The sequence below is a fragment of the Zalophus californianus genome, chromosome 13 (genome assembly GCF_009762305.2).
Source record: "Zalophus californianus isolate mZalCal1 chromosome 13, mZalCal1.pri.v2, whole genome shotgun sequence".
Taxonomy (NCBI): Eukaryota; Metazoa; Chordata; class Mammalia; order Carnivora; family Otariidae; genus Zalophus; species Zalophus californianus.
In genome coordinates, this window is record NC_045607.1 from 68,905,591 (window position 1) to 69,193,948 (window position 288,358).

General features: G+C 39.6%; 1 protein-coding gene and 2 pseudogenes across 5 annotated transcripts; 1 reads left to right on the forward strand and 2 right to left on the reverse strand.

The window, feature by feature from the left end:
* The first annotated feature begins 7,618 nt into the window (after positions 1-7,618).
* AGTPBP1 (ATP/GTP binding protein 1) lies at positions 7,619-165,762 on the forward strand. 5 transcript variants are annotated; one of them, XM_027615666.2, is made up of 27 exons: positions 7,620-7,841; positions 33,783-33,847; positions 44,759-44,883; positions 61,705-61,772; positions 64,670-64,733; positions 65,156-65,302; positions 66,110-66,241; positions 68,510-68,603; positions 75,317-75,354; positions 78,454-78,662; positions 80,896-81,073; positions 90,208-90,305; positions 94,990-95,106; positions 105,537-106,249; positions 113,371-113,454; positions 115,032-115,118; positions 115,203-115,351; positions 133,457-133,544; positions 136,861-137,005; positions 139,746-139,899; positions 141,023-141,203; positions 143,098-143,227; positions 144,268-144,399; positions 146,474-146,650; positions 150,412-150,572; positions 164,175-164,216; positions 165,041-165,762. In XM_027615666.2, exons 2-26 carry the CDS (start codon positions 33,816-33,818, stop codon positions 164,179-164,181), a joined length of 3,510 nt encoding a protein of 1,169 aa, XP_027471467.2. In that variant the 5' UTR covers positions 7,620-7,841; positions 33,783-33,815; the 3' UTR covers positions 164,182-164,216; positions 165,041-165,762. The 5 variants fall into 5 exon arrangements, with proteins under 5 accessions (XP_027471468.2, XP_027471467.2, XP_027471466.2 ...); XM_027615667.2 differs by lacking the exons at positions 164,175-164,216; positions 165,041-165,762 and adding an exon at positions 147,780-147,865 and having other exon boundaries at positions 7,619-7,841; positions 150,412-150,546; XM_027615665.2 differs by lacking the exons at positions 164,175-164,216; positions 165,041-165,762 and adding an exon at positions 158,970-164,120.
* A 48,071-nt stretch (positions 165,763-213,833) lies between these two features.
* On the reverse strand, positions 213,834-214,559 carry LOC113934092 (annotated as a pseudogene).
* Positions 214,560-277,603: 63,044 nt separating this feature from the next.
* On the reverse strand, positions 277,604-278,425 carry LOC113934093 (annotated as a pseudogene).
* Positions 278,426-288,358: the final 9,933 nt, after the last annotated feature.

Below are 288,358 nucleotides of genomic sequence, written 5' to 3' on the forward strand. Positions count from 1 at the left end.
TTTTTGATGTTGAGCTGTATAGTTTTTTCTTTTTTTTTTGTTAGGATTTTATTTATTTATTTATCTGAGAGAGAGAGCAAGGCAAGAAGAGCAGGAAGGAGAGGGAGAGAGAATCTGAAGCAGGCTCCCCACTGAGCACAGAGCCAGACACTGGGCTCTATCCCACCACAGTGAGATAACGACCAGAGCTGAAACCAAGAGTCTGGGGCTTAACTGCCTGAGCCACCCAGGGGCTCTGAGCTGTGTAGTTCTTTATATATTTTGGATATCAACCTCTTATTGGATGTATCATTTGCAAATATCTTCTCCCATTCAGTAGATTATCTTTTAGTTTTGTTAATGGGTTCCTTTGCTTTGCAGAAGTTTTTTATTTTGATGTAGTCCCAATAGTTTATTTTGCTTTTATTTTCCTTGCCTTAGGAGACATCTAGAAAAATGTGGCTATGTCTGATGTCAGAGAAATTACTGCCGTGTTCTTTTCTAGGAATTTCATGGTTTCACGTTTCACATTTAGGTCTTTAATCCATTTTGAGTTTATTTTTGTGGATGGTGTAAGGAAATGGTCCAGTTTCCCCAGCACCATTTATTGAAAAGACTGTCTTTTCCCCATAGTATATTCTTGATTCCTTTGTTGTAGATTAACTGACTATAATTGTGAGTTTATTTCTGTGGTCTCTGTCCTGTTCCATTGATCTATGTGTCTATTTTTGTGCCTGTACCATACTGCTTTGATTACAATAGCTTTCTTATATATCTTGAAATCTGGTATTGTGATACCTCCAGCTTTGTTCTTCTTTCTCAGGATTGCTTTGGTTATTTGAGGTCTTTTGTGGTTCCATACAAATTTTAGTATTATTTGTTCTAGTTTTGTGAAAAATGCTATTGGTATTTTGATAAGAATTGCATTGAATCTGTATATTGTTCTGGGTAATATGGGAATTTTGGCAATATTAATTCTTTGAAGCCATAAGCGTGGAATGTCTTTCCATTTGTCTGTGTCATCTTCAATTTCTTTCATCAGTTTTTTATTGTTTTCAGGGTACAGGTCTTTCACCTCCTTGATTAAGTTTAGTCCTAGGTATTTTATTCTTTTAGGTGCAATTACAAATGGTGTTGTTTTTAAAATTTCTTTTTCTGAGACTTTGCTGTTAACGTGTAGAAACACTACTGAGGGGTGCCTGGGTGGCTCAGTTGATTAAGCATCTGCCTTTGGCTCAGGTCATGATTCCGGGGTCCTGGGATCCAGCCCCATGTTGGGCTCCCTGCTCATCGGGGAGTCTGCTTCTCCCTCTCCATCTGCCCCTCCACCCCGCTCATGCTTTCTCTCTCTCTCTCAAATAAATAAATAAAATCTTAAAAAAAAAGAAATGTTACCAATTTCCAGGTATTAACCACTTTACTAAATTCATTTATTACTTCCAGTAGTTTTTTTTTTAGTGGAATCTTTTGAATTTTCTGTGTATAGTATTATGTTGTCTGCATATAATGACAGTTTAACTTCTTCTTTACCAATGTGGATGCCTCATTTCTTTTTCTTGTCTGATTGCTGTGGCTAAGACTTCTAGTACTATGTTGAATAAAAGTGGCAAGAGTGGACATCTTTCTCTTATTCCTGACCTTAGAGGGGAAGCTTTCAGTTTTTCACCATTGAGGATGATATTAGCTGTGGGTTTTTCATAGATGGCCTTTATTATGTTGAGGTATGTTCCTTTTAACTCCATTTTGAGAGTTTTATCATGAATGGATGTTGTTGAATCTTGTCAGATGCTTTTTCGCATCTATTGAGATGATCAAGTGATTTTTATCCTTTGTTTTGTTAATGTGTATTACATTGACTGATTTATGAATATTGAACCATTCCTTTAGAATGAGAATAAATCCCACCTGATCATGGGGAATGGTCTTTTTAATGTATCGCTGTATGTGGTTTGCTAATATTTTGTTGAGGATTTTTGCATTTATGTTCATCAGGGATATTGGCCTGTAGTTTTCTTTTTTTGAGGTATCTTTGATTTTCATATCAGGGTAGTGCTGACCTCATAGAATGTATTTGGAAGCTTTCCTTCCTCTTTTATTTTTGGAATAGTTTGAGAAGAATAGGTATTAACTCTTATTTAAATGTCTGGTAGAATTCCACTGACAATTCATCTGTTCCTGGAGTTCCATTTTTTGGTAGTTTTTTGATCAGTGATTCAATTTTGTTACTTGTAATTGGTCTGTTCAGATTTCTTATTTCTACCTGATTCAATTTTGGGAGGCTATATGTGTGTAGGAATTTGTCCATTTCTTCTAGGTTGTCTGGTTTGTTGGCATATAATTTTTTAAGGTGTTTTCTTATAATCCTTTGTATTTCTGTGGGGTTAGTTGCTACTTCTCCTCTCTTGTTTCTGATTATATTTATTTGGGTCCTTTTTGTTTTTGCCTTAATGAGTCTGGCTAAGGGTTTGTCAGTTTTGTTTATCTTTTCAAAGACCAGCTCTTGGTTTCATTGATTTTCTCTATTGTTTTTTCAGTCTCTATGATATTTATTTCTGCTCTGATCTTCATTATTTCCTCTCTTCTACTCACCTTAGGCTTTGTTCTCTTTTTCTAGTTCCTTTAGGTGTAAGGTTAGATTGTTTATTTGAGCTTTTTCTTGTTTTTTTGACATAGGCCTATATCACTATATACTTCCCTCTTAGAACTGCTTTTGCTGTGTCCCAAAGATTTTGGACTGTTTTGTTTTCATTTTCACTTGTCTCCATGTACTTTTAAAATTTCTTCTTTGAGTTGTTGATGCATTGGTTGTTTACTATCATGTTTTTTAGTCTCTACGTGTTTGTATTTTTAACCATTTTTTTCTTGATTTATTCCTAGTTTCATATTGTGCAAATCAATGAGTCGCTCGTGGATCCTCATCTGAAAACCATCCCAAGTCTTCAAACCTTCACCATAAGGAGTTTTTCTTGTAGTGATTCTGAGTCTTTGTTGGTATCTGAACCGGTCCTCCCACTTTGAGTTTCATTTTCTTTGTGCAAGTCAGCACATACCTTCTCCAGAGATTTTATGCTGCAGCTGGTTTGAGTAATTCTAATTTAGTGAATCACCACCTCTGGTTCCATGGGTATCTTCCTAGTGGGGAGTCAGGAGCAGGAGCCGGATGCCCAGAGATCCACTGTAGCTGCAACTGCCTCTTCCTCAAAGAGTCAATCTCAAATTTATTGAGGTTTTTTTTATGGCCTCATATGATCTATTCAATTCAGCTCCTTTTTAAATGATATCTGTTCAGGAAATTTACCAGAAATGCTTATGTAGAAATGCTTCTGGATTGTAATCTGGCTTCTCCTTCATATCTAGAAATTAAAAAAAGAAAACATTTTATTTATTTATTTGATAGAGACAGAGAGAGAGAAAGAGCAAAAGCAAGGAGAGTGGCAGGCAGAGGGAGAGGGAGAAGCAGACTCCCTGCTAAGCAGGGAGCCCGATGTGGGGCCTGATCCCGGGACCCTGAGATCATGACCTGAGCTAGAAGGCAGACACTTAACAAACTGAGCCATCCAGGCACCCCTCGAAAATTCTTTAATTCTCAGCAACTCAACACTCAGAGAGGCCTACTTCAAACTCAAGGTAAATCCATGTATGTTCATGAATTAAACTAGGTTGTATCAAGGCGGAGAACTCCTGCTCTACTACATCATCTTTTTTTTTAAGATTTATTTGTTTATTTGAGAGAGAGAGAAAGAGAAAGCACATAATGGGAGGGCCAGAGGTAGGGGGACAGAGAATCTCAAGCCAACTCCATGCTGAGTGTGGAGTCCTATATGGGGCTTGATCTCAGCAACCCTGAGATCACAACCTGAGCCAAAACCAAGAGTTGGTCCCTTAACCAACTGTGCCACCCAGGCACTCCTCTACCACATCATTTTTAATGGCTTCCTAGTGATCTAATGCATGGATACAATAATTTGTTTAATCCGGTGACTTCTGTTGAGCATTTAAGATGGTTTATAATACTGCTCTGGGATAAACATCCTTATAGCCAAATCCCTATACCTTTTCCTGGTTATTTCCTTAGGATAAGTTCCTGTAATTAGGCTAAAGGGTATGGCATATCTAAAAATTTTAATTTGGCAGGGTGCCTGAGTGACTCAGTTGTTTAAGTGTCTACCCTCAGCTCAGGTCATGATCCCAGAGTTTGGGGATCAAGCCCCAAGTCGGGATCTCTGCTCATCAGAGACTCTGCTTCTCCCTCTCCCTCTGTCTCTCCCCCATGCTCCTTCTCTGTCACTCACTCTCTCTCAAATAAATAAATAAATCTTAAAGAAAAATAAAGACTTTGAATTTGGCAAGAATATATAAGTTCCATTTCACAAATAAAGAAAGTGAGGGGGTTTACAGATATGGATATTTATGTATGTATGTATGTTGAGGTATAGTTTACATAAGTGTTATTTTACTTTCAGGTGTACAACATGGTGATCTGGCAATCATGATAACTGTAGTTACCATCTGTCCCCATATAAAGTTATTACAGTATTATTGACTATGTTCGGTATGTTGTATTTTTCATTCCTGTGACTTTTTTATTTTGTAACTGGAAGTATGTACCTTTTAATATCCTTCACCTATTTTGCTCGTCCCCCTCCACCTACCTACCTTCCCTCAGGCAACCACCAGTTTCTTCTCTGTATTTAAGAATCTTTTTTTAAATTATCATTGTTTGTTCATTTGTTTTGTTTTTTAGATTCCACATATAAGTGATATCATATGGTATTTGTCTTTCTCTTGTCTTAGCATAATACCCCCTAGCTCCATCCATGTTGTTTTAAGTAGCAAGATTTCATTTATTTTTTTTAATGGCTGAATAATATTCCATCATCTATCTATCACATTTTTTTAAGGTTTATTTATTTATTTTAGAGAGAGAGAAGGGGGCAGAGGGAGGAGAGAGAATCTTAAGCAGACTCCACACTGAGCGTGGAGCCCAACGCAGGGCTCAGTCCCACCCCACAACACTGAGATCGTGATATGAGCCAAAACCAAGAGTCAGATGCTTAACCAACTGAGCCACCCAGGTGCCCCTCACATCTTTTTTTAAAAATATATTTATTTTATTATTTTTGTATTTTTATTTGACAAAGAAAGAGAGAGCGCACAAGCAGGGGGAGCAGAGGGAGAGGGAGAAGCAGGCTTCCTGCTGAGCAGAGAGCCGATGGGGGGCTCAATCCGAGGACCCTGGGATCATGACCTGAGCCGAAGGCAGATGCTTAAACAACTGAGCCACCCAGGTGCCCTGCCCCTCACATCTTCTTTATACCACATCTTCTTTGTCCATCCATCTATGGATATATAAAACCTTTCAATTTCACACAGGGCAGCTGTTAGGTACTTTGTTGAGTGCTATCATTTGCTTACCTTCTCAGAAGATTTCAGGGTTGGTCTGGCACATGAGGTGCTCAATAAACTGATGGTTGTTAGATGATGTTGGATAGTTATAATAATCCTAGAACTTCAGAGGATTGGGTATGTTTCAGAAGCTTCATGATCGAGATTGTGCTCTTAATATTTATGGTTCAAGATGGAAATGGCTTAGACCTTTGAGAGGGGCCATGGCTGTTCTAAACCTTATGGCTATATAGTTTTGTTACAATGTTTGTTGCAGTTTTTATGGTTACTTTTTTTTTTTGAGAGGGAGAGTGGTGGGGAGAGGAGTAGAAGGAGAGGGAGAGAGAGAATCTTAAGCAGGCACCATGCTCAGTGCAGTGTCTGATGAGGGGCTCACCCTAACAACCCAGAGATCATGACCTGAGCCGAAATCAAGAGTTGGATGGAGGCAGGGAAACCAGCAAAAGAGGAGAAAGAGATAGCTGGGCTCCACTGTTCATCTTTCTTTGTCTGACTATTCTGGAGTTAAAAAAAAGCAAACATTTGTTGAATTCCTACAAGGCACTGGCTAGACTGATTTGAGGAATTGGAGTTAAATGAATATTATTATATGATGAGACTCCGAGCTACATCACACAATTATTTATATTTAGTTTTATATGTCATAACAAGGTGTGTTGATGGAACTGTATAAAATAGTGGAAAAGAGTGACAGACAGGGAGTGGCTCTGCTTTTTCCATAGTTGTGTGGCTAAATCTACTAGGTCTGTGTCCTGGCCATCAGACCACACTAACAATGCTTTGCTAAAGTGGAATTCAAATTCTATATACACACACATTCACATTTATGTCTATATCTTTATATGTTGCAGGTTGATTCATTAAGGAGGATACTCTTTGAATAAAGTTTTATGTATATTACATGTATTTAATTTCTGTAAAATGTTAAAAAGTCTTAGGTAATTAGGTGTTGTCAGATATGCTTTTCAGACTAGGTGCTTTGGGATGGTCCTTGTTTTAAAATTACTTAAAATACTGTAATCTACCTTTTGGTGCTCACAGCCAGGGAAATTTTGACATTTATGAAATGGCAGTCCCTTGTTTATCTTAGTCAAGTTATCTCCCAAGGGCAAACTGCAAGAAGCCTGTGTGGTGCACCAGACTACCCTGTGAACTGCCTTCACATCTGTTTAATTTCGTTTAAACATAAGAAAACAAAACAAAAATCTCACAGCTCTCAATTTATTTCTTTATCTGGTTGTAATAATTTCACATTCCGTGGCAGCTAGTATAAACAGCAGCAAACATGATCCATGATCTTGGAAAAAAGTAAATGTCGAGTATTTATTAAGAATCTATTATAGTGTCTTTATGTGCAGTCAAAACAGAAGGGGGTGTATCGGTATTCAATCTCTCTGACACATTACTTAGGCTCTGACTAAAAAAACAGTCTTTGCCTTCAGTGGCCAATTTAACATTACCATTTTCGTGACTATAGGCAGGCACATTACGACAAAGCAAAAAATAAGTCAGCATGCTATTTTTTTTCTCCGCAGCTCTAGGCATCTAATTTATTGAAGTTTGGCCATGAGGTGCAATTTCCTTGTGCTCTGGGAGCCCAGCTGTGGTAACTGCTTGTCTTCCAGTTTCTTCTTATGGACTCTCCTGAGGTCAGGAAAAGGCTGTTTTACCGCGGTCCCCACGGACTGCTGCGACCCTGGTGCCACGTGGAGGAATTAAGAACCGCTCCTCCAGCGCAGCTAACAGCCTCCTAAGGGGGGGGGGGGGGTGATTGATGGTAGTGGGGGTGGGCGCCGGCTTAGTTCCGGGAAAAGGCAGGAGGCTCTAAATGGGACCGTACAGGAAGGTGAATCGCAGAGTGGGGAGCGGCCCGCGAACCGGTTCCGTTCGGTTGGAGGCCCGCTGCAGGCACAGGGCCCGCGACGCGTGCAGTCAGTCCTCCTCCCCCGACCTCGGCCGCGCCTTCCCCGCCCTACAGTACCTAACGCCGGCGCGCGCGCCCCGCCCTCCTTCCTGCGCACGCTCTCTCCTTGCCCACGCGCGCTCCCCGAGTCCCATCCCTGCTCAGGCCCGGGCGTGCCCCGCCCTCCCCCCAGCGCGTGCCCACACGGCCCGCGCGCACGCGCGCTCCGCCCTCCCTGCTGCCCGGCGCGCGCTAGCCCGCTGTCCCCGGGCGTGCGGTGGGCGGGGCGCCGCGCTGACGTTGCCCGGGATGCGGGCAGGGTCCGCCGCCGCCGCCGCCGCCGCCGCCTCCGCCTCCGCCTCCGCCTCCGCCTCCGCCGCCTTCGCCGCCTTCGCCGCCTTCGCCTCGCCCGCCACCGGGGTTTGTATGAAAACACCAGGCGGCTGGCGGCGAGGAGTCCGCTGTTCTTCCAGAGAGCGGCCCCTGGTGCTGCCGACGCTGAGCCGGGTGCTGCGGCTCTGCCCAGTCCCTGCCAGCGCCCCGTCCTGAGCCGGTGAGCGCCCCGCCGCCGTCCGGGCCGGCCGCCCCTCCGCTGCGGCTTTCCCGCCCGCCCGCTGCCTCTCAGCTCTCCCCCGGCCGCGGCTTCCCGGGGGCGGGAGAAGCGGGAAGGAGCGACGCCGGGCCCGCTGCGGTCTGCGTCCTGGGACCCCGCCGCCCCTCACCTGACAGGTTGTGTAACGCGTGTCTCTCGGGGGGAGTGGACGGGAGCTGGAGGGAAACCCCTGATGGTTTGGGGCTTTGGCTGGTTTCTGGAAAACGCTCCACATTGCCTCCACCCGCGGCCACTCGGTGGCCCCCGCCTCAATACCCGGCAGAGGGTCCTCGACGCAGTTTTCGGGCGGAGGCGGCTCCTGTGCCCTGCCCTTTTCTCTGGGGCTGGGAGCGCCGGTCACCGCGGTGTAGCGCGGAGCAGAGCCGAAGGGCGGCAGGCCGGGGGAGGGCGCGCGCCCCGTCTTCCCACCCCATCCTGGCACCCACCCCCTAGGTGTGCCTTGCTTTGCGGTGGGGTTGGTGTGGTATGCTACCGGCGGTGGCTAGATTTGCTTCCTTTCAGGGGGTGGTTTGGCCTGAAGTGTGTTCTCTGTTTACAAGTTGTCGCCTTTTGGGTTTGATTTGAACGTGAATCAGATCTCCCTAGATGACAGTGCAGAGTTTCCTTAGAGCCTTCCTTCCTGAGTTGCGGGCTCTTAATTAGTATTCAAGGACTCCTGCAACCCCAACGCCAAGGCATGCTTGTCTCTACGGTTGTTGTTTCCCGCTTGTGACGGTTAAGCCTCTTACTAGTACCAGTGCAGTTTTGAATCGGTTTCCTGGGCATTTACTCATTATAGAATGGAGTTTTTATACATCTTAGCATAATCGATGTGAATGTTGATAATTTAAAGGCCATTTCTTGTTTTAATACAGCTTGCCATTTCTTGTTTTAATATAGCTTGCTCAATTCAGTGCTTGAAGGTCCAGCGCTGCTGATGACCTAATGCATTGTAACACTTAGCGGATTTTTTTTTTTTTTTTGGCAATGTTAATTCCTTGTGGGTGTTTTGTTTTTCTTCAGGTGTTTCATTATAATGCATGACAATTTGCAGTGAGAAAGGACATGAACAGTCTTCTTGATCACTCATTTTCACTTACCTTATATGTCTGTGTTGTAATCTTTATGTAAATCGAGTTATCACTTTAGTAACCTCTGAGTCCTTCTTAGAAATTGTCTTTTTTCCTGAGAAAACTAGAAAGTTATTTTCGTAATAGTGTAGTGGAATGTTTTCAGTTCAGTAGGCTAAAAAAGTAGTTTATTTCAGGCACTTTAAATGGTACCTATTTCAGAAAGTGCCAAATAATCAAAACCAAACAAAACCCTGGGAGATCTATAAGCATTTCCTATAATTGCTGTCATTAGTCCTGAAATTGCTGTGAGATAAGCCATGTCTTATCTACTCCTTATTTTCTTGTTGTAATATGACTTCTTTAGTTTCCCATTCCACCTCGCTTGAGTTGGGTTCTACAATGAAGTTATAGATTCATTTTTAATGACCTCAAAACTCTGCCTTGAATTAATTGCTTCTACACTTACTTAGAACTGCAGTCTCACTTCGAACTCTGAAATGAAGGGGATAGATTTAGAGTTCCTCTTGTTATTAGCCAACAGTGCAAAACATTTAAGTGTTTTAATGTAATTTAAGCTTTTGTAGAAGCAATTTTTATAAAGCTTTTCCTGTTGAATTGAGGCATTATTCTCTTTGGAACAGTTTAGCTAGACTCCTATATAATAATGGTTTTTTTTATCTGCAACAGTAGAGGGAAGAGAGATCTAAGACTTTTTGAAATTACCTAATTTGTATTGGATTCTACATTTTGGAGTTTTCAATAAATCTCCACAGTATTCACCTTCCAAAATGTACTCTTGCTTAAGGTCGCTCAATACCTGGAAGCTGAATAGTGTTTGAGTAGTAATGGATGAAACTGTCAGAGGGCTCTCTCCAAGTTGGGAGCCTCCCTTAGGCAGTGGGTCTTGATGTGAATGACAGGAGTTGTTTAGAGTGACGTGGGATTTTAAATTTTATATTTTATTCTTGGTTACTGTGCCTCTGTACTATAATGTCGTGGTTAGGGAGTTGGGCTTCATAGCCAGCCTGGCTGGGTTCTAATTCTGGCTTTGCTTGAGGAAATTATTTATCCTCTTTGTGCTTAAGTTTTCTTAATTCCAAAAATGGGGGTAATAATGTTATACCCTTAAGATCTTGAATATTAAATGAGTTAATACACATAAAGTTCTTAGTCCACAGTGCCTGGCATGTAAATATTACTGCTACTGCTTTTCCTCACTTTTCCAAGGGCCCTAGTAAGCTGAAGAAGGACTTTAGGCTGATGGAGAATTATTACTGTAGAATAATTCCACTGTGACCCATTTGCTCCTTTGGGGCTAAGTGAGAGCTTAGTCTCACTATCCTGCCTTGGAAGCATGTAATTTAGTTTTAAATAGAACAGCTGGGTGCCCTGTGATGCTGCTGGAGAGGTGCTGAAGTATCCCTGTTTGTCCCTTCTGACAGAACCTTGGATTGTCTCCCTCATGGTGGTGGTGACTGCTATTTTAATCACCTGTTTTTGAGTTTGTGATTGCGTGTTTCTTTGACTGTCATGTCCTGCTATCAAAAATATCTATCAAACTATTAATGGGTATATATGAGTTTATCTGATCAAGATATTGTATGATGTTTCCAGGACATACAAAATCACTTTCATCTATGCATTCTTTTGTTTTCCTTATTGGTGTTAGTGAGTGAGGTTAGTTTTGATTTGACATTGTATTCCTTTTCAGCTTTCATGTAATTTTTCTAGGAAAGTTTTTTTTAATTAATGATTTTATGTACTTACTGTTCTTCATTTGCAGGGATCTAATATTAATACTCAGTTCTTTAAATCCGTTGTTTTCAAACTTTTGATTTCAAGACCCTTTTAAATTCTTAAGAATTATTGAGCACCCCAAAGAGCTTTTGTGGATTATGTCTGTAGTTACTGTATTATAAATTATAAATTAAAAAGATATATATAAATTTTATTAATTCCCTGAAATATGACAATAATATGTTAATATAAGCTTTTTTATTGAAAAATAAGTATTTTTCAAAATGAATAAGGCAATGAGAAGAGTGGTTTTGATTTACATTTTTCTCTAATGTCTGGTTTAATAGAAACATCTGGATTCTTCTATCTACTGCATTTAGTCAGTCTGTTGGCAATATGTTTTTTGGTTTGAAGTATATAGGAGGAGAAATCCAGCCTTACATAGCTAATGGCTGGAAAAGGGAGGGAGGCATTTTAATAGCCTTTTCAGATAGTAATGGATTTTCTTGTTTGGTATTACATCACAGCTCAACATGTGTTAGTTTTTTAGTTATTTGCAATGTGGAATCTGAGATCATATCAATGGACTTTTTTCATAATGTTCTATTAAAATCCCTTGGTCTGAACTTTGAATGGATCTTATATAATTATGCCTGAATTTGTAACATCATGCCTTGGTCCTTTTTAAGTATTGGTTCAGTTATGAAGATCTTCCAAATGTTGACACATTTCGTATGTTATTAAAAAATCACATTTGTTCATATCACCACTTACCCTGTCAGAAACAAATTATTGGAAAGCTGTCCAGGTCATGACCTGATTGATGGTGGATATAAGTTTTCCAGAAATCTGATTTTTGCTTGAAAGCTCAAATTTTATCATTGGCAAGAAATATGACTGCCAGTTGTTTCCTAGAAGGGACAAGCAGATTTTGTTCATCTCTGAGAGAACCTCTGCCAGAATACTTAAGTCTGAATAACCGTAGTCATTCTTTCAAGTAAAAATGTTTTTTTTTTTTTGAGATTTTATTTATTTATATGACAGTGAGAGCAGGAACACACAGCAGGGCGAGTGGCAGAGGGAGAAGCAGGCTTCTCACTGAGCAGGGAGCCCCATGTGGGGCTTGATCCCAAGACCCTGGGATCATCACCCAGGTGCCCCAAAAATGGTGTTTCATGAAAAAAGAGGCTAGTGTAAGCCCTCGGTTCAGTCATACAAGTACTTTACCTTGAGACAGCCGTCAGCTATTATATGCTTCATGTGTACTTACCGTATTGTCACATAGTATATTTAAAAAGATGTATATTCAAGGCCTGAGATTTAATAAAATAATCTTTACTATTTTTTTGAAAGATTTTATTTGAGAGAGAGAGAGAGAGAGAGTGCACAAGCAGGGGGAGGGGTAGCGGGAGAGGGAGAAGCAGATTCCCCGCCAAGCAGGGAGCCTGATGTGGGGCTCTATCCCAGGATCCCTGGGATCATGACCTGAATCGAAGGCAGATGCTTAACTGATTGAGCCACCCAGATGACCCTTGAAGGACATTCTTAAGTGAAAAAAGTTTTTTTTTTTTTTCTTAATAGCTACTGGTACTTCATGGTGAAAAATATAATGACTAATAGTGCAGTTTGGTGCCAGTACCATAAGTTCTTCCAAGATGCCAGAAATGTTACACATCATTGCTTTTGTACCATTAGTATAAATGTTAATACAGTTAAAAGGGTTAATGATATTTTAGTGTTATTATGAAAATAGTTTTGACCTTGTGGACCCCCTAAAAAGGTGGCAGGACCCGAGGGGACCGTGGACCACATTTTGAGGACTTCTGGTATAAATCAGCTGATTCCTACCAAACTTTGATAAGGAAGGGAAGTGGTAGTGACAATCACTGGTCTGTTTTTGCTTCAGATTTTTGGGCTCCAGTAAAGGCCTTCCTGAATTTATTTTATTTTATTTTTTTAAAGCCCAGTAAAGGTTATTCACAGAAAGTTGAGGTTTCTTAAGGGTTTTAGTCAGGTGCTGATACAGGGGAACTATAGTATTAGTAATCTGAAATTACACTATCTAAAAACAAAAAAATTTGGGAGTACATATCCACACAAATGTTCAAATCTAATATTGGGGGGGTTTACATATTAGGCAAATAGTGAAGGCATAATGTGAAAAGCTCAACTGATACTGAGCTCTTAAGCTAAAATAAGCATTTTAGCTTCCCTTAATTTCTATTCATTTCTTATCTGTTCATGCTGAGGTCGAACCATCCTAAGGAGAGGTACCCAGCACTTGCAGTCCTTGCCTTACATGTTACCTTAGGCGGAAAGTGATTTAAGATTATGAAGATTATAAGGGTATAGGTAACATGGGGAATAAAAGTAATAAAATTTATGAAGGATTTAGGATAGAATAATGGTAATAAAAATGTGAACACTGTCTACATATGAGTTTAATGAATTGAAAAGGGTACTACTTTTGACAAGAATTTTCCAGATTTATTAATTTATTGTAGGCACAGTTTCTAGTTGCATGTAGGTAGAAGTGGTGATGGATAATGCAAGACAGCAAACCTCTTTGACGAGCTTCTCTCCTAATTGCAAAGTAAGAGAATTTGACTCCCAAGTGATCTTTGAGGCTTCCTACAGCTCTAGAGTTCTGGGTTTTTTTCTTTGCCTGTAGAGAATGTCTTTTTCATTTGTTAATTCCATCTCATCAATTTTAATTTGTGTTTTCATTTGAAACTTACTTTTCCCAATTCTTAACATACTGATTTATATTCATATTTTTGGTTCATATTTTGATTTAAAAAAATTTACTTTTAAAATTATGGCTATATATATATAATATAAAAATTAGCATTTAAACCTTTTTTTAAAAAGATTTTATATATTTATTTGACAGAGAGCAAGAGAGAGCACGAGCAGGGGGAGCGGCAGGCAGGCAGAGGGAGAGGGAGAAGCAGGCTCCCCGTTGAGCAGGGAGCCGGAAGTGGGGCTCGATCCCAGGACCCTGAGATCATGACCTGAGCTGAGGGCAGATGCTCAACAGACTGAGCGACCCAGGTGCCCCTCATTTAAACCATTTTTAAGTATGTAGTTTATTGGCATTAAGTACATTCATATTGTTGTGCAACCATCACACCATCTTCAGATTTTTTTTGTCTTGCAAAACTGAAACCTTGTACCCATTAAACAGTAACTCCTCACTTCCTCCTTCCTGTAGCCCCTGGCAACCACCATTTTACTTTCTCTCTCTATGAATTTGACTGCTTTAAGTACCTTTTATGAGTAGAATCATATAGTATTTGCCCCTTTGTGACTGGCTGTTTCATTTAGCATTGTCATCAAGATTCATCAGAATTTCCTTCTTTTAGAGCTGAATAATGTTCCGTTGTTTGTATATACCACATCATCTGTCAGTGGACCCTTGCGTTGCTTCATCAACCTTTGATTGTGAATAATGCTGCTATGTACATGGTGTACAAATACTTCTTCGAGACCCAGCTTTCAGGTCTTTTGGGTACATATTCAGAAGTGGAATTGCTGGGTCATATGGTAATTCTATTTTTAAGTTCTTGAGTCACAACCCATACTGTTTCCATAGCAGCTGCACCATTTTACATTCACACCAGTATATGAGGGCTCCAATTTCTTCACATCCTTGTAAACACTTGTTTTCCGTGTGATTGGTCTTTTTTTGCGCGGGGTGGTGGTGGTGGTGGTGGTGGTGGTGTGTGGAGTCATTCTAATGGTTGTGAGGTGGTAGGTATATTGTGGTTTTGATTTGCATTTATGCTGCTGAATTTTGTTTGCTGCTATTTTGTTGAGGAGTTGTACATCAGTGTTCATAAAGGATATTGATCTGTAGTTTTCTTGTAAGGTCTTTGTTTGGCTTTGGTATCAGGGCAGTGCTGGCCTCATAGAATTAATTAGGGAGTATTCAATTTTTTGGAAGAATCTGAGAAGGTTTGATGTTCTTTAAATGTTTTGTACAGTTCACTAGTGAAACAATCAGATCTGGGGCTTTTCTTTTTTGCGAAGTTTTTGATTACTCATCCAGTCTCCTTAATAGTTATGAATCTATTCAGATTTTCTGTTTCTTTTTGTTTAATTTTGGTAGGTTTTGTGTTTCTAGGAATTTGAAATTTCATTTAGGTTACTCATTTTGTTGGTGCACAATTTTTCATACTATTCACTTAAAATCCTTTTTATTTCTGTAGAATCAGTAGTAATGTCTTCACTTGCTTTCCTGATTTTAATAACTTGAGTCTTTGTTTTTTCTTAAGTTTATAAAGGTTTGTTAATTTCATTAATCTTTTTAAAGAACCAATTTTTTTAATTTGATGATTTTCTCTAATTTTCTATTCTCTATTTTATTTATCTCTGCTGTAATCATTATATTTTCCTTTTGCTAGCTTTGTGTTCTTCTTTTTCTAGTTCCTTAATTTGTAAAGTTAGGTTGTTGATTTGAGGTCTTTATTTATTTATTTATTAAATTTATTTGAGATAGAGCAAGAGCGAGCGAGAGAGAGGGAGAGAGAATATGAGTGGGGGAGGGGCAGAGGGAGAGGGAAAAGCAGGCTCCCTGCTGAGCAGGGAGCTTGATGCGGGGCTCCATCCCAGGACCCTGGGATCACGACCTGAGCCGGAAGACTCAGGCTTAATTGACTGAGCCAGCCAGGTGCACGCCCCGCCCCTTTTTTTAAATTTATTTTTTTAATGTGTTTATAGCTGTAAACTTCCCTCCTAGCACTGCTTTTCTGTATCCCATAAATTTTGGTATGTTTTATTTTCATTTATCTCATTTCCCTTGATCTTTTCTTTGACCTATTGGTTGTTAAGGAGTGTGTTGTTTAATTTCCACAAATTTGTGAATTTTCCAGTTTTCCTTTCTTATTTATTTCTAACTTCATCCTGTTGTGGTTGGAGAAGATACATTGTATAATATCTATCTTTTAAAATCTGTTAAGACCGAATTTGTGGCCTAAAAGATGGTCTATCCTGGAGCATATCCCATGTGCATTTGAGAAGAACATACATATTCTGTTGTTAGGTAGTGTTTTATATATGTCTGTTATCTCTAGTTGGTTTATAGTGTCGTTCAGGTCCTCTATTTACGTATTTCTCTTATGTCTGGTTGTTCTATCCATCACTGACAGTGGGTATTGAAGTCTCCAACAATTACTGTAGAACTGTTTTATCCCTTTAATTCTGTCAATTTTTGCTTTTTGTATTTTGATGGTCTGTTATTAGGTATGTGAATGTTTATAAGTGTTTATCTTCTTGCTCTCTTGAACCTTTTATTAATAATTAATGTCCTCCTTATAATCTTTTTCAATTTAAAGTCTGTTTTGTCTGATGTTAGTATAGCCACCCCATATTGCTTTTGGTTACTATTTGCATGGAATATCTTTTTCTATCTTTTTACTTTCAACCTATTTGTGCCTTTATATTTAAATGAGTCTCTTGTAGAGAGAATATTGTTGGATTATGTTTTTTAAATCCGTTCTGCCATTCTCTGCCTTTTCACTGGAAGTTTTAATCCATTCACATTAAAGTAATTACTGGTAAGGAGTAACTTCTGTCATTTTGCTGTTTGTTTTTTATATGCCTTATGACTTTCTGAGTCCCTCATATCTTGTATATTTTGATTTTTGTTGAAGCTGTTTGGCTGTGATACTTTCCTTAAAAGACAGACAAAACAAACCTTTTTAGTGGGTCAGTCATAAGTTAGAGGCAAGGAAAATGTGTGTTTCAAGGCAAGAATTTTAATTTGAAGTATCATTTATATAGACTTAGGAATTTTGGCATTTGTTTAAATCTAAAAATAGTTGGAATATGAGTTGAGGGAAGTGTTATATTAAATAAATTATTATTATTTAGTTAGATTGAAGTGTGGTGTGATTCTGCTCACCCAACAGTAAAACCTTATTATTTGTAGTATAATTAAAACATCATATAGCAAATTAGACCTTCTATAAGTGCTGAAACATCTTTGTGGGGCAGTGTGTGAACTATCCAAACTTGTGTTTTTAATGAGGATGCCTGACAAAGAAAGGAAAAGGTATAACTTTTATAGGTTTACTCTTACCCCCAGTCTTTTGGTAAAATTAATGACAATAATGTAGGTGAAATAAATTTGCCTGTTTGCAGATTGGGCTAAAACATTCATAAAGTACAGTTGACCTGTAAACAAAATGGATTTGAATTGTGTGAGTCTACTTATCTGCAGGGTTTTTTTTTGATTAATACAGTACTGTAAACATATTTTCCGTTCCTTATGATTTTATTAATATTTTCTTTTCTTTAGCTTACTGTATTATAAGGACCCTGTATATAATACATATAATGCAAAATATGTGTTACTTTGACGATACAGTATATAATATGTATAACACAAAAATATGTGTTAATTGACAGTTTACATTATCGTTAAGATTTCTGGTCAATAGTAGGCTATTTTTTTTTTTAAAGATTTTATTTATTTATTTGAGAGACAGAATGAGAGAGAGAGAGCACATGAGAGGGGGGAGGGTCAGAGGGCGAAGCAGACTCCCTGCTGAGCAGAGAGCCCGACGTGGGACTCGATCCAGGGACTCCAGGATCATGACCTGAGCCGAAGGCAGTCGCTTAACCAACTGAGCCACCCAGGCGCCCAATAGTAGGCTATTAATAGTTAAATTTTGGGGGAGTCAAAAATTTTATGTGGACTTTTGAGTGCATGGGGGTCTGTGTTTGCCCCAATCCCATTTTGTGTAAGAGTCAGCTATAATTGAATGGCATATGAATAAGGTAACTGGATGAAAATGTATACCTTAGTAATTTAGAGTAGGTTAATGTTTATGGATGTATAGATTAGTATATGCAGACTATGTACAACATAAATGTTTCTCTCAATTTAAATGGAAATAATCTTTATATGCTTTTTGCTGGGAATGTTATTCCTCTTTCTTAGACAACAGACATTATTTACCTCCTTCCCTTAAAGTTTCTCTTTTCCTTCAGTAATGTTGCCAGAGATATGGTCATATTCTTTGGGATTTTTTTTTCCAGTAATCAGGATTTACAGTTTTCCATCACATTGACACAACTGGTGTGGGGGAATAGTAGCTTCCTTACGTTCTTAAGAAGTGATTTCTTCTTTTCAGATCATGAAACAATTAGAGAAAACTGACAAAAGATGATGCTTTTTCAATGTACTTGTTTCCCACTTCCCCACAGTAGAACCAACTACCCAGATCTGTAACTGTAGTCTTTCCTTAGTTGTCCACATCCACTCCAACAAGAACGTCTAATTTTTAACAGCAAAGGTAATCATTGTTGACTAGAGCAGAGCAATGTTTCCCCAAAGTTTTTAAATAGTGGAAGCTTTTTGCCTAATGATATCTTGTAGGGAGGCCCAGTTGTGAACAGATTAAAGTTCAATAATGAAGTTGTTCTGGTTTAATGGGAATAGGACCAAGTTGTTTAAACAAGGCAGGTCAGAAGGGAATTCTATTTCCTCAGATTGTATTTAAAAGATTTAGGTTGGACTTTAGAGTGAATAGTGTATGTTTCTTTGCATTTTTTCTTATTTTTTGTAGCAGTTTGATTTGAAATAAATTAAAAACCATGTATATTTGAAGTATTTATATATTTAGAATATAGAACCTTAATTTTAAGGTGTGTGTGTCACAATTTCTTTCATTGCTTCTGTGTGGAATGACAATTAGGACAACTTACATGTATGACGTTTAATGCCTCGTGTGTGTATGCATACTTACTTGGCTGATGATCTTGATTTTAGGCTTAAGCCTGTGAGAGCAGAGCTCTTCAGTTTTGATTCCCTGGGCTCTGGAACTAGCTCTAGTTGAGAGCAAAAGATGAGAATCTAAAAAAATTCAGAAAATCCAACATTTTTACTTTCCTTGAGCTAGGGTATATTATATAAAATTGCTTGGTTTTCCTTGTGTGTGGGCTAGGTTGAGCAAGTTGATCTTGCTTGTATGATTTTCTGCTAAGGTCAAATTCCCACTTATATCTAGTTCAAGTCATCTTTAAATATATTAAAAAAGTCAACTCATACAAACACTTCCCCCAGGAAATGTATACTGTGGATTTTTATGTACAGCCAGCAGGGTTTGTTTTTGTTTTTTTAATCTCTGCGGGATGAATAACTTAGAATACATTTCCTAAAGACCCAGGTGGGTCTGTAGTTTTGCTTTTGTGTAAAAGGATGTTATATTTTATCATGGAAATCCGGCACTGAACTACAGAGGATGTAAGCCCCTGACCCTAATTTAAGGATGGGTTGAATTAGAAGGTTCTGGTAGAGACTAAGGTTTGTTTTTTTTTTAACAGCTTTATTGAGATATAACTCACATACTGTACAATTTTCATTTTACAGTATGCAATTCAGTGTCCTTTAGTATATTCATAGAGTTGTGCAACTGATACAGTTTTTGGAATGTTGGTGTTGGTGGGGTCTGGAGCTGACGTCCAAGAAAGAATTCTTGAGATGTGTCTTTGGTGCCAAATGGTGGTTTCATTAAAGCACGGGGACACGACCCATGGGCAGAATGAGCTGCTGGGGCTGTTACCTGCTGCTGCTGAGGCTCCCTGATGCTGGGGGGTGGGTTGGGAGGAGGAGCTGATTATATACCTTGGGGATGGGGGACATAAAGATGAGGGAAGTTGCAGAAGGACTTTCTATATGCTAAAGAAGACTCACAGGATCCTGGAGGAATGTTATAATCTGCCTCTCCCAAGTATTAGTCAATGGACTGCAGGTAATAAGGACATTTAATTTTATCTACATTTTCTTCTGTCTTTGTTTCCCACATCACAATTATAAGCACAGTGAATTTTAGAACATTTTTATTGCCCCCAAAAGAAACTCCACATCCTTTTAGTGTTTCCTACCTCCTCCAACCCATTGTCTCCTGGTCCTAGGTAACCATTAATCTACTTTCTGTCTGTATAGATTTACCTATTCTGGATATTTCATATAAATGGAATCATATAACGTTGTGGTCTTTCATGATTGGCTTCTTTTACTTAGCATAATATTTTCAAAGTTTGTTCATATAGCACATACCAGTACTTTGTTTCTTTTTATCACTGAATAATACTCCATTGTATGGCTATACGACATTTTATTTATCCATTCATTGGTTGGTGGACATTTGGGTTATTCCCATTTTTTGGTTATGAATAATGCTGCTCTGAACATTTGTGTACAAATTTTTGTGTGGACATGTTTTCATTTCTTTGGGTATATACTTAGAAATGGAATAGCTGAGTCACACGGTCACTTTATGTTTAACCTTTTGAGGAACTGCTAGATAGTTTTCAAAGCAGCTGTACCATTTTACATTCCCATCAGCAATGTTTGAGGGTTCTAGTTTCTTATATCCTTGCTAATGCTTGTTATTGTCTGTATTTTTTTATTATAGTCATTCTAGTGGGTGTGAAGTGGTATCTCATTGCAGACTAAGTTTTTAAGTAGTGGTTAAGCATGACCGGAGTGATAATACTCTAAGATGGAGTTAATATTACAATTAAAGTATTTAATAGGCTGACCTAGGAATATAATCATCAGAAGCGATTCTTAACCCTGGCTATGCATAATTAGTATCCCTTACTAATTAAAAACAATGTCATAGATTTATCTAATCTTTGAAGGTATTGTATGATTTTTTCCCACAAAATTCTTTACTGAAAAAGAATTGAAGTCTGAGTTGTGGAGAACAGAATTCACTCTAGATTACCTTAAGTAGAGAGGGCTTATTTACTTTAGGGTGCTAAATAGTTTAAAGAATTGTTGGGATGTATTGGTCTGGGTCAAATCAGGAAATAGACACGTAACTTAACAGGGAAAAATTAATGTAAAAATTGTTTGGCTATAACAGGGATTAGAGAATTGCTTTATCAGCAAGAAGTAAAGATAGCTCTAAAGAATAGGGGAATAGTTGATATGAAGACCACTTACTACTCCCAGGGCTGAGATAGAGTGGGCCCCTCCCCCCACTGAAGACTTGTTGGAAAGGGCAAGGTCAAGGTTGGAAGGGGCAAGGTTAAGGCAAGTAGGTGTGGTGTGACACTAGTGTAATTTCCTGCGTGTTCGCCCTCTAGGGTACCAGGGAAAGCTGTTCACAGGAAGAGGTCTCACCAGAGGCAGTCCGCTACAGAACAGCTTAGGATCCTGTTGGAGAAGTTCCCTGTCCTGTAGGAGCCTGGTGCCGTAGAAGCCATCCTTGTTGCAGGAATAGGGCCCAGAGAAGCCTTGCCTGCTGCAGCCAAGTGGATACCCTGGAGCCAGGAAGCAAAATCCTTTTCCTCTGTGATCTCTTTCCACTGCCCTCTTTTGACAAAGCTTTACATCTTGCCAGCTGGCAAAGAAATTAGTATTTTAAGGGCGCAAATCCATTTTCACAGAGCAGGCAAAAAGGTTGAATTTGGAGATGAGGGGCAATAAATCAATATCTGGCACAGGTTTTAAGTGGTTTACAGAATTGTTTGGAGATTTAAAGAAAGAGATTCTAGGTTGAGCTCTAAGCAACAACTCCCAAATACCCTACGTGAAACTGAGAAACCAAGGGAGATATTGTCTCTTTTATGATTAAGAGATTTCCTTTCTGTGAAATTGCTTCTAGATCTTCATTGCTAGAACCACACTGATGTTTTAAATTAGGAAACTGTTGCCTCCACAACTGGGGATGCTTACAGCTTTCGGCATCTGGCCCAGCTTCTTTCAAAATGTCTACTGTTCATGAAATTCTCTGCAAGCTCAACTTGGAGGGTGATCGCTCCACACCCCCAAGAGCATATGGGTTGGTCAAAGTGTACACCAATTTTGATGCTGAGTGTGATGGTCTGAACATAGCCATCAAGACCAAAGGTGTGGATGAGGTCACTATTGCCAACATTTTGACCAACTGCAGCAATGAACAGAGACAGGAATTACAACTGAGAATATGTACGGTTACAGGTCAGGCCATGCTAGCCCTGAGTACCAAGTCGGTGACCAGGGTGCCCATATGTAGTTCAAGAAATATGCTTTTTGTTTCTTTGTGATATGTGAAGACTTCTAAAGTGCAGGGTCCAGAGCAGAGGCCCCTCTTGCCCAGGTCTAAGGTACTGCCCCTATGTTTCCTGTCCTTGGCTACAAACAAAATTATGATAAACATTGTCATTTCTTTCCCCTTAAGGACCTGTGAAGAGTATCTCTGAGATACCTACTCAGGAGTCAAATTGTTGGGATATAAAGTATTTTTAATTTCACTGAATATTGATTGCTCTCTACAACAGCTATACTAGTTTACACTCCCTTCTGAAATAATAAAGATTTTCTCTATTATTTCCTGCAAATATGTCATTTTTCAAAACCAAAATGATACCCATTTCACAGTTTGAACTTCTCATTTGTCTAGTTTGGTACTGATCTATTGGCTGAATCTTTTAGGCAAGATTGTCTAACGAGTAACCGCTCAATTATACCAGCATCTGAGTCTTATTTCTGCCTCCTTCATTCAGTTAATATATTTGTTTATCTAGAGCACAGACTTTAGCAAACTATTAAGAACTGTTCCAGGCATTGGGGGACCCAAAGACAAATGAGGCTTAATCCCTTACACTCAGGACCTTGGAGTCTGGAAGATGTAATAAGAAAACTACTCCAAGACCTTGTAGAAGTCAAGATTTACTGCCATTTTTTACTTGTTCTTTTACAAATTAATTCTATCGAAAGAAAGTTAGGTTAATCTGAAATACATGTCTCAGACTCTCACTTCTAATAATGTGTTTACTTGATAAGAGCACATAAATGATACTTTGAATAATCCTTTCCTGAATCCTTATGACATGCTGGAGAGCATCAAAAGGGAGGTCAAAGGAGACCTGGAAAATGCTTTCCTGAACCTGGTCCAGTACATTCAGAACATGCCCTTAAATTTTGCTGGCCAACTGTATGACTCCAAGAAGGGCAGAGGGACTTGTGATAAAATCCTGATTAAATCTTAAAAAAAATTTTTTTAAGTCATCTCTGCACCCAACGTGGTGCAAACTCATGACCCTAAGATCAAGAGTCACATGCTCTACGGACTGCGCCAGCCAGATGTCCCTATAAAGTCCTGATTAGAGTCATAGTATCTCTCACAGTGAAGTGGACATGTTGAAAATTAGGTCCGAGTTCAAGAGAAAGTACGGCAAGTTCTGTTACTACTGCATCCAGCAAGACACCAAAGGCAACTACCTGCGAGTGCTGCTGTACTTGTGTGGTGGGGATGACTGAGGCCCATGATGGCATAAGCATCCAGCAGTGGTGCTCCTTTGTTTCTAGCTAACAGTTCCAGAAAATAGCTTGTGACCAACAGTCTTTGAGGATGATGTTAGCATTGCCCCCTCATCTTTATTTCAGTTGCCTAAGCATGGCCTGCCTCTCATGTCTAGTCTCTCCTATTAGCCAAAGAAATGAACATTCCAAGGAGTTGGAAGTGAAATCTGTAATGTGAATCACTTTGCCTCTTGTGTACCATGTCATAAACAGGTGAATAACTGAATTTTTACTTTATAAAAAAAATAGTAAGATCAGGAAACTATGGTGGTCAGGAGCTATGGTGATCAGGAATGCCTGCTGTACTTACTAGCTTAGAACCACAGTGGACCAGGACCTGTTGTGGTCTGCACCAGCCCTGCCTACTCGTCTTGCTCTTTCTTTATACCCTCAATGGTCCATGAAATAATTTTCAGGTCTCAGGGAATTCCTCCATAAAAATTAGAACATCTACAGCTGGGATATTAGTGTGAAGAGAAAGTTTAGATGTAATTATTTTTTGATCACCTATTCAATTCATTGGTGAAGGAAGTATCTTCTGTCTTAAATAGTATGAGATGGCTACTACCTGACATTGACCAGATGATATTAACAACAGTTTTTTAGTCATATATTCACAACTGGGGAGTGGAGGATACTGCATGTCTCATGGGGGTTGCACTTGGGAATAGAGTGAACCAGTCACAGAGGCCATGGCAGGCAGGCTGTGTAATAACAAAAGGATTAAGTAACAAGGACTACTACCCTCTCGGGAGGATGTGATTCCTTTGTTTGAATAATTCTCAGGGCTGACAGCTTGAGGACTGAGTGGAGTGTAGCTGATACAGCTGATGGTGGAACTAGCTGGGTGAAGTCTATCGTGCTAGATGGGAGTACATATGGCAAAACATTAGGCCTTTGGGGCCCTGTGAGGCTCAAAGCTGGTGGGGCAGCATTTGAAATTTTAGGTCTATGTAATAGTACTCCAGTGATGATTGTTAATGCTCTTTTGAAAGAGAGTATCTTCCTGTGCATGTGAATCTCTATCCCCCCCCCAAAAGGATATAAGCTCTAATGTGAGTTAGTAATGCAGGTAGGAGAAACAGGTTTTCATTTCTTAAATTTCCCACTTTATATAAGTAAGCCTAGGAGTCTTACCACAGCTTTTTACTACACAAGATATTAATAAATTATGGCTTGTCGTATATGATGTATACAAGAGTAGTTTTATTTTTCTTTATTTAAAGCACACACAAAAAAACTTTAGTGAACCTTAAATGAAAAGTAAATAGGTAGTTAAACTTACCTTACCATTCTGGAAACTGTTTTTCCTTTTCATGATTTTTAAAAACCTCATATGGTGAAGATAATAAATTTCTATTAAATAACTGACTTCAGCTAAAATGGGATTTATTTTTTTTTTTTATTTTTTTTTTTAAGATTTTATTTATTTGAGAGAGCGAGAATGAGAGATAGAGAGCACGAGAGGGAAGAGGGTCAGAGGGAGAAGCAGACTCCCTGCTGAGCAGGGAGCCCGATGCGGGACTCGATCCCGGGACTCCGGGATCATGACCTGAGCCGAAGGCAGTCGTTTAACCGACTGAGCCACCCAGGCGCCCGTTTTAAATTTTTTTTAAATGTTTTTTTTTTTTAAGATTTTATTTATTTATTTGAGAGAGAGAGAATAGTTTTTTTTTTTTTAAAGATAGGCTTGGGGTGCCTGGGTGCTCAGTTGTTAAGTGTCTGCCTTCAGCTCAGGTCTTGACCCCAGGGTCCTGGGATCAAGCCCCGCATAGGGTTCCCTGTTCAGCGGGGAGTCTGCTTCTCCCTCTCTCTCTGCCTCTCCCCGCTGCTCATGCTCTCTCTCTCTCCCCCTCAAATAAATAAATAAAATCTTAAAAAAAATAAAGATAGGCTTGATGGACTTAATTTAAATAAATAATGTAAGCTAATTTTTAAATAATTTTCTGTTGTGGTAAAACATACCTAACATAAAATTTGCTATTTTAACCATTTTTAAGCTTTTGATTCAGTGGCATTAATTTTAATTACATTCACAGAGTTGTGCAGCCATCACCACTATTTCCAAAATTTTTTCACTGCAAACAGAAACTCTGTAATTATTAACAGACTGTGACTATTTCCTCTTGCCTCCAGCCCTTGGTAAACTTCTAATCTACTTTATATCTCTATGATTTGCCTATTCTAGATATTTCATATAGGTGGAAACATATATTCTTTTGTTTCTGGCTTATTTCACTTAATGTTTTCAAGGTTCGTGTTAGAGTGTATGTGGAAGTTTATTCCTTTTTATGGCCAAATAGTATTCCATTGTATTTATATACCACATTTTGTCTGTTCATCTGTTAGTGGACACTTGACTTGTTTTTGCCTTTGGCTATTGTGAATAATGCTTCTATGAGCATTAATGTACAATTATCTGTTCAAGTCCCTGTTTTCAATTCTTTTGGGTGTATACTTATTTACCATTTTTAAAATTATAGACATCCTAGTTGGTATGAACTAATATTGTGATTTTGATTTGCATTTCTGTAATGACTAATGATGTTGGGCATCTTTGCATGTGCTTATAGGTCATTTGAATATTTTCTTTGGAGAAGTGTCTATTTAAGTCCTTTGCTCATTTAAAAAAAAATATTTTTAATTAATCTCCACACCCAACATGGGGCTTGAGCTCAGAACCCCAAGTTACATGCTCTACCAACTGAGTCAGCCAGGTGCCTCTCAAGTCCTTTTGTTCATTTTTGAATTGAGTTATCTTTTGGCTGTTGAATTGTAGGAGTTCTTTATATATTTGGCTATTAAACTCTTATCAGATATATAATTTGCAAATATTTTCTTCCATTCTGTGTTTTTCACTTTCTTGTTAATGTCCTTTGATGCATAAAATTTTTAATTTTGAAGTCCACTTTGTCTTTTTTTCTTTTGTTACTTGTGCTTTTGTCGCTGTCACTGAGAATCTCTTGCCAAATCCAAGGTCATGCAGATTTATCTCCATGTTTTCTACCGTGTTTCTACTACTGATATTTGGGTCACTGACCCATTTTCAGTTAATTTTTATAATATGGTTTGAGTACCAGCTTCATTCTGTTACATGTGTCCAGTTGTCCCAGCAAAGAAGGGACTACAGGCATACCTCATTTTATCGTGCTTCACTTTATTACGTTTTGCAGATACTGTGTTTTTTATAAATTGAAGGTCTGTGGCGATGCTGCATCTAGCAAAACTATCAGTACTATTTTTCCAACAGCATTTGCTCACTTTGTGTGTTTTGGTAATTCTCACGTTATTTCAGACTTTGTAATTATTTGTTATGGTGATCTGTGATCATTGATTATGACTTGATGAAAGCTTAGAGGATGGTTAGCACTTTTTTAACAATAAAGTACTTTTTAATTAAGGTATGCACATTGTTTTTTTAGACATTGTGCTATTACACACTTAATAGACTATCAGTATAGTATAGACATAATTTTTATATGCACTGGAAACTAAAAAAATCGTTTCACTTGCCTTATGGTGATAATTGCTTCATGACAGTGGTCTGTAACTGAACTTGCAATATCTCTGAGGCATGCTCGTATTCTTTCTTCATTGAGTGGACTGGGTACCCTTGCCAAATATCAGCTGGCCATAGACGTGTGCATTTATTTCTAGACTTTAATGTATATTCTGTTGGCCTGCTTTTCTCTTTTTGCCAGTACCACTTTAAATGATTCTAATTAACGTTATTTACAATGTGAACATTAACAGTGTCAAATAGCAAAGCTACTAAAAACCATAGGTTAAAATAATATTAATAAAAATTGAGCCTAAGACATAATTTATACCAGAATTTGGGAAAAACCCAAACTTTTTTTTTTTTAACTAACTTGAATGAGGTTCAAATATAGGTCCAGAAGTTATAAATGATTATATGTGTTGATTTTTTTATGAAAAGGCTTTATACAATAAAATTGTTATTTTTTAAAACTAAAAGAATGAAGTTTATCTCCCATATGAAACTTGTTTTTGTTTTCTTTTGAATGTTTTCTATGTTGAACTTGAAATAACCGTTCACAGATTTCATTTTCAACTGACAGAAGATGATTTCTTCCTTGCTCTTGATACTTCTTAAAAAACAAAAATATTTCTTACATGAGAAGTTGAAAACCTGTAGCCATATGTTCATTACTTTCCTATGATTTCCAGACAGTACTCTTTCATAGAAATCCAGAACTTTTTTAGGGACAGATCAATAAATCTCATCTTGAGCGTGTAATCAGACCACAGCACATAAAATTATTCTTCCTCAAAGTCAAGTTCTCAGCCTTAGCAGAAGATACAGAGAAAGGGCCCCTCATTCCGTCTTATATTTGTTTGAAAATAAGAAAATCTTGTTTAATTTTGCTTTTTAATTTTGTTCCTCTGGGTCAGCTAGACTTGAGATTTGTAGATACCCCTTTTCACTCTCAAACCCAAGCAGCAATAGGAGCAATTTTATGACTTTCTTTTGTCACATGATTTTTTTTCCCAAGAATCTTGTCACTTGAAGTCAAAATATTTTCTCTAAGGTCTTGTAGAGAGTTGTTCACTTGTTTCATGTGATAACAAGTGTTTGCTAAGTTGGCTAGTTTCAGTAGCCATACTTTGTCCTCCAAGCACTTAGCCTACTGTGTTTGTGAAAATACTCTGCACTTCACCTTTCAACTCAGACAGCTATTGAGAACTCTTCATCCACCAAAGCCACTGGACTTCTGCATATAGTGGGAGATTTATATGCTCTTTGTTCAGGTTGTAACATAGTTCTTTAAACATTTTTGAGTGAACAATTTTTGTTTAATAAAGTTAATCCTTTTTTGTAGTTTCAAATAGAACTTTTTTCATTTCATCTCCCAGAGCTTTTGACAGTAGCGCCTCTTTGTGAAGAAAACACTGTGTTGTGAAGTCAGCTTTTCTTTTTTTTTTATAAACAAGAGTGACAAATCTTCCCACATGGAGCCAGCTATTGATGGGATTTTGTCAGTACGGATGTCAACAGTGTTCTTCAAGACACACCTGTTTCTAGATATGAGGACAAAACATTAAATATCCTGTCCTTTGTTGGCTTTGGGCAGTGCTCTAGCAAAAAAAGTTTTCTTGATTTCACCATTTTCAAATCTTACAATATTCATAAATATATAGTATGTATGGAATATAATCTTAATATAGTTGGCAATCTCTGTTGAGTTATCAGTCTAGTTAGAGAAACTTATTTTTCTCCTTATTATGTGGTATTTAAAATTACGTGACCCATCAGTATGTTACTGTTAGTTACTGGTAGTGTACTGTAGAACTTTAAAAATTTCAGGCATCTCATATAAGCACTTTATTTTATTTTATTTTTTAAAAAATTTTATTTATTTATTGGGCAGAGAGAGAGAAAGAGGGATCATAAGTAGGCAGAGTGGCAGGCAGAGGGAGAAGGAAAAGCAGGCTCCCTGGGACCCTGGGATCATGACCTCGGCCAAAGGCAGACACTTAACTGACTGAGCCACCCAGGCGCTTCTGTACAAACATTTTACTAAGCATAATTTTACTTCTGGCCTCATTAGGGTCTCAGTAATTGGGTGGCCTTCCCTTTTCTGGTCAGTAAGTTCTGCTACTGTATAACTTGTTACCTCAGCCTTTTCAATTGTATGTAATTTTTTTTTTTTTAACAAAAGGTTTATCATGTTTGTTTTGAGACTCCAGTAGTATCTTTAACTTGTCAGATGACTTATAGTTGCATGCTTTCTGAATATTGCTGGAGCCATGCTGCACTTGAAAAGTGGTTTTCCACAGCCCACATAAAATGGAGTATGAAAACTAGAATTACCAGCCCATGTATCAGCCCATTGATAAGTTTTTTTTTTTTTTTTAAGGTTTTATTTACTTATTTGAGAGACAGCACAAGCGGCAGGGTGGGGCCAGGAGAGGGGGAAGCAGACTCCCTGCTGAGCAGGGAGTCCCATGCAGGGCTTGATCCCAGGACACTGAGATCATGACCTGAGCCGAAGGCAGATGCTTAACTGACTGCGCCACCTAGGTGCCCCTGATAAGTAGTTTTCACTGTAAAGATGGGGTTTTGTGTGTATGTCTCCTGTTGTGCTCATTTAGTGAAATGATTCACAAGATACAATTCTTCATTAGTAATCTTACCAGATTAGGGGAGGTAACTTGAAAGGGAGAAGCTGGTGTTCCTTAGCCTACCATCCTCCCCCTGTGCCATGCAGCCTCCAACTATGAAGGCAAACTCTAACCAAATGACCTGGTCCTACTGTACACTGTCACATATGGCTGGTTTGGGTTTTTTTTTTAAGTTTTTATTAGAGAGAGAGAGAAAGAGCATGCGAGCAGGAGTTGGAGGAGGGGCAGAGAGAGAGGGAGAAGGAGACTCACTGCTGGCAAGGAGCCTGACGTGGGGCTTGATCCCACGACCTTGGGATCATGACCTGAGCCGAAGGCAGATGCTTAACCAACTGAGCCACTCAGACACCCCTTATATGTCAGATTTCTAACACAATCATTAGTTACTGTGAATGCCGCCATTGCTTGGTGCACAAAAGTAAAAAAGAAAAAAAAATTTTTTATCCCAGTGGTGACCTCTCAAAGAATTCTAGCAACAGCTTATGAGAAACCCTGGACTAGACTCTGGGACCTCTTGCATGCATTGCTGTCCAAGAACTGAACATGTGTGTGTCTGTGTTTGCCTGTGGAATCAGGCATCCTTTCAGTCTTCTAAGTCTCTCCCAAATGCTGAGATCGAAATTGGTGGATTTAAGTCACAGCTGGAACTCTAGCTGCAGGGGAGTCTGGGAAGTACTTTTTTTTTTTCCTTAAAACTTCCAAGTGCGTATAGTACAGGAAGGCACACTAGACGGAAATTGGGATAGATATTGTATGCCAGTATACCATATATTCCATGTTGTTGGATTTTTTAAAATGAAGACTTTTTTGCACATTTGTGTGGTAAAATTTTCTCACAGCAAGTCTTTAAAACTTTGGTTTATTCATTTAAATTTGTTTTTTAGTGCCTGCCGTGCGCTGTCTCTGTCGTAGGCACTTGGGAGGCATTTAGTAAGCAAAGCAGAGTTCTTCCTTCATGGAGCTTTACTTCTAGCAGGGAGATAGAGATAATAAGCAAAACACAGAGTTAAATAAATTATCTAGTTTACAAGATGTTTAAAACGAGTGAAATATTGGCCAGTGAGATACTAGAAACCATATGATTTCTTATTTGTATATATCAAGAACTTTGGGTTGCTACCACTTTTTCCTCAAAACTTTGAGGAAATGAAGGAACCCGTTGTGGTTGCTTTTGTCATTATCAGTGGTGATAAGCTGGTAAGGGTCTGGGATGAATTTGATTACAGGATTGATACATGTGGTGTAATGGGGCATCCATGAGCATTCAAAAGTTTATAGAACTAGTGATTGTTCCCTTAAATGTTGTTTCGACACAGGTTCATATGTAATCAGTTATTGAATAGTACAGTTTTCAATGTGTTCAGTTATTTTTGAATCATCCTGTATTAGAAGGTGGTAAGTGCTCTGGAAAAAGACAGTAGATTCAAGCAAGCAGCAATGGGTATGCTGGAGTCTGGAGGTAGTTTACAGCATTAAATAGGATGGTTGGAGTAGGCTTTATTGAAAAGTTGATATTCAAGCAAAGGAAGTTTGGAAGTTGGTCAGTCATTAGGATATCTGGCAGAACATTTCAGGTGGAGGAAACAGCTCGGGCTAGGTAAGAATTGGAGGAAAGCAAGGTGGCTCAGCCAGTTGTGTCTAGAGCAGTGTGAGTAAGGAGAGTTGTAAGTAGGAGATGAGGTCAAGGAAGGAAGGGCTGAGGTATTCTCCTAGGGCCCTTAATGCCACTGAAATGGACAGCATCTCAGGACTTTGAGCAGAGCAGTAACAAGATTTACCTAAGGTTCCCCACCACCCCCGCTTCTTTTCCCCAAGGGTTTAAAAGGATCAGTCAGGATGTTCTGTTGAGAGTAGAGTATAGAGGCCCAAAGGTAGAAGGGAGACTAATAAGGATGGTTCGCTTGCCCGTGGTAGTAGTTATGGTGAAGTGTGATCAGATTCTGGATATATTTTGAAAGTAGAATTATCAGGACTTGCTGATGGATTGGATGTGGGATGTAAGACAGGAGTCAAAGAGGAAGTTAAGGTTTTGGACTAAGAATGGGAGAGAGAATTGTCTTCAACTGCAGTTGGAAAAGCTGAGGTGAGAGCACACTTAGTAGGGAGGAGCAGTTCAGGGGATCAGTATTGGATATGTTGAGTTTGTCATATGGAGATGTCAAGTAGTCATGAGACTGGATGAGGTCACCAAGGAAGAGACTGGAGTTAGAAAAGGACGAGAAAGACCTGAGCTTAGGGCATCCAGTGAAGGAAACTTAAGAGAGTATGGCCAAATGAGGAAAGTATTTCCAAGAAAAGGGAGTGACCAGTTCTATCAAATGCTGCTGATAAGACAAGACAGAATTGACAGTTGGATTCAGGGAAATGGAGGTCACTGGGACTGACAAGTGGGGTGTGGAGAACCTGACCGGAGTGTGTTTAGGAGAGAAGGGGAAGAGTTGTTGACAGTGTGTGCAAACAACTCTTTGCTTTTGGGAGGGAGGAGAAATGGGACGGTCTCTGGATTCAGGAAGTGGGAGCGAAGAGAGCTTATTTTTTTCCTTCAAGACACGGAAATAACAACATGATTTTATGGTGATGAAAATGACCCAATAATGGGGAATGAGTAGATTATAGCTAAACTTCATGGTCTGTTTTTATAGTTACGCCCTTGTATAATACAGTCTCAATATCTTTGCCTCTTTCTTGCTTTGTCACACTTGGTTGGCAAAGCCACAAACTTGGTGAAATGCAGCACTTCTGCTTCTAGGTGTCTGTTCTTTCAATTCCATGATACTGTAACAAACACAGACTTTCAAAATAGAAAGTGTTTGTGTTCTCTGGGGGCACTCTGACCTTACGCTATAAAAAGTGAGCATAAGGGACAATACTGGCTTAGCTCTAGGATGATGTGGTTGAGAGCTGGCCTTCTTCCTGGAGGACTCTTTAGTCCCAGAAAGCAGAATTCTTTGAGATTATCAGTTTCTTTAATGAGGATTATTTGTCCGGAATTCTAGGACTGGCAGTTGAACATTTCCTACAATGGTGATGTATGGGATATCGAGGAGGTAGGAAGTTGCTTGGAGTTGCAGACTTTTCGTTAGCTCTTGAACAGTCTCCTCCTCTGTTGTGCTTGGCATCTCCAAGTCCTTGGGTTCCGAGTTTCCTGAATTCTTCTAGTACCTACCCACCCCCCCTTAGTTTTCCTTCTTGTCACTGTGGGCTTAAACATAATTTCTATTTATTGCTTTGCTGTTTACTTTACTCTAGTCCTGGGAGGGAGAGGACAGGGAAAGCCTGTTTCAACTGTTATTTTATTGTGAATTGGAAATTTGAATCATTTCTTAACTGTTGAAATAGAATTGGTTGTGATGTAAGTGCCCAGCATTAACCTTTCCAATTCTGTCAGCTCTAATAAGATTCACAGTAAACTTTTCATGAGATGTGTTATTAATGCACTTTTAGAGAAGGTCCTACCACTCAACAAGTAGAAGTAACTTAATTAACCTTATGTTTATGGCAGCAGTAGTGCTTTTGAAATCAGTTTTTTTTCCCCTCCTTTGGATTTTTGATTCTTAATTAATTTGGAAATGGGAAAAAGTTACTTTGACTTTGTAATCTTTTTTTTTAAAGTCAGTTAAAAGACAGATTAGTCAGTAGTTTTAAATTTCTTGCCAACCTGAAAAACAGTCCATGTAATTTTTGTACATAATCCTAAATACGTGTTTTCTTTTTTATGATTGAGTTAATGAGAAAACTGAAAAAAAAAAAAACAAAAAACCATGTGTGTTTTATTGAAGTGAAAGTTCTTTGTTAATTGAAGAAAAACATCCAGAATATCTATGGCTTCTAAATCTACTATATTCTTTTGCATGTTTATTTCCCTTTAAGTAGCATTACTAAATATTTCATAAACATGTGAGAAACTTGTTGAATTGGCAGTATTTTTTTACTGTCTAGTGATGCCACAAAATTCTACTTCAGTAAGCATTGATATATAAAATTAAAAGATGTCCAGGGTTTTTTTTTGTTTGTTTGTTTTCCTTTTGTGGGGGGTGAATAGTTGCAAAATAAATCTGAAAAATTGTAAGGATTCTGTGAATCAAGATTTAAAGTTTTAAAGTGTATAATATATACTTTCTAATGATAAAACTTGTATTGATTGAAGGAGAAAACGTATTAAGTATATTAAATGAGAAGATGTTATAGGTGGTTTTTACTGTCTAAATAATTTGTTATTAAAAAGTGTTCTCACATAGAAATAATCTTACATATTTACCAGTATTTGACCACTGTGTGAATCGTGGACACGAAGTACACTGCTGTAGTTTTATTTTGAGGTGGAATATAAGAACAGGAAAAGATAATTTGAACTGTCTTAAAAGAAATCTTTAACAGTAGATCATAGACTGTTAGGTTTTTTTCATTTTTGTAGCTCCAGGATTTTGATAACTTTTACTGGCTGGTTTTAGATCATGTAATAGTCACACATTTTTGCATATTGAAGTAACTTGCCAGAAGCACGTAAAACTCAAAACATTCTCCTTTGGTTTCCAATGTTATCTTGTGTTGCCCATAATGACTTTCAGTGGTATGGTTTTTATGACATCTAATATATATAAACAATTGTGTGTTTAATATCATTAACATTTTTTCTTTTAGATTATCTGCAATGTTGAAATGAAGTAACTCAAGATGAGCAAGTTAAAAGTGATATCAGAGAAAAGGTACTGTAATTCTAAATACGAATATGTATCAGGGAAATAATACATGAAGTGGTTATTTGAAACTCCTTATTTGAAAATATTATTTATGTTTAATTGTATGTTGTATTTATATTTTTTAATTAATATTTATTAATGTTTAACTTTTCAGTTAAAGCAAGAGTCAGCAAACTATGACCCATGAGCCAGATCTGGTCTACCTCTTGTTTTTGTATGGCCCATTAGCTAAGAATAGTTTTTAACATTTCTAAATGGTTGGTGATAAAAAGTATAAAGAAGAATATTTATGACACATGAAGTTTATATGAAATTGAAATTTGTATATAAATTTTTATTGGAACACAGCTGTGCTTTATATATTGTCTGGACACTTGCTCTACAGTGGCAGAGTTGAGTAATTATGACAGAGACTGTATGGCACATAGTGCCTAAAATACATTCTGTCTGGCCCTTTCCAGAAGAATTTTAACTAACCCCTGAGTTAAAGCATCATCTCTGTTAAAGCTCTTATGTACCAAGAAATTGTCCTTAGCAAGGTTTTACTGTGGACTCTCTCAGTTAAAAGTCGGACAAACTGATTCTGTTTTGGAGTTTTTTTTAGCTGATTCCTTAACTCTGTTAAGTCCCAATTTTCTCATCTCTATAATGAGTTTTATAATAATGCTATCATTATTAAGTTGTGAAGATTAAATGTCTAGCAGGCTCAGTAAATGACAACTTATTAATATTGATAATCAGTTTTTGCTTTGTATTAGTGTTGTATGTTGTATTTACATTTTTACAACTTTGCATTTTCAGGTATGGTTTGACTCCGTTTTCTAATAAGTATATACACAGTTTAGATAAATTTGTTCCTTAAATTGTTAGGTTTTCCAGTTATTAACTATGTAATACATTATAACAAATTTTATTAAGTATTTTTGTAATTTCTATAGGAAAGGAATTAGTGATTGTGTTTTATTTATTTATTTTTTTAAAAAAGATTTTTTTTAATTTATTTTGAGAGAGAGAGCAAGAGTGGGAGGGCCTGGGGGAAGGGGCAGAAGGAGAGGGAGAAGCAGACTCCCCCTGAGCAGGGAGCCCAACGTGGGGCTCTATCCCAGGACCCTGGGATCACCTGAGCCGAAGGCAGATGCTTAACCGACTGAGCCACCCAGGCGCCCCAAGTTTTTAAATTTTTATTTTTTAAAGACTTCATTTATTTATTTATGAGAGAGAGAGAGAGAGAGGGAGAGAATCCTGAAGCCGACTCCTCGCTGAGGGCAGAGCTCCATGCACCTTGGGGCTCCATCTCGGGACCCATGAGATCATGACCTAAACTCAGTAGATTAAGCCTCAGACCCTTGGTTTTGGCAGAGGTCACGATCTCAAGGTTGCCCGGAACCTGCTTCAAGATTCTTTCCCTTTGCCCCTCCCCCTCATGCACATGCGCATCTGCTCGCCTGCGCGTGCACACTCTCTCAAGAATAAATAAATCTTAAAAAAACAAAAACAAAAAGAAGGAGCACCAGCCTTACTTTTCGGATTAGGTCAAGGAGCACCAGCCTTACTTTTCAGATTAGGTTGATTAGCAAAGCTATCTAAAATTACTAGATTGTTGTTCCATATGAATATGAAATTAGTTTGACAACTTCTAGCTCCTAGGGTTAGTTTTAATTTTTTTTCTCCTGAGATAGAGTTTACTGGATATTTCTTGTTTTTTTTGGTCACTGTTTTAGGCTAACCAAATTAGGATCACTGCAAGTGGTCTTCATCTTAAAGAAATGACAATTTCTACTAATACTTGTCATTTTGCTCTGTGAAGAAAGCTGGGTGCAGAAAGATGAATTGAGATAGATAGAAAAGGGTCACATCTTTTTCCTTTCTCTTCCTATAATCTTGGCATCTTTCTAGCTCCAGTGTCTGCCCTGTAAGCCCTGCCTTACCCGGAGTGCTAATCTATTGACTTTTATTTTCTCTCATTCACCTTCTCCTTTTTTACTTTGGTGAAGGAATTTAAAGGATAACTTGACTAATTATTGCTGATATATAAATTTAGGAAGTTTAAAATTTTAACTAGTTTTTACTGGTTGTCCATAACAAGTCACTTGGTAGTGTTGAACTAGAATTTATTGTTAAGGAAGCCTTTTCTGCATTTAATTATAAGAAGTAGAGAAGTAGTTACTCTTCTCTTCCAGTTAAAAGAATATTGTTTTCCATACTTACATATTTAAATATTTAACTCTTTCTACAAAAGAATGTTAATGAAATTTCTATTTTTCATTGTCCTTTGATTTATGATGGAAGAAAATAAAGTTGTGTGTTCAGTATTTGGAGAGAAACAGTAAAAATGTAAACAAAGTACAAGTAATAAAAGAAAGTTAAAAAAGACCTGTAAATGAAGAACAGAAATTTCTGAAAGATAATGTGCGTTTTGGAAATGAAACCATACTGCTTGAAATTAAATCTTAGTTGCTGTGAGTCATGTTTAAGTCTAAAACCGTAATATATTTCTATGGATTTTTTTTGCTGTGAGATGTTTTTACCTTTTTTATGAGGACAGCTCTATTACCTGCATTTTAAGGTAAAAAAGGTGATAACATTTATTTATAATATGAAGATAGGTTCTATAGTACTTGCACTTGGGAAATTATTTGTTGCGAAGACAGTATCTGTACATCATTGGGACTTTTGTAATATCCAAGAACATTTATGCTTTTAGAAAAATAGCTCTAAGACTGAGAGTAAACTCAGACATCAAAGCAGTAGGAGACCACCACAATGAAACAAATATTTGAGTGATACTATCTTTAAAATATCCATTTGAAAGTTAACTTGATTTGATGTATTTCATAGTGATCATGTTTTCAATTCCATGATTTTCTTACTATATAATAATTAACAATCTTAAATTGAATCTCTGAAGTTTGGTCTTAGCCTCATTTTGATTCATCTAAAAGTAGGGTAAGTAAGGAAGATAACATCCTTTTCTGAGTTGTTATTTTAAAAATTTTCTCACTGTAGTTGAGATTATCCACTGAAGCTGTATAGCTTTACCCACCCCCCTCAGATTTTCCAAAGTCTAAAAATTATTCAGAAGGTAGAGCTGCCCTCTGGTGTTCACCCTATGATTCTTTCAACATTAGTGTCAACAGCCTTACATTTTTTTTTTTTTAAGATTTTATTTATTTTTTTGACAGAGAGAGACACAGCGAGAGAGGGAACACAAGCAGGGGGAGTGGGAGAGGGAGAAGCAGGCTTCCCGCTGAGCAGGGAGCCTGATGCAGGGCTCGATCCCAGGACACTGGGATCATGACCTGAGCTGAAGGCAGACGCTTAACGACTGAGCCACCCAGACACCCCAACAGCCTTACATTTTTAGAGCTGAGTTGGGGTGGCTTAAAATATTTTGTTCAGTTTTCATTGTGTAGATGAGAAAAGTAGAAATAGAGAGGGAGATTGATTTGCCTGTGTTCTCAATTTCCATTCATCTGCCTCCCTTCCAAAAATTCATCCATCTGTTCACCCATCTATTGTTTGAAAGAGCATGATTCTCAGAAAGGAATCACATATATATATATATATATAAATTTTTTTTTCTTTTTCTTTTTTTTATATGTGGTGTAATTTAAAATTTTAAGAGTTACTGATAAAACAGATTCTTAGTTGGGAATAGAATTGAATGGGTGTTATGCTTAGTGTGTTTGGTATGTTTGTGAATATTTTGAATAGTAGATGTTTTATTAATTACTGAAAAATACTGAGATGACCTTTAAGAAAAATATTAATTGGAGAAAATTTAAGAAGCACTTTGTTACTAAATGTCAGAAGTTTGGTTTTCTTAATGCAAATTTCTCTTAAATTTGGCTTATGGAATTGTTTTTAAAGATGTAGTTTGCCTCTTAGTTCTCAAACTGTGGTCTCTTAATATCATTTCTCACCAAAAAGAACCAGGGCTCTTTGGAGAGAGGGCTGATTCTAGGTCAGAAGCACAAAATGTGCAAGATAAGCCTAGAAGAGTGGTTCTCACATTTTTTTTTAGCTCAGAACCTCTTGGTGCTCTCTTAAAGTGATGAAGACTCCAAAAAGTTTTTGTTGATGTGAGTTATTTTATCTATTGATATTTACATTATTATACATTAAAACCGAGAAACTAAAACTTTTTTTTTTAAAGATTTATTTATTTTTAGAGAAACTGTGGGTGCACATGGCAGCTGGGGGAGGGGAGCAGAGGGAGAGGGAGAGAGAAACTTAAGCAGACACCGTCCTGAGTGCAGAGCCCGGTGTGGGGCTCTCATGACCCTGAGATCATGACCTGAGCTGAAACCAAGAGTCTGAAGCTTAACTGACTTCACCACCCAAGTGCCCCTATTTATTCATTTAGAAATAATAATAAACCAATTGTATAATAATAGAAAATTTTGTTTTAGAAATAACTGTATTTTCAAAAATGGAAGACTAGAATTATTTTACTACATTTTTGCAAATCTGGTATGTGGCTTAATGGAAGATGGCTAGATTCTCTTATCTGCTTCTGAGTTCAATTTTTCATGATGTAAGTATATATTACATATAATATGTACATATTATATATGCATATATAGTTTGTACATGTGTGGTGTTATTATAGAATATGAAGAAAATCTGGGTTCATGTAGATATGTAATTAGAAAAGAAGGAAGTACTTGAATAAAAGGCCTTTTTATTATTTATTTATTTAATTTTATTTGTCAGAGGGAGAGAGAGAGAGAGCAAGAGCAAGCACAAGCAGGGCGAGTGGCAGGCAGAGGGAGAAGCAGGCTCCCCATTGAGTAAGGAGCCCTACGAGGAACTCGATCCCAGGAGCCTGGAATCATGACCTGAGCTGAAGGCAGGTGCTTAACTGACTGAGCCGCCCAGGTGCCCCAAAAGGCCATTTTAGATAATTGTGGGTAATTGTCCTGTGATTTATGATGGAGGAAAATAAAATTGTGTGTTCAGTATTTGTAAAGAAACAGTAAAAATGTGATTAAAGCAAGAATAATAATTATAAATGAGGAACAGACCTTTAAATGACAATAATATTCTTTGGAAATAAAGCCATATTGGTTGAAATTCAAAATGAAGTGGATATTCTTGCTAAGTAATAGTTTTCTTCAAGGTTAATTGCAGTGTGGAATCTGAAACTGTATTAGTGAACTTTTTGTTCTCTGTTACGTTAAATTCCATTGGTCTTTTTTGCACTTTGAATAATTTTTTTCCCATATTTAAATTTGTAACATCCAGCATTGTCATTCAGAAATATTGATTCCATGACTAATGCAGATATTTTAAATAGTGGTACATTTTATTACACAGTATTAATAAATTGCATGTATTAATACCACCATTGATTTTTATCAGAAGAAAAAATTTTTTTAAGTAGGCTCCACACCTAGCTTGGAACCCAACATAGGGCTCAAACTTGCCATCCTGAGATCAAGACCTGAGCTGAGATTAAGAGTTGGATGCTTAACTCACTGAGCCACCCAGGCGCCTAGAAAATTTTTTAATTAGCGGCAAGCTGTCAAGGCTATGATGGTAGATCCACATTTTTTGAAATTCTAATTTTTGCTCAAAAGCCAGATTTTATCACTGGCAATAGATCTGTCAGTTCTCTTGAAATGATTGACTCACTTTGTTTATTTCCAAAAAATGTATGTACGCCCAAATTCTGAATAATCTTTGTCAGTTGTTTTTTAAAATTTCTCTTACTATTATTTTTTGACTTCTTTTTTGAATTAAAAATGATGTTCTGTGAAAAAAGTGGCTAGTTCAGCTTGCATTTTAAACAGTCACAGGTTTTCTTCCCCCAAGGTAACCATTGTATTTAGTGTGCAACTGAAATGTTTAATGCACACACACAGTATTAAAAAAATATGTCCTCATGGATGAAACTGGAATTTTTGTTTTTAACTGAGTGCAGGAGGGTGAAGAACACAGTGACTGTTAGTACAGTTTTGTGTCACTGCCTTGATTTGTGCTGTGGTACCTGCACTTTACCCACTGGTGCTTTTAGATCATCAGTGCAAATCTCAACACAGTGTCAAATAGTTTCTTAGTATTTTTATGAAAATAGGTTTTGACTGTGTAGATTTTATTATAGGGTCTCACGTACTCTCAGAGTTTTGTGGAGTACTTTGAAGACTGTTGCCAATAATAGTCTTGTCATACCGGAAAGCCAGAAAGCTATCAAAGGACTGGATCATATCAAAAGGACTCTGGAACCGACTTAGGAAACTCCCATTCATTGATCATTGAGTGTTTATAATTGCAGTGGATAAAATATCAGATGTGTTTAAATCTTTGAGTTCATACTGATGCATGAAACCAAAATACTTCATTGGTTACTTGGAAAGGATTTTAGGGAATGAACTCGTTCTTTGAAAACTGGTAAATACAGGTAAGTTAAAAAACCAGCGTTTATTTTGCTTTTATTTGATGAGTTGTACCTCTGGATAATCAAATAAGGAATTTTTCTCTTTATGGAGTTGTTTTAGTTAACACATGAAGAAGGAGTGGGATGATGGATATCACTGTTTTTCAATCCTTAATGGAGTAATCTAGGTATTGGTGACCAGTGACTGCTTATATTACAAAAGTAAGAGAACCAGGCACTATTTGCCTTGTTATGGAAGGTTATAGTACCACTTACAAGGAATTCACATCTCCAAGTCAAGCTTTCATCCCATTAGGCCTTTAAATTCCAACTACCGATTTACAGAAAATATAGAAGATAGACATATTATGCTGTGGATGTGTAATTGGTAAAGTCTAGAATGTGGGAAACTATAGGACAGTCAAGCTGCTTCAACAAATAAATTGTGAGGAAAAAAAAGTAATAGGAAACTTGTAGGTAAAAAGACAAATGCAACATATAGACCTCATTTGGTTTCTGATTTGTATAGACTGTTAAAGAAAATGAGAGAGAATGAGGATGAACTAATAAATTTAAGAAAATTGCATTCAGACTAGATTTTGGTATTAAAGGATTGTTACTGTTTTTGGTATGGTAGTGATAGTGTAGTTATATATATTTTGAAGAGTTTTTATATTTTGGGAAATAGAGAATGCTGAAGTATTTCAGGAAATTATCTTTCTGAGATGTGCTTCAAAATTAGCCCATTGATGGGTGTGCCTTTAGGTAGGTATGTGTAAAATAAGATTGTGGATTGATGATTGTTGAAGCTGGGTGATGAGCAAATGATGGTTCATTATACTATTTTTTTCTTTTTCTGTTCATTATGGAATTTTCCATAGTTATGGTTTTGCTCATTCAGACTTATGATAACAGTTTTAAGGAATTGTTCCTTCCTCCTGCAACATCGGAAGAAAAAGAAAGTATGTACAAAGTTAAATATGTAACATAGTTTTATAGCTACAGAGTTCTTTTATTTAAAAAAATTGTGAAATGTTTCTGAAAACCAAAAAGGATAGAGAATAATATAATGAACACCTGTGTACTGATCACCTAAGAAATAAAAAAATTACAAACACAGTGTGTACTGTTCCCTATTAACATCTTTCTCCCTTATCCCGAGATAATTACTGTTTTGGATTTGATGGCCACCATTTCCATGCGTGTTTTTATGTGTGAGAGTGTGTGTGTGTGTGTGTGTGTGTGTGTGTATGTATAATGTTTTCTTATATATATATATACACACACACACATATATATTTATATATATATATACACATGCTAAAGAACATATTGTATTGAATTTGTATATTATAAAACTTAATGATATACTGAACATATTAAAGTCTTTTGGGTTTTTTTATACATATCAATATATATCTTCATGTCTGTGCTATGCTGGCTCTTTGAAAAATGGGAAATACTGCATTATTTTAAATGGTACATTAGGCCCATTTTCAAATGTATGCTTAATGTGTATTTTCAAACTTCAGATACCTTTTCAGTTGAAGTAGCTCCAGATTTAAAGCATTTGGCACAGTTAATCTGAAAAAAGAAAATACTGTTTTTCATGTTTCTAGATATGTATTGTCTGTGCTGTGCCAGCCAATGTTTGAAATACATTATATGTTTAAAAAAAAAAAGAAAAGAAGATAGTAGGAAGGGAAAAATGAAGGTGGGGAATCAGAGGGAGAGACGAACCATGAGAGACGATGGACTCTGAGAAACAAACTGAGGGTTCTAGAGGGGAGGGGGGTGGGGGGATGGGTTAGCCTGGTGATGGGTATTAAAGAGGGCACGTTCTGCGTAGAGCACTGGGTGTTATGCACAAACAATGAATCATGGAACACTACATCAAAAACTAATGATGTAATGTATGGTGATTAACATAACAATAAAATTTAAAAAAATACTGGATATATAGAATAAGACATGCAAGGTCTACCTTTGTGGAGTTTACATAATTTCAAATAGTAGTAAATTCTTTAGGTACATTTTTAATTTCGGAAGTGGAGGGGCTGGTGAGGAAATAGTCACATGGTTGGGTTGCAGCCTGCAGTGCGAAGTTGCCAGCTCTAAATAGAGCTGGGAGAAAACACCCTCTAGATCTCCAGATTGAGAGGACAGAAAGGCCTTGTGGTTGGGGAAAAACTTGCTGTATTCAGGGAACTGATAGCCATTGAAGTGGATCCCAGTGCCTGAGGGGAACGTTGTGAGAAAGTCTGAAAGGTAGACAGAAGCCAGATGATAAAGGGCTTAGTAGGCTGTGATAAGTAAATAAGATTTTACCTAAAGTCTGAAGGGAAGCCATTGAAGGGATTTTTTTTTTTTAGCTGGATAGCAACTTGATTAGGTTAGTGGTTCTACAAATCTACACATGTGATAAATTGGCCTAGAACTATATACTTAACCACTGTCAATTTCCTGGTTTTTGTTATTGCCCTATAGTTCATGTAAATGTAGCCATTGGGGAAACTAAGTGAAAGGTAGAAGGGACCACTCTACTGTTTTTGCAACTTCCTTTGAGTATTTATAATTATTTCAAAATCAAAAGATAAAGACAATCACTGAGAAAATGGATTATTGGCAAGCAAGAATGAAAGCAGACTAGTTATGAGGCCATGAGAGATGATGATTGCTTGGACTTGGGTAGTAATAGTAGGTATGGAGACAAGTGGATGGAGCTAAGACGTTTCAGAGATAGAGCTTTTACTGGGTTGGTGTGTGAGGCAGGGAGTCCAGATCTTTTCCTGAGCAACTGATGGTTTCATTTGAGTTTGGGAGGGTTAAGATTGGAAGAGGAATATGTTGAGAGGAGGAACTAGAAATTGTTTTATATTTGGGCTTGTTAGGTTGGGTAAGCTAAGAGGGTGAAGCTGGAGTTGAGTATAGGAGCCAGGCAGCATTTAGATCATAATTATAGTGGTGGGATTAGATGAGATCACACTGGCAAAGAGTGGAGAGAGTGAAAAGAAGAGGGCTGGGGATAGAGCTGTCCATGAGTCAGCGTCTAGAAATATGTCACAGGAGGAGCCAATAGAGGGGATCTCAGAGAGGTGGTGACAGGAAGAAGATAGAGAGTGGAGTCATTGAAAACCAAAGGAGGAGGTGAAGGAAGAGGGGGCTCTCTGATTTGGATAGTGCTGAGATACTGAGTATGACGAGGAAAGAAGTGACCACAGGAGGTTGGGAGACCTCAGGGTGCAGAAGGCAAGCTTGAAAAGTGAACAGATCGTGAGAGGATGGTGAGCAAGTATAGGCACCTCATTCAAGGAGTAGCAGAGGAGTGGGGTGGGAGCCAGTGGGAGTTCTTCTCCGTCATATTAGTGAGTGCCAGTGGGTATGATCCAGTTGAAAAGGAGAGAGAGATGATGAATCGGGGAAAGATTAATTGAAGGAGCAGATACATTGAGAATGCAGGAAGGGTTGCTGGGTCATGTAAACAGGCGAGAAATTGTTCTTTGAGTCTCAACATACCAGCCAAAGAGAGCCTTTTAAAAACATCAGAGCACATCACTCTTCTGCTCAAAGGCTTTCCATCCCAGTTAGTATAAAAGTCAAAATCTCTACAGTGGCCTGCAAAGCTTTAAATGATGGTGCTCCCTCCCACCTCACCCCCACCTCTGACCTCCTCTCTTACTATTATTCTCCTTTGAGTCTGCTCCAGCCACACTGGCCACCTCACTTTTAACTCAGTATAGGAGATCCCTGCCTTGGGGTCTTGGTGGTTGTGACTCCTTCCTGGACAGCTCTTTCTGCAGGTTCCTGCACGACTTACTCCTTTACTTTTTTCAGGCCTTTCCCGCAATGGTACCCTGTCATGTCATTTTCCCTGACCACTCTCTAAAGTTGTATCCCTCCCCCTGCATCTTTTATTCCCCCTAACCTGCTTTTCATTATAGCACTTCCTACCACCTTAAATACTATATGCTTATTTACATATTTAATTTGTCTCTCACCATTAGAATGTTCAGTCTGTAGGGGGCAGGAATTTTTTCTTACTGTTGCTAATACCTAGAATGCTATCAAATGTGCAAATGTATAATGAAAGACAGCAAGGAAGAAAGAATGTGGGTAGAGAATCAGAAAGGTTTAAGGATGTCCTAGTGGGAATATGTTGTGTTACTGTTTGGGCTTGTAACAGTTATAAAGCAGGACTCTGAAAATGGACTGGGGTGGGAGGGATGATTAGTTTTGAGGTGAGCATAGGATATGTAAGAAGTATTTTTGCAGAGTGGAAACGTGAACTTTCAAGGTATGATGTAAGATCGCTGGACAGGGTTGAATGCACATTTGTGGTTTTCGGAAATGAAATGTGTTTCTCATTTAATAGAATTTTATCAATGTTAAGCTATAAAACAGAGTAAGGAAATGTGGCATAAATGCTTAATGTTTTTAAGAAAGGATAGAGTTTTTTTTTTTTTAAACAGTGATCTTTATAGTATTGAATTTACAAGTGATGTAGAATGTGCCCTAATGTAAAATAACATTCTTTTTAGCCTTACCAATAATTCTCGGATCGTGGGACTCCTGGCTCAGCTGGAGAAGATCAATACTGAATCTACAGAATCAGATACTGCCAGATATGTTACATCAAAAATTCTTCATCTGGCTCAAAGTCAAGGTAAACTTTAATCTCTTGTTTTTGAAATACTTTTTCCATTCTTTAAAAGTAGATGTTACGGATGTTCAAACTTTTGATAAATAGATGATTTTCCTTAAAAATTGAACTTTCTCAAATAGACTCAAGAAGTAGAAAACTGAATAACTGGAATGAATTGCTGTTCAAAGCACTGTTTCTAAAATGAATATGATTGCCCCCCATTTTCAAACAGTACTTAATTCCAGTGCTACTTGTTCTAGAATGTTGACAAAAAGATGTCAAGTAGTATAGAGTGTGATCCCCACTTGAATGCAAGCTCTGTCATTCAGTGGTGGGATGTTCTTAGGGAAATTTTGAGTCGTAGGATTCAGCTGCACCATCTCCAAAATAGAGAAAATAGATATCAGTAATTATCCTGAGATTACATGAGAAGCATGTAAAAAGAATGTTAAAATGTTCAATAAATGATATCCATAATTAGGCATCATTTCAATAGATGCTAAAAAAGGAATTTAAGGTTATAAAACCTCTGGTTGATTAAAAAGAAAACAAACCTGATTTTTTTTTTTTTAAATAAGGGTAAACCAGCAGCTGCCTTTAATAGCAGTATATTGAATGCCTTCTGTTAAAGTCCAGACATTTTATAACTAGTATTTAATTTTTTTAATTATTTCATTATTCTGGAGTTTCAGGTCCATTAGTAGGCATTTATTGTGTTCAGGAATTCAGTATCTATTAACCCTTCTCCATGGTTATAGACCATTATTTTGATAACTTCCTGCCATGCAGTCCATGTGTTTAGGGGGTAGTTGACAGCGCTCCAAAACCTAGGCGAGGTCTCTAATAGATGACATTTGTTTCTAGCAAAATCTAAGATACCTGTCTATACTTTTTAATTCAGGAAGTCACTATACTGGATTCTAGCCTTTGAAAGTATTGTGCTTATCATCCAAGGTCAGCTTACAAGGATGTACATTGTATTAGGGCAAAGTTAGATGTACCAAGTATATTCACTGTATTGTTATATGAAAAACTTTCTCAAATCAAAACCAACAAAAACTAAAGAAAACAAATTTCTCTGACCTATAGATAACAGTTGTGTACACTGCCCCCGCCACTGCAGACTTTTCCCATCATAGCCTAGAAGTCCCTACTCCAACATCACCACTGACAAATGGCCCAACCGTACCACTACCAGAGACTGCCCCTCTACCCTGCCACTTACCACTGGGGTCCAACCCCTGAATGCTGTCCCCTGGGTTGTGTAAGACAGTGACTTTGTTTATATAGTACCTTGGATTAGCCAGTCAAAACAGTGCAAATTAGTAGTGGAAGACTGTCCCATCATCATATCTAGGATAATTCAGTTGGCTATCCATTTGAGAGAGAAAGATTAGAAATTTGTAGTTCAAGGAAGAAGAAATGCAAATAACCAGTAAACCTATGAAAAGGTTCTTTAACTCCTTGAAAGTCGGGCATTGCTAATGAAAACAACAGAGATGCTTCTCACTAGTTAGATTGGCAGAAATTAGAGTATGACAATATCCAGTGTTGGGGACATGGAAAATAAGGTATTCTCATACACTGTTGGTGGTGCAATAATTATTACTAACTTTGGAGAGAAGAATCTGGCAATGTTTATTAAAATTAAAGTGCATTTGCTGACTGACTCTCAGGAATGTATTTGGCTAAAATAAAAGTGCTAGTATGTAAAAGAATGTTTGAGGATATTTTGCAGCATTGTTTGTAATATCAAAGATCAAGATACCCCCTAAATATCCATCAGTGAGAGAATGGTTGGGTTAATTTTGATGTAGCCAAATTGTGGAACTTTTAAAGTATATTATATAGTTACTAAGAATTTATTTGTGATATTTGGGACAGATAGTTCATATGTGGAACTATATGAATTGTTCTGGAGTCCTAAGTTTAATATATTAAGTAAAAGAGCAAGTTTCTTTAGTTCATATAACTATATGTATAGCCTCATTTTTATACAAAATAAACCATTAAATATGTATGTAATGTTTATGTGAGCGAGGCAAAAAACCAAACATAAAAACAGAAGTATACCTACCAAATTTTTAGCAGTAGTTATCAGTAGGATAGAAATGGAGGGGAATGAGGTAAGTTCCTGAAATTTACTTAAGGTACTTTTCTACTGTTAGAATTGTTGCAATAAGAACATACTACCTGTGTATACAAAAGGATTAAAAAAACCTAAACTCCTAAAATACTTGTTTACATAGTGGAGATATATATTTCCACAGTTTGGGGCTAGTTTTCCTTGAATGCATTACATTTTCTGTTTTTAATAATGTACTATTTATTTGTAGCATGCATGGTACTTTTTGTAACTTACCCTTAATTTTTTCCCTAGAAACATAATAATCCATTTCATGTAGATGGTCTAATTTGTTGGCATATATCTCTTGGTAGTAATTCTCTTATAATCCTGTTAGTTTCTGTAGGATAGGAAATGATCTTCTTTCTGTCATTCTTGATTTTTGTCATCTCTTTTCTTGATCTGATCAGTGGTTCTCAGTCCCGGGTGGTTTTCCCATCCATTTGCCCCAGGACCCTGGCAGTGTTTGGAGATATTTTTGGTTGTGAAATTTGAGAAGGGAATTGTTCCTGGCATCTATTGGATAGAGGCAAGGGATGCTGCTGAACCTTATATAACACATACTACCACCCCCTATAAGAAAGAATTATTTGGCCCAAATTGTCAACAGTGCTGAGGTTGAGAGACCCAGGTCTAGCTAAACATTTGTCAATTTTGTTGATCTTTTGAAAGAACCAACTTCTGGTTTCATTGATTTCCTCTGTTTTTCTTTTTTCTATTTCATTGGTCTCTCATCTTTATTGCTTCCCTCCTTTACTTGCTTCCACTTTGATTTGTGCTTCCTTTTCCATTTTCTTAAAGTGGAGCTTTGATTATAGATTTTGAGAACTTTCTTTTATAATGTGATCATTAAAGCTATAAATTTCTCTGTAGACACTGCTTTAACTGCATTCTACAGGTATTGATATGTTGTATTTTTTTCATTCAGTTCGCATGTGTTCTAATTTCTTTTGTGATTTCTTCTTTGACCCATGGATTATTTAGCAGTGTGTTGTTTAATTTCCCATTATTTCAGAATTTCCTAATTTCTTTCTGTTGTTATCTAATTTAATTCCACTGTGGTTGGAGATTTGTATGATTTTAGTCCTTTTGAAATTATTGAGGTATGTTTAATGGCTTAATATACAGTCATTCCTGGAGAATGTTCCATGTGCACATGAATGTTCTGTCTGCTATTGTTGGGTGCAGTGTTCTATTAATGTTGGTTAGGTCAGGTTGTTCAAATCTTCTATACCTTGTTGATTTTCTAGTTAGGTGCTCTATTAAGTATTAGAATTGAGTATTGAATTCCCTACCGATTGTTGAACTGTATATTTCTCTTTTCAATTTTGACAGTTCTGGTTTACATATATTTGAAGCTGTGTAACATTTAAATTGTTAAATCTTTTGATGGTTTGACTGTTTCAACATTGTGAAATGTCTCTGTCATCAGTAATATTTCCAGATTTAAAATCTGTTTAATCTAAAAAAATCTGTTTAATAATATCATTGTTCTAGCTGTTAGTTATTCTTTGCATATTATACCCTTTTCTTTTACCTTCAATCTCTTTTTTATCTTAGAGTGTGTTTCTTGAAGATAGTATATTGTTGGATCTTGCTTTTTAAAAATCTAATCTGAGTGTTTATCGTTTCCAAATCAGTGTACTCATTCCTGTGATTGGATTTACATCTGCCTTTTTGCTATTTTTCTGTATGATTCATGTCTTTTATATTCCTCTTCTCATCCTTTACTGCCTTCTTTTGTGTCATCTGTTGCCTTTTTTAGCTTTTAAAACTATTAGTTATTTTCTTAGTGGCTCCTGTAGGGATTACAATATACATTGAACTTCAGATTAATACCATCTTAATTCTGGTAAAATATTGAAACTTTTTTCAATATAGCTCCATTTCTTTCTCACTCCTTTGTGTTGTATTGTCATGTATACTATATTTATAGATGTTAGAAACCCAGTGATACAATATTATAATTATTGCTTCCACAGTTTTATGCCTTGTAAAAAAGGAGAAAAGTGGAAAGTTCAGTACAGGGTTTTGAATGAAGAGCAGGATTTAGAGCGAAAAGCTTAAAGTAATGGAAATGAAGGGGGCGGAGCTAGATGGTGGAGGAGTAGGAGACCCGGATTTCCTCTGGTCTCAGGAATTCAGCTGAATAGGGATCAAACCATTCTGAACACCTACGAACTCAACAGGAGATCAAAGATAAGAATAGTAACAACACTCTGAATGGAAAAGCGACCACTTTCTGGAAGGTAGGACGTGCGGAGAAGTGACTCCGAGGCGATATTCGGGAGGATAGACGGGGGGGAGGGGGCCTCCGTCGGCCGCTTCTGGCAAGTGATAGAGCCGCGGAGCACAAAATCAGAACTTTTAGAAGTCAGCTCCGCTGAGGGATGTCGCTCCAGTGGCTAAGCGGGGGGTGGAACCCTCGCGGGACAGTGTGGTCTCAGAACCCTCGGGGTCCCAGAAAGACCGGGGGTGCCTGAGTGCGGCAGAGCTCCCAGGTATCGGAGCAGGGAAGTCGGCTGCAGAGACTGAGCCGAGGCGTGGGCTCTCAGCTCGGGGTTGCCATAAACTGTGATCCGTGGCCCAGTGGGGCCACTGCTCCTCCAGCAGGGACCCAACAAGCGGCAGAGCTGGGGAGACTCTCCTTCCTCCCCCGGGGGAGCGGCGTGGAAGCGCACCACAGGGATCTGCTGGGTTTGGAGACTCCACAGGGTCTGGTGCTAGAGATAGAAACGCTGGGTCAGAGGCCCGGTGAGCACGGAGTGTGGCCGGAGACCGGGGAGACGGGAGTGACTGCTTTTCTTTGGGGGCGCACTGAGGAGTGGGGCCCCAAGTTCTCGGCTCCTCCAGGCGGAGATTGGGAGGCCACCATTTTCACCCTGGTCCTCCAAAGTTGTACCGAGAGCTTGCAGGGAACAAAAGCTCCTGAGAGCAAACCCGAGCAGCTTGCTTAGCCCGGACTCACAAGGGCGGGGCAATTCTGCCTCCGCAAAGATATTTGGGAACCACGGCAACAGGCCCCTCCCCCAGAAGATCAGCATGAACAGCCAGCAAGCCAAGACCAAGTTTACCAATCAAGGAGAACGGGAGAACTCCAGCGCCTCGGGCATACTGCACATAGAATTCATGGCTTTCTTACCATAATTCATTAGTTTTTCAAAGTTAATTTTTTTAACTGTTTTTTTTTTGAATTTTTCTTTTTCCCTTTTTCAACCAACATCTTATCAATCCCTTTTTTAAAAAAACATTTTTTATTTTTCATTTTTAGAGTCATATTTTTATTCCTTCATAGTAGTTACCCTTATTTTTGGCATATATATATATAAGTTGTTCTCTCTTTAAAATTTTGAGATATAGTTTCTTCTAACAGATCGAAGTATACCCTAAATCACTAGTGTATGGCTTTGTTCTAGTCTCTTGCCTGATCACATTCTGTCCCTTTTTTTTTCCATTTTTTTAAATCTTCTTTCTTTTTAAAAACAACTTATCAATTCCTTTTATAAAATCTTTTGCAATTTTCATCTTTACAGTCATCTTCCATCCCTTCATTGTATCAACCCTTATTTTGTACATATGTAAGTCTTTCTTCCTTTAAAATTTTAGGAGGCACTTTCTTCTAACAGACCAAAATACGCCCAAAATCTAGTGTGTGGCACTGATCTATGCACTAGCCTGATCATATTTGATCATATTCTGTTTTTGTTTTGTTTTGTTCTGTTTTTGTTTGTTTTTATCTTTTTCTTTTTCCTATTTTTTTCTCTTTCTTCTTTCGTTCCCTTTCTTGTCCCCTAGTTTAAGGTCTTTCTGACTTGTATAGAGTATATATGCTGGAGATGTTGTTAACCTAATGTTAGCATTCTGTTCTCTCATTCATCTATTCTCTGGACAAAATGACAAGACAAAAAAAATCACCTCAGCAAAAAGAACAAGATCATCTGCCAGGGACCTACTCAATACTGACATTAGTATGATGTCAGACCTAGAGTTCAGAATCATGACTTTAAAGATACTAGCTGGGCTTGAAAAAAGTGTGGAAGTTTTAGAGAAACCCTTTCTGGAGAAATAAAAGAACTAAAATCTAATCAAGTCAAAATCAAAAAGGCTATTAATGAGGTGCAATCAAAAATGGGGGCACTAACTGCTAGGATAAATGAGGCAGAAGAGAGAATCAGCGATATAGAAGACCAAATGATGGAAAACAAAGAGGCTGAGAAAAAGAGAGATGAACAACTACAGGATCACGAGGGCAGAACTCAAGAGATAAGTGATACAATAAGACGAAACAACATTAGAATAATTGGGATCCCAGAAGAAGAAGAAAGAGAGAGAGGGGCAGAAGGTATATTGGAGCAAATAATAGCAGAGAACTTCCCTGATGTGGGGAAGGAAACAGGCATCAAAATCCAGGAGGCACAGAGAACCCCTCTCAAAATCAATAAAAATAGGTTAACACCCCAACATCTAATAGTAAAACTTACGAGTCTCAGAGACAAAGAGAAAATCCTGAAAGCAGCTCGGGAGAAGAGATATGTAACCTACAATGGTAGAAACATTAGATTGGCAACAGACCTATCCACAGAGACTGGCAGGCCAGAAAGGACTGGCATGATATCTTCAGAGCACTAAACAAGAAAAATATGCAGCCAAGAATACTATATCCAGCTAGGCTGTCATTGAAAATAGAAGGAGAGATAAAAAGCTTCCAGGACAAACAAAAACTAAAGGAATTTGCAAACACGAAACCAGCCCTCCAAGAAATACTGAAAGGGGTCCTCTAAGCAAAAAGAGACCCTAAAAGCAGCATAGATCAGAAAGGTACACAGACAATATACAGTCACAGTCACCTTACAGGCAATACAATGGCACTAAATTCATACCTTTCAATAGTTACCCTGAATGTAAATGGGCTAAATGCCCCAATCAAAAGACACAGGCTATCAGATTGGATTAAAAAACAAGACCCATTGATATGCTGTCTGCAAGAGACTCGTTTTAGACCCAAAGACACCTCCACATTGAAAGTGAGGGGGTGGAAAACCATTTACCATGCTAAGGGACACCAAAAGAAAGCTGGGGTGGCAATCCTTATATCAGACAAATTAGATTTTAAAACAAAGACTGTAGTAAGAGATGAAGAAGGACACTATATCCTACTTAAAGGATCTATCCAACAAGAAGATCTAACAATTGTAAATATCTGTGCCCCTAACGTGGGAGCAGCCAATTATGTAAGGCAATTAATAACAAAAGCAAAGAAACACATTGACAACAATACAATAATAGTGGGGGACTTTAACACCCCCCTGACTGAAATGGACAGATCATCTAAGCAAAAGATCAACAAGGAAATAAAGACTTTAAATGACACACTGGACCAAATGGACTTCACAGACATATTCAGAACATTCCATCCCAAAGCAACGGAATACACATTCTTCTCTAGTGCCCATGGTCACAAATCAGGTCTCAACCGGTACCAAAAGATTGGGATCATTCCGTGCATATTTTCAGACCACAATGCTTTGAAACTAGAACTCAATCACAAGAGGAAAGTCGGAAAGAACTCAAATACATGGAGGCTAAAGAGCATCCTACTAAAGAATGAATGGGTCAACCAGGAAATTAAAGAAGAATTAAAAAAAATTCATGGAAACCATTGAAAATGAAAACACAACTGTTCAAAATCTTTGGGATACAGCAAAGGCAGTCCTGAGAGGAAAGTATATAGCAATACAAGCCTTTCTCAAGAAACAAGAAAGGTCCCAAAACACAACCTAATCCTACACCTAACGGAGCTAGAGAAAAAACAGCAAATAAACCCTAAACTCAGCAGGAGAAGAGAAATAATAAAGATCAGAGCAGAAATCAATGAAATAGAAACCAAAAGAATAGAACAGATCAATGAAACTAGGAGCTGGTTCTTTGAAAGAATTAACAAGATTGATAGACCCCTGGCCAGACTTATCAAAAAGAAAAGAGAAAGGACCCAAATCAACAAAATCATGAATGAAAGAGGAGAGATCACAACCAACACCAAAGAAATACAAACAATTATAAGAACATATTATGAGCAACTCTGTGCCAGTAAATTAGATAACCTGGAAGAAATGGGTGCATTCCTAGAGATGTATCAACTACCAGAATTGAACCAGGAAGTATTAGAAAACCTGAACAGACCTATAACCACTAAGGAAATTGAAGCAGTCATCAAAAATCTCCCAACAAACAAAAGTCCAGGGCCAGATGGCTTCCCAGGGGAATTCTATCAAACATTTAAAGAAGAATTAATACCTATTATCCTGAAACTGTTCCAAAAATAGAAATGGAAGGAAAACTTCCAAACTCATTTTATGAGGCCAGCACTACCTTGATCCCAAAACCAGACAAAGACCCCATCAAAAAGGAGAGTTACAGACCAATATCCTTGATGAAGATGGATGCAAAAATTCTCACCAAAATACTAGCCAATAGGATCCAACAGTACATTAAAAGGATTATTCACCATGACCCAGTGGGATTTATCCCTGGGCTGCAAGGCTGGTTCAACATCCGCAAATCAATCAACGTGATGCAATACATTAACGAAAGAACGAGAATCATATGATCCTCTCAATAGATGCAGAAAAAGCATTTGACAAAGTACTGCATCCTTTCTTGATCAAAACTCTTTATAGGGATAGAGGGCACATACCTCAATATCATAAAAGCCATCTATGTAAAACCTACTGCGAATATCATTCTCAATGGGGAAAAGCTGAGCGCTTTTCCCCTAAGGTCAGGAACGTGGCAGGGATGTCCACTCTCACCACTGCTATTCAACATAGTATTAGAAGTCCTAGCCACAGCAACCAGACAACAAAAAGAAATGAAAGGCATCCAAATCGGCAAAGAGGAAGTCAAACTCTCACTCTTTGCAGATGATATGATACTGTATGTGGAAAACCCAAAAGACTCCACCCCAAAACTGCTAGAACTCATACAGGAATTCAGTAAAGTAGCAGGATATAAAATCAATGCACAGAAATCAGTGGCATTCCTATACAACAACAACAAGACAGAAGAGAGACAAATCAAGGAGTCGATCCCATTTACTATTGCACCCAAAACCATAAGATACCTAGGAATAAATCTAACCAAAGAGGCAAAGGATCTGTACTCAGAAAACTATAAAATACTCCTGAAAGAAATTGAAGAAGACACAAAGAAATGGAAAAACATTCCATACTTATGGATTGGAAGAACAAACATTGTGAAGATGTCAATGCTACCTAGAGCAATCTATACATTCAATGCAATCCCCATTAAAATACCATCCACGTTTTTCAAAGAAATGGAACAAATAATTCTAAATTTGTTGGGAACCAGAAGAGACCCCAGAATAGCCGGGAATATTGAAAAGAAAAGAATGCTGGCGGCATCACAATTCCGGACTTCCAGCTGTATTACCAAGCTGTCATCATCAAGACAGTATGGTAGTGGCACAAAAACAGACACATAGATCAGTGGAACAGAATAGAGAGCCCAGAAATGTACCCTCAACTCTATGGTCAACTCATCTTTGACAAAGCAGGAAAGAATGTCCAATGGAAAAAGACAGTCTTTTCAAGAAATGGTGTTAGGAAAATTGGACAGCCACATGCAGAAGAATGAAACTGGACCATTTCCTTACACCACACACAAAAATAGACTCCAAATGGTTGAAAGACCTAAACGTGAGGCAGGAGTCCATCAAAATCCTAAAGGAGAACACAGGCAGCAACCTCTTTGACCTCAACTGCAGCAACTTCTTCCTAGAAGCATCACCAAAGGCAAGGGAAGGAAGGGCAAAAATGAACTATTGGGATTTCATCAAGATAGAAAGCTTTTGCACAGCAAAAAAAGCAGTCCACAAAACCAAAAGACAACCGACAGAATGGGAGAAAATATTTGCAAATGACATATCAGATAAAGGGCTAGTATCCACAATCTATAAAGAACTTTTCCAACTCAACACCCAGCGAACAAATAATCCAATCAAGAAATGGGCAGAAGACATGAACAGACATTTTTCCAAAGAAGACATCCAAATGGCCAACAGACACATGAAAAAGTGCTCAACATCGCTCGGCATCAGGGAAATCCAAATCAAAACCTCAATGAGATAGCACCTCACACCAGTCAGAATGGCTAAATTTAACAAGTCAGGAAACGACAGCCGTTCGCGGGGATGCGGCGAAAGGGGAACCCTCCTACACTGTTGGTGGGAATGCCAGCTGGTGCAACCCCTCTGGAAAATAGTATGGAGGTTCCTCAAAGAGTTGAAAATAGAGCTGCCATAAGATCCAGCAATTGCACTACTGGGTATTTACCCCAAAGATACAAATGTAGGGATCCGAAGGGGTACGTGCACCCCAATGTTTATATCAGCAATGTCCGCAATAGCCAAGCTGTGGAAAGAGCCAAGATGTCCATCGACAGATGAATGGATGAAGAAGAGGTGGTATATATACACAATGGAATATTATGCAGCCATCAAAAGGAATGAGATCTTGCCATTTGCAACTACGTGGATGGAACTGGAGGGTGTTATGCTGAGTGAAATAAGTCAATCAGAGAAAGACATATATCATATGACCTCACTGATATGAGGAATTCTTAATCTCAGGAAACACTGAGGGTTGTTGGAGTGGTGGGGGGTGGGAGGGAATGGGTGGCTGGGTAATAGACATTGGGGAGGGTATGTGGTATGGTGAGTGCTGTGAATTTTGCAAGACTGATGATTCACAGATCTGTACTTCTGAAACAAATAATGCAATATATGTTGAAAAAAAAAGATAGCAAGAAGGGAAGAATGAAGGGGAATAAGTCGGAGGGGGAGACGAACCATGAGAGACGATGGACTCTCAAAAACAAACTGAGGGTTCTAGAGGGGAGGGGAGTGGGGGGATGGGTTAGCCTGGTGATGGGTATTAAAGAGGGCACATTCTTCGTGGAGCACTGGGTGTTATGCACAAACAATGAATCATGGAACACTACATCAAAAACTAATGATGTAATGTATGGTGATTAACATAACAATAAAAAATAAAAAAAAGTAATGGAAATGAAGTGAAATTTTCTCGGGAGGAGGTGTAGAGGGAGACAGTTGAGATTTGTGTTCTGGGAACTGTCTCCATTTCGTATTTTGCTACAATAGAGTACTGTGAAAATGATAAAGTTCATTCATTTTTATGATTTTTATGTCCTCCTGATGAATTTACCCACTTATCATTATGGATTGTTCATCTTTATCTCTAGTAATTTTCTTTACCTTGATGTTTATTCTGTCTGATAATAATAGTATAGCCCCTCCAGCTTTCTTTTTTTTTTTTTTAAGATTTTATTTGTTTATTTGCCAGAGACAGACACAGCGAAAGAGGGAATAGAAGAAGCAGGGGGAGCGGGAGAGGGAGAAGCAGGCTTCCCAATGGGCTCTGTCCCAGGACCCTGGGATCCTGACCTGAGGTGAAGGCAGATGCTTAACAACTGAGCCACCCAGGCGCCCCCTCTCCAGCTTTCTTATGCTTGTTGTTTGCATGATTAGCTTTTCCCTTTCGTTTCCTTCTAGCCTATTTGTATTTTTGAATCTGAAAGTGTGTCTTTTGTACATAGCACATTGACATTCTCTCTTTTAATTTGAGCATTTAGTTTGATAACTTTTAATATTATGATTGGACTTAGATCTACAGTTACTTGTTTTCTGTTTGTCCTTTCTGGTTTTATTTCTTGTTTCTCATTGCCCTGCCTTCTTTTATATTTATTTGAACAATTTTTAGAATTCCATTTTAATTTACCTATTGACTTTTTAGTTATACCCGTTTGCATTTGTTAAAAGTCATTTCTCTGGAGATCACAATAAACAATCATTAACTTTACACTTTGCTTAGAATTAATAGTGTAATCTCGTACGAAATTTAGAGACCTTGGAACTTTACATATCCATTTATATTTACTATTCTTTAGCTATAGTTGTGATATGTATCACATCTATGTACATTATAAACTTTAAAAGACAGTTTTTGCTTTAGGCAGTCATGTGTATTTTAAAGACGTTAAGAAGAAAAAAAGTAGTTTTTATATTTACTCACATATTTACTATTCCTGAAGCTCTTTTTTCTTTGCCAAAGATATGAGGTTGATCTGGCATAATTTCCCTTTAGCCTACAGAATTTCCTTTGGCATTTCTAGTGGACAGGTCTGCTGTGGAAGAATTTTTTTTTTATCTGACAATGGATTTATTTCACCTAATTCTTGAGGGATGTTTTTAATGGGTGTAGAATTCTGTGTTGATGGTGTTGTCCTTCAGCACTATAAAGTGCATGTAAAACAGTCCTTCCACTATTTTGTGGCCTCCATAATTTCAAAGGAGATGTCTGCTATTTTTGAATCTTTGTTTTCTAAAAGTTATGTGTCATTTTTCTCTTGTTGAGTTCATGATTTTCCATTAGTTTTGGTTTTCAGAGGTTTGCATGTAGTTTTGTTTGTATTTATCCTGCTTGGAATTTGTGAGCATCTCGAATCTGTAAATTTGTGTCTTTTATCAATTTTAGGAAATTTTTTTATCAAAATTCTTTTCTTCCTCATTCTCTTTTCTTTTGGTATATTATTATACATATGTTAGACTTTTGGAGATTGTTTCAGAGGTCCTTGAGGCTCCTATTTTTCTTTTTCCTTTTTTTTTTTTTAAGATTTTATTTACTTAATAGAGAAAGAGTGAGAGAGAGCACAAGCAGGGGGAGAGGCAGAGGGAGAAGGAGAAGCAGACTCCCCGCTGAGCAGGGAGCCCCATGCAGGGCTCGATCCCAGGACCCTGGGATCATGACCTGAGCTGAAGACAGACGCTTAACTGACTGAGCCACCCAGGCAATGTGAGGCTCCTATTTTTCAATCTTAATACTTTCTGTTACTCAGATTGGATAATTTCTCTTTTTCTGTGTTCAGGCTCACTGCCTTTTTCCTCTGCATTCTGCCATTATGTCTATCTGATATTTATTTCACATATTGTATTTTTCTTTTCTAAAATGTGCATTTGGTTCTTTTTTATACTTTTTATTTTTCTGTCTTGTGATTTCTTATCTTTTTGTTCATAGTGAGCTTATTTTCCTTAATGTAATTGAACGTAATTATAATACCTGCTTTAAAATTCTTGCCTCTTAGAACATTTAGATTATTGAAGGTGTTGAAGAAAGCACGTAGTGGTATAAGAACTGGGAAGGACTGTTTTAGAAAAGCCAACAGAGGAAGCATTATCAGCAATGTTAAGTAACATAGAGAGGTTAGTTAAAATAAAGATCTTTTTGATTTGACAATTAATAAATTATTGGCCACAACAAGAGCATTTTCAAGTGGCGGAATTAGAAGGAAGATTGCATTATGCTGTAATGTCATTGGCAAATGAAATAATGACAGGGTGTGTAGACTTTCTGTCATGGGGGGAGTTTCACTGAGAAACCAGAAGGAAATAGAGGAGGAGGCAAGTTAAAATAAGGTTTGTTATATATGTGTGAAAACAGAAAACAGTATGTGGGTAGAGGTTGAAGCCATAGGTTTAGAAGTAGGTAGAAAGAATGGCATTTAAAACATAGAAACGGCACATCCCCTTTCCCTCCTCAAGACTGGAAAAAGGAATGCAGAATCGTCAAGGATTGGGTACATGAGTGTATGGAACTTGGTCATTGTTTTATAGGATTTTATCTGTGGTTGACTGATCACTTTGTCTCAATTCACTGAGGGAAATGTAGATGCTGAAAGTTGGGAACAGAGGTCCAGAGATTGAGAGCAAAGGTTGAGAACTGGCACACATTTTGGAATAGCTGTGGGCTATGGTAGGGCAGATGTTGATGGCTGAGAGTTGAGATAAGTGAAAACAGTAGTTTTGTGTTTCCAAATGAGGATGGAAATGGTGAATTTTTTGGTGGTAAAAATCTTAAACTTAGGAGAAGAAATTCTTGTGGCCTTATTTTTACTGTGATGTAGGAATAGAGAATGTGCATATTAGCCTTTACTTAATTACAAGCATTCACAGGAGGATGTTTAAGAGGTGAACCTTGGAATCCAAGCGGTGTATGTCTAAAACTGATTTTGCGGGAAAACAGCACTACCACTGATGAGTTAGAAGTTTCCATGAAAGGGACAGTGAGGCTTCCCTAATTTTTAGAAAGCAAAGAGGAATAGGAGTATTAGAAGGCTGTGGTCTGAGAGTGGGAGGTTGGAGGTTAAGATTTCAGAGGTAGGGCAATTTGAGGTCTGAGAATTGAGAGGGTTGATAAATTGGAGCACAGGGGGAAGGGTTTTGTTGTTACATGGTCAAGAAGCTATGCAGCTAGGTATTTGAATGAATCATCCACATTGACATTGAAGTCTTCTTAGATGATGACAGAGTCTAGAGTAGCGTAGAAAACTGTAGTGGCTACTTTTCATTTAGTGTGAGGAGTAAACTACATGATCGTGGATGTTATAATGGGAGTTTTTGATTTGTTCCATGAAGGTGAAAAAATAATGGTTTGTTAGTGGAGGAGATCTCAGTCTTCTGACTTTCTGTGTGATTAATATTGAAAAATCATTTGGCTTTAACATTAAATCAGTTGTCTTATTTAAAATGTTAAGAGTGCATTGTGGATAGTTAAACGATATTTATTTTACAGCTTCATACTTACTGATGGAGGCAGTTGGGCCAGGGAAATGATGAAAGGTCAGGAGAGGAATCACTTTTAAAAAAGGAATTGGGTTTTACAAATATTAATGAGTTTCCCCTTTTTTTATAGGTAAAGAAATTTGTCATTCTTTTAAGCATTAGTAATTATGGCAACAGGATGTAGAGATGAACTGTTTTAGATCTTTAGATCATTTATGCAATGTGTTTAGAAAGATTGTAAGGTGTTTGTCAGTTTTACAAAGTTCATTATCTGGACCCAAGATGATGCATGATAGCATGAGATTGTTGTTTTAAAGAAAAATATGATTTCTAATCTCTGTTTTTATTTTCTAGGTAGTTACTGATAGTTGTCACAAATAATATTATACTGTAACTTCTCTGAGCACATTTGTCCCTTTAATAACTTCTAATTTAGAATAACCTGATTTTCAGCTGGATATCAGACTGAAGAGTTTTTTTCTGAGATTTTGTGACTCCTATTCTTATATACTTCATGTTCTTGTGAAATTGTAAATGTGTAATTTGTATGTGTCAAAACTATACCACATAGGGATTTTTGTTTATTTGTAATGGAAGTTGAACAGGATTTTGCTTTGGGCAGAAGTGTGATGTTCTAAAGGCCTAGCCTGACTTTTTCCCCCTCCCCCCATCAGGGCTTCATTCGACTTCATTCATTCTGGTCTTAGACTGCTTGATTATCTCTGTGTAGAAAAAATTTGGTAGTATCAATCTCTTGAACTTTATTGTGTAATGTGTGTAATGTGTGCTGTGTTGAGAATAGATTATTTGTGTTCTGTTTTTAAAATCTTGAAGTGTGAAAGAAATGGCATTGTCATCCTATATTAGAAGAATTTCTGGCACTAATATTCAGGTGTGAAACAGTTGGAGAGGGTTAACAAGTCTCTTGTACAACAGTCCTGCCTAAAAGAATGATTTCTGTGGCTCTTTTAGAAATACATGAAATCAATGAAAGACTGTAAGCTTTGGGTTCAGAAACACCTGGGTCACCTGTTCTCTTTCACTTACCTGCTCAATGACTTTGTGCAGGTTTCTTCTCCTTTCTGAACTCAAATTTCTGGTCTATGAAAAGAGTAATTATCCTCCTGGAGGGTTAAAGTAAATCATAAATGAGGTAATATATAGGTCAAGTACATATAATTTGTATGTGATCTACCTAAGTGTTGGCCTAGGATCTACCTTTCTTGTCTTGTTAATCAAAGGAAAAGAATAGTGGAGAAGCTCTAGAAACCTTTAAATAGTAGAAAAATTTAGAGGCGCCTGGGTGGCTCAGTCGGTTAAGCGGCTGGCTGCCTTCGGCTCAGGTCATGATCCCAGGGTCCTGGGATCGAGCCCCGCATCGGGCTCCCTGCTCAGCGGGGAGCCTGCTTCTCCCTCTCCCTCTGCCTGCCTCTCTGCCTACTTGTTCTCTCTCAGTATCTCTCTGCCAAATAAATAAAAAATAAAATCTTTAAAAAAAATAGTAGAAAAATTTATAGTTTCTCCCCACCCCATCTCAGATGAAAGGGCTTATCTGAGTGATCTGGTCTACAGATTCTTGGCAGAAGAAGCAAGTTTTGTTTGTTCCTTAGTTTTTATTTTTGTGTAATTCAGAATTTTAAAATAGTATTAATTCAGTAAAAACATTTGAAAATAGTACTAGGTTTTTGTTTTCACCAATTTTGGTGAAATATTTTCTAGTTTTAGTTGTAAAGATAATAAAGAGGCCTGCCATTACCACCTCCTACCTCACCACTAGTTCTGGTACTCATACTGTATTGTTGATTTTAAAATTATAGATGGATTGACAGGGATCCATCTAGTTCATGATATGAGATGTGATTAAATGCAAGGAAGGGCTTGTAAACTGAGATCTGGAAGTTCCCACCCAGTAGAATTAGCAACATCAGAGGGAGGAACATCTAAAAACCAATTTAGAATGTTTGCTAGACCAATGGAGTCATGTTGATTCTACATTAGCTATAGAATTAAGCTATATGTAATTTTTTCTTGTTTTAGAAGAAAACTTTTTTATACCTTTCAGAAAAAACAAGGAGAGAAATGACAGCCAAAGGTTCTACAGGAATGGAAGTTCTGCTGTCAACCCTAGAGGTAAATCACTGGCAGGCTTTAATTTTGTAACTGTAATACCATCTAGTAGAAGAAAAAAATGTATATATGAAGTATAAAATTTTTATCCTAGAGGTAAAGCTAATGAATGGAAGTTAGTTTTATGTTTTAAATTATCACTTGGGATGGTGACAGAAACATTCTAATATATATTAGGTAAACCTCTAAGTATATTTCCCTATGATTGTAATGATAACCATATTTTAAATTTTAACATGCCATTCTAATTGGTAATACAAAATAAAGCATTAGCTGGAAATAAATCTTTAAAATAAATGATATTGGAAATTCTCATTTATTGTATTGTTTTAGATGATATATGTTTGTGATTCAGTTTACTACATATATTGGTTGAATAACTATATTATGTTGGTAACAGTTAAATTTCTATCCCAGTGTGAAATTTCTGGGTGGATCAGCAGGATATATTCAGAATCAGGATTTTAAATTTTATTCAGTGCTGTGTTAAGAACAGGAAGTGAGTTTGTTGTATACCTTAAACTTACATAGTATTATAAGTCAAACTATATCTCAATAGAACTGGAAAAAAAAAGAACAGGGCGTTAATTCATATTTTTGATAGGAATTACTTCCTATTAAAAATGATACAAGATGTCATTTTTCCCTAAATTGATCTGTCAGTTTAAAGTAATCTCAGTAAAAATACCAACAGTTTTGTTTCTAAAGTTCAATGAGAAAATAAGAGTAGAAAGGATGTTTCTGAAAAAGAAAAGAGAAAGGACTAGCTGCACCAAATACCAGAGAACATTATATAAAACTTTAGTAATTTAAATAGTTTAGAAATTGTGCCTTAGTAATAGACATCAATATAGCATCATTGTAGCAGAATGGAAAGTCCAAAAATAAATTAAAATCATATGGCAATTTAAAACCACTTAAGAAAGGTAGCATTTCAGATCAGTGAAAACTGGAGTGATTATTTATTAAGTGGAGCTGGGACAGATTGGTAGCCACTTAGAAAAGAATAGTGGATCCTTACTTCTACACTGAAGTAAATTCTGTATCTATAGCAAAGATTTAAGCATGGAAAATAAAATCATAATACTAGAGGAAGTAATAGAAATTTTTAAATAATCTTAAAACAGGGAAGGGTGTTCTAATATGAACAAAGACCCAGAAGCTATAAAAGAGAAAAGATTGATAAATTCAATTATATTAACTAAAGCACGTGGGAAAAAAAACACCATAGACACTTGGCAAACTGAGGAAAAAATGTTTCAACTTGTAAAATTTCTTTAACATATTAAAGAACTTTTACAAATCAGTAAGGAAAAATTAAATCAATAGACATTGATTTAAATGTGTAGACATTATGGACAGTTCCCAGGGAAAGAAATGCAAATGGCACTTGAGATTGAACACCATTCGTTTGTTTGCTTTATCACAATTTATTGAGGTCAGCAGGGGTGGGAGGCAGTGAATTATGTATGGGAGACTTGTCTGGGTAAGGCCTAGAGATAACAGTGCAGCTTCCATTCAGGTTCCAATGGCCTGAGCTCAGTCACATGGCCCAAACCTAATTACAAAAGGGCTGGAAAATGTGGTTTGGCTGTGTACCCAGGAAGAAGATGAGACCTGTTTGCTAGACACAAGCAATATTCTGCCACAGTCCACTCTTCTCTTTAACACATGTCTGTCCCTCTCATTCTTCCAAATTCCTCTCTAGTGAGTTGATGGTCCAATAAGTGGAATACCTCCAATGCTGAGACAAGGGTTTCTGGTTAATGTGTAATCCTCTAACTGGTCTGGATATGGCTTTTTGGCTCCATTAATCTATAAGCTAAAAATGGTGAAGTGGAGACAACACTCACTCACTTTTGGAAAGGGGAGGAATAAGGGTCCCATGCCAGTTTACCAATACATAACAATTCTCAAATTCCTCTGTATAAACATTTAAAATTCCTATACTTTGGGGGTGAGGCAGTTCCTTAAATAGGCCATAATTCTGCTTCTCTGTGGTTTTCTTTATCCAGGCATTGCTTTTAATAAGAGAGATGTAACCAAAGTACAGTGTTTAAACATTTTCTCTTACTAGATTGGTTATCAAGACTTTGGGAAATAGTTACTCTTCTACATTGTTGGTGGGAGTGTAAATTACTCCATGAACAATTTAGTAAATGCCCATATTCTTTGACCCAGAAATTCTAGGAATTTATCCCATATGGAGACGTACTTGATTCTGTATAAACATGTTAATTTCTTGTTGCAGTTTTTTAGTAGCAAAAGATTAAAACAAATATTCCATTGGTAGGTGACTGGTTTCATAAACAATGGCATAGCCATATGATGGATAGAATCCATATGGTAGCCCTTAAAAAAGGGTGAAGAAATTATTTATTGATACATAAAAATGTCAATATAAAATAGTATCCATAGGGCACTACCATTTGGAGAAATAAATCTGTATATGCACATATATTTACATGGATTTCTTTCATGTGTGCACATTATCTTTGGCTGGATACACAAGCAACTGATAATGCAGTTGGCTTCTGAGAGGGGAGCTAGGTGACTGGGTGGTCACCATATATACATTGTAGTGCTTTTTACATTTTGATTCATTTATTTGGGTTATCTATTGGGTAGAAGATGATAAATTCAAATGACAAATTAATTCCTCTTGTAATAGTGTTGATACTAAGAAAACAATAGCTCAGATGACTTGCAAAACATTTTCAAGGGCAAGAAGAAACTACTGAAGTGGTAAGTGAGAATAGTGCCAGCCCAAATACATTTGTCCTTAGGGAAATTGGAAGGGCCATTTGTAAAAATACAGGTAGTTCACAGCAGGAACAGAAAAGGTTTGGGAATCACAGATTTACAATGGTTTAATACAGCAAATAAACTATTTATTTCAGAACACGAAAGATCTTCAAACTACACTTAATATCTTAAGCATTCTTGTTGAGCTGGTGTCAGCTGGTAAGTTTTTGTTTTCTTTGGTCTAATTTCCGTTTGTAAACAGTGATCAACAATGTATCATGTGTACTTTATTTGGAATTTTCTGATACTTCTATAGAAGCTATTCTGAGTATCAGAATTTGGAACCTGAAATGTCATACTCTTATTGTTGCTTTGTTTTTGATTTGAGGGGTCTTCCAGGATCCCTCAAACCACCCCAAAACCCATTTTCAGAGCCTTGACTGTAGAATTTTGGCATCACTTGTATTTACCCTCTTTGCTATTTTCTAACTAAAGTACTAATGAAATAAAAAAAAATTGATTTTGAGGTGTTTGATTTCAGAAGTCATCATTTGAAATATTGAATGCTAACAAGTTGTGATGTCTAATATTTTATGGGAGGATTTGCTGTTTAAACAATTAAAAACAATTTTTTTTTTTAGGTGGAGGTCGAAGAGCGAGTTTCTTGGTCACCAAAGGTGGTTCACAGATATTGTTGCAGCTACTTATGAATGCCAGCAAAGAATCTCCCCCGAATGAGGAGTTGATGGTACAGATTCATTCTATTCTTGCAAAGATTGGACCTAAAGGTGAGGGTTCCACTTGTGTTTTTATCTTAGAACTATTTGTGACATTGATTCTGTTTGCCTTGAAATTTGGTAAATTTTGAAAATCTAACGTGGTACTGCTTTTTCTTGATCTTAGTCATGGACTCCTTTTTACAGTCAGCTAGTGGCCTGCAAAGTTGAGGATACTAAATTTATGAGGAATTCTGTTACGTAGACTGGAAAAAAGGAAGAAAAATATCAGAATCACAAGTGTGTCGCTGTTTGTGTGCTTGCGTGTGTGTGTGTGTAAAGGATATATATTGTTGAAGTTGGAAGGAGGGAATATGGATGGGAATGCTTTGAGGAACATGGAGGTAAAATGTGTTTGCTTTTCATTAATAGTCATATTTGTATTGCACAGTCTCAATGCTTAAAAAGCTTATGATCTAGTCAAGACCAAAAGAGATATAAAAAATTGTAGGACCGATTATTACAAAAGTAAGACATGCAAAATGTTAAAAAATACAGATCAAGAAAACATGGGATTTGAAACAAGGAGAAAGCTGATTTAGATTAGGTTAACAGAGAAAGGCATCCTGGGAATAGAACCCAAGTTCAGTTTATAATTGTCTAGCTACACAGATTAAAATGATTCTCTAAACTCTTAGAATAGTGATTATTTAAGAGTTCTGCCATTGCTTTGTGGCATACATATGAGCTTTTAAACTTTGAAGTATTTGGTTAAAATGCTTATTCTAAAAAGTGTGTATGTGTGTATATAGTTTATGACATTTCCATTTTCATTCAAAAGTTATGAATAAATTGTGTTTGTTCATTTTTTTAAAACAGACAAAAAATTTGGAGTGAAAGCTAGAATTAATGGAGCTCTGAATATAACCCTGAATTTGGTCAAACAGAATTTGCAGAATCATCGCTTGGTTTTGCCTTGTCTTCAGCTTTTACGAGTATATTCTGCCAACTGTAAGTATTTTAGAGCACCTTTCAGTTAACTCAGTGTTGTCAGGTTATACAAAATGAAAATGTAAAAGTACCTGAACTCCATAGAGCTCTAAAAATTGTAGACAAGAAAAGAGAATATGTAATATGACTCTTTGTAACTCCTAACCCCACCACCACAAAAGTGATGTGGGGTAAGAAGGTGAGTTGATAAAATCTTGAGAATTCTCATTTCCTGCAGTTTGTAAAAGCTTGTAGTGAAGGGGATGAGTAACAGCCTGTGGAAAGATGTGGAAGAACAGGAGGGTATCAGCAGGAAAAACTGCTGCGCCTATTTGGATTTTCACAGGTGAGAGGAAAGCTGAGAAGGAAGGCATGTGGAAGCATAGTCACCTGGAGTTAATTATGTTCAGCAATCGATAGGAAGTAGCAGAACAGAAAAAAAAAAATAGTACAACAGCCTCTGAGGAAGCTGGAGAGAAGAGAGATCACGGAGAAATTGTTTCCTCACACACATATATACTCTCTAATACTAGGTCCCAAACCTAGGTGCTATGAAGTTCCTTTCTATTTCCACTATGGGATTGGAGTGGTTAACAAGACATCTGAAATTGAAGTTGTGGGGAGTACATGATATTGCAGAATAATGGTATTCAAAGTGGTAGAGATGTGGGGTTATATATATATGTGTGTGCGTGTGTATGTATAAAATTTTATGTATGTATATGATTATTTATCTGTATTTATACTTTGACAGTATGGCTAAAGGTGAGCTCATAGGAAAATAGCTTTGACCACTTAAATAATTAACACTTATGTAATTAAAAAGAATAGAAGGAAATGAATAAATTGGATATCTAACCAAAGAAGTTAGGAAAGGAGGAATAAACACAAGGAAAGCAGAGGAATGTAGAGGAAAAAAGAATACATTAGAAAAAAGCCCCAGTTGATTTAAGAAATGAAATGATTGGATTAAAAATAAAATAATACTGTAATGGTGATGTAATGGGACAGATGGTAGCTATGTTTGTGGTGAACATAGCATAATGTATAAACTTGTCAAACTACTAAGTTGCACACCTGAAACTAATGTAACATTGTGTGTCAACTATACTCAAATAAAATTAAAAACTAAATAAAACAGATAAACCATTGAATTCCCCAATTAAGGAAAAAGGAAGACCGCACAGAGATAAAATTAGAAGGGATAATGGAAAAATAGATACAGAGGAAATTAAAATCCTACAAGACTTTAGCTTACATTTTTGGTGGCATCTTACTGAATTTACCACTAGAAGGCTAGTAAATTGTTTATGATTTTTAAAATATATTTGTTCAGAATTGAAAATTATTAGGCACAATTTCCTGGTTGGGTAATTGTTTGCATATTCTGTGTGAAACTCTACAGTTGTTACCTCTTTTTCCACAGCTGCTTTAGCCAAGGTCCTCATCACCTCCCACCTGGACCACAGCCTGCTACCATGTCTCTCAAATCTGTCACAGTGCTGTGACATCTGACCTGTATTAAAATGCATGTCTGATTGGTTGTTCCTTTCGGGCAATTCCCTGTAGTTGAAAGAACAAACAACTTCTAGGGCTCTATAATTTGTTTACCTTCTTTTCCCACCTCATCTTTCCATTGATAAGCTTTTGTCTGATACTGTATGTTTTAATGTGTAACTTTATACCCATGATGTTCACTGACTCGATTCGGTTTGCCATGTTATCTCTGTCTCTGGAGACATTTCCTTAGAGCAGCTCCTGCCCTAGCTAGCTCCTCTTCATTGGTAAAGAGTGAACCCAGGCTCAGTTTCTCCAGAGATACCTTCAGTTTCATTATGGACTTGGGACTCCATTCTGGTGTAACCTAAATAGCCTGCAAGTCTTAATCTATTTAGAAAGTAATTTAGTAATTATTTGTTTATTGTTTTTGTCACTCTCTATACTGCGTTCTCTGAGGGCCCACACTGTTTTTGTCTTTGAATCTCCATGACCTGGTATTTAAATTATTGAAGAAACAAACAGAGTTAACTTAAAACTCTTTTTTTTTTAAGTAACATTTTGTTGTTTTATATAACTTCTTTCATAATCTCCCTGCAAGGTCATAAATAAAGCCAAAAAAAACCCCCCCAAAACAATCGTCCTTTCAAGTGATTGGCTAGGGTAGGCTTTATGAGGGGCTTGGGTCTTCTAAAGAATTTGTGTATGTTTTCAGCTCTGTATCACCAAGAATACACATTTCTACTTGTTGAGGTTTTGAAATCATTTTACATCCTTTCCTCTGCCTCCTAGCTGTGAATTCAGTATCCTTAGGGAAAAATGGAGTTGTGGAGCTGCTGTTTAAAATCATCGGACCATTTAGTAAGAAGAATTCGGGTCTCATGAAGTGAGTAAATGCTTTGAGTATAAATAGAGGTGTATTTTTTGTTATTCTGGGCTTTATCATCTTAATCTGTGCAACAACAGGTTGAATTGTATTATATCTAGGATCCTTTCTTAGTTCTTAAATAGTGATTTTATTATGATAAAGATTTTCTTCAATATAAAGTTTAATCTTCAGAAGTGTATCAAAATTAGAAAGCTTTACATTCATTGACTGTAGTATTATGGAAATTTAGATGTCCAACATTCCTAGATAATATAAGAGGAAAATGATCATTGATAGAGTAGCATTCATTCAGAAACATTTATTGAATGCCTGCTATATTCCCTACCCAGGTTTGCAATCTTTTAATGAATGTACCCTTCATTCGCACAATTATCTGAATGTATTTTAAATTTATACATTTCTTTTTTGTCAAAATAATGTCATTCTTTTTCTTTTTTCTTATTTTAAATTATATATATATTACTATATTTATATATCTATTCATTTGTAAGTCTTTCAGCCTCAGAAAATTAAAGCAATTTCCAGTTATTTGGTTATATTTAGTATTTTTTTCTTAAGGCATATTAGAAGTCATTCTTTAAAAAAATATTTTATTGTACAATTATTCAAAGATACCTAGAGTTTATATTATATTAGGATGAAATTATTTTGAATTAGGTTTATTAATCACTTATTTGATTCAGTAGTTATTAACATTCTGCTACTTTTGTTTCATTTATTTCCCCTCTATACTTTTATTTTTGCTGAGGTATTTTTAAGCAAATCCCAGATGTCATTCTCATATATAAGTTTGTGAAAAAAAAATCCAAATATATTTTATTTTTTCCCTGAATACTTCAGTATATAACTCTACTAAATAGCAACTTAAAAAATAACCATAATACTAAAATCATACTCAACCAAATTATTAATTCCTTAACATAACTAAAGTCCAGTATGTGTTCAGTTTTCTCCTGTTGTCTCAAAGTGCCCTTGTATAATGGGTTTGTTTGAATCAGAATCCAAACAAGGTGCACACATTATTCCTCATCACATTTAGGAAATTTCCAAACCTACACAAAAATAGAATAGGGATGCCTGGGTGGCTCTGTCGGTTAAGTGGCTGCCTTTGGCTCAGGTCATGATCCCAGGGTCCTGGGATCGAGTCCCACGGTGGGCTCCCTGCTCAGCAGGGTGTCTGCTTCTCTGCCTCCTCTGTCTGCTGCTCCCCCTGTTTGTGCTCTCTCTCTGACAAATCAATAAATAAAATCTTAAAAAAAAAATAGAATAATTACAGACCTACACAAAACTACAAGAGAACGGATAATACCCACCACCCAGTTTCATCAGTAACCAACATTGTGCCATTTTGATCTCAGTTTTTCCTTCCCTGTCCTTTCTTTTTTTTTTCTGGAGTATTTTGAAGCAAATATTGGCTATTACATTTGTTCTGTGAGTTCTTTAGTATGATCACTATCAGACACAACTTTTTTCTTTTAATGTTTGCAGAATATTGTTTCTTTGTCCAACAATATTAATAATCCCTTAATATCTAATATTTTCTGATTGTCTAAGAAATGTCTTCTTTACAGTTGGCTTATTCCAGTCAGAATCCAGATAAGATCTGTACATTTTATTTGATTGCTATGTCTTGTAATCTTTAAAAATCAATAACAGTTCCTCTATTTTGGGGTTCTATTTTATTTATTTGTTGAAAGACTTCGGTGATGTCTTGTAGATTGTCCCAACATTCTGGATTAAGATGACTGTATCCTGGGATCCTTTAACATGTAGGTATGTCCCTCGAATTTCCTGTAGACCCATAGAGCTGGAGGCTTGATTGGATTTGGGTTCCTTTTTTCTGGTCAAAAATATTTCATATGTGGTGCTGGTACTCTCTCTTGCACCACTTAAGATCACTGAGTTGAGGTGATCCCTTCACTTCTCACCTAATAATTTAGCAGTGTTTCGTGACATTGTCTAGATCCACTATTTCTTTAGGAGTTGCAGAATAGTGACTTTTCTAATTTTCTCATTCTTTCTACTTTTATTAGTTGTGACTCTTTTGTGAGGAAGAACTTACCCACATCAAATATTTGGTTAAATTTTACAAATAAATTCAGAACATTTCCATTCTTTTCACTCTTCTTGAAATAAAGATCAGGGTGAAAAAAAAAGTCAAATATTTTAGCTTGTATCCCTTTTGAAAATGGGAGCTTACTTGCATATATATTTATTCATTTAATATTACTTGGTGGGATGTCTTAACTTTTTACTTATGTAAAGATCATACATAATCCTAGAACATCTGATGAAATGTAACAAAACAAAAAGCGATTATCACAAGTAAAACCGACTTATAGATTGGTGTGGTGTCGTGAGTAGGCTCTGGAGACAGAGAGACCTGGATTTGCATGTTAGCTCTGTCACTTACTGGCTCCAGGATACATAGTAGGTTACCTAACTTAAGCCATTATTTCATGTCTATAAATAGTAGTATTAGCCCCTACATCAGAAGGTTGATGTGAGGATTTAATGAGATGATTCTTCTAATTAACACAATGCCTATGAATGCAATGTAATTAGTTTAGGTAAGTAATGTAGTAATGTGGCTGTGAATTAATTCTAGTTAGTACTAAAAGTATGTTCATTATTTTTAAAATTTATATACCAATTCTCCCCTTGACTCATAAAGTACTTTATAATTTATTTTTTATTTAGTGGTTATGATCTCATTCTTAGGGTCTATATTAAGCCTATTCTAACCAGTTACCAAATCTAGTATAAAGTTCCTAGGAGGAACAGAGCATTTCACAAGTGTCATTATAATATACAGTATGGGGACATATCCAAAATAGGCAGAAATCAGTGGGTCTAAACTCAGAAAGGAATAGTGCTATCTAAATTATCCCTTAAATTCCTTCCTGTATTTATATTTAAAAAAGAAAAACAAATTTTTTACTTTGTTTTTACTTTAATAAGAATAAAATATTCATTGACCAAATATCTATATCTTGATCTCTTTATCATTTTTAATAATCTTAGGGTCTCCCCCTTAATTAAAAAGTCTTGACATCTAAAACATTTGTTTTGCTGTTTTTCCTCCTCTGAAACAATGCCCTATGTTTAGTGGAATAAGGTTAGGGTTATTATTTATGTTTGAAGGGTGATGCTGCCCTTGAAGATTTCCTTTCCTTTCCAATTTTAGGTTTTGGATTTAAATACTGTTAATCCAGATGGAGGCAACCCAGGACGTAATGGGTTCTTCTTGAATGTCCCCATAAGGATTGACCCTCCAATTTAAAGGAGCTATGACTTCATGAATACCTGGAGCTGAAGCTTTTCTTCCTTCACTGCTCCTAAATGAATAAGCCACAGGATGCTTTTTAAGCCATTGTTGGTTGTATTATTCTGTGTGGGACTTAAGAAGATTGGAAAAATATGTGAGGAAGTATAAAATAGTGAAACTAAAAAATTCTATTCAATTAACATAATACAGACTGTGCATTTCGATAAATTTGTTATTCTAAAATTCTTTGGTAACTTTTACAAATTTGTACTGGCTTATACATGTCAGAGAATTTCAGAAATTTTTTTGTACTTAAGTTTTTAAAAAATACCTTTTAAATAAATTTTAGTGAAAATATCAAGTGACTTTGCACCAAACGTCATAATTTCTTTTCTTTTCTTTTTTTTAAGATTTTATTTATCTATTTGACAGAGAGAGAGAGCGCGAGTGAGCACAAGCATGGGGAGCTGTAGGCAGAGAGAGAGGGAGAAACAGCTGCCTGCCAAGCAGGGAGCCCGACGCGGGGCTCGATCCCAGCACCCTGGGATCACAACCCGAGCCGAAGGCAGATACCCAGCTGACTGAGCCACCCAGGCACCCCTTCATAATTTCTTTTAATCTAGTGCAGCTGTGAAACAAGCATGATGAGCTTTGGAGTCAGAAAAAACTGGGTTCACATCCTAGTTTTGCCGGTGTTGAATAAACATCAACCCAAAAGCATGTAGTTTAAGGATTAGAAACCGTCAGAAGCACTTCTATTTGGTTCAAATGTATTATAAACTACTACCAACCAGGGAGAAAGACTGTTTCTAAAAGTACTCTAAGATTTTTATAATTTTGAATAAAGGCTTAACTGTAGATGGGAAAATCCTATTAGTTCATAGCAAGTGATTGCATCCGAGTGATTGTATTTTCTTCCTAGGGCTATCGTAACAAAGTACCTAGTACAAATTTGGTGGCTTAAAATTACAGAAATTTGTTGTTTCACAGTTCTGGAGGCTAGAGGTCCAAAATTAACCTGTCAGTAGGTCCAGTGTTCCCTCTGAAACCTTTATGGAGAATCCTTCCTTGCTTCTTTCTAGCTGGTGGTTTGCTGGCAATCTTTGGTGTTTCTTGGCTTGAAGCTGCAACATTTCAACCTCTGCCTCTGTCCTCACATGAGGTTCTCTCCTTGTGTGTCTGTCTTCAGGTAGTCTCCTTTTTTCTTATAAGGGCACCAGTCATGATGGATTAAGGGCCACCTACTCCAGTATGACCTCATTTTAATTAATTACATCTGCAGTGACCGTCTTTCCAAATAAGGTCACATTCAGAGGTACTGGGGGATTAGGACTTCAACATCTCTTTTGGAGGAGACTGATATTTCTGAATTCAAAAGCTTCCTTCTCAACAGGAGGCTTATATTACTCATTTTCCATAGCGCCTCGCTTTTTTGGGAGCTTAGGCATATTTATTATATTCTGAAATCTTTGGTTTCTTTAGCCATAAAATGTGCCAGTTCTGTGGACCAGGATTGTTTTAAGAATTAAACTAGAAAACACAGGGATGTCTGGGTGGCTCAGTCAGTTAAGCGTCTGCCTTCAGCTCAGGTCATGACTGGGATCGAGTCCTGCATCGGGCTCCCTGCACAGCGGGGAGCCTCCTTCTCCCTCTGCTTGCCACTCCTCCTGCTTGTGCTCTCTCTCTGTTTCTTTCTCTCTCTGACAAATAAATAAAAATCTTTATAAAAAAATAAACTAGAAAACACATATATAAGGCATCTATAACAATTTCTGGCATTTATCAAATTTTGCTTTTCTATTATTTTGTATTGCTGTTTCACTCGGAAGATCCCTTTAGTTCTGTGTTTAATTTTGACCAATTTCAGAGCCATCCTTATGCTGGTAGTTGCATAGTCTTATGCGCATTTTAGTACATAATTGTAAGGTTATGGAAAGTTTCTTACTGATGATTTAGTGCTATGAAAAGTCAGTATGTAATTTCATAGTTTTCATTTACTTTTAACTCACCATTACCAAAAGTTCACATTGTTTTGAGAAAGTTCCAGGTCTGAATTTATAATATTTTTTAAAGCATATACTTTTTTCTTTTTATGAATGTTATCTTAAATAAAGGTTTATATGATTGCTTTATTTGTGTTAGTAAATCAAAGTGCAACCATTAATGACTTGCTCTGGAGGGTAGCATTAATGAGCATTTATTATGAATGAGCACTTACTCTGTGCCTAGTTCTAGATAATTGTTGCAGGTTTTACCGTGAACCAGTATCCATCTTCAGTCTTCTAGTTGATTGTGCTCTTTGCCTTTACATACTCCATCGTGCTGGGTCTCCTTCACGTTAACGTATGCAACTTTTACTTTACTGCTTTGTTTTTGGTTTTAATTTCTTGAGTAGTTTTTTCATAGATATGTACATTTTATCACATTATCTAGATTGTAAAATTGTGGAAGAGATAAGTGTGCTAATTTTATACCAATGAAGAACCTGCCCCTGTGGGTGTCTAGTAGGCATTCAACAAATGCTTAATGATGAGTGACATGCTTAAGTCATAGTGCATATTTTTATGCAAATTAATTATAGTTGTTGAAATCTTGCTAAGAGGTACTGTAGTATGTAGCCTTATGTTTTTAAAGTTACTGAAATTAGGTGCCATTTCTTCAGTAACTTATTTCTTTAAAAAATATTTCAATTATGGGTTTTCCACAGTGATGTTTTGTGCATTTTTAAAGCTAATTAATAGCAGTTAATTTCACTGTGCATATTTGTGTATTTATGTTCAAAGAAAATATAAGTACTTTTAAATTTTGGGGCAATTCCTTTGTCCTTTAATGGGCAATAAGAATTTTTGAGATATTAATTAGGTTCATTATTCTCTTTGGTGCCTTATGGTTGAAAAATGTTAAGGGCTTCTACTTCTCCCCAAACCTCCTAGTTCCAAAATATTTTACATTTGTTATCACCTTAAATAGTAGGATTATTGCTTGAAAGAGCTAAAATACTTTAAAGTCAGATAGCTATGAGTATCTATAGAATTTTGTAGTTACAAATTTTGTCTTAAAACTTGTTTTTGTTTTAATTTTTTATGAATCAGGGCCTCTGATTCTTAATACTGTTATTTTGTGAACTCTGTCAGGGTCAGATACAACTACAATAATCGATTCTATATATCTAATCTCCTATATAAAGACTTCAACAGTGTCTTCTTTTTCTTCCTTAAAAAATTTTTTTTGGTGCTTGGCCTGTTAATATTTCAATCTTCCTCATACCTGATTTTAACCTGAAGGGAGAGATGCATACAGAAAAACACCATATGTAATTGACTATAACAGGAATGACTTTTGGAATAGATAATAATTACTTATCTGAAAAGATTGTATGAATTTACTATTGTAGATTAATTTTACTAGTTTTGTTGTTGTTTGTGTTTTCTCATGTTGACAGGGTTGCTTTAGACACTCTTGCTGCATTGCTAAAATCAAGTAAGTTTTTAAATACTAGAAATACTAGATACTATTTTTCCAAGTATTCTATCTACTATGTTAAAGAAACTGGAAATGTAGATTTAGTCTGTAGTTATAAAGCTAGTTTGTTATAATTTAATGTCAAAGTTGATTGTCTTTTCATATGGTTGATCATAGCTAATGTCGTTTATTGAGCTATAATGTAAGTACATCTATGTAATTCATTCCAGTACATTGACTCTCTTTTTATAAGTTCATTATATAAATATAAAGTCCTGTTAATAGAGGCAAGTAACATGTAAGTGTTATATAAGTATCATCTTTTTAAAAGTGAAGCGAACAAGATATTGAGGATATTTACTGTGAAGAATATTGTGAACAACTACTGTATATTGAACACAAATGATTTTCATTTAGAAACCTCTTATTAAAAATTTTATTTCTATCAAATTCAAGTTTAAATCATTAAAAATGACAATGTAAATTTACAAACTAAAGCAACTGTTTTCTTTATCTTCAAAATTGAAGCATTGGAGTAAATGTGTCTTATGATTCCTTTGGAGAGAAATTTATCTACATTATATGTTCTCTCTCTCCAAGGTACTCAGTATCTGTGGTTTAAATATAACTTTTGTTAGCACTTCCATTCTCATTGGTTGATTAAATTAACGTCTTAACCACAGTAACATTTAGTTCTAAGGTTATGATGGCTTTCAATGTTATTTTTCCCCAAAACTGTCTATCAAGGGTGAGACCAACTTGCCCTTAAATTTGAATGACCAGAATTGTTAATTTGAACAGTAGCAAATGATTAATTGATTGAAAATCTGGTATTTGGTAATGATTTGTTACATTTATTAAATTTAAAAAGTCATCTTAGGTATTAGTATTATATACCAGAGTATATAAAACTCAGTTAACAGTTTTATCTTTGAAATGAAGTGTGTGGTACTCAATTAGATGAACCATGTAGCTTTATTTTCATATATGATGTGATAAACTTTAGACCAAGATCAGAATACCTGGATTAATTTTAAAAGATGTTTGTGGCCTGGCCTTGTTGTGCCCTTTGTGGTTCAAATTGTTAATTTAAAGATTAATTTTTGAATTCATATAGGCATATATTTTTGAATTAGAGTAGATTAAAATAGCTATTAAGACTGAAGCTTACTTATTTTCAGAATCACTGATGACAAAATCACTGATTCTAAGTCAGTAGAAACTAAAACCCTCCTTAGTTTCAACTATTTATAGAAATTGGTTAATCTAAGAGGACTGAAATCTGGTATCTTGCGTTTTAAATAGTAATCTTCCTTTTACTCCCTCCTCCTTCAAAGGAGGGTGGTGGACAAACATACCTGTTTTACTGCATCAGGTAAAAAAAGTAACTGACCAGTAGGATGAGTCTAGTTTATATTTGGTATGTTTTCATAGGGCACATGGCACTAAATAGAAAAAAAATTTAATAATGCAAGATAATGTTTAGTAGCACCTGCATATTTTTAAATGCACTGTGGCATTTTGGAACATTCTCATTCATTGATTTTTTTTTTTTTAACTGCTTTCTGGGAGGGGGCAGTTATTTACTTTGAAAGGGTAAATGAGAGAAAAAAAATAAAAGGGTAAATGAGGCTACTATAATAACCCTGAGCTAGTATAAAGCAAAGAACATGTATACATACAGTGCAGAAGGACAGGCAGCCTAGGTGCCATCGCTAGAGTATGGATGAGATGCTGCAGTCTAAAGGGGAACCTGAGTTATCTTTTAACTGGAGAGGGAAGAAGAGACATAGGTTGATAGTGGGTTAGGTGTCCTGAACACATGAATAAAACCCCTTTACTAAACTTTTTAGTTGTGCTCAGTTGCAGATTGCACATAGCTCTGTTTACTTCTCTTCATTCAGCACCTGTGTTTGAGTTACGGGCAAGTTTCTTATTTGATTTTTAATAAGAATTTAAATATTTCACATAAATACCATTTAGGCTCATAATGTCTTTTAAGAAAATCATATTCACAGCTAGTAAACTAAAGGCTTATATACTCCAGGTGGTGTAAACAAAGTGTATATTCCTTTAAAATACATGAAACTACTCTAGTCAAAACTGTTGACCTGATTGTGTAAATAGCCACAACCTTGGCCAACTAGCTCTTGAAGACACAGAAGAGGTTTTAAAGCGTTTATGTAAGAAAGCCCCTCTCCCCACCAGGTGAATTTCTTCCAGCTCCCTAAAGTCAGAACAGGGTTTCTGAGAGAGCATTAATAGTTTGTTGACCTCAACATCTTTATGTTTTAGGTACATATTAGCAATATGGAAGCTGTAGTAATCCTTTCAGGTAACTAAAAGCAGCAGAGCCTTACCTTACTGTTACATTATCTTAGTGCCTATGCCGTGAGCCAGGGTAAACTTATATTAGGGAGAGATTGGAATTTCTTTGTAACTAAACAAGCTTGGATGGGTTGGTATTCGACATTAGTTTGTGTTCCTATCATTGGCTCCCCTATGTGGTACTGAGTGGCTCCAGATGTTGCTATGATAGGGTTCCCCTAGTGCCATTTTAGTGAAATGTACCCTTTCGGTTAATAATCTAAAATATTAACACTTTAATAAAATAGATCAAATTTGTGGATTTCTGTTAATTCTACCCTAGTAAAATCAACCATTTACAAAAAAACCCTCTTTAATGTAGTTTTTATTATATTAGATAATTAATGACCAGAAAGCAGTAAAGTGCTCTTCACATTTCATTTACTAAAAGTTTTATAAGTATTCTTAACTTAGTGTTGTTATGGCATGGATATTTATATAATTGTGGGGGTAATTAAAGCAGGTGATTTCAGTGGAAACACATAGTTTGTAATAGAAGCTACAATCCAGTAGAGTTAATTTCAGTGGAAACAGGGTTTATAATAGACGTTACAATAATAACAATGTAGTTTGCCATCTGGGACTTTTCATTTATTTTGTTAGAGAAAAAAATATTTAAGTATGTGGCTGCTATGTATATTTTTTTGAAAAAAAAACTCATTACAATATTGTGATATTTTTAATTCAATTTATTCTACCATTTTCTCTTGTCATTTAAAAATGTTCTTTCTCAATTTTCTTTTGTTAAAGAAACAAACGCCAGAAGAGCTGTAGACAGAGGATATGTCCAAGTCCTTTTAACGATTTATGTAGATTGGCACCGCCATGATAACCGGCATAGAAACATGCTCATTCGGAAAGGAATTTTACAGAGTTTAAAAAGTGTTACAAACATCAAGTTGGGAAGAAAAGCATTTATAGACGCCAATGGGATGAAAATTCTGTATAACACTTCACAGGTGAGTTTTTAAATTTTCTTCCTATTACTGTGGTTATGTGTTAATGATATTATTTGGTTCTTAAGAAAATTTGGTATTCTTATAAATACTCAAAAAGTATGATAATTATGTTTAAGAAAAAAATCTGAAGATGAAAAGGCATGATAAACCTTTCTCATGTGACCTCCTCAGACTGTGTTGGAGAAAGTGCTGAGTGCATATCTCTGCAATATGAGATTTTAGGTAAAAGGAGGATGTATAAATCCATCCACTGGGCAGGAAGGGAATCTGTAGAGCCATGTTTGCTAAGATGTGCAGTTGGCTGTACTCAGTTTTGCATGTTCCCCTCATGAGATATTTATGGATCCATTATAGCTGGTGAGGCAGTTCTGTGTTTGTGAGTATTGTCAATGTCTTCCTTCTAGATAGAGCAGTTTTACACACAGAAGGTACAAAAGTGAAACCTGGAGTTAGGAATCCTAGTTCTGCCAGCCATCTTAACCGTAAACCTTCTTGACAGTATCTTTAGCAAGAAGATTGTCAGCTCTGGGCAGTGGGGATGTTACAATGCAACCATTTTGTTTTTAGAAGGTTATAATTATTGGAAAGAAATCTGTCTTTTAAAAATTGCAGCCAGTCATCTTGGTTGTGCCCTCCTGGTCTTGCATACAACAGTCTCTTTCTACATGGCAGTAGTTAAGAAACCTGAACACACAATTTATGTTTACCCTAAGCTTTTTCTTTTCTAGATCAATCATATGCACTTGTTTTTACTATTCCTCATGTAGACAGTGATGGATAATTGATGTATCAGGAAGAGTTGGGTGACCTTGTTTATGCCACTTAATATTTCTGAGCCTAAATTTCTCATCTGTTCTGACAGGTCAGATGTGAAAATTTGTATTGAAAATTTTATGGGATATGAAAGTGCTATCTAAATGCCAGTTGTCAATAATAATAACAATAATAGTAGTGTTTTATGTTATAGGTTCAAATCCCCTGTCCATTAGCCCTTGTCAAGATTGGATACCACGACAGCATATTAAACTCTTAGAACTTAAAATCATGGTGTTCAGACTATTTTTTGTAAGTTGAAGAGTCAACTTATTAGAGGTGCTATTGTATGATAACTGATAACAGTTCTGAGAAAGGCTCAGCCAGTGCACATTCCTTTTTATTTCTTACTCCTTTTTTTTTTTTAAAGATTTTATTTACTTATTTGAGAGAGAGAATGAGAGAGAGAGAGCAGGAGAGGGGGGAAGGTCAGAGGGAGAAGCAGACTCCCCACTGAGCAGGGAGCCCAATGCAGGACTCGATCCTGGGACTCCAGGATCATGACCTGAGCCGAAGGCAGTCGCTTAACCAACTGAGCCACCCAGGCGCCCATTTCTTACTCCTTTCTTACTATCTTTTTTACTTAATGTTTTTTTCTTCCCTTAAATTAAAAATAATTTTTATTTTATGCCCTAGGCTTGCTAAGTGACTTGTAGGTCGCTCATAGATATTATGTAGCACAGTAGTCCCCCCTTATCTGTGGGGGATACGGTCCAAGATCCCTTGGATCTTAGATGCCTGAAACCTTGGATAGTACTTCACCTTATATATACAATGTGTGTTTCCTTATACATACATACCTGTGATAAAGTTTGAATTATTAGGCCCAGTAAGAGATGAGCAACTAATAATAAAACAGAAAAACTGTAACAATATACTGTAATAAAAGTTAAGTGAATGTGGTCCTTCTCTCTCAGAATATCTTATTGTACTGTACTCATCCTTATGATGATGATGATGTGAGATGATAAAATGCCTCTGTGATGAGATGAAATGAAGGGACTGATGTAAGTATGTTGTGTTATAGCATTAGGGTTAGTATTGACCTTAGGTCAGAAGGAAGATCATCTGTGCTGGACCACAGTTGACCATGGGTAACTGAAACCAGGGATGAAGTGGGACTAATATACTTGGGTGACTTTTGGTGCCAAAGATGGTACTGATTTCTGCTTAGTTAAAATATTTTACGAAAAGTATTACTAAATTTGTCACATGAAGTTCTTACCTATGAAGAGATACTTCTGAATAGGCAAAGCTATTTTATGATCATATTACATTTAAATACTGGTTTTTGTGTATTTGTCTCTTGAAAATTATTAATATATTACTTTATGAAGTAATGTAAAATTGATTTACTTATTCACCAAAGGCATATTATCTTTTTTCTTACTTTTCTTTTTTTCTTTTTCTTAAAAAACAGGAATGTTTGGCAGTCAGGACCCTTGATCCTCTTGTCAACACCTCCAGTCTGATAATGAGGAAGTGTTTTCCTAAAAATCGCCTGCCACTCCCAACGATTAAAAGTTCTTTCCATTTCCAGTTGCCAGTTATTCCTGTGACTGGGCCTGTGGCCCAGCTCTATAGTTTACCCCCTGAAGGTAAAACTGCATGTTTACTGCTGGCTTTCAGTGATTCTTGGAATTGTGTGACTGTCGACTTTTTTTTCCCCTCATTTCTAGTTCCACAGCAAAAGAAGACCTTAATGAACACAATAAACTTTCACATTATATTTTAAGTTAAATATTTCTTTAAATATAAGAAATTGAGTTCTGATAATTAAAGGCAGTAGTATGGAATGTGTTATATATATGTAAATTTGAATTTGAAAAACTTTAAGCATTACATAGGAACATTATTTCGTAGTTTACATAAATTTTCAAAGGATAAGAGTGTAAACATTAAATGTTTAGGTAGTTATATTTGGGCTTACATTTATAACTTTTTGGTGAACTTCATTTTTGTTTAAGTTAAGAATACCTAATCACCAAAAATGTTATTTTTTTTAATTTTTATTTTTTTTAAGATTTATTTATTTATTGGAGAAGGGAAGTGCAGAGCCTAGAGATTGACACAGGGCTCAATCTTAGGACCTTGAGATCATGACTTAAGCCAAAACCAGGAGTCAGTGGCTTAACTGACTGTGCCACCCAGGTGCCTCTGCATTTTTTATTATAAAATAATTCATCTCTCTTCATAGAGTTTCTACATATTCCCATGAAATTTCTATGGCAAGAATTCAAGAATTTAACAGATGACTCACTGATAAAAAATTGAAAAGAGAAGGTAAAATGTACTTTAAGAAGCATAAAAAAATACTGGTCCAAATTAGCAGAGTAATTTCTTTCTACTGCAATCAGGTTCAACTATTTAAATAATACTTAAAAATTTTACAATTTCTATTATCAGGGTTAGTTTCCTTATGTAAATTCATAGTTCTCCTAAGAAAAAGGTTCAGTGTTAGTGTATATGGTTCACAGAAGTGTTTTCTAGTGATTCGGAATTTGCATATAAATATGCGTAGTATTATAATGCTTTGGAAAAGGGAAGGTGAAAATAGAAAAACGCCTACCAATATTCTTCTTTTTCTTTAATTTTTTATTATTATGTTCAATGTAGCATATAGTACATCATTAGTTTTTGATGTAGTGTTCAGCGATTCATCAGTTGCATATAACACCCAGTGCTCATCACCACATGTGCCCTCCTTAATACCCATCACCGGGCTAACCCATCCCCTCACCCCCCTCCCTTCTGTAACCCTCAGTTTGGTTCCCAGAGTCCAGAGTTGCTCATGGTTTGTCTCCTGCTCTGATTTCTTCCCATTCAGTTTCCCTCCCTTCCCCTGTGGTCCTCCATGCTATTCTTTATGTTCCACACGTGAGTGAAACCATATGACAATTGACTTTCTCTGCTTGACTTATTTCACTTAGCATAATCCCCTCCAGTTCTATCCATGTCAATGCAAATGGTGGGTATTCATCCTTTCTGATGGCTGAGTAATATTCCATTGTATATATGAACCACATCTTTTTTTTTTTAAAGATTTATTTATTTATTCATTTGAAAGAGAGAGAATGAGAGAGAGAGAGAGAGGCCACATGAGAGGGGGGAGGGTCAGAGGGAGAAGCAGACTCCCCACTGAGCAGGGAGCCTGATGTGGGACTCGATCCAGGGACTCCAGGATCATGACCTGAGCTGAAGGCAGTCGCTTAACCAACTGAGCCACCCAGGCACCCATGAATCACATCTTCTTTATCCATTCATCTGTTGAAGGGCATCTTGGCTCCTTCCAGAGTCCACGGTAGTTTGGCTATTGTGGACATTGCTGCTATGAACATTGGGGTGCAGGTGCCCCTTCTTTTCACTACATCTATATCTTTGGGGTAAATACACAGTAGTGTAATTGCTGGGTTGTAGGCTAGCTCTATTTTTAATGTCTTGAGGAACCTCCATACTGTTTTCCAGAGTGGCAGTACCAGCTTGCATTCCCACCAACAGTGTAAGAGGGTTCAGACACTTCTCCAAAGATATACAGATGGCTAACAGACACATGAAAAAAATGTTTGACATCACTAGCCATCAGAGAAATACAAATCAAAACCACATGAGATACCACCTTACACCAGTTAGAGTAGCAAAAATTAACAATACAGGAAACAAAAATGTTACGGTTTATGCTTAAGAAAACTTGCATGTGACTTACCTAAATGAAAATAATGAAATTATTAGAAGTTGGCTGTTTGCCATTTCAATACAATACTGGGAACATAGTAAAAGAAGTAAGAGTTGAAATCTTAATGTGGGGAAAAAGTAGAATTCTTTTGGGTAAGATCTAGTAAAATGGAAAAGGGAATGTAGTCTAGACTATTATTAGAATTTCTAAAGTATTTTCTCATCAGTTGATAAATTTTTTTATGATGTAAGAGAATTTTCAGGTAATTATAGTTTTATTATCTTTGATGCAGATTTATTAGTGGTATATAATGCAGAGTGCACTGTATGATTTTTTTAAAAGTATTTTATTATTAAAGTGCACCTTTAGTCTATGCAAAATACCAAGATGGATTATTCAGAAACTTCCTTTAAAGGGTTTAAAAAGTCTACAACTCAGTATGGGACTTGAGTAAGATAGTGAAGTGAAAATAGTGATCTAATTTCTCTTTCCCATTGCATTTAAAATTACCAAGAGACTTTAAAAATAGGGGAAAATCTGTACCAAAAGTGAAAACAAGGTAAAAGAAACATTCTCATGAAATAAACATAGAACGTGCACCAAACATCGTGGAGGTATGACTATATTAAAGAAGAGCATCAATTCTCTACTCACCCTTCTGTGAATGCAGTACGTCTGTCTCCAAGTTGAGGTACCAGTAGCACCTAAGTTGGACAGACAATCAAGGAGCAGTTGGAGTCCTTTTCTCTCCTGTATCTCAGTGTAGGATTATGGGGGTTTAAGTGGTGGTTGTAACTGCTAGAAAGCTGGGGAGACTTCTGTATGATATAGCAGGTGGTAATACTGGGAGGAGGTAGGATATAGGATTTACCCCATAGTGTTCTTTATTCAGTGTACAGAATAATCACATATGAGGTAAGAAAGTAACTTCTAGTTAGCACTTCTAGTGCAGTGAATTCACCAAACATGGGGAAAAAATGACAGAGATGATATTTTTTGAGGGCTCCTTTCCTGTCTCATCTCAGACTAATGGATCACTAAATTATAAAGGGAGATTTACACTGACGGACAAGTCTTCATGATTAAGATGTGAGAGGAGAGTTTTGACAGCATCTGTGCAGACACAAGGCAAATACCCTTTTTCTGTTCACCATTTTTCATATATCAGACTTCGTTACATTGATCACAATTTTCATTATTTTTTACCTTCCTCAGTTAGAATGTAAGTTCCACGAGGATAGAACTGTTGTTTTTTTCCTTCATTTTATCCTCAGCATCTATTAGACACAGTTAGTGTACACTTAACATTTGTTGATGAAGGAATTGAGCTGACCTCAAGGCTTAGTCTCTAGAACATTAAATGCCAAAAGATAGTGAAGCAGCATCTTACAGAGGTTTCAAGGAGAGTCCTGATTCAAGATTTCTGAACACTTATTAGTTGCCATCCATATGTGAAGGTGACATATTCTTAGGTATGTAAGGGTTTGGAAGTGATTATCCAGGTACCCTTTCTGAAGTAATTACACGAAATATTACTCTAGTCTGGCCAGTGATGAATTAAGATGACAAGAATAGAGACAACATGGTAGCAGAATCATTGTATTAAACAGTACAAATTGTTAATTATGTAATACTAAATAATTATAACACTATTTTTTGAAATACATCAACCAACTCTTGGCCAAGGATACATAATACACAGTTATAACAAACTGGGTTTTTTACACAAATAAACTAAAATTTTTATTTATATTATATATATGTTTGATAGAGTTCCTATTCTTAGGATATTACACTATTCTTGCATTTCTAAAATAATCATAGGAATAGTGGTTCATATATGCATTTTAAAATGTAAAAGTACTTCTGAAACGGAGATCCTTAGCCTGGGAACTATTGACTCATAGGAATCCATGGATGGACTTCAAAGACTATGAACACTCTTAAATTCTATATAAATTATGTATTTTTTTTCCTGGGAAAAATTCTTAAAGAGGCTCATTTATTACTGTTATAGAAAAGCAAGGAAATTTCAGAGATGCACAAAAATCCTGAGAGCGCTAAATACAAAGCAAGGACCAGCAAATCAGCTTTAGTAATAAGATATCTAAATGGATAAAATACTCTGACTAAAAGGAGAAGAATTGACTAGGAGGCAAGATGGCAGAAGAGTAAGGGACCTCGTTTCCTCTGGTCTCTTGAATTTAGCTAGATAATTGTTAAATCATTCTGAACACCTATGAATTCAACCTGAGATGTAAGAAGAGAATTGCTGGAATTCTACAAATAGAAAAGCAACCACTTTTTTGCAAGGTAGAAGGTATAGAGAAGTGAATCTGAGGGGATATATTGGAAGATAAATGTCAGGGGGGTGGGGAGCCTCTGAAAGCTGGCTACCAGAAAGTGATATGGCACTAGAGTGCAAAATGGAAATTTTTAGAAGTCTGCTCCAGTGAGAGACATCCCTGCCTGACGGGTGCTCAGGTGGCAAAGCAGGGCAGAATCCTAGGTGGGACAGTGTGGTCTCAGGATTGGGTCACAGAAAGAACGGGGGTGCCTGAGCTGGCAGAGTTCCCAATCATTGGAGTGGAGAAACAGGCTACAGTCTGAGAGGGGTCCCTGCCTAGGACTCATATGTTCTCTCTCTCAAGGAGAGCAAGAAGACCCTAGCAGCTTTTGCCTCTTAAGATCCCTCTAGCCATAGGTACCACTGCTACTTGAAGACCTCCATAGTATTGGCCACAGAGGAACCCCCCACAGTCAGTGTTAACATTGACCTCTGCTGACAGAGCTGCATGGAGACTATGCTGCTGTGCCTTTCCAGGAAGCAAAGATACTACATCTTCCCCCAGTCTGTGCGTTCACAGCTGTTTTCTGGTGAAAGTCTTTCCCCACCCAAGCCAATCAGTCCTAAAAGACTGGAAGAAGCAACTGCATCCTCAAATGGAATAGTAAATATCCTCCAGACTGAGAGGGCACTTTGAGACCAAAAAACTACGCAAACCAAGCCCTTCCATACCATTTATAGAGTTTTTTTCAGGGTAACTTACTGACAAGGTCAGGCAATCCAGGTGCTGCTACACAGCTGTTCTCGCCCAGGCCAGACCTTAATCCACAGCTTTTATAGAGTAGGGGGCATTTGTGGTGTGGTCAAAGGGTAGTTATTTAAAGTGGTGCCATATGTGCACCAGAAGCTCTCTACTCGATATCCAAACTGGTGCCATCTATGCACCACTTTAGGGAAGATCAGAACAAGCCTTCCTGCTTTATGATCAGGGCATTACTGGGCCCTGACAGAGATCATTGCTTGGACATGAACAAGATGGAGGGCCAAAGATGGAGTTGGTGTTATTAGCACTCCTACACAGACCAGTATCTCTGGTGAACATAGATGCAGAAATCCATAGCAAAGTAACAGCAAACTGATTTTTAACAACAAATTAGAAGGATAATATACCATGATCAAGTGGAATTCATCTCTGGGATGCAAGGACGTTTCACCATCCACAACTTAAAATGTGATAAAGCACATTAACAATGAAGGATGAAGATCATATCATCTTGATAGATGCAGGAAAAAAATTTGACAAAATTCAAAATCCTTTTATGATTAAAAACTCTTAACAAACTGGGTATAGAAGGAATGTTCCTCATCATAATAAAGACCGTGTATGATAAATCCGTAGCTAATATTGTGCTCAGTGATAAAAAGTTAAAAACTTTTCCAAAGATATTGTCTCTCACCATTTCTATTCAACACAGTACTGGATATCCTAGCTATAATAATAATTAGGCTAGAAAAAGAAAGAAAAGGCATCCAAATCCTATAGGAAAAGTAAAATTATCTGTTTGCAGATGGCATGGTCTTATATATACAAAACTGTAAAGTCTCTACCAAAAAACTCTTGGAACTAATAAACAAGTTCCGTAAAGTTGCAGGATATAAAATCAAATATATAAAAATCAATTGTGTTTCTATACAATTATAGTAAACTCTCTGAAAGAGAAATTAAGATAGTAATCCTATGTACAGTAACATTGAAAGTAATCCTATGTACATTGAAAGCAAAATAGGAATAAATTTACTAAGGAGCTGGAAGACCTGTACAAGACATTGATGAAAGAGATTGAAGAAGACACAAATAAATGGAAAGATATCCTCTGTTCTTGGATTGGAAGAATTAATATTGTGAAAATGCCCATATTACCCAAAGTGGTCTGCAGATTTAAAGCAATCTCTTTGAAAATTGCAATAGCATTTTTTCACAGAAATAGAAAAAACTATCCTCAAACTTTATGGAACTACAAAAGACCCCCAGTAGCCAGAGTGATCCTGGGAAAGAAGAACAAAGCTAGATATCACAGTTCTAGATTTCAAGCTATTACAAAGCTATGGTAATCAAAACAGTATGGCACTCAAAGCAGGCACATAGACCTCTAGTGGGATGGAATAGATAGCCCAGACAAACCCATGCATATGTGGTCAGCTAATTTTTGATTAAAGGCACTAAGAATACACAGGCGGGAAAGGACGTTTTCAATAAATTGTATTGGGAAAGCTAGATATCCACATACAAAAGAATGAAATTGGATCCCTGTCTTATACCACTAACAAAAAATTATCTTGAAGTGGATCAAAACTTATAAGACCTGAAATGGCAAAACTCCTAGAAGAAAACTTGGGGAAAATGATCTTTGACATTGGTCTTGGCAGTGATTTCTTGGATAAGATACCAAAAGCACAAGCAGTGGAAGCTGAAATAAACAAATGGGATTATGACAAACTAAAGAGATTCTGCACAGCCCAGGAAACAATAAATTATAACGGCAATTTCAATTTATTGCCCTACAGGATGGGAGAAGGTATTTCCAAAATGTATCTGGGAATGGGCTACTGTCTAAAATATATATAAAAAACCTCACACAGCTGAAGAATATAAAAGCAAGTAATTCAGTTAAAAATTGGGCAAAGAACCTGAATAAATATTTTCCCAAAGAAAACATACAGATAGCCAATAGTATATGAAAAAGTGCTCAACATCAGTAATCATCAGGGAAATGGAAATCAAAACCATAGTAAGATATCACCTCATACCTGTTAGAATGGCTGTTATCAAAAAGACAAGACATAGGAACTATTTGCAAGGTTGTGAGGAAAATGGAACCCTTTAACACTGTTGGTGGGGATGTAAAATGGTATAGCTAATCTGGATAACAGTGTGGAGGTTCCTCAAAAAATTAAAAATAGAACTACCGTATGATCTAGCAATCCTACTTCTGAGTATATATCCAAAGGAATTGAAATCATTATCTTAAAGAGAGATCTGTACACCCATGTTCCCTGTAGCATTATGTACAGTAGTCAAATTTATAAATAACTGTAATGTCCTTTGATGGATAAATGGATAAAGGACAGTGATATATATGAATATTATTAAGATAATGTAAAGAAAGGAAATCCTGCCATTTGCAGCAACATGGATGAACCTGGAGGGTAGTGAAATATGCCAGACAGAAAGGCAAATACTGTATGGTATCACTTACATGTAGAATTTTAAAAGCAAACAAACAAAAAAAAATGATTTTGTAGAAACAGAATAGAATGTTGGATGCCAGGAGTGAGGGGAGTGGTAAATGGGGTGCTGGGATCAAAGGGTACAGATTTTCAGTTTAAGAAAATTAAGTTCTGAGGATCTATTGTACAGTATGGTGACTATGGTTAATAATAGGGTATTGCATATTTGGACATTTCCAAGAGGAGCTCTTAAACATTCATCACAGTTAACATTGTTAATTATGTGAGGTGATGGATGTGTGAATTATCTTCATCTTGGTAATCATTTTACCATGTATATTTGTATCAGATCATCACATTTGTACACTTTATATTACAATTAATATTTATTATTTCTTCTTCAATAGAGTTAAATAGTTTAGAAGAATGTCCTTTTAAAATATTCTCTCCTTTGTTTTAAAGTGCGCACTTCCCTGAGTACTCTTTCACCCTTCTTGCCTTGTCTCCCCCACGGCCATGGTCCTCATGTACCTTTACATTCTGTTCCCTGAGTTTTTCTCTAATGCATATTCATTCTTCATCCCCATTCCTGCTGTACTGGTTCAGACAGTTACTGTCTCCTGTTAATTGGCCCCCTTCTGTATATGTGCTCCCTCTCTCACATCTGCCAGAGTGATCTTTTGAGCAATGTTAAGTCAAATTAAGCCATTCTCTTGAAAATTCTCAGTGCTTGTCTTGCATAGGTTAAAAATCTAAACTACTTGGTCCCTTCATTTTCTCATTCTTATTTGCCTTTTTTAGTACTTTCCCAAGTATACAGGTTTAGTTACACTTGCCGTTTTTCAGGGATATCATCTCAACTCTTTTTTTCTTCTTAAAAGCCACACTCACCCACCCTTATGTTGGCCTTGAAAGCTGCTGTATTTTCTTCAGGATACTGCTTAATTACTACCTGTTCTGTGGAGTGATTATTCATAGCCCCTTGACCTCAAGTTAGTTACTTATTCCATCCTTTGTTTTCCCAAACAAACGTTGCCTTCATTAATGTTTACTTTTATATTGTAGTTACCTGTTTAGTCTTTTCTGCTCTTTAACCTTATGTGCTCCTGGAGGACAGGGACTATATTTACACATATTTTTAAAAATTCCCAGCACACAACACTACATACATGGCACATGGTAGCCATTGAAACAAATAAATGGGAAATCAGTTGTTAAAGGAATAAAATCAGTTTTTGAAATTTATCATGTACAGGAAATAAGCTGTTTCATTCAGGCTGTTGCAACGGAAGACATTCGTTTTTAAAAATCGAGAACATCAGTAAAAACACCCATACATTTCTACAGTGCTTTTTCAAATTTTAGTATCTCATAGGTTTTCAACACCTAGGACAGCCTTAGAGACATTTTTAATAAGGAATTTCATTTACTTTTCATTTGGTGATTAAAATACCAATGTTGTATGTATATAGCATCCTTCCTTCATATGTGCATGTTGTAGGATGCTTACCTCTGACCTACTTATAGCATGTTTTGTGTCACAGTGGATGACGTAGTAGATGAAAGTGATGACAATGATGATATTGACTTAGAAGCCGAAAACGAAACTGAAAATGAAGATGACGTAGATCAGAATTTTAAGGTTAGTATAAATCTCTATCTTTGGTCAACTTTATGAGTTATATACGCAGTTGTAAAATAAAGATTGGGGAAATAGGTGTAGCTTAATGGTAGATTAATTGGTTTTGTCCACATCTTTTTATTGTGATAACTGTGGACACTAAGGCAAGGGAAAATGAAAAATGATGTTGCTTTGAATGCTTTGGTCTGAAAAGGTCCTTAAAATAACTTATTTTCACTCTTTTTGACCAGGATAACCTCAGGTAACTGATCTGACTTAGGTTTCAAAGTCTGAGTTTGAAGGAAAGTGGTTTGAGACTCTAAGTGGCAACCTGTTCCTCTTTTAACAGTCTTTTGGGGATATAAAAATAGTAGGAAAATAATCTGTAACTGCTGGATTTTTGGTAAGAATTAGTGTTTACATAATGATTCTTAGGTTTCAGTTCATTGGAGAGGAAATGGACAAAAGTGTTTATTGAATTGAAACAAGATAAAAAAAATTGTTATGTGTGATGTTAAGTAAAGAGGCAGGGGAGTTTTTAGAATTTTATGGCACTTCTGGAAGTGTAGAGATGGTATTTGCTTTATTTAGTGTCAGGGGGTCATTTTAGTATCTGTGAAAAAATGCCTGCTTAACTCCTTCAGTTTTTAGCTGTTTAGCTTAGTCTCTTTTGGCGGGTGGGAAGGGATTCATTTGACCCTTGCCTGCTTGGCCCTTTTCGTCTTGAAATGCTACATCACAATTGGGTACACTGAGTATTTGACCCTCTCTGGAGATAGAATCTAAGATACTGGAAGGAGATACCCATTTTAATAGTAGATGTAGTTCCAGTTTCATTATCACCGAATGCAATCACCAAGGCAAGCTTTGGCAGAATTGTCAAGTTAGCCAGTCTGGGCAGAATAATGGTTTGCATTCTTGCCTCAAGAAGCTAGAAAGAAGAGAAACAGTGCAGGCTCTGATTTTCAAGGCAAAATATCTGGTTAACTGTGTGATTGTGGTTCTGGACTTGATATAAGTGGAAGAACTGTGGGATCCAAGTTATGAGAATTTAAATTCTGTTGTGTAAAGTGTTCTTTAGATAATAGAAGCTATATTAAACATCACCTGTTTGGATTCTTTGGGAACTGAATGTTTTGGGATAGTAAAATTTCAGATTGCTGTTAAATTTATACTTTAACATATTTTGATAGAAACCTTTCTCTTTTGTACTGTATGTTTCCATGTTGTTAAAAGCATAGTTTGTTGAGTATAATTTACTTTATGGCTCAGGGTCCTCATTAAACATATCTGTTGTTGGGATCACTACAGATGTAAAGACAGAGATTGGTGGGGAGATAGAACTAATAGGAATTATAACAATGATTCTGATTTTGCTTCTTGGAAATTGTCAGTATGTATGCATGAATACATACTTAAAATTTTTTTAAAAATCATATGAGGGTAAGTTACATATATTATGTATCATGGTTCTTTACCCCTAAATATGTCAGTGACTATTTCCTAAGAATAGTGGTACTCTCTTACATAACCACAAGGCAGTTATCAACTTGATAAATTTATAGTGATATAACATTTTTTATCTGATCTGCCATCCATATTCCACTTTGTCAGTTGATCTAATAAATGTCCTTTGTGAGGTTTTTTTTTCCTTCTCTCTAGAATAGGAACTAGCATCAGATATTGTGTTTAATTATTTTGTCCCTTAAGTCTCCCTTAATTTAGAATATTTCCATATTTTTTTTGTCTTTTGTGACATTTATATCTTTGAAAAATACAGTTGTTGGCTGTATTATTCACTGGAGTAGCTGTGATTGCTTACATTTTCTCCTGCTTTATCTTAACACACCAGTTATAATAATGAGAAAAAAATAATAGATTCAATTTATTCAACATCTAATCCTATTCTAGTCCATGGTCTTTTTTTTAATTAACTAATTAATTTTTATTTTTTTAAATTTATTAGAGAGAGAGCACAAGCAGAGGGAACAGCAGGGGGAGAGAGAGAAGCAGGCTCCTTGCTCAGCTGGAAGCCCAACTCGGGGCTCGATCCCAGCACCCCAAGATCATGACCTGAGCCGAAGGCAGACACCTAACCAACTGAGCCACCCAGGCGCCCATGCTTTTTTTTTTTTTTAAATTGAAGTACAGTTGACACACAATATTTTATTAGTTTCAGGTATACAGCAGTGATTTGACATTATGTAATGTTCACCACGATAAGTCTAATTAGACCTTTTGCATTTACCATCTATGCTAGTTCCTGCTCTTTACCTATAGTAATTATTAAATCCTCATCTTAGTCCTATAAGGTACATGATATTATTACCTCTGCTTTACAGGGCTAATAATTAGAAGAGGGAGGCACAGAATGTACCTTATAAGATGTGGGGCCAGGATTCAGAATAAAGCAGTCTGAGGTGAATGTCCACTCTCTCTACCACCATACTATGCCAAAATGTTATTTTTTTTTTAAGATTTTATTTATTTATTTGACAGAGAAAGAAAGGAAAGGGAGAAAGTAGCAGAGGGAGAGGGAGAAGCAGACTTCCCGCTGAGCAGGGAGCCTGATGTGGGTCTTGATCCTGGATTCCAGGATTATGACCTGAGCCGAAGGCAGAAGCTTAACCAACTGAGCCACCCAGGTGCCCCAGCCAAAATGTTATTTATTTATTTATTTATTTTTTTTAAGGACTACAGAACTGTTGGCTTTTTGAGACTGCTGAGCTGTATTATCTTATTTTTCTTCTTGACCATAGTTTGCCTTACTGTCATTGGCAGTTACATTTGGACTTAATTTTTCCTTTTTATCTAAATCTTGTTATTTATTTCCTGTGTCAGGTGAACCTGCTACATACAGGCTTAATATTTGTTTGTGTTTGATTGTGATTATAGTTTTAGAGACTGTTTTTCCCTCACCATAGTGATTCCATTCTCTTTACCCCAGATTTTTCAGTTTGGAGCATTTATAGAAACTTGGAGATTTAGAACACTCATCTCCATTAGCTAGGACTTGTCAGTATATAAACTTCAATGCGTTCTTTTCCCCTCCTTTACTTGAGAAGAACTTTACGCAGTGGTGGAAGGTGGCTGTTTTTTTTTTTTTTTTTCCTAAGTCTGTCAGGAGCTCTTCATCTTTGTTTTCCCCTAAACCAAAACAAAATTGCCTGCTATTGACCTCTCAAAGTGTAGTTTTTTTCTCACAGTGCCTATTTTACAGATAAATTCATTTTTTTTGAAAGTAGAGAGCAAATATGTAAGGCTCTATTTTCATGAAGTAGTATTGAATGTTGAATTCTGGTCTGTTTAGAGAAGGAATACTTTTGTAAACTTTTTGTTATTTTGAAAGCATTGTCTACTTTATTAGGTGCCAAACAAGGAAATTATATATTTTGGTTCATCAATGCATAATTTAAGATCTATGAAATTCCATGTTCATGTCCTAATAATTATACAATAATTATACACTAACATGATACTCTTTAAATACAACCAGTGTTTATTATTTATGGCAAGGGAGAAAATCTTTTTATTGGTTATACAAATAATAGCTAAGTTCCTGAATATGAACTTTGAGAAATATAAAATATGTTTTTCCTTTTAAATTACTTGGTAATATGAAGTGTATATATTTAGTCAGATACATGTATATAAAGCATTATAAGGATTGAAGCATGGTAGAGTAGATTTAAGGCTAAAAGTAAGTTTACTCACTGAAATTAAAACCCATTGAAAATTAGTAAGTGGTCTTTATATCTCTCTTTAGCAATGAAGATAATGATGAGTTTGTATTTGTGTGAAGCCAGATTTGTTGAAGGTCATAGAGAGAATAGCTTGGATGGTAGGTAAACTGACACTTGTCTTTCTGGCACAGTGTATATTAGGTCTTTGAACAGATACAGATTGAATTAATCCCAGATACATATCCTGTTTTTCTGAGCTCATACCTCCCCTTTAAATTTACCCTCTTCCTTCCTAAAGGGGCGTGGAAATAATTTCTGGCTGTTTTTCAATTTTTTTTACTCTTTTTTCCCCCCAGAAAAAGAGTGTGTGGTGACACTGAGCTTTTCTAAGGGAACTTTGTTGACCGTGGAATAGAAGAGTACAGGGTAATCATTGGTTTGTCTTGAGGCAGTGCACTGACCAACAGAGTATGCTCTGAAATCCATGATTAGTTTTACATCCTCTTTGCACACTATGTAGTTTTGAGCAAGCCCCTTAACCTCTCTCTACCTTGGTTTCCTCTTCAGTTAAATGGAAGTAATGATGCTATCTACTTCATAGAGTTCTTCTGCAGATTAAATTATGTAAACTCCTTAGCATAGTGCTTCTCACATTTTCAGTGCTTAGTATATGTTAGTTATTTTGATTATCCACCACCACCATCATATATTTATATTTTTCAATTTAGTTTTCTTAAGTTTAACTACCCTTTAATATGAGTAAAACTATGGCAACTAAGGAGATTGAGGGGAGCATCCTTTAGTCTGGATCTTGACACTAGGTTTTCTATCTTGAGGAGCCCAAATACTATTTTCAACACAACAATGACCCAATACCAGCAAATTTCATTTATGGTAAAATTAGTACAACCTTTATTCAGTGATTATTCTCTACATGTAATTAATAATTTGGAAAACTTTATTCTGAAATGTAGTCTGTAATTTTACCTTTTTCTTAACTGGTTACATTTTTATTATTTCAGAATGATGATATTGAAACGGATATTAACAAACTAAAACCCCAACAGGAACCCGGACGAACGATAGAAGAACTTAAAATGTATGAACACCTTTTCCCTGAGCTTGTTGATGATTTTCAGGTATAAATATAGAAAATACAGCATCTTAATTGATTTTAAGAAACAGTTCTTTTTTGTTTTTCCTTCCTTAGGCCTGTAATCCCTGTTTTCCCTTTGCTTTTTATTTCTAAAATATGAAAGTAGTATTGCCTTTCTGGGTGACATTGGACAGTTACTTTAGCATTCTGAGCTACAAACTACTTATCTGTAAAATGAGGGGACTAACTCATTAAATTTTTGGACTTAGCTTTTACATTTTTTCATCACTTTGGCTCATTGCTTTAATTGGCATAGTTTTTAAAAAATAATCTTTAAAATGGCATTTTAAAATCTTATGTTGAAGTCGTCTTTCTGTCAGTTGCATCCAACTGAAGGGGGAGGTGGGAGCTGAGAAATTGCTAAATTAAAACTGAAGTCTCTGTTTGTTGGATTGTTTTTCCTGACAGTCACCATATAACTGGGGGGCCAGGGGAGAACAACGTGAAGTCTTTATATCTGAGTTGGTTCACAGGGAGAGTGACTTCTCATTAACATTTCTTACCCTCATTTATTTACTGGAATGTACTACTTACTTAGCGTGGGTTACATAGCAAGTAAATCGGATTGAATTGATGGCAATTAGTAGATAGAGTTTCTTATTCTCACTCAGCTGCCCCCTTATGGTGGGTCCTTGAATAAGTCCCTGAAATTGCCTAGGATCTTAACCTGTAAAATAAAGCATTCAAACCAGATAATCTCAGATTTATTCAGCTCTTACTACAGGACCCCATGCCTCCCAAATCCATACATTTAATTCCTAGTTGCTTAAAGAAAAGGACTTTAATGTAAGGTTATATGTGGGAAATAAAAAAAGGAAAGACAGTTGACCCTTGAAAAACATAGGGGTTAGGGGTGCCAGCCTTCCAGGAGAGTAAAAAAAATGCGTGTATAACTTTTGACACCCCCAAAACTTAATAGCCTGTTGACTGAAATCCTTACCCATAAGGTAAGCCATTGATTAACACATTTTGTATGCTATATGTATTATATATTGTGTTCATACAGTAAAGTAAGCTAAGGAAAAGAAGACATTATTAAGAAAATCATAAGGAAGTAAACTGCTATACTGTATGTATCAGAAAAAAATCCATGTGTGAGTGGACCCGTGCAGTTCCTACCATGTTGCTCAAGGGTGGGCTGGGCTGTGCTTGCTAGCTAATGTTTGTATTTCACAGTTGTCATATTCAGGGCTCTCTTTAGGAACTTAGGAGCTTTGGATGCACTAGGAGCAGCAGCAGGTTGCCCTTCCTCCCCTCCTCAGTTCCTTGGCACTTTCAGAGATTTGGGGGATGTTGGAGGGTCCTCTGAAATCAGGGGAACTAGAAAGAAGGCAGGGATAAAGGAGAGCGCTATCTGTCAAAAAGAGAACAAGAATGCAGGAAGAGGCATTTGGGAAACGATACAGTGTGATTTTCTCCCACTGAACGTACCAGAAGTATCTGGCTACTCTTTTCAACACCTTTGTGCCCAGCTAAAGAACTCAAAATACAACTCTGGAGGTAATAAATACTGCTAACTCAAAGCAGAAAAATATTGTGGAAGGGATTTGGGTGGGGAGGGGATTGATTATTATGTGAAGAAGTCACCTACTTTCTTCTCTCTGTATGTATAAGAACTATATAACATGTTTAAAAATGGTAAGAGTTTTGATGTGGGAATAAAGAAAAATAATTTTTTTTTAATGGGTGTCAAGGCCAGGATTTTGATTCTCATTCTTTCGCAGGCCACTTCTTTCTTGTAGGCTGTGATGGTGAGTTCTTGTGTGTCTGCCTGTTAATGCTTCACCTGGAACAGGCTACCCTTGATGGTTTCCTGCTCGGCACCTAACAGCCAGCCAGCTTGTCCTTTAGTTTGGCTGCTTGTAGGAGAGCAGGTTCCTACTTTTGGTCTGACTTGGCCAGGGTCAGATGGTGAAGACAGGTTTGTCAGAGTGTAAGTGCTCTGAAAAGTCTCCCCAAGTGAGTCACTCCTTTTTATTATGTTTAAGCAAAAGAAGCTGCTTCAAGTATTTCAGATAACATGTATTTATTAATGTGTCTCTCTATTTTGCCATAAAGAAAAATGTAGAACAGCTGTATTTCTGTAGCATGTGTTATGGGGAATAGCACATTGTCTTTTATTTACATAACTGGAAAATCATTTCTAAAGTAGTTGTGTTGGCACTTGACTATCTTTTGCATTTTTAAATTTCAGAGGAACGCATTGTTCAAATACTTTAGTCTCTTTTTTGAAGTGTGTGTTGGAACTATATCTAAGCAGCAGTATTTAAGTAATATATTTTTGAGAATTAAAAATATTGGTTGGTTCCAGATAAGAAGTATTTGAAAGGATTTTTTTCAGCCATCATCTTATCAAATACTGTCAGATCATGACATATTAAACATAAATGAAATTAATTTCGATTATGACTTCTTCCATTTGGATTTGCATGTCATTTTCAGTATCAACCATTGGAGCTTAAAATTACTTGATGTGTTTGTTGGAATTCTGAACACCATCCACTTTGTTTCCACATGTGTTAAGGCTATTATTCAGTGGCCAGATGGAAGCAAATTGAATGCAAGATATAGAATTGTTAAAATAATTATCAACAGACTTTTTGAAGGCCCTTACCATGCTTTTAAAACTATAATTATTTATTCATAGTGACAATTACAGTTTTATTTGCTTTTGTTTCTTAATGGCAGAATATTGGAAGTGTCAAAATTCTGAATTTTCACAGCTCTTTTTTTCAAATGTTTGTGGTAGCATGATGACAGTTACCATATGGACTTTTGTTTTTCTTTTTTTCCTCTTTTTAATTTGGTTTTAAATTTTTATTGAAGTTATGTATGGACAGAATTTGAAGAGTCACATAGTTTTATATAGTTTAATCAGGAAAAACTGGGTCCCCTTCCCACTTGCTATTTCCTGGAATCACTTTTAGCATGTTTTTGAAGTTGAAATTCCCATGTATCTAAATGGTAGGCTTACAGTGCCAAATCTTGATTTTCCTGCCCCCCTTTTTTTTAAATCTTTTAAAAAAAGAGTTTATTTTATTTTAGAGAGAGAGAGCAGGTAGGGGGTGGGAGAGAGGGAGAAACAGAATCCCAAGTAGACTCCCTGCTGAGCGCAGAGCCCAGTGCAGGGCTCTGTCCCAGGACCCCAAGATCATGACCTGAGCCAAAATCAGCAGTCGGACGCTTAACCAGCTGAGCCACCCAGGCATCCCTGAAATGAACTTTTAATAGTTATGAAGTTACTGATGTTGTAAAGTTGCTTATCTCTAAGAATTTAAGGCAAAAAAGTAAAAAAAAAAAAAAATGTAGCTAAATTAACTTTGGTGACTTGCCTGGTGTCTTTTATTTTTATTTTTGAGAGAGGGAGAGTGCATGAGTCGGGGGGCAGAGGCAGAGGGAGGGAGAGAATCTTGAGCAGACTCCATGTCCAGTGCAGGCTCAATCCTACAACTCGAGATCCTGACCTGAGCTGAAATCAGGAGTCAGATGCTCAACCTACCAAGCCACTCAGGTGCCCCTTGCCTGTTATCTTTTTAAATCTTTTTACTTTCAACTTTTTGATATCCCTAGGTGTGTATCTTTTTAAACAGTATATAGTATAAACAGTATAGTTTATACTATAAACTACTATATACAACAGTATATAGTATAAACAAACAGTATATGGTTGGATTTAAAAAAATCAAGTCTGCGTCTTTGCCATTTAACTGGGACATTTAGTTCATTTACATATAATTATTACTGTATTTGGTTTTATATTTATGAGATCTTATTTTGTGTTTCCATTTGTTTCATCTCTGTGTCTTTGTCTTTTTTTTGGCCTTCATTTGGATTGACTATGTTTTTGTTTCACTTTTTCACCCTAATTTGTTTGAAAGCTATACAGTCTTTTTTTCTTTTAATCAACTTTGTTGAGGTATAATTTACATACAATAAAGTACATTCCTTTAAAGTGTAAGTTTGAGTATTGACACATATACAGAAGTTTTAGCTACTCTTGATGTTGTAACATACATTTTTACTATTCTGACGTTAATTGGGACCTTTCTTCTTTCTTTTAATTATAAAAGGAAACTTGGGATACTTTAAGTATAATCACTTCCCAAACCAATGTTCACACTTTTAATTTATGTTTTAACTTTAGCTTAAAAAAAGAAAATCCATATGATGGTACTGCTTTGTGTTTTACATTAAGTGTTTAAGATTTATGGACATTTTTACTACTTTTTTGGTTTTTTACTTCTTGTTTCTCAGAACTTCAGTCTGACTTACTTTCCTTCTGCTGGAATTACATCTTTTAGTCTCTGTCTCTCGCTTTTGGTTTGAAAGTGTCTTTCAAGAATGATTATTCTTGAAAGTTAGTTTCTCTGGCTAATTTTTAAAAATCAGCTTTACTGAAGTATAATTTACATGCAGTAAATTATTCATCTTTAAGTTCATTGAGTTTTGACAAATTCATACAACTGTGCAACCACCAACCCAGCCAAGATACAGAATTATTTCTGTTACCCCAGGTGTGTCCCTGGGCCCCTGTGTCTTTGTGGTCAGTCTTCTTACCTCCTGCCCAGGTAACTGCTCATCTGCTCTCTGTCACTAAAGGTTAATTTTGCCTGTTATGGAACTTGTGATACTATGTGAATGTACTCTTGTTTAAGGCCTCTGTGTTCATCTTAGGGTTTTGAGATTCACTGATGTTATTGCATGTATCAGTGGCTCTTTCCTGATTGCTGAGTAGTATTTCATTGTATGGAAGTACCACAATTTCTTTTATCTGTTCACTTGATGAATACTGGAATGTTTGCAGTTTGGGGCTACTGTGAATAAAATTGATACTAGCATCTGTGTAAAAAGCTTTTTGTGGAAATTTGCCTTCATTTCTCTTGGGTAAATACCTATGAGTGAAATCGCTGGGTAGTATGTATGCAAAGTGTATGTTTTCGTTTTATATAAACACATTGTTTCTGGTGATTTTCAAGATAATTTCTTTAGCTTCATGCTCCAGTTTCCTAGTAGTGTTGACTAAAGGCAGGTATTCTTTTCTTAAATCTTGTTTGGGATTCACTGTCTTTTGGAATCTGAGTTGTTTTCTCTTAGGGGTTGGAAAAACTCACCTCTCCTCCAGACACTGCCTTTTTTCTCTTTCCTTCTCTCTTTTCTTTTGGCATTACTAATTGGTTGTAGACTTTTTTACTCTCTTCCATATCTTTTAACTCTTTTTCATGTTTTCTTTCTCCATGCTGCATTCAACTAAATTCATTTGAACAGTCTGCCAGTTTTGTAATTTTATTTTTGGTTCTATCTGATTGGTCATTATAAACATCCATTAGATATTAAAACTTGTTTTATTTTTGGTTTTAGAAGGTTTAAAAAAATTTATTTCATCACTCTTAAACTTCTTGTTTCTTTTTATCATTGGAACATTTAGCAATCCTCTTTAATTTTAATTTTTTTACATTTTTTTATGTTATGTTAATCACTGTACATTACATTATTAGTTTTTGATGGTGTGTTCCATGATTCATTGTTTGTGTATAACACCCAGTGCTCCACGCAGAACGTGCCCTCTTTAATACCCATCACCAGGCTAACCCATCCCCCCAGCCCCTCCCCTCTAGAACCCTCAGTTGTTTCTCAGAGTCCATATTCTCTCATGGTTCGTCTCCCCCTCTGAATTACCCCTCTTCATTTTTCCCTTCCTACTATCTTCTTCTTCTTCTTCTTCTTCTTTTTTTTAAACATATAATGTAGTATTTGTTTCAGAGGTACAGATCTGTGATTCAGCAGTCTTACAGTGCTCACCATAGCATTGGGGAGGGTATGTGCTATGGTAAACTTCTTGTTTCTTGTCTTTTATTTCTTTGAACATATTACATATAGCCATTTAATTAGTCTTATAATTTTAGTGTCTGAAATTCTTGCAGGTCTTTTCCTACGTGTTTGTTTTAGTTCCTTCTACTTGATTAATTTTTCATTTAGTTGTTTTTTTTTCTCCAGTGAGCTGATCATTTCTTTATAATTCTGCTTGTGGAGCTTATGTGGAAACTCCAGAAGTTTTTGTTATTCCTTTTGACAGGCACTCTTATAGGTTACATTCCTCCTTGAGGGTGTTTGGACCCCTCAGGTAATGTGAATTCAGGCTGCAGTCTGTGTGATGTGATGGCAGACTTTTGGTACTAATTTATGAGTAGTGATGTTTTTTACCCTCTTAGTGCTAAGGTTTGAGACTATTGGTTTTCTTTGCTATTTCTTTTGTGGTGGGGCTATTTCTAGGGAATTTATATCAAATGTTTCATTCTCTGGGGTTTCATCTTTATGGGAGGAGGATCTTTTGGTAGACTCCCCACCTTATGCAGGTTCTGGGATAGTTTCTTACACTTTATACTCTGAGATAGAAAAACCTAAACCCCAGGTCACCTGGTTTAGCAGATGTTTTCCAAGTGAAAGCCACCTTCAGTCTTAGCACTTTGGGGTCCCATCTTCATTACTATTTGTTCTTTGTTTTTGCTGTCTTATCCACTTGTTGTACTTAAAATATTTTAATATCTTATCCAACAACTGTAAGAGTTCCTGTGGGTTGATACCTAGCTCACCATGTTTCCTACAACAGAAATTTTTTTTTTTTTTTAGAATTACAGGATCACATTTTAATACCTGAATTTTACAGTTCAGCATTAATATTACCATATGTATACAAATGGTGTAAAACAAGTGCATTGGTATTTTTAATACAAAATAAACATCTGTTTTATGAAAAAACTATCTTTCATATCTACGTAGGCAGCCCATCTTTTCTAAACAATAGTCAAAGTTAAAATTAACTACAAAATTCTCCAAAACAGGGGAAATTGCTTCAGTTTAAGTTCTTTCAGGAAGAATGGACCCATAACACATATCACGAGGGTGATCTGAAGATTGTAGCTGGAATTACTGTTTTTAGTTTTTTTCCCCAATGCATTAAATTGTAGTTTGGGGGATGTTGTTCTCAATTCAGCATGATCTCAGATCATAGCTGAGCAGACTAACATCAAAATATTTACAGTTAACTTGCTGTTCTAAAAATAAAACCTCTTTTAACTGTTTGCCTCAACTTACTATTTTAAATTCATTTATGTACATGGCATGTGCTTATACTCTTTAAAAAAAGCAGCTTTCATATTACACTCTTGTTTATGGGAAAACTTCATGTGCTGTATACTGACTTTGATACTGAGGCGACTTCTTGGATCAAAATGGCATCTAGATATTAAATGTCACTTAATTCAGCACTATTCTTTGTATGCTAGTCTTTATAAATCAACAGAGTTTTTTCCCTTTAACAGCTGTAATGCAGAGCCACCTACCTACTGCCTCCTCTGTGCCTCCACTGTCTCCTTCGATTAGATGTGGTAGAGGGGCTGAGAATGAATCATCTTTGAGTCCCTGGTTTTTATACAGTGGGTATTTAAGGAATGGATCACAGAGGAAAAGATTCTTAATTTTCATGACATAATGTGTGTAAAGAAGTTAAAGAAAATTAAAAGAAGTGCAAATTCAGAAAAATATTTGCAAAAAATGGCTTAGAGGATTAGTGTGTGTGTGTGTGTGTGTGTGTGTGTGTATGTGTGTATTTTTTAATATATGAATTTATACAACAAAATAAGAAAAACCCTATATTCCAGGAACAAAAAAGTTACCTCTGAAGAATTAAACCAGTTAACAGATGTATAGAAAATTTTTTGCTTTTCTCATAGAGAAAATTTCTCATAGAGAAATTAAAATTAAAATAGCATTAGATGATATCTCTTACGACCACTTTTGAAAAAGTGTTTTAAAACTATAATACCTGATGTTGGCAAGGAAGAGGGGCAGTTGAAATAGATAATCTCATACACCGTTATTGAGAATAAACATTAAGTTTTGTTGGAGAGTATTTGGACAATGTGTATTAAACATTAAAATTGATTATAGTATCTGACCTTGTAAGTCCATGTCAGTGCTTAGGAAATCATCCTAAACAAAGAAAAAATATATGCAAAACAATGTTCATTATGGAATTCTTTATAATAATAAAATTTTGGAAATGGCTCAGTTATACACTTTGTTCATGTGTTTAAATCCTTCACTGTTGTTTAAAGGATTTAATGCCTAACTGTGGAATAAAGGTTAAATCAATTGTATATTTCTTTGGTAGAGTCTTATATAGATAAAAAAAATTTCTGTAAGTATAAAAAGAGAGATGTTTACTTGACCTATCAGCAGTATTCTTTTTTTAAACCTGGCTTCCAGGACATTTTTATTTCCTGGTATTTGTCTTTCCAGACTGGCTTTTCCTTTTCCATCTCTTCTGTTTTATCTTCATCTGCTCAACCTATGTAGATTGATTGTAGTGCCTCAGTGTTCAGTCTTTTCTCTTCTCTTTAGTTCTTTCCATTGATGATTTCCAGTCTCATGGTTTGGAATAGTATCTGTATGCTCATGACTCCTAAATATTTATCTTCTGGATGGATAGTTTTTCTCAATTCTAGACTCATATGTCTAATTGCCTACTTTAATACTCACATTTAACCTCTCAGAGCTAAACTGGTGCTTTTCATTTATTTAGGCAAGCACTTAGGCACCATGTGTGACACCTCTCTGTACCTTATGTCCTGCATCTGGTCTTTGACAATATCATGGCACTTCTGGCTCACAGTGCATTTAGAATCCAACCCCTTCTTACCAACTTGCCTAGACTCTTAATTGGTCCCCTGCTTCTACTCTCCTCAGTCCTCAGAAGGACATTAGAACAGTGGTTCTCAACTGCGATGATTTTGTCTCCAGGGGATGTTTGACAATGTCTGGAGACATTTTTGGTGATCACAAATGGGTGGGGATGCTACTGGCATCTACAGTGTACAGAAGAGAGAGGCCAGGGATGCTGCCAAATATCTTACAATGTGCAAGACAGTGCTGCCCATCTTGCTACCCCTGACCCCTGAAATACAGAACCAAAACCAAACAAAAAAGAAATACACACACACACACGCACACACAATTTCAAATTTTTATTTAAATTCTAGTTAACATACAGGGAAAAATTGGTTTCATGCCTAGAATTTAGTGATTCATGACTTATATATAACACCCAGTGCTCATCACAAGTGCCCTCTTTAATGCCCACCTTCCTCCATTAACCCTCAGTTTGTTCTCTATAGTTAAGAGTCTCTTATGGTTTGCTTCCCTCTCTCTAAAAACGAATTATTTAGATCAAATGTCTCAACCCCTGTGGTTAAGAAACCCTGTATTCCAGGTGGTTAAGAAACTCTGCACTTACAGGTTCTATTTTGTTGTGTTTTGTTCTAAATGTAAGCCATCTCATGGCACTCCTCTTCCCCAAACCCTCCATTGGCTCCCAGTGTCATTCAGAGTAAAAACCAAAATTCTTAAAATAGCCTGCAAAGCCCGACAGGATCTGGTCCTCTTTTACATCTTGGAATTCATCTTGCTCATTTTTTGCCAGCCATCCTCACCCCCTTGCTGTTCTCTGCATACCCCAGACATTCTTCGACTCTGGGTTCTGTGCATGGCAGTCCTTTCTGCCTTTGCTTTTATGTCATCTTCTCAGGGAGGCTTCAGTAATCCATGGGATTTCAGATTGTAGCCCATCTTCCCACCCCTTGGCACTCCGAATCCACAGTACCCCTCTTTAACACTTTAGCCTACTCATGTTCCATAAAATACATTTATGTCATTTTTTAAAAAAAATTATTTATTTTAGAGAGGGAAGAGAGAGAGTGCACAAGCGGGGGGAGGGGCACAGGGAGAGGGAGAGAATCCTCAAGCTGACTCCCTGCCAAGCACAGAGCCTGATGGGGTTGGGGACCTCGATCTCAGGACCCTGATCAGATCATGACCTGAGCTGAAATCAAGAGTGGCTGCTTAACCAACTGAGCTACCCCCACACCTATGTCATGTTTATTACTTGTGGTGTTGACAGTCCTCTCCCTTCCATAGAAGAATGTAAGCTGCAAGAGGGAAGTGGTTTTTTGTTTCTATTTTTGTTTTTAAGCTTGTGGTACTTAAGTGCCTGAAACACTGCTTGGCACAAAACAGATATACTAATTGTTGAGTTAATGAATAACAGTTAAGTTGTGTTTCCTTTAATAGGAGTCTGGATGCTTTTAATGTCTTTGTGCTTCTGTAAAATTTCCCATATTTCTCTTGTATGTAAGCATTATTTTTATAATAGAAAAAGTAAAATAAGTGTGATGAATTTTGTGGCTAAATATTTTGTGTTTTATTTAGTGAAATTAAAACGTACTCTGTTTTATCCATTTTTATAATTTTCAAATGTTAGTTTTCTGAAGCAGTATATACAAGAATATAGTGTTAGTTTTGTTAATACATTTTAATATTTACAGATTAAAGATTAAACATATTTTTTTATTTTCAAAGGACTATGATTTAATCTCCAAAGAACCAAAGCCTTTTGTATTTGAGGGAAAAGTACGTGGTCCTATTGTTGTTCCTACTGCGGGAGAGGAAGCATCTGGGAATCCAGGCAATTTAAAAAAAGGAGTTGTAAGGAAGGCAAATGTGTCTCCTAAAGGAGATGAAGGTGATAAACCTACCTGTATGGATTTGGCGAAAGAAGATATTAAAGATAATGACAGAACATCACAACAGCAGCTAGGTGATCAAAACAGAACTATTTCTTCGGCCCAGGGCTTAAACAATGATATTGTGAAGGCCTTGGACCGAATTACGTTGCAGAATATCCCTTCTCAGACAGCCCCAGGTTTTAATGCAGGAGCGAAGAAGGACTACAGTCTCCCTATTACCGTCCTCACGTGCACTAAAACTTGTCCACACATGGCCACTTGTGGAAATGTTCTGTTTGAGGGAAGAACAGTTCAGCTAGGGAAGCTTTGTTGTACAGGAGTTGAAACTGAGGATGATGAAGATACAGAGTCTACTTCATCAGTGGAACAAGCATCAGTGGAAGTCTCTGATGGACCCACCCTCCACGACTCAGATCTCTATATTGAGATTGTGAAAAATACAAAGTCTGTCCCAGAATATTCAGAAGTGGCTTATCCTGATTATTTTGGTCACATTCCACCTCCATTCAAAGAGCCTATTTTAGAAAGACCTTATGGTGTACAAAGGTGAGTTTCAGGTTTCTTCTTTCTCTTAAACAAGACCATTGTTAAATGTGGGTATTTAGGAAGAAAAATACTCTGGATTAAAGTTAATGTAATTTTTTATCCTTTTTTTGGAAATTTGCGCTTATTTGCAGTTATCCTTATGGGTTAACTTTGTTTCTTTTCTAAGCTCATTACTTATTCAGATGAAGCCAGCATAGTAAACCTGACCATTGGACAATTTAGAAATTTTTTATTTAGATGGCATCTGAATATATAATGTACTAATCTTTGAATAAATAGTAGTAATATATTAATTTAGTAATTTGATTATAATTTGAACTTGATTTAGATATATGATTTAAAAATAGAAATGTGGACAGTATTATTTTGCAAAAATTGAAATTGGAAATAGTATGAAAATTTGGGACTCATAAAAGCAATAACTAAAGTTATTAAACCTTGCCTATTAATTTTAGAAATTACAAATAGTATTAACTATTACCATCTAGTAATATTTGACATATTAAGTACAATTGTGGTGCAGCTTGACTGTTTTCAATGATTATGTTTAGGGTTTTGTGGTGATGGTTTACTAGTGCCTAATCTCTATGATCTTGTTATGAATATAGTATGTAATGATATAGGAAGACACTGCTGTGGGCATTTGATTTTCCTTGGACTATAGGCTTTTTTAAAGCAACGGTTGTATTTTATTAATTTTTTGTATTTAATGTATCATATAAATTAATCATTTTTACTTAGCAACGTAGTATATGTTTAATGCTACCAGTTGGCTCCTTGAACCACAGGTATGGAATGACATACAACATAGCATCAGAACAGGGGACTCACTTTGCTTGGAAAGGTGTGTAGGAGTGACCATGTGCTCTGGCATCCACTGGTCGCATTACACACTGTACTCTCCAGAGGCAGCTGGCCTCTTGGAGTGCTAGAATGGCTTTCAGAAGGCACAGGTGAAGCTCCAACTAGGAGGAAGTACTCTGCAATGATGGGTTGCCATCTTTCAGAATGAAGTGTATATGCACCAAACTAGAAACTTCCACATGGTTCTGTATCCCCAAAAGAGAGAACACATAAGTCTCATACCAGGAGGTGGGGACAAGAAGTAGTCCTACCTTCCTGTAGCTCGCAGCGTCCCATTGGGGGCCTTGGTGCTTTCTGTCCCTGTACCTCTGATCTCTGCAGGGTTAGTAGTCCGGGTTCCCGAAGTGGATGTAGTCTTTCCATGGGGGGGACATAGTAAGGGTACAACTTCACTACAAGCTGTGGTTGCCAACAGGTTACTGTGGATTCTTGTGTCTAGGACCAGCAGGCAGAAATAGGCTCTACCATCTTGACCCAGATCAGCTAAAGGAGGTAAGATTGCTTGTACACACCATTGCAGCAGGTTGTATATGTGTGGAACTCAAGTGATCCACTCATTTTAAGTGTGAGTGGGCATGTTACAGTGACCCTGAAATGAGATGATATGATTGCCAGGGGCTCAGACCTCTCTAAATTTGGGTCACTTAATCCAAGACTTGCAGGAGTGGAGCTGAGGGAGAGGGGGATTTAGATTGATGTTGGGGGACAGAGATGAGGAGTTGCAGCCCTGAGAACGGTTGCCGTGTTGGGGACAAAGTTTGTTCTGCTCATATTTGTCTTTTCAGGCTCTCCTTAGGAGATGCTCACAGGAACTGTGGGGGAACTGCATTTGTTCCTTCAAGTGACAATTTGAGACTGGAAGAATAAATGCATGTAGCAAGCATACTTGAACCAGTGGGTTTGACTTGATAAGTGTGATGAGTCACTGTGGTGTGTCCTGGCAGGACAGGGCACCTGAAAAGCAAGTAAAGTGTTTGGATTCTGGACTTGGCTGTCCCATTAATTCTCTGTGTGCATATTGGAGTGAAATAACTTAATTTCTCTAGTCAATTTTCTTCTCAAACTATGGATTGATACCCATTTAGTAACCAGGATAAAGGAGAAACTAATAGTGTATCACACGTAGTACATCAAAGTATTATTTCATAAACTTTTGTTTCAGGGGCGTGTGTGTGTGTGCATGCATGTGCATGCGTGCACTCAGGGCAGTAATTTTTTTTTAAAGATTTATTTATCTATTTTAGAGAGAGTGTGCCCAGGGGGAGGGAAAGAGGGAGAGAGAGAATCTCAAGCAGACGCCCTGCTGAGCACAGAGCCGGAATTGGGGCTCCATCCCATGACCCTGAGATCATGACCTGAGCCGAAATCAAGAGTCGGACACTTAACTGACTAACCACCCAGACGGCTCATCAGGACAGTGATTTTTAAAATGTATTTCTAGTAGGTCATGATCAGAAAAGTTTGTCATTCACCTCAATCATGGTTAGCAAACCACGGCCTGTTATGTTAAATACAGCTCACTAGTGTCTGTGTTCAGCCCACAAGCTAAGAGTGGTTTTACATTTTTAAATGGTTCAAAAAAATCTGGAAAAACAATTTTTTGTGACACATAAAAATTGTATGACAGCCATTCATTCCTATTTGTTTATGTATGATCTATGACTATTTTGGTGCCACGATGGCAGAAGTGAATGGTTGTCATAGAGACCATGTGGCTTGCAAAGCCTGAAATATTTACTACTTGGTCCTTAAAGGAAAAGTTTGCTTGACTCTAGTAGCTAGGTAGTCTGAAGATTTCCTGGTTCTGTATATGTGATAAAATATTCCATATGGGCCAGGTAGTAAGTATTTCTTAGTACTCAGGAATGCTGCTGTTTTTGAAATACTACATTGAGGATATTGTTTCTAGTTTGCTTATCTTATTTTCCTAGTCTTCTGCAACTTAGTTTTTGAACAAATGATAAACATTTTATAAATTATTTGCCAACTTTTTAGCCCAGCCCCTGTTCGAATGCAGTAAAATTGTAAATGAATAATGTCAAAATTAATAAGGATTTACTATTTTATCATTTTCAGAAAAAGGAAGCATTAGACTTCTTAAAATTACTCAATGAAAATATTTTTGTTATTTTGAATTTCTACTTTATCACTGACCTTTTAATCATTAATCTTTTTAAAATAATGCAGCAAATGAATAAAACTTCATTAAAAATTTCTTCACCTCATATGGAAGGGGGAAAGCCTATTATAAGCTTCATATCTCAATGTAGATAGTACTTTAACTCTTAAATTTTTTTTTTTTACTGTAATCACATACTGATAATTACTTGAATCCATAGTTTTGGTTTAAGTTGGCTTACAAATTAAAGTGAAACTCATCTCTTGTAGTTTAAAGTATACTTAGCATTTTTGGGTACATTTTACCTGTTTTCATATTCTATAAAATTAGAGCATGAGAAAAAGTAGAAAGAAGAAAGTTCCTTCTTTACCCCATTCCCCGGAGGTGGTAACTTTTAGCATTTTGATTTTACTTTCCGTTATTTTTTCTGTATGTTTTAGAATTGTCTATCTGTATTTTATAATAAAATATAATTCATATTGCCTTGTTTTAAAAAGCATTTACCAAGTACTTTTATCAAAATAAAATGAAAAATATGACAAAGAAATACAGTGACTCTTAATCACAGAAATATGTTCAACTTCTCTCAAAATAAAAGAAATGCAAATTAAAATGTACTGAGGTATCATGTCCCACATACCAAATTGCCAAAATCTAGAAGTTTGATAGCACATTCTGTTAATGAGGCTGTGGAGGAACAGGCTCCCTTATACACTGATAATGGGATTGCAAATTGATAGTACCTCTTGTGGAGGGCAGTCTGACAGGGTCTATCAAGATTAACAGTACATATTTCCTTTGACACATTAATCCCACATCTGGGAATTTATAATTTATATGCATGATATATATACATATAATTCGCACATCTGTGAAATGGTGTTCAAAGTTTTTCATTATGGCGTTGTGCTCATCAGTCAGACTAGTTAAATACATTATGGTATATCTTTTCTGTGAATGCTGTGCAGTGATTAAAAAACAGAAAAATCTCTAGGCACTGATGGAAGGAGCTATAAGGTGCTTGCGGAGGGAAAGTAATACAAGTAGTTAACTAGATGGAAGGTGGATATGGGTTGTGTTGAGTCTCCATCTTATACTTTTATGCAGCATATGATTTTTGCTCCCTGTCTATATATTACGTGTTCAGAAATTTAAAATTAAAAAGTAGGTGAAAGAATTGTGGCAAAAGCAAAATAAGGAAAGCAAAACCCTGGATTTCCTTATAGTAAGTCTAGGATGGCTCAGGGGAAATATAAGTACTTCTGGAATGGAGACAGTGGTAGAAATCTTAGTAGGAGCAGCAGTGGTAGATGACTGAGTGTTTATGAGCCAGAGAACTGAGTAAAATCAACACTTTTTGCGCAGTGTACATGTGTATAGGATGTATGCCATTTCATGTTATAATGGCTCTGTGAGGAAATTGCTCTTCTTCCTCTTATTTTACACAAGGCTGTGCTGAAGCTTAGGGTTTTTGAGCAACAAGGTTACGCCGTTAGTAAACGGCAGAGCCAAGAATCAAACTCTGGTCTAGGTCACGAGCCAGTCCTGTTCATTCCTTATGTAGAGATCATGTGTATGTGCTTGAACCGTACTTTCTATAAAGATTATCTTCTGTGGCTCCTCGGGGAGTACTTCTGTAATGAACAACATTTCCCATGACATCCTTATAGCAAGTACAGCATTGAGATGTATTAAATTGTTTCTTCTAAGGCTGCTCTGTATGGGTTAAAACCTAACTAACACAGGACAGTTTTGCTGGTGGCCGCATATCACGTGACCTTCTGAGTATTTACTGTTCAGGCTGCCCTGCAGGAGTTATCTTCTGGGCCAAGCCTTTGATAGATACTGAATATCAGTAGGTTTGAGGTTATAGTCCCAGAGGGTACCTGGAAAATATTTATTGTTTTGTTTTGACTGGAGAGCCATATATTTTAATAGACAGGTGAGGTAAAGGAAGGAAGGATTGATATTTTATGAAACTTGTGCTGCTTAACACAAATCCATATCTGAATAAAGGACTGATTTTCCTCTTTATTTATGAGGGCTGATGGCAGGACAGCTATTTCCCTCAAGTGTAATTTTAGGTTTAGTCTAATATACACGGGCCACTATGTCCTCTAAAATACAGTGTCAGACATTGAAAACCAGCGGCCTGTAGGCCATATTAATTTGCACATGATTTTGACTTCACTTGCAGACTGGTTTGTTTTTTTGTTTTATTTTTACTGATTGCCAACATTTAAAATTTGGGAGATTCCCCATAGAAATCCAAGTTTCTGATGTTTCTTGAAAAATTGGTATGACAACCTTAACCTCTGGTTCCTACCTGGCAGTCGTCAGTTTGTTTTTTAGACAGAGGCTGTGCTCTGCAGTTTTCCATATCGCCACGGGTCAGCTCACGCAGTTACACCTGCCGGCCCATGGCTCTCTGTGCTATTCTGACCCTCTCTTATGTTATGGAACTTTGCTGTAGAACTGAGCTGTTGTATCAGCCTATTAATAACATTTTCCTTTAAAAAAAAAAACACTCAAGACTTTTGTAGGTATTAATTTTTGCACATTTGTGATATGTATCAACCTTATTTAATAAATTATTCTGACAAGTGGATATATTTATGCTTTCACCCATACTTGAATACTCACTTTTTTTTTTTTTTGTATGGCATATCTGAATATATGTGAGTGCCATCTCTTTTATTGTTGAAGATCTGGGTGATATAAATTTTGGACTTGTTTGTTATTAATAGCTTTTTAAAAGGTTGTTTCTTTAGAAAGAATTTGGCATTTGAAAGTTATGATATTGAACCTAACTCAAGGATTTATATCATAATCCTTTGGCAGTGGGTTATTTTTGATAGACTGCTTACAGTGATGAGTTGTTTTTTGTGGAATAAAACTAAAAATAAATTTAGAGTTGTACCTTCTTTTTCCTGTATTTATCACACCTTTTAATGTTTTCCTGATAATTTTTAGTTCAGCAGGATAGATTCTTAGCTTATTCTGAAGTTATACTGTGATATTATTAGGTATATTTCTAAACTATATGAGAGTTAATACTCCATAATCACAAAGAAGTATCTTTGTGCAGGAGACTAGTTTCACATCTACCTGAAGTTCAGGAGACTTTCAGTGTTTAGTGTATTCTTCAGATTTTATTTATAACCATTTTGGCAAGCTTTCCCACTCTGCTCTGTCTAGTCAATAGACCACAGTTCTAATCTGCATTACCAATCTTTAGCTGAAACAGACAAACTTGAAATTTAAATCATTTCATATAATTGGCCTCCTCTTTAGAATAAGTGCTAATATGACAAGTGATACTGTGACTGTTAACACGAGCAGGCATCTTCCCACCAAGACCTTTGTGGCCAGTCTACCTGGAGTTCCAGGCACCTGGCTTTATCCAAATTTGTTCTGGTTTGGTTACAGTTTGGTGCCACTTTTAGTGATTGTTGTATTCCTTGGCTTAATTACTGACAGGGAAGATTGTGGGATTTGTGTGTGGCTCACTCTTCTAGGACAGTGGCAGGTTTTAGGAATTTTTCAGTTAGTTGGTGTCCATTTTGTAGGACTGATTCATGGGGAGATCAGGCCTAGAGGATCCTGGAGATTCAGGGTCCACTCTCTGCTTCCTGACACAAGTGTTCCCCTCACCTTCCACATTTCCTCTCCAGCCACAGAAGAGAGCACAGATTCTTTGGAATGTGTAAACTGTTTGCCAGTTACATTTTAGCTACGTTCCAGCAAGGGTGGGTTTAACAAATCTCCTTTGTACATAATTTCTGGCTTTAGATCTTTACTGCTGTTATGTAAAATTATTTACTTAAGGGCTAGAGAGAGGTTTCATATCATTTCTATGTAGAGAGTCATAACATGCGTTCAAGATTTTTTTTAAGCTATTGGACTTGTAGCTGTATTCTACATGGTTATTTTCTAGAATTCAGACTTTAAAAATACCGGTTTTTGTCTTCTTGTGTATTGATAAATTTGTGAGTACAGATATAGAGGAGTGATCATTTTTATTTTAAGGAAGTTTGGTCATTTTATACTTTTTTCATCCAAAACTTATTAGGAAAAACTTGTGCCTTGGCATATAATAATGAATTTTGGTAGTCACGCTTCTCTTTTATGATTTCAGGACAAAAATTGCTCAAGATATCGAGAGGTTAATACATCAGAGTGATATCATAGATCGAGTGGTATATGACTTAGATAACTCAAAGTAAGTCTGTTGCTGTTGTTGTTGCTTTTACTTTTATTTGTACTCTCAAGTTTCAGTGTTGTTTGTAAAAGATAAAAAAATATAACTAACTTCCACCTAGTTTGCCCTTACTCCATTTTCATCTTTTAGCAGGGATATAATGGTAATGGAATAAATAGTTAATCATGTTAAATTGAATATACCACAGGCTTTTGTTTGTTCATAAGTAGACTTTTAATGGGCTTAATAAGGGGAAAGATCACAAACTGATATTGTGTTTTAAAAAAATCTGAAATTACCTCCATTGGAGAAAGTGGAAATTTCATATGAAAGGCTGCAGTTTTGTCCTGTAATAATGAGCCTTCATTTCCTTGGGACAACAAATTACCATCCCTTTTAGAAGGAATATGTGCTTTCCAATTTCTCCATAGTCCCCGCTACTCTTTCCCATCTTTTACTGCTTATGATGTGCATTGGTCCTTTTGATTACTTTCCTGACCTTTAAGGCCATTTGTTTATGATGCTTGATGCTTTGGTGTTATTTACAATTTAGGGTTATCACTGGTGTCATCACATTTTAGGGTTTCAATATAAGTAAATAAATGAAAATTAGAAGTGATGAATGTGACTATTATTTGCCTCCTCAGAGGAAAAGTTTAGCCCTCAATGGGTTTTCTTCCCCCTCAACATTCTAATATTTGGGGGGAAATTTCACATCTTACTGGTCTTTTTGGAGGAAATGAAACACCTTTTAAAGATCTTTGTCAGAGAAATAAGGGTAAAAGCTGTATCAAAGCTAATGACTGAATTTGGAATCATCTTAAAAATGGAAACCAAATCTACTTATTCAAAATGTCTTACTTATGTCAATGGTTACAATTCTGTGTCAGACAGATAAGGCAGATGTGATAAAAAGAGAAACTCAGGAACCCTGAGTATAGCATACATACCAGTGCTATTTGTAACTGAAATGACTTTGGCCATAGTCATTGAGCTTCTTGGAGTCTTCGTTTTCCCCTATTAGAATATAAGCTTCAGAAGAGCAAGAATTTGTATTTAATCAGGGAAACAGACAGACATACAACTAAAACCGCATCAGTAAATAACAAAGTAGTGACTATGTAAAGTGAAGATAATTCCTTCACCTTTTTGGTACTAATTACATAAGATAATATCTGTTATCTAATACAGCTCTGTAAATTTAATATTTTCACCTGAGAACTACATAGTTTAATTAGAATTATTGCTACTCAATACAGGTCATGTGCCTCTTAAAAAATACATTTGGCCTTTTTATATGATTTTTAGTATTTAGGAATGACATTTATTCAGTGAGGCAAAATTTCTTATTTGTGATTAACATTCACTATAAATGTGGGAACACATCTCTACTTGTAGTTATAATTTTTAAATCTGTAAATGTTAGCCAGAGTTTGTGTTTTGCTTGTGTTGGTTATATTTTTTGGTTTAAAAACAATGAGGAGGGTGAAGTAGCCATAGTGGTATATTTTTAATTTGTAGTGTAGTTTTATTTATCTTTTGTTCACCTATTTACGTGCAATGTATTTTATTATACTTACTTTAAAAATTTTATTTAGTTACACTATTCCAGAAGAGGGAGATATTTTGAAGTTTAACTCCAAATTTGAATCTGGGAATCTGCGCAAAGTAATTCAAATTAGAAAGTAAGTCATTTAAAATTTTCTCATTTTGTCCGTACACAGATATTTTCCTAATTTTCATCAGATTTCTTTATTTTCTATTTTCAGAAGTGAATATGACCTTATTTTGAACTCAGATATAAATAGCAATCATTATCACCAGTGGTTTTACTTTGAAGTCAGTGGAATGCGACCAGGTGTTGCTTATAGGTTTAACATCATCAACTGCGAAAAGTCCAACAGTCAATTTAATTATGGTAAGACATGTTTTGTTCCCCTAATTTTAGAAAGTATGCAGGCATCATAACTGAAGGACATAAGTTTTTTTTTTATTGACGTGTTTAAAAAAGGTTCATTGTTCTTTTGTTTTCTCTAGTTCTCAAAATTCAGGTATTTATTATGCAAAATTTGAAATAAACCGAGCTTTGCTTTGTTGGTGAAAAACCCTTTAAAATGCAGTGAGTATCTTTGATTTCATCCAAGTACAGCTAAAGATTCATTACTTATGCTGCATAAAGTCTAGTTTTTAATGTCAGTTCATCTAGAAGAGAATTACATAAAGTAATCTTTTTTAATTTTGAATAGTCTCGTAGAAATGTGATAGAAGTTGCAGAAAGGTCTCATGTTCTCTTCACTGAATTTCCTCAACTGGCTACATCTTCCAGAGTCAGGATTTGACATTGGTGCAGTGTGGGTGCAGAGTTTCATGACATTTTATTACATTTGTAGATTCTTGAACTAGTCACCATAATTAAGATACAGAATACTTCTATCACCACACAGCCTTGTGCCACTCCTTTATCGGTCACCTTTCAATAAGATGTTAGCTGTAGTTTTCTGCAAATTTTAAAATGTGGTTGAGGTTTCCTTCTATTACTATTTGCTGAGTTGTTTTGCTTTTATCATGAGTGGGTGTTGAACTTTGTCATATGCTTTGGCTGCATCAGTTGGTCTGATGATACGATTTTCTTCTTCTTTAGACTGCTGCTATGGCATATTACATTGATTGAGTTTTGAATATTGAACCAGCCTTTTTTTATCCATGGAATAAAATCCACTTGGTCATTGTGTATAATACCTAACATTTTGTTAAGAATTTTTGCATTTATATTCAGGAGGGATATTGAACTATAGTTTTCTTTTTTCTTTTTGTATTATATTTTGTTTTGGTATCATGGTAATACTGACCTCATAAAATGGGTTGGGAAATGTTCCCTCCTCTTGTTTTTTGGAAGAGCTTGTGTAGATTTCGTGTTAATTCTTAAATGTTTGGTAGAATTCCAGTAAAACCATCTGGGTCTGGAAGGATTTCTTTTTTGATAGTCTTTGAATTTCTTTAATAGTTTTAGGGCTGTTCATATTATTTCATCTTGAGTGAGTTATGGTATGTGATAGTTTGTGCTTTTTAGGAATTGATTATTTCTTATAAATTGTCAAAAGTGTATGTAGATTTATTTGGTCACAGTATTCCCTTACTAACCTTTTGAGGTCTGCAGTATCTGTAGTGACACCCCATTTCATTCCTGATAATAGTAATTTGTGTTTTCTCTTTGTTTTCCTTTGTCAGTCCTGCTAGAATTTTTTAAATTTTTTTCATCTTTTCCAAGAACCAGCTTTTAGTTTCATTGTTTTTTTTCTCATGAGAGAGTTTTTAAAAACTGTAGTGTTGTACCAGCAAAAATGTTAAAGCTGTTAAAAGTATGAATATGATGATGCTTTTTAAGGGGCATTTCTGAAAATTATAGCTTTCAAGAGTTGAAGAGGTTGTACTCAGTTGTCATTATTTTCGTGGAAAATAGGAAATTGTATACGCTGAATGATTACATGTGTGGGATAAAAGCTTTAGTCAAATTCACTAATTTAATGCAATAATCATAGGAAGATTAGGTAGATTAATAATCTGGTTTAGTTATAAACACTTTAAAGTTTTTAAATATTTTAAGTAATTAATCCATTTTAAATATGTATATTTTGTTTGAGGAGTCTGGTTATATTTTGCATGAAGAGTGATAAGAATATTCTTGATACAAATCTATTTCACATTCTTTATTTTTGGGATTTGGGGACATAACTAGTAATCATTGAATGTCACATTTCTTAGAAAAATTTATTTTTGACCTTAAACATTCATATATTTTTTAAAAATTACCTTATTTGAAACTCATTCAGAATGTTACAACAATTAAAGAACTTCCTGTTTTCCCTATTTAACTTGTAAGCATAATGCTAACATAGTATTTTAGAGGAGAAAAGGACAATCAATTAAATGGAATTATGTTTGCATTTTGGGTGCTCCTTGCGAGTATATAAATATAAAAAAGGCTTTCTATTCCTGAAATAATTTTCAAATTGTAGAGCTATAGGTAGATGGCATCTTTATTAACTATACTTGTTTATTTACTTTTATAAAATAGTACTCTTACTACTTTAAACTTTATTAAGTATTTTAATTTTTAAAATTAAAAGCTTACAAAGGTGCCTGGGAGGCTCAGTTGGTTAAGTGGCAGACTCGATTTTGGCTCAGGGTCCTGAGATCGAGCCCCGTGTTGGGCTCTGCACTTAGCAGGGAGTCTGCTTGAAATTCCCCTTCTCCTTTTCTCTCTCCCTCCCTCTGTGCATGCTCACTCACTTGCGCTGTCTCTCAAATAAATAAATAAATAAATAAAATTAAAAGCTTATGTTTTGGAGCAGTGCTCTATTTTTTTTAAATTTATTTATTAAAAAATTTTTTAAAACCTGTACCTCTATGTGATACATAAAAAACCTCTTCCTTTAGTGTCATTTTAAAGTTAAAATAAATAAAATTCTATAACTGAAACCAAATCAAAGCAATGGGACAGATGGCTGCTTTATTTTAAAATTTCCCCTTCTCCTTAGCACTTGCCCTTTGGATATTCTTGTGTGTTTATCATACTTTCCAAACTCAACCTTGTAGGGAATTTGGGTAACAGAGGTGGTGTTAAGAAAATTAAAACCATCAACAATGCATCATCCAGAGATAATCACTTTAGTATTATTGTTTTCTTCTAGCCTTTTTTTTTTTCCTAAGGCAATATATGATTTCTACATATACACAGTTAGGTATTTATTTTAAAAAATAAGGCTTGTAACCCATGCAGTTTCACAGTCTATGTTAACCAAACATTACATTGTTAACACTTTTTCTGGTCATTAAATATTCCTCTGAAACAGAGTTTAAATGGACATCCTCCAGAGCTACTATAACTTACCTAAACCTTTCATTGTTGTACATTTAAGTTGTTTCTAATTATTTTCTATTTTAAATAATGCTGAGATCAACATTATTGTACAAAATATTTGTATGTATAATTATTTAGTTACAAATTCACAAATGTGGAATATCTTTGTCTGCCAGCTGTAAATATTTTTTTCTGATTATCAAGCAATAGATCTTTTTTTTATATATAAGATTTATTTATTTTAGAGAGAGAGCACGCACACGCAGCGGGGAGCCACAGAGTGAGAGGGAGAGGGAGAGTCTTAAGCAGACTCCGCACTGAGCAGGGAGCCTGATGCGGGGCTTGATCTCAACAACCTTGAGATCACGACATGAGGCGAAAACGTGGGACACTTAACTGAGTGAGCCACCCAGGCACCCTTAGCAGTGGATCTTTATGTGGGAAATTTGGTAAATTAAAAACCATTTAGAGAAGAATCTGTAGGAAGAGGAGAAAATCCACTGTTTAGCATTTTGTTATCTATCCTCAGACTTATTCACAATTATGAAATTAAATTTTATCCTTTCATAGATTGGTTTTACAATATGAAAATTCACCAAAACTATTTTTACTGCACAGTATTTTATAAAAAAATCTCCCCATGCCATTCAGTATTTTCAGTGACATCATTACTAAAGTTTATATCATATTCTATTGAGTAATGTACAGTGATTATTTTAATGTTAACAGTTTGGGAATTTAAGTTTTCAGCATTTCAAAATTATAAGTTGTGATATGGTTGATATCCTTAATTATTTTTTTGTGTGTATTTCTGATTATTGCTTTGCCACCAGTTCCTCCAAGTAGAATTTCTGAAAGAAAATGAACATAGGTTGCTGAAGACTAGGGAAAAGGGGTACTTTTTGTGCTGGTAGGAGTGTTAAATTAGTTCAGCCTTTTTCAAGTGCTTTTGATAATATGCTTTCAGTGTTTATATTTTACTTAATCCTGTTGTTAGTAGTTAAGCAGCTACAGCTGAACCCATTCTTTCTCCAAAGAATTTTAAAATGTTGATAAATTGAGTTATTTCTCAAATATTTACATTTATAACTCATTTGCAACTCTGTTCCTGACCCTCTAGTAAAAGAAGGGGAGGAAACATTGCTTAGAAGACATTGTATGTGGTTGCTCTGTGGGAACTCTTACAGAAACATGGTGTGGTTAGTAAAAACAGTTTGGAAACTGGTTGGTGAGTTACCACTATTGTCCATAGTTCCTGACTTTTGGAATCTCGGTTGAATTGTTCTGACTTCCAAGTTATATTATTTGTCCCCTCTGGTTTGAAATACCACAGTTCTCAGAAGCTATGGACTAGCATTTGTTTGGGGGCTGTTTGTTGCTCTAGTACCCTTGATTTTAATGATCCTGACGTTTCTGTCTTGTTGCTCTAGCATCACTGTTGGGTAACTGACTGTACAGTACAGCTAACACCCTGTAGTCTTTTTCAAAAACAATTTTAAGAATTTTTTCTACCTATTTTCAGAATAGTTTATTCTAAATAGTATTCAAATAGTTTTTTCAAGTGCCAAAAAATTTCCATTGCATGAAACTTCTAGAATAATCTGAGAGAAATTGATTTTTTTTTTTGACAAAATGAATTTTTTGTATTAAGTCTCACTGCTTAGGAACATGGTGTATAGGTTTGTTTATTCATTTTTTATGCACTCACCTAAGTGTTTTAGTTTTCTTGTAAGTTCTGTTCATTTCTATTTACTTTTAAGTATTTTATGTATTTTTTTTTGGTTTCTCCTATGATAGAGATTATTGTTTTCAGGCTTGTTATTACTTATAATTAAGAAAGCTGTCAAGTTTCATATGTTCACTTGAAAATCAACTTCCTTACCGAACTTTACTAGTTTTCATAGTTTCTCAGTTAATACTGTGGATTTTCTTGGTAGGTCCCTAGAATTTTTCCTTATCCATAGTTATATTGTGTATCTTTCATTGTTTCATAACTTTTAGATATAACCATGAGAATGATTAAAGTAGAAAGGAGACACTGGGCATCCTTGTTTTATTTTGACTTTAATGTGAATTTTGCTAGTATTTACATTAAATACATTAGCTCTTCTTCTGAGTACAGATTCTTTCTCATAGTAAAGAATTTCTATTTTTACTAAGTTTTAAAAATCAAAAGTATTTTATTTTTGCGTTTATTAATATGATGTGACCATATAATACTATGAGCTGTTAATGTGTTGTACTAATGTTCCTACTATCAAATCATCCTCGGGTTTCAGAAGTAAATTCACTTTGCCATGTGAATTAATATTTTAATATACATCTATTTTTGATTTGTTAGTATTTTTTTTTAAAGGCTTTTTATATCACTGGTCATAAGTTAGGCAAGAGTTTCCTTTTTGGAAGGCTGTCTTCATCCAGTTTTGGAAGCAAGCTGATGCTAACTTGGAACACTTAAATAGAAAAGCTTTTATTTCCCCATCCTGTGTTCTGGAGAGTTTAAACAGCATTTACAGGTCTTCATGAAATTTGGAAAGAATGCACCTGTAGAACTATCTGATTGTGTGCCCCTTTTTGGGTGGGAGAAGGAGTATCTGGGTAACTTTTTCAGATATCTGTGACTTAGTTTCCTATTTCTTTTTTTTTTTTTTTTAGATTTTATTTATTTGAGAGAGAGAGGGAGAGAGAGTGTGTAAGCATGAGCAGGGGGGAGAGGCAGAGGGAAAGGGAGAAGCAGACTCCCCACTGAGCAGGGAGCCGGATGTGGGGCTAGATCCCAGGATGCCAGGATCATGACCTGAGCTGAAGGCAGACTGACCTGAGCCGAAGGCTTAACCACCTGAGCCACACAGGTGCTGCTAGTTTTCTAACTTATTGTGGCAATCTTAATAATTTATGTTTTCTTATACACATGACATTTAGATTTTCAAAATTCACTAGAAATCATATAGATTTCTAGATGATATCTGCAGTATATGTGCTTGCTTGTTACTTTTGCTTATTTCCCTTTTGTGTGTGTGCTCAAAATATAATTTATTATTTTAAAAAACTAGCTCTTGGTTTTATTCATTATTTCCTTTAAAAGTTTTTTATTTATTAATTTTTCTCTTTTCCTCCCTGCAGTTTTTTTTTCTTTTTAACATTCAGTTTGTTCACCTAAATTTATTTATTTTTTTAAGATTTTTTTTTTAATTTATTTATTTGACAGACAGCGAGAGAGGGAATACAAGCAGGGGGGGGGAGTGGGAGAGGGAGAAACAGGGCAGGCTTCCCGCAGAGCAGGGAGCCCGATGCAGGACTCCATCCCAGGACACTGGGATCATGACCTGAGCGGAAGGCAGATGCTTAATGACTGAGCCACCCAGGCGCCCCCACCTAAATTTATTTTTGTTTGATGACCAAGCATTTGCTCTTGATTATAACTTATTTCTGTATCCCCTTCCCTTCTAGATTTTAATATTAAGACTCCTTGTTATTTTGTAGATTGCCTCTAATTGTATGTAGTGTTGGTACCCTTTTTGATACAAGAATCATTAGGAAAACATTTGTTATATTCCTAGTTGGTTAGATTATTTTGATTAAAATTTTTCTAATTACTTTCAAGTTTTAGTGCATTTTGTTCATATGTGTATAAAATTTATGATTTGGAATAACTTTATGGCTTAATATCTGGTCAGTTTTGTATTTCATGGGCACTTGGAAAATAATATATATACTCTGCTGGCAACAACTTAATATACATTTTTAGTTTAGTGTTATAATTCCATTTTTCAGTTTTCTGTGTCCTTATTTATTTTTTATCTTCTCTTTCTGCCTAAGACTTAAAAAAATTGTCTTTCAGCTCTATTGTGTTTCTGTCAATTCCTCATTTACAAAAACATGTTTTTTTCTGCTGAAGCAGTATTATTTGGCACATAGTTTATAACTTTTCCATATTCCTTTTGTATGTACCGTTTAATGGTAATAATAGTCATACTCAGTATAGTTAGCCTTGAATTCTGTTTTTATATTGTTTTGGTTTGAATTTGCTTGATATATCTTTGCCTGTTGTTTCTTGTAAATAGAGGTTGACTTTGTTGTTTGACCCTTGTCTTTAACATGATTTTAACTTATTTAAAATTCTTTTTTAATAGACATGTTTGGTTTTTTTTAATGCTTCCTATTTTTGTGCTTTATTGTTTTATCTGTTATTCTTTAGGGGACTTCAAGGTGTAGTACAACACTTTTTTTAGCTGTGGAAATCCAAAATATGTATATAAAAAGTATAGAGCATGAAGCATATTGCATTGGATTTTTCTCAGTCCTGCTCCATCTGCCTTAAGTTTACTAGAGATTCCTCCCAAATTCTGACAAGAAGTGGTCTCTTATGAGTTCTTTTTATTTCCATGTATTTGTAAGTATTTAGGAAGTTGGTTATAGCTGTGAAATGAGCTTTTAGGTAGATGTAGTTTTTTAAGTGAACCTCTGTCATTAGTTTTGTTGTTAGTACAACATAAAGGAAATCTTGGTTTGTCTTAACCCCAATAGAAGAAGGAAGGGACTTAGTAAACTGGAATTCAACATTGTACAAAATTGCAACTAGCTATGTAATTAATGTTATTGTCATTAGATTCATTTTGACTTCACTTCAGGAATGGTACTGATGATAAAAAATATTTGCAGTGGAAACTTGTTCAGCCAGAAGAATTTGTTTAATTGCCATACATGATTGAAATCAGGAAATAATATTAATTAGTTTTAATTAATTCTTTTTCTTTTTTTGATTGGGACGTTCTGGTTGCGGGAGTATTTAAGTGTTGGGTTCTAGCAAATATGTCCAAAGATGTCTTACTCTTTGGCAATGCCCCCAAAAGGGGCAGAATTACTATTGCTTTTGTTTCTCAAATTGCCCTTTTCTTGGGAATTTTTTTAGGAGATTGGATTAAATACTTAGTTTTCTCACAGGTGAATGATCTTATTTGTGAATTTTGAGAATTTCTGTCACTATAATGATGCTGTTATCTGTTGTAATCGGTTTCTCCCATTACTTGAAAGGGGTTTGTTCAAATTACCACTAGATGGCAGTCCTGCATTTTTAGTAACTTGGAGCTTTCATTTCTAGCTTCTTCCCTGGTGCTTTTGCACTCCATGTCTCTAGCTCCTCCCCACTACCCTTCCCTTTCCTTCCCTCCTTCCCCATAGCCGTGTCTCCCAGATACATGAGCATTTTAAACCACTTTTTTAAGTAAATTGAACATGTGTGGAACCAGGCAGCAGAATAGAATTTTGGAGTCTAGTCTGTAGCATTCCCACCTACCCCATGTTACTTAATTCCATACTTGGAAGTTTAGCTGACCTATCTCTTGACTAAGGAAGCCTTCCTGACTCCTCAGGTTGGATTAGTACCCTTGATAAATGTTCCTTGTAATTTTTTCCTTTGGGGTGCTCATAACAGTTTTACGTTGTTTGTGTGTGTGGCTGATTAATCCCTTTCCGCCCTCCCCCACTTGTTTATAAATTCCACAATAATCACGGACAGTGTCACTGTTGCTCACCTCTGTACTTACAGTATGGCATTTAATGGATGATTTGTTAAATGAATGAGGCAATGGATGAATGAACTATGAAGAAGATCCCATTAGGAATGTAAAATGAACATGCACAGAATAATACGTCAAGAAGATTCTAGTTCGGGGCACTTGGGTCACTCAGTCAGTTGAGTGGCCAACTCTTGATTTTGGCTCAGGTCATGATCTCAGGGTCCTGGGATTGAGCCCCGCATCAGCCTCCATGCTCAGCGGGGAGTCTACTTGAGGATTCTCTCTCCTTTCCTTCTGCCCCTCCCCCCACTCATGTATTCTTTCTCTTTTTCTAAAATAAACAAATCTTCAAAAAAAAGATTCTAGTTCAATTTATGATCAACTTTTTCTAAATGTTTTGAAATAATTTCAAATTTATAAAAGTTGCACTCTTAATGCAGATGTTGAGGATTTGAAATGATGTCTCATTACCCTAGGATACTTTTAGTATATGTTCTACAAACAGTGGCATTTTTTTTTTCTCATTAAACTTTTGTTTTAATGGCTTTCAAAATTCTGTGACAGATTTTTGGTGAAGTTGTTTTCATTAAAAAGTACTGATTTTAGGGCGCCTGGGTGGCTCAGTCATTAAGCGACTGCCTTCGGCTCAGGTCATGATCCTGGAGTCCCGGGATCGAGTCCCGCCTCAGGCTCCCTGCTCAGTGGGGAGCCTGCTTCTCCCTCTGACCCTCCCCTCTTTCATGTGCTTTCTCTCTCTCACTCTTTCTCTCAAATAAATAAATAAAATCTTAAAAAAAAAAAAGTACTGATTTTAAAACCTAATAACATATATCCCCCAACACCAGGAAATTATAACTGATATGTGAATCCTCTCTAATCCATAGGCCCCTCATTTGAGTTTCATCTGTTTTCTCAGTAATGTGCAAGAGGATTCAGCTCAAACCATGTGTATTTAGTTGTCAAGTGTCTAAAACTCTTTTAGTCAGGAACAGTTTTGCAAACTTTAACATTCATGACCTGACTTTTTTTTTTTTAAGATTTTATTTATTTATTTGACAGAGAGAGAGACAGCGAGAGCAAGAACACAAGCAGGGGGAGTGGGAGAGGGAGAAGCAGGCCTCCTACAGAGCAGGGAGCCCGATGCGGGGCTCGATCCCAGGACCCTGGGATCACGACCTGAGCCGAAGGCAGACGCTTAATGACTGAGCCATCCAGGTGCCCCATGACCTGACATTTTTGACAGTTATAGGACTCTTACTCTGTAGAGTGGTTCTCAGTTTGGAGTTGTTGTCTCATGTTCTCGTGATTCAATTCAAATTAGGTGTGTCTTTGGCAGGAATATTACAGAGGTGATGTACCCTGGTGAATACAGCATTTTGTTTGTCCCAATATTGATGATAATCATTTTATCACTTGATTAAGTTTGAGTCTGTCTGGCTTTTCCATTGTAAAGTTACCCTTTTTCTTTTTGGAATTAATAAGTATTTTAGGTGGAAGTACTTTGAAACTATGTAAATATCTTTTTCCTCATCAAACTTTTAACATGTGAGTATCAGTCCAGAATTGGTTTCTTGTTTTACTCATGGGTTGTAATTTATTTCTGTCATTATTTATTCTGATGCTCAAATTGCCCAAGGTTTGGCCAATGGAATCCCTTTCGTACTGGCTTCTGTGTCCTTTTGCTACATCCCTGTCATTCTGTGTGGGCCTCCTGGATTTTTGGCACATAGTGCTCAAAGCTCACCTTGCCTTTCCCTGCCTCAACCTGGTATCCATCATTTCTTGGAACAGCCCTGGTTTGTTTTAGTGGTGAATGGTATTTAAAAACCAAGGTCTGTGTGCACAATATGCACATTGTTATTGGACTTCTCAGTAGACAGAGCTGAGGACTGTGTGTACAAATATTTATACAGAAATTTTCGTTTGTAGTAGTTTCTCCGTATGTATGTATATATTTATGTTTGTGTGTGTGTATGTGTTTTGTGCATATATACACACATCCCCACACAATCTCCATGAGGTCACACTGATACCTTTAATTCCACAGACTCTATTCTGTTTTTTTCCCTATATTTACAGTGTCCTCCAACATGAAGAATCTGGGCTTCCATTATCCTTAATATATTTGCTTAGTGATCAGTTCCAGTGTATGTTAAAATCCTTCTGATGCCTTTTTGGGCAGGTGACCTCCTCACCTCATTCAGGGTCTGACACCCAAGTCAGTCTTTCTTCCCACCCCCCCCCCCTTGCAAGTGTGGCCTCCCTGTTTGTGTTCATTTTGTTTTTAATTTCTAGTTTTATTACGTGGCAAGCAGACAGTTTTGTTTGTAGTGCTTCTCTTTTATGGAACTTCTGACATTTCCTTTTCATCTACTTTATAATCAGTTTTTGTGACTATTTCACATGCTCTTAGAAAGGTATTTTATATATAGTCTGTGTTATCAGGCTGTTGTGTTCAACATTTGTATATAAGATTTGCCTTATTGATTATGTTCTTTAAATCTTCTCTATACATATTTTCATTTTTGTTCATTTGGTCTGTCATGTACTGAGAGTGATGTGTCCGTCTGCTGTCAATGGTATGTTTCTCTCTTCTGTATCTCTTATAGTTTCCTCTTTACTTAGGAGGTTGGTCTTACCCTGGTGCATAGGTACTGGGTATTATTATACTTCACTGTGAATGGTCACTTTATAAAGTTCCTTCTTTGTCTCATTTAATATTTTTTGGCCTGTAATCTACTTTGATCTCAGTATTTTGACCCCTGTTTTGTTTCTATTTGCCTAGTGTGTCTTTGCCCATTTTTATACTTACACGTAATTTAAAAAATTTGGTATATTCTGTCTTCTAGTAATGCTAAAAACCTGGGTTATGTGTGGTTTTATTGGTGCTACTTGTTCAGTTTATTTATTTACTTTTTGGTGGTGACGATGTGTGTAGAGATTCAGGTTCAAGTGGCTACCGTTATCCTCCAGACCAACAATATGATCTTCCTATTTTTAGTATAAATCTCTGCTGTCATACTAGTCATATTAGAAGCATGTATTTTTTCTCTGTAGAGTCACTGAGTCCAGACAATATATGCAGGTTGTGATAGGTGCCTTTAGGTTATTCGAGCTCCATTTTAAACTTTACTTGTCTCCCTTCTCTGTTAAATGAGGGTAATAGCTTCAACTTGAAAATTTCATGAATCTGTGATTCATAGTACATTTGATGATTAGGGCCTAAAACACCTTGTCTTTTTTTGTATCTGTACTGTTATTGAGCCTCTACTCCATACAACTTTGGCCTTTACTTAGCTATTATTAGAAGCCAATGCCATTGGATGTTGGCTTCATTGTGTCAATTTAATATTTTGATTGTCTGTATTCAAGTGATAAGATTGACCATTCTTAGCATATTTTTGTTATGCATGTTAAAGGTTTATCCTGTGGCTAATGACAACAATTATAGCCAAAATGTCAGGTTGAATAGATTGTTTATTCAGTCTGAGTTACCTCATTTGATTGATTCTTACTAGGGCTACCTCTTTGGTTCAAATCGTTTTTATTATAGTCAGAATTTTCAAGTATCATTCCTTCCACTGTGACTAGAATTAACTGTCATTTAAAAAGGACTATAATACCTTGTCTTTTATAAAATTAGAACACTTAAGATAAGTCTAATATGCCCTGACTTCAGCTGGAACCTTACTTATACTTAGCTATTATTATGCATTTTATTTGTCTGGAGGAGTTTGAAGTTTCAGATTGATATGGCTCTATGAATCCTAGAAAGGAATAAGGAAGATAGGAATCCGTTATATGTACCAGTGAAGTACTTGAATTTCAGGTATAAAGAGAGAATCTTAACATACTTCCACTTTAAAAGAACTGGTTACTTAAATAATGATAATAGTAAGAGCAGCTAACATTTATTGAATATTTACCATGTGCCAGGCCTTGTTCTAAGTGCTAACACATGTGACACTCTTCGTCCATTAAACAGAATCCATTTTACAGAAGAGAAAAAGGGGGCATCAGTGGTTTAGTAATCTGCCCAGGATCATGCATCTGGTTGGTGATGAAGTTGAAATTCAGACCCAGGTAGTCTGGTTGCAGATTGTATGCTCTTAATCACTGTGTTGTTCTGCATGTGAAAAAATTAGATTGGTGTTGGACTTCTCACCTGTGGCGCACTGGAAGCTAGAGGACAACCAAATGTCTTTTGCGAAATCTGTCATTTGTTTGTCGCTGCCAACAAACTATATCTTTGTGTATGTAGAATTCAGAAAATATGTTACCCCTGAACCCTCTGTGAGAAAAGTAAATGAGGAAAACATCTCAAGATAGAACACTTGGAATTTATAAAATGTGTTAAAAGTAAAAATGTTCTAAGGGGGGTGACATGGGAGAAGCGAAAGTTAACTTACCTTGGTGGGATTGCTTAATTATTGATACAGTATCAGAGAAATACCAGTTAATCATCACTATGAGGATGGGAAGTGGGATTGATAAACACAATAGAAAGCTTCCAAATAATGGAAAAAGAAAAAGAAAATGTGGAGAAATGCAGCCAGGCCAGTAATAGTAAGAAGATAGAGAAGAAGAAAAAAACATCAAATAGTAGAAAGAAAATGAGATGAAATGTATATCTGTCATCACTAACTACGAGCTGAAGTGTCCTCAGAAATCAAATATTGAAAGTTATACAGGGGCACCTGGGTGGCTCAGTTGGTTAAGCATCTGCTTTTGGCTCAGGTCATCCCAGGGTCCTGGGATTGAGTCCTGCTGTCCGCTCGTTGCTCAGCAGGGGTGCTACTTCTCCCTCTGCCTGCAGCTTCCCCTGCTTGTGCTCTCTCTCTGACAAATAAATAAATAGAATCTTAAAAAAAAAAAAAGTTACGGGCACCTGGGTGGCTCAGTCGTTGAGCGTCTGCCTTCGGCTCAGGTCATGGTCCCAGGGTCCTGGGATTGAGCCCCACATTGGGCTCCCTGCTCCGCGGGAAGCCTGCTTCTCCCTCTCCCACTCCCCCTGCTTGTGTTCCCTCTCTCGCTGTGTCTGTCTCTGTCAAATAAATAAATAAAATCTAAAAAAAAAAAAAAGTTATACAATAGGAGGGAGGGCAGTGTTAATTAAATGACAAAGAAAAGTTGAGTGATTAGGCAGAGATAAACTAGCCAAATGCAAATAAAATACAGCAAAATGTTTATATTATTGCCAGAAGTAGAACTGCTGGATCATATGGTATTTCCCTTCTTAATTTTTTGAAGAACCTCCATGCATGTTGTCCATAGTGGCAGCGCCAATTTACATTCCCATCCAGACAAAGAAAAATTCAGGTTTAAAAGCACCAAATAGATACTGTGTATTTACTAGTTGCAGTTCTTGAAGATGTATAGTAATCACAAACATTTTTTTAAGAGATTTTATTTATTTATTAGAGCACGTGCAGGAGCGGGGGAAGGGGCAGAGGGAGAAGCAGGCTCCCCACTGAGCAGGGAGCCTGATGTGGGACTTGATCCCAGGACCCTGGGATCATGACCTGAGCCAAAGGCAGAAGCTTAACTGACTGAGCAACCCAGGCACCCCAATCACAAACATTTTTTAAATTGAGGTTACTGACGTAAAACCTTATGTTAGTTTCAGTGTATAACATTATGCTTCAATATTTGTATATATTTGAAATGATCCCCGCAAGAAGTCTAGTTAACATCTGTTGCCACACAGTTACAAAGTTTTTTTCTTGTGATAAGAACTTTGAAGATCTACTGTTTTAGCAACTTTCAGATGTGTAATAATAGTATTATATATTAACTGTAGTCATCATGCTGTATATTACATTCCCCAGCCTTATTTTATAATTCACAGTTTGTGTCTTTTGACCACTTTCATCCATTTTGCCCACCTCTGTTTCTACTTCCTCCCTGACTTACCAATCTGTTCTTTCTATGAGATTTTTTTTTTTAGGTTCTACACATGAGATCATATGGTATTTTTCTTTCTCTGACTTATTTCACTCAGCATAATGCCCTCAAGGTCCATTCATGTTGTTGCAGATGGCAAGATTTGCTTCTTTTTTATGGCTGTCCATATTTTAATCAGATTGTTTTTTTCTATTGAGTTGTATGAGTTCTTTAGATATTTTAGATATCAACCCCTTATCGAATACATGATTTGCAAATATTTTCTCCCAACTGGTAGGTTACCTTTTCATTTTGTCTATGGTTTCCTTTGCTGTGTAGAACACAGACCTTTATATGATACAACAGCAACCATAACCACAAAGCATCCATATAGATCAAACAAAAGCTCCAAGAAATGCAACTTAATTAGAAGACAGCTATTGTAAGAATTTAAAATACCCTTTCATAATTTAACATATCAAGAAGAGAAGACATAAACGATACAGAAAATTTGAATAATATAGTCAACAAGCTTGACTTTTGGATTCATTAGGATTCTGTTTTGAGAATATATTTGAAGATGTGTTCCAGCTGACTGGGAGTGAGATGTAAGGTCTGAGATGGGAGGAATGGTGGAACTAACCTGGGATTCCAGTGAGGACAGGATGAAAGCCGAGGAGCATTTCTAGAAAGCAACTCATCCAAATTAGAATGGGAAGTTAGTGGGATCCTGAAATTATGCCTTAAAAAAATTTGAAATGGTCCCAAGAAATGGTATGATATAATATGATTATGAAACTGAGAAATGTTAGGGACATGGGGCAGAAGTCCTAAGTATCTTCTCCCATGGAAGGATAAAACAGAAGAATTGTAAAAAAGTCACGCTACAAATGTGAATGAAACAAAATGTCACATGAGTTGGAGTATTTGATAAAGTGTGTGAAAGAATCCATTTGAACTTCACCCTGGAAATACTTTATTTGGGGGGGGGGCTGGCATGCAGTGAACTATACTTACAGAATCAGAATATAAGTACTGTTGTTTTTCACATTTTACATTCTGCTTTAGAGAGTGCAAGAGGGAGTGCAAGAAGGTATCTTCCTTATGTTCATGAAACATTTAAAACTGTTGGTATATTTTGTTACAGGCACAACTTATTGGTGATTTAAAAAACTCAGATTTTACAGATTTCATTGTAATTCAGAGTATTAGTGGAAATCAACTGGACACAAAAACTGGGTACTTGGAAATATAAAGTTCTTCCTAAAATAAAAAATCTGAAAATTTAAAATTGGTGTTTCAAATCACTGGAACCTTGCTGTGTGTGGCACGGTTGTGTGGCTATTTAAATTTAAGTTAATTTAAAGTTAAAAATTCTGTTATTTTAGTGGCACTGGGCCCATCTCCTGTTCTTAATAGCTACACGTTGCTGCCACCTTGGAGATTGTAGATACAGAACATCTCCATTCTGGTAGAGTTCAACTGGACAGTTCTGATGTAGGAAGTACTTCAAAAGAGGACACTTTATAGACTTACGGGACATAACTAAACTGGTAGCTAGAGGGAAATTGAAAGCCTTTAATAACTTGGATTATTTAAAATAAAAAAGACTGAAAGTAAGTGAACTAAGTACTCAAGACAGTAGAAAAACAAGAAAATAAACCAAAAGGAAGAGAATGAATTTTTAAAAATGCTGAATATAATGGTAGAAATAAAACAAAACATGCCAGAATTGATTAATAAAAAATAGAGATTCTGAACAGACTATAACTTTTTTTTTAAAGATTTTATTTATTTATTTGAGAGAGGGAGAGAATGAGAGAGAAAAAGCACATGAGAGTGGGGAGGGTCAGAGGGAGAAACAGACTCTCCGCTGAGCAGGGAGCCCGGTACGGGACTCGATCCAAGGACTCCAGGATCATGACCTGAGCCGAAGACAGTCGCTTAACCGACTCAGCCACCCAGGCGCCCCAGACTATAACTTTTGAAAAGGAAAATAAAAATGTATTTGGGGCGCCTGGGTGGCTCAGTCGGTTAAGTATCTGCCTTCGGCTCATGTCATGATCTCAGGTTGCTGGGATCAGGCCCTGCATCTGGCTCCCTGCTCAGCGGGCAGTCTGCTTCTCTCTCTCCCTCTGCTCCTCCTCCCAGTGCTTATGCTCTTTCTCTCTCTCTCTCAAATAAATAAATAAAATCTTTAAAAAATGTATTTATTAGTCACCTTATTTAGATGGCATTTCAGCTGAATTATATTTTTTTAAGAGATAGGCTATACTTTTATTTATTCGAATAAATAATGGGTAGTTTCTCAGTATATTTTTCTGAAGCTAGTGTAATCTTATACCAAAACTTGGCAAAGGTAATTTTTTTAAAAAGGGCCAATTTTTAGTTGCAGAAACTCTAAATGAGATTTTAGCTAATATAATTATATACGAGTGAAAGAATAGCATTTTTTTGGAATGCAAGGATAGTTCACAGTAGGAAACCTATCACCATAATTTACTGCGTCAACAGATTAAAGGAGAAAAGCCGTGTGATTCTATTAGTGAATGCTGACGATAAAATAATTAAAATACTTAAGTGCAATAAGAATTATGAAAAAAACTACTCTAGTTATGGGAGTAATCATAGCACCTGCCACAGAGGGTTGTTGTGAGGATTTAATGAATTAACATGCGTAAAAATACTAAGAGCAGTGTCTGGCACATAGAAATTATTCAGCGTTAGCTCTTTTTATTAAAAAAGATACAGTTGATATGCAAAAAAGTTGGCAAATGTTGCATTGAATGGCAAAACATTTTGATTAAAATGTAAAACAAGACAGAGTTGTTGGTCTTCTTACCACTGTATTTGGAATCACTTTTGAGGTTGTTTGATTTCTCTAATACAATAAAAGTAGAAAATGAAATAACTGATATAAACACTGAAAGAGGAGGTGAAATACTTTGAATTACAGATTATATGATTTTCATATGTAGAAAATCCAAGAGACTACTAAAGACTAATAAAAATACTCAGAGCTAAATTTAACAAAATGGTTCTGTAGCAAGAAAATGAAGAAAATGATTCTATCTTTAGGAAAGTCAAATTAGATCTCAATAAAAATTGTCAACATTTCTAAAATTAACATAGGAATTTCATTAATTCCAGTTAGAATCGAGTGTACTATTTTATGAAATTGGATAAGATAATATTAAAGTTCATTTGTAGAGTATATTTCTGAAACTGCCTAACAAAATGCGCTATATATTTAATCCTATTTTTGTTAATAGTCTCTCCACCTCCTCCCCACTATAAGCACATATTTGTATGGAGAAGTTTAAAAAGAAAACAATCTTGACATTTTCATGACATTTTCCTCCTTAACCTCAGTGTAGATGGGAATCCATGGAGAGTTAGAAGTGTGATTATATACTATTTCTTTATATATTTTTTGACTCTCACTTGTTCCAAGGAGTACATTTTACTTATTATTTTTATTTGATCTCATATAGAGATCAGTTAATAAAGTTTAATAGCTTTTCACTCATTAGAGTTGTAATCCCATTTTAGGTAAACTGGGATTAAAAACGTATCATTGATCGACTTAGAGGAGATTTTAAAGAAATATCTCATTTTTTTTATACATACTAAAAACTGAAATGTATTTTCTTTTAGCTTTCCTGAACATTTGATGCTTTCTATAATGGCATGACTAATTTGTAACTCAGAAACTCTGAAACGATTTTTTCCCCCTATTTTTCCTATCTCTCTGTCAAAGGTATGCAACCACTCATGTATTCGGTTCAGGAAGCATTAAACGCCAGACCATGGTGGATTCGTGTGGGAACCGACATTTGTTACTATAAGTAAGTATTCTAAGAATAATAGGACATCAGCTGACAGAAGGAGATCTTAACTTCATTCTGTTTAAATTTGAAGATTAGAAAGTGGAGTCATTATTGCATTATTTGAACTGTGGTGATATGCTTTACTGTTACCTCTAGCAGAGTCCTTTAAAATTTGAGATTTAGGGCGCCTGGGTGGCTCAGTTGGTTAAGCAACTGCCTTCGGCTCAGGTCATGATCCTGGGGTCCTGGGATCGAGTCCCACATCGGGCTCCCTGCTCAGCGGGGGGTCTGCTTCTCCCTCTGACCCTCTTCCCTCTCGTGCTCTCTGGCTCTCATTCTCTCTCTCAAATAAATAAATAAAATCTTAAAAAAAATAAAATAAAATTTGAGATTTATTGAGGTGGTATATTTAGTGGAAACAAAATGTGTCTTAAAGACAGACTTAGTCCAAATCTTATCTTCACCACTTAGATAGCTATGTGTCCTCAACTTTTTTAGCTTTAAGGCTCTGGAAACTTCATTAAATAAAACTAAAATTAGGAATTCTAGGAAATAATGTGCCTTTTTGTTTTGATGATATTAAGTACAGTTCTTATCTTTTCTCTTTTGCATGCAAATATTTACTTGATTTGAATTTCCACGATATTTTACGTGGAGATATATTCCAAAGTTACATTATAGCAGCCTATACAGTTCACCGTGACCTCAAATAGGCCATCTACTTATCAGTCAGAAATAAGTGCTTGCAATCATTTATTGCTTCTTTGGAATGATTGGATTATTCTTTAGCCTCACATCTAAGTAATCTGGGATTATCATATACCTTGCTTCCTGTTTTTACTGTTTCTGCATGTAATATGTTTCTAGATAACTTCCTCCACCAAATGCATTTGACATCCCTGTCTTTTCTCTGTTATTAATCTTAATTCTGACATTTTTGTTCAGTGGATTTTGGGTTTTTATATTGTGTTTAACTAGCTCTAATGTTCCTTTTTTAATCAGAAGACTTCTGAAATTAAACTTTTTATTGGTTTAAGACATGACTTTGGAAAAACCTAGCTCTTAAGTGCTATTACTTTCTAGAGAAAGTCCGTGTTTCCTAGAATTCATCTCAGCAGTTTTCCCCCCTACTTGGAATAGCAAAGTAAGTAGTAAGTGAGGAATAGAAATGTAAGATGGTATGCAATTCATCTGTGCCTGAATACATTTCGTATTTCTTTTAGTGGTAGGCTAACATAAAAATATTCTTATTTATCTCTTTCTCTTAAAGTTGGAATAGAAATCGTCAATCAATGAATGCTTTTCTTTTTCACATTGTAAAGTGAATGGTCATAACATGACAGGTGGTGGTTCTGTTTTGTGTAGGGGGTGATGGCAAGGAGTTTTGTTTGTTTAGTTTTGTTTTTATTTCTTCTTTTGGCTACTTCCAGACCTGGAACTGGAATTCAGGTCAATTCGACAGACGTTTATTAACTATTTTCTGTGTAACAAACTATGCTAGTTGCTTTCCTGAAGCTGGAAATCCAGATAGGATTAAAATCTGTCTTTGCATCTGTCTTAACTTTTCATGTCAGCCAAGTCTTCCGATGCTTCTTTGTCTCATCTGCACAATGAGAATAAAACTACTTCCACCAGTCTATGAGAGAATATAACTTACAGACTACCATATAGCTGTAATGTGGTATTATCAATACCTCTCCAATTAGATGTTAATCTTGGGGGGGGGAAAGAGTTGGCCAAAAGTTCTGGAACTTATTTTGTGTTTTCCTCAACCCATAGCACCTTGTCATTGAGTATGCAAGATATGGTGGCTACGTTAATGAAGATAATACCAGTTTGAAAATACCATGCATGTGTATGTGTGTGCAAGTAAATAAACTGTTGGTCATGTATTTTCTTCAGTTCATGACTTAAATAATATAAGATGATTTGAAATTTTAGAAATTAGGTTGATAGACAAAGCCCTGTTAGGCCATCAAATGTCAGTGATATTTAAAGTCTGGAAAGTAATGTGTAGTTTTAAAAACAGTTTATTAGGGAAATCTTCAGACATTTACAAGAGCAGGTAATAGGATAATGAGACCACATCTATTCATCACCCAGTTTCAACAATTATCAACACGTGTTTAGCTTGTTTTAGGAATACTTTCACTCCTACCTCTACACTGAATTTTTAAAAGCATTTCTAGGTATCATATTTATCAATAAATACTTCAAAGATCTTTGTCGTTTAGAGATTTTTAAAGACAGTCTAACCATAATGCTATTATCACACCTAAGAAAATTCCTTAATATGATAAAATATCCATTGTTCAGACTTCCCCAGCTGTCTCATAAGTGTTTTTTTTCCTTAAGATTTTATTTATTTATTTTAGAGAGAGATACAGAGAGCATGAGAGAGAGAGAGCACGAGCAGGGGGGAAAGGCAGAGGGAGAGGGAGAAACTACCTCCCTGCTCAGCGGGGAGCCTGACATGGGGCTCCATCCCAGGACCCTGAGATCGTGACCTGAGCCGAAGGCAGATGCTTATCAGACTGAGCCACTCAGGCACCCCTCATAAGTGTTGTTTTATAGTTGGATTGTTTTAACCCGACCAACCAAGGCCACACATTGCATTTGATTTTTGTTGCTATGTCCCTTAAATCTCCTTTAATATGTAGGTTTCCCTTTTTTTTTTCCTATTATTTCTCCTTTATTTGTTGAAGAAACTGGGTCATCTGTCATGCAAGATTTTCCACATTTTGGGTTTTGCTGGTTGCATCCCTGTGGTAATAATTAATTCTTCTATCTCACCGATTTCCTATAAAGTAGTAGTTAGATCTAGAAGCTTGATCAACTTCAGGTTTGATTTTTGGCAAGAATACTTCATAGATGGTGCAGTGAATTCCTCTTGCGTCATATCAGGAAACACATCACGTCTGGTTATTTCTTTTTTTGTAATCTTAAGATTAATAGTGAATTTAGTTATTGTCCTCTGATCCATCCACTTGAAAGGCAGCCATTAGCCTTTCGTCTAGTGGTGGTAGCAGTTATTGATGATAATTGCTGAGATCCAGTAATGTGTGTGGCTAACAAGGAACTAGGTTCTAAACTTTTTTTGATGTGTAGAGTCTCAACTCCATTTAATAGTAAATCCAGAGGTGAAAACTAATGTTGGCTGATAGCAATTAACTGTTGCATTAGTACCAACTCTAATTTTTATAAAATATTTAAGCTAAACTTTTTATAAACTGTGTGGGTTTTTTCCCCCCTGAAGTTCTGTGTAAAAAGTGGTAAGGAAAATCAGAACTTTTGTGTGGAAGAAATAAACATGTTTTGTGCTTTTCTATTGCAGAAATCACTTCTCAAGAAGTTCAGTTGCTGCAGGTGGGCAAAAGGGAAAATCCTACTATACAATTACATTCACTGTCAATTTTCCACATAAAGATGATGTTTGCTACTTTGCTTATCACTATCCATACACATATTCAACTTTACAGGTGAGAACTCATTAAGTTGTATTATGGCTGTTATTGTGCTATATACATGTGTCAGAGAATTGGAAAAAAATGGTTTTAATGAAATATATTAAGATGAGAAAAAATTGCTGAATATTTTAGAAAATAGTACAATACTTGTTGAAAACATTAAAAGGAGTGAAATGGGAATGTAGTCTTTATTTTTATTTAGTAGAAATACCAAAGAAATTTGAAGAGGTTTTTACTCTCCATCTTTGTGTAGAAATCTATAGTTCTCCATGATTTACACATTTTAACTAGATGAGATTTCCACTTGTTTTAATGAGAGGCATTGAAGCTCATAGAAAATCTAACAATAGAAAAATATGTAGGGAATTCATTTCTTTTAGCGGTTTGATGTGAAGTTCTAGGTCCAGATTCTTTAGAATTTAGAATATAAAGCATTGTTTTGTGTGGGTTCTTTTGAGGTATTTGAGTATTTGCATTGTAAAACAAAACTGAAAAATGAATTCGAGTAATTACTGTGGTAGATTTTTTTCTCAGTTCAGAATGTCTGTCCTAATGATCAAGGATCATAGAGGTATGATCAGTTTACCCAGAAAGAAATTGGAACACTGTGATTTAGAAACAAGCTTCCAGATTATTAGGGGAAAAGGAGAGAAAAACATACTCTACTGAACTGAAGAGATAACGAGGCTAAGAACACTGAATGTGGCTGACTTTATTTTAATAAAGGTTACAACTTACAATAAAGGTATTACCAGTTATCTTTCTGTGCCAAATAACATAGCATCAGAATATACAGTGTTGTTATTCACAGGGTTGTATATTATTGTTCTTTACTGACGTTACCTTTTTAATACATTTTAAATTCCCCCCCTTTTTTCCAATGCCACTACCATGACCTTTGTAGGCATTACTGCTGCCTCTCCTCTGGACTTCCGCCACTTCTTCTCACTGGTGTTCTAGAATTCACTTCTATCTCTTTCCTCTTCATCAGTCTTTCCCCCACATGATAGCAAGAGGGCTCCTTGATGGGAAGATCTGATCCCATAAATCTCCTTCTTAAAAGCTCCTTAGTGATTTCTCTTGCCATTTTTATGAAGTCTGAGATTCTTACCATGGTTCATATCATCATTTCTCTACTATTTTTCACAATTTTTGCTATATCCATGTACTGTTTAAACTATTTACATACTTAATATTTATCTTTTTTTTAATGGATTAATTTTTTTTTAAGATTTTATTTATTTATTTGAGAGAGAGAGAATGAGCGATAGAGAGCACAAGAGGGAAGAGGGTCAGAGGGAGAAGCAGACTCCCTGCTGAGCAAGGAGCCCGATGTAGGACTCGTTCCTGGGACTCCAGGATCATGACCTGAGCCGAAGGCAGTTGCTTAACCAACTGAGCCACCCAGGCGCCCTTTAATATTTATCTTTAAATGGACTTTAACTCTTTAAAGTTTATCCTCATCCTAAGTTAATATTTGTGGTATTAATTCACAGTAAAATATATGCCTGTTTATTTTTTGTTAAGGTTATCCACATGTCACTTTTCTATCTCAGTTACCAGCCATACATATATATGCTGTATCTTGTGAAAGAATGGCCTGTGAGGCCCTTCAGTCGCTGTTAATTGTTTCTCACCCTTCCTGGGCTGGCTGCAGGGCATCTTGGGTTGGTTCTTTAAGATGCCCTTCCTCTTTCTTTGCTTTCATCCTGGTCTTCTCATATACTTTCCTTCTGCCTCCAGCACTCCCCTCTACCCTCCTCACTCATCCTTTGGATCTCAGTTTGAATGACTTATTTTAGGAGACCTTTTCTCACTGTCCAGATGCAGCTAGGCTCCCCGCCCCTGATCACAGGCTCTCACAGCACTCTGTATTTTCCCAAAGGTAGGGTCTATTCATTCACTGTTACATCCCCAGTGTCGGGTACAGTTTCCTGCACAGAAATAGCAGCCACATAGTAAATTGTGATTATGTGAACAGACATAGGCAAAACTTTGGAAACCAACTAAGTATCTTAAAATAAGGAATTGAACAATTATGTGTGGTATAACCATGTACTAAAAACATTAAAACTTGTGTTTTCAAAAAACACGTATTTCATGTGTTGAGTGATAGGATATCGTGTTCGTTATTATGAATGTGTGTGTATAAATTATTAAGTGATAAAAGCAGGTTACATTGGCATTTGTTAGTAGTAATCTAGGTGATGCAGTTATGGGTGTTCTCAATTTTTTCTTTGTACTTTCTGTGTCTTCTAGACATTTTACAATGAACCTGTATTAATCTTGAAATCAGGAAAAGTTGTTAAAAAAATTTGTGCTACATATTTCATTCTGCAGGTCTATAGTCACAGTTTGAAAATTCAGAAAGCTTTGAAAACCAAAAGCTTTCTCATAGCCCATTTGGCAGCAAAGCCTGGCCTGAATTGATGTGAACTTATTTAGAATATTGATTCCACTTTGAGTGACTCCTCGTATGTTTTGCTGCAGAAACAGTAATGTACTTATTACAGGCTGCTGCTGGCCCCACTGGGGTATTGCAGAATTAATGGCATATGCACCATATCTATCCCCTTTCTCAGCTGCCTCAAAGAACTGATGTTTAAACTACCTCTGGCTCCCTGAGGGTTTCAGAGAAGGAATGAGGAATCTGATTTACTTTTCGTTATGTGGAGATCTGGATGCATTTATTCCTAATTATCCTAGGGAGTTTTTAAATGACTGTATACTTTGCTTTTAAATTTTTATCAAGATGCATCTTCAAAAATTGGAATCAGCACACAATCCTCAGCAAATCTACTTTCGAAAAGATGTGTTATGTGAAACCCTGTCTGGAAACACCTGTCCCTTGGTGACTATAACAGCAATGCCAGAGTCTAATTATTATGAACATATCTGTCAATTCAGTAAGTCTGTCTTCTTCACTCAAAATACCAATTATTCTTATTTTCTTTTGCTTCATATATATTTTGTAAGAGCAACAGTATAGGAATAGGCATTAGAAGTCTTGGGTTCTAGTCTTGGTCCTATTACTGCCTAGCCCTCGGCCTACTTCTGGGCCGCATTTTCCTCATTTCAAAAATGGGGGAGTTGTGTGAGATTATCTCTGAGGTCTCTCTCAATATGAATATTCTGTAGTTCTTATCCTTAGAAGTCCTACCCAAAGTATAATACAACAAGATGTTTAAATTTTAAGTGTTTAAAATTTAAATTTCACAATTAAAAATGTACAATAAACTGATTTTATTAAAAATTTACAATAAGCTAATTTTATTAAGATTAGTTTATTAAACTAATAAAATAATTTTATTTATAAATAAAACCACCAGAAACTTATCAAATGCTTTGATGCTAGCACTGAATAGCTACTTGGTTTTCCCTGCCATTTATATTTTTAAAGTTGTCTCAGATGTACAGCTGTAATAGAAAAAATTAAAAAACTCCAATTTTGATAAGAAGGTAAAGTATTTTCAGGAAAGAGAAAGCTTGCTATGCATGAAAATATGAGCAGGTGGGCTGAGTGGTTATATTGTAGACCTGTATATCTAAATGTATGCTGAAAAATTTTTCTTTGTAAATCTCTGAACAGATATATCTTATTGTATCTCTGCTTATCATAGCAACTATAAAACAGGGGTAAAATGATATTTTCCCCCATGACTTTATGAAAAATAAATTTATATATAAAGCTTCCCCAACTACTTGTTCTTTATAAAAAGTACTATTATATAAAAGACCTAGTTTTATATGTCAGATTAATTATTGAGAAGTAAATAAGTGACTCAAATACTATTTATTGTGTTATGTGTTATGTTCATACTATGAATTTCTTTAGGACATGGCCTATATGGGTTTTATCTGTTTTCTCTATAGGGCCTAGTGCCACTCTGTAGGTGCACAGGGAGTGTTGCTATGAATTTATATCAGAATTCACAATTGAATAGAAATATTTCTAAATCCCCAAAGTCAGACATCACACAGACTCTTAGTAGCTGTTCATTTTAATTTGAGATTTTATGTGTACTTTAGGAAACCGCCCTTATGTTTTCTTATCTGCTCGGGTACATCCTGGAGAAACTAATGCAAGTTGGGTAATGAAGGGAACATTGGAGTACCTCATGAGTAATAACCCTACTGCCCAGAGCCTACGAGAATCCTATATTTTTAAAATTGTCCCTATGCTAAATCCAGATGGTGTCATCAATGGAAAGTAAGTGAAGCAAATGTTATAGAAATGCTATAAACGATGTGGCTGTCTTGAATAAACTGGTCAAAATCATAGCATCCAGCTTAATTTGGAAAACAAATTGAGTGATTTTTCTAGAACAAAGAAATTGTTGGTGGGGAATTCATCTAAGATAAATTTTTAAAGGAAAATACATTTTTATATATCTGTATATTTTGAGAAATTCTGTATTCCATGAGAATATGATTTCATAAAATGTGTCTTGCTTGAATTGTTCTAGAAAAAATCATTGTCAGGATATGAGAAAGATTTTTAACATATCCTCTTATATTTTTGTTTGTTTGTCAGTGGCATGATCTTGGGTTGTTCTAAGAGAAACTTCTGGGATCTCTTTCCACTAATACAGATTGGCTCTACCTGCTGACCTCTTCCTTATAGGAAGAGGTGTAGTTTTGACAGAAAGAATTCTTTAGACTGCAAATACTAGAAGATAACTTCTTTTTAAGTGGAGATGGCTTACAGTTAGTGCAGTTTATTTTTTGCGGGAATTAGGAAAGGTCTCTGTTTCTGAAAGATGGGAATTTGGTCTTGCTGTCACGAGCATCTGCAAAGCTGAGGATACCATATTTTATTTATTCAATAAAGGTAGAATGGGTATTTCTCATATTTTAGGAAATTTTTGAATGAAAAAGCCAGAATAATTTCCTTTTAGGTAGTATGTTATGAAATTAAAATGAGATTTTTATGACTGGTTTTAATTTAGAAGAATATTGACCAGTTAAAATTGTGTTTATGTTTCTGTTACCACCTTCTGGTAGTTTGCTTAAATTTTTGCTCAGTTGCTTTAATACTTAATACTTGCAATTAAATGAAAATATATTTGAATTTTTGCAAGAATGTAAACTTTTCGGGCGCCTGGGTGGCTCAGTTGACTGCCTTCGGCTCAGGTCATGGTCCTGGAGTCCCGGGATCGAGTCCCACATTGGGCTCCCCGCTCGGCGGGGAGTCTGCTTCTCCCACTGACCTCTTCCCTCTCGTGCTCTCTATCTCTCATTCTCTCTCTCTCAAATAAATAAATAAAATCTTTAAAAAAAATAAAAAAAGAATGTAAACTTTTCATATACTTCTCTTTTTTAGGAGGGCCCAGCTCAGATAGCACTTTCTTTTTTCTTTTTCTTTTTTTTTTTTTTTTTAAGTAGGCTCCATGACCAGCCTGGAGCCCAACACGGGGCCAGAACTCAAAGCCCCGAGATCAACACCCAAGCTAAGATCAAGAGTCAGATGCTTAACCAACTGAGCCACCCAGGTGCCTCCCCCAGATAGCACTTTTACATAATAACTAATACAATCAAAGTACAGGATGTTAGTATATAACAAATGATTATTATGTAGTCAGAATGGAAAATGTGACCATTAATAAATTTTATAGAGCCTGGAATAAGACCCCAGAATTGAGAATTAGTTTTTTCCTTTTTTTAAGATTTTATTTATTTATTATTTATTGATTTGAGAGAAAGAGTATGTGTGCACACAGGGTGGAGAGAGGGGCAGGGGGAGAGGGAGAGAATCTCAAGTAGACTCCCCGCTGAGCTCAGAGCCCTACGCCAGGCTCGACCTTAGGACCCTGAGATCCTGACCTGAGCCGAAATGAAGAGTCAGAAGCTCAACAGACAGCCACCCAGGTGCCCCTAAGTATTTTTTTTTTTTTCAGTAGCTTGAAAATGTTGGCCTAAATATCTGAAAACACCACAGTTAAATGCATGTAACACAAGATTTTACACAAAGCAAATACTTAATAAGTGTTTATTTAGTGACTAGTGTATTTACAGGAAATAGTTACTGGAATAGAATCATAAAATTAAATATATGTAAGAGTTTATCAGTACTAATGTTTGCGGTTGTGTTTACATATGTGTAGTCACCGCTGTTCTTTAAGTGGAGAGGATCTGAATCGACAATGGCAAAGTCCAAATCCAGATTTACATCCTACAATTTACCATGCTAAGGGACTGCTACAATACCTGGCAGCTGTGAAACATTTACCACTGGTAAGTATTTGTACTCTGTCTAGTCAAAGAAATGATATTGTTAATTAATGACTCATTTTATAACCATTTTCTGGTTATAAAAGTTAAATGTTAATTTAAAAAGTAATTTCTTTAAAATACCTTCTATTATCAATTACTTCTGTTATCAATTACATAATATCAGTGTATTATGATGTCAAATTAATACAGTGTATCCATATTATTTCATCAGGTTTAACTTTTATAGTTCCCATGAGCTCTTTATTTTTTTGTTTATGAATATTTGTAACTCTGGGTGTAAATTTTAGGTATTTAACTTCACTGTTCGAACAACACTAAGGTAACAGGATGTATCTTCCAAATTCTCAAACTAGTAGAAGCTTATTTCTGAGTTCTTTAGTCAACGCTGAATCAGGTAAGTCTCCAGTATACATATGAAAGGTGGCATAGGCATAGTGGTAGACTACCAAACTGTGTATATATGCTGTTTTCTGCAGAAAGTTTTTGTGTAGAATGTTCCCATTATATTATGGTTTAAATGAGGTAATCTTCCTTTGGGAAAGATGGGAAAACTTTAGAGAAGGAGCAGCATTGACATGCAAGCCTGTTCTTTATTTTTCACTTTAAAAATGATGCTCTTAAAAATTGAATTGAAACCATACCCTTTTTTAAATAGTGTTTTTCATGAGAGCATTTTCATGTTCTTTCAAATTAGGTAAATGTTTTAACAACCCTTGGATCAGTGATGATTGCTGCTGTAGATTTGACCTATAATTGAATTTATTATTTTTTAAATGATGAACAGTAGATACATAAGAAAGAGTGGAAGTCATGGCTTGATGCAGGCCCTGGAAAGGATTTAGCCATTCTGGAATTAATCACAGATCCTTTCCAGAACTAGATATTACTACTTTTATTACTTCTACTTGTTAAATGATGGCTCAGTTACAATATAAAGGGCAAAGAAACACACCTATTTATTGTCTTGGTATTAACTAGCTTTATTTGGCACTATATGAATTTGAAGTTTTTTAATTTTTAAAATATATTGTGTTTTCAAGGTTTATTGTGATTATCATGGCCATTCCCGAAAGAAGAATGTATTTATGTATGGATGCAGCATCAAAGAGACCGTATGGCATACCAACGATAATGCAACTTCATGTGATGTTGTGGAAGATGTAGGATACAGGGTAATTATTACAGATAAGTCTGGAGTTTTTGGAGTTCAAATGTGCATAGCACTACAGAAAATAATTTAACATACACGAACTACTCAGACTCAGCAAGTGTTGCCATTTTGCCATTTTTTTCTTGTTTCAGATTTTTTCAAGTTAACCATTCTAAAATTTTTGCTTTTCACATTTAGATTTTTAATCTATTGGGAATTTATTTTTGTATGAGGGTTGGGGATCTAATTTTAGTTTTCCCGTATATAGCCAGTTGTCTCAGCACCATTTATTAAACAGTACATCCTTCCTGTGCCAATTTATAAAGCCATCTGTTACATACCATGTTTCCACACGTCTGGGTGTGTTTTGAGGTATGCCCAGGACTGAAAGATCTTACTGCTTCACATCCTGGGTGCTCTCCATTCGGGCACAGTGGCTTTCCTACTGTATTTGTGCTCAAACAAAGCACCCCAGGTTATTTTCCCAAAAGAGTTTTAGTAGCGTCCCACTGCTGTGAGCAGAAATTCAAAGGCACATTTTCTTTTTGGTGTCCTCTTTCTTCTTCCCCTTTCCCAAATAAATAAAATGATTAGAGTTAAATTAAAAAAGTGGGAACACTCCAGAAACAAAGAGTAGTGAGTAAAAGTCATCTTCTGTCAATCACTAATCATTTGTACCAATGTATTGTGAGATTTGCCTCTAAGGACATTCATTCTTAAATGTATATACATGTAGCATATGAAGTTCTGTTTTTATTCTGACACCACAGCCAGTATGCATTGCTGTGCATTTTTATCACTGTACACATGTGCCAAAATTTGTTTAGTAGTCCAGCTACTACTAGTGGTTGTTTGATTAGTATTGCCAGATTGTCCTACATAAACATGGTGTAAGTCGATAGTGCCCCGTACAGTGACTGACCGTGCTGTTCCCATACCCTTACTACAGCATGCTGTCAGCTCTGCCAGGGAAGAACTATCTGATGGTTTTCATATCTGTAATTATAAATGAGGTTAAGTATCTTTTCATATGTTTGGCCAATTATGACCTCTCCCTCTCTTTTAAAAGCCTTTTCTCATATTCTCTGCTTACTCTTATACTGGTCATCTAATTATTATTGTTTTTAAGATAACTCTTTATCTGTATTACAAATATGCTGAAACATTTTTTTGTGTGTGGTAATTTAAAACTCACATCATATTTGTTGATTTTTTTTTAATGACTTCTGAGTTTTGAGGCTTAGAAAGACTTCTTATCCCAAGATTTAAAAAATAAAGTTCCATGTTTACTGTTTTTAATTTCATTTTGAAATTTTACTAATTGTAAGTTTAAATTCACAGTGTGGTTAGACTTGAACGTACTGAAGAGTGGCTTCAGCTAGTTTCTCTCAGTGGCTCTCCAGCAGTGCCAGCAGTTAGGGAGTGATCAGCCTTCTCTCCACTAATCATTCTAATTTTAACACCTGCCTTTGGTTCCAGTTCGGAATTCTCTTTCTGGAGCGGTATCTACTCCAACACAGTATCACGATTTTACTTCCCTTACATATATAATCAGGTGAATATCTGTTGGATTGTTTCTGTAGTCAAAGCCTCCTTCCGAGTTCCACTGGCTCTGCCCCTGTACTTAACACACTCCAGGTGAACCTGAGAATAATGTGAAGTCAAAAAAAAAGGTTGTGGGCATTTTGATTGTGATTGCCTTAGCCTTATTGATTAACTTAGAGGTGATTGACATTTATAATATTAAATCTCTTAATTAATAGGCCATCTTTCATGACTAAAGTTGCTTTGTTTTTTAAACATGGTTTTTTTTCATATTTTTAAACATTTTTAACATAGTGTTCGTTCATTTATTGGTTGCTACTATGAATGTAATCCTTCTATTTCCTAACTGGTTACTGTTTATCTAGGAAAACAGAAAATTCTAAATTAGTAAGGAATGATTTTGATGCTTGGAATAGCAGGGGATAAAGCAAGAAGATCCACATGGCCCTACTCTAATCACCTTGCTTTTCATGAAAATTTTTAAAAATTACAAAAAAATTATTTAAAAAAAAAAACCTGCTTGAAATATTTTATCATTCTTATCTTTGCAGACTTTGCCTAAGATACTGAGCCATATTGCTCCAGCATTTTGCATGAGCAGCTGTAGCTTTGTAGTAGAAAAATCTAAAGAATCCACGGCACGTGTTGTAGTTTGGAGGGAGATAGGAGTACAAAGAAGCTATACCATGGAAAGTACTTTATGTGGCTGTGATCAAGGAAAATACAAGGTAAAACATCTCAGGACTTTGATCAGTAACAATTATTTTAAGGACTCCCTTTTCATATAGTATGCTGGTGGTTTTCAAGTATAAAATGACACGTTCGTTATACTGAGTTATATGTAATTTGCAAGAATAGAATTAAATCATATGCAATTCTTTTTTACTTCTCTGTACTTAAATAGCTTGCTTTTGGTCTTTATGAAATCTTGGTTGAGACTGTCTACATTCATTATTTTTAAGAAGGCATGTTGTGGTACACATTTAAATATTGATTGGTAATTTATAATGAGCTGTGCAAATAGTACATTATCAATAAAAATTTTCTATCATTTTAATTTGTTGGATATAAGTATATTTTTCTGCATTTAGAAATAAACACATTACATTTATTTATAAAGTTTTGTATACTTAGATTTGTGTGTGTGTGTGTGACTTTTAAATGCATATCCCTTCACTAAAATGTTTTCTTTACTAAGACTGCTCTTCTCTAGTGTCAGACTTTTTTTTTAAGTTGTTTTTATTTGAGAGAGAGCACGAATGGGAGGGGCAGAGGAAGAGAGAAAGTTTTTTTTTTTAAGACTTTATTTATTTATTTGACACAGAGAGAGAAGCGCACACGTGCAAGCAGAGGAAGTGGCAGGCAGAGGGAGAAGCAGGCTCCCCGCAGAGCAGGGGGAGCCCGATGTAGGACTCGATCCCAGGACCCCGGAATCATGACCTGAGCCGAAGGCAGTCACTTAACCACCTGAGCCACCCAGGCGCCTGGGAGAGAGAGAATCTTAAGCAGATTCTGCACTGAGCCTGGAGCCCACCGCTGGGCTCAATCAAGACCTGAGCTGAAACCAGGAGTCAGATGCTTTACTGACTGCACCACCCAGGCACCCCTGGTGCCATAGACTTTTATTAGAAACAACTGGAGCTTAAAGTTTACTTTTGAAATTAAAGACTAATAAAATATTACGTGACTTTGAATTTTTTAACTTGAAAGATTGAGAACCTAAGGAGCAATCAGTCGGAGCTTAGATAATCAACAGCAAACAAATAAATATGACAAGTACTTATTTTTTTTGCTACAGAAAGATTTTCAGGTGTCATGCTAATTATTCCTTATTCTGTTTGATTTGGTTTTGTATAGGGCAAGAGGAAACTGAATCTAAGAGTGATTTCTCACGTAAAAATGGTTGTAACTTTGTTTGGAAAGAGTTAAAAATCTCCCAATTGGTTAGTATTAAAAATGTCAACATATTATAGTGGACTGAAAAATGTCAACATATTATAGTGGACTGAAAGCTTAACTTTTAGTCTGTACCAAACTGGAGTAAAATTGTATAGATCTTGCAATTGACATTCAAACTTTTGGGGCCTGGTAGAGTAAAACTTAATGAAATTTCAGTACTTTCTGTTGAGTGACTTCCCTAAATTTTAGGTTGACCACAGTATATTATTTTTCCAAAATGTAATGTCCTTTGAATTCTCTTCAAATACTGTAGAACAGTGACTTCTCATCTGCTAAGGACATGATGGTGATAAGAGATGAGATGTCCTAGAGCACTACTCTAGCTCCCAATCCCTGTCTCCTAATCATTGCTGTCATGGACAGCTTTGCCAAGAGTCTCATATTCTGTAAGTGTGTAGGATGGGAACAACACTTGAGAATCACTTTTGTATAAGACCATAGGTATCTCTGAGGAAAAAAACCCTTAAGCTGTATGATTTATGGAAACAGACTGTAAATTATGTCTTAAAGAGATCCTTTATGCAGTCAGACTGGAGAAGGCAATTTAAAGCATTAATGTCTTTGAAACTGGCCTCTGGGGGCAGGAAGAGAAGTAGAGAAACTGAGGTTTGCATGCCCCTTGAAATCAACTATGGGATATAGCAGTAGTGCTTTCTTATTATATTTGGATTCTACTGATAGACTTTCATTAGATTTTTTAAAACATTCTATTTGTATTTTGATAAATTTCTTTGGTCATTTAAAAAAACCACATTTAAAAAATAGCTAAAAAAATATATTTTGAAACATAAAATGTTAAAGCAGTTTTCCAAACTTATTTTTTTTAAATCTATAGACTTTAAAAAATAAAATGGGTACCTAGTAAATACTCATTTCTTTTTTATATGATTTAAAGTTAATAGAGTTAATGTTGATTTAAAACCCTTATGCAGAGAAATGTCTTAGCATTAAACCTTAACAGGTTTTTTTTTTAATGTCTAAAATTCAGTGCTGTGATCATAACATTTTCTTTTTACAAGCTTTTTTATTATTGTTAATAAACTTTTTTTTAGAGCAGTTTTAGATTCATAGCAGAATTGAGTGGAAAGTACAGAATTCCCATATACTCTCATCTGCCCCTACACACGTAATGTATACTTTTCAGACTTGTTAATGTTAGCTAATAAGTTGTGTGAGTTTAATGATATTTTAAGAAACAGTTCTCTTCACATCAAGAATGTTCTTATATTACTGAATTTTAGGCTGTAAATGATCTTTATTTTTACTTTCTGTGAACTAATTCAGAAACAGTCATAGCCTTTCAAAAGCTTTTAAATTAAGAAGGCAAATGAATCTTCTAATCAAGTTAGGTTCCATTTCCTAGAATATTTAGAGATGGGTAAAATACTTAAACCGTCAGGCTACCGGAGCGCCTCTGTGGCTCAGTTGGTTGAGTGTCAGGCTCTTGGTTTCAGCTCAGATCATGATCTCATGGGTCATGAGATCGAGCCCCACATCAGGCTCCCTGCTCAGTGGGGAATCTGCTTGAAGATTCTCTCCCTCTCCTCTCCCCCTCCCTCTCAAATATAAAATAAAAAAATCTTTAAAAAAAATAATCATTATTATAAAGACATGTGCTTTGTGTAGGGTTAAGTAACAGTTTTTACAATTTATTTCTTGAGTTACTGTGTGCTTTCAGTGTCGTCTTTGTAAAGCTGTTTTAAAGTACCTTTTCTCATGATGTGTGCTCTCATTTTCACCTGCAACTTTTTTTGGTGTAAGGATTTCACTTATTTTAGAGATTCATTTTTATCTGAAAATTAAACAATAAGCAATGTTTTGATTTATAGTCCATTTTTATCATTTTATGTGGTAACATTTAACTTTTGATAAGCCTTATATTGTTTCTTGGGAAACTGTCAGTTAGAAAAGGGTAATAAGTTGCAGTAAAATTTTCTTTTTGCTGCAGTAGACCAGATTTGAAATGGGCATTCCTAATCGCCATGGAACATAGGAACTTATTTTACTGCTACCTCATTGGCCTAAATCTGTTTGATTTTTTTTTTTTTTGACATAGTTACCTTTCTTTTACTTGTTTTTTACTTACCAGTTTCTTTTATCATATGGTAAAAAGTGTCTATATATGGTAATGTTCAGATATTACAAATTTGGGCTTTGATTTTGACAGTACAGTATTTCAACATTGGCATCCAAAGTAGTAGATTACAAGAAATACTGGCAAAAATATAATTTCACACATGAACTCCAATATAACCATAGAATGTTTATTTTTTTCCCAGTGTGTTAGTGAAAATAGTTTGCATGTAATGAATGAGAATAGACATTTAGAATTGGTTTTTTGAGAGTTTCCTTTGTGACCTAAAATGATCTTATATTGTTAAGACATTGTGCTTATTGAGTTGTAGGCCCGTACAAAGTACCTTTTAATTTTATTAATATAATTATAAATTTCTTTTATGTGATTATAATAAGAAACAGCCAGAGGACAGCAAATGTCCTAATTACATATATGAAATTGCTTTATTTCTAGGGTTTACAGATTGGTACTCGAGAATTAGAAGAGATGGGAGCAAAATTTTGTGTTGGTCTGTTGCGTTTGAAAAGACTGACGTCCCCATTGGAATATAATCTGCCTTCCAGCCTGCTTGACTTTGAAAATGACTTGATTGAATCGAACTGCAAAGTAACTAGGTAAGACACACTTGTTTCCTTCTGTTATTATGTTGTAGTATACTGTTAGACTTCGTTAAATTAATTAAGGAGGAAAGGCACAGAGATTTTGATAGCCAAGAGCATTTTTAGAATTAAATAATTAAGTTTAAACATCTAGGTTATGTATTTATTTGTTCCAAATTGTGATAATATTCTTCGTTCTTTTAACATTGATATTTGGATGAGATTGTAATGAAATATCCTTATATTGAATGCCATTTTTAGTGATCTTAATGGTTTACCTTTAACCCAAAAATAAGCAATGTGGAAAACAGTACTTAGATAATATAATATCTAAATAAGAGGACTTGGAATCAGGATTCATATTTGAAATTTTATTTTGTTGATATCTACACACATCAAATGGCTTTCCAGTAACAGTCTGGTTACATATACTGAAAACAGCTAATTAATTTAGTATCCCTTTGAAAATTTAATTATATCTGCCAAATAATATTCTCAATAGATAAACCTTTGCTCCTTAAATATATATAAAATTTGATCAGTTACAGGCTCAGATATAATTCAGTATTATAATTCTTAATCATAACACCAGACCTTAGCATTTTATAGTTTGATGGATGTGGGTAAGAATATGCTCATTTTGTAGAATCTTCATGATTTTTCTTGTTAGATATTGACTTGTCATTTGTCAGTTTATTGCTCTGCTCTGTTACATATATTAGTTTAGGAGTTTTAAGTATAGTAAAACATTAATTAGAACTCTGTTCTTTTTAATATGATAATTGAGACAGTAATCACCTGAGTTCTCTACTGGAAGTAAATATATAAAGATTGTCAGTTGTTCTGATATTTAGAAGCCTTCCTTCAAGTTATTTCATGTAATCTTTTTTCTCCCAGCTTTATTGAAGTATAATTCACAAATAAAATTGTAAGATTTTATGATGCTTTGATATATGTATACCTTGTAAAAGGATTGCCCCATTGATTTAATAACATATCCGTCCATCAGCGCACATGTTTACTCTTTTGTGTGTGTGTGTGTTTGTGTGTGTGTGTGTGTGTGAACGAATATGATCATTTCAGTTCTCATCAAATTTCAGTCATACAGTCTAGGATTATCAGCTGTAATCACCATGTTATACATTACTTCCTCAGGTCTTATTCATCTCAAGGCTGAAAATTTGTACCCTTTTACTAATCTCTCCTTTTTTCCCTACACCCTGTACCCCTGGCAACCGCTTTCCTACTCTGTTTCTCTGAGTTCCAGTTGTTTTTTTGTTTTTGTTTTTGTTTTGATTCTACATGTAAGTGACACCATGTAGTAACTATCTGTCTTTGTCTGGCTTATTTAGCATAATGCCCTACAGGTTCATCCATGTAGCAAATGAAAGGATTTCCTTCTTTTTAAAGGCTGAATGATACTTCATTGTATATCTGTATGTTACATTTTAATTTATTCATTCATCCATTGATGGACACTTAGGTTGTTTTGATACTTTGACTATTATGAATAATACTGCTTTGAATATGGGAGTGCAGATATTTCTTTAACAGGTAATGATTTTATTTCCTTTGGATCTCTACCCAGAAGTGGCATTGCTGGATCATATGGCAGTTCTATTTTTAATTTCTTGAGGAACCTCCATACTGTTTTCCATAGTGGGTGTACCAGTCAACATGGTGACCAACAGTGTACAATTGAGCACCTTTTCGTATATCTGTTGGCCATTCATATGTCTTCTTTGGAAAAATGTGTATTTAGGTCCTTTTCCCCATTTTTAAAAATTGGGGAAATTCCCCATTTAAAAACATTTTTTTTGCTTTTGAGTTGTGAGTTCTGTGTATGTCTCGTATTAACCCTTTATTGGATGTGTGGTTTGCAAATATTTTCTCCCATTCCATAGGTTGTCTTTTTATTTTGTTGATGGTTTTCTTTGCTGTACAAAAGCTTTTTAGTTTGATGTGGACCTACTTGTTTATTTTTCCTTTTATTGCCTTTCCTTTTGGTGTCAGAAAAGAAATTATTGCTAAGCCCAGTGTCAAAAGAGTTTACCCTCTGTGTTTTCTTCTAGGAAACAATATATCATACTTTCATATCGTGCTTTCTAGTCATTAATCTGTTTTGACTTGATATTTGTATTTGGAGTAAGGTAGGGGTCTAGTTTTATTCTTTTGCATTTGTCTATCCAGTTTTCCCAGCGCCATTTAATGAAGAGGCTGTCTTTTCCCAATACATATTCTTGGTTCCTTTGTGAAAAATTAATTGGCCATATATGCAGGGGTTTACTTCTGGGCTCTCTATTCTCTTCATTGATCTATGTGTCTGTTTTGATCACTATAGCATGATTGTTTGAAATCAGGAAGTGTGATGCCTCCACCCTTGTTCTTTTTCAAAATTGCTTTGTCTATTCAGGGTCTTTTGTAGTTCAGTTGTTTCTTTGAAAAATGGCATTGACATTTTGATAGGGATAGTATTGAATCTGTAGATTGCTTTTGGTAGTGTGGGCATTTTAACAACATTAGTTCTTCTAATCCGTGAGCACAAACTATCTTTCTATTTATTTGTATCTTTCAGTTTCTTTTATCGCTCTCTTACAGTTTTTGTCTTTTATCTCCTTGCGTAACTTATTCCTGTTTTATTCCTTTTGCTGCTATAGTAAGTGGGATTGTTTTCTTTTCATAGTTCATTGTTGGTGTATAGAAATGCAGCTGTTTTTTGTGTATTTTGTTTCCTTGGCATCACTACTGAAATTGTTCATTATATCTAACATTTTTTTTGTTAAGTTTTTAGGGTACCTATATGTAATCTGTCGTCTGCACCGAGAGAAAATTGTCCTTCTTCCTTTCTGATTTCCATGTCCTTTGTTTCTTTTTCTTTCTTAATTGCTCTGGCTAGGATTACCAGTACTAGGTTAAATAAAAGTGGTGAGAATGGGCATTCTTTTGTTGTTTCTGATCTTAGAGGAAAAACTTTAGCATTTTTTCACTGGATATGATGTTAGCTGTGGGCTTATATCAACTTAGTATGTGGAGGTGTGTATCGTCCCCTTTCAGTTTTTATCATGAATGGATATTGAATTTTGTCAAATATTTTTCCTGCATCTATTAAGATAATCACATGATTTTTATTCTTCATTTTGTTAATGTGGTGTATCACACTGATTGGTTTGCAAATGTTGAACCATCCTTGCATCCCAGAGATGAATCCCACTTGATTATGGTATATGTTTGATCCTTTTAATGTATTGTTGAATTGAATTTCCTAATACTTTATTGAGGATTTTTGCATCTAAGTTCATCAGGGTATTGGCCTGTAATTTGTTTGTTTTTTTGAGTGAGCACTTTGAAGGTATCCTTTCACTCTCTTCTAGCCTGCAAGATTTCTGCTGAAAAAAAGCTGCTAATAGTCTTACGTACGGTTACTTTAAAGATTTTCCCTGTCTTTAACTTTGACACTTTAATTATAATGTGTCTTGGTGTGGGTCTTTTTGGATTCATCTTTTTGGGTCTTTGTAAATCTGGATTTCTGATGTCTTTTTCTTTCCCCAGGGTAGGGAAATTTTCAGCCATTATTTCTTTGAATAAGCTTTCTGCCCTTTTATCTCTCCTTCTGGGAACTCTATAATGAATATATTGTTTTGTTCATTGATATCCCATAAGTCCCTTAAGTAATTTTCACTCTTCATTCTTTCTTCTTTTTGTTCCTCTGTTTGGATGAATTCTACTGCCCTTTTGGAGTTCACTGATTCTTTCTTCCGTTTGATCTAGTCTGCTATTGAACCCTCTGTTGAATTTTTCAGTTCATTATTGTATTCTTCAGTTCTGTGATTTCTCTTCAGTATTTTTTCATATTTTCTCTGACTCTCTGTTAAAATTCTCACTTTGTTCATGCTTTGCTCCTGAATTTGTTGAAAATCTTTATTACCATTATTTTGAACTCTGTATCAGGTATATCACTTATGTGTATTCTTTGAGATCTGTTTCTAGATATTTATCTTGTTCTTTTGTTTGGGATATATTCCTCTGTTTCTTCATTTTCCATTACTCTCTGTTTTGGTTTCTGCACATTAGATAAACTAGCCATCTCTCCCAGTCTTAGCAGAATGCTCTTGTGTAGGAGATGAACTTCATTGATTATTCTGGCTTGAGTTCCTAGTTGTGTCTCAGACTTTTGTGATAGCCCAAGCCTCTTTCTTTGTTTTTAGTGGCTCCCAGGAGTTGAGGGTGCTAGGTCATAGTAGTATCTCAAAAAGGAGGATCATAGTCAGCACTTAGATGCAGAGTGATTAGAAGCTGGACCTTCTAGCAGCAGCTAGAAAAGCATGTAGTTTAAACCCCTTCCAGGGAAAAACTGGGAGATGGGTATTTTTGCCTATTCCCTTTGTGCTAGTCTGAGTATATAGCTGTAGGAGGTGCCTCTGTGCCTAAGAACTGTTTCTTTGTTACAGTACATGGGACTCATGAATGCGAGCCCTGTTGGCTGCTAGAGCCAGGCTGTCTGTAGGTCTGTGTCTTCAGTGACAGCCACAAAAGCTGAGGTGTCAGATGTATGTACAACTCCTTTAAGGGTGATATGGGTAACTTGCTTTGGTTATTGGAGCACCCTGTGGGGAGAAGGCAGGATATATATCTGCTGGCTTCCCCAGTCTCTGAAGACGATGGCAGCCCACAGTTCCTGCTAAATTAGAAGTCTGGCCCTCAGGCTGCAGCTTTTAAAATATGCAGATGAAACTTTTTCAGTGAAAAACTGGGAGATGGGCAGTGTGCAGAACGCATACACACACTATATATGTACATATGCGTATATGCTTGTGCATGCCAGTTAAGACTTGCTTCTTTGTTTATTACAGCCTCGTAGATCCTGTGAGCACAAGTCCTGTTGACCGTCAGAGCTAGGTGTTTTTTCTAACCAACCTTTAATTCACCCATGCTTTCTTTAGCTGAGTCTAATCTGATACAAAATTTATCTTTCTAATTCTTAATTGTATTTAATTAGGAGGATCAGGGGAAAAAAACTCCTTTGGAGCACTGGGCGGTGATTTAAAAATTTTTTGAGAAATGTTGCCCCTGGGGCATAAAGTCCAGTAGCTGGCATTCTGGGGGCCAGTTGGACTTACTTTTGAGCAGACTTTCACTTACTCTCCTGACCCCCATTTCTGTCTTTTGGCCCCAACTGAATAGCCTCTCTGATAAAACTCTTTAGAAAGTCATTTTTCTCTCTCTCTAAACTAGGGAATAACCTGAGGAAGGTGATCTGAAGGTCTAACTGCTCTTTATAAAATCTTTTAATCCATTCTCTTTTCAATTGCACCCTGATAATCAGGTTTATCACCCAGATTATTTTAGCTTTCCTCTGACTGTGTAATGCAAATTAGCATTTTCCCCATGGCTTCCCCTGTTGTAAGTACTTGAGCAAAGTAGAGGTTGGCACTCAGGCCCCGTTCATTTTTCATCCATCTGCCTTCATCTTCTAACATTTTGTTAATATCTCTTCTTTGCTATTATTTCCTCTTCAGTGTTCTTTTTCCTGTGGATTATCCATTAAAAGAAAAGTTATTCTTTTACAATCATCTTCGTTGCTCTTGAGATTTCACTGTACTTACCAGAAGTTATAGAACTTCCTTTTCAGTGAAGCCTGTGGTTGAAAATTAATCATATTTTATATTCCCAGAGCATTCATTGGAAATTACCATACATAAATCATTCTAACTTTACTTAATTGTATTTGTTGTATAATAAAAATTTCATCTGATGGAACACTAAGTCTGCATTATATCTTTCCTGGGGGGGGGGTGTTTCTTTTAGGTCAAAGCTGGGAATATCAGTAGCGCTCATTTAAAAGCTTATAGCTATGTAGTATTTTTGTACTTAGTGAAAGTGTTTTTATTTCACCTGTCACCTGAACTATTAAAGAGTCCTCTCAGTCTCATTTAAAGGATTTGAGAACTGATAAAACATTTAACAGTGCTGCTTGTCAGGATATGGTTGGTGGTCACTACATTCAGGATATTAGATATACAGAAGTATTTGAAGTTTGAATATATTTAAAACATTATAGGAAAGTGAAGTTGAAAAATGCCAAACGCTATCCAATGTTTTATCATAATGAAAACATATGCCCATGTTTAAATGAAGCCTAATGACTGTCTTATAATCAGTGTTTCAGCCTGTTTTCTTTCTTTTTTTTAATTGATACGAAGTTCATACAGCATAAAATCATTTTAAAGTGAATAATTTAATGGTGTTTAATATGTTCACAATATTGTACAACTATCAGTCACCTCTGTCTAGTTCCAAAACTTTTTATAGCACCCCCAAAGAAGACCCTCATACCCATTAAAGTCATTTCAAGCCCCTGACAACCACTCATCTACTTTTTGTCTCTGTGGGTTTACCTGTTCCAGATATTTCATATAAATGGAATCATATGGTGTATGACCTTTTTCGTCTGGCTTCTCTCATTTAGCTTGTTTTCAGGGTTCATCTGTGGTGTAGCACGTGTCAGTACTTAATTTGTGTTTGTGCATACAGCATGGACATTAGAAAATTTGTTGAAATTGTTCTTAATGCAACTAATAAAATAAATAGGACTTAAGCTGGAGAAAACCTTTAAAATATGCTTAGCATTTGTTCTATTTTTTATTAATACTTTTTAAAAAATCTAATTTGATGTGTTTTGATAGAGTACATTTCTGATAAGGTATAGAGAATGAGTACAGGTCTGTGAATGAGTTAACATCATAATGTTTCTTGGTTAAAGGCTCTGCCTCTGTCACTAGCAATATCAGAGAGACTGGCTGGAAGTTATTGGTAAGGTAGTACAAAGATACTCATTGCTACAGACTGTTAACACTAGAATGAAATATTAGCCTCTGTATTTTCTGTACTTTATTCACGTGAAGCTTGTGTTTCTTTGTAAATATGTAGGAACTTTATCTTCTGAGAAAATTAAATTAATATTGTTAAAGAGAAAATTATTTGTGACACTCTCACAGATTAGGAAGGCAGACTATTCAGGAGGACTGCTACGAGGGGTGAATACAGTGAGGCAAGGTGGGGATTTATAGCCAGGGAGTAGAGTGGGGGATTGGTGGGTGGACAGTTACTAGCAGGAACCATTACATGTAAGGAAGATTCTGGCTAAACCTACTTGACATAGTTTTTGCTGAAAGCAGGCCAGACTGATGAGATACAGAGAGTGGGGGATTTTGATAAACTGACTCAGCAAAATTCTTACTACAGCTAGACTAAGCAGGAGAGCCCCTGACTGAGGACAGAGCCCAAGGTCAGGGCCTAGTTTGAAAGGAGGACTCAGAAGAGCCTGACTCAAGTTTGGTCAAGGACAGAGTCTGTCAGTATAGATCATTTGTGGCCACATGTTAATGGCAGTATTTACAGCAATGCAGTCAAGGTTACTGTATTAATGTGCTTTATTTTAAATGTACAATTTACCATTTAATCAAGCTAATCCTTAAAAAATCCTTTTTAATGGCTGTGATGCACATGCTTGAGTCTGGTGTGCATTTGTGAGAGTCATTTATTGCAACCATGTAGAAAATTCTTACAGCTATAATTAGATTAGAATATTTTCTAGGCAGATAAATCATGCCATGTAATTGAAGATCATATTACCACTTCTAGTCCACTGGAAATCATAGTTGAAGTGAACCGTTTATGTTTTTGTGCTAAGTCAGTGAAATGCTGTTGTACCTACAAATATAGAGGAGATTAAAATCATCCAGAAAAATAAGTTAGGGATTTAATGTGAACACTTCAGGACCGTAGGCCAGATTTGATTATAATGAAAGCTTTGAAGCTTATCATAAGAGAGAGAAATGATCCTTATCATTGAGCTCCAGATAAGTATGGAGTTAGTAATTGTTAGTCTCAAAGACAGCTGTATAAGGAATTTGATGATTGTAGATATTTGTTAATATTTATAAGCTATATTCTCAGTAGCCTCTTGGAAGAATTAAGTTATTCCTCTCAGTAAGTGCCTATTTGAGACTTCAAAGTAAGAATATGGTATATCAGAATAAGGAAGAATTATTTCTTCAAAGAGGATTCATTCTATCCTCTGGCAGGCTGTGGAGTAGGCAGGTGGTCCCAGTCTGACAAGGGACTGAGCTAGGTGGAGGTGGGTTTGCAAAACTTGTAAAACTTGTTTAGCCTTGGTTCACGCCTCTCCTCTCTGAGTGGTAGCCCTCCAGAGGTCACTGTGGAAGGCCTAGGGCTTCTCCTTTCCTCAGCACCACAAGACTGCCCCAAATTCTGTTGTTTATTTTCTGGTTGGTTTGTTTTGCTGCTTTCTGCTTTGCTGTTCAGCCTCTTGCACTGTGTATTTTAAGAATTTGTCACATGCCTCCGGGAGAGAACTGTTGGGGTCATATCTCTGCAACTCCCTTCTTTCAGGAAACTTGGCAGCTCTGAACTCCAATTTTTGCCTCCAGTCCTTTGAAATTGCTGAAAGTTCTGATGACTTCTCTGCCTCTTAGCAGCTGCCCTTGCCTGGCCTTGAGTTCCTCTGGACTTTGCCCCATGCACCTTTGCTCTTGATTTTGCTTTGTATCCTTTCACTGTAATATACATCATAGCTGTTAATACAACTGTCTGCCGAATCCTGTACATCTTGCTAGCGCATCACTAAACCAGGGGTGGCCCTGGGACCACAAACACGCATGCCCATTTTGAGTTTTTCTTAAGTTTGATTATTATCTCAGATTTTTGTGCTCTACTGAGAATGATCAGAGACAGATGATATTGTGACGCCTTTTCATATTGTGTAAACTGAGGCTCAGAGATGAATTTGACCCAAGGTCATCTTTCTGGTAATTCCCAACAAAACCAGGAATTGTGCCCAGATCTGACTCCAGAATTTCCCTGTGCTTTCATTGTATCTTGTATCTTCCAAGTGACTAAGTAAAATTACTAAAAAGGAATGGTTTCAGCTTTTGAGGCTGTCCTGCATTATTGGGAAACTTAACTCTTTAACCTTTTCATTTTGTATAAGGAATGTTTTTAGATCAATAGTAAAGTCAGTTGGAGTTTAGTGACTGTTTTTTGAAGGCAGCTTAGTTACATTTGTGGTCCAAAAAGGATCAGTAAATTAACAACTTTCTCCCCCCCACCCTGAAATAATCCTATTAGAAATTCTGTACTCTGTGTGTTGGGTATGTACATGTGTAGGAATGTGCAAATACTTATGTATACACTGTGGACAGTTAAGACTGACAAAAAATGTTACTTGTATTTTCTATGGATAATTTTGTTTGCTTTGATATTGAGTAGATGCAACATCTCTTACGAGCTGGGAATCAAATTATATAAATAAAACATTCTGTGATATTTAGGCAGAAAGAGATTTTTCTTTCACATTAGACCTGATATTTCAATACAAGAAAGACATAATCAGCAAGTCACAAATTGCTGCTAATTTGGGCAATGGAATATTTTTCTATTTGTATATCAATTTCAGAATTTCTCCCCCAGGATATCTTTATTGTGCTGTCTGAAAACAGGTAGGTTAGTTTCAAAATTGTAGAAGAGTATGAGGTTAAGGGAGGATTCTGAGTTACAAGAGGAAGGTAGTATTTTTAGTCCTGTTGGTGTGGGGGCAGCCCATTACCTGGGCTCTTTAGGAACTGATTAACTTTTTTCTTTAACAAGGTAGCTTTATTAATTTCATAATAGCATTTTATATTTGTACAGCTTAAGAATTTACAAATGCTTTCACACTCACTATCTAATTGGAGCCAAACAACTTGTGAGGTAGTGGTGCTGACATTGTTCTCTTGGCTTTTATTCTTGAGAAAAATCAGTGCTTGAAGAAAGTGTGTGACTTGCTCAAGGTCATGCAGCTGGCTAGTGGAAGAAGAGAGGCACAGACCCAGAATTTCTGACTCCATGTCCAGCGTTTTGCTTCTTTCATGCTGGTGTAGGTAACAGAGCTGAAGATCTGCATCTTGGTGTCTCAGATGTCCAGTCAGCGCTAATGCAAGTAGCTGGGCGTGCCTCGAGGGAGACGGTGACTTTCTTAGGTTTAATTTTGCATATGCTTACTAGTTTAACATAGTGATAGCCAAAACACTTCCGGAATCTGAATGAAGCAGAATTTTTTGTTATCTTTAGAAATCAGTGGGAATTTTGAACCTCTTCTGCATCATAATAACACCATACAGCAGAGAATTTCAACAAATTCATCCTGTGAGAAAGCTATTTGGGTGAAGATTTTGATATTTTTCCTGAAGCAGCATGGGGAAGATTTGGTTTTGGACTAAAATGCTCTTCTCTTTTAGGATGAAATGTTTCTCATTGATTAAAATCCAGAAGAGAAGGATGTTAGGGCAGGTCTACATAGGCCAGCCGTTGGAGAACGAAGCAGAACAGGGCAGCAGGAGTAAACTAACAGGAAGAGAATTAGGGGGACAAGGAAGTTGTGGTGGGAAAAAAGTAATAGTGATAGGAAATAACTAAGTGCTGATTAGAGCTTCTCTTTGTGATTGAATTATTACTTGAATTCCTTTCTGCTGATGTCAAGGGATTAATTATTTTATAACTCTAGAGCAAATTACCTTAAAGTCTTTCTCAGTAACCTGGAGGTTATTGTGAGATATAATGTATATGAAGGCCCTTCCTAAGTTGTACATTGTTCAAAACATATGTTGGAATTATTAATAAAAGTAAAGCTGAATTGCTGTGATTGGTCTTGTGCCTTAAGTTTTTTTACGTAAAGTATAATCAGTGGGATGGGGTAACATAAAAATCGATGGTCTCGTGGGCCCTGTGGCTTCTCGTGGAGTTCAGCAAATATTCATTTAGGGCCTACAATGTGTGTCGAATACTCTTGGGAGCTGATAAGAGGGATTAATATGCATAAGTCACAGCTCCCGACCTTAACATGCTGCTGAGAAGACAGGCCCACAAATAGATGGTTTTACCTGCCTGGGAGCAGTGATGGGACAGAACATGCAGGGTACAGAGGGGATACAGAGAAAGGGTGCTTAGCCCAAAATGGGCTTCTGGAAAGGAAGAACATCTAAAAATAAGCCTGAGCTGCAGTTTGAAGGAAATATGAGTCGCTGGGAGAAAAAAGGTGGGAAGTATGTCCTAAGCAGATGAAGCAATGTCAGTGAAGGTTTGTGATGTAAAATGTGAAGCAAGAAGTAGTTTAGAGATTGATTGGTAGGACTTGCTTGCTGAGAATTAGGTTTTATGACGCACTGAGTGGATGATGTTGGGACGAGGACAAGCAGAGCAGGCTTGCTAGGGAGTATGGTGAGTTCCGTTGCGAATATACATTTGGGGTATATGTGAGATAGCCATGTGAATCTGCTAGCAAGTGCTTGTGTGCACAGTGGAAGTTCAAGGGTGAGGTCAGGGCTTGAAATTTGGATTTGGAAATGATCAGAATGCAAATTAAAATATGCGAGCTTACTCAAAGAGGGCTTGCATATAAAAGCGTGCCAGGAGAGCATTTTTATAAGCACCTATTTTTGAGGTATACTATGGAGGATGTAGAGCACTTGATCAGCAGTGAGGAGGGACAGAGGGGAATGAGGCACAGCGGAAGAGAGGCGTATTGGAATTTCTACCGGTTAAGTGCAACAGAGAGATCTAGAAACAATGGACTGGAGAGTGGCAACTGGAATACCAGTCAGAAGGCTGCTTTCAGTGGAGTTATGGGGATTGTAATCTTCTGTTCCCGCTCTCTCAGGATTCCTGCAGCTCTTTGACCCTAGGTCTACCCAGCGCTCACCCCCGCCCCCACACGCGCACAGCTTGGCACTGAGGGCCCCTTTGCCATTGCCGGATGGACTCGCTGCATTTCAGTCAGACAGTACACCTTCACGAAGCTGAGGCTAGGAATGTGACTTTGATAGGACCTGCAGAAATAGGCATCAAATATCAGGGTCAGTGAGGGTTCCGGGAATGGAATTAAGAGGGTGAAACCTGTCTATTCCTAGGTATCACGATGGATGATGCCGGAACATGGAGGGGGGTTTATGTCACAGTCAGCATATGAAGGAGCCAAGATCAGGAATTGACAGGCTCAAATTATTTTCTGAACATTCCTTATTATGGGATTTCTTTTAAATTTCCAGGGGCTTTGCCTTCCAGGTTGTGCTTCTTAGACTTAATAAAAGTGCTGACCCCAGCATTGTTCCAAGTCTCCTTGACGTCTAGCAGCTTTTTTTGCTTGATCCTGGGCATTTTTGTTGCTTCAAAATCATTCTTCTGTTTCCTCAACTTAAAAGACTGTTTTTTAGCCTATAAGTCTAGGCTTTTTCTTTAAACCCTTTCTCTTAGTTCATGTTGATTAATGTTCTAGTATTCAGCTGCCCATGTAGAACTAGGTCCTTACTCTGACCTCCATGTAGTTGGCTGGGCTTCCTGCAACTAGTTTACTTTATGCCAGTCTGTTTTCTTTGGTGGTGGTATGGGGTGGGGGTGGAATGCAGGGGTGGGTTGGAATTCTGTGGTCCGTAGATCTCCTGAATGATGCTTGCCCACCCACCCACCACATGGATTTTGTGCTCTTCCTTCCTGTCGGGAGATCCCACGATGCTGCAGGTAACTGCACTGCTTTGGGCATGATGCCTCCTCACTGTGGAGTGAACCTCTACAGTTCTGGTTGGTTTCCCCAGCCCTTGTACCAGTGGAGTGCATGGCTTTTGAGCAAATCTGCCTCCTCCCTTGCATTTCCATGATCATTTCTTCTTGTTTGGACAGTCTCCAGGAAGAAAGTAAACAAGTTTGTCCCCTCACTTCTGTCCTTCCCCTTCCTTTGCTTTAGCTGAAGCCTCCATCTATTCTAAGAGTCTGTTCTAATAGTCCTCCAGGTATGCTGTGATTCACCTGGGACACCCTGAGAATTTGAAACACCAAACTCATGAAGGAGGAATGAAGGAGGAATGAATTATTGTTTTTTAAAAGAAAGAAAGGAAAATGATCATTTTAAAAGGCAAATAATTTTTTCCTTTTAATCTCATTTTTTTCCTAAAGACCTGATAGATTCATGATAAATATTTTAGTTGCATAATTGAAAGCTGTGAAATCATTCTTGTGAGTGTTAGGTAAGTAATAAAGTCTCATGTAGTCCTTCAAGCCACTCAGCGGGTTTATCGGGACTAGTCCATCACAGGGCAAGTGCTGAACTTTTTTTTTTTTCATGTTATGTTAGTCACCATACAGTACATCGTTAGTTTTTGATGTAGTGATCCACGATTCATTGTTTCCATATAACACCCAGTGCTCCATGCAGTACGTGCCCTCCTTAATACCTATCACCAGGCTAACCCATCCCCCCACCCAAGCTCTGAACTTTTTACAAGTTTGCTATATAAATAGATCAAGGTGGTTTTGCAATATATTTTTAATGAGCAAGATAAAAACAATTCTAGGAAAAAGAGATAGTCTTAGTGGATGAGTTTTGCTTTCTCTTTTCAGAATATGAGAACCGTATAATCCATTAACTCGTCTTTCCTGCCTAAACTTGTAGATATCTGAACCAAATTTCATATTCAGCACAGGACTTCTTTCATTCTAGATGCCTAATGACATTTGCCTCCCTGCTCATTTTAACAGTTTATTGTTTCCTTTTTATTTTCTGATTTATAGCTTTTAATTGCATCCATGATGGGAAATCCTTTTTGGAAGCAGGTGGGATATAAACAGACATGCATCTGTGTGAAATTAAGATAGTTTTGGTCACAAAATGGGGACATTGAAATATTTCTGTAGTGTTTCTTTGATAACACTGTGTGTGTGCATGTGCGCACGTGCATGTGTGTAAAATCTCCCAAATGGGGAGAAATCAGAATACTGTGATTTTTTTTTTTTTTTTTTTGAAGAGGAAAGATGGAAAGGTTGTCTTTATCCCAAACAGCCTACCTAATGAAATATTCAGAAGCACTTAGTGCTTTTAAGCAAATATCTTATTCTGTGTCCCAAGGGCAAGTTATTAATCTGGATGTGGAGCATTCACTTGTTTTTTGTTTTTATTCTTGACCACTGGAAACTGGGAGGAAGAGTGTATGGGCTGTTTTATGGCAAATAATCATTGTATAGACTTAGAATAAGTGGTTTTAGTGTTTAAATACCGCAGTTTCTTATAATGGATGAATTAATAAGATAAAATAAAGCTTATTGAAGTGGTCTGTTCCTTTTTAGTGATTAAGATAGATCTTTTAATCCTGCAAATTGTTGAAGTCCTTGAAAAAAGCAACCTAATAGGGGAGTCTCTTGTTTTTTATAGCTCTCTAATTGTAGGGTATATGTTGACAGCCTTGTCATATAATTAATACTTAGCATTTCACCCTTTATGGTCTCAACTGTTATAAATCTCTTAACTTTTTCATTTGGATAACATTTTTAAAGCTAATCAAAATTTTGAAATCAAAGTTAACCCAGTGTGGTCAAATAACCTTATGTTAGAACCTTGGGATCTAATGAAGTCTCGTGTGCTCTCTGTGCTCTGGCCACAGCCCTACCACTTACGTTTTGGATGAAGATGAGCCTCGATTCCTTGAAGAAGTGGATTACAGTGCAGAAAGTAATGACGACTTAGATACTGAATTGGCGGAAAACGTAGGAGATTATGAACCTTCTGCTCAGGAAGAAGTACTTTCTGACTCTGAATTATCAAGAACATACCTACCTTAAACCTTCTGCCATCTCTTGAAAGTGCAAAAAAGAAAGGAAATATCTTGTTTTTTCTTACACAGGAAGTTTGAGAGAAATGAGTTAATAGCTGACTCAAGAAAGACAAAAAGTAACTTGGGCCTGTTTGGTTTCAAGACAATAAATATGTTATTAATTCATGATAAAATTGGCACTTGTTTTATTTTAGATATTCAGTGCACTTGATATGGCATTGAATGATCAAATATTGGATTTTTTTTTAAACCTGAGTATCATTGCATGAATTTTTATCTTCTTATGGTTATATCCTGCATCAAATGGGTACATTTTGAAGTGTGTGAGAATATAAAATCTGAATCTAGAGTTGTTGAAAACAAATACATATGTACATGGATTTCTCTAGCTGTGACTGTGTAGGGTGGGTAGATATTGAAGATAAGACTGTGCTTCAGAATCATGTTAACTGTGGACTTGTGACTGAAATAACCCAGAGTTTGCTTTGAAAGCGTTACATTCTCCACTTACCAAATTAAACAAACAAATAAAAGCTATATTGAATGTTGAATTCATTTCGTCATCCTTTTTAACCAGCTCAGATTATTTGGTTTATAGAATCTTTGTGAGAATATTATAAAAATCCAACATCCAAACACATTGATAAAAATTTGTAAAACAAAAAAAAGTGCTGAATTTACTAGTTCTGAGTTTTTTATGGTATAGGTATACCTGTCGTAAAAGATATATTATAACCACTCTTTTCTCTAAAACGGTGTCTCTTGGTTGCATCTAAACTGTTTATCACGATAGTTTGTTCAGCTTGAAAAATGCAGTGAGGATATGATCTCGTGTTAAATGTGTATCTGTATATTAAGCGTATTTAGCATTTCCTGAGTTTTGTGATGCTGTTAGATGCATTGACCCTGGCATCTGTGTCTAGATGACCACAGTGACTGTAAGCCATTTCTTGCACTGTCATCTCTCTGGTTTAAGCTGCCCTGCTGCGGGAACGACTTTGTCTTCAAATAGAATAAAACTGGTTCAGCGGCTTTGGATAAGTGCCCTACAAACTAAGTTTCTGTTGTAATAAAACAAATCCAAAAGAGATACCTCATTAACAGATTCTTGCCAGGACTCTGGTGCTTCTGTTTGGGTACATTATCTTTGCTTATTCCTGATTAGAATTTTTTAAATCTTTTTTTTTAAACCTATAATAATGGAAAAGAAATGATAAAATGTATTTCAGATTTTTGCATTTTTCCAAACCAGTGATTTTCACCGTATCATTTGAGACAGTTTCTCCATAGTGTAGCTTATTTTTGATGTCTTAGGAGCTATGTTTAAAAACATAGTATGGGGCAATTGATAGAGTTCTTTTTCTCTTGGTAGCCTAATTCTTATTAATCTAGAAAATAAAGACTAGATTGTGAGGATTTGACAATCCTCTTAGTGTGTGGTGAGCTAATTTGGGAAAGATCAGGATACTTTAAAATATTATTAAATAATTTAATTCATAAAGTTATTTATTTTTATTTATATATTTCTTATATAAAATAATTACACATTTAATTATGATTTTTTCAGAGAGTGGATTGTGGAGCCACTGTAAATTTTTCCTGATTCTTATAAAACTAGAAATTAAAACACAAAGTATCCATGTATGAGAAGCAATTACAGTTACTGTAGTGCGCAGATAACTCAAAACTTCAATTTATTATGTTGGCAGTGTAAAAATCCCTTATTGTGTGCTATTACAATATTTCATATTGATGACGTACATCTTTTAGTATATGTTACAAACCTGAATTTTATTAAATCATTATTCACAAGGTTGAAGAGAAAGTCTTTTATGGTTAGGAAATGATTTTTTCTTTAATAAATAGCTTTGGAGAAATAAGAATTTCAAACCCTAACTTTCTGAATTAGTGGGTAAAAGTAAGTATCATTGGCTATTAGTGGCTAAAATTGCCCTAAATTTTATCTCTGTGGCTATTTCTTTTCAGGATTTTCAAAGAATGAGATGCCTTCAGTGCCATAGCCCTGGAAAAGTAATGTGTAGCTGACAAACTGAGTTTAATGATAGAGCTTAGATTGATTTAATTTGCCTTGTGCTAGGAGCTGTGAATTTCTTAAAAGTGGTTTTGGTCCGATCCAGTGGTTCTCGTACTGTGTTGTGTGCATCAGAATAACCTGGAGGACTTGCTTCCCAAATCAGAGATTGCTGATACGATGTGGCTCTGGGCGGGGCCCCAAATGTGCATTTCTTAAAAATTGTCAGGTGGTAATGATGCAGGAACCACGCTAGGAGAACCACGGTCTGATCTGATGTGCTCTTGCAGCCTTGTTTCCTAGGAGTCACAGGACCTGTGAACTGGAAATCAGCACTAAGGGATGGTTTAGATCAAACTCAGGTGTAGAATCAAGACAGTAGAAACATGGAGATCGAGTGCGGTCACCAGGGCACTTGGGGCAGAGCCAGGGTTTCAGCCCAGGTCTGCAGATGACTGGCCTCTTATTCTTGCCTCAAAAGGAGATGCCGTCCTTGGCATTTCTACAAAGAGTAAGGAATGTGAAAAGCTTGAGGGTCTGTCTGGAGTTTGTGAAATTTATTCAGGCAAGGCGGAGTGTAAAAACCTGTGGTTCACATTGGCTTTTCCTTTATTGCAGTCATACTATTGTTTGGAAACAGGGTTTTGTCCTGCTTTAAGTATCTTTCTTACTCAGTTCCTGCCACGTCTGCCAGTGGTGTGTAGCATTCAGAAACATGGACATTTGTTTGAATTCTAATTACAAATAAGTAACCTGGAGTTCCACTTCAGATGGTGCACTAACAGCTACATTTCAAATATCCAACTGAAGATGACCATTATTATAAGCACTAAAATGGATAATATAATAAATGTACTAATGGAATTGTCTTTGTGCATGATCCAGAAATAAATGACACTAATGAAACCATAAATGTATCTTTATAAATCCTTTTGTTTTCCTATATGTACATTTTTAAAAGAGATTTTATTTATTTGAGAGAGCACAAGAGGGGAGAGGGCCAGAGGGAGAAGCAGACTCCCCGCTGAGCGGAGAGCCTGATGCAGGACTCGATCCTGGGACCCTGGGATCATGACCTGAGCTGAAGGCAGATGCTTAACCCACTGAGCCCCCCAGGCACCCTTCCTGTATGTACTTTGTTATAAAGTATTAATTGAAAATCCATGAATTCAGTGAATCAGCTGCATGTAAGCCCTAGGTCTCTCCATTTGGAAAAACCTAGTGAAACACTATTTCAGTTGAAAAACCATTCTACTTTATCCAATAGAATATTCTTAATATTAAGCAAATACTTTTCTGTCTAAAGCACATTTGAATTCCTGCACAGAAAAAGGGAAACTCAGAAGAAAGTCTCATTTTCTTTATGAGAATTCATGTTTTGAGGGTTCTGTTCCTGGAATGTCAAATTTCAGTTGTTTTCCACCGCTAATGTTTTCCATAAAGCCTTTGTACTTACCTGTATGGGGCTGATTGTTAGGGCCTTCTCGTTCTAGACCCTGAGCAGTAACTTAGGCCTGTCTCCCCTCCTTCCATTTCATAGCCTTCCTTATACTTCAAGCCCTTTTGACATCCTGGCACCTTCTATCAGCTCTTGGGCTTCAGAGTGTGGGTGGTTATTGGGGTCATTGAGTAATTAAACTTTTCAGTTTGAAGTTGATGAATAGGCAGGACCTAAATCCAAATGAACGGGCTTCCTGTGGTAGCGTTTTGAGGCACTGTGCCTGCCAGCTGGGGTGACGTTTTGGAGTCTGGGGCGTGGCTGATGCTGCCAAGAACTGAAGTGATCTCTCCCTGGGCAGTTACGTGCATGCATACTGACAAGCCCCTGCAGAGTGGGGGTGGACTTGTGGTGCCCTTCTATTTGTAAACCCAGACAACTCGGGAGATTTAGGTCCAGATACTCAGAAGGTTTACCTTTATAGTAAATGTGGGACTGTCCCTTTCCAAGATGTCCTGATGGGATGCCAAGTGAATATGAGGCAAGCAATAACAAAAATCTGGTCAGAGGAATTATGATGCTGGTTTTCCAAACGTTTTTAACGTGCTCATAAGACACACAAAGAGCTGTGATGAATGGCAGATGGGAAGAAATTGTGGAAGACAAGGATGGTTGTTACTGAAAATTAAAGTAGAAAAGGCTAGAGTTTAGTAAATACAAGTAAAGTCTGCACCTTTGAAAGTAGATGTGCTGTAGCTGTTCCTCTAGCTGACAGTATAATTAAATAGGGAATTTTAAGACTGGGAACTTACCTTCATGTTCAGTGCTAAATAGTTACTAAAGTCAAGTTACATACTCTCTTTGCAATGTCTTGACTCTTACTATTTATGCTTTCTCCCATGTCATTGATAAGATTGCTTTTCCTCCTGTTTTCCTCATGTTAATTCTTAGAAATGTTTGACATTTCATCTATTTTTCTTTTCGAATGTGGGCACTTGAAACAGTGAACGAATTATATAATTTCATATAAAAAGATAAATTTCAAAATCTGAAAAGATCTCTTTTAAAGGATTATAATTTGTATTTAACGCAGAGAGAGGAGTGTCCAGTGCACACCTACCTTTGTCACCCTTTATTTCTCCCTCCCAAATGGCTACACAAGATGAAACTCTTCTCAAAAACTAAACCACCATTCTCACATGCAAAAATCCAGATCTCTTACAGGACGGAGCGGACGTGGGCATGTTTGCTTCCTGACTATCCGTTCTCCCCCTTGCCCTAACCCGTGTTCAAGACCTGTGTGTTCTGAGGTCAGCACCTTTCCTTGGGACTTCAGGAGAGGGCCACATGGGCTGAGCCCGTCAGCACGTGCCGCCTGCCCATCAGCCCATCACAAGGATGGTCAGGTAGGCATGTGATCCAGGCGAACCCAAACAGAGCAAATGTCAGGCCTTCAGATGGCCGTGCTAGAACAGAGGCCCTTCCTCGCGAAGGAAGGATGTAGCTGACCTCCGTACAACCCCCAGAGGAGAACACGCCCATGTTGAGAGAAACTGGGTCCTTTTATCATTGGAGCTTCGTATCAAGCTTTCTGTGAAACCTTGAATTGGACAGTTACGTTGTTCAAGCTATTTAAATTGAATTTTACTGGCGAAGGTATGTCTTACACAGGGATGTCCGAAACCTATCTGAAAACTGGCAACCTTTAGTGTCCATCCTCGGAGGGGTGGCCCTGCCCAAAGCACCCATCCACAGAGCGGTTAAAAGGAAGAGACCATTTCTCTTACCCAAAGGGACACTCTGGAAAGGCAAAAACAGCTGTCCTTTCAAACATGTCAGACTTGGTTGTTTTTATTTTATGTCTACCAGAAAGGTTTACTGGGCCAGAAATGAGCCATATTTTTGTCATCCTGCTCTAAACTTAGGAATCATTTCCTCCAATTAATGAGACTTGTCATTGGTTTGTTCAGAGGTAGTATTAGCCCAAGAGCTGACTTTTCAGCATCTTGAAAGCTCTCCGTTGTAGATTGTGTAGAGAACACAAATGTGAAATATTAATATTGAAAGGGAGTGCCTCTGTAATGGTGCATCATAATAAGATGGACCCAGAGAGGAAGCTGAGAGGGATCAGAGATCCCTTTGTTGAGTTACATCAGTTAGACCAGTGAGCAAATATAATGGGATGAGGTTTCAGTATTATTTAGTTATCAGTCTCTAAGCTATTTCTCTCCCCCGACTGACTGGAACTACAAATCTCTGCCTTATATCCACACAGGATTCATATATAAAGAGCGTGTAAATAGCCCTTTAAAGTTTAGGAAGTACTTTCCTACAAGTTACCTCATGTAAGCATCACAAAAACGCTATTAATAAGCAGATATCATTAGTATTTCCATTGACTGCATGAGGCTTAGGGCATAGACCTCACCCAGGCTAGCTGGTATGTAGAAGAGCGAGGACACGCACTGGGGCGTTGGGCCCTCTGGTGCCATTCCTGCGAGTGAGTTTGGTAAACAGTTTGATGATTTTGAAAACATAGGCAACTGTTTATCAGGACACACCATAGTGTCCCTACAGAGGGTGGGAGAGCTAAACCTGACAATATCTATTGTGTGTTGAGCACTCTCCTGGGGTCTTTATGAAAATGATCTTGATGGGAACATTTTCTCCCATATTTTCCAAATCACTATTTTTATGGATGGTTGGGTAGAAGGTGGTACATCCAGTTTTTGTGTCTAACCATTTTGTGTGTAGCTTTTTTTTTTTTTTAAAGGAAAGAGACCCTTGAGTCTTTTTTTATTTTATGTTTAACAAAATAGGTAGGGTTTGATTTTTCTCCATCTTTTCTGATTTCTCTTAAGGCTTGGAAAGGCTGCTTTTATAGCCATGATGGTAAGGGAAAAGTACATTTTGTCTGATAGACTTAACCTAAAATAAATTTTGCTTCACTTTCTTTAAAGAATTTCCATTTTTATTGGGAAGAGAGTTTATTCTGTAGCTTCATTATCACCTTAACTGGCAGGGCCAAGAAATCAGTTTTAGAAATAAGCCCACAGTAATCTGTTTTCTAGATTCAATTTTATTTAGAGGAACATAATCTTTTTTATAATACAAAATAAGAGTAAGATGACCTAAACACCCTGACTTTGGATTTGTACTCGTGTCTGATCACCTTTTTGGCTAAATATTTATGGAGACTTTTTTTATTTGTTGTTGATTAAGCTAAGCAGGCTTATTTAATCATCCTCAAAGTTGTACAGTTCTAAGGGTGTGAGTGCAGTTATTAGTAGCTGGGAAATTGAGTAACGGCCTCTGTGACCTTTCTGACAAGGTGCACATTTCATAACCGATAGGGTTCAAGAAAGGCTTATGGACTTGGGCCTGCCATTTTGCTCATTACCCCAGGGAACAGGTGCCGTGGAGCACGTAAGTCCAAGCTTAGGAGCCTCACTGACTCGGGAACTGTAGCAGGATGGCCTCAGTCCCATTACATTTCACTTCTCAGGAGTAGCTCTTGTCTGTGTTGTGGTTCCCCCCATCGCAGGCATCCCTGTAGCCAAGAACAATGGAATTCAGATAGTAGTTCAGCCACTGTACGGTCCAGTTCTCTACTTATAGCTGTCAAACCTTTGTTGTTAGGAGAAAACGGAAGCAAAACTGTCCTGTTGGCGTGATTGGAATAAAGAGAATTATTAATTGAGACCGAGAAAAACGATAGCAAATATATGGTTCTAAAATAAATATCTCCCATGCTACTTGTGTATAAATCTGGAGGTTGGGTTGTGAGTGTTCATTCCCTCTTGGGGGAGGTGCCATACCTTCCAGCACGTCCTTTCCCATCCTTTCCCCGGGAGACACCTGCCTGGGGTGCACTGAACATGTAGTGTAGGGACCAGGGGGCGGGGGGACTCTCTGTGCAGAGACCAGCCATGGACTCTACCTGATCACTGTGCAGATGCTGTCTGTGGGCAACCTGGGGTGGAGGGAGTGTTGAAACGTGGTATGTCCAGGCAGCCAGTCCCCAAATCCCAAGCCAACCCCAGGCTCTGTACTTCCCTGTTCCTTCTCACCCCAAACAAGTTTAACATGTGGGTCCTGCTGATCAGATATTTTCTGTTTTTTTTTCCCCCCTTCCGTGTTCTTTATTCTTTATCCCATAAGAGATTTCTGCCTTCTGCCTTTTTTTTTGCAATTCACCAAATGGAGACTGTCCACTCCGTGAAGTGTTGGTATTATTTAAATTGTCTTCTTGAGTCATTCAGTAACAGGAGTCCCGCATGGGTGGGAAGGTTCGGAGGGCTCGGGGAGGAGAATCAGTGGGTGACCCAGTGGGCAGTGACAAGGCAGCGCCTCCCAGAGGGGAGCCAGCCCCACACCCCCAAAACAGACGTGTTGGCGTTATATACTAATGTCAGCTTGTACGGGACCAGCCTCTCTAGGCTCAGCGAGGTGGGAAGTTGTTTCAAAAATTGTGTCATTTTATCGGTCCACACGGGAAGACAACAGGTAAAAGCTAGACGTAAGACTACTTTCTTCATATGGTAATAATTAAATAGTGCCCAGCACATGTCAGAGCCACCTGCCTCGGAACTGACAAGGGCAGAATTAACACCCAGAGGCAAAAATCCACCTTAGGTCTCTGGAATGCTTGTTTTCATTTTTAACCTCTCCCTGACCAGTGCTACCCACATGTTCTCCCGCCCTCCCCAGTATGTTTGCTTTGTGGTCCCCAGTTTGAGAACCCAGGAATCTCATTAGCATGGATTCTTTCAAATTATCTGACTTTGTTCGAAGGGACAGAGGATGTCTTTTCATGGGAAAGGTCAACCTTTCTGATTTGCAATTAGTTTGCAGTCGGTGAAAGATTTAATGTCCATTTAATTAATTCACCAAATATTACTGTCACAGCTTGTGATGTTCTGGGGGCCCAAAGTAATAGTAACAACCTGTTGGCTGAAGGAAAATGGTGCACCTCAGGAGTTTAGTCTGCTCAATTCCCACAAGGTAATAGTACATGTTTATGATGGAAAGAGGGGAGGAAAGCAAGAGATATTCTATAGTCTTTTTTTCCCCCCTATGGGCTTTATATCTTGCTTAAAATTGCCTCCTCACTTTGTGTCAAAAATGTCCCTAGACTTCTTGGAAATCGGGGACACTTTAGTCAATGAACTGCTAGAAGGCCGAACTCCAGAGCTCTCAGTACCTACTTCAGCCTTTGCATCTCTTATCAGGCCCAGGTCCCTAGTTTGTTGTCTTTATTGATGAAACCGATTGCAATATCCCCGGATAAATGAGTGTTTCCCTTCATCCGGTTCTCCCCGGGAGGGGTTCAGAGCCTGGTGTGGGCATGGGAAGTCACTCATATTGTTGTGTAAGTGGAATCTGAAGTGAATAAACTGTGGGACAGGATGTCCTTCCATAGGTTGGCTTTTCTAATTTGGAATTAGTTTGCAGTGGTAGAGGATTTAATGTCTGTTTAATTAATCTACCCTATATTACAATCACAGCTTGTGAGGTTATAGAGACCCAGATTTGTAGGGTGTCAAGCACAAAGCCCAGTACAAAATAACAGCTCAATAAATAGCATAACACTGTGGGTGGTGGCCCATTTGACTCCATTTCATTTACTCTACTTAGTATTTCAGAATTTTTCCATCTTGGCCCTCATAGGTCATCCAGTCCCACTCTTGTTTAGATGAAGAAATTCATCCAGGAAAGGTTAAGTGACTTGCCTGAGGCCACCCAGCTTTCTGACTGCTTCTTGAAACGCCCCCCCCCCCCCCGAATCCTTTCTGATGTGTACCTTCTCCTGGCACATGCCTTTAAGCTCAGCAGAATCGACTCTAATTTCAGACTTGTTTCATATTCTGTTGACAATTACATCGCCCATCTTGCCATTTATAGCTTTGACTTTATAGCTTTGGGAAGCACCTTAAAATATAATTGCAAATGCTCTACCCTATCCAAATGCGCACGCTCCATGCCTAATAACGAGGCTCTTAAGTGGTGGCATAGGAGAGCAGCAAGATGATAGCTCATATGAAATGAGGAATCTGGGCAAATGGGATTTGGTAATGGAGTTCTTAGTGACACCAGTTTTCTGTTCATTGGTCCGCGGTTATGTCGGCACATTTTGTATTTTGAAAGGCACAAAATGTCAGGTCATTGCCCAAATGCTGGTTAAGATTTTGATTATTTTGCAGAATTGTAACAAAGTACCTCAGGACTGACTTTTCATTTTCAAAGCTTTCTGTTTGATGTTTCTGTCTTTTGTTTACAAGTGGTACTTGCTATTGTTTGTAGATCTAGCAAAAAACCAAGTTTTTCTCTCCTATTGCCTCAGTGGTTTAATTGGCTCTATTCTTGGAGTGGAAGTCCTAGCTGCCCTTGGACTTGAGACACGTGTGACATTGGCCTGTGTGCTTGGCAGCTCTTAATTGAGAGCATTCATTCATTCATTCATTCGTCAGACTTCTTGCAGGTACTGATGTGCAAGGCAGCAGAGGGGGTGAAAGGTACACAAAAGCCAGTAAGATGTGGTCCTTGTCCTCAGGGAGCTCAAGTCTCATGGAAGAGAAAGGCCTAGTTTCAATAAACAGCAATGATGTAAGGCAGAACATGATGCCAGGACAAGGGACACCACGCCGAGGGGTCACAAGGGATTGACTCATCCCCAGGTGGGCCTCTGGGAAAGGGGTCACTATGTGAGTCCCAGCTGGACCTCAAGGAATGCTGGGGATTATGAAATGTGGAAATGGAAATTGGCAGCAGGGGGCAGGTAGAGAGCTGGTGAGCAGGGTCGGTATTCTGGGCAGCAGGAACGAGGTGAGAGAGGGTGGAGGTTGGTTGGCAGCTGGGGAGAGGGAGGCAGGGGTCTGGTCACAGAGGGCCTTGGAAGCTCTGCTATGGAATCTGTACCGTAGGTCAGTGGGGAGCTACAGATGGATCTTGAGCAAGGAAGTAAGAGGAGTCGCTTTAAGTTTTAGAAAGATAAAAAGTGATCAGAAGGGTATAATCCCCTGATTTCACTTTTGCATCCGACAACCAATCCAATGGGGTTTCTTAGGTTTGCCTCTCACTCCCTACTTTGGGGATGAGTTTGTCTCTGACTCCCAGCAACCTCTGGCCACAAGCTGCCCCTTGGAACAAGCCTCTCAAAAGCCCTCGGAGATGAGCCCCAGCCTCCCTCTGAGCCAGGCCTGCTGCCTCTGCTATAGCCCAGAGGGAACGTGGACAATGATAATCACACCAAAGTTACTCCTGCTTCTTGAATTTCATAAGCTCATGCAAACTAGGGATCTTGAGGTTTCAGCTAAGGATTCCAGGCTAGATCAATGTTGGCACAGAATGAAGTTCCCCTAAGGCTAACAGGTCTTACAGAAATTGACAAATAATTCTCCTGCTCACCTGGAGCTGCAAACAAATTCCTGATGAAAGAATTTGCTGAGCAAATCCTTAAGGGGAGCCAAATTTGGGAAGTGGACAGAACTGAATTGGGGGGAGCCAGCTGGTCTACTCAATGCACCCTGGTCAAACCTTCAGCAAATAGCGCATCTCCTTGAAATTCTGCTTCTTCGTCTGTAACATCAAATATTGAGAGATCCTGTGGTCCCTCAGCTCTTTGATTGGATGATTTGGCCCAACTTTATCTGTTAAAACATGTATTAGATAGGTTTCTCTGCTTTTTGTTACATGTATAATGGAAAGTACTTGAAGCAATCACGTTAACTTTGACACTTTGATAAATTCACGGTACATATAGACACTTACTACCAGTAGTTCTAACGGGGTGGAGAGTGACCACCCCTACCCCTCTGGACCTAGTGGGATCATTATGCAGACATTCGCCCCCCCCTCCACTTCCCACTGTAGGCCAGTGGCCTCCCCACCCCATTGAAGCTGGTCTTCGCATGGGATTTGCTTTGGACTCTGACACAGAACTGGAGGTTGAGCCAAGGATTAATTAAAGAAACAAATGTCAAGTGTTGTAAGCCATACTGTGGCTTGTTATTGTTACTGCTAGTCTCATATTGAACTTGGGTCTCTATATCTCAGACACAAAATCTAGAAGCCCTCTTAGTGGGACTGGGAGGGAAATGTTGGATTAACATCTGTGGGTTGACTAGGCAGGATGGATGAGCCTCACACTCCTTTTGGATGAGGGGAAGACAGAAAAGGGAGAGGTGGGGGAGGGAAGGGGGAGAGAGGGAGGGAAGACATGAAGGAGGAAGAGTTAATGTGTCCATCCCTTACATCTGCCTTTTTGTTTCGGGCCGGGCTCCATTGCCCAGGAAAATCTAGGAGGGAAATCTGGGAGGCGGGCTGCCTCCTCTCTGTCCCACCAGGGGGACCGTTGCGGGACTTGGTCCCCCAGTTGGTCACTACCTGCCATGCCCTCTGCGGGCTCTGTGTACTGCTGAGGCTTCAGGAAAGTGTGCGAATGCCCTGCAGGTGCAGGGGAGAAGGAAGGTGGGGAAAACCACGCCAAGCCACTGGTCTACCGTCCCCACGTCCTGGGGCTGAGCAAGGGGCGGCTCTCCTGGGTGGTCCTTCCAAGGGCGACCCATAGTGCAGGGTGCCTGCCCTTCCTGGCCCCCCCCAGGCCTCCCTCACATAGTCTGGCTCCCCTGTCCTGCAGTGACGCCACCCTGTGCCTAGAGTGAGGAACTCCAGCTCCCCGGAATTCTCTTGTACCTTCAGAATTCTCCGCTTTGGGGCATAGATGTTGACTGAATTTTGAGTGGAGCAGGAGAAGTTCTGGTTCTGGCCAGAGAGTGGGCTGGGGGGAGGGCAGGGACTCAGCTCTGGGTGGGGCCCTCAGCCCTGAAAGACCCAAAGACAAACACCGCTGGCCACTTCGCCCTGGAGACCACCCATCCCATGTTATTTGAACAAATGGTACCATTTTTATATATTTTTTTCCTCATCTGAAGGTTTCTAGCTTATCTCCTTTTAAGAGGTGTGTGTGTGTCTGGTGTGTGGGGGATATGCAAGTGCATGTGTGATGTGTGTATGGTGTATGTGGTGTGTATGTGTTTGGTGTGTGTGTGGTATATGTGTGTCTGATGGGGATGTGTGATGTGTGTGGTGTGTGTGTGGTGTGTGTGTGTGGCGTGTTGTGTGTGTGTTGTGTGTGTGGTGTGAGTGGTGCTGGCGTGTGCATGTGTGTGGTGCTGAGGTTGTGTGTGTATGTGGTGCTGAGGTGTGTGTGTGTGGTGTGTGTGGTGCTGAGGTGTGTGTGTGTGTGGTGTGTGTGTATGGTGCTGAGATGTGTGTGTGTGTGGTGCTGAGGTGTGTGGTGTGTGTGGTGTGTGTGTATATGTGTGGTGCTGAGGTGTGTGGTGTGTGTGTGGTGCTGAGGTGTGTGTGTGTGTGTGTGGTGCTGAGGTATGTGTGTATGGTGTGTATGTGTGGTGCTGAGGTGTGTGTGTGTGTGGTGTGTGTGTGGTGCTGAGGTGTGTGTGTGTGTGTGGTGTGTGTGGTGCTGAGGTGTGTGTGTGGTGTGTGTGTGGTGCTGAGGTGTGTGGTGTGTTGTGTGTGGTGCTGAGGTGTGTGTGGTGCTGAGGTGTGGTGTGTATGTGGTGTGTGTGGTGCTGAGGTGTGTGTGTGGTGTGTGTGTGGTGCTGAGGTGTGTGTAGTGTGTGTGTGGTAGGTGTGTGTGGTGTGTGTGGTACTGAGGTGTGTGTAGTGTGTGTGTGTGGTGTGTGTGTGGTGCTGAGGTGTGTGTAGTGTGTGTGTGGTAGGTGTGTGTGGTGTGTGTGGTACTGAGGTGTGTGTAGTGTGTGTGTGTGGTGTGTGTGTGGTGCTGAGGTGTGTGTGTGTGGTCCTGAGGTGTGTGTGTGTGGTGGGTGTGTGTGTGGTGCTGAGTGTGGGTGTGTGTGGTGTGTGTGGTACTGAGGTGTGTGTGGTGTGTGTGTGGTGTGTGTGTGTGTGTGGTGCTGAGGTGTGTGTGTGGTGTGTGTGTGTGGTCCTGAGGTGTGTGTGTGTGGTGGGTGTGTGTGTGGTGCTGAGGTGTGTGGTGTGTGTGTGTGTGGTGCTGAGGTGTGTGTGTGGTGCTGAGGTGTGTGGTGTGTTGTATGTGTGTGGTGCTGAAGTATGTGGTGTGTGTGTGTGGTGCTGAGGTGTGTGTGGTGTGTGTGTGGTGCTGAGGTGTGTGTGTGGTGCTGAGGTGTGTGGTGTGTTGTATGTGTGTGGTGCTGAGGTATGTGGTGTGTGTGTGGTGCTGAGGTGTGTGTGTGGTGTGTGTGTGGTGCTGAGGTGTGTGTGGTGTGTGTGTGTGTGGTGCTGAGGTGTGTGTGTGTGTGTGGTGTGTGTGGTGCTGAGGTGTGTGTGTGGTGTGTGTGTGGTGCTGAGGTGTGTGGTGTGTTGTGTGTGGTGCTGAGGTGTGTGTGGTGCTGAGGTGTGGTGTGTATGTGGTGTGTGTGTGGTGCTGAGGTGTGGTGTGTATGTGGTGTGTATGTGGTGTGTGTGGTGCTGAGGTGTGTGTGTGGTGTGTGTGTGGTGCTGAGGTGTGTGTGTGTGCGCGCGCGCGCGCATGGAGCGTGCTGAGAAAGAAGCTAAGCGGGTGGATCACGGGGCAGTCACGGGGGCGGAGGCCGGGAAGCCGCACTCTTCTCTGCCGGGACAAGCAGGGCTCCGCTTGTCTTCTCCAAAAGCGGTTCGCGCCGCGCTCATTACTGGGAGATGCAGCCCGGGAAGCAAGCGCTCGGCTGGCGGGGCAGCTCTGCTCTCCCTCCGCAGCAGATCCGGACATTGTGCAGGACGGCAAAATGCCCCATCCCAGGAGCTCCCCTCCGCGGCCGGGAAGGCCCCACGCAGGAGGTGATGTTGAACTCAGTCGACGTTTTGTGTGTCTGTGTGTGTGCGCACGTGCGCGAAGCGCTGTGCAGTCGGGAAGCCTTTCCAAACTTATGAGCTCATGACATCGTTGTAACAACTGCGCGCGTGGTGTGTCATCAGCCCCATCTGAGCCCTGAGGAAACCGAGCCCCGGGCGGATGAAGGTGACGCATGCGGCTCACCCGTTGCCGCCCCCGGCGGCGCCCCAACCCTGGCGTCTGGTTGCCAGCTCGGTGCTTCCCCGCCGAGGGGGCCCCGCGGCCCCGCGAAGGCCCCTCCAGTCGGAAGAGTGGAGCGGAAGCGACAACGTGCATTCCAATTGCTTGGATCTCCATCTGCGCAAAGAAGAAAATCAAACTGAAAAACGAGTTAGCAAATGGGAGGAGAAGGAGAGGGTGGTAGGCAGGATTCTAGAGATGTTGTGTACCGACGACATCTTTTCCCTTCTTCCCTTCGAGGTTCTTTGGCTGGTCTAGTAATTACACTGACGGAAGACAGACGAACGGGAGAGTGTGGGAGCCCGGAGAAGCAGGCGTCTCAAAGAAGTGACCAGAGCAGGCTGTTTTTACACTTTCTGTCCACTTACCTGTGAAGCTTTGACAAAACACGGGGTTTCGGGCTTGGGGTAGCAAATTAATGAAGAAGCAACAAAGTTGGTTTATACGGTCTTCGCAGCCTCCAATTCCCCATCTCTGGATGCTTTCTACCTCCCAGGACAGGAAGGTACCTTCACCTGGGAGATTTCTTTCCTGCTTTCAGGGGGACCAAGGAGGGTCGGAGCGTCCTTCTTGCCCTGCTGTTTCTTAAGTAACTTTTTTTTTAAAGATTTTATTTATTTATTTATTTGACAGAGAGATAGAGAGAGAGAGAGAGAGAGCGCGCACACAAGCAGGGGAAGCAGAGCGAGAGGGAGAAGCAGGCTCCCCGCGGAGCCGGGAGCCCGATGCGGGGCTCGATCCCAGGATCCCGGGATCATGACCTGAGCTGAAGGCAGACGCTTAACCGACTGAACCACCGAGGCGTCCCTCTTAAGTAACTTTAATTCAAAATAATCAATATGCCAAGGTGGCACATTTTGGGGTGGCCTCGTCAGGCCCTGCAAGAGTCCCATTCCCTGGTTATCCAATCTAACACAGATCTAGGTACTGCCCAGGCCCGGGGGCTTTGCAGATGTAACTGTTACCAACCAGCTGACCTTAAAATGGGGACATTACCTGGTTGTCCTGGTGGGCCCAATGTAACCCGGGAAAGCAGCGGAGGAGGGCGGACATTTTAGTTGGAGAACTGAGGCAGAAAGAGAAGAGAGGTTTGAAGGATTTGATTTGGGGATGGAGAGGAGGCCGGAGCCCCAGACTGCAGGAGAGGGGGGTGCTCCTAGATCTGGGAAGGACCTGGCCCAAAGCCAGGAGGATGGGGGGCCTTCAGTCTTACACGGAGGGGAATTCTGCCAACAACTTGAGTGAACTTGGAAGTGGGTTCATCCTCGTGGCCCCACAACAGCTTGATTGCCGTCCTGTGGGTTTTCAGGCACCACAGAGAACCAGCAAGGCCTAGACTTCTGACGAGAGAAACTGAGGCAGTACATGTATTTGCGCTGTTTTAATCTGCTGCGCTTGTAGTCATTTTAATCTGCTAAACTTGTAGCAATAGGAAACTAATCCAAATGGAGGATATACAGAAGGAGAGGGGAAGGAACCAAAAGCCAGCCGCCCGGCTACCACGGGACGATCCTGCAGGTTTCGGATGGGTTGGCAACACGATTCCTTTGATAAACAACACGAACCGCCTTTCCTGTTGCTTGAGCTCCAAACTGCACGTTTGGCCTCAGCTTCAAGGTGCTGCTTTTTGTTTGTTTGCGAGCACATATGGAAAGTTTATTTTAATCTCCTTCTGAGTTATGAGAAAACATACTTTCCTCATTTAAAAAAGGCAAATCGTTCCAAATGCGTTCAAGTTTCATGAGTTTTACAGGATTAACGCTAAGTGTGGAGTAATAGTTTGGTGGAAGTTTTGAGGGGAAAGAGAGAAAAATGTACCAGATGAGACCATGAAGCAGCCCGGCGCTGTCCTTTAGGATTGCCAGGAGGTCTGGGACTTGCCTCACCCAGTTGGGCCCAAACAGCTCAGCTAGTTTGGTTGTCCATATTTGTGTGGAGTGATTTATAATATATAGATGTTCTGAGAATTGCACAACTCCATAGGACTCTCAGCCACATATGCTATTTTCCTTGATTTTCGAATCTACTATAAGGTTCCACTTTGTCAGAATGATCTTGGCCATTTTAACCTTTTAATATCAGAAAGGTGGAATATTCCAGCTGCTGGTACCAAGTGTGGTCATACCCATGTCTTCAGTGCATATGGGATTACAATGAACAAAATTCCCTGAGCCAATGGACTGTATAGAAAAGGTGAGGTGGGGTTACGTCTATCATATAGAAAAGGTCGGTTGGCCCAGGGAAGGGGAGCTGTGGAAGCAGCTGGGTTGGAGATGGTTCTCCACTGTCCCACCCATGGGCACTCCTAGCAGATGGGCCTCCCCTATCCCCAGAGCCAGGGGATGTATGCTGGTGGCCCTAGAGAGACAGCAGGGAACTGGGCCATAAGGAGGCCCCCACAGGCTCCTCTGAAGGACTCAGACGCAACCCCCCTGAAACACCTGCCCCCCAAAGGGCACCAGTAGTGGTTCGGTGTGAGCCAGAAAACTTCAACAACAAGGAGGTTTACAGCTGGGCCTAAACTTGACCCTAACTCTTAGTCCAAGAAGTAGAGGCAGCCAATAGGAAAGGGACTACATTGGGACCCAGTGAGCTAAAAAACCACTGGCCCTTTTCCCTCTCCCTGCTCCATACCTACCACACCAGAGGAGCCTTGCCCTGAAGACCAGGAGCTGATTCAGAGCTCAATCCTGACCACTCCCTGCACACATCCAGGGTCTGAGCAAGTCAGTCCTTGAGAAGGGGAGAAGATTGAGGCTGAAATAGAATTTGAGGTTAAGTCTATGGTATGAACTCAAAATGTCATCAAGGGAAGGAAATGGGAGAGTTGACACAGTATCATCGAAAATAACCAATGGACATTACGCTAAGTGAAGTGAGTCAGACAGAGAAAGACCAATACGATATGATCTCAGTTCTGTGTAGAATAAAAAGAGAAAAAAGGGTGGGCCAAATGGGTGAAGGGGATCAAAAGGTACAGATTTCCCACTATAAACTAAGTCCTGGGAGTGTAATGAACAGCATGATGACTGTAGTTAAAAATACTGTATTAGGTATGTGAAAGTTGCTAAGAGAGTAGATCTTACAGTTCTCATCACAGAAAAAACAATTTTGTAACTAGGTATGATGAGGGATGTTAACTAGACCTTACTGTGATGATCATTTCATAACACATACAAATACTGAATCATGTTGTACACCTGAAACTGATCTAAAGTTCTATGTCAGAGGTCCCTGGCTGGCTCAGTTGGAGGAGCATGTGACTCTTGATCTCAGGGTTGTGAGATCAAGCCCATGTTGAGTATAGAGAGTACTAACAAAAAAATTAAAGAAACCCCCAAACAACTTTAGAGTTCTGTCAATTACACCTCAATAAAAAAAAATGGAGAAAAAAATAGAACTGTTTCATTCTTCTGCCCCCACAGAGGTGAGAACTGCCCAATAAATCGGTGCAGGTGTCGTACAGTAGAAGGGTAACACAGGCTCAGGTGGCCCCAGGTTCTGGGTGAGGGTGTGAGAGCCAATGGGTTTGGACTCGGCGTAAGGAATGACTGGAGGTAGAAGAAGCTGACCCTGAAGGAATGCGTTGCTCGTGTCTGCAAGGATGCAGACTGATGGGAAACTGGAGCAGGTAGATGCTCCCTAAAGTCACTTCACACCTGGGGCTTCTCCTCCTCTTCTGGGACCCCGGGAGAGGAGAATGGAAGAAGGTGGCTCAGGAGGAGAGGGCAGGCAGGGGATGGTCTGCAGCTGCGGATGGCCCCGGGCCAGTCAGGGCCTGCAGCTTGGCGGCACGCGGAGCTGGACTGGGCCCTGGTCTGGGATCTCCCGTTGCCTTTGTCTGGCCTCGGCAGGCTCTTCTACTGGCCACCGCTCCTGCTTGACAACAGTGACACGAGCTGCTGCACTGGGTCTGCCCCAAGGCCTCCCAACAGGGGTGCAGTGGTGACAGCTACCCACGGGGCCCTTGACCTTCAGGCCGCCCTGCCTCTGCTCTCTCAGGAGGGCCAGCCCCCGCTCCTCCCACATGGTCGTTTCCGCTGTGATATGAGCGGATGTGAACTTTTGCAAGCGGGAAGGGCCTGGCTGTGGAGCCCTCGCCCATGGCAGTTAGCAGGTACCTGTAGAGCTTGGTCGTGGGACCTCCGTGCCCTGGTAACTGCTGATTTCAGATTTGGGGGAAAAAAGAAAAAAAAATCACCTTTGAGATCATCAAGTGGCCCCAGGGCTCAGCAGGGCCCAAAGAATGGTAGGGGTTCAAGTCCGCAGATCCATGGGCCTTAGTCCTCACACCTGTTTCCCTACAGCATCAGTCTTTTTCTATCCTCCCCGCTCTTGACGAAATAACAAATCATTCCTCTTGCCAGGCATCCTTGCTGGGCCCACCCACCTCTCCGGTTCGCGGGAAGAAGGCTCTGGAACCTGCGCAGGAAGAGGCCCACAGCAGACTTTGCAATGGGGCCAGGGTTGCCAGATTTAGCCAACAAAAAGATCACACGCACAGTTAAACTTGAATTTCAGAGGAACAACAGTGTGATATTTGGGACATACTTGCATTAAGACCTTCCCTGTTGTTTATCAGAAATTCCAATTTAACTGGGCAACCTGGAGGGTCCTGGGGTATCCTTGCCTCCTGGGGTTTGTGCAGCTTAAAAGGAGCAGTCACGTTGGCAAATGTCAGGCCCTCCTTGACACCCCCACATTGCCCCCAAGAAACTAGGGGGATCCACTTCTTTTTTAATATTTTTAAAGATTTTATTCATTTATTTGACAGAGCGAGAGAGCACGAGCACGGGAAGCAGCAGAGGGAGAGGGAGAAGCAGGCTTCCCACTGAACAGGGGGCCCGATGCGGGACTCGATCCCAGGACCCTGGGATCATGACCTGAGCCGAAGGCAGACGCTTAACCACTGAGCCACCCAAGTGCCCCAGGATCCAGTTTCTTCGCTTGGTGCCATACTACCTCCCGTTGCTGTTAAAAACTGCCCTTCGGGGTTTGATGTGCCTTTGCTCAGCACCGAGACGAGCCCTTGCCCGGGATCTTTGGGGAGCCTCTGGACTTGTCTGGGAGGGAAGCCGCTTACACACTTGGCTGGGATCAGCCGCTTTTGTGTCAGGACGCCTGGTTTGGGAGGGCTGCCCAGCTAGCTGGTCTGTCTTGAGCTGGGCTTTCCAGTCAAATGCCCATTTTCCGTTGCGGGTGCTTGCTCTTGTCCTGTGAGCTGACCACGGTAGACTGTTCCAGTCCAACCGAGAGGCTCTCATGTCATGAACCGACTCAGGTCGGTTCCCATTCCTGTGCTCGCAGGAGGTGTGTTGGCTTCCAGCAAATGTTCTCCTGTCCTGTCAGCAGCCTGTTCTGCATATAATGTGGCTGCGGAAGGAGAGACCTTTGTAAAGCGCCAGGGCAGAGGAGGCCTACCGCCTTGCTTCGCAGAGGACAGAAAGTCACCCGAGTGACTTTTTCTCGAACAAAACGTGTCATGCCCATCCAGACAGAAAAGCAGTTAGGAATATTAAGATGGCAGCTTCTTAAAAATTCTGCCTGATCAGGCTTTTGATTTACCTGAATGGGAGACAGAACATGAGGCCTTCGTGCAGAGTGTTGGTCACCTCACAGGGTCGTTTTAAAGGTGTGTTAGCCGCGGGTTTGGAACGGCTGTCCCACGTAAGAGCGGCCTGAGTGTGTGCGCGGGTCGGTTTAGTGTAAGTACAACGAGCCTGTGTACCCTCCGAGCATCCGTCAGGCCCCGGAACAGTCGGCCAGCCTGTCTCCTGTCACAAAGCGTTTCTTCAAAGTCGTAAACACACACACAATCCATATTGTGTTTTAAGGAGACAATGGTTCAAAGGGTTTGCTAGGCTATTTTTAACATCGAAGTCTGGAAGGAAAATGATGTCACGATGCTGGGAAAAGGGTCCAGATATTCCAACAGACCACAGCTGAAGAATTCTGGTTTTTATTTGTTTCTCACAGATTTGGGATCATTCAAAAAAGGTGTTTTAAACCCCTCATTCCAAAAAGCTTTGCAGCTTGAGCCATGCCTGGAGCAGGTTTCCCTCCTGCGGTTTGTCAAACAGACAGGAGCCTGGATGGGATTGTGTGAGCTGGTGGCAGGAGCGGTGCGGGGGGAGGGGGGGGGGCGCTTTTCTGGAGGAGAGAAGGTCAGCAGCCATGTTAAAGTGAGGAGAAAACCATAATAACAACAAAAAAAAGGTGATCATATTAGGTTTTCCTGACTCTGCTGGGTGGTCTTAGACAAGTTGCTGAACCTCTCTGATTTTCAGTTATCTCTTTTGTAATGTATGGCGATACTGTCCTCAGAAGATTGTTGTGGTATTGATAAGATGATGAATGAGAGCAGCTATTTTATTTTTTTAAAAAGATTTTATTTATTTATTTTACAGAGCGAGAGAGCACGAGCAGGGGAAGCAGCAGAGGGAGAAGCAGGCCCCCCACTGAGCAGGGAGCCCGATGTGGGGCTCGATTCCAGGACCCTGGGACCATGACCTGAGCCCAAGGCAGACGCTTAACGACTGAGCCACCCAGGCGCCCCTGAGAGCAGCTATTTTAGCGCATGGTACATCCTAGGTTAAACTAGTGTTAACTCTTGTCTCTCCTTTCCTTTGACTTTGTTCCATCTGCATGTTTTTGCCCCCCACTGTTTACGAGGGAATACATGTTACAAAGATCTCCCCAAACTCCTCTGGCCTACCATATTTAAGTGAGGAAAAGCACACAGGAGAAATAAAGTCACGGGGGGTGTGTGTGCGGGGAAGAAGGAAAAAGAGTATGGCTGTGATGTCCTGTTCCCTTTGGGAGTGGGGGGTTCACCTGTCTTCGGGAAATGGGGGTTTTATTTGCAGGTGAGTGCAGTCCTGACTGTGCAATGGCTGGGGACTTCAGGGCCTGGGTTTCTCCCATGGGGTTGGAAATTGTCTGATAGAGGAGGGTCGCCTCTCTTGGCCAGCACTTCCAGAACCCCCTGGGGCTGCTTTGGTATTTAGGTGCAAGGCAACAGGCTTTCGGGGAGGCTCTGATCGTCGGTTGGCCTCTTGGTGAGAATTGTATTCTTTACCATTTATTTCACTTTTGCCCCATCGCCTGGGTTTCTTCTTTATTTGTCTATACTGGGGAGACTGGAGATAGTCGATTATTGCTTTGGGGGACACACAGCCAACTCCCAGGCAGAAGGGAACAAAGCAGGCCCTGAGAGGGAGAGTCAAGACCTTGCTCTCAGAGCCTGGTGTGGAAGGTCATGCCTGCTCACTCCTCTCAGGGAGGGCGTGGTGGTCAGCTTTGGGTGGGGTGGGGACCAACCTCTCGACTATTGTGCAAAGTCTGGAGACGGACCCAGCTTCCTTCCCTCTTCTGCTTACTACTCCTATAGTCCTCTATCCCGCTGACTTCTTTTTATGGCGGAAAGAGCTTCCCAAATGACCCATCTGGTGCTCATGCTGGGGGTCAGTGGGTCAGTTATCCTGATGAGCAGGGTTCCCTCCTGTACGGATGAGGCCCTTGCCTACTGTTGGGATTTGCTGACCTGGCTGCTTCATCTGCTGACCAAGCTCTAGCGTTGGGGCCGTGGCCTGGAGGATGAGAGGACGCGCCCCACAGAACGCTGGCCCGGCAGGCTGGGGAAAGCTGGCGAGATGGGGCAGAGGGCGCCCCGAAGGTGGGCATCTCACCTGCACTGGTGTGGGTAGGCCAGTCTCTCTAGAGCAAAGGATGTTTTTAAGCTGAGACCTCAGAGTGAACTTCAGACTCTGAAGCCAGAGCAGAACATTCTGAGCAGCAGGAACAGGTTATGCAGAAGGTTGGAGACGGGCACGGAGCTTGGGAGAAGCTGCCAGTGCCTATGGTGATCAGTGCACCATGTGGAAGGAGTGAATGTTCTAGAAAGCTGGAGAGGGCAGTGGGGGCTGGGCTGCGTGGGGGCCTTCACTCAGACAACTCTGCTGGGTTGAGGATGCCCTCCCTGTCAACCCCGGCATGCAGAAGCTCCTGCTCAGGCTCAGGATGGAGATGGGGGCCTAGAGGCACGTGGCATGTGGGCTGGCCACCTCCTCTAGATCTCTTCTTACCACCTCAGGCCTCACAGGCCCAACCTGCAACAATGCCAGTATCCTCGCCGCTTCACCGGAGGGCCTTCTCTTCCTTCGGCCTTAACTTTGCGGCCAATATGTCAGGCTAAAGTGCTGAAATATTAACTTCCCAGGAGTCTCATTCAACCAGTAACTCTCAGGGGTGGGTGGATACATACCCCAGCTCCCTGGCTACCATAGCTGGGATAACTGGACTATTTGACCCTGGCTTTCCCTTGTGGGATTGAACTCCATTTGTCCAAACTTGGACGTGCAGATATGATCGGAACTCAAAAGTTCAGCTTCCTGCTGCCCACCCCCAACCTCACCCCTCCCTTTTTTTTTTTTTTTAAATTACCAGGGGGCTGAGTACCTTCCAAAATTTGATTCCTTATAGAGAATTATATTAGTAAATAAATGGTTTGGTTGCCAAAGAACAGCCAAAGTAATAATGCCATAAAAAAAGATAAGAATTTTTTCTCTGACCGGTGTGAGTGGTGCAGGGGAAATGGTGGTGCCGTGAGTTCAAGGACCCAGGATCCCTCTTGTCTTGTTGGCTGGTATAGTAGTCAGGAGAGGCTAGGTTATGCTGCAGTAACAAACAATCCCCCCATCTTAGTGGCTTAAAACAACAGTTTTATTTCCTCTTTATGCTCCCTATCCACTGAGGGTCAGCAAAGGGGTGCTGTCCTCATCTGGGCCTCAGGCTGATCACCAGCCACTACTGGAACATTTCTGGTTGGTCACGGCAGTGGCCTCATATCCGCGGGTGAAATGCTCACCCACAACTCAATGGGCAGAAATTCTCCTACAGGTGTGCCGGGACAGAGATGAGGACTAAACACTGGCAACCTGCGTGAAGGGTGGCCACACGCTGCCATTCATGGCGGGCTTCCAACCTGTGGGTGTCACATGGCAGCTTTAGCTTCTACCAGGACATCCGTGTTTGAGTCAGCAGAAAGGGGACGAGAGACGGGCAGGGCCTGCCCCTTCCCTTTCAGGTCATGATCCAGACAGCGCACATCCCTTTGGTCCAAATGTGGTCACAAGGCCAATTGAGCTGCATGGGCAGCTGGGAATTGTAGTTCTTATGTGAATGGCCATGTGGCCAGACAAAACTTGTGGAAACATTGGAGACCTGATTTGGGCACATCACTAGGAGGTCACTTTGGCAAAAATTCCTACTATTTTTGGTTAATGCTGGAGTATCTGAGAAAGATGTGAGGGAGGCCTTTAGGGTAGTTTGCTTTCTAAGACAACTTACTCATTCAGTTTCTGGTCTTAGAATATAACCCCCCACAGGTAGAGATCTTCTTTATGGTCTATTTTAAAAAATACTCAGTAAATACAGAGGCTTCATGAATACTTGTCACAAATACTTTGAGAATTTCTCCAGGATCTAGTTCTGAATTGAGTGGCCACAAGAGGTTATTGCTATTTCTTTATTACAAGTGAGTGTTCAACCTTCATGGACAGCCACAGCTGTCTATCATATTTGAAATAGGGAGAGATCTTGTAAAGTGTTTTTTCGCCCCTCTAGTTAGGATAATGATTCTGTTTCTCAACAGAAACTACTGTGTCCCCTTGCTCAGCAGCAGTGGACATTGCTGGGCTGGAGTGGGATGGATGGAAGGAGGTGTCAGTTCAGAGTCTGCCATTACTGTGAGGAGCTACGGACAAACCCTCCCTGACCCTCAGTTTCCTTATTGATTAAACAATGCATGGTGAACTGAAGATGGTCACATTTTGCTTTGCTTCTCTTCCCATCGAGAGATGGCATCTGATTCCACTCCTCCTTCATCTGAGCTGGCCTTAGGAACTTGCTTGACCCATGCAATGTGGCTGGGACTTCTGATGGGGTCCTAAGGAGCCTTGAAGTTTCTGTGTGGGCCCCTAGGAATGCTTGACTTTGAGAAACTCCCTCTTGGAACCCAGCCGCCATGCTGGGACAAAGCCCAAGCCACATGGAGAAGCTGTGGGAACACACTCCAGTCTCTGACCCCAGCTGAGCTTTCAGCTGATGGCCAGCACCAAGCACCTGCCCCGGGAGGTTGCTACCTGCATGGCAAGGCCAGCTGAGCCTTCACGTGGTGCAGCCCCCAGTCGACATCTGAATGCAACTGTGTGAGAGTTTCTGTGAGAACCTCTAGCTGAGGTCCGTCAACCCACCAGACTATGGGAGATAATGTTACTGTCTCAGGCCACGTTCTGAGGTGGTTTGTTATGCAGCAGTGGTTGACTGGAACACAAGGGATTTGTATGGACATCCTTTACAGGGACTTGCTAAGCTTTACTAAGCACTGCAAGTACAATGACAAACTGTCCCATCAAAGCAAGTCAAGAACCTTGAATATACCAAGGACCAGCCATGGTGGGGTTCAAGGGTGCAGTGAGGTGTCACACGGTTAGCCTCGTGGCACAGAGAGAGAACGCTGGTGACGTGGGTAGTTCCCAAACACAGAAAGTGCACTCGTGAGGAAAAAGACACTCTTCTAAGGATAGAGACGTCTCTCTACGTCTATGCCAAGGGATGGAGCGTTATCCAAAGATGAGAAAAGACTAAGTTACTTTCTCTTGCCCTTAATGCCAAAGGTGATCAGGGACAACCTGGGTTTGACCTTCAGGAAAGCTGATGACTCCAAGACTTTCCAGTCTGCCCATGTGTAGATGGTGGACCAGTTCTCCTTAGTCTTCTTGTTAGAGGGGTGGAGAGAGGAAGGATGAACAAGAGGCACAAAATGACGGCAGCAGGCATTCCCAGTAGCCTTCTTTCCCTTCTTCCATGCCCACAGAACCCTCATTTACTGAGACGTATGTGTATGTGTCCCAACGCAATGGCCCCAACCAAAAAGCTACATTTTCCATCTCCCTTGCAGAGAGCAACACAGTTCTGGCCGAAAAGACACCATAGAACCTTCTGGAAAGTCTGTCAGTGGGCCCAGATTCACTTGGCATGTGTTCTTTGCCCTTGGCCCACCGCCTCCAGTAGGTCCGGGCCAGGGCCTACATACTTGGAGTTGACACCAGCACCTGCAAGTGTGGATGCTGCTGGTCCAGAGACCGCGCTTGCAGAACCACCACTCGGCCGTGGTGAGAAATGGGCTGGAAAATCGCACGTGAGTGGTTTCTGATTCCTTCCAGTCCCAGGGCAGCCGGGGAATGTCTGGGGTGGGGAAGGGGTGAACCCGAATGACAGGAGTCGTGACCAGAAACTTGGACTAGAAGCGTCCAGGAGCTGAACGCCACCACAGTCGCCATTGGGATAAACAAAGTGTGCCTTTTGTTCTTCTGGAAAGGTGGGGACGTGACCAGATAAGGGCGCCCTACCCAGTGGCACGTCCCCATGCAGCTCCCGCATGTTTCCCACGCCGCAGCCTGCGCCCCATCGCGGCGGCCTTGCCCACCATCATGGCTGGCCCGTCCTCACCTGGCTGCATTAAGGCGCCCGGGCTGCGCAAGGGCTTCTGCATCGCAGGCGTGTTGGATCCATCATGACTTGGTTGTTACCATACACGGTGTTTATTTTTCTTTTTCGAAAGATGCAAGCTGTGTGCTTCCAAATGCTGGAAGCTCAGAATATTTCATCTGTTTGTGGAGACAGACTGGATGGCACAATTTCAATCAAACTATGAAATGCAGCCTGGCATGCCTGGAGAGAGAGAGAGAGAGAGAGAGAGAGAGAGAGAGAGGGAAAGAATAACACTGCGTGCACTTCTTCCCGAGAAGCCTGAGAACTGCACACTCGGTTAACCCGTTAATGCCCAGAAGGGGTTCCGGTGGACATGTTCCCCCGCCGCTCCGGGCGGCCAGGGAGCTCTGGCCAGAATGCTCGCCGCTCTCGCTGGAGACGGGCGGGGCAAGTCGCGAGCGCTGTGCCCCACTGGTTTACCCTGGGGAACCCAGCCTGTGTCCTTTGGTTCCCAAATGGAATCTGGCCATTTTCGCCCCTGATTACAAAAATAATAAATGATCATTTAAAATTTTTCGGGAAACAGGGACAGGTGGGTGGCTCAGTTGTTTAAGCAACTGCCTTTGGCTCAAGGATCGTGATCCTGGACTTCCAGAATCGAGTCCCGCATCGGGCTCCCTGCTCAGCGGGGAGTCTGCTTCTCCCTCTGACCCTCCCCCTGCTCTCATGTGCTCTCTCTCCCTCTCTCTCAAATAAATAAATAAATAAATCTTAAAATTTGGGGGGAAACAAAGAGTAAAGACCAAAAAAAAAAAAAAAAGCTTTAATGTCTCCCTGTTTCTATTATCTAAGCTGCCTTTTTCAACTACGATAGCTTTCAGGGGCAACCTATATGGATCTATATCCTAAATGGTGATGGCTGAATATCATTCCACCGTGGGGCTCTCTCAGCCCCCCGGGGGACAGTTGGTTAGTGCCAATTGTGTTTTCCCTTATAAACTGTGCTGCATGGAACGTCCTTAGACCTGCATCTTGCCCCCTTTGTTTTCCAATCTGCCTAGGCTCACCCCTTTGCAGTGGAACTGCTGGGGAAATGCCATGAAGAATGGTCCAGAACTGCCCTCCCTGAAGTCTGCGCGCTCAACAGCCCCCCCAGTCCCCCACCCCCCGCCCTCCAGAGCACAGCGGGCACTTTCTGCGAGCATCTTCTCTTAGATTTCTGAATGATTAGCATATCCTGACATGGGAAATCTTCATGTAATAGATTTTTTCTCATTATAAATTATGGTTTAATAAGCATTTGGTTATTATAATAATAGTATTTATTTGGCTGTTTGCTAATTGTGTTTTTTTTGTTATGAAAATGTGCAAATTGGGGCATGCCTGGGTGGCTCAGTCAGTTTAAGCATCTGCCTTTGGTTCAGGTCATGATCTTAGGTTCCTGGGATCAAGCCCCAAGTCGGGCTCCCTGCTCAGTGGACAGTCTGCTTCTCCCTCTCCCCTGCCCCTCCCCCTCTGTGCTCTCTCTCTCGCTCTCTCTCAAATAAATAAAATCTTTTTTAAAAAAAGAAAATGTTCAAACTGTGAGAAAGCTGAAATAATAGTGCAATGAACACCCACATACTTCCATCTAGATTCAAGTATTTACATTTTGCTACATAGGATTTATCTAGCTCTATAGGAGTGTGTATTTAAATTTTCCTAACAACCGCACCACTATCATCACACCTAAGAAAAGTATCAATAATTTCATGATATCATCTGACGTCTAGTCCATATGCAAACTAGCCCTGGATATGCAAAGTATTATTTCATGTAGAGATATTCATATATAATTCATACCAATTGGGGGGTGGGGGAAGGGGGCCTCTATGTTTACCGTCCCAGGAAATGCAATAAAGACTATAATGTCCCACTTTTGAAGAGCTCATTGGCGCTGATGGAGTCCAGACCTACTGGACTGGGATGGTGGAGGCCAGAGATAAAGAGGCTTTGAGGAGGCTGAGGCTCAGCCTGGTTCAGGGGCTTCAGAAATGGCTATACCAAGGCTAACAGCCAAGTCCCTGATGATGCCTGATGCCCAACCACCTCTCTCTCTCCCTCTCTCCTTGTCTGCTTCTCTCCCTCTCCTTCTCTATCTGCCCCCTCTCCCCTTCCCACCACAAATACCAAATCTTTGCCACCAATTAAAAATTGCTGATGATTTTAAGCCTAGTGCAAAGATATTTCAAAAGAAAGCCACACTCCGGAAACAGAGCAGAAATCCAACTTTCAGACGCATCCCAGAAATATCCCTGTGGTGCATCCCCCACTTTAATCTGTTTTATGTGATTATAAGATTTTAACTTTTTTTTTTTACATTGGCATCACCAGTCTCATAAAAAAACACCCTGCCAGTTTACATAATCCAACTTAATAAATCCAAACAAATACAAAAGGAAAAGAGATTGCATTTATAAGATCAAAGACAGCAAACCACTGTCATTGCTAAAATCTCATTTTCTTTCTATTTCTTTCTTTTTTTTATTTATGTTTTTTGTTTTTTTTTTGTTTTGTTTTGAAATCCCATTTTCAATGGCATTGGTTTACCACTGCATGAGCTTTCCACTGCTCCCAAAAAGAAGACCACGGGGGCTCATGTAGCACAGCCTTTAGCTGGGAGCTAATAAAAAGTGGGGAAATAAAACACATTATTGCAGTTGGAGCAAGAGAGAGGGTACTCCATTAAGCAGGCCAGAAAGTTTATTGCTCATTTCTCAGGCCCCAGTTCATTAAGCGTCACTGTTGAAAGGCATGGTGGTTACAAGTTCCAAATGAAGTGGACTCTCCTGGCAATGAGAGTCTCGGGGAACTTTGGGCTCAACCTTTGTTTGGTTTTCTCCCCGTGGGGCGTCAGAAACGGGGTGACAGGGCACAGGGAGCAGACATGGGGCAGTCTGCACGCCCAGCCCTGCCTCACGGAAACGCACAACCAGCCTTACGCAAATGTCAAGATGTCCTTGTGCTACCACCGGGGTCACTGTCTCCGGCACCCGACACCAACATCCACATCTCCTGAGGCTGTGTCAGCTCACTGCTGGTGTTCTCTCTGCTGGGCTCACGGTGGCAGGGGCACCGAGGGGCAGTGACTGGCACGACCCAGGTGGTCACTTTTCTCCTGCCTTGTCACCGTCTCTGCTCCAGGGAGCCCTCGGTATCTTGCCTCTGATACATGTGCCAACTGTGAGAACAACTTCCCATTTTAGCCAAAAGCTCCCCTTCCGCCCCTGTCCCCCCAAAGTTCCCAGAAAGATTTTGAATTCAAGGCCCAGCACCTGTCAAAAATGTAGCCCCGGGTTTGTGATGCATAAGCCAGGATCAAGAAATAATCCTTCGCCTGAAGGGGCCTGGAACGGCTGGTCTGGAGCCCATCTTGAAAGATGAGAAGGGGAAAAGCCTATGTAGAGGTACAGAGCTGGGGCGGGCCTGGTGGGGGTAAGAAGGGGCCAGCAGTTTGGTGTGGCTGGAATGCAGGGCGTGGGGATGGCAGGAAGGCTTAGGATAATGAATTGAGAAGATCTCAAATGCCAAGCCAAGGATTGTGATGTTGATTTCTGAGTGATGAGGAGCCAGTGAGCCTTATCAGCAGGAGACGTGATGCAATGCCACCTGCACAGGAGGCTGGAGTCCGTGGGAGCAGGAGTGGGCTCTCTAAACTGGCCCATCAGGGACTTGGGGAGTGAACAAAGCGGTGGTGGGGAGGAGGAGTCAAGGATTGCTCTGGAGGCTGGGAAGCCAGGCTGGTGACTGAATACGGGCAGTCTTGAGCGTCTGTGTATGGGCACAGGTGGGGGACGTGATGCTGTTAAAGGAGATGGGCCTGGAGGGGCGGATGGGAGGGAAAGGGCAAATGGAAAGAGAAGGCCTGATGTTTACCTGCTTGCAGAACCTGCAGGGGAAAACTGAGTTAGGGGTGGCCTGTGAGCGTGGTGTAGAGCCTAGCTGAGCCCTAGCTGGGAAGGAGATTGCCTGGAAAGAAGGTGGAGCACAGAGACTCAGGGAGGCCAGCGGTAATCCCTCCTGGCCATCCCCAGTCTACTCACTTCCTCTGCTCCTGTCCCACTCACTGCTGTGCGTCGCACGCGCCATGTGGGCCAGCACGTGAGCATGCGCCTGGGTGGGATCAAGGTGGGGTCCTCTGGAGTTTGCTGGGAGGTGAAGTAAGAAGTACAGGGGGGAGAGGTTGAAGCTTTAGGGGAGATGCCAGATACTTGATGAAACCGGAAGTGGGAAGAGGTAGGAGAGAGGCCTTCACTTTAAAGAGAGGAAGGGGAGGGGCGCCTGGGTGGCTCAGTCCTTAAACATCCGCCTTGGGCTCAGGTCATGATCCCAGGGTCCTGGGATTGAGCCCCGCATCAGGCTCCCTGCTCTGTGGGAAGCCTGCTTCTCCCTCTGCCCCTCCCCCTGCTTGTGCTCTCTCTCTCTTGCTGTGTCTCTCTCTGTCAAATAAATAAACAAAATCTTAAAAAAGAAAGAGAGGAAGGGGGTCCCCTCTTCTTGACTCCAGGGGAGCAGGTGAGAACTGGCAGCGGGCCACGATTTGGGGGTGGAGGGAATATTAGCTCTGAATGTTTATCCTTGCTCGGTGAGTCTGGGGGGAAGAAGAGGCTGACATGTTGGCCTCTTGTGGCATGTTGGTGGTCCTTGGAAGAGTTGGAGAGACACTGTGTGGCCAGGGGCAGGAGTGAAGGCCCAGAGATGAGTGCCCCAGGTTTGGCCGTCATGGAGCGACGGCCTGGTGGTGGAACCCGCAGCTTCACCCCAGGTGCTCAACACAGCACAACGGAGGATGTGCTCCAAAGGCCACGAGCCAGAGCCCCAAGGGACCAAGACCAGCTTCTCAGACCATGTGGCATTTGAGGTTGTCTTAAAGACTGTGTAAGAGGCCAACAGGCTGAGAAAGAAGACCGATCCTTAGGTTGCAAATATGGGGAGCAGAAACTCCAAACCCCTCCCCTCCCCGAGAAAAAAAAAAGAAAGGAAGAAAGGGAACCTAAGCGGTGGGGGCGGGGAATGAGGACAGTTTTAAAATAGTGCCTGTGGCTGTTTCTCCCTTGGAGAATGGAGATCTTCCCAGTGTGTGAACAGCCACGAGCATGTTTCTAATTATCACATCGAGTCTTTGATCTGTTTGAATTATTTGTTTCTCCTGCAAATACAAATTTGACTCACTGGTGCTATGCTTAGCCAACCACTCCACTTGGAGGTGCTTTGGAAGTGGGTCATGAATGTTTCCCAAATGGAATACAAACAACCTGCCTTTCTCTACAGCTTCACAAATATGGAGGTCCTACTAAGCGCTAAGTGATGGGGAGTGTAGCAATGAATAGCACCCCCATCTGGAATTGCATCAAATGCTTTTGGTGGTCTGACTCTCTTTCCCCAGGACAAGATTCGGGAGGAAAAAAGAAGGAAAAATGATAAAAATTCTGATTAATTTAGAACCCAATTTACAGAAATATGGACACCTTGCAGGGGTGTTGAAGCCGGAGACGTATTAATAAAAAAAAGCTTTCTGGGGAGGTCTTGTGGGATTCAGGATGTTAGCTCTCTATTTGAGGCTTCTGCAACTTTAGTGTAAAATCTTCAGCAATAATTAGCTGAAAATGTAGTATGGTCCACTCTACTGATTGACCGAGGCTGGGAGGCAGAGTCACTCAAAAAGTATTTTAAAAGACAGGCTTGTGAATATTAGAATTAAAAAAAAAAAGTTCGTTGAGACATATTGTACATATCATCTAATTTATCCATTTCAAGTGCACAATTCAATAAATTTTTTTTTTAGTAAATTTACCAAGTTGTGTGATCATTACCATAAATCACATTTAGAACATTTCTGTCACCCTAATAAGATCCCGGATGCACATTTACTGTTAATCCCCATTTCTCCCTGCTTGCTCTCTGGGCAGCCAGTAATCTACTTTGTCTGTCTAGATTTGCCTTTTTCTGGACATTTCTTATAAATGGAATCACACACTCTGCAGTCTGTGTGTCTGGCTTCTTTCACATAGCAAAATGTTTTTGAGGTCCATCCATGTCTCATCGTGTATCTGCAGTCTGTTTGCTTTCATCTGAAAAATATTCCATTGTATGGACATACCACATTCTTTTTACCCATTCACAGCTTATCGCTCACTTGAATCATTTCCAGTTTTTGGTCTGTTATGAACAATGAGGCTCTGGCCACTCCTGTGCAAGTCTTTGTATGGGAGGAAGACTGAAAGTTTGGAATAAAAATATCTGCCCGAATTCTCAGTTATCCAGATTGCTATAGCAGCTCAAGAAGAAGGTTTTACGTGCGGGTCAGGGTTTTAGGGTCCCATCAGCTGAGTACAAAAGCCTGGTCTGCAGAGACATGCAGCTGAGTCCTGCGGGCAGAGGATAGCTGTTAAGATGAGGTTGAGCTGGCAGGCTCTTGTGAGTATGAGGCATGATCTGAGTCCACCACTAAAAAAAGTACAGAATGAAGTACAAGTGACACACTAAGAAAGGAAAGAAAACAAAACTATATAAAGTGATCAGTTAAAACCAGGCAAAGCAGGGGCACCTGGGTAGTGCAGCCGGTTAAGCGTCCGACTCTTGGTTTCTGCTCAGGTTGTGATCACGAGGTCATGAGATCGAGCCCCGCATCAGGCTCCATGCTCAGCATGGAGACCACTTTGGATTCTCTTTCTTCCCTCTGCCCCTCCCACTCATGCTCTCTCTCTCTCTCTCTAAAATAAATGAATAATTAAAAGAAAATAAAACCACACAAGGAAAAAAAAAGAGTGGAGGAAATAGAAGACAACAATGGGAACACAGAACAAGGGCAGCCGCTAGAAAACGGTAACAAATATGGTAGCTATCACTCTCTGTCAGTAACCACGCTGCGCATCAGTGGTCTAGATGCACCAGTTTAAAGGCAGAGAGGTTGCCGGAGTGGATGAACATGTGAGACTCAGCTATATGTGGCCTGCAACAAACTCACTTTGAACACATGCAGATTAGAAGTAAAGGAATGAACACAGGTACACCACACTAACAGCACCCAAAAGAAAACAGAAGTAGTTATATTCATTTCTGACAAAACAGACTTCAAAGCAAGGAAAGTTGTCAGAGATCAAGAGGGATCTTACATAATGATAAAAGTCTCAATTCTCCAAGAATACTTAAGAACCCAAACGTTTTTCCTCAAATGTTACAATAGGGCCAGACAGAATAGAATTTAGTCCAAATCCCTTATGTTGAGATGTAGAAACAGACTCATGGAGGTCAAATGACTCTCTGAAGGTCACACTGTGTATCTGTGGGCAAAGCAAAAACTTGAACTCTAGTCTTTGGGCACTCAGTTCAAGCATTTAAAAATTTTTATTTATTACTTCTTTGTGCAAACCAGGTATGCATACATATGTTTATAGGAAATTAATAAATTTGGCTGCGTACGTGGGGGCTAATTTTGGTCTGAGGGAAGAAAGAAAGGAAGTGGGAATGTAAGGTGGTCTTGCCAAATTTTGTATTTTGGTATAATATAATTAACTAAATATAAATTTAATTTACAAGTGTATCTTTTATTCTTTATTGCCTTGAGAATGGAATAAAAAGGGAAAGAAATTTCTGTGGGTATAAATGAGGATAAATTGAATGAGAAAGGACAAAGGAAGGAAAGAGGCATAATCCCAGGAGGTACGGTGACCAGAACTTCCCCTGCCATAGAGATGTCAGTATTCCCATTTGTTCAAAGCCCTCATTCATTCTTCGCACTGGTCACTCTGGTGAGGGCCTCATATATGTCATTTAACCATCTGAAGTTGGCAGTTTTATCCCATTTCCAGAAGATGAAAACAAGGCTTGGGAGATTTAAATATAATTTTCTTGAGGTTCAAGGTGGCAAGGGATGGATTCTTTCTTGGAACTCATTATTTGAAAGCCTTATGGAATAGAGTTCTGCAAGCTTCCTTCCTTAAGGAAAAGGCTACAAGTTGGTCACCTGAGAAGGAAAGCACGTGAGCCTTCTTGGCCTCAGGGTAGGGTCTTCATCTCTCTGCTGTGGATGGGTGACAATAGAGGTGTCTCTTTGTAAAGAGTCACCTGGTGGGTGGTTCACTGTGGCGAACAAGAATGGATGTACCTGTCCCATCTGAGGGGTCTTGGGACCATGGTGTCAGCTGTGATTTGAGATGAAAAAGGACCCCAGACAACCAGGACCTGGGGTGGCGGACCTGAATCTCATGCTGGGGACCCAGGTTTTGCTGCCAGTCGGCCACTGCTCTCCAGCCTGGCTGAGGGGGGCTGTGGGTCTATGGATAGTGCTCACTGAGCTGACTGGAGCTGGACCCTGAATTTTTGAGATCACCCCAATTTTTTTGTTTCTCTGGGTTTTCTTTAAATACAGTTTTAATCCCAGCTCTTAGCTGAGGCAGGTAAAAAGAGCTTGCCCATCTCTACGGGGGGAGAAGGGAGAAGAAAAGCCTGGGTGGCCTGGTAGTTCCAGGAGTCTGTTTCTTGTTATGCCTTTGATATGATGTAATGTGAGACTCTGTCCTGTGGGCTTTCTGGAAACTTTCTTCCCTTGCTTGAACTCCTGGGCTGAGTCGCAGGTTGAACATGCCAACCGGGGCTCTTCCTTCCTGGTGAGGGATGGTGAGGTCAGCTATGAGTCTCTAGAGCTGGGATCAGCAGACTTTTTCTGTAAACAGCCAGATAGTAAAAACTTTAGGGCTTTGCAGGTCATACAATCTCTGTCATACTCCTCAACTCCACCACCGGAGTGGGAAAGCAGCCATAGACAACATGCAACAAATGGCCATGGCTGTGTTCCAATAAAACTTTATTTATAAAAATGAGTGACAGGCCAGGTTTGGCCCCCAGGGGTAGTTTGCCAATCTTGGTCAAGAAGGTGGACTAGATGGGGGTAATCCTTCCACAATGTATGCATATATCAGATCATCACCATGTACACTTTAAATATCTTACAATTTTATTTATCCATTATACCTCGATAAAGCTGGAAAAAATTTAAAAAGAAGGTGGAGCGGCCGTAGTCTTCACATGAATACCATTGCCCAGACAGAAAAGACATCCAAGACTGATCCAAGACTCTAGGGGACCCCAGACTTTGTACAGCAAGACCTTTGTGTGCCAGCCTGCTCCATGCAGGCCTGGAGGTGATGTCTGTCTAGCTCAGAAGGCGAGGGGCGACGGGGGTGGAGCTTGTTTCAGGGCATCGTATTTAAGGAGCCAGGAGCAGGAGTATGGGCCAGGACAGCATAAGTGACGCTGTCCAGCTAGTCCAGCCTGTTCTCCAGAGCTTGCCAGCTGGGGCTGGGCCAGGGCCAGGGCTGCATTCAGAGGCTGATAAACTTGCCAGAGATGTGTTTTGCCAACAGACACACCCCCAGTACATGTCGTTCCCATTACACTGGCCCCTCATGGTATGCTCTTGGAAAACTTCTGGAGTTTAAATCTACTGTGGGCTCAGGCCAATTTGCAGATGCAGAGGGGCCACAAAGAGGTGTGGGGCATGAGTCCTGATGACCCTGGGCAGCCAGACAGGCCCAGATACCTAGCATACGAGGGAGAAGTGGGTAGCTACAGCGTGGAGAGAGCTGACTTTGGCTGGGGCACTAGCTTTGTGGAGGACCTTAAAGGCTAGGCCATATTTAGACTCTGGGGTCCAGGGCTGGGAGGCCGTGGGCATACTTTGCTAAAAGTTAGAGGTTTCATTTGGCTTCCCTGCTAAGGGAAGACAGAGAGATGAGTGCCTTTGAGGACCACAGGGGAGAGGAAGAGAGCTCCTGAAAACAAATGGGTCATGGAGAACTCGCAGGTTGCACATGGAGGGTGGGGCTATGAGCCCCAGAGAGGTACAGAACTGGACTGTTTGTCTTCCATACTTGGGGCCCAGGAACTGTTCCTGGGGCTGGAGTCTGGCCTCCTTAAGTGACCTTCACAACGGCCAATCAGAACAGATGCCCAACCAGTCATAATGGACATTCAACCAATCAGAAGAGACGCCTGACAATTTAGAACTGACACTCAACCAGTGAGAACCAACAATGGCCATTAACAATGGCTTGTACTGGGGAAGAGCTCTAGCTATAGGCAAACCCAGACCTAAATACAAGCTTGTGGTCAATGAGCTCTAACTGCCAGGCTCCAGTTTCTGCATTCTTTTGTCTGCCTCCCATTCTACCTCTTTCAGCAGTCCAATATCTTCATGTGGCCCAGTGCTCTTTGCTTCAGAATTCTCACTCAGGAAATGCTTGTGTGTCAGTCATTTACACCATAGTATGAATTTAAGATACTAAAACTTCTGAATGATGAACTTCATCTTGACCGTGGAAGAAAAGGCAGAATCTCCATGAAAAACACATTCACAGCGTTGGGGGGTGGGTGGGTACTTTGTCCCACAGCAGCCCCATGGTGGTATCCCTCAAGGGTAGCCTGTAAAGCAGGCCAATCTTACTTTAGTGTTTTGAGGGAGCTTGTGGCCTGTCTTCCCAGATCTTTCACAGCCATTGGCCCTTGTGTCCCTCACACATCAAAGCCTGATGACCACCTCGGACCGCTCTTCCTCGGTGCCCCACCCAACCACGTAGCACAGAGTCTCACTAGAAACCAGCTCTGTGCTTTATTACTCCACTGGTTGGTGAGGAACGCTGGGTGTATTCAAAACAGAAACCCTGCTTTTGTAAGACTGTAACAGCCGGGTTCCAGAGCATGCCTGCAGGGGCTCTGTTATCTCGATTGGGCGGGGAGTGCTGGAGGACGAAGAACTCTCTAGCCTTGCACAGCAGCACCCCTTGCAGCGGCCCCTTCTCTCAGTTCCCACGGCCATGCTCGCCCAAGACTGTGCCTCTTCTAAAGCAGCCAGAAAAAGTCTCCACCCCACTTTCCAGCCTCCACCCACCACCCTGTCCTAGATTTTGCTGCAGATTTTTCTTCTAAAAGCACAGCCTGAGGTAAGCTGTTCCCTCCAACAGAGCTTCCAGTGGGTTCCTACTGCCTGTTCCTAAGTTCCAGCCCTGAGACTGAACTTGGCTTCAAGCTCATTGAAGAACCTGTGCCATGCCGCTTTCCCACACTCATGTCCCAGTTTCACAGAGTCCAGGGAATGACCACCCTCACCTCGGGAGGAAAGACAACAATCCTTTCACACGCCCACTGCTAAAGGGCCCACGAGGTCGGCCTACCTCTACTCCAGCAGGCTTGGGGCGTCCCCTGCGAAGACACAGAGATTGGATTCATCCGAACAGGCTGGGAGGAGATCAGGAGTCATGTGGAGTGGCTTCTCACGCTAGGGGGTAGGACTTCTTAATGGGGATTTGGGGTCCATGTGTGAGTGTTCCCACTCCCAGGGCAGGAACTGTAACCCCGTTCATGGCCTAGCCTTGGAAATCTGGCATATCATCCTTGACACAGCATTCCAGGGGCTACAGACAGGGCACCCGCCTCACTCTTCAAAGGAAGAGAAGAAGACCATGGCCCATGGGAGATGTTGTTGGGATCATCTTTGGAAAATACAACCTGCCGTAATACGTCAAAGCCAAATGAAACCTCTAGCTCTTAGCAAAGTACGCCCACGGTCTCCCAGCCCTTGTCTCTCAGCGTCTAAATATGGCCTAGCCTTTAAGGTCCTCCACAAAGCTAGTGCCCCAGCCAAAGTCAGCTCTCTCCATGCTGTAGCTATTTTCGGGTGCCTACCCACTTCTCCCTCTTATGCTAGGTATCTGGGCCTGTCTGGCTGCCCGGGGTCATCAGGGCTCATGCCCCACACCTCTTTGTGGCCCCTCTGCATCTGCAAATTGGCCTGAGCCCACAGTAGATTTAAACTCCAGAAGTTTTCCAAGAGCATACCATGAGGGGCCAGTGTAATGGTGTGTTGATGGCCGCCTTCTCACGGAGTCCTCACTTGCTCTCTCCTCTATACCCGAGCATCCCTCTTATAAGGACATCAGTCCTATTGGATTAGGCTGCACCCTTGTGACCTCATTTAACCTGAATTCCCTTTAAAAACGTCCATCTCCAAATTTGTTCTGAGGCACTGCGGGTTAGGACTTCAAAATATAAATTTTGAGGGGACACAGTTCAGCCCATAATACCCTCTTCTGCACTTCTGTCCTCAGAAATGGTCTTGCTGAATCACGTGGCATGGGTTCAAATCTTGGTTTTACCATTTATAAGCTAAATGACCCGGATGACTTGCTTGACCTCTTTGAGCTCCAGATTTATTATCTGTAAAATGGGAACACAAAGACTTCATAGTGGTGTTGTCAGGATTAAAGGGGATAGTGCACGTAGAGGGCCTGGTCCTGCACCAGGCATGGGAGAGGCCCCCACTAAACATCGGTGGCCTCTTTCTTCCTCCCCTTTCTGACTTCCCTGTGCTGTGGCTTAGCCAGGATAACTGACCACCTCTGCAGAAGCTGTTCCTAAATGCCCTTCAGAGGCCTTGGGCTGCGGGGTCCCCAGAAGGATCAGAAACCTGGGGATCCTGATGAAAAGCCCGACTCCCCACCCCACTCCCAGAGATCAGAGGTGGGGCCTGGAAATTGGACTCATCAGGTGTTTGGGATGTATTCCCAGGTTTGTAGACTGCTGCCCTGGAAGTTACTATTCTTTTAGATTTTAGGCTTAATTCCCTTTACAGGCTAGGTACATTGGTTTGAAAATTCTCATCAACATTAGCTTCTTCTTCTTTTTTTTTTTTTTAACAGATCATTACCTCAAAGATGTTTTTCTCTGCTGCACATGCATATATCTCTTTGGTGGAATCGGCTATCTGTTTCCCCTTGAAACTGAGAATGGACCAGGTTGAGAGATCCAGATTGAATCAAGTAAATTTCAACTGCCCTGGGGCTCAGCGCTGCCCTTCCCCAGGCGCAGCAGGGCCCACCCCGGGGCAGGGCTACCTTTTCTTAGCAGCCCAGAGGCCTGACTTCCCGCACTTGCCTCTGTACTCTTAGTGCACTGGGCAAGCTCTGCTGGGGGCTTAAGGCAGTGGTTCTTAGGGCAGAGTCAATGGATGCAGTTTGAGATCTCTGGGCCAGGAGATACAAGTTGAAGTGTATCTAAAAACATAAAGGCAAACTGGGGTGCCTGGGTGGCTCAGTTGGTTAAGCGTCTGCCTTCAGCTCGGGTCATGATCTCAGGGTCCTGGGATAGATCCCTGCGTCGGGCTCCCTACTCAGCGGAGAGCCTGCCTCTCCCTCTCCCTCTGCCGCTCCCCCTGCTTATGCTCTCTCTCTGTGTCAAATAAATAAATAAAATCTTAAAAAAACACATAAAGGCAAACCTAGAAGAACTTGAAGATTATATGGCAAAAATCAAGAGGTGTAGGGTAGGGACACAGCAGGCAATTCAAGGGCAACAATGTCCCATCTTTCATGGTGGGAATGTCAATAGATCTGTCTAAAGCTGATAAGACATGGAGGTACAGTGGCCCCTGTTATCTGAGTGTTCATTATGCCTGTCTCTGTAGTTATGAGGTTGTACAGAGAATCAAAAGTTGTCAAAGTATGCATATACTTAAAAATTATATGAATGTTGATACATTAGTTCCCACCAACACCCTCCCTTCTTTTTTTTTAAAGATTTTATTTATTTATTTGACAAAGAGAGCGAGCGAGCACTGGGTTCATGGCCTGAGCTGAAGGCAGACACTTACCCGACTGAGCCACCCTCCCCAACACCCTCCCTTCTTGACTGTTGTGGTTCTCCACTTACCACATTAATTCAATCAAAATCCTAAAGAAGATGTAGGGGTTCATGTAAACTCTAAAGTAAGAAGCACAGCTGCATGAATCACACTCAAAGCCAAGGGCAAATGAGGGCCTGGCAGGAAGAGGGGGGTTAACAACTGGGAAGGGAAAACCTGACCAGAATGCCAATAGTACTGTCGCTTGGAAATGAATTTTAATATCTCAGAATAAAGAGAAGTCCTTGGGAACATTTATGAAATCTTCGAATGCTCTTGGCAAAAACAACCGTCCTATGATTGAACCGTGAAAGTCAAATATGAACAAAGGAGGTCGTCTCCTGCTATTGTACAATTTTGCCTGAGAAATGACTCCCCAAACCCTTTAAATGCTTGATTTCTTCTTTGCTCTTTCTAAGAACTAGTGCCCAGCTGCCATTATAATACAAGTTTTATTAAATAAAAACACACTTATTTTTATAATTTTAGTTTCAGTTTTCAAGATAATCTCCTAATCACCATTTACTGTGAAATTTTGATCTCTGTTTTAAATGGATTCACTTTAAGTGCCTTTTATTCTGGTGCCGATTGTACTTGGATAATGAGGACCTTCTGTCTAAGTATATGATTTAGAGGGATGATTGTAACCAACCATTGAAAAAAGAAACAGTTAAGAGAGTGGACGCCTCTGTGGAATGGGGCACAGGAGCAAAGAGATGAGAGTGACTTTTATTTTTGACTGCATACATTTCTGTAATATTGCAACTCATTTCAGTGTATTTTATTTTGCTTAGATGTACATGCCATTCAAATTTTGCTTTTTTTCTTATCTGGTAAAAAAATATTTCAGCGATGTAATTGGTAAAAAACAGCCAAGATGTGAGGTATAATGTGGGTCCCTGGGTATGAGTTTCTGGTAGATCCTATTGGTGTCCTGCCCCTATCCCCTTGACACTTAACTGTTCCTGCCCTGGGTGCTGGCAGCTTCCTCCCGTGAGCACCTGCGCTCTGCCTGAGCCTGTTCAGGCTGTGAGGCCCATGCAGGGGGCAGGCTTGATAAGCAGGGGAGTTGTCCTGAGAGCAGTCCTCAGCATAATGGATGGGGCTGGAAGCTGAATATTATCCTGACTCCCACCTTGTGCATGGGCCCACCCTGAGGTGAGCTGTACAGCAGCCCCAGCCCCAGAGGTCCCCAGCAAGAGTGAGCCTTGATTGCCCAAAAGAGCGATCCGCTCATTAACATGCTGTCTTTGGGCTTCCTTCCCTTCCCCACTGCACTCCTGGTGCTTCCTGCGATCACCTCCCAGGTTCACTTCTTGCACTTGGATCGTCATCTCACAGTCCGTTTTGGGGGAAACCAACCCAAGATCTAAGTTCTGGTGTGTATACTGGGAAGATTAACTGCGTTTCTCCTTTGAGCAGGGGAAGTCAGGTGAGGATGTTCTGAGGAAGTGAGCACTTTTGAGAGGAGAGGGGAGAGAGGAGAATCCTTTCAGGAGCGAGGTCCACCCCCCAGGCTCTCATGGGGCAGAGAGACTGGCACAATGCTCTCCTGTGCCCCTCACTCCTTTGTTGGAGGGGGCTGGTAGAATAACAGCACCAGTAAGGAAGGGCCAGAAGGTCGGTCACGTCATTCTTTCCACCCCAGAGACAGACTGGTAGCCCACTGCTGCTGGTAGCGGCCAAGAGCACAGAGCCCACGCTCCGAGACGCTGGGTCTGGATGCAATGCCTAGGCTCAGTCCTCCAGAGTGAATCGACAGGAGGACCGAGAACAGGCTACCAACCCCCCTTGCAGATCCAGTACTGTCCCACACAGGTGCGAAGAGTTGTTCATGTTCTTGCAAAGCCCTCCTCAAACATGTGCAAAAAGGATAACGTAAACCCAGCCACTCAGACTCTGTTTTCCTGAGGAAGCAACAGGATTTTCGAAATGAGTAGACTGATTTGGTCTGTGACTTTTTGGCCCAATAGAGTGTAGTGGAAGTAACTCTGTTCCCGTTTCTGGGCACAGTCCTTACAAGACTGTACTTTCTCTTGGAACGCTCTGTTTGGGTGCTCCAAGGGGACTAGCTTGGTCCAGCCCAAGTTCCGAACCCATAAAACTGTGCAACCTAAGAAAGTGGTTGTTTAAGCCGTAAGTTTGGGGCTATTTTGCAATAGAAACCTGAAATCAGTATTTTGGATCAGAGCCATGACATTTAGAATCCACCCTTATTCATATTCTGCAAATAGTGTTCTGTATACCAAAAAATATATTTGGAACTACAATCTCTTTAAACACATTTTTTTTAAATCATTATACTTCCCAGTTAAAAATCTGCAGACTTCTAATCACTTAATGGAGCTAAAGCAAAATTCTCAGTTCATGTGGTACATCGATGGCATTAATGGTCCCACATTTTCATGCTTCCCAGGGTCCATGGCCTTGATACTTGATACTCCCCTCTCACAAGGCTCTGGATTTGGCCATGTGTCATGAGCTGAACTGTGACTACCTTCCTCCCCACCCCCATTCATATGTTGAAGTCTTAACCCCTAGTACCTCAGAGTGTGATTGTGTTTAGAGATACAGCCTTTTAAAGAGGTAAGTTAAGATGAGGTCGTTAGGGTGGGCCCTAATCCAGTAGGACTGGTGTCCTTAGAAGAAGAAGAAATTAGGACCTCGACACACATAAAGGGAAGATCATGTGAAGACACAGGGAGAGGACAGCTATCCACGAGCCAAGGAGAGAAGCCTCAGAAAAATCAATTGTGCCAACACCTTGATCTTAGACTTATAGTCTCCTGAATAGTGAGGACCTATATTTTTGCTGTTTAAGCCACCCAATCTGTGGTACTTTGTCCTGGCAGCCCTAGCAAACTAATACACCACGTGACTTGCATTCACCAATGGGACGGTGGCAATCTACAAGCAACAGAAGATTGAAAAAGGTGTTGTGAGCTTCTGCTTCTCTTTTGACCCTGGCTACTCCTAAGAGAACATACCCAGGCTAGGCCCCTGGAAGGATGTGAGAGACACGTGGAGGAGAGCCAAGACCTCCCAGCTGAGGCCACTCTGGACCAACCAGCCCTCAGCGAACCTGTCTGATTGCACACACCTGAGCAAGTCCAGCTAAAACAGCCTTGTCTGCTCAGGTTGGTAGAACCACCCAGATGACCTAATTGGTGAGAAATGATAGCTAGATCGTGTTTGGAAGCACAGTGTTGGGGTGGTTTGTTACATGGCCTGACTGGGGCCATAGGTAACTGATAGGCCCCATTGAAGGCCTTCCACGGTGTGCTCAGTCACCTCATTCTTCCCTCCACTGCCTTACCATCAAGAACACAATTTAAATGAAAGCAAAGCCTCTCTAGCACGTGCGCTTTTACAGTGCCACCCATTGCTGAGGTGGTCCTTTGCCTGGCTGCCCCAACGTGTCACCCCGGTGTTGGCTTCCAGAAACATCCTACTTAGTTTTCAAACCTAAGTCTGCTCTCCTGCAGGCAACCCCTCCTAACCTTCTACACTGGTTCCCTATGGCTGCTGTGACCAGTTACCACAAATTCAGTGGCTTAAGACAACACAAATTTATTCTCTCTCAGTTCTAGAGGTTCGAAGTCTAAACTCCAGATGCTAGCAGCGCTGTGTTCCTTGGGGAGGCGTCAGGGGACGTGTCCATTTCCTGACTTTTCCAGCTTCTGGGGCCACCACATTCCCAGCTTGTGGCCCCCACCTCCATGTCCTAACACATCCCTCTACCTTCTGCTTCTGTCCTCACATCTTTCTCTGATTCTGATCCTCTTGCCACCCTTTTAAGGACCCTTGTGATGACCTTGGGCTCACTTGGATAATCCAGGACAATCTCCCCATGGGCGAGATCCTTAATCCCATCAGCAAAGTCCCTTTTGCCATGTAAGGTAACATATCCACAGGCGTCAGGGGCTAGGATGTGGACATATTAGGGGGCCTTTATTCGGCCTACCTATTTTTTTGCCAGATAGAATTGCTCCTCCAAACATTCTCTAAACATGAAAAAATTCCTAATGTACTTGATAAGCAGAATGAGATTGTTTAAAAGTCTGTATCTACTATTAGACAGTGAACTCCACAAGAAAAGATATTTTGTGCATTATTCATTTTTGAATCAGTAGTACTGATTAGCCTAGACCCTGACACAGGGTAGGACTTCAAAAAAGATTTCTAGATATTCAATATTCATGTAACCTACAGCCTCCTTGTGTATAATTGTGTATAAGAAGCAAGAGTAGGAGTGTGTCTGTGTAAATAGATGTATATAGACACAATATATTTGAATATAGTTTTTTTGAGGGAATTAGTAGGAGAAGCTTGTATTGAGTGAATAATATGGATTTATTTAATCACCAAGTAAGATCAAAGAAGACTTTGCTAACGCATTTATTTTATACTTCCATTTTTTTTTTTCCCCATCTTAGAGCAACTCAGACCACACGCCCACACACAGTGGATTCTCCCATGCACTTCCCACAGCATCTCTGGGGAGGAGATAATGCTTTCATCTTCTTCGCTGGAAGGGTGGGAAATGTGGCCCGAGGCTGCTGGAAGGCTGGACAGGTTGCGGAGGTGCTTGCCCCGTGCGCCAACAGGGAAGAGCGCACAGCACTCTGCAAGTGTACGTCATTATCACCACCCCATCCTCATTTGCATCACAGCTTTGGGAGGAATTACTCCTTTGACTGGAAATTTGCCATGCTTGGTCTGCATTCCCGGGACAGGGGATGAAAATCAAAGAAAAGGTGTTCTTTGCTTTGCAGCTAGATGGGAGGAAGGGTGTGTGTGTGTGTGTGTGTGTGTGTGTGTGTGTGTGTGTAACATGCAAACAAAGAAAACAAAAAGAATTTGTCTTCCTCATAGATAACAGAAGAACATCTGGCAATTACAAAATGAATCCTTCCATATGCCTATAAAGTTTGAGAAAAGGGAGCACTGGCTTCACTCAAACTTCTCAGGCCAACTGCCCAATGGCTCCGGGAGCATCTCAGCATCATGGCGGGCCCTGTTGTGCTACATATTTCAGCACAATGATGGTGGGAGTCACTGAAACAAGGGCAGGATGGGGAAGAAGATGGGCTCATTTTTAGTTGTTCCAGGGTCACTGGAATGAAGCTAAGGCTCAGAGAAACCAGCTAGTCTTGGAGGGAGGGGTGAGGTCACTAAAGCACCTCTTCCAATTTCTTTAGTATTGGAGGGCTTTTCCACATTGGAAAACCCTCATCAGCCATCTTACCTCTAAGAAGGTGGTGTTTACAACTCAGTGATGATCCCAGGCATTGCAACAGAGATCTGTCCTCACCTCATTCTGCCCTAGTGAAGACCATATTTAAGCCAGACCAGGCAGAAAGCATTGCTCCAACTTTCTAAACAAGGGCCCAGACTCCCTCTCTTCTCTATACTCATTTCCTAGTTGATCCAGTCCAACAGTGACCAGTCCACAGGGCAAAAGGCTAGCTCACCTGCCTACTTCTCACTTTCATTTGGATTTCTAAGTGGCATCTCAAATGGCCAAAATAGAATTCTTGATTTCCAACTTCCAATCTGCCTCTCCCCTAGGCCTCCCTACCTCAGTTAATGGCCTCGCCACCCACCTTGTTCAAGTTCTTTCTTTCCCCCACCTACCTCACTCCTAATAGTCACAGATTCAATTTATTAGCAAATTGACCTGATGCTATCTCTAACATAGGTGTCAAAATGGTCCACCTTCCTGCATCTTTTTTTTTTTAAGATTTTATTTATTTATTTGAGAGAGAGAGAGAGCACAAGCAGGGGGAGCAGCAGGCAGAGGGAGAGGGAGAATTAGACACTCCGCTGAGCAGGGAGCCGGATGTGGGGCTCAATCCCAGGACCCTGGGATCAGGACCTGAGCTGAAGGCAGATGCTCAACTGATTGAGCCACCCAGGTGCCCATCCCACACTTTCATACATCTTTACTGCTTCTGCCTTCACCCCCATCAGCTCCCTCAGGAAGTACTATAATGGCCCTATAACTGGTCTTACGGCTCCCATTCCATTCTCCACACATAAGCCAGAGTAGTCGTTTAAGAATATGAATCAGATGGTGTAACTCTCTCCCTAAAAACCCTGTATTGGCTTCCCACCATACTTTAGAGCATGATCCAACCGTGGTCCACGAGGCAGTGGCTCCTCAGACCTTGATCACCTCCTGCCCTCTCTCATGCCACTCTCCTTCCTCCTGCTCCAGCCACACTAGCATTTTCTTGATCCTCTCCTTGTTCACCCCCCACCCACCCCAGTGTTTGTGCAGTTTGTGCTCTTCTGCCTGGACCTCTCCACCCTCAGATCTTTACAGGGTCAGTTCTTCCAGATCTCATTTCAAATGCAGTCTGCTTGGATCTTGTGGCTGCTCCATCCCAAGTGCTTCCCTCATCACATTTCCAGTTCCCCACAAGCTGACTCCCCAGTTGAAACATAAGCCCATGTGCTGAACAGGGGTTTTGACTAGATGAGCTCTGTATGCCCAGAAAATACCATGGTGCCCACACATAGAAGATGCTCAATTAGTACCTGATGAAAGATGAATGTAGACAGGCCACTGCCCTCTCTGCAACACCACACCACAGCTTGTAGGGTCAGTTGAGTCAGAGATGGAATCAGGAGCATCACTGAGGTGGCATAGTGGAAGAAAGATCCTGGATGGGTCTCAAGAGTCAGAGGACCTAGGTTCAAATTATGGGTCTACCTCTGACTGCCATGTGGGAAGCACTTATTTACTCCGAGCTACAGGGAGTTAATGCTTTATTTCAGGTTGTTGCTGGGTAGATTAAATAAGGTCAGACATGTGGCAGTCCTGCGTACACAACAAATGGTCTTGGTGCATTTTCTATCTCCTTGGCTTATTTGTTCAGAACAGAAAGCTAACAAAGTGAGGACATCATGAATTTAATGTCTCATGAGCTGGCTGCACCTGACTTCTTGCCCCTGGACTCACACTGGTCATCTTCCCTGTTTAAAAGGCATCTCAAAGTGTATGTCACATGGCACCAGATCTCCATAGTAACACAGGGAATCATGGTCTCCATTGAGTTGCTGTGCGTATGTGGGACGTAGCAAAGGGCTATGGGTGATGAACAAGATGGGCTTTTACCAGAGGGAAGGGAGAAATGAAGTGGCGTTTACTGAGCAACTCTTCCTTTCGGTTGATCTGAACACAGAATTTCAGCTGTCACAGCAATCTGAGGAGGGGGCATAGTTGCCCTCCCTTCACAGTAGGATGAGTTGAGGTGGAGGACGATTGTGCAAAGAATATGCATGCTTTTAAGGTTTTTGCTGCATGTTCCACTACTTTTCAGAAAATGTGTTCTGAATTACATTATGACCAGTGGTGAATCTCACCACACCCTTGCAGAAATCTTTTTTTTTTTTTTTGGAGGGGGCACAGTTAGCATGTAGTTCTGATCAATTTAATCAATAAAATATGGAATTTAGCAGTAGGTTAATAGCAAGTAGTTATAAAAGCTCCTGTTCTTCTAAAATTAAACTATGTCGTCTTGAGCAATCTCTAGCCACCCCAAACCAGGAGAACATGTGTTAAGTGGCTGGAGCACGTGCCTGTAACGACTGTGGCAAGCTTATTAGCAATGTGCTAACCAAGTCTTCCAGGGTGAAGTGCACCTAATCTGTTCCCTCCATGATCATATCTGGCCTCTCTTATTCACCTTTAAATGTGACTAAAATTAAATACAAGTAAAACCGAGCAAGTATCCCCTGAAGCTTCCCCAACTAGTCTTGCTGGTTTGAAGGTGTCTACCTAGATAACCCTTGCATCTGGCTTAACTGGATTCCACCTGCAGTCTGCCATCAAGCCAAGAGGTGGCTGTCCTTCAATCCCCCTGTGCAGGGCATGTAGCTTCGGAGATAACCGGCTTCAGTTTTACACTGATGCAGGCAGACGTAGGGGTCAGCAGCACTAATAGGCTTGGCATAGTCTGTCCTTTCTCTCTCCCAGCCTCCCATTAGCCCTAGAAAGAGTAGCCTGTCAGTATGGGAGGAAACAGTAAACCTTCTTTTCAGTTCTACATGGGCATCACATTTAGTAGTGCCTTGGGTTGCTCTTCCTTGGCTTGAATTTACAGAGGGTTTCTCTATTATTTCTTCCTCAAACCCAACTAGAAGAGTTTGCTAGACATGGAGCCTGGAGAGAACATGTCTAAACTGTCCATTTTGCCTTCTTACTGGTCACAGGAGACCATTTTCTCAAGTAAAAGGCCGGGTTGCCTCTACTCCAATGGCAGTCTTATGAACCAGTGACACTCTCCTGGGTTGGTAACTTTCAACGGTTCTTAAATGGAGTGACTGATCTGCTGTTTTCCTCATCAGTCCCCAGGTTGATTTTCCATTCTTAGATAATCTCTAGTACCTTGGTGGATCTTGCCAAAGAAAGCATATTGCCTGCTAACCACTGGTTATCTAGCAATTCCTCAGATGTGCTTCTGGGAGCAAGGTCCACTTTTTAAAGTTGTTTGGAAATGCTTTTAGTACTGTCACTTGGAGAACCCCAAAGTGGATCTTCAAAATGTAGTTCTCTTTTTTTAATTCAAAAATTTCTCTTCCGAGCTTACCATAAAGGGTAAGCTCCACATAAGAATGTGTCCTCAGGCCCCATGCCCTGATGTCACGCAGTCATGATGCTGGCTATGGCCATGCGCATTGCAAGCTGCAGGAACCCCACAGTGAGGCACAGCATGGCTTCCTCACATCTAAGGGTAAATTACCTTTATGTTGAAGTTGTTAGCATCATAAAGCTGCTTTAAACCATTGTGCCCTCCTGTTTCAGATCTCAGTGTACCCTGTTGTGAAGGTTCGCTCTAGCTGGTGTGAGCAAGGCTTTGGATGATCTGCCTTGACGCAGTCTCAGAATTTGAATTCTCTGTCCTCACAAAGCTCAACTACCTGGATGACTCACTTAGGAGTCTCAAACCCTTGTTTCAGATGTACAATATGTTCGGGTTTTAACACTTTTGTGATGCTCACCCCCATCTAAGTAACTTCATGGGGGAGCTTCCAGCCTCCCTTTGCCCACTCAAGTTTCCGTTTCCTTGTCCGTAGCCTCAGGGACCACTTCAAATTTCCCTTGTCCCAATATTCTCCCAAAGTTACAGATTTGCCAAAGAGCAGCTCCATCACCCATCTACATTTGAGCGTTTTCCTTCTGTAAATTTCCCCTGAAACTACTATTGTTGAGATGTTTTTCTCCCTGCGTTGGAAGTTCTTGGGAGCTCTTCTGTGAAAAAGAATGTTCTTTTCATGGTTGGGAGGGTGATGAATTAGCTGACAAGGCCCCACAGGGTGGGGTTAGGGGAGAGGATGTCAACTTATACTGAGATTAGAATCTTAAATATTTACCAAATCTTTCCCAGAGGCAATGTCTTTGCTGGTGATTTCTTCTTCTTCTTCTTCTTTTTTCTCTCTGGTGAAACTATAAATTCTGAACTACCAATGCTGGATGTATCTGCTGTTTCTACCTCCAAAATGGGAGAAACCTTTGTTTTACAAGAACATTTACAAAGCTTGTCGTTCTGAGCATCGGCAACACTTGGAGCATTTGGTGGATTTTCTGACCAAGCCTCTTCCAGCCATTTGCTTAACTCTTTTAACACTTTTGTTAAAAGCAATGTGAAAAGAAAGGTAGAAGAGAATCAGACCAGAAAGGCTGAGGTAAGTTGATAACTGAATGGTGAGGTCCATAATTTAATGATGTCCTACATTCATTTGTTCACAGGAGGTTTATAGCAGCTTTATTTACTTATAACTATAGTTAATATACAATGTTATATTAGTTTCAGAGGTACAGCCAATTGATTCAACTTTTAACATACTGATTCAAGAATTCTGTACATTACTCAGTGCTCACCATGGTAAGTACAGTCACTGTCACCACACAATGTTATTACAATATTATTGACTAGATTCCCTATGCTGCACTTTTCATCTGTGTGACTTATTACTGGAAATTTGTACCCCTTAAATCATCTTCATCTATTTCACCCATCCCCCCACCCACCTTACCTCTGGCAACCAAATGGATGAAGGGTTGTGTGTGTGTGTGTGTGGGTGGGTGGGTGTGGGTGTGTGTGTGTGAAACATATATGAAATAGAATATTACTAGGTCATAAAAAGGATGAGATCTTGCCATTTGCGACAACATGGATGGACCTAAGAGTATTATGCTAAGCAAAATAAGTCAGATAAAGATAAAGACCATATGATTTCACTTATATATGAAATATAAAATACAAAACAAATGAACAAACAAAAAAACAAAAAGACTCTTAGCTATGGTCAGCAACCTGGCTTTAAACTTTAAAAAGATTTCATGTTCCAGGACAGAGAGGAGGTGAGAAGGTGCAGATGAATGTGCAGATGAAGGGGGACTGTCAGGGACCACTCCAAACACTGGAGAAATGGTGTCCCAAGGGCTCTGCGCTGGGAGACCAGGAGAAATTAGGAGATTAGACTAGCCTAGCAAACCTCAGCCTGGTCTCTCTACAGTGTCCTCGGTGACCACCTCCCTTCCTTCCCCACTCCCTAGGCTGGCAGGCTCCTCAGGAGATGTGTATACTTTGCACTGATTGCCCAACCCTGGAATTTCCTCATCTCTGTTATTCATTTTTAAATGTTGCTATTTGATATGTTAAAAATCACATTACTTGGGGCGCCTGCGTGGTTCAGTTGGTTAAGCATTGAACTCTTGATTTTGGCTCACATCATGATCTCAGAGTTGTGAGACTGAGCCCCAGGTGGGCTCTGTGCTGGGTGTGGAGCCTGCTTGAGAGTTTTTCTCTCTCCATCTCCCTCTGCCCCTCCGTCCCCTTAAAAAAAAAAATCATATTTTACTTAAATCACTGGTTTTCTCCTTTACAACTGATTTTGATTACTTTCTTATGTTCATTAGCAATGTATATTTCTTTGTTTCTGAAGTGTTTGTTTCTCTTTTGCTCATATTTCTTTTGGGGTCTAATTTGCTTTTTGGTTTGTAAGAGCTATTTACTGGTCAGTGATCTTAACATTGTCATTTTTGGGACAGTTTTTCTGTTGCTTCTAAGTTTATTAATTAATAGTAAAAATATTGATCTGTTATGTGCTGATAAGCCTTTGATGGCTGTTATTTGAGGAAAATGACTCAGGAAAATGGCACACAAGGACTGGATCTAGAATTGGAACTGGGAAAACGGCAAAGACTGAACAGCACCCAGGATTCAGTTACTCTATTTCACGAGCCACCTGTTCCCTCTCAAGATCCTTGTAGCCTTCTGCGTGTCCTGCTTTATTCCACAGCATTTGTGGGCTGGGTTGGTCTATCTACACACAGTTTACACTCCCTCAATTACTTTAATTTTCATGTGACTATCATTATCTCTGATTTTTCCAATTTGAATTGGAGAGAAAGTCTGCTCACTCTGGTTCCTCTTAGGATAGGCCATGTCATATTTGCTGGCAAGTTTACGGATTGGGTGCCCTTGGGTTAAGTGTTTATTTCCAATCCAATCTGCAAAGACTAGGTGGTGAAGTGGCCAAATACTCTAACATTGGGCCGATGCGGCTGTGGATAGAGGGATTTTCCATAGAAAGGCTCTGGGTGAATAGATACCAAATGACATGAAATAACGGTTAATCAAGAGCATGGATCAATGAAGAAAGGAAAAAAAAATGTGTGTATTATGTATACATTTGTAAAGATAAAAGGTAAATTAAGCTTTAAGAAATCAAATAAAAACATGAAAATCATATGTCTTAAAATGTATAACCTCTAGTCTTCAGGCACAACTTGGAAGAATAATGTAATTTCTAATTTGTAATCTTAGGCCTGGAGCAAACATTTCAAGAAACAGAACAGTTGACACAGAGCAGGGCTAGCTAAGAGAATGTAATGTAAACAGTGCTTTGTTTTGGTTTATTGCTTAACTAAAAACCAGTCCTCTCTTTACCAGTAGAAGCAGACTTACTAATGCCTTTAAACCTAATTAGACCAGAGAACTAAAGATCAGAAGAAACTCTAGAACCTTTGACATCAGTTTTGTCAATGATTTTTAGGATTTGACATTAAAAGCAAAGGCAACAAGGGCAAAAACAAACAAGGAACTACATTAAAAAAAAACAACAAAACCTAACAAACTATAACAAAAAAACTTCTGCACAGCAAAGGAAACCATCAAAACATTGAAAAGGCAACCTAAGGAAGGGGAAAAATTTTTGCAAATCATACCTGATTAAAGGTTAATATCAAAAATATATAAAGAAGACAAACAGCTTAATAGAAAAGAAACAATCAAATTTAAAAATGGGAAGCAATGTTGAATACACATTTTTTCCAAAGACATACAAATAGCCAACAGGTACATGGAAAGATGCACAACATCACTAACCATCAGGGAAATACAAATCAAAACCACAATGAGATAGCCCCTTGTACCTTTTAGAATTGCTACTATCAAAAAGATGAGAAATAACAAGTGTCAGCAAAGATATGGAGAAAAGTCAATCCTTGTGTGCTGTTGGTGGGGATATAAATTGGTGCAGCCACTACAGAAAACGGTATGGAGGTTTCCCCCCAAATTAAAAATAGAACTACATGATCCAGCAATTCCACTTTTGGGTATTTATCTGAAAGAAACTAAATCACTATCTCAAAAAGATATCTGCACCCCCATGTTTACTGCAGCATTGTTTACATAGCCAAGATATGTAAACAACCTAAGTGTCCATTAAACTATGTATGGATAAAGATGCGGTATATATACACACAATGGCATATTATTCAGTCATAAAAGGAAGGCAAGCCTACCATTTGCAACAACATGGATGGACCTTATGCTAAGTGAAATAAATCAGATGAGAAAGGCAAATACTGTATGGTATCACTTAGACACAGGGAACAGACTGGTGGCTGTGGGGGGTTTGGGGAGAAGGGTGGCTGGAAGGTACAAACTTCCGGTTATAAGATGACTAAGGCCGGGGATATAATGTACGGCATGGTGACTACGGTTAACACTGCTCTAGGGTATATTTGAAAGTTTCTAAGGGAGAACTTAAAATTTTCATCACAAGGAAAGAAAAATTGTAATTGTGTGGTGATGGATGTTAAGTAGACTTACTGTGGAGATCATACCAAATCATTATGTTATACACCTAAAACGAATACATGTTATATGCTAACTGTATTTCAATTAAAAATTAAAATAATAATAATTAAAAAAAGAAAGCCCAGAACCAATTCGGGGAACCCATCCTTGAGGTTCTGTTCCTCTGTTCTAAATTCTGAGGATCAGGATCAATCGGGGTTCCACTGGGGCAGCAGGCGCACTAGGAGTCCTCAGAGGATTTGATTTGATGCAGTTGTGGCCACTGTTCACGCAGGCTGGTCACGATCGCTCTCTGCATCCGACGCTGGAGGCTGAAGTCCCGCAGGCCAGTCAGGAAGACAACAGGAGCATAGAGCAGGGAGAAGAGGGGCAAGCTCGAACGCATACCAGAACCTCCCATGAGGACACGCGGGAACCCTTGTCCCTTCGTGTTACCTTTGATGTTGGTGGCTCTTCGTCAGGAAGCTGAACACACATGTGGCCCCGGAGTCAGAGAAGATGAAGGAGGCTCCGGAGGAAGGAGGGGCCGCTGTAGGCTGGTCAGCGGCCTGCGGGCAGCGAGGTAACCCAGCTGATAAGTGGGTGGGCACGTGGGCGAGCCACAACAAGGGAGGACTCCTCTCTCTTCCTCCAAACCTCCCACAAGTCTCTTGTCTTCCACCCTAACCGGAAGTACGTGACGAAGGGAATTCTGGGGCTTGTGGTCCGGCCTAACCCGCCAACACATTGCCAAGCCACCGCAGTCAGCATGGGATTTTCTTCTCAGATTCTTGTGAGAACAGGTCTGTGCTTACAGTATCTCAAGGAACTGATGACTGTTAATTTTTCTGCCGGAAGCTGGTAGAAGCAGGTAGGTTCCCTAATGGGTTCCCTTTGATTCTGGTCAATTTCCCCTTGCCCGCTTTTTCATTGAGCCACTTTAGGTGTCCTGGCTTTTTGCAAGGGTCTCATTTTCAGTGGATTCAAGGCCTTGTTCCCTTGCAGGTGACTGTGATTCCCTGAGGCTCTGGGACCCTGACATCGGCATTTGCTCCCATTCCGGTGTAGCCTCACCTACCAAATTTGCTCTATTTTAAGCTTACAGGTGTTTTATTGGGGGGGGCAGTGGTGGGGGTAGGTGGGGTGGAGATAAACAAACCTGGTATACTCTTTGCCCTCCTGGAGATTATATTCCAGTGTGGTATGGAGGGAGAGTAAATAAATTGTCAGGTAAATGAAATAATTGCTAATGGGATATGTGTCGTGAAGGAATTGAATGAGAGACTGAGTCAGCAAATCAGAGATACACCAATATATACATATTTATAGCAATATGGATGAAGATACAAAAAAATATAAATATATGGCAGTCCTTCCTTCCGTCCTTCTAATCAGCAGACAGTGCAAAGAAAAGTAACACAGGAGAGAGAATGGATGAGAACATCTTGGAAGAATAGACTAGGTCACTCTTATCTCCCTGGTTCTAAAGAGCCTGAGTCCTAACCCGTTAGTTTGGCAGGAAGGTTAGTCTTTTCTTGAGGCCACTTCTCCCCTGATTTTCTCAGAATCCCTCATCATGTCCCTGTCTCCAGATTTTCTAAGAATCACATTTGCTGGTGGATCAGGTGCCCCATGTTCCTCTGGAGGCCCGAGTCTCTGGTGCTGGTTGTTCAGGGTTTTTTGCTGTGACTGGTATGGCTGAGGATTGGCAGGCCCAGAAGTGGTGGGATTAAGAAGTTGTAGCTCTTCCCCAGTTCTGCTGTGCTACAGTAAAGAGGGTATGCTTCCTCCTGTGGTTCATTCGACCTTTAAACAGTGTGTGTGTGTGTGTGTGTGTGTGTGTGTGTGTGTGCTTGTGCGTGTGTGTGCGCATGCGTGTGTGTGGGGGGGTGGGGGTGGGAAGAGAGAGTGAGAGTGTGAGGGAGCTGGCTGTACAGTCTTGCTGGTGATTTGCTTGTCTCCATGGCTGTGCTCAGTGGAGTGGGAGGCTGGGCTTGGTGCTGGGGTCAGTGATATCCTAACAGGGCTGCTGGTGCCCAGAACCTCTCTCTGACCATCTCTCTCTCAGTGAACCAGCAGAAATCTGGTGTCCTGACCAGCCTCAGTCATTCCTCAGAAAACGGGAGACTATTCCCATTCCTTCCCTCTGCATTATGTTTAAGGGCAAGTAGTCTAGATCTCCAGGATTTCAGCTCCTTGGTCTACTGATTGTTGTTCTCCACAAATGACACATGCCCATTATAAAAAATTAACATGTTTTTTTAAAACTACAAAATGAAGGTGACAAAGCACACTAAATCCAACTATCCCCAGCACACCTGTGTTAATATTTTCTGAACACCAAAATAGATACATTTCTGTGCATCTACACGGGCATGCACACACACACATACAGAAAGAATTTCAAAAGAGTGGGATTATACCATATGTATTTTTAAAAACCATATTTCTTAAGTTTAATATTATTTGAAATTATTATAAAAGGCAGCTGAAGTGAAACTGAGGGAAATACTCAGATAAATATTATTCTATCACAAGAGTTCTTTAAAACTTGTAAACAATTCTTTGAAAGTTCCAGTTCTTTAAAAATGATGAAGTATTTACACATGCAAGAAGTATAAATAATGTAACAATAACTGTTTCCACCACCACCGCTCAGCTAGAAAGTGGAATGTTACTGTGGTTTAAATTCACCCTCTGCTCACCTGCTGGACTCCTTGGGCTGGGGAAGGTTCTGGCATCAGCTGGTTTGTGGACCTGGAGGGCATGAGCCCCTCCAAAGGGCCATAGTGCCGGTCCCAGAGCCTCACCCCTCATGGTGCATGGCTTTCTTTTAGCCAGGTACATGGCTAGACAGGTGTGCTGGTAACTTGTCTTCTGGGTTCCAAGAGCACTGCTTGTTCCTTATAAACGTCAGCTTTGGTGGCCCCACCAACCACCCTGGGTCGCTGCCACATCAGAAGTGCATTTTCAGAAGGCTCTAGCCAATGATCAGATTTTAGCTTCCCAACAGCTCTTTCTCCAGTCCCTTGTTGCCGGCTTGGGTTTATTCAGAGGTTCTGAATAGTGATCCCCACTATTATTGATGGCCCCTCTCTGTTGACTTTGGGTTTATGAGCTCTTCAGGTCCATTGAGTTTGGCATCTACTGTTTCCATTCTGCTTTATCTCTAAATTTGTCATTGTCTGGTCTTCTGGTGGCACTGCCCTGGCTTATGGGAATTGCTATGGATTTATTTTAATTACTACTTCTTTTATTATTTCAGTGGGATTTGATTGACAGAAAAAGTAAATATTGGTATGTGGTTGTTTATTTTGAATGTAAAGTCTTATTCTATTATTTTAGAATAAATATCTATAGATATAGATAGAACAATATAGATTATATAGAACAATGAGAAGAAAAAGTAGTGGAAACTTTTTCAGTTTTTACTGGTGCTCCTCCATTTACTAATCATGCTTTTGACCCTGCATCTTAAATACGTTTATTAAATTGTTACCAGTATCTTTATCTTTTCAGATGCCTTATTATTATTTTTCTATCTTTTAAAAAATTATTATTCCTTTCAGCTTTATTGAGGCATACTTAAACAAATTGTAAGATATTTAGAATATACAACATGAGATTTGATAGACATATGCATTGTGAAAGTGTTTCCCACATGGAGTTAATGAACACATTCAGGTGCCTTACTAAGGATGTCCATTGGCATCTGATGATACATGGCTAGAAAAAGGGCAGGGTGGGTCAGAAGCATGGTCCAGTTTGGACTGAGAATTTGCTACATCTGTTTTCTTATCACCTGGGGTGGACTGAGTTAATTTTAAAGTTGTTTGGGGAACTCTTGGGAACTGGATGTCGGTCATAGACCTTGGGTTCTGGGCTAGATGTTTTCTTTGCCCATATATGTCTACTCTACCTTGCTGTCCTCCTCTTGGTAATGATCCTGAGGGAACCAATGGGCTTCCTTGCCCTTCAGCTCCACTTGTATTGGAAGGAGGGAGGGAGTAAGGGAGGGAGTGGGGCTGGGGTCTTTGTTCTCCTGGATCTCTGCTCCCTGTGAGCTGGGCTTGGATGGCTGTGCCCTTTCACAGGAGGTCACAGCTCCTCATCAAATGGTATCCTCTGCATGACTTATACCTTCTTGTAGGTGACCACTCCTTCCCTCCCACTTTGAGTCCCAAGTGTCTAGTACCAATTCCACTAGTCTAGGGGACTGTACCCTTCCTGGTGGTTTCCCTATGCAGCTTAAAATTGTTCTTTTATTTAGTATTTCTTGAAGTAGTCTCATTTGAATGTGTCATGTCTTCTAGAATCCTAACTGATATAGGACCTATGAAAAATGATCATTAATTAAGCATGATAATAATGACTTAATTCTACGAGGACTAAGAAGGGCAGATCATATAATAGGTAATATAACATTTTCACATTTCAGTGGGTGTAGTCTTGATTTTACACTTGCTCTGACTTCTTACAAACCTTGTAATCCTGGACGGACAAGGAAAGTCTTGATTACAGCTGCAGAAGAGACAGAGCGGCATTGAATTTTCCAATTTGGGGTCACATTCCCTCCCTATGTTACTGCTAAGTCATTCCTAACATATAGTATAATTGAAGGAACTTCTAGGACGCTTAAAAAAAACCCTCTTTGTTTCCATGCTGGCTGGCTAATAGAGAGCCAAGGGATCTTCTCGGGGAGGGCACAGATTCCAGGTGTTCAGTGATTTGGGCTACATTACAACCACACTTACACAGGCAGGTGAGTCTGAGAGATGCTCAGATCAGCAGGACTTTAAGGGAGTGACCTCCCCTTACCCGTTGGATAAACTGAGCTGTTTCAGGATTGTGCAAGCTGGAGTCCACCGGCAGATCGCGAGCTCCTGAGGGCAAGGATTTTAGTTGATTTACTCTGTACTCCTCATCTCATCATTGTCTGGCGAATAGAGACACCCAATTAGTGCTTGTTGAATGAGCAGCGTAGACTTCGAGCTCCAGGGAGCTCAGGAGGCCGTCTTTTCATCCCCCTGCCTCCAGTGGGTTTACAACAAAGCCAAAAGCTCTCCCGTGTGAGTGAGGAGGGGCTTCCAGAGCTTATTCATCTGCGTGTTTAAAATCTTTCTCTAACCCAATGCTGTTTAATTGCAACTTAAGCTAATTTTATTGGACATAAATACAAATGGATGGTAAGACTCTTACAGTAACTCTTTTTATATCTGAAGGTATTCATACCTTCCGTGGCTAATTCTCTTTTTTCCTTTCTAGCCTAAGCTAGCCCAATTTCTTAAAATTTCCCCAGGACTCAAACTCAGTAGATTATGAAGAGATTGGCTAAAGACATTTGAATTTATACTACATGTGGTTTAGACAATGTTTCCTACAGTTCAGCATGTTTAAGAACCAAAATAATTCTGAAGCTAGTCATTGAGATTGGGTTGCCTGCTTGAAGGTACCTCATTTCCCTTTACTAGTGTTAGGGGAGAGGGGAGGCAAGAAAGAGATTCATTGAAGATAAATCTTTTAATCCAACCTGGGATTATGGGTTTTAGGGAGTAATATAGAGAATCGGTGGCATCAAGCCATGCACGTGGGTAAAAGGGATTGGGCCACTCTACATTCTCAAATCATAGGCCGGTTCATTCAATTTCTCACAAAGAGAAAGAGGTGAGTTAGGCCCAGAAAGAATGAAGCTTTTCTTCTGCAGATGTATATCCAATCCCTTGAGGAAACCAGAAAATGGCAGAGGAAAATAAGTAAGGCTTGCCTTTTAATCAGCCGAGCCGAATCAGGCAGGGGCTCCAGGCAAACATCAGCAAAACCAGCCTAGATTCCGAAGAGAAGCGAAGAAAGCACACTCATTGCTTTTCTGTCTGGTCCCTGGTTGAGGTGAGCCCTTGAAAATGATCCGACTGGGCGTGGCAAATATTGACTTCTAAGCCAGCTGTGTTCCTGGTCCTAGGGGTGGAGCTGGGAGAGCCTCAGAGCAAGATTCTGCTATGGGCACCCCGCTCCAGACCCCTTTGACCTGGTGCAGAGGGCCTTAAATTAAAAGACATACTGAATTGTGGCTTATATCTATATTGAGGTAGAAAATAATTTGTTTTATTAAGAACACGCTCTGGATTTACATCTTAGTTTTGGATAGAGGTCTGGATAGATGGTGAAGCTCTAAGGGTCTTGTTTGGTGAAACCAAGGCCTTGGCTCTGCAAAAGAAGGGGGTGGTATGTTGGAGGGAGAGGCGCTCTTCAACAAGAGGCCAAGAGAGAAAGAAAGGGATGGAAAAGAGAAGGGGATAGAGAGGAGCTAGCAGTTGGATCGGTTGAGGGGTCAGGGTCTACAAGGCCTGGCGCGGTCAACAGGTATTTTAGGAATGACAGCACCCAAAGCATGAGTTGTACAGGTTGTGCACGGAACAAATTACACATCTAAGGAGGGCAATTCACTTTGCAGGTAAGAGTATTTGAACTTGAGTATTATGATGTTTATCCACCAGATGTCAGTAAAGTGTCTCATTCTAACAACGTAAGTGTTAGAGGCAATTTTCCAACAGATGAAAGTATCATGATGAAGGGGTGTTTTAAAAAAATTTGCACAAAGGAAAGAGTGTGCTAGCAAAGCCTTGATTTTTGGCCTTCTCCACTTATTATTTAAAATGTCTTCCTCTTCCATGTCCCCCTTCCTCAAAAAAAAAAAAAAAAAAGAATAAAAAGAGAAAAGAAAGAAGACACTGCCAAGATTTTTACACTCTGTGAAGCCATCGTACCCCAAATCTACAACAAAACAACCTAACTGAATTGAACACAACTTTTATTACACTCAAGTGTGTTTGATTCTTTTAAGAACTTTTTCTGTGGTTTACTCATGACACATCATACTTCACTGGGTTTTTATAGTATGTATTCTATAATTGTCTATGTTCTATCTACTTACTATCTACTTCTCCTGGCTTAGAAATCTCTTTTAAATCAATAATTTATATTTTTATTTAAATGATGCAAAAATATAGTTAAAAGGTAGGTATTACTTTTAGGCTTATAATGAAAACCAGCAGTCACCTACCCCACCCCACCCTAGTTCCATTCCTTGGATGGATCACTTTCGCTTTTTTTTTTTTTTTTTTTGCTGTGTACATCCATATATCTAAGTAATTTCTTCAATGTTTGTTTCTTGATTTATCGGATTTTTCATTGCCTTCCTATTACAGTGGTTGAGAATATTAGTCAGGCTAAGTAATGTTAACTCCTGTAATAAACAACCTCCCCATCATGCTGGCTTGACACAATTAAGATTTATTTCTTTCCCAGTGTAGGTCATCAGGGATGTAAAAAGTTGTTCTCTACACCTTCGAGGGACTCAGGCTCCTTCCATCTTTTGATGCCACCAACTTCAACATGTGGCATCCGAGTTGCCCCTGGAACAGGCAGAGAGAACAGAGGGTTAATGTGAGGGATGGGACCAGTAAGGTGGGGAAGTCAGAAGAGCGTGTTGTTAGAGAAGCAAAGGGAGAGAAGTGTATCAAGTCAGAGGGAGTGATAAATTGTGCCCGGTAAGGAAAGGAGAGAGTTGACCGTTGGAATAAGTAATGTGGACATCATTGGTAGGGGCGCTAAGATTGTGAGTGGGAAACTTGATTGGGGTGGTCCTAAATACGGAAAGGAATTGGAATAAAATAGTGTGTAAGATGGCTTTGCAGACCTTTTGTATGGAGAAATATGGAGGGAGCTGAAGGAGGAAGGAGAATTCCAGCTAGTTTGTATACAGACAGGATGGCCCAGGAGAGAGGGAACATGGTGGCGTGGGACAGGGAGAATGTTGGAGTGGTTCCCTGAACTAGCTGGCAGCATGGGGAGCTTTACAACTGCAATGCAGCCTTAAGTGCTCATGCTTAGCTCATTTTCAGGAAGAGGAAGGAAGAACACATGGGTGCAGATGCTGTGGCAGCTGGAGGGGGGTAGATGCGTTGAGTGCTGGGGGCATTTTTTCTAATTGCTTCAGGTTTTTCATGGAACGTGAGGTGAGGTCATTAGCTGAGAGTGAGGATGAGGGTAAGCTGAGGCGGTGAGCTTAAACTGCGTTTCTTCTTTTTGAGAAATTCTTTGAGTCATTTTAGATGGGTTTGGGGAGAGAACACAGGTGTTCAGCCTGCCATGTGTAATAGGAAGCCCAATTATAAACTGTGTAAAATTCCAGTCCCACACTCGTTTGCATCTGCCAGGGCCTGAGCAAGTAGACTCTCAATAAATATTTGCTCAGCTGAAGTGAATTTTCTTCGTGGTCACAGTCAGCTTTCTGAATGCTTTTTTGATGTTTCTTCCTTACCCCTTTCACAAGCCTGAGAAAATTACAGTTTAGCATGTTAAATACAAACTTCTCCATCCTTTCTTGCGAGATTTTTTTTTTAAAGATTTTATTTATTTATGTGACAGAGAGAGACACAGCGAGAGAGGGAGAAACAGGCTTCCCGCAGAGCAGGGAGCCCAATGCGGGGCTCGATCCCAGGACCCTGGGATCATGACCTGAGCCGAAGTCAGACGCTTAACGACTGAGCCACCCAGGTGCCCCGAGATTTTTTGTTTTGTTTTGTTTTTGGATGTTTTCAGTCATGTGCTCTGTTGACTCACATCTTCACAGAATATGGAAGGATGCCAAGCAATCAGGAAGCCAGGGGTTTCGGACCCAGCCGGTCTGTCCTCTTGGGGGCGTGCCCTGCAGCATCCAGCCTGCATTTCAGAACCGGGCCTCTGGGCTCCATGGTTCCCTGCAGTGTATAAAAGTGATGGGCATGGAATGCCAAGTGTGGGGGCTCGTTCTGTGATCTGGATGCAGTGGATTGAAGTATCACGCACATTGCTGCTTTTGAATTGAGACTTAAAGCATTTACAGGATAATGAATTCAGAAGGTGGAGGGAGCTGGTTATTTCCATGAGAGAGAACAAGCATCCACTCAGTGAGTTTGTGAAATTTACTTAAAAACAGGAATAACATATATTTTTTAAAAAGATTTTATTTATTTATTTGAGAAAGAGAGAGAGAGAGAAGAGTAAGCAGGAGGGAGAGAGAATCTGAAGCAGACTCTGCACTGAGCACAGAGCCTGACGTGGGGTTCGAACTCTCAACCCTAAGATCATGACCTGAGCTGAAATCAAGAGTCTGACGCTCAACGGACTGAGCCTGAGCCACCCAGGTGCTCCTCGAAATAACATACATTTTTTTGAGGCTGAATTAATCATGACAGCTTCTCTGAGGATTATTGTCCCCATGGATAAAGACACTGAGGCACAGGGAAGCCCAGGGACTTGCTAGGTCACACAGAAGGGAGAGGCAGGATTTAAACGGAAGCACATTGGTTCTAGAGCTCGGAGCTCCTAATTCTGTGCTAACTCCCTGAGCCTTTATTTTCCTATCTTCTGTATGGGAATAAGAGCATATACCTCATATACTTTGCAGGGTCCCACTGAGAATGAAATGAATGTACACAAAGTACTTGGCATATCACACAAACTCAGTAAGAGTGTTCTTAGCATTTAATTTAAACATTTTTTTAAACACAAGAAATACACTGTTAATATTATTTGAGCCATTTAGTCAGCAATACATGAAAAAGCCCACTGATGTGCATAGTGACTGTTCTTACAGTTCTTTCCATTGTATAGTTTCAAGAATTGGTTTTGGAGCATAATATATAATGGTAATTTATCTTATATATTTTATTATTTGCATGAAAACTCACAATGCAATGTTTTTTAAAGAGAAGAAAAACTAATCATGTTCAGAGTAAAGTACCCCCTCATTTCTTTTACAGTTTTCATAAGGCATTTATTTTCCTGCTACAAGTCCCTCATTTTTTCATTAATAATTGACAAGACTATTGACAAGACTAGACTCATTTTCAACTGAAAAATCACAAAACAAGGAGAATGCATTTTAAATGAGAATTGGAAGGTTTCTTCTTCACTGGGCTTCTTTATTATTAACCATAAAGCGAGTGATGGAGAAATTATCATGGGAAGACCATGGATGTGGGTCAGAAGACTCGCTCTGCCTCTTACCACTGTGAAATCTTCCACAGGTTTTTCCAGCTTCTCCATGGTCAACTTCATTATTGGAAACTGAAGATAAAGCTTCTCTAGTGTAATCCCAGGAACACTTAGTTCCATGAGATATTAGTAGGTGGCAAACAAACAAACAAACAAAAAAGAGTTTCATGGTCAAATACATTTGGGAAGTTCTATGTTAGGCAATTCTAATTTAGACAAAGTATTTACCTTGGACCTTCTCAGAACCTTTGATACACTAAAGACATTGAATTTCCAAGAAAGATGTAGTATTTCCTAAGCTTACTTCATCACAGAACTGCTTTGTCGAAGAGTATCTCTCATGCTTTTATTATTTTTTTAATCTAAAATTCTAGTATAATTAATGTACAGTGTTATATTAGTTTCAGGTGTACAATATAGTGATTCAGCAATTCTATACATGACTCAGTGCTCATCACAGTAAGTGTACTCTCAATTTCCTTTACTTATTTCATCCATCCCCCCACCTACCTCCCTTCTGGTAACTACCAGTTTGTTCTCTGTATTTAAGAGTCTGCTTTTTTTGTTTGTCTCTTTTATTTTGTTCATTTGTTTTGTTTCTTAAATTCTACATATGAGTGAAATTATGTGATATTTGTCTTCTTCTGACTGACTTATCTCACTTAGCATTATACTCTCTAGATCCATCCATGTTGTTACAAATGGTAAGAGTTCATTCTTTTTTATGGCTGAGTAATATTCCATTGTGTATATATACAAATATACAAATATATACAATATACATCTTCTTTATCCATTCACCTACTGATGGACACTTGGGCTGCTTCCATAGTTTGGTTGTTGTAAATAATGCTGCAGTAAACACAGGGGTGCATATATCTTTTTGAATTAGTGTTTTCCTTTTCTTTAGGGAAATACCCAGTAGTAGAATTACTACATCATATGGTAACTCTATTTTTAACTTTTTGAGGAACCACCATGCTACTTTCCACAGTGGTTGCATGGTTTGCATTCCCACCAACCGTGCATGAGTGTTCCTTTTTCTCCTCATCCTCATCAACACTTGTTGTTTCTTGTGTGTTTGATTTTAGCCATTCTGACCCGTGTGAGGTGATATCTCATTGTGGTTTTGATTTGCTTTTCCCTGATGATGAGTGATCTTGAACATCTTTTCATGTGTCTGTTGGCCATCTGTAGATCTTCTTTGGAGAAATGTCTTCTCCCCATTTTGAATTAGATTATTTTATTATTATTAGATGTTGGCCTATAGTCCTCTTTTTTTGTAATGTCTTTATCTGTTTTGGAATCAGGGTAATGCTGGCCTCACAGAATGAATTTGGGAGTTTTCCTTCCTCTTCTGTTTTTTTTGGAAAATTTTGAGAAGAATAGGTATTAACTCCTCTTTAAATGTCTGGTCGAATTCACCTGTGAAACTGTCTGGTCCTGGACTTTCGTTTGTTGGGAGTTTTTTGATTACTGATTCAATTTCATTGCTGGTAATCAGTCTGTTCGGATTTTCTACTTCTTCCTGATTCAGTTTTGAGAGGTTATGTTTCTAGGAATTAATCCATTTCTTCTAGGTTGTCCAGTTTGCTGGCATATAATCTTTCATAATATTCTCTTACAATTATTTGTATTTCTTTGGTGTTAGTTGTTATTTCTTCTCTTTCATTTCTGATTTTGTTTGAATCATCATTGTCGTCTTCTCTTTCTTTCTTTTTTTTTGGTGAATCTGGATAAATCATTTGTTGATCTTTTCAAAGAACCAGATTTCCTTGATCTGTTGTATTGTTCTTTTAATTTCTTTTTCCTTTATTTCTCCTTTAATCTTTTATTATTTCCTTCCTTATTCTGGTTTAAGGTTCTAGCTCCTTTGGGTGTAATCTTATGTTGTTTATTTGTGATTTTTCTTGGTTCTTGAGGTAGGCCTGTATTGCTATAAACTTCCCTCTTAGAACAGCTTTTTCCACACCCCAAAGATTTGAACCAGTGTGTTTTCAGTTTCATTTGTCTCCATGTATTTTTTGATTTCCTCCTTGTTTGCTTGATTGACTCATTCATTGTTTATTAGCATGTTATTTAACCTCCATATGGTTGATTTCTAGTTTTATAGTGTTGTAGTCAAAAAAGATGCCTTGTAGGACTTCAGTCTTTTTGAAGTTGTTGAGATTTGTTTCGTGGCATATGGAGTATGTTCCCTGTGCACTTGAAAAGAATGTGTATTCTGTTCTAGGATGGAATCTTCTCAATATATCTGTTAGATCCATCTGAGCCAATGTGTCATTCAGAGCCACTGTTTCCTTGATGATTTTCTGTTTGGATGGTTTATTCATTGATGTAAGGGGGGTGTTAAAGTCCCCTACTATTATTATATTACTATCGATTACTTCATTTATGTTTGTTAGTAGTTGCTTTATATATTTGGGTACCACCATGTTGGCTGCATAAATATTTACAGTTGTTATATTTTCTTGTTGGATTGTTCCCTTTATGATTATATAGTTTCCTTCCTTGTCTCTTGTAACACTCTGTCTTAAAGTCTATTTTTTCTAATATAAGTATGGCTACCCAGCTTTCTTTTCACTTCCTTTTACATGATAAATACCTTTTCCATCCCTTCACTTTGATCAACATATGTCTTTAGGTCTGGAATGAGTCTCTTGTAGGCAGCATACAGTTGGATCTTGCTTTTAATCCATTCTGTCACCCTCTATCTTTTGCTAGGAGCATTTAGTCCATTTACATTCAAAGTAACAATTGATAGGTGTGTACTTACTGCCATTTTGTTACTTGTTTTATGCTTGTTTTTGTAGTCCTTCTCTGTTCCTTTCTTCTTTTGCTCTCCTCTCACAGTGCTTGCGGGCTTTCTTTAGTGATATACTTGGATTCCTTTCTCTTTGTATTTTGCATATCTGTTACTGGTTTTGATTTGTGGTTACCATTGGGTTTACATATAACATCTTCTGCATATAGCAGTTTATATTAAAATTGATGGTTGCTTAAGTTTGAACTCATTCTAAAAGTACTACATTTTTACTCCCTCCCCCCACATTTTATATATATGATGTCATACTTTACATTCTTTTTATTTTGTGAATCCCTTAACTGATTTTTATAGATATACTTAATTTTATTTCTTTTGTGCTTCCTACCTTTCTTATTCCTGCTTATGATCTTTCCTTTGCACTCAAAGAATCCCCTTTAACATTTCTTGTAAGGCTGATTTAGGATGATGAATTCCTTTAACTTTGTTCCTCTGAGAAACTCTTTGTCTCTCCTTCTATTCTGAATGATAGTCTTGCTGAATAGAGTAATCTTGGTTGCAGGTTTTTTCTGTCAGCCCTTTGACTATATGATGCCACTCCCTCTGGCCTGCAAAGTTACTGCTAAAAAATCAGCTGATAGGGTCATCAGGTTTCCCTTTTATGTAATTGTTTTCTTTTCTCTTGCTGCTTTTGAAATTCTCTCTCTATCCCTACTTTTTGCCATTTTAATTTCTATGTGTCTTGGTGTGGATCACCTTGGATTGATTTTATTGGAGGCTCTATGTGCCTCCTGGATCTGGATTTCTGTTTCCTTCCCCAGATTCAGCAAGTTTTCTGCTATTATTTCTTCAAATAAATTTTCTGCCCCCTTTTCTCTCTCTTCTCTTTCTGGGATCCCTATAATGTGATTGTTGTTATGCTTGATGGTGTTGCTGAGTTCCCTTAATCTAGTCTCTTTTGTTATTATTCTTTTTTCTTTCTCCTGTTTGTCTGATTGCTTTCCATTACTCTGTCATCCTGGTCATTGATCTGTTCTTCTGCATCCTCTTGTTTACTATTTATTCCCTCTAGTGTATTTTAAATCTCAGTTATTGAGTTCTTCATCTCTGATGGGTTCTTTTTTGTTTTTGATCTCTTTGTTGAGGATTTCACTGAGATATTCCACTGTTTTCTCAAGTCCACCTAGTATATTTTTGACCATTACTTTAAATTCTCTATTAGGCATGCTACTTATCTCTGTTTCATTTAACTCTTTTGCTGTGATTTTGTCCTGTTCTTTCATTTGGGACATATTCCTCTGTCTCCCCATTTTGCCTAACTCCCAGTGTATGTTAGGAAAGTCAGCTATGTCTCCTGCTCTTTGAAAGTAGTGGCCTTGTGAGGAGGAGGTCCTGTAGTGCCCTGCAGTGCAGTGTCTCCTGTTTACCAGAATCTGGTGCTTCAGGGGTGTCTCCTGTGTATGTTGCATGTGCCCTACTGTTGTGGCTAAGCCTCGGTTGCCTTCATTCCAGTCATCTGCAATGGCTTTTTTTGCTTGTTGCATCTCTCATGCTTTTGGAAACAGTGGGATAATATACATAAAATGTAAAAGTTTTACAAATATTAGTAAATGATAACCATTAACTATTCAGCCATTCATGTAATATTTTAAAAATTAGGCAAATACCTCTTAACTGGAATACTTTTCCCCATAATTTACGAGCTACTGTTGGGAAAAACACTGTTGTAAGTTATTAGTGCAATTGTTTTTTTTTTTTAAGATTTTATTTATTTATTTGATAGAGAGAGAGAGAGCACAAGCAGGGGGAGTGGCAGGCAGAGGGAGAAGCAGGCTCCCCGCTGAGCAGGGAGCCTGACATGGGGCTCGATCCCAGGACCCCGGGATCGTGACCTGATCCGAAGGCAGACGCTTAACTGACTGAGCCACCCAGGCGCCCCTATTAGTGCAATTCTTATTCATAAGTCATCTTTGCCCATAATCCTTTCTAAATGTAACTGCCCTTACCATGTAATATAGGACTCACTGCATAACTCACTATATGTAGATAGACAGATCTGTATATATGATTATTATTGTTATGAATATAAAATTGCTTTCCTTTGTCTCAAATCCTAGGTGCTTACGTTGAGAAAAATTTGTGACTTATAGAAGACATGAGCAGATAGAAGTAAAGACCCTTCCACCGTATCATGTAAAGTGTAACATAATAGGTATTATGAAGATGATCTATTTTGCTTTATATTTTTCATAAGAGATAGGGAGCCTGTCAGGTAAAGAGGTCCTTCATTATGTATCAAAATGTTGCCTGACTTAATCATCCAATAGTGTTAGACTAGGGATATAGTTTGTTCTTCTGATCCCTTATAAGATTGCCAGGAGAATCATAAGGTGACAGATAATTTAACTACTGAGCAGGTGGTGTTTTCTACTTCTTCTCTCTTTTTAATAGGGAAATTCTCAGTAAAAATGTGAATAGAATGATTCTCTGAATTTATCTTGTGTATTAATAAAGTGTTCAGTAATAAAAAGAGTGAATAAAAAACATAGATATTAATTTGCTGAATTCTGAACCAAATCAGTGCACAAGATGATCCATTTATGGTGTAAGACAAACATTTCAAACTCTGATCCTTCAAAAATTATATTTTTTATTTATATTTCTCTATAAATATGGTAGTACAATATTAACCTATTAAAATAAATATTTGTTATGCATTCAAAAGAATTACAAAACTCCTTGGTCTAACTTTTGTAACTCTGCTCATTTCTATGAAATTTTATAACTTGAGGGTTTTTAATAGAGAAGTGTTGCATAGAAAAGTTTTTGATGACTTGACTCACATTCTGGATGTGAGTCACTATTGCCCTCAAGTCTATAGGATTCTATGTCCTGTGACTAAACAACCCTGGATTATGACAATGCCTACTATTATTTTTTCTTTTCTTTTCTTTCACTTTTACATTAATTGTTATGTCTCTTGACAACTGCATTCCTCTGCTGCCTCCATCAGTATTTGTAATTTATTTTGGGCAAGGAAATAAAAGGAGCAGGTGTAATAGGACTGCATTTAAATGAACCCAATAGACTCTAAATAACAGGCCATCCTTCAATTACGGTGAGTACAGGGCTGCAGAGCAGGCCTGGGGCACTTTCTGTGCTTCTCTGTAGAATTAGCATTTTGCTTTGGTGTGGATGTTTGCTGTCTGGATTAAGTGTCTGTGACTGCAGTGATTTAAAAAGTGACTTTCTAAAAATTACAGGATATGTAATACTCATTTTACAGAATTTAGAAAATGCAGAGAGGTATAAAAAGAGAATTAAAAAATAAAAATTTCTCAGGAATAACTGCTATAAACATTTACATGTATTTCTCCCTTTTTTATTTGCATATATATTTTATATATTTATTTTATGCATATTTTACAAAATTTGGTTTATAGTGCATTTAGAGTTTTGTATTGCACATTTTCATTTGAGTGTTAATAAGCATCTCCTATATCATCACATTTTCTTCAAAATCCACATCCATTCATTGTATGAATGTACAGTAATTTAACTATTCGTATATTACTGGAAGTGTTTGATACTTTACAAAACACTATGATGAAAACTTTGTAAATAAATATTTGTCAATATCTCTAATCATTTGTAGGCTACATTCTCAGAAATGAAAATACTGGGTGGAAGATATGAATATGACGAGTATTTTAATAGCTAATTTGTATACATCCTTCATTATTTCTGTACACAAGTTCTGTGAAGCACAATTGCTGTTCAAAGCATATGCAGGTTTGGTTTTATGTGCATGTGTTCATAAAGTGATGGTAGGTCTTTTTCTTCTGATTGTGAAAGAAACAATGTGCTCATTGGAAAAAGTCTTCAGACACAGAAAAGCATAAAGAAGAAAGTGAAAGCTACCTGTCTTTTGATAATTCCTATTGACATTTAGATTCTATACCTGCATTCACAAACGTGCGAACAAATGGGAGAATATGTGCACACCTGCACCCAGTTACAAAAAATGGCATCCATGCTCTATACACTGTTCTCTGCTGATATTTCAAGACACTTACATTAAAGCATGGCACACTTAGTGAAATGTGCACAAAACATAAGTGTACAGATGGGTGAATGTTCACGAATAAACACCTAGATTAAGAAATAGAAAGACTGTGGAACACTTCATGAGGTTGCATGTTGCCCTTATACAGGTGGTATACTAACTCTGGATCATTCTAATTTTAGCATGTGTGCTGCTGAAAGGAAAACTTACAGTGTACAAGGATATCTTTCATGTTAACAAAGAAACTATATTTCATTGAATGAGTGTAAGATACCATTAATTGTTAGTATCTATTTTATGTACTGCTGAGAAAGAAAGGAAACAAATCTGCCAATTAAACTATGGGGCAATGCTTCATTGGTGGTCCTGTGTCATAACCAGGTTCTTGTTTTTTTTTTTTTTTTTTTTTTTTTAATTGAGGTGTAGAGGCACCTGGATGGATCAGTCGGTTAGGGTCTGCCTTCAGCTCAGGTCGTGATCCCAGGGTCCTGGAATTGAGCCCCACGTCGGGCTCCCTGCTCACTGGGGAGTCTGCTTCTTCCTCTCCCTCTGCCCCCTCCCCCCCACTCATGTTCTCGCTCGCTCTGCTTTCTCTCTCAAATAAATAAATAAAAAATCTTTATGAAAAATTGAGGTGTAATTGACATAGAACATTTTATTAGTTTCAGGTATACAGTATAATGAGTTGATATTTGTATATATTGTGAGATGATCATCATGATAAGTCTGGTTAACATTCATCAGCACACATAGTTACACATGTTTTTTCTTGTGATGAGAACTTTTTAAGATCTAATCTCTTAGTAACTTTCAAATATATAATACAGTATTATTAACTGTAGTCACGATGCTGTACATTATATCCCCAGGCCTTACTTATTTTATAACTGGAAGTTTGTACATTTTGACCCTGTTCACTCATTCTGCCTACTCCCCAGCCCCTACCCATGGCAACCACCTGTCTGTTCTCTGTATCTGTGAGTTTTTTTTTTTTAATTCCGCCTATAAGTGAGATCAATGTGGTATTTGTCTTTCTCTGTCTGACAGAACCAGCTTCTTGATGCTTTTAAAATTTCCTTCATCTCTTCTGAGTTTTGCATTTCTCCACCCTTCAGCTGGATTGCATGGTGTGTGATGGCAGTCTTTTTGTATTTTCTCATCTTCAGCAACTTCTGCGTATTTTCTTTCTTCTGACCCATTAAGCATTTGGTTGTGTCTTCTCCAGAAAAAAATATGAAACTGTATTCATTCTTCCAATGAAGATTATTTGCTTCAGTAATATTAAATTTGTTGCTTGCTTTTTTGTTTCCTTATCTTTCTGTATACATTATATGTTTGTTCTAATGAAGTTATAGTGAAATCTTTTGACAGATATTTTAAATAACAGTTAAACTCGGTGGATCTGCTACCAATAAAGTGCATAACTCAATTTGAAATGATCACTATATGGAAACTTTGCTGGAGTTTGTGCATGGCCAAGCAGTTAGGAGGACAGCGGGACCTACGTGAAAAATGTAGGTGTTTGATTCAATAAAATGCAGTATATATGCACCATCTTTTTTTTTTTTTTTTTTTTTTGAGAGACAGAGAGTGAGCAAGTGCAAGTGGTGGTGGGGGAGGAGCAGAAGGAGAGGGAGAGAATCTTGACATGGGGCTTGATCTCAGGATCCTGAGATGATGACCTGAGCTGAAACCAAGTTGGACACTTAACCGACTGAACCACCCAGGTGCCCCTTTTTTGAAAAAGATTTGTTTATTTGAGAGAGAGGGAGAGGGAGAGAGAGGAGCAGAAGGAGAGGGAGAGAGAGAATCCTCAAGCAGAGCAGACTCCCTGGTGAGTGAGGAGCCCAGTGGAGGACTCGATCTCAGGATCCTGAGATCATGACTGAGCCAAAATCAAGAGTTGGCCACTTAACTGACTGAGCCACCAAGGAGCCCCCCCTTTTTTGGTAATAATTGAGATATTAAGGCTTCTGCCTGATTTGTTCACAGACAGTATAAACAATCTATACACAATTCTTACATATAAGAATCTATACATAATTCCTATGCAAGTATTAACAATCTAAAAAAAGAACGGTTGCAATCCTTTTCTAAAAAATTACCCAGTCACTTCAGTGAAAGTCTAAAATTCCACTAATCCATGACGTAATATCATACTTGTAACATTCTAAAAAAAGCCCCATCTTTAGCAGTGTATTAGCAAAACTGCAGGGTGAACTGGACTGCTGCTACTGGAGATGTCACAGGTGGCGCTCAAGTCTAACTGGGAGAGCCAAAGTCAGGGAGCAGGTGCCTTGAAAAAACTGTTCTACCAAAGAACATGGGGATAGAAGATTCGCAATTTGAAATGTTGGAGACATGCTACATGCATGATTATGAGTGTGCGTTGCACTTAATTATGCTTTGTATTATAGGCTCCCCACCTCCAGCCTGTGGGATGGTGAATCGGTGCACATGATGTCAAAGACTTCTTTACTCCAACAGTCCTTTAGTTTCTGGTTGTGCAGAAACACTAGACAACAGGGCCTAATTTAACCTTTGAAGAAAAAGCATTTACACTTACCTAAATATGTAAAAAAGAAAACAACACCTCTTATTTCCAGAGCGTCTAAAAATCTTGTCTTTACAGCACAGTTGAATAATATGGGAGGGATGGGAGGGGTGGGGATCACGGAGAAGACTTGGGATAGGATATTCATCACCATACTCAGCTTCCTTTGCTCCTGCTTCATCAGGGGCTGGGGGCTCCTGTTTGTCCTGTTTTCTGCAGATCAGTCTATTTTTTTTTGTGTGTGTGTGACCCGCTTCAGCTTCTTCTTTTGCTCCTTTTTTCTCCTTTATTTGTTTGTATTCTGAAGATTGAGTGTTCCCTGTTGCCTTTTGTGGGGGTGGAGGGCTGGTTTCAACTTCTGCAGAAACAGGTTTGGTGGACCATTTTGCTGATAGCTTGGGGTTCCTTTACTGCCTTTGGGCCGAATCACCCTTACTCATGGGCATCTTGGCGGTGCTTGCGGGGAGGGCAGGTGCCAGGCTGCTTCTGCTCCTGCTCCTGCTGCGAAATTCCTGGAGCCTGTAACGTCATTTTTGATGGCTGTCCATTAGTCCACCCTGCGATGCTTTATTTTAGTGGGCTGGGGCAGATGGTGGACATTCAAGTTTTTTCTAAATTTTCACTTTTCATAAAGGTCAAGACAATCATTCTTTTGCTCAGATAATTAGACTCTTTGTATAACTATCTCCATGGAATAAATTCCTGAAAGAAAGACTGTTAAGTCAAATGTTATGCACGTTTTATGGATTTATGTTTACTGCCAAGGCACTTTTTACGTTATACAGGTTTATACCTATGATGGTGTATGAGAATGTGCAATTCCTGAATCCTTAAGAATACGTATAAAAAAATCTTTGGTGATCAAGGATAATTATCTTATTTTAGGAACACTTGCATTCTTTGGTTACTATTGATGTTGGACAGTACTTATGTTTTTATTGGCCATTTGTGACCTGTTCATGTTCTTCACTTGTTTATTTCTAGTTACATAATATTTTATTGATTAAAAATGCCTTTTCCGAATATGTCAACTTTTTTCTGTTTTATATGTTGTAAATTTATTTTAGCTTGTCATCTGCCTTTTCATTTTCTTACTTTTTCATAGCTTTTTTTTTCATGCAGAAATTCTAATTTTTATGTGTGCAGTCTATTGAGAGAGACTTTTGGATTTTTGATTTTATTCTATGCTTCTGAGGCCTTCTTCACGGCAAGATAATGCACAACTTTTATTATTCTATTTATTTTTATTGTTTAAAATAAACAAACAGAATTGAGAATTTTATTGGAATTGCATTCCATTAGATGCTAATTTGGTGATAATTGTCATCTTTACAATATAGAAGCTTATAATCTGGACTACAGTGTATCCCCCTACTTTTGTAGCTTTCAGGTACCTCAATAAAAGTTTCCAATTCTTTTCATATAAATCCTGCACATGTTTTGTTGATTTGACTTCGGGTTATTTTGTCTTAGTTGCTATGTGAAAGGACAGTTTTTCCTTAATATTTTCTAACAGTTGTTTATATGTAGAAAGACTTGGTGTTTGTGTATGGAAGTGAGGTGAAGTGTGTATTTGTAAGTGAGGTGAAGACTGTTTTAGAATCTCTGCCGCTGATGTTAACTTTTGGTTGGTTTTTGGGTTTGACGAAAATAAAAAGAAGCTTTTCTGAGGATAATAACAAGTAAAATAAGGGAGGCAGAGAAAAGTTGCACAGACAGAAAAGGAGAGAGAGAGTAGGTGAGGGACAAAAGGACCGTTTAGGACACGGGCTCTTGAGAGACAGCTTTTTGGCTCTGTAGACCCCAAATCATGGATATGGGTTCAGCTGGAAGAAGCCAGAAGGTAGCCTCTTAATTCTGGGGCCAAGAGCTGGGGTCCTGGTTGTCCAAAGGAGTTGCCTGTTGGAAATAACATGCACTGTGTGGTGCTCTTTAATTTTGAAACATAATTAGCAAATTCTATTTTTTAATTAATAAAATGTTTTATTTTTTAGAGCAGTTTTAGGTTCATAGCAAAATCGAAGGAAAAGTACAGAGATTTCCCATATACCCCAGTCCCCACACATGCAAGACTTCCTGCACTATCAGTATCTTAGCAAATTCTAGTTTTTCACTAATATTTTTGGTGTGAGAGGATTATTTGTTGAGAGATAGGATTTGTAGCTGGTTAAATTTTGTATCAAGCTCGGTATGAAACAAAAACAGAATCTGCAAATGGCCACAACTGGATATCAAGGTTTTATTTATAATGATGTTAGATTATATGTGCATTTGAAATACATGAATTCAAATGTCTGTTCTGTCAGAAAAAAAAAATAGAGGAAGGAAGAGAGAAAAGAGATAATGATACAAATGTTAGGCAATTCCCTTCCCTCTTCCGTCCAATAAAGTTATGTTTGGGAGTGAGCACAAGAAAAGGGAGGTGAGCTGGCTGTTTCCTCTAATGATGTGACCATTTTTTTCATGATGCCTGTGTCAGTAGTTAACATTTTTCATACAACATGGATCATTAATGCCAGTCTTTTACTTAATCCGTTGCTCCACTAAAAACATTGTGCCAATACTCTAGGACAAATTGTCTTTGCAGGACACACTACCGAGTGGTATGTTTATCTGTCTCCATTATGGGGAGATTTTTCAATGGTAAGTTTTACAGTCTAAGGTTTTTGATCATGTGTTTTCTAGGTGAAAAATCACTTGCAAATCATGTTATCTCTGAGTAATAACTTTTCTCCTTTTTATTTTTGTCTCCTTTATATTTTTACCTCACTTTCTCTTAATACATAGACTAGAAATTTTAGTTTGAATAATGGATGTGAAAGCAAGCATTCTATCTTTGTTCCTAATTTGATGTGGATATTTTCTATCATGTTAAGAATCTCTTTATCTAGTATTGATTCATAAGGAGTTTTTTTTGAAAGAGAAATAGATTCTGAACATTATCCAATCTTTTTAATACTGATTGAGATGATCATATACTTTCATGTTTTATAGTTTGACTCATTTTATAAATTATATGAATTTTTCATAATATTTAGTCATGCATGCATTCCTGGAGTAAAGTCAACTTGGTATCTTATTATTATGTACTTTTACATTTGAATTGCTTATATTTTACTTATGATTTTCACATCTGTATTCATAAGTGAGATTGATCTGTGTTTCTTTCCTATCCTTGTCAGATGTTTTGAATTATTAACTGATCGCTTTTTTAATCTCATCCTTTCTATCTTGTTTCAAGTCTGTGATTTTGACATCTGAAAAGTTCCTTTTAATTCTATTATCTATGTACTTAAAGTATACTTTTCATAAAGTTGAACATAAACACACCCTATAATTCAGCAATTCTTCTGGTAGGTAGAAACTCTATTTCAATGCTAAACCTATTGTAATCCAGGTTTTTATAGTTCTAAAATAATGTCCATGTGTATTAGGAGACATGCACAAGAACGTTCATGGTAAGATTGTTTATAATAACACAATATTAGGAAACCACTTAAGCATGATTTGTAGCAAAATAAATAGATTGTATATGAAATATAACACATCATCATGAATTACTTTTCAAAACAAAATTGTGTAAAGAACACATAAGAATAGGGGTGCCTGGGGGGCTCAGTCGTTAAACGTCTGCCTTCGGCTCAGGTCATGATCCCAGGGTCCTGGGATCGAGCACTGCATTGGGCTCCCTGCTCAGGGGAAGCCTGCTTCTCCCTCTCCCACTCCCCCTGCTTGTGTTCCCTCTCTCGCTGTGTCTCTCTCTGTCAAATAAATAAATAAATAAAATCTTTTTTTTAAAAAAACACATAATATATGAAGTATGACTCAATTTTTACAAAAGCTCAAAACAGGCATGTTATTTTGGGATATATCCATATATGTATGAATAAAGAAATTAAAAAGAAAATGAAAGGAATGCTTAACACAAAATTTCGGGTAGTAGAGACAAGGGTGGGGACAGTGATCTGGGAAGGGCACTCTGGAGGGGCTTCGAAGCAAATAGTAACTTCTCTTTCATAAACTAGGTTATGGATAAAGGGTGTTTATTTTATTGTTACAGATGTCCATTTACTTCAAATACCCTTTTTTGAATATCTCGCTCTATTAGTTTCCTAGGGCTGCTATAACAAACTGGCACAAAGTGGGTGCCTTAAAACAGCAGAAATTAATTCTCACACTTCTGGCAGCTAAATCACAGTGTGGTCAGAACCATGCTCCTTCCAAAGGCTCTGGGAGAGAATCCTAGGAGAGTAGTTAGTACAGGGCTGCGGGTTTCTGTAATAACTTTTCTGCTTATTTGCGTGTTTCTCATTTTTTTTTTAAAGATTTTATTTATTTATTTGACAGAGAGAGCATGAGAACACAAGCAGGGGAAACAGTAGAGTGAGAGAGAGAAGTAGGCTCCCCACCAAGCAGGGAGCCCGATGTGGGGCTCGATCCCAGGACCTTGGGATCATGACCTGAGCTGAAGGCAGACGCTTAACCGACTGAACCACCCAGGCGCTCCTATTACAGTGTTTTAATCTCTAGGATTTAACCATCTGAGCCTCCCAGGCGCCCCTCATTTTTTTTTTTTTTTTTTAATAAACACAGTGGATTTTCCTCAGTAGCCTGAGTATACTGTTTCCTTTCTCTCTGGGTCTACTTTGTTTCCTTGGCTCCCCATTGCTCTTTTCCGCCCACTTGACATTGGAGCAGTGGAGGGCTAGTCTGGCCTGGCTCACCTGGCTCTGGGTATGAGTTGGCCTTGACCCCCCAGCTGTGCATGGTGCTGCCAATGTCCTCCTCTCAGATCTCAAGGGAGGAGGATGAGTACCTGTGCATTTCCTGCGGTTCACTGTTTGATGGGAGCCCCAGCAATCCTCTTTCCCCCAAAGGACTGCTGAGTAACTGGATACATTGTATTTCTTAGCCACTTGAAACAATCTATCACTCTGCCTGCATCAGAAACAGTAAGTAAAAAATTGCAGTCTTGGCAAGAATCCTCTTCAAGCGCCATTCCTGACTTTGTCCCTCCCGCCTCCCAATCTCATACTGGAGAAGCAAGCACCCACTGCCTTGTCCACTTCAGTTCCTAGCCATTGATTAGGATCCCAGAGCCGGGCACGAGGGAACCGTCAGTGCAGCTGGGGAGGGGATGCCAGCGCCCAGGATAGAATTAGGCAGCTTGGTGCTTCTGCTTTTTGTTTATTTAGTAAAAAATATTAAAAGAAAATTCATCTAAGTATTTGTCTTGATCATTTGAAATTTTCTTGGCCTCAGTTTTTGGAAGGCTTCCTGGATAAAGCTGGAATATAATGTAATTCTAAAATGGCCAAAAATATGTTTTCTGTATTTGTAAGGATGTAAAATGCATCTATTTTTTGGTCATTGTTTATATATATTCAAACATACACATCACGTTTTTTGAGCTGTTGGATTTAAAAAATTTAAAATCCATGTTGTCATCATTTTCATTGCTGTATATTATTCCATTATATGAGTGTATGACAGTTTACCAAATCCACTGATAATTTTTTTTATTGTGGTAAAATATAAATAACATAAAATTTACCATTTTAATCACTTTTAAGTGTGCTCTCAGTGGCATTAAGTATATTTACATTGTTGTGCAACCATCACCACCATCCATCTCCAAAAATTTTTTGTCATCCCAAACTCAAATCTATAGGCATTAAACAATAACTCCTCATTTCCCCTTTCCCCAGCCCCTTGCAGCCATCATTCTGCCTCTAAGAGTCTGACTACACCAGGTTCCTCATATAAGTGGGATCATATCATATTGATCCTTTTGCGTCTGGCTTATTTCAGTCAGGGTATTTATTTATTTATTTATTTATTTTTTGTACATTACTCGTTCTTAAGAGTTTCTCGCCTTTAAGCAAAATCATTCATTCTATTTTTTTTAAGGTTTTAGAGAGAGAGCACAAGCAGGGGGAGAGGAAGGCAGAGGGAGAAGCAGGCTCCCTGCTACGCAAGGAGCCCAGTGAGGGACTTGATCCCAGGACCCCAGGATTATGACCTGACCCGAAGGCAGACACTTAACTGACTGAGTCACCCAGGCATCCCATGTTCATTCTATTTTTTAAGGTTAAGATTTTTATGTAAGTTGTGTTTTATAGAAAACCATGTTGAACTGGCAAACTTTCTCCCATCATCACTTAGTATAATTAATGTCTTCAAGGTTCATCATCTGTGTTGTAGCATAAGTCAGATTTTTTCTTTTTAAGGCTAAATAACATTCCATCGTGTGGAATGTTTTTGTTTTTCCCATTCACTTTGTTTTCTCCATGTTTATCCATTCTTTTGTTGAGGGGCACTTGGGTCGCTTCTACCTTTTAGCTGTTGTGAATAATTCTGGTGGAAACATTGGTGTACAGCAATCCATTCAGATCTCTGCTTTCTGCTCTTTTGAGTGTATACCCAGCAGTGGAATTGCTGGACCATATGATTAATTTTTTGAGGAATCACCATAACATTTCTACAGTGGGTGTATCATTTACATTTCTACTCCTCCATTCTACTCTTGCTGGACATCTGGGTTGTTTTACGTTTTGGCTGTTATGAATAATGCCCAAATCATTCTTATATATGTCTGTTGGTCCACTTACGGACACATTTCCATTGAGTATATGCCAGGAATGGAATTGCTGGGCAGTGTGTATGCAGATGTTCACCTCTAACAGAGAATGGCAGAGTTCTGCAAAGTTCCTGTGCCAAGTGACGCTACTGCCAACTTTGTGACAGACCAGATGTCCCCATTCCTGCCAACTTGGGTTGTCAGTTGTTACAATGTTAGCCATTCTGATGAGTACATTGCATCTCATTGTGACCAATGATGTTAAATATTTTTCATATGCTTATTTATCAGTTGGATAACCTCTTTTATGGAGTGTCTGGTTTAAGTCTTTTGCCTTTTTTTTTTTTAATGGACTGGCTTTTTTTTTCTTATTGATTTAAAAAAATATATTCTGGCGGCACCTGGGTGGCTCAGTCGGTTAAGCATCTGACTCTTGATCTCAGCTCAAGTCTTGATCTCAGGGTTGTGAGTTCAAGCCCTGCATTGTGCTCCATGCTGGGCATGGAGCCTACTTAGAATATATATATATATATATATATATATCCAGAATATATATATGTATATATATATATATATATCCAGAATATATATATTCTGGTTATAAGTTCTTTTGTTGAATACATGCTTTGTGAATATCTCTTCCCACTGTGTGGCATGCCTTTTCACTTATGTCCTATAGCTTTAAAAAAATCACTCTTGTTCCTATATATTATATGGTTTTGATCACGATCTTGATTTTTTTCACACATATTTATAATTGATTATTGTTGATCTGGATAAACAGTGTTAATTTTATGTATTTATTTTGTATTTAGCCTCATTACCAAATTAATTGTCTTCTATTAAATCTTAAGTTTTCTAGGAATCCGATAATGTCATCAATAAGTAAAGAAAGATATTTCTTGTTTTCCTTTTTAAAATTGTTATTATTATTATTTAGATTTTATTTATTTATTTTTGTGAGAGAGAGAGAGAGAGAGTGAGTGAGCAAGCATGAGTGGGGAAGGGGGGCAGAAGGAGAAGCTAGATTCCCCACTGAGCAGGGAGCCCCATGTGGGACTTGATCCCAGGACCCTGGGATCATGACCTGAGCCAAAGCCAGAAGCTTAACAGACTGAGCCACCCAGGTGTCCCAAGATACTTCTTTTTCATATTCTATTTGTCTTAGCACATTAGCTAAAACTTTCTAAACATTATTGGAAATTAGTGGTCATAGTAGACATTTCTATCTTGGTCCTGATTTTAATGGAAATGCCTTCAGTAATTCTTTGTTTTGTATACTATTTGTTGTGGTCTTTTCCATGTTTAGATTATGTCTTTCCATTTTTTCCTTATATGTAAGGAAAAATATAAGCCCCAGAATGATTCAGGAAGTAAAGTGGCCTATTGCAGTTTGGAGAAGGGTTGAGTATTGAACTGGAACCAAATATTTGATGCCTCTAATTCCACTAAAATAAACTTCCTTTAAGACAGTGATTCCTAGTTGTTTTTGTTTGGACTTTTTTCACATTTCAGTCTCTCTTTTTTCACATATATTTGCAAAAGAATATTTACCTTTTTATGTGTGATACAGTCTGTTTTCTAATCTATTTTTTAAAGATTTTATTTATTTATTTGCAAGAGAGAGTGAGAGAGAGAGGGTGTGTATGCGCATATGAGTGGGGAGGGGCAGAGGGAGAGGGAGAAGCAGACTCCCCACCGAGCAGGGAGCCTGATGCAGGACTCAATCCCAGGACCCTGGGAAACATGAACCTGAGCCAAAGGCAGATGCCCAACCAACTGAGCCACCCAGGCGCCCCTTTTAATCTATTTTTCACTTAAAATATCTTGGTTAAGACATACTTAATCAATTTGGTGATCCATTAATGGTTGCAACCCATAGTTGGCAACATTACTTTTTAAGTTAAGAGGTGTCTCTTTTCTAGCCCTTGGACTGAGAAAAGGTCCTACAGGTAATAATTTGATGAAACATAAGGAATAGTAAAGGACACATCTATTAGTATTTCAAAATACTACCCTGCTGCACCATTTAAAAATTAGGAAAGTTAAGAAGTTTTTGAAAATGAGTTCCATGAAATTATTAGGCTTAATCACACTTGATAGGTGGGTTTATTAAGAGTTGATACATTTTTATTGAACTGATGACAGTTTATTTACAAACCATGATTTTTCATATGACAATGTAAAAATATTTTCTGATTAAGCAAGAAAAAATAATAATGTAAAGTAGTAAATAATATAAAATGGGAAAAAATATAACATGGTAAATAATAGCTGTATTAGTTATTAATGTGATGATACTGCATAACAAAAAACTCCAGAATCTCAATGGCATACAACAACAAACATTAATTTTGTCACCCACAGATCTGTAGATTGTTTGGAATGGTTGTGCTTTGGGTTCAAGTTCAAGTCTATTCTATGTGTTCTGCATCACAGATAGCAACTACAAAGGGCCATCTTTCCCCATGGAAGATGGCAGAGTGCAAGAGGGGAAAACAAACTTGTGAGTGGTTGTTAAAACAGGCCTCTGCTCTGAAATGCCACACTGTCATTTCTGTTGACACTCCATTGGCCAAAACTCGTCACTTGGCTGAGCACAACATCAGTGGGATGGGGAGGTGAACAGTGGAGAATGTTGGCAAGGATCAGGGAGGAAGAAAGAACTCTGAGCCAGTAATACACCCTACTACAATAACTAGTAGTTCCAGAACCTTGTCTTTATTTTATTCACTTATTTCTGTGCTTATTATATTCACTGCTCAAAATAAAATAAATTGGCCCTTTCTTTCGTTTTAAGAAAATTCAATTCGTTGATAAAAATAATTGCTTTTTAAGAAAAGAGTTACATTTGCATTGTACAAGCAACTGTTTTCCAGTGTGTTTGGTTGAAAATTTTACAAAAAGAACCTTTAAATATTTATGCAAGGTACCTAGGGAAATGTGTCCTTTGAGTAATTTTGTATATTGTATTTTTGTGGCTTCAGTGCATGCTTCATTTCTTGTAGTAAATATCCAGTCATGATGAAATCAGAAAAATTTAATGGCTCTCACTTAGGAAAAAAAGATCTCTTTCCTAATTCCCTGTATGATGAAGTTTTCTTTAACTATACCATTTCTCTCCCTGTGGGGCCAGCACCGTTATTTAATTAACAGAAGCTCTAAAATTTTTGAAATTAATTCATTTTCAGGCTTTGATTCCTGTCCTGAATGCAGCTGTAGAAAGATTTTTCAGTGTAATGAACCCTGTGTAAATCAATAAGTGAAGCCGAATGGTTGGGGAAGTCAGTACAAAGTTGATTGGTTCTGTTCCCTCTTCAGTGATCACTATCAGGCATTGGCAAATCATGCCATGTGTGCCAAGTGTGGCCCACCATCTATTTTTATAAATAGATTTTTATTGAAATACAGCCGTGGATGTTCCCTTGTATGTTGTCTATGACTGCTTAGTGCTACAACAGCAGGGTTGGGGTGCCTGGATGGCTCAGTTGGTTAATCATCTGTCTCTTGGTTTCAGTCAGGTCATGATCTCATGAGTCATGAGATCGAGCCCCCTGTCAGGCTCCATGCTCAGCAGGGAGTCTGCTTGAAGAATCTCTCCCTCAGCCCCACCCACTACTTGCACGCTTGTGCTCTCACTCTCTAAAATAAATAAATAAATATTAAAAAAGCCAACAACAATAGGGTTGAATATTTGCAATAAAGACCATATATATGGCCCACAAAGGCTAAGATATTTACTGTCTGGTCTTTCAGAGAAAAATTTGCCAACCCCTGATCTGTCATTATTATATAATAATCTGTAGTTATTATAAAACAGAAGAACAGTTTTGAAAATGCAAATATTGTAAAATGTAAATACTTTTGATTACTTAAAAATTAAATGTGTATTTTTCACTCTTGCATCCACTGGGTTTTGATATGTTGTGAGCAGTATCTGGCGACCCTCGTTTAAGATACAGGAGTAGAAGTCAGCATGGGCTATGTTGTGAGCAGTATCTGGCGACCCTCGTTTAAGATATAGGAGTAGAAGTCAGCATGGGCTAGGTCATGCTGCAGTAACAAACAGCCCCCAACTCTCCATGCCTTGACATAATAGGTTTGTTTCTCACTCCAGGATCCCGGCTTTTGGAACAGCCACTATCTGGAGAGCTTCTGGTTTAGCAGAAGCCAAAATAGTATGGCTAATGTGCACTGGGTGTTAGAGCTTCCATCCAGAAGTGACACACATCACTTTTCTCAGGCAAAAGGGAGTCATAGGTCTATATCTAATCAAGGGATCAAGGAAGTGCAATCCTATCATACACGAAGGAGGAGAGAGAAAAATCTGTGTAGGCAGAGCACTAATGACTCCAGTATGAAACAAATGACAGTCGTGTCAGAAAGTGGTTATATTATAGTAGGACAGTGGCTACCAGCTATATGGGCAGCAGAGGCCTGACATCTCTAATTTAGAGTTTTTCAGTCAAGCGAGGGGTGCATTTTTACTTCCTTTCTCTGCTCCTCTGCTCTAGGGCTTCATCCATGCTTTGGTTAGTGTAAATTTCTCCCAGAGAACATTGGATTATTAATTTCCTTTGTTTCTAGTGATATTGTGATTTTTTATCTTTCTACTTTCATAAGTATTTGATGTGCTACTTGGGACATTTGGATCCAGAGTCACTTAGCTGGCCTCCAACTTAACTCGAAAGCTCTGCTATTATTTTAAAACTCTCCACATGCAAAATGAATAACATTGTAAGGTTTGTGAAAAAGCAAACCAACAAAACCCACCATCTGGTGGCTGATTTCCAAACTGGTACTGGAAGTGAAGCACTTTACTTATTTTTTAACTCCAGCCTCTTGTCCAGGAACAGAGATAGAGCATCAGGTTTGCTAGGAATTGAACGCAAGTAAATTTGGTGTTTCAATTACTTGAAACTCTTGCTTTAAAGAAGGTATTTTGTTTTATTTCCCTTCCTTAACCTTCTAAATGGTTCCAGAGAGAGGCAGCCCCTCTCTGAAATGAAGAAATTATGTGTCATAATGGACACATCCAAGATAATTTTAGAGGGAAAGGCACCCAGCCTGGGGTATCTGTCTAGAAGAGACAATCCGAAGGAGCAAAGGTTACTTTGGCCAATTTCTATTAAGAATCCCAAAAGGAGGCTGTGGAAGTTTGTTTGGTAGTTTATTTGGTTTTCTTGAGCCTGGTTTCTAGAAAGTTCCATGGACCATTTACTTCAAGTTCTCCTTTTCTTGATGACGGAATTGACAATTGAAGTTTGATGCCCAGGGGGCTAAACCGTGCCAGGTCCAGACATGTCAGAACCCATTCGAGGAAACCAAGATTCTAACATTAGGACTCAGGAGTAAACTAGACCATGAGCTTCAGGGAGCCCCGGGTTTTTGATGGTTTTGTTCACTGTGAACAAATAGTGCCTGGCACACAGCAAGCACTCAGTGTTTTCTGAATCAACAAGTCTTAAGGTCCAGAGGCAGCTGGAATTGAAGAGCTGGGAGATCACGGGCAGGTGAAGATAAGACTCTGAGGAGAAAGTGGATGAGAGACAAAGAGCCACTCTGAGCACTTCCTGTGGATGAATGCGGATGTCTGCTGCTTACCAGTGTGTTCTGTGACCTTGGCTCAGAGATCTGGCAGGTGCTTTCAGAGGCTAGAGACCAGGCAGATAAAATGGATTTTTTAAAAAATGGCAGTGAAATGGACTTTATTTTGAGAATTTATACTTGAGTAGGCAGCACTGATATAAAGTGAAAAGGGGCCATTTTATTTGTTTTTAAGTGAAAAAATGCAAGTTTAATTCATGAATGAAGGTAGAGGTGCCCTTGCTGGAGCTCCATGATGTAGCTTCCCCAGGAAGAGAATGAAGAAGAGGAGATTTGGGGATCTGACGCCAGCCCCATTTCTGATGGCTGATCTGCAATTTTTACTCTCCGTAGCAACTGGAAAACCCACTTAAGTAATCACTTCTTCCAGAGGTCTGCCGGTATGAATTTCTTCATTTCAGTAGCTCTGTCTTTAATACGTGTGCTTAGGATGCCAGCACCCTTCATCTTGCCCATGGTTAAAAGCCTACAGTTTCAGAATACTTTCATTATACTCACATCAGATCCCTGAGGTAGGTATTATTCTATTTTGGCAGTCAGCAGGGATGAGAAGGGTTTCATGACTAGAGGTCTCCTGGAAAGTAATGGTGCTGTGGCTTGAACCCTAATTCAGTATTATTTCCACAGTGCTAACTACCATGATGCTTCTGGGAGGAGGAAGTCTTCCCGCTTAACTCCTGAAGACCATACAGTGTGGCCTGGGTAAGACATCCATGCGGGGCTCTGCCAGCAGGAGAGGTGGCTCTTAGGAGACTACTGTCCTATGATTTGAGGAATAACAACAAAGTTTTTCTCAAGGGAGCCCCTCATGGGAAAGCAGGGATATTCTAGTGATCGTTGACTATGGCTTAATAACGAATAATGACTATGGCTTCATAATGACTTGGGTGACTGAATTGGTATGTTTAGTCTTTTTGTTTTTCTCACTCTTGAGAGAAAAGTGATGGGCGATGAGATTCTAGGTGCTGAGAACAGATCTGAATGATCTTGGCCAGCAGGACCTCGGCAGGGGCTGGAGGGAGGTCATTTAATGCGGTATGCGGGGACAGTAGCTAAAGGGTCCGTCTTTTCTGGCAGGGGATACCTTTGTCTGAGTTTTCATGAGTGAGTACTTTGACCTGCTTTCCGTGATTCTTCCTTGTTGGATGCTGAGGTGGCAATGCATAGGGTTTTCCAGATACCTTCAGGGGGTTAACCCTCCTGAGATGAGTGAGTGTCCTGTCTTGGGCTCACTTTTCAAGAGTCCATTTTCCTGCATCTGTTTTAAACTTTATGGTGGGGGACAGAAAGTCTAGTCTGATACTTTCCTGGGTGTTTGATGTCCTGCTGATTCAGAGGCCTTGATTTGGGCAAGGCCAGCATTTCCTGGAGGGTGCACAGGTCTGCCCTTTGGAGCTGTGGCTAGAGAGACTGTTTCCTTGGGGAACATAAGCATATAAATAGAGGTGCTTTGGGGCTCTGGAAACCACGTGGGCAAAGGTACATGAGTGAGCACTCAGTGACAACTGCTCTGTAACTGCTTCCCAGGGAATTTTAACCTGTTTTGAACATCGATCATTGGAGCTTAGAGAATGACTGTTGCCGTGAATCCCTGTTGGCTTACCCGGTCTGACGAGCTCCCTGTTTGTAGGAACTGTCCTTTTCCTGCTCTGTGCATGGGGTTCAGCTGGCTAAGCCCACCTGGGAACCCCTGATTAACACAGGGGTAGCATTTGGCTAAGCTGGACCACTGAATCTCTCCACGTTGTTTCCTGACTTTGAACCAGAGAGCACATTTGGTCGCTCTCTCTCTTAAGTGGCTGAAGCTGTAGGATGGAAAGCTCGGAAGCTATTGGGCAGCTCCATTGTCCCCTCCATGGAAGAAGCAGGCCATCAGCAAGAAAGATACACATGCAGGGAGAGAACAAGAGCCTGCCTGGCTTTGCAGTACCTGGTTCCAGGCCTCCTGAGACCCACATAGTCTCCTGTCTTAGTCTTCAGTCAGAACCCATCATCTTTCTAGTAAGTCTGCTTTTTTGCTTAGATCAGAGTGGGTTAAGTTTCTGGCTATTGTCAACCCTCAGCTTTGAGGTTGCCATAGGAGAAGGTAAGCTCCTTGAGGGTAGGAGGGTAGGCGTGGGGGTCAAAGTATACCTTCACTCCTGTAACATGGTTGGGCATCCATAGGTGTGAGATGGTGTTTGCTTGGAGCTTAGTACAAGGGCTTCAGGTTAGCTCCTGACTCCGTACAATTGAACCTGTAGTTGAGGATGACCTCAAGTGTGTCACCTGGCAAAAAATGATGTGGAAGCAGAGTCAGAATGTAAAAAGCATGGTGGAGATTGCCAGTTGGCCCCTCATTTGCACCTCCCCTGCTTCCAGAATTCCTGACTTCAAGCCAATGGTATGTGAGCAAAATTGCTGGGTGGAAGCTCCTAAGAACCTTCTTTAAAGGACAGGCAGCTCATACTCTCTCTCCTTTGTTTTTTGTCCCTTCTCCAGCTCTCTGGAATGCATTTGTGAGGGCCAGTGCCCTAGCTACCATGCTGGACCATGAGGATGAGGCCAGGCCATGGAGATGGCAGAGTGGTGAGGTAGGTCCCTGGGAACTCCATGAGCAGAGCCCCCATATCAGCCCTGTGCTGTCTACCACTGCAGCTTTACTTGAGAGATAAGTGAATTGTTCCTCACTTCAGCCATTTTTCATTAGGGATTTTATTACTTGGAACCATATGTAATCCTAACTGATGGCAGACACTGAGCAGTGAACCCTGTCTTCCTGCTCCTGAAGTGATGGACCGTCCATGGGAGTCATACATAGTAGGGGAAGCAGTGTAAGTGTGGCATTTCCCCCCCAAATGTCTCTGGCTTTTAAAGAGTATTAATGTGGGACAATAGGGTGACTATGGTCATGAATAGAAGGAAATATTCTCTATTCTTCTCACTCATTTCCTGCTTTTAGAGGGCAATTAGATGAACTCTATCGAGTTTGAATAGCTTCTGGTGATTTTATTGACTCAGTGCCCTTAACATACTCAGCCATACTTGATGCTGCTAGCCTTCAGTTTTTTAATGACCATGACCCATTTAAAAAAAAGAAGGCCTTTTAGAAAAGAACCTTTCCAAACTGCCTGGGCTTCCTTGTAAGCCTTTCTTGCTGATGGAGAGAGCTCACTCCAGTAAGGCAACATATAACTACAATAAAATATGGTGAAGACACTTATAGGCCATAAAATGCTGTACAAATGGGAGCTATTTATTATTATTATTATTATAAGGGGCATTTCTGTTCTTTTTAATACCTACTGTGGAATTATTGGTAAACTCATTCAACTGGAAAATAGGGGGTTTGATTTTTAAATGAAGGGTGATTTTCTCCCAAATCAAGTTTGGCTCAGTTCTTCAGAGAATCCAGCTGCGTGCAGCAAAGTTTCCACTTTGGCAAACATGTTCCCGTCATCTTCATGTAATCCCCCAAACAATCCTTAATCACAAAGAGAACGGAGGTTCAGAAAGCCTAAGAAATTTGCTGAAGCTCAAGCCCTGCGGGCTGGGAGGGCTGTGATCCCACCTGGAGTTGAAATCTGGGAAGGGGGGCGGGGTGGGAAGGCGTGAAGAGGAAACAAGGAGACCCCGCAGATTGCCCTGGGGTGAGGGACCCGAGCAGCCCGCCCTCACACAGAGGGTGCAGTCCATCCCAACACACCTGCGGCCGTTTCAGCTCGAAGCTGCTTTTGCACGTGGTTGGCCCACACACACCTTCCCCCTTCCCAGGCTCGGGCACGTTGCGTCCCGGGCGACCCCTGGCATTCTGGGCGCATCTGCTGAGCTTGCAGGAAGAGCCTCTCCAGGCAGTCTCTCCAGCACAGACGCCTTTTAGCAGATGGTGGTTAATAACAGGCTTTGTTCTCCAGGTTCTTCTATTTTCAGCCACCGAATACAATTTATAAAGGGGAAAAAAAAAAGTACACACCACCATCCCCCCCAACCCCCCAACCCCAGCCCTTATCAGATCTCTTATAATTATAGAATAAGGTGCCTGCAACTCCCCGGGAGCTGGTTTCCATGGCAATGACAAGCTATTATATTCTAAAGGCCAAGCTAGAACTCCGCCCCCTCGTCCTCACCACTGCTGTGTGTCTTGTTACTGCAGTGTTCCAAAATAAACTTGCTGCCTAATCGTAAATCCCATATAATTAGAGATGAGCTAACCGTTACCCCGCTACCTTTGTGCGGCCCACTCATCATGCTAACAGTTTCTGGAACAGCGATGCTGACGGACTGTTTGATGTCAGAACAGACCTTCCTCCCCCAGGAACTGGGTGCAGCATAACTCCATGTATGGCCGGGGACTCTCCAACCGGAAAGGCTCTCTGAGCTCGGTGACCTGGCCTGGGAGCCAGCCAACAAGAGGGAGCACCGAGGCCGTGGCTGGGCCACCACACTGGGGGCTCTCTCCAGCTCTGCGTTAAGGAGGGGCAGAGAAATCTCCCTGGGGGTGGCAGAGAACTAAGACTGTCGTACCTTCTGGCCACCCGCTGTGACCAGGGCAGAACGTGTGACCTTCAGAAGGAAGGGAGTTTCCTCTCTCCTTCCCGTTCTAGCTCCTTTGTAGACGGTGGTTGCTTTTAGCACAATTTGTGTCTCGGGCTTGTGTGTTTTGTTCTCATCCGTGAGCGATCATTGTCTAAGATGTCACCAGGTGAGGACCCCAGGAGGTATTGCTCTCCGTGCTGGGGGAACAGTGAACAAACAAGAGAGGTTCTCGGGGACACTTGTGCTCTCCCAGGGGCAGACAGTAAGATATGAGAAAGGGAACAGGATCATTGCAGATGATGCCGTGAGGGAAGTAAAACAGGGTTGATATTAGAATGTGTTTGGGTTTTGGGGGCAGAGACTTGGGGGACAGGAGGGCCGATTGTGGTTCACCTGTTCTGAGGCCTCATTGACTCCATGTCACCTAGACGTCCCTCACGTCCAGGCAGAGTTGCTGTTGGCTCGCACCCCTTTGTCCCTCCCGATGCACTTTCTGCCCTTCTCCCTGCAGGTGTCTGGTGCTCACTTTTCTAGCCCCCAGCGGTTCTCTGCTCTCTGCTTGGCCTCAGCCATGGGAACCACTAGCACAAGCCTGGAGCGTGATGGCAGGTGGCACTTGGTCAGACTGGGCGTCCCATGGCTCCGTCCCTGTGGGCTCCACCACTCCCAGCCGCCCACCACCACCACCACTACCACCTGCGGGCCAGGGCCTCACTGGGGCAGGGACACCCCGGGATGAGTTTCTCTGGGGCTTTATTTTTGTTTCTGTCAGTGGATTTTCTCTCCCACGCTGGGGCTGCCGAGGGCTGGGGGGTTTACAGCCCTGCCCCCTCGCACTGCACTGTCTCTCTGCCCCAGGGGCAGAGGGGTCTTCCCAACCCTACCCCTATTTTTGGTGATTTTTGTATGAGAATATTAATATGAAAAATAAAATCAGAGAAAAACAAAAAAAAAATGAAGGGGGTAGTGGTGGTGGTGGTGGGTGGCTGCTTTTCTTTACGAGGCCCAGGTGCTGCCCGTTGGCCTCCCCTGGAAAGCTGGCCTCTCTAGGTCTTGGTACTCACTCCTTCCCCTTGTCCCCATAGGATCATGGCTACCATAGCTCCCCACTGTCTGGCCCACTGGCCCGAGGCGACCTCAACCCCTGTGTGGTTTCTTACACCTGCCTTCCCCTCTGCAGACAGCGTGGTTATTAAACCCTGTCTCTGTGGTGTGTTGGAGCGGCTTGCTTTTTCTTTCCTGGCCTCTGACTGATTCTGCCCCACCCCGTACCAGCTTCCTTTCTACCTTTTCTGTAATTACTCACCCACTGCCAAAAATGCTTTCCCTGGTCCCCTCTGCCTCTTTTAATCCTGCTCATTCAGTGCCCATTCCTCCCAGAAGCTTCCTCCGACCCACCTTCATTTTCCCAAGCTCCTAGTTTTCTAAGAATCCGTGCCCTCTCCCCCTCCCCATAGGTTCGTGCTCACTCCTTGTTCCCTCCTTGTTTCCCCAGAAGTTGATTTTACTTCTCCAGCTACACTTTCACCTTCCACGAGGACAGACCATGTCAGCGTGTTCTGCGTGACTCACAGGGTGCTAAGTGCGTCTCACCTGCCTGAGAAATCCTCTGCGGTGACTGTGTTTGTCTGCGGCTGCCTGGGCCCTGCCTGGGGTATGGCGGGCTGTCCCATTGCCAATGTCAGGGCAGGGAGATGCAGTGAGTGATTTCACCTGGTGTCCTGATGGGTGGGATCTCAGTGAGCTAGCACGGCATGGGTCATGCTTTCTTCTCCTTCCCCAAGACATGGTAGGTAATTCCAAGGACCTCATCTGCCTTCCTTCTCAAAACAGTCATTGAAACAAAAGAAGGAAGGCTCTTTAGGAAAATACATTGCAAACCCTGTCCGCGCAGAAAGGAGCAATTACTAGGGTGAAGAACAGGGACTAGAAATCCCCAGCATGAAAGTGTGCATAGGACTAGGTAGTAAGTACAACAGGGAAATGCAGATGGAGGAATACTTCCAAGAGATCATGACACCCAGCAGCAGGATCACAGGTAGGGCTTGCATCCGATATTTTTAGAGTCTTTAGAATTCTGGGAGACATAAATGAAACCAACAGATTTTGTTGCTTCTTTTGGCTGAGAAAAAAAAAATGAGGCTGATTTTGTAAAGTGCTGTTAGAGAAGAGTCCATTGAAAAGGCAAGACTCAGAGGGTTGCCCAGGATTAGAATCAAGGGAGAAAAAACAAGGCAGAACTGCCCAAATCCATCCAGACCAAGGAGTATAGCTTTACTATACGCCAATACATTGATTTTCTAAAAAATTGATTGGCACAGTTGTCTGTTAATTGTCTTTGGAGAATACCTTTGCAGCTTTGTTATGGGCTTTCCTAAACGAGACCCCATTAAGAAGGAGCTTTGTAGCATTCTCTCCTGTTCAGATCTCTGCCTTGTGCTAGGGTTCTCTAAAACAATGTCGGGTTAGTTTCTCTGGCCTCTGGGGTAATTGGACGCTTCTCTGGAGTGGGACCAGTCACTGCAGGTTGAGCTATAAAAGCAGTCTGCAGTGTGATTTTGCTCTGGGTAACATACTGCAAAGCGCTTGGATGGTTTGTCCATCAAATGAAAAATGGTCCTTTGGTGATATTTCTATTTATTGAAGAAAGACAACATGTTTGGTGGTCATTCCAGGTAGAAGATCTTTTTTTTTTTTTTAAGATTTTATTTATTTATTTTAGAGAGAGAGAGAATGAGAGACAGAGAGCACAAGAGGGAAGAGGGTCAGAGGGAGAAGCAGACTCCCCGCTGAGCAGGGAGCCCGATACGGGACTCGATCCCAGGACTCCAGGACCATGACCTGAGCCGAAGGCAGTTGCCTAACCAACTGAGCCACCCAGGCACCCTCCAGGTAGAAGATCTTGTTCAGATAAACATCCCTAGATTTAATTCTGGATTTCCTTCCATGGGGAGTCGGGAGGAAGGCAGGACTGATTTGGGACCTTCCTAACAGGATAGCACATGAAAGAGGAGGAGATCGCTCCCACTTCAACTTAGAACACGGTGCAGCTCTGGCCCTCCAGCTCTCTCTCTCCCACGTGCCGACAGGGGTCCCAGGGTGGCCTGCCGTGTCCAGGGGACACGCAAGTACCCAAGAGCAGAGTGCCGGCTGGCAAAGGGAGGGCATGGTAGGGGCAGTGGCCCAGAGCAAAATGGCACTTTCATCCCAAGGATGAGGTGGAGGAGGTTGGCTGGAGCAGCAGAGGAAGAGAAAAATGACAGAGGCCCTGTGACAGGCACAGATGATCCGAGAACTGACAGGACCTAATCTCTGGGGTTCTCCAGAAGTACTTGGAGTTCAGGGACTTTTTGAGGGGTTGAGACCTATGTTAGCAGGTGGCAAGGGAGCCAGGGAAACATGGACGACAAGCAGGCTTCGGGAAGTTAGAAAGGCAGACCGTCTGACCAGCGGGATCATTGGTGGTGTGATGATATTGGGTTTAGATGTTGCCTGTTGATTTTGAAGTCACTTGGACATCCAAGTGAAGTGGTCTGTTACGTTCTTTAGCAGAGAGGAGAGGATTGAATATTTGGAGTTTTAAAATTGTGTATTTTCTTTAGAAGAGAGGCCCTTTAAACACGAATCAGTCATTTATACTTGAATATAAACAAAGGTCTACAGATAGGTTTGGGCAGAAGGGAAGGACAAGGAGTCACATATTTCCCATATGATGGGAAAGTGGTTGTCCTTCAGGGGAGACATTCAGCCACAGAGGGAGGCTGACATTGCCCAAGTCTGTCTTTGTGATAAACCCTTGGGCCTGCTCTGCGGTGGGCAGTTATCTCTCCATCAGCTCTACCCTTAATTTTGTCCCCAGGTTTATGGGGAAACAAATCTATCTCCCCTAGACTCATATATAACATCATCATCATCATCATCATTATTTTACTTTTGATTTCAATATATTTTTCTTTTTATGTTGCTTTTTTTGCATATCATTTTTATATTGCATTTTCTATGCATATAATTTGCATATCAGAAATTTACCCATTTTAAGGATACAATTCAGTGATTTTTAGTAAGTTCACGGAGTTGTGCAACCATCACCACAATCCAGCTTTAGAATATTTTCATTAGCCCAGTGAGATACTCTAATGTGAATCCCCACTTCCAGTGTTATTTTATTGTGCAAAATGCAAGTTCGAGACATGTTCCAGATTCTTCAGAGAAGTGAGCACCCGAGGTTAGCCTTGGGTTCTGGAGTCAGGAAGTCTTACATCCTGATCCTGGCTCCCTCCCTTCGTACTCGTCAGCTGATTTAACTACCCGGACTGTCAGTTGTTCATCTGAAAAGTGTGATCAGTATTTTCCACCTACAGGATTGCTCAGATGATTAGAGACCATGTCCGTGAAGGGTCAGACTCATAGTAGGTGTTCAGTGAAGTTATGAAATTACCACAAACATGCAGGTGCTTGCAAACGATAGGGATCGACTGGGCCTGAGGACTGAATTCTCAGATTCATCATTTTTCTGTTTTGTAGTGATTTTAATTCATGGGGTGGGGTAGGAAGGAGAAAACATAATTTATTTGTACTAGTTATTGCCTGCTTTTAAAAAACCAAATGCATTTTAAGAATCTTAATTTCTTTTGACTTATGTAAATTTTTCCCTCTTAAAACTACAGAGCTTTTCTTTCCAAATGGCCTGACTCCTCCTGACCTCCCCCTAACTCAACTCTGTGTTCCACAGTTTTGCCTTGCTTTCTTCTGAAATGGATTTGGAAAAAAAAAAAAAAAAGACCGGCTTCAGCTTCTCAGAGCCTGGTAGTGATTTTCTCTGCTGCTGTGAAATTTAAGACCCATAAAATGCTGTTGCCATTTCCTGTGGATATTCTGCTTCTGTGTTTCGATTTCATATTTATTGCCATATGAGTCAAGATCACAATAAGTTGCTTCATTGCCCTGCGTTACTGATATAGTGCCATCCATTTATGTGGGGGCTGGGTAGCTACTGGCCCCGGGCCGGTTGCTGGGTCCCTGGAAAATTAAACACGGCCACCAGGGGGTGCCTTTCTCTCAGAGAGTCTTATTCAGGGTCCAAATTTGGGAAGGTTGAGAGAAGTCCACAGGGAGGCTACTTCTGCCTTGCTCCTCTTCCGCCCTGAGGGACGCCACAGATGGAAAGCCCACTATGTCCAAGCTCTCCCACTTCAGCCAATCCCCACACTGGGACAGCTTTCTCGGTGGGCAATGGGAACTCCATGCCACTTTGAATTTTGGGGTCCCTCCAGGGATGCTTCTGGGGAAGGGTTTTTCTGTCTATTTCACCAGAATCCCTTCAACACGCTTGCTCAAGATATAGGTTCTTGGATTTCATTCTCTGGACAAAGTGAATCAGAATATCCGAGGATTGGGCTCAGAAGTCTTTGTTTTCTGGATGATATTAATGCACACCAAAGTTAGGGCCTTGAAAAGGTAAGTTGTTCTTTGAACCGCCCCCCCCCTCTTTTTTTAATCAACCTTTTCCCTTCAAAACTCAAACCCAGGGGTGCCTGGGTGGTCAGTCGGTTAAGCGTCTGCCTTTGGCTCAGGTCATGATTTCAGGGTCCTGGGATCAAGCCCCACGTTGGGCTTCCTGCTCAGGGGGAAGTCTGCTTCTCCCTCTGTTTATGCGCTCTTGCTCACTCTCTTTCAAATAAATAAATAAAATCTTAAAAAAAAAGAAAAAAACAAAGAAAACCAAACTCAAACCCAAAACCTAAACAGATGTCTTTGGAGAATACGCCTTCACTCTGGGTCTTCATGTTCATCTGAATCCACTCTGTGGGGAGAATCATGCTCCCATCTCTGCCAGCATTTGAGGGACCCTCAGGGACTCCTCTGAATTTCAGAAGTGGGACTTAAGAAACACAATGTTGAAATCATTATCAGTTAGGAGATGTAGCTACTTTTCTAAAAAAGAGACGGACATGGTATTCGTTTCCTGTGGCTGAAACTGGGTGGTTTCAAACAAGAAAGATTTATTCGTTCAGAGTTCTGGAGGCTGCACATCTGAAGTCAAGGTGTTGGCAGGGCTGCACTGGGCCCCTGGGGCCTCCCTCTTGGGCTCTAGGGGAAAATCTGTTTCATGCCTTTCTCTTAGCTTCTGGAGTTCCTGGCAAATCCTTGGTGTTTCTTGGCTTCCAGCTGCATAATTTCGACTCTGCCCCCATCACCACATGGCCTTCTCCTGTGTGTTTCTGTCTTCTCCTCCGCTTATAAAGACACCTTGGATTAGGGCCCACCCTGATGACCTTATCTTAATTTATTACATCCACAAAGACCCTACTTCCAAAGAAGATCACATTCATAGGTACTGCATGTTAGGATTTTGGTATCTCTTTTTGGGGACATAATTCAACTCATAACAGACTTATTTCCTATGACTGATCTATCTTCTTTTTAAGTTTCCAACCCACTGAGTAGCTAGGAAAAGCTAAATTTAGTCCAATCCAGTAAACTCAGTCCAACTGAATGACTTAAATGGTCTATTCATTCTCCATGGGCATGACTCAGATAGATGCTCAGTCTTTCTTATTTCCTTTTTCTTTTCCTTGTATCGCCACAGAATCTAGAGGTTAGAAGATTGGGTTGATGAGACTTCATGGTCATAGAGGAAGAGGCAGACATACTGTGACCTGGCTCCTTGCTGGTCTCTACTGTAGGGTAAGAGCTCTGGTCTTGTGCCAGCAATGGTTTCCAGTGACACCGACTGGTTTTACCTGACTTTTTGGGATTAAATGCTGGCAGTGTCCTCTGGAATTCCATAATCTTGACCAGTAGTCCCTGAAATTCAGAAATCTTCCTCATCATAAAGGTGGGCTTTCAGGCTATTGTTTTATTAAAGGAACTGAGAAAATCAGTTTTGAGACTCAGAGTTGATCAGTGTTTTGTTTTTGTTTTTTTTTTATAGCAGCCAACCTCTTTATCCCAGAGGCAAAAACCCCCATGGTTTAGTCTCTGTCTGCAAGGGAATGAGATCTAAGAACAAACAAAAACCACAGGGTTATGTTAGCTAGCTATCACTGTATAACAAAGCATCCCAAAGCACAGTGGCTTAGGACAGGTGGAAAACTATGGCCAAATTTGGCCCACAGCATGTTTTTATGGGACTCACAGGCTAACAATGGTTTTATATTTTTAAACTGTTTAAAAACCAAAAATAAGAATATGCCCCAGAGACCATATGTGGCCTGTAAAGCCTAAAATATTTACTGTCTGACCCTTTATGGAGAAAGTTTGCTGACCCTGCTACTTAAAACAATAATCACTTTTGATTTGCCTACGAGTCTGTGGGTTCTTCAGCTCCTGGATGGCCTCCTTCATGTGTCTGAAGTCAGCTATGGGTCAGTCAGGCAGCTCCGCTAATCTCAGCTGGTCTTTCTTACATGTTTGGTGGCTGGCTGGCTGTAGATGGATCTAGAATGCCCTTGGCTGGGCTCTTATCCATGAGATCTCTTATCCTCTGGCAGGTTAGTCTGGTCTTGTTCACATAGCAGTGGGGATGTTCTGAAAGAGAGCAGACATGAGCAAGTTCTCTTGAGACCCAGACTTAGAACTGACTAACCATTGTCACTTCTGCCACATTCTGTTGGCCAAACGTCCTGGTCCAGATTCTAGGGTGGAGAGCTAGACTTCACGTCTTGATTGTAGGAGCTACAGAATCACATGATAAAGGCTGTGGATACAGGGAGTGGTGAATAATTGAGGCTGTTTTTGTAATCAATCCACCACATATGGGTTATTATTTTCTTTTTTTTTTTTTTAAAGATTTTATTTATTTATTTGAGAGAGAGAATGAGAGATAGGAGCACGAGAGGGAAGAGGGTCAGCGGGAGAAGCAGACACCCCGCTGAGCAGGGAGCCCGATGCAGGACTCGATCCAGGGACTCCAGGATCATGACCTGAGCCGAAGGCAGTTGCTTAACCAACTAAGCCACCCAGGTGCCCATGGGTTATTATTTTCTAAATATTTCTCCAGTATCAAAAAATTATATTTCTCTCTCTTTCCCAAATACTCCTTGTGATCTTAAGACCCACTATGTAGAAGCAGATTTGACTTGATTTAGAGCATGTTAGGATCTGGAAGCACATTAGAAGGATTTGATCTAGAGTACGTTAGAAGGACTTGATCTAGAGCACATTAGGAACTTGTGTACCTTCTTCATAGATCCTTTAGGTTCTAAAACCCTAGGATTAAGATTTTAAAAATTTCGTTCCAGGGCTGTCTTTTGTGGCTTCAATAATCTTTTCTCTTCCCATTCCCAGATTTCCTGCCTGAAGGAAAGGAGAGGTTAGTTTTTATTTTGATAGTTGTATTGATAGTTCCTGTCCCTTCAATTCATAACTTCTGAAATATGAGCTGGGTGGGGATGTCTTCAAGAGGCAACTACCAGATACCAACCCATCACCCTCATGAGGCTGCTATGGAGGTACCTCTTCTCAGGAGATTAAAAAAAAACCCAAAAAACAAAAAACTTCTAAATTGGTGTCCAGGAGAACCATCTAGAATTCCATCCCAGCCAAACACAAGGCAGGTTTAGCACTGAGCTTCCCTTAACCCAATTTTTAAACTCTGTGACTCATCTTTCCCTTTGTTGGGAGCCTCACAACTTTTTCTTGATGCTTTTTTAAGAGGGAAACTAAAGCAAGCCACAAAGATCCAAACCATTGACTTTTGGAGTCAGAAAGAAACGTCTGTCCTTTCTCTGATACCTAGCACACTCTCCTGCCTTTAAGAAGTGGCTGGCCAGCCTCTTGGCTGTCTCTCATATCAAGGAGCTCTCTACCTATTAAGACAGCTTTAACTAGGTTATGTTAATGTAGATTCTACATATAGCTCCAGGATACTCAGAGAAATATCTAGGTCACTGTAGCCACTTTGTCTTTAAAGTATGTTTTAGGGGCCAGCATTTGGTTGGCAAAATAAGAAAAGCATGCAAGCCTGGGGACCTGCCTAAGGGAACGGTAGCCCCCACCATTGTGTTCTTGAGCATTCTTTCCAAAGTCCAGTTGTAAAAATCAAGCCCTGACTGGAGATCTAAAAGTGAGTCCAGGGATGTAAATTCCTTGGTGGTTTCCCCCCAAATCAGACGACTAGTAGAGAGAATGGTGGGGGGTGGGGTGGTGTCCTGAGGACAGAGACCTGTGATTGTTTAGCACACTGTTGTGTGTATGGGGGATGCACAGGAGGAAGAAGCTAGGGCCAGATGGAATGAGTTTTGCTTGTTGGGAAGAGGCCTGTGTGCACAGAGCAGGCGGCCTAAAATTGTGTGGGGCCTGGTGGGTTTGAAAACTATTTTCAAGGTTGCCATATGTGATAGAAATTGCAGATTACCTGCACATTTACCCTCTATCTGATTGTCCCATCTTTCTTACAAACAGAACCCCAGTGGGTTTGGGGCAGCTCTGTGCTGAGCTGAGAACGCTCACTTTCCCAGATTCTCTTGCAGCTAACGGTGGCTGTGGGAAGTAGTTAGAGCCAATGCGATGTGAGAGGATGTCTGCTGGGAATCTGGGAGAAAGTCTTTGCCTCCTGTTACAGGTTTTTCCCCCTTTGCCCTTCACTCTCCTTTTCTACTTGTGCTGTGGAGGGGACCCTAGGAGATGTTGCATCTACAGCAGCCACAAGGCAACAAGCATGGATGGAGTCAGCATCTCAGGCTTCACCCCCAGCAGCTGCACCAGCTCAGGACTGTGTCGCTGGACTAATGCTGTGTGAAAATCAACCCCTGCATGTTGAAGTAAACATCAGCTGGGTTTTCTTATTACTTCCAGCCCTGTTCTTACTAATGGAGAACTTACACACCACAACATAGCTCTTTGAATGTTCTTATCTCATTGTGACACCTCGGAGTCAAGAGTTGACATCAGACCTGCGTGACTTCAGAGTTGATTTTCTTCCCACAGTATTGTTCTGTGGAAACTCCAGGGGTGGGACAAATGGGGACTTCACATCTGTGAGATCCTGGCTAGGGAGACTTCATCTGGGTTGGGGGACCTGTGAGTGGGCCTGCAGGACCTGAGCCTACAGGATGAAGGTGGTATCAGAGATTGGTGGGGGACAAAGACGTTCTGTGTTTCTCTGTGTCAAGTGACTCCCACACACCTCAACTCCCATCCTTGGCTGTCAGGCATGTGTCCCATGTGGGTGAGAAGGCAGAAGAAGCTGTGCCCTTGGGTGGCTGCTGGGCCTCCAAAGGAGCTAAACATGCTATACCCGTATCCCCAGGTCTATATCGTTACAGAAAGCTGAGGAAACATGGTACCAGACTAAAGCCTCTTTGTCTTGTGAGTTTGCCTGCCAACCTAGACCCACAACCATGGCTGTGCCAGACCAAGACCCAACTGGCTTTGTTAAGACAAATTAGCAACATCTTGTTCCCCCATGAAAAATAATTATTTTAGGGATGCCTGGGTGGCTCAGTCAGTTGCGTGTCTGCTTTCAGCTCAAGTCATGATCTTGGGGTCCTGGGATCGAGTCCCCCATCAAGCTCCCTGCTCAGTGGAGAGCCTGCCGCTCCCCTGCTTGTGCTCTGTCTCTCTCTCTCTGACAAATAAATAAATGAAATCTTTAAAAAAATAATAATTATTTTATTAACCTCTACATGGTCTTTTGCATTGCCTCAAATATTTTTTTGGAGGGGTTGGAGTGTAAACGATTTTAATAGTAAAAAGCTTTCCTAATCAGTGGCAATCATCTTATTAGAACTGAAAATGTTGGCCCTTCAGGAAAGGTTGATGTGAGCCTGTGTGGCACGGGGAGTGGGCCTGGACGGAACACGGAGGAATGAAAAGGGCACAGGCTTGGAAGTCAGGGAGACCATTTGCTACTATGAGAGCTGCGAATGCTTGAGGGATCTATTTAGACCTCCGGAGTCCCAATTACCTCATCTGTATACTGGGGATAAGCCTCTGTGTAGATGAAATGAAACAATGTAGGTAAAATGTCAGGCATGGTTCTGACCCTGGCAGACACCGGCTTCCCACCAACATTTGTTCCCTCCTCTCTTTTGAGTCTATGACAACAACAAGAAGAGCAACAATAAGAACGAGAACGAGAACAACATCATCTGTGTCATGCTTCCCACTCACAGTGCCGTGGGGTCAGCGCCTGGACTCTCGAATCAAGCTGCTGCCTTTGAATCCACTGTCTGCCCCTTGGTAGCTAAATAACTTTGGGCAAGAGATTTCACTTCTTTGTGGCCCATTTGCCTCCCTTGTAAAATGGGGATACTACAAGTCCCTACTTCACAGGGGTATTGTGAAGAGTACAGAAGATGAACATAAAGTGTTTGGCATGGCGTCTGGCACATAGGAAGGGCTCAGTAAACCATTAGGAAAAGGGGAATGTTGGCAAGGGCTCAGGTTTTGCCCCTTGGTTAGTACCACCTGCATGGAGTTGACGGAGCTGGGGCTCAAAGCCAAGCCCACTGACGTTGAGCTTATTCTGGGCCCAGCACTGTGCTTGGTGCAAGGGATGTACACGATGAAGGAGATGCCACTTCAACTTCTGTTTTCCAAGAGCTCAGGTTCCAGAGACAGTATGTGTTCAGGAAACAAGTATATTGAGGCTTCCACCCTCTTACTACCCTAAACTGTTTGAATGTCAGTCTCCCTAGGAGCAGGGAAGATGGTCGCTTGTGAAAAGGTGGTAGTAGCTAGAAGCAAATCTGTGAGATCCACCTTATTGTTTTCCCATCTCGGCTGTATCCGTGTGCTCTGGTGAGGTTCTTTCTGTCACAGATTTATGTAACTTATCATCACAGTCACATCTGCGTGTTTTGTTGATGCCATTTAAATTCTCTTACTATTTAATACCAGGAACATCTAAAAAGAACATTTTGAGGGACTTGAAAAATCCAATTGGTCTCTTGGTAATTTGATTTGTAGGAAATAGGAGAAGATCGTATTCTGAATAGAGTGCTTTTAAATGAATCATCATTGCTTTCTTGAACAGGCACTAGATGGGCTCAGATGGGAAGCCCTGCTAAGTCTCTCATTAGGTGGGAGATGCAGCCTGTGTTGGTTAGGAAAGGCTTAGCTCTATGTGGCAGAAAATCCAAAACAATGATGACTTAAACAAGATGGATGCTATTTGTTGCTCGTGAAAAAGAAATGTGGAGGAGACAGTTCATGGCTGACCAGTGCCTTCATTGAGTCCCTGGAGAGCCAGACTTCATCTCCCCGTTCTGTCATCCTTAGAACATGGCTTCCTCCTGGTGGACAGAGAAGTCATCCAGACCCCCCGCCCCAACCCCCCATCACCATTGTGGAGGAGGGAGAGATAGGAAGGGAGTGCAGGCTTCCTTTAAGGCAATCCCCAGGAGCCACACATTACATTTTTGCTCGCACACTATTGATCAGTACTAAGTCACATGGCCACAGTTGCTAGGAAGGCTGGTATCTTAGTTCAGGCTCTTAGAACAAAATACCTAGACTGGGTGGCTTATTAACAACAGAAATTTATTTCTAACAGTTCTAGAGGCTGGAAATCCAAGGTCAGTGTACCAGGTTCTGGTGAGCACTCTCTTCTGGGGTGCTAAATTCTCACTGTGTCCTCCCATGGAGGAGAGCAGAGAAGGGAAGCAAGCTTTCTTATGACTCTTATAAGGGCACTAATTCCACTCATTGAATTCTATTTACTTCCCAAAGATTGTATCTCCTCATATGATTGCATTGAGGGGTAGGGTTTCAACATATGAGTTTGGGGAGGACACAAACATTCAGTCCATACTAGCTAGGGCGTTTATTCTTAATAAAGAGTCCTAGGCTCTCAGCTAAAATAAAATTTTTACTAGGGAAGGAGAGGAGAGTGGAAACTGGAACTTAGCAGGCTTTTTGACACATATTTAAGACTTGGGGAACCTGACAACACCCCCTTCCCTGTCAGCAAAGGTTTATTTGTCTGGGAGTATAGCAGGGACCAGGAACAGAGAAATCCCTAGTGCAGATGGGACAGCAAATAAGACCCATGGGACTAGAAAAAAACCAGATCATTGTTAAGTGAGGTGTAAGACAGCATTTAAGAATGCTTGGAAATCACGCAGAGCTTGGTCACGCAGAGCTTGGTCAACTCCCTCACTTAATCTCCTAAGCCCCTGAGGGCCAGAGGGGTGAGTTGACTTGTGTTGGGGGGTCACTGAGTCTACACTCTGTCTTGATAGTTCATTAGAAGGTCTCACAGGACTCAGGAAAACTGGTGTACTCACAGTTACAGTTTATTACACTGCAAGGGTACTGATTGGAATCATAGGGTGGAGTTTAGGAAAAACTAGGTGTGACTTTTCGGTTGCCATGTTCCTGTGTACTCGATGGGCAGTGCTGAATTTGCCCAGCTACAAGCTGTGACAACACATATGACGTTTCGCTAACTGGGGAAGCTCTCGGGAGCCTTGGTGTCCAGGGATGTCACTGGGGAGTCTGTCACATAGGCACATGGCACCCGGGTGACTGGCCCTAGTTACCCAGTCCCCAGCCTGCCATTCAGAGGTCAAACTGTAGAGCGGGGCCCAAGACTCCTACCACAAATCCCATGGTTAGCAAAAACTGTGTGGTGTGGTCCAAGCTCCAGGTAAACAGAGATACTCTGTCCAGCAGGATATTCTAATGGCTCAGAGGTGATCTCCCAGGAGCTGCTGCTCAAGGGCCAGTCCCAAAGACCTTTAGAATATGCAGACTCTGTGCAGCCCAGGCCTGCCGAATTGACTCCTTACTGCACGCTCGCCCAAAGTTACACACCCGTGTGGAACTCTACCAAGAACATTCACCTCCTTGGAGGTCATTGCAGACAACCAGAGTGAGTGAACCAGCCCATGGCAGAGGCAGGTCTAGCGTGCTTACCTCTTGACCCCTATCCGGTGCACCAACAGGAATTAAACACATGATCTGGGACAGACTCCTGCATTCAAGTTGGCTCTGACACTTAGTGGCTGGGTGACTTGAAAAAATTATATAAGCTCTTGGTGCCTCAGGTTGCTCCTCTGTGAATATGAAGATGATTGGACTAACATCTACGCGTACATCTACGCGTAGAGCTTCTGTGTGGGGTAAATATGTCATTAACACGAGGCTCTCAGAACAGTGCCTGGTGTTTGCTGTGTGCTCGGTCAGTGAAAACCAGTGTTGCCATTACCATCCACAGCACATTGTTATGCCTCAGAATCTCTTCTTGTACCTGCAGAAAACCCTGGAGCCAGCCTAGAACCTGGCCTTGGACACACACATGCTTGGCCAAGGTAGAGTCTCCCTGGTAGATCAGCCACCCAGCAGTGAGCTGCCCAAGGAATTCTGGGGCCTCTGTGTCACTGAAGACTAAAGTCTTATTCGTACTTACTGCCCATGTTACAAGGATTCCCTCAACCCTTCATTCACTCTAATCCTGTCTGCAGTAAGGTACAGCTGGCCCGTTTGCATTCTTTAAAATCTGTTTTTAAAGTAGATGATCTCTGATTGTTCCTTACTTCCAAAATCCTATCAGATAAAGCTTTCCTCTGCCATTCTGCAGTATTCTCTGTGTTTCTCTAGAGAAAGGGTTCCCAGTTGGTTTTTGTTGTCTGTCTGGTCAGACTCAGCCCCAAAAGGCAGGAGCAAAAGATTCTGGGATCCCTTCCCCTGTTTGTAAATATTAAACCGTGCATTTTTGGAAGTCACTTGACTTCTCTGGGCTTCAATTTCCTGAGGGAAAAGGGAGAAATGGATACTAAGATTCTTCAGATGCTGAATACTGAATACCAATGTGTTTAATCTGTGTCTTGGGCTATTTAGTCAACACAAGAATACATACATTGTGTGTGTGTGTATATGTGAGATCCTGGGCAGGGGTCAAGGGAAGCTGGAGACAGGGACACAGCAGGGATTCAGCTAATGCTGTTTTTCCTCCAGATTTTATGTCGCTGAGTGATCCTGAATCACAGGCCCATCAAAGGGGAGACTGTTTGTGTTTGGGGTAAAAAACCCTCGGCCCTCCTCTGCCCTCCCTCCACACTGTAGGTGGTCAGAGGAGAGAATCTCCAATATTTTGGAAGCTTTGGCGGTGCCTTGGGACAAAGACCCTCCTGCGAAGGCAAAACTGAGTTTTAACCCAGGGCCACAGTGCTGGACTTCGAAGAAGCACATGCTAGGTGGTGTTTAAGAAGAGGAGGACCCCAGCGAGGAGAAGCTGGGACTCTTGTGGGTCCCTCCCTCGCTCCCTCCCAAGGCTGCTGTTTTTGGAACCCACCCCCCCCTTCCCCCACTGGTTTCCTAAACTCTAGAAGAAGTGCCACCCCTGGCAGGTGCTGAGGCTGCCTGCCTGCCTCAGCATCCTGCCCTGTCCCGAGCATCAGGCGCCTTGCTCAGGCTTCTTTTTAAAGCGATTTTTAAAAAGGAAACAGATGCTCCCCATGAAGCCTGAATTTCTATCATCGGTTGTCATGACATGGGCTGACATGGGAGCAGCCCCGGCAACGGGGCTGACAGCTTGATGGGTTTAATTCTGGTGCAGATTTCTGCACAGAGGCAGCTGCCGGGAATGCGCCACTGGGGGCCGGGAAGGACAAGGGGGAAGCAGGTCTCAAGGTGGTGCCTGGGGTGACAGCAGCAGCCCTGCAGGCGCCGCAAGGGCTGTGCCCACTGCCAGTGTCCCCGATGGTTGATTTCAGGCTCTCAGGAGATGTACTCAGCATTCGCCCAGCTCACCACTCCCACCCTGGAGGGAGCCCCTCTTTGGGCTCTCTCTGAGGAATAGAGGCGATGAGGAAGTTGGTCAAGGTGGCAGAGGAGCCTGTAATCCCTATTCCTGGTTCTGGATGCAAATCTCTCCGAAGCAGAGAATTTCATTTCCCCTCTGTTCCTAACCCGACTTGGTGTTCTGACATGAAGTCCCAATGCAGGCGACAGAGGATTTAATGAGAAACAAAACAAAGCAGGAGTCCTTCTTGCAGGCTCTGTGCTTCTGTTCCCCTGTGTCTTCTCGCCATGTGGTCCGTGAGAGCTCACTTGGCAAGAGATGGGATCGGTCAACCTTTGCTGCCCTTCTCTTTCCGACCCCCGGCTTCCTATTCTGTTCCTTTCTGAGCCTTGTGGATTGGGAAACCTGTGAACGGGCATCATTCACTCCACCACCATTAATTGGTCCTGTGTGTTAGAAAGGGCTACGTGCAGAGGCCACAAAGCTGAATTCCGCATGCTTCCTGCCTTTCGGGATCTGGATATCTGGTAGTGAGGACTGACAGGCAAAAGAATCATCTTTGGAAAGGCAAATGAAGGACCAGCTTGCTCTGCCCGTTTTCCATACCCAAGGTGGCTAACATTTAGAAAGTCTGAACATATCAAGTGTTGTTGAGGTTATAAAGCAACCAGATCTCTCATATGCTGCTGTGGAGAGGGTAAACTGGTACACATGCTTGGAAAATAATTCCACATTATTTAGTAAGAGGGAAGAGGCACCCGTGTTGTGCCCTGGGAGTCTGTGATTAAGAATGTGCTCAGGAAAAATTCTTGTGCACATACTCAAAGTAGTAATATTTGAAAAGTAAAACACTGCAAATGTTATAAATATCCATTAAGATTAGGTGAATAGAAACATTTTGTTATACTATATAGCCATGAAAATGAATGTACTACTACTACACACACATCACCATGCGTGAATATCACTAAGAAATTGTAGAAAAGAAACAGCAAGACACAGAAGAATATGCTGAACACGACTTTGTTTCTATAAAGGTCAAAACCCACCAGAATTAAACTACATCTATAGTAAACATATTTTAAAAAATAGCAAGGGAGTGCTAACCACAAACCACAGAATAGTGCTTACCTCTGGGGGTGGGTGAGCTTGGGAGGGGCGCAGTCGTAAATGATCTCATGGACAGGCCTCTGCATAGGCAGGTGATTTCTGGAATGTTCCTGATATCCAAATATTGTTTTTTCTCATCAAAACAAAACAAAACAAAACAAAAAACCAATGAGAAATAGTTGAAATAAAACAACACATATTTATTTATTTTTTAAAGGTTTTATTTATTTGAGAGAGAGTATGCACACATGTGCATGAGCAGTGGGGAGGAACAGAGGAGATGGAGAAGCAGACTCCTTGTTGAGCAGGGAGCCCAACCCGGGGCTCAAACCCAGGACCCTGGGATCATGACCTGAGCCGAAGGCAGACACTTAACTGAGCCACCCAGGCGCCCCTGAAGCCACACATATCTAAAAGTACTGTACAATTTAATAATATGTGACATAGTTTTCAAACTTGTTTTGGCTGTTCTAAGTTCTTTGCATTCCTGTGTAGATTATGGGTTTCATGTCAGAGTTTCTTTTGTGTTGGCCTTCTCATTACACCAGTTAGTGAGAGAGGAGCGGCAGCAAAGGGCAGTGGTGGAAACAGGATTTCTGATGCTAAGTAGGTTTTAGGACCTGTGGTGGCCTGACGTCATCAACTTTCGATGACCAGAGAAGGGTCAAATCCATTGCTGGCTTGGGCCAACTTAACCAGTGGTGTTTACCCGTGAAATGTTGGGGAGTTCCCCATGTGACCCATGACCTAGGCACTGCGTGGCACCCTTGTCCTGACCATTGTCCTAAACATTTTCTCTGCTGGCCTCTCGGTGAAGGTGGTGGTGACAATATGTGGAGAGCCAGATAGAGCCACGAGGCGATCCCAATCTAGACTTCCAGACTTCTGAGTAGATTCTTCATGGCTATGTCTCATGTGATAACGCCAGGAAAAAATGACATGGAGAGCGATCTGCCCACTAATGTGAGAGACCCCCTTGGGTTTAACTTCTCCCTGCCTAAGCCAGAATCATCTAGAATGCTGGGTGAAGGTTGTGGGTCCTCTCTTCCCCAAAGATGCACATAGGCACCCACACATTTGCATTGTGTGTGAGAGAGCTCAGGGACGCAGATGTGGAGGGCATGTGTCATCCAACATTTAAATCCCCCTCTTCCATTGAGTACTCTGATTTCCTACTGGGGCAGTTTGCTATGTGTGTCATCTTGGTGGGTGGGCAATTCCCAGGGACACCACTTCCCGCTGCCTGCCTCCATGAAAGCTGACAGAGGCCAGATTCTTTTCTCTGTTTTGTTGAAGAGTCTGGGGACAAGCACATGACCTACGCTTGGCCTGGTGGATGCTGGCTCCTGAGACATTGAATCTGGAGCAATTGAAGCCTAGATGAAGAGAAGTATAGAAGTGAGAACCTGAGCTGTGGCAGAGGCTGGGGCAGGCCTATCTGCTTATGCGTGGTGACACTTGGTGTCCCTTACACAGTGCTTGCTACACAGAAGATGCTTAGTAATTGCTAAATGAATCAGTGCATGGGTAGTAATACTCCTAGCAGATCCCGTTTCTCCTAAACACAAACACTGCCTAGCATCACAGCCTTGTCAAGCTGGAACAGGGCTTGGTTTTTCCTTCTCATCTAATTCAAACCCTTCATTTTGCTGATAAGTAAAGAGAGACCCAGGAAGTCTAAGGGCTGTGGCCAAAATTGCTCCCTCCTGCCTGCCACTCCTCAGATGCAGGCAGGGCTGGGTTCTAAATGTTCAGACTTCCGATCCATTTTTCTTTCGGCTACTCTGTCTCCCAAGCCTAACTTGATGCTACAACGGACACAAACATATTTATAGCAGAACCATTGAAAATGCTGACATTGGAGGGCAGCCTCGATACCAGCTAAGATTCAGAGAAGAGTGGTTCAAGGTATTACCACTAGGACGATGGCTGGTTAGTAGTCCAGGTGGGTTATATCTAGCATGGTTTTCAGGATCTCAAAGAATCTTTCATTAAAAAAATTTTTTTCAGACCAGAGTTTTCTGTAAGTTACTTTCCTAAGTCACTTATGTCACCTCTTGGGAACTGGTTGACATGTCAGACCTTTTGATGGGCCTACTGGATTTGTGGACTCTGGATGGTCTTCTAGAATCTAGAACACAAGTAGGGCAGGTTCTAAAGATGTGTGTACTGAACGCGGGTTTGCTTCAGTGGATGTCACCTGCACGAAAAAGGCTTTGCAGTTAGTTGTTAAATAGCCTGACGGCCGGTGTCCATATTTGTCATGAGGCACATAGGAGAGGAGCTTCAGAAATGACCAAGACTGTATTTACCTGAGGGTGTTGTCGTCTGTCTTAAATAAACGAATTGTGTTTTGTTATATTTCCATGAAATTTGTAGCAGGTTAAAAAATAGATATATTTTTAATTTTGGTACTGATTAGGGGAAGTAAAATACCAGTTGTTAGAGACAGGCGCTATAGCCTATATCCAGTGTACCCCCAGTGTGAATCTCTGGATTTGGGTCCTTCCAAAAGCAGACCCTGAGATAAGGAGTTGGGTTCAGTGGTTTACTCGGGAGATGGAATGAGGGTGAGGCGAGAGGCAGGAAAGAAGGAAAAGCCAATAAAAGCCGTAGTCATAAGCAGATTAGTGCTGTGGGCAACTGAGATTACTTTCCACTAGGGACCCTTTGAGAGAGGGTGTAGAGTACACCTCAGGTTCGTCCCACAGCACAGGAGCAAGATGGCATGTTATTCACCAACTCTTGTCTTTCTTCACTTGCAGGTTGATCCTAAAGTGTCCACTCCCTGGTATTTCTGTCTGCAGGTGACCACTGAGGCTGGCCACACTATGTGGGTGGGGAAGCAAGATATATGCTGTACTCAGGAGATCCTATTCTAGCTCCTTGAAGAAAGTAGGATCTTTGTATAGCACTTTATGGTTCTCCCCTTCTTTAAACATCACCATGACAACCACCACAAAGTAGAACACCCAAAGTTAGGAGTCATTTAAAATTTCAGGGAATGTGGACTATAGGACAGATTTGCATTTCTATTGGATAGGAGAAACTTACAGGAAAAATACAATACTGTAAGTTGATTCTAGTTCCTTATTGTCCACATATGTGATGTTAGCATTGATCTCTCTCTCTCAACATCTTGCATAATCAATATCAAGAACAGGAAATTGATATGGATGAGATTGATACCCAGCAATCTTGGATTTCACCAGTTTGGCATGCACTCATTTGTGTGTATGCAGTTCTATGTAATTTTGTCACCTGTATAGATTTGCTCACCACCGTGTTGAAAATCCAGGACAGTTTCTTTGCAAGGATCCCTTATGCTACCCTTTCTAGCTACAGCTACCTCCTCCCCCCTGACCCCCGCCCCGCCCCAACCCTGGCAACCATCAGTCTTGGTCCATCTCTGTAGTTTTGGCATTTCAAGAATGTTGTGTAAATGAAATCAGACAGGTGTAACCTTTTGAGATTCTTTGTTTCATGCAGCTTGAGATGCATCCATGTTGTCATGTCTGTCAATTGTTTGCTCCTTTTTATTGCAGAGTGGTATTTCATGGTTTTGATATATCCATGTTTCTCTAACCAGTCATCTACTGAAGGACATTTCAGTTGGGTCCTGTTTTGGGATATTGTGAATAGAGCTGTTGTGAACATCTGCGTATAGGTTTTTGTGTGAACATAGGTTTTCATTTGTGTGGCAGAAATGCCCACTAATGGAATTGTTAGGCCATATGGTAAGTGCATGTGTAGTTTTATGAGACCCTGGCTCACTGTTTTACAGAGGGGCTGTGCCATTGTACATTCCCAGTAGTAATGTACAAGGGACCCCGTTTCTCCACATCCTTGCCAGCATTTGGAGTTAGTATTGATCTCTTTTGTCTTGGGTTGAGGGGTCAGGGAGATTGTCTTTGCTTTGGTTTGAGAACGGTGTTGGTGTTTGCCAGCTTTATAAGAAGTGAGTCCCATCCTTGGAGCACCTGAGTGATACTTCTGATAATTCTTGCCCTTCTGTTTTTTGACTGCCCCTCTCTTTTTTTTTTTTTTTTTTAAGATTTTGTTTATTTATTTGACAGAGAGAGAGCACAAGTAGGCAGAACAGCAGGGAGAGGGAGAGGAAGAAGCATGCTCTCTGCTGAGCAGGGAGCCTGACGTGGGGCTCGATCCCAGGACCCTGGGATCATGACCTGAGCCAAAGGCAGCCGCTTAACCAACTGAGCCACCCAGGCGCCCCTGACTGCCCCTCTCTTAACCTTGAAAGAACAACATCTGTAATAGGTTGTAATAGATTGAAGCCTTTCAAATGACTAACTTCCCTCAGGTTAAAAAAATAAAAGGCTGATCCCCAGTCAACAGAGATAAATAAGTGACTCACATGTAGCCTGAATCAACGAAGGAAGATGCAATAGGGGAGAACAGGAAGCCTGGAGAAGCCAGCGGAAAATGACCAAAGCCATCTATGGTCATAAGATGTGATGAACACTGGAATTGTGAAGTAGGCTAAGCATCTTCAGTATCCACAGTAAGGAAGAATAATGGATCTGTAATGATCCCGGGCTGTGAGCTACTTTAAGGGGGATGTTGTGATTCTACAGAGTTAAATGACTTGCTAGAGAAGAGGGCATAAATGTCGGTCAGTTTGGTCATCACCTTAAAAATAATGCCATAGTTTTGGAAATGATGTAACTGAGGCCCAGAACAGGTGAACTGCTCGTCCAAAATCACACAAGTTGCTGCCTGTGGACAGAGCCCTGAGCCCTGAGCCCTGCCCAGCACAGCCTGGGCTCAGTGTGCCTCCTGCACAACCATGTGGGGTGAGCCATTTTTAGAAAGATTTTTGCCTTGACCCGTGTCTGGTATTTTCGTGTCACACCCGCCATGCTCTGCTTTCCTTGGCACGCTGCCCAGAATAGGTTAGAAGCTTTGAGGTTGTTCCATTTTGCTTTGCACACCTACTAGACTAGGGAATGGGGCCTGGAGGGCCGGTGAAGTATCTCCGTACAGAACAACAGAGTGACTTGTCTACAAACATTCTCTTGTCTTCGGATATTTTTGAAGGCTCAGAAGTAAAAAGAAGGGCTGATCATTTAAAAAAACAGATTAGCCAGAGCAGGTTTTAAAATAGCAAGTCTTAAAGTAATTCAATGTTAATTGAATATCGAGTAAGGAAGAGGTAGGGAGTTAATTGAATGAGTGAGCTTGGGGTTTTGGATAATTTTTTCATGATGTGAAGGAAATTATTACAGAGTTGGATGCAGATCAGGGGAGAGAGAGATGCAGCGTGATCCTTGGAAGCAGTAAGTGAAAGCCATTTAGTTTGGTGGGAGAAACACAAGTCTGTTGTACTCTTGGGTTTCCCTTTAAAATTCTGTTTAAAAAAACAAGAAGTTTTTTTTATTATTATAAAAAATTACATGTTATCTGAAGAAAATTTAGGACCTATGGAAAAGCAAAAAGAGCAAAATAAATACCATCTATGATCTCATTGTAGATAGCCACCACTGACATTTACTTCTTCTCTTCTTTTAGTCTTTTTCTATGAGTACATGTTATTTATATACTTTTTGCATATATAGTGTATGTTTATAAGTGTAGGATCATATTGTTCAGAAACCCACCTTAAAACTTAACACCTTCCCAATGCAATTCTAAATCACTGCTCCATCCTCCATTGTATGTTCTTCAGTTAACGGACCCAGTATTCTCTCTTACAAACAACACTGTCACGGATGTTGTAGCTTCATTTTTGTGCCTATCCACAGTTATTTATTTAGGTTAAGTTTGGAATTCCAATGTCAAATGAAGTGCAAATTTTAGGATTTTGATTCCTAGTGTCAAATTATCAACCTGGAAAAAATTTCATCCGTTGTCATTCCCGCCTGGTTTCTGGGAGTCCCCACCTTTTTTCCAGAAATGGGTTTCGTTATTTTTTTTTTTTTTTGAATGGCTAAATCTGATAAATGAAAAATTATGCATATTTAACATTTTTCATTTTTTTTATTACAAAGGACATTATGTTTAAAAAATATTTGGGTTTCTGTGTTTGTAAATTGCCTGATCATGTCGTTTATTGTTTTTTCTTTTTTTTTTTAAAGATTTATTTATTTATTTTAGAGAGAGAGATCATGCACAGCAAGGGCAGAGGGAGAGAGAGAGAGAATGTCAAGCAGACTCTGCACTGAGCGTGAAGCCCGACTTGGGGCTCGATCCCACAACCCTGAGATCATGACCTGAGCTGAAACCAAGAGTTGGGCACATTATCAACTGTGCCACCAAGGCACCCCCAACTATTATTTTTTCTATTGAGGTGCTCATCTTTTTCTCATTGATTTTTAAAATTTATTAAAAAACTAAGTTTATTTCACACATGTAGTTTTGTCTCTCCACCATTTCCATTTGATCACCACGACTACTTTGTTCTGTTGAAGCCTTCCATACATATTTAAACCCAAGCAAAAGGTGGAGTTCTGCCTTTAAAGACTAAACAGGCATTTTGGGACAACACATTATTGGCTGTGCAGCCTGGACCACATTTATCAGACACGGTAAGGAAAGTTCTCACTCTGCATTATAAAAAGGACAGCCAGAGATCAACTGTTACAGAAATAAAATGAGATGGAAAATTTTAATAAGCCGTTTAAGCTGTTTCCTTTAGGAGACTTCCTCCACTCCAGAGATCTTGAATAACCTGTGGGTCAGTCCTCCGGGAGCTGTGCTTCCTAGGATTGATGAGCTTGGCTTTCTCTTCGGAAAGACAATCACCTTTCTCTATACTTGCTTGCATTTTTGCTTGAATGTCTTCTACAGAGCTAGGTCCATTTGATGTTTTAGGAGTTTTTCTCTGCTTTCTTTCATTCTTTCTTTCTTTTGAGGATTCTTGACCTTTTGATCTTGGTGTTCATGGTTTTGAATCTTTTTCATTCTGGTTTGATTTTTGTGCATTTGTGGCTGGAGTATCTCATATGGATTTCTTTATGGGAGTGTTTTCTCCTCTATTCCTCCTGCTCCTCCTTCTCTACCTCCTCTTCCTTCTTCTTCAGCAGCAAGTTGGACTTTTTTGTGTAGAACTTCCAAGGGCTGCTTGCTCTCCAGATATACTTAGGAATTTCACTTCTCTTCATCATCCGATTCTGTGTCTTTCTCCGGCACTAAGTGCCATTCATTAATATGGATGAGCCCCAAACCACCCCTCAACCACAAGCCCCAGGGGTTGTTATTTCAAAGCCCAAGGGAGTTCATTGCCTGTACAGACCTTTTCAAAGTTGCTAATGTTATTGGACTACCCTCCTAATTCCTTGTCTCTGCTCCAACAACGTGCAGCTCATCCTTTGCACTAGCCCTTAACCTGTTCTTCGAGATAACTGGTACTTATTTTATTCGTTATCCGCCTTAAAATAATCATCTGTGTCAGTCTTAATTTACAACCAACACGATAGTTCTGGGGCCTCAGCGGGCTCATGTCCGTCCCCATCACATCATCAGTGGGGTGGTGGTGTGCACGGAGGTGGGAGAGAAGTCAGGCAGAGGAGGTAAGCTACTGCTGCTCAAGAGAACAGTGGTGCACAACAGAATTATACCAGGGTTCTTACTGACTTTTTGTTACTTTGTGTGCATTAAGCGTACTTTGTCTGTTTTCTGTGTTATCAACATGTTTTTCTTCATTGGTTGTTGGCTTTCAATTTTGTTGGCATACTGTTACGATAGTGACTAGTGACTTGTTGCAGTTCCTGTTTTTGTTTGTTTGTTTGATTGCTTTTATTTTGGAGGCAGTCGCCTCTGTTACCATTGTGATTTCTGTCATTGGTATCATACTTAGAGAAGCCACCCCCATCCTGAGGTCATATAATATTTGTCCATATTTTCTTTTAGTCCTTTATCACTTGATCTTAATCCTGCAATTTATTTTACTTTATTTTAAATCTGCAGTTTATTTTGATGAAAGGTCTCATCTCAGGATACAACTTCAAAATATTTCAGTTTGTAAAGCAGCCAGGAGGATGGTTATTGACCACTACTGTCACTTTTCTGTTGTGAATGCATTTGCATGCATCATGTCTATATTGCTAAATATCGTTATACATGTAACCTAGCCTGAGCTCATTCCCTTGGCCACATGAAAGGCCAGTGAGTCGAGGGGCAAGATGTTGGGGTAGGAAAGTGACTTTTGTGGAAAGTCAGCAAACAGATGATGGACTGTTGTCCTAAAGAACCATCTCTCCTCAGCATGAATTTTGAGCTGCTTTTATGTTTTAGGAAGAGGGGGAAGTGGGAAGGAGCTGGAGTCAAGAGGTGCCTGATGTCTGTAGACATTCAGGTGCCCGCAATGGTCTAAGGTAGGTTTTTGAAGCTTTTTTTGTCCTCAATTAGTTGATCTTGGAGTACAGAAATCCGGTCATGCCATTCTGTAAATCTTAAACATAGCATTGCTGTTTCTGTATATACTTACTTACCTCCTCAGGTGATGTGGGTTTTGGGTAAAGAGTGGTTTTTGCAAATCTTGGCTTTAAGCAAGTTTCCTTCGATGATTAACATGCCTACATGCAGGGCTAAAGAGAAGTTTCTAAGCTATAGGTCACAGCGGTAAGGGCAATAGAAGCAGTATGGAGTCAGACATGCTAAATTCCTCCCTGTTACATCCACACCTGGACCTGAGCCTCACTATGAGCATCACCGTTTAATTGCATGAAAGTCAGGGTGTAGGCCTTGACCATCCTGGCCTGGAAGAAGTAAGATGGCCATTGGTGTAATGCTGGCTGGCACATTCAAATTTCAGGTTTGGAGCTTCTCAGAGACTTAAAATTATGGTAATGTTGTGTTTTCCTTGGGACCTCTGAGAATAATATGTATATTTCAGTCATTGGTCAGAGAGTCCATAGTTTGTGAGGAGCTCCTGGGAAGGATAAAGAAGAGGAAGGTGGAGACCCGGTGGTTTAGCCTCCATTCCCAGCGCTCCCAGCTGGGCAGATTGCAGAGTCCTAGACACCTGTGCACACAAATAGCACTTCTTCCGTGTTGCCCGACTCTGAATGCCACCAGCTGCAGAACAGATTGTTTCCTAGTTTAGAGTTAAACTTTCCCTTTCCTTTTTCTTTCTTTCGCAGAACCTCCAACTGAGAACACATTCCAGTTGTAGACTCAGAGGACCCTTCCTATCACACACAAACACGTGCAGCTATACCAGATTTGCTAATAGACAAAAGGGGGCACATCTTGTTGTTCCTGGGTTTGAGGTCCCTACGCTTATGTCTTGTAAAGAAAAAATTCTGGTTATCAGTAGATAGGGGTGTTTGGCAGGCAGGTGACCCAGGTGAGGGGAGATGGGTGGGCAGAGAGAGGTATGAGGAATTCCCCCCACCTAGGAAATGCTTCCACTCATGTTTTTTATTTGTGTTTTAAATTTGGGAGTGACTCACGGGCACTTAGCGAAGGTAACTGATTAAATTAACCTTATCAGTAATGAGGTTGCCTGGCCTCTGTGCTAGCAGACAGTTCAGTGGCTGGTTGGTATTTAATTGGCTGCCTAGTGACTGGTGAAAACAATGTGGGTTGAGTCCCACTTAAAGAAGTATATAGTACATCAGTCTTGCTATATTATATCTAGACGTTATTAAAATTAAGAAATGGTATAATGAATTATTTGTTTCCCTTATTCACACAAAGTGGATGCTCGGAATTCACTTTACTTAGACATAGTAAATTGGGATTGGGTGGGTCCAGTGAAGTGAATACTTTGCCTGTTACAGGATAAATATTGTAGCAATTTTCCTGCTCTGGCTGTATTGGAAACAATAAATGATATTCTTAATACAATTTGATGTTCTTCAAATGCCTAGTTGAAGTTCAAGGATTATAAACTCAGATTCTTGAGTAGTAGGATGCCAAGTGCTATGGACTGAATTGTGTCTCCCCAAAACGCATACAATGAAGTCCTAGCCCCTGATGTGATTGTATTTGAATACAGGGCTCTTAAGAGATAATTAGGGTTAAATGAGGTCTTAAGGTTGGGTCCTAATCTGATAGGTTTGGGGGCCTTATAACAAGAGGGGGGAGAGGTCTCTCTCTTTCCACATGCATGAACAGAGGAAAAGTCGTCTGAGAAGGTGGCTGAGTGCAAACCTAAGGAGAGAGCCCTCACTGGACACCAACCCTGCTGACTCCTTGATCTGGGATCCTTTTCCAAGAGAGTGATGCTAGCCAGCAGGAAGATATTGTTTGATCTCTCAACCTCAAACGCAAAGTTAATTTTGGGTTGGGACATTGCCAGGTTAGGAAAGATCCTCCCACCTCCACACCTCTGAATTAGGAGCCTTCTTAATCAATACAGATGATCAAATCGTGAGATTTCTGGGCATCAGCATATGTGACTTGTGGCAGTTGGGTTATCAAAACACTATCTGCATCTCCATTGTCCCCTCACCGTTTCTTCACTGGGGCTCTCCAAGAATTAATCTTGGTACCGTCTTTTCTCCAAAGTGGAAAGTTGAACACTTTGCAAAAAGATAGCTAATGCCAATAAAATTGCTTGACCAACTGCAAACATTCTAATACATCACACACATATATGCACATGCGTGTGTGCCCCTGTGTTCACACTTGCATGCACACCCTCATCACTGTAGATCAGGGCCCCACACAGGTGTTTGTTTTTTTTTTCCACCTTGTGGGAAAATGTGGGCCCTTTCAACACTGTCCGTGAGTTCCCTGTTTGTTGGTGGTGAGGATTGGGGTCTGTCTCCACATGGAGTGTCGTGTGACAACTGCCGGAGCCACATCTTTCCATGGAATTGGGATCCTCAACCACAGATTTGCACACAAGATGCCCTGAATCCCCTGCTCCGAGAAAGCCACTAATGCACCTCTTCCAGCCACAGTTAGCTTTGTATGAAAGCTCCTGGAGGTTGTATCATGAATAGCTAGTGCCTGTGAGTAGAAACTACAATTTACTTCTGGGGGTTACCTGACGCCTTCTTGTTCCACACGATACCACTGAATAGGGTCAGGGAAGAACAGTTCTACAAGGAGCTTGAGGGAGTGTCCTATGAAAGAGGGAGGGAGCCAACACAGAAGGTATGGAGTTTCGGAAAAGCTGGCCCAGGTTCAAGGTGTGGCCCTTGGGAGAATTATCTTCCTTCATTAGAGGTGAATAAACACATACGTCTAGGCTGTCTAAGTACAGTAAAGAGGGGAGCCAAAGAGAATCACAATAAGCTGAATAAGCAATTTTTTATCCAAAAATTTTCAGTATTCATACCTACTCTATTACATTTATAATCAACTTGATTTTAATTATGGACAAATAAAATAACTTGAAAAAATACAGTAAAGAGCGTTTGGGGAATGAGAAGTCCAATCGAATTAGCTAGTGAGGATATAAGCTTTGCAGTGCATAAATGGCTTTCACATACATGATATCATTGATTCTGGGCACAATTCTATGTTGGGTTCCATCTTTATTTACCAGTTGGGTTCCACCTACTATTTGCCAGTGGAAAAAATGTGAATCAGAGAGATTAAAGCTTCATGACAAAGCTCATCTGTGGCAGATTTGAGGCTTAAATCCATGGCTTCTGACCCCTAAAATTTTGTCCCTACAAGGAATAGAATAAAATTGAGTTTGGTGGGTTTGGGAGGAGATGGAGGAAGATGTTACATGCCATGCCATTCATCCTGTTTTTCACATTCCTTTCTGACCACCCTGATAGGGTCATGACATAAAGGTCTTGCCAAGATTCCAGGCACCTGTTTATTCTCTCACTCCCACAAAACACAGCCTGTCTCCCCACCCCATGCTTCCTTTGGTTGTGTCACATGAATTAGATGTGAAGTGGGAACATACACATCTTGGTGATCCAATGACTGAGAAAACCAGTAAGGAAGGAAGAGCACCTCCTGCTTGAGGAAAAACTTGATCTTTTCTGAGACCCTCTAGACCAAGATAATTTCTCACCTTTCTTGTCAATTTTTTCCCCTCTTTTCAATTTTCCCATTTACCATTTTTAAAGTCATCTGGTGAGGGGTGTTCTGGACTGAGAGGGCAAGTTCCCATGCAGCCTCCTAGTCAGTGGTTTGAGATCCACACCCCATGTTTAGGGATGCTTCAGATGGACAGTTATTTGGGGTAAAGGAGAAAGGCCTCTCTCACAGCCTCTCTCTGCAATTAGAACATATTTGCAACACAACCTGTGAACCTGGATTAGGGCCTTGTCAGGCCCACTATTATCATAGCGTGGCCTCAGCTGCCCAGAGCATGTGTCCACTCCCCACCACTCCCTAACCTAGTCCCTCCATGTATCAGACAAGGTGCGGCCTGATATAGATACCACTAGTGAGATGGCAGAATTTGGTGATTCTTCAAATATTTATGGCCCAGTCAAGTATCTTTTTGGTATTATCTCAATCATATTTTTTAGTTACATTTTTGTTTAGATACTCTAATGGTAATCATCAGTTATTTAGGGGATGGCTGACTGAATGGGCTATATGGCTTTCTTCCATTCAACCCTTGTTCGACAAGTTTTTATTGAGTACCTGCTTTGTGCTAGGCATCATGTGAGGCTTGATGTGATTGCTATGCAAAGATAAAATGGAAAATCAGACAGAGATCCTGTTCTCAAGGACTTACCATTAAACAACTAATCCCACTAAGGATGCATAATTACAACTAGAGAGTCTACAAAAGGGAAGGTGGTCAGTGGCAGTGCTAAACAAAGGATCTTTAACTCCTGAGCTGGGTCAGGAAAGAGTTCTCTGAGGTTGAGAAGCCAGGACTGTGTTCTGAATGAAGAAGAATTTTCCAAGAGTCAAATAGCAAAGAGTAGAGGCAAAAAAGAGTTTTCCATCCAGAGGAAAGAGCCTATGCCAAGATCTTGTGGAGGCAGGGTGTGGAAATGAAGGTCAGGAGGCTGAAACTTGGAGGAAGGCTGGCACAGCCTAGGGCTGGAGAGATGGGCTGGGTATAAACCCCAAAGGGCCTTTTAGGCCATGTTAAATATTTATATCACAATCACAGGACATATGGTGAGCCACTGAAGGCTTTTAAGCAGGAGTGTGTGTGTGTGTGTGTGTGTGTGTGTGTGAATGATTAGGTTTGTGTTCTGAAAAGGAAACGCTACAGTGAGAACTTCACATGGACGGAGAGATAAGGAGGCTGTCACAGTCATTCTGAGGAGGGACAGTGGTATCTGGAACTAGCAGTTAAGATGGTGACTAGGGGTGGGACATGCAGACAGTGATGGATTGGATATAGGCCTGAGGGTGGGAACAGTGTCAAGGATAACACATAGATTTTTGGCCTATATGCTCAGAAGGATGGCCATGTCATTTACTGTGATAAGGACACTGGAAGAAGGGCCAGGTGGGAGAGGATTTCATTGAGGTCAGTCTGTCTTTTATTAATGATCAGCTGCATGGAACAGAAAGCCCTCTTGGAGTGGCTGAAACAGGTAGGGGTGTGTGTGAGTCACAAGACTGGGAGGTCCGAGCTATGCAGTCTAAGCCTTGTGAGGCAGCTCAACGATTCAGGGATGGGAAGGCTCTTTTCGGCTTGCTGGTCTACTACCTACCTTGGCAGGTAGGCCTTTTGCCTTTTGCTTACTTCTTTATGGTTCAAGATGGCTGCTGTGACCCTGCCCTTGCCCCTGCATTCCAAGTAGAAAATTGCGTGGAGGCCCATAAGGTGAAGGGGTTTATCCTAGCAAAGATTTTCCTTTTTATTTGGCAAGGGATCTTTACCTAGGAATTTGGCCTATATCATATTGGCCCAAATTATGGTTTGTGGCCACCCTTAGCTAAATGGAGATTTGGAAATACAGTGTTTTAGCTTTCTGGCCTCTACAGGTAGAGGAAAGTTAAGGAACAGGGGCATGTGAACAGCTTTTAGAACTAGCATATGTCTACCACAGTCATGCTAGTGCTGTGTCTTCCAGGTAGAGATTTCTAGGAGAGAGTTAGATATACTGGCCCAGAGCTGTTCTTCCTTCTCCTCTTCCTCTTGAGGTGAAAAGGTGACTTGATGACAGTTTTAAAATATGGCAATTAAGGCATTAATCCCATTTTTTTCCATCTCCTCAAAACAAAAGGAAATCAGAAAAGCTTTGGCCAAGAAATTTGATCAGCCAAAAAGATGATATTAATAATAATTTTAGTAATATTAACTACTGGATTATTGTAGGTAGGTAACTAAAGGGGCTTTAGAATAAGGACCCCCAAATTCTGTGTAGTCATGCTTGAAAATGGCAGAGAATGGGCTTTCTGACCTTGTATCAGCCAGCCAGCCTCTTTGATGGTGCATGAATCCATAGCATTAGCTTTTAATAATGTGGTCACTCTGGACCATATCATAAACTTTAATGCGCCAATTATAAGGATGGTAATAACCTTCTTGCTTCGTGGAGCAAATCTCATTCTTCCCCATCCATCCTTTCCTTGAGAGGAGGTGATGAGGGCCAGGGTGGCACCATTACATAGGGGATTGTCCCTGCGGGGGTGACAATTGAGCGGAGACTGATGAAAGCAGGAGAGGGTGCCATGAGGACCTGTGGGGAGAGCAGGTCAGGCAGAGGCAGAAGCAGGCTGAAGATCCCGAGTTGTGGTAAGCAGTTTGACACTGCATGAAAGAGGAGTATCCCAGGAGAGAAATGGAATATTAACACCAGACTCTTTCATTTTCAAATTTTGAGTGAACTCTGAAATGATACACGGGATATATAGGACTTTCTCCTTCCACTGCTACATTTGAGTCTTGTCACCTGCAAATCATTCCATTTCATTAAGCTGGCTCCTAGAACTGCATCTGTATCAATCAGGATAAATTGGGTGTAGGTAACAGAAATCTTGGCTAACATTTATCTTACATAAATGAAGTCTGGAGGTAGGTGTTCTGAGGTTGGTTTAGCAGCTCAATAGCATTTCTCTCATGGGTTTAAGATGACTACATTTACTCCATGGATCACTCTATGGTGCTCCAAACAGGAAGGAAGGTGAAGGAAAAAAAGAGAAGAGAGAGGATGAAGAACCCTTTTACTTTTCCAGCTCTCTGTTTATAGGAGGAAAAGAGTTCCTCAGCACATTCCTGCTTATGTCTCATGAGCTGGCACGCAACCAGCTATCGTCCCCCAAAGATCATCAGCAAACAGGATTGGGATGGTCATGCTTGACCTACACTGAGCTTGACTCAACCTCAGGGGCTGAGGAAAGGGCTTAGCTTCTCTGAGCTTGTTTTGGCCAAACCAAAATGGTTTCTATTGACTATGGAGGGAGGAACTATTGCTTCAGGTAGTTGACCAGCAGTGTCTGTCTCACCTGCATATCCATGAATCCTCTCAAGTTTGATCATAGAAGAGATCCCTATTTTCCTCTACACTGTCACTGATACATTTCCTGAGCACATGTAAAGGATGGACTCACTCTGTCCTCATTTGGGTTCACTCCAGACGCTGACCTCAGGCAGACATTCAAGTGCAAAGAGTCTCTTCAGGAGGTGCAGGAAACATTGGCAGGGATATGGAAATTGATATAAGGATGGGAAGGCAGTAAATAAAGAGTGAATTAGTAAACTAGTTCTCAAGGTGAGCAACTGGAGCATAACATTGTAAGGGAAACTCTGAGAAATAGTAGAAAACACAAGCCTCAGAATTATTCCACTTGAGAGATGAGGGAGCTGAGGTATTTATCCTCCAACTGCCATTGGTCATTGGTTGAGGACAATTTCTTAGATGCACTAATTCCCCAGCACTCCTGGCCTGCACACATGAGCTGAGTGGTCTTCTGTGGCTCTGGAAGAACTCTTTGAGTCCAGAGATTCAGGTAATTGTTGGTGGAGGTCATCCAAAACACAAAGAGAAGGTAGGGTCTCACGGACATAGGAGGGCACTGATAGCATTTGCCACACACCCTACGTCAAATGTGCAGGAACCCCTTCCCTGATAAGCACTCAAATGCTTTGGCACAATGCTTCAAACTCAGACCTGTAACGTTATCAGTGTTGAAACTGTGTGCTCTTCAAAGTAAGGATGGCCCAGACTTACAAAATTTTACGGACATAGCATCCTGCACTGTACTGTCTATAAGTAACTCCTTTCTTACATGCATTTTGATGGTTGTCATATTGAGGATGTGAATGACTTCATCCATGCCACAGCACCTGGGCCAATAGTCATCATCGTGAGTAGTTTCTATGTTGGTACAGTTTTCTCCAGTCCAACAAATACGTCAAATGGTGAAGTCCTTAAGGAGTGTAGCTTGTGTAACTCAGGGTGGACCAAAGAAGTGGAGGAAGTGGAGATTGGGTGGATGCCCATTAATTTGATTAGAGTAGTCAGCCCAGTGAAAAAAATTCTGTACTCCAAATTAAAGAACCATAATCACATTTAAGGCCTAGAGATTTCCTTCTGTCTCCTTTGAATACAAACGAAAAGAAGCATAACAATTTTTAAAGTTTTTATAGGGAGCATAAGCTGTTTTTACAAATGTGGAATAATTCATTGAGGATATAAGTTACGTTGAAGAGGCATCCTGAGAAAACCTTGCTTTTGATGTAATCTAGTCAAATGGATGATTTTCTTCCTCCCGCTCCCCGTTACCTCCCCTCGTTCATTTTTGCCAAAGTGAGTTTCCATATGTTTCATCTAAATGACTCACATTCAGAGAAATCATTCAAATTATCTGTGGGCACAGATACTTTTCTTTCATTTGTGGCTTGAAGGTGGGTGGTTGTAAGGAGTGGAAATGATGGTGGGCTCTTCTCCAAACCCCATCTCCTCTGGCTTGCTCTGATTCTCTGAGCTCTCTGTATCTCCAACTTCATTCTATACCGGAGGGAAATAGCCCTTGTAAATTGCAAGGATTATTCAATTTCAGTCCACTTTAAGTGCCCTTAAAGGGAGACTGCACTCATGACTTCTCAGGGGATAGGCAATGCATCTTGCCATGGATAAAGTGCTGGTTGAGAGGTTTTAAATCACATTTGTAGCTTAGGAGACTAATAGTGGAGGCAGTCTTCTTCCTAAAAAGTAATGGCATCTATGTTACTGACTGTACAGAGCACAAAGGCGTTGGGGGCAGATAACTTGTTTAGAGGATGATGGAATCATTCAAAGGGTGTCTTTCAAGGGACATAAACACCATACACAGGTCATTGCATTTCACACTTTGAGCCTGAGGGATGCAACTATTCTCTGCGTCTACCATATATGCCACCTTATCCTGGTCAACCTGAAATATACACAAATCTGAATTCACATGAGGCAATGCATTTGATCTATGCGTGTAAAAGAGATCCTCTTTGTTAACTGAGTTTAATGCTGTATTTGATTTTCACCCTTCTAATCAAAGGTCATCTTTATGAGTGAACATTTATAGAGCACTCCCTTCTGAATGGCCTAGATATGGAAGG

Bases quoted from the DNA above. Each gene is read 5' to 3' on its own strand.
- AGTPBP1 (XM_027615663.2), top strand. From the start codon at position 33,816: ATGAGCAAGTTAAAAGTGATATCAGAGAAAAG. The intron at 133,545-136,860 runs GTAAGTATTCTA...TTTCTATTGCAG, and splicing joins ACCGACATTTGTTACTATAA to AAATCACTTCTCAAGAAGTT. The intron at 146,651-150,411 runs GTAAAACATCTC...CTTTATTTCTAG, and splicing joins GTGATCAAGGAAAATACAAG to GGTTTACAGATTGGTACTCG.